This window comes from Lathyrus oleraceus, chromosome 5 (genome assembly GCF_024323335.1).
Source record: "Lathyrus oleraceus cultivar Zhongwan6 chromosome 5, CAAS_Psat_ZW6_1.0, whole genome shotgun sequence".
NCBI lineage: Eukaryota > Viridiplantae > Streptophyta > Magnoliopsida > Fabales > Fabaceae > Lathyrus > Lathyrus oleraceus.
Window position 1 is genome coordinate 389,900,481 of NC_066583.1, and position 288,358 is coordinate 390,188,838.

The window sequence follows — 288,358 nt, forward strand, 5'->3', positions numbered from 1 at the left end:
ATTTCGGAGCTGTTGGGTAAACAGCACTGGTCAGAGCTCAAATCTCATCTAAGACAATTACTACTTACTTACTTCCAGACCAATTATTTTAATTGAAATTGTAAAACATTTATTTTTGATGTTATGATCACGTGGAAACAGTAAAAAGCTAGAAAGTTATAGGTCAAAGGTTCATTAGGCCTGTGTTAAAATCAGACCTGTGAAACCTATTTTATTCCTGTAATAATAAAACAAAACTTAATGTTTGACCGGCTGGGCCCACTTATTCTGTTAGGGTTTTTTTATATACTCCTCTTTTTTACCTTCTTCATCTTCCTTTTACAATATACTCCACTATTTAAATACACATTTAAGCTATTACTTGCCGGTGTAAAAAGAAAACACAAACTAGAAGCTTGAAATCACCAACACCTGCTCATGCTCCCAACTGGTAGCCCACTACTCTCACATCGAATGTTTTGATTTCTTTCTATTTTAACATACAAAAGGTTTTCATTTTCTTTCTTTACTCAGATCTTGTTCCCACAAACAAGGAGCTTCCATTTTGTTCATTTTTCAAATTTCTTAACCCTCCTCCTCCTCCTCCTCCTCCTTAGATCCCTCTCTCTCTCTCTCTCATTTAAAATCGGTTAGACATGTTTAATGAAAATGGGTAAGAGTGTGATGTTGCAGGAGTATTGGTGTAAATGAGTCAACAAGGTGAAGTGTGGAACAACAGAAAAAGGAAAAAGGAAAAAAGAATGCTGGTGCTTTAATTTCTAACTACTGTGATTTTCTTCATTAATCAGGTTAGTTCATTTTTAAATGAGTTAGTCATTTGTTCAGATTGGTAAAATGTTCATGTTTCTTATACAAATCATTATAGTTTAAATATGCTTTAATTGATGTGTATATTTGGACATTGTTTTTCAAATGCATGCCCTAAATTGGTACTAAATCATCAGTTTCTTTTTAATCGTATTTTTTTATTTTTTATATATATTAAAAAAATTATTTATTAATATTAATTTTTAAATAATTATTATTATTTTATCTATAATATTCTTAATTATTTATTATATATATATTTTTTAAAAATTATTTATGAATAATTAAAATAAAACAATTAATAGTATCTTAAATTTTATAATTGATCATTAAAAAAAATATTTAAAAAAAAAACATTTATAAAAGAACTTTATTACGTAATTTTAAAACATTTTTTTATAGTATTAAGTTAACTAATGTGCACAAATGCAAGTGAATTAAGTTTACAAAAATTGAAGTGAACAGATTTTATATTCACTCCATCAAACATTTTCTTGTGACTCCGACATCTGACTTGATCGTCTTCGGCCAGAAACAGCTTGAAATCCGTTCAGCCTTTTCTTTCACCTTATTTCATCCCCTCCCGGCGAGGATGCGATTCCATCTCGATTTCTGGCCGCGATAGCCACCGCCGCAAAAAGCCCTGCACCACCTTGAATCACGCCGCAATTCAAGGAAAAAACACCAGGAGCAATGACTACTCACAAACTTTCTCAATGTATTCAAGGTGACACAAATTTCATTCTTAAATGTTAATCCACTGAATCGTTGTTAATGTGTTGTTTTTTTGATAAAGTATTTCTCTAATTTCTGCTTACAGGTCCAATCTCCAACCCATTCTGCATATAACAATTTCGGAGCTGTCGAGTAAACAACACTGTTCAGAGCTCAAATCTCATCTAAGACAATTACTACTTACTTACTTCCAAACCAATTATTTTAATTGAAATTGTAAAACATTTATTTTTGATGTTGTGATCACGTGGAAACAGTAAAAAGCTAGAAAGTTATAGGTCAAAGGTTCATTAGGCCTGTGTTAAAACCAGACCCGTGAAACATATTTTATTCCTGTAACAATAAAACAAAACTTAATGTTTGACCGGCTGGGCCCACTTATTCTGTTAGGGTTTTTAATATACTCCTCTTTTTTACCTTCTTCATCTTCCTTTTACAATATACTCCACTTTTTAAATACACATTTAAGCTATTACTTGCCGGTGTAAAAAGAAAACACAAACTAGAAGCTTGAAATCACCAACACCTGCTCATGCTCCCAACTGGTAGCCCACTACTCTCACATCGAATGTTTTGATTTCTTCCTATTTTAACAAACAAAAGGTTTTCATTTTCTTTCTCTACTCAGATCTTGTTCCCACAAACAAGGAGCTTCCATTTTGTTCATTTTTCAAATTTCTTAACCCTCCTCCTCCTCCTTAGATCCCTCTCTCTCTCACTCTCATTTAAAATCGGTTAGACATGTTTAATGAAAATGGGTAAGAGTGTGATGTTGCAGGAGTATTGGTGTAAATGAGTCAACAAGGTGAAGTGTGGAACAACAGAAAAAGGAAAAAGGAAAAAAGAATGCTGATGTTTTAATTTCTAACTACTGTGATTTTCTTGATTAATCAGGTTAGTTCATTTTTAAATGAGTTAGTCATTTGTTCAAATTTGTAAAATGTTCATGTTTCTTATACAAATCATTATAGTTTAAATATGCTTTAATTGATGTGTATATTTGGACATTGTTTTTCAAATGCATGCCCTAAATTGGTACTAAATCATCAGTTTCTTTTTAATCGTATTTTTTTATTTTTTATATATATTAAAAAAAATTATTTATTATTATTAATTTTTAAATAATTATTATTATTTTATCTATAATATTCTTAATTATTTATTATATATATATAAATTTTAAAAATTATTTATGAATAATTAAAATAAAACAATTAACAGTATCTTAAATTTTATAATTGATCATTAAAAAAAATATTTAAAAAAAAAACATTTATAAAAGAACTTTATTACGTAATATTAAAACATTTTTTTATAGTATTAAGTTAACTAATGTGCACAAATGCAAGTGAATTAAGTTTACAAAAATTGAAGTGAACAGATTTTATATTCACTCCATCAAACATTTTCTTGTGACTTCGACATCCGACTTGATCGTCTTCGGCCAGAAACAGCTTGAAATCTGTTCAGCCTTTTCTTTCACCTTATTTCATCCCCTCCCGGCGAGGATGCGATTCCATCTCGATTTCTGGCCGCGATAGCAACCGCCGCAAAAAGCCCTGCACCACCTTGAATCACGCCGCAATTCAAGGAAAAAAACACCAGGAGCAATGACTACTCACAAACTTTCTCAATGTATTCAAGGTGACACAAATTTCATTCTTAAATGTTAATCCACTGAATCGTTGTTAATGTGTTGTTTTTTTGATAAAGTATTTCTCTAATTTCTGCTTACAGGTCCAATCTCCAACCCATTCTGCATATAACAATTTCGGAGCTGTCGAGTAAACAGCACTGTTCAGAGCTCAAATCTCATCTAAGACAATTACTACTTACTTACTTCCAAACCAATTATTTTAATTGAAATTGTAAAACATTTATTTTTGATGTTGTGATCACGTGGAAACAGTAAAAAGCTAGAAAGTTATATGTCAAAGGTTCATTAGGCCTGTGTTAAAACCAGACCCGTGAAACATATTTTATTCCTCTAACAATAAAACAAAACTTAATGTTTGACCGGCTGGGCCCACTTATTCTGTTAGGGTTTTTAATATACTCCTCTTTTTTACCTTCTTCATCTTCCTTTTACAATATACTCCACTTTTTAAATACACATTTAAGCTATTACTTGCCGGTGTAAAAAGAAAACACAAACTAGAAGCTTGAAATCACCAACACCTGCTCATGCTCCCAACTGGTAGCCCACTACTCTCACATCGAATGTTTTGATTTCTTCCTATTTTAACAAACAAAAGGTTTTCATTTTCTTTCTCTACTCAGATCTTGTTCCCACAAACAAGGAGCTTCCATTTTGTTCATTTTTCAAATTTCTTAACCCTCCTCCTCCTCCTTAGATCCCTCTCTCTCTCTCTCTCATTTAAAATCGGTTAGACATGTTTAATGAAAATGGGTAAGAGTGTGATGTTGCAGGAGTATTGGTGTAAATGAGTCAACAAGGTGAAGTGTGGAACAACAGAAAAAGGAAAAAGGAAAAAAGAATGCTGGTGTTTTAATTTCTAACTACTGTGATTTTCTTGATTAATCAGGTTAGTTCATTTTTAAATGAGTTAGTCATTTGTTCAAATTTGTAAAATGTTCATGTTTCTTATACAAATCATTATAGTTTAAATATGCTTTAATTGATGTGTATATTTGGACATTGTTTTTCAAATGCATGCCCTAAATTGGTACTAAATCATCAGTTTCTTTTTAATCGTATTTTTTTTTTATATATATTAAAAAAATTATTTATTATTATTAATTTTTAAATAATTATTATTATTTTATCTATAATATTCTTAATTATTTATTATATATATATTTTTTAAAAATTATTTATGAATAATTAAAATAAAACAATTAATACTATCTTAAATTTTATAATTGATCATCAAAGAAAATATTTAAAAAAAAAATAACATTTATAAAAGAACTTTATTACGTAATTTTAAAACATTTTATTACAGTATTAAGTTAACTAATGTGCACAAATGCAAGTGAATTAAGTTTACAAAAATTGAAGTGAACAGATTTTATATTCACTCCATCAAACATTTTCTTGTGACTCTGACATCCGACTTGATCGTCTTCGGCCAGAAACAGCTTGAAATCCGTTCAGCCTTTTCTTTCACCTTATTCCATCCACTCCCTGCGAGGATGCGATTCCATCTCGATTTCTGGCCGCGATAGCCACCGCCGCAAAAAGCTCCGCACCACCTTGAATCACGCCGCAATTCAAGGAAAAAACACCAGGAGCAATGACTACTCACAAACTTTCTCAATGTATTCAAGGTGACACAAATTTCATTCTTAAATGTTAATCCACTGAATCGTTGTTAATGTGTTGTTTTTTTGATAAAGTATTTCTCTAATTTCTGCTTACAGGTCCAATCTTCAACTCATTCTGCATATAACGATTTCGGAGCTGTTGGGTAAACAGCACTGGTCAGAGCTCAAATCTCATCTAAGACAATTACTACTTACTTACTTCCAGACCAATTATTTAAATTGAAATTGTAAAACATTTATTTTTGATGTTATGATCACGTGGAAACAGTAAAAAGCTAGAAAGTTATAGGTCAAAGGTTCATTAGGCCTGTGTTAAAATCAGACCCGTGAAACCTATTTTATTCCTGTAATAATAAAACAAAACTTAATGTTTGACCGGTTGGGCCCACTTATTCTGTTAGGGTTTTTTTATATACTCCTCTTTTTTACCTTCTTCATCTTCCTTTTACAATATACTCCACTATTTAAATACACATTTAAGCTATTACTTGCCGGTGTAAAAAGAAAACACAAACTAGAAGCTTGAAATCACCAACACCTGCTCATGCTCCCAACTGGTAGCCCACTACTCTCACATCGAATGTTTTGATTTCTTCCTATTTTAACAAACAAAAGGTTTTCATTTTCTTTCTCTACTCAGATCTTGTTCCCACAAACAAGGAGCTTCCATTTTGTTCATTTTTCAAATTTCTTAACCCTCCTCCTCCTCCTTAGATCCCTCTCTCTCTCACTCTCATTTAAAATCGGTTAGACATGTTTAATGAAAATGGGTAAGAGTGTGATGTTGCAGGAGTATTGGTGTAAATGAGTCATCAAGGTGAAGTGTGGAACAACAGAAAAAGGAAAAAGGAAAAAAGAATGCTGGTGTTTTAATTTCTAACTACTGTGATTTTCTTGATTAATCAGGTTAGTTCATTTTTAAATGAGTTAGTCATTTGTTCAAATTTGTAAAATGTTCATGTTTCTTATACAAATCATTATAGTTTAAATATGCTTTAATTGATGTGTATATTTGGACATTGTTTTTCAAATGCATGCCCTAAATTGGTACTAAATCATCAGTTTCTTTTTAATCGTATTTTTTTTTATATATATTAAAAAAATTATTTATTATTATTAATTTTTAAATAATTATTATTATTTTATCTATAATATTCTTAATTATTTATTATATATATATTTTTTAAAAATTATTTATGAATAATTAAAATAAAACAATTAATACTATCTTAAATTTTATAATTGATCATCAAAAAAAATATTTTTAAAAAAAAAACATTTATAAAAGAACTTTATTACGTAATTTTAAAACATTTTATTACAGTATTAAGTTAACTAATGTGCACAAATGCAAGTGAATTAAGTTTACAAAAATTGAAGTGAACAGATTTTATATTCACTCCATCAAACATTTTCTTGTGACTCTGACATCCGACTTGATCGTCTTCGGCCAGAAACAGCTTGAAATCCGTTCAGCCTTTTCTTTCACCTTATTCCATCCACTCCCTGCGAGGATGCGATTCCATCTCGATTTCTGGCCGCGATAGCCACCGCCGCAAAAAGCTCCGCACCACCTTGAATCACGCCGCAATTCAAGGAAAAAACACCAGGAGCAATGACTACTCACAAACTTTCTCAATGTATTCAAGGTGACACAGATTTCATTCTTAAATGTTAATCCACTGAATCGTTGTTAATGTGTTGTTTTTTTGATAAAGTATTTCTCTAATTTCTGCTTACAGGTCCAATCTCCAACTCATTCTGCATATAACGATTTCGGAGCTGTTGGGTAAACAGCACTGGTCAGAGCTCAAATCTCATCTAAGACAATTACTACTTACTTACTTCCAGACCAATTATTTTAATTGAAATTGTAAAACATTTATTTTTGATGTTATGATCATGTGGAAACAGTAAAAAGCTAGAAAGTTATAGGTCAAAGGTTCATTAGGCCTGTGTTAAAATCAGACCCGTGAAACCTATTTTATTCCTGTAATAATAAAACAAAACTTAATGTTTGACCGGCTGGGCCCACTTATTCTGTTAGGGTTTTTTTTATATACTCCTCTTTTTTACCTTCTTCATCTTCCTTTTACAATATACTCCACTATTTAAATACACATTTAAGCTATTACTTGCCGGTGTAAAAAGAAAACACAAACTAGAAGCTTGAAATCACCAACACCTGCTCATGCTCCCAACTGGTAGCCCACTACTCTCACATCGAATGTTTTGATTTCTTCCTATTTTAACAAACAAAAGGTTTTCATTTTCTTTCTCTACTCAGATCTTGTTCCCACAAACAAGGAGCTTCCATTTTGTTCATTTTTCAAATTTCTTAACCCTCCTCCTCCTCCTTAGATCCCTCTCTCTCTCTCATTTAAAATCGGTTAGACATGTTTAATGAAACTGGGTAAGAGTGTGATGTTTTATGTTGCAGGAGTATTAGTGTAAATGAGTCAACTAGGTGAAGTGTGGAACAACAGAAAAAGGAAAAAGGAAAAAAGAATGCTGGTGCTTTAATTTCTAACTACTGTGATTTTCTTCATTAATCAGGTTAGTTCATTTTTAAATGAGTTAGTCATTTGTTCAGATTGGTAAAATGTTCATGTTTCTTATACAAATCATTATAGTTTAAATATGCTTTAATTGATGTGTATATTTGGACATTGTTTTTCAAATGCATGCCCTAAATTGGTACTAAATCATCAGTTTCTTTTTAATCGTATTTTTTTATTTTTTATATATATTAAAAAAATTATTTATTAATTTTAATTTTTAAATAATAATTATTATTTTATCTATAATATTCTTAATTATTTATTATATATATATATATATATATATATATATATATATATTTTAAAAATTATTTATGAATAACTAAAATAAAACAATTAATAGTATCTTAAATTTTATAATTGATCATTAAAAAAAATATTTAAAAAAAAAATAACATTTATAAAAGAACTTTATTACGTAATTTTAAAACATTTTTTTATAGTATTAAGTTAACTAATGTGCACAAATGCAAGTGAATTAAGTTTACAAAAATTGAAATGAACAGATTTTATATTCACTCCATCAAACATTTTCTTGTGACTTCTACATCCGACTTGATCGTATTTGGCCAGAAACAGCTTGAAATCCATTCAGCCTTTTCTTTCACCTTATTCCATCCCCTCCCGGCGAGGATGCGATTCCATCTCGATTCTGCATACCACCGATTTCTGAGCTGTTGAGTAAACAGCACTAGTCAGAGCTCAAATCTCATCTAAGAGTAACCAAACCCGCAACATTTCTAGATCAATTACTTAATTGATTCAGACCTTGTTTTTAGGTTCTTTAATTGGTCTCAGAAAGAGTTCAGATTTTCATATGATCTTGAACCAACTGCCAAACTTTTACATTCTCTAGCGAATTCGAAAAGGTACTCAAAGTTAGGTCTTTTCTGGATAGCTTTGTTAAAAACAGGAAACATACAGTTTCTTCTGTTTTTCACTCCCTTTTGTTAGGCGGAGGTCGATCCAGTGCTACTGTTCTGATAATCGATATGTTGGTGTTAGCGTATGTTAGAAATTTAGAGATGCATTCTACTTATGAAGGGTTTAAGCGAGCTCAAGATTATGGATTTAAATTATCGCTGACTTCGTGTAATCCGTTGTTGAGTGCTTTGGTGAAGGAGAATAGAATTGGTGATGTGGAGTATGTGTATAAGGAGATGATAAAGAGAAGCATTCGACCAAACATGAACACATTTAATGTTTTCGTTAATGGTCTTTGTAGAGGTGGTAAGTTGAACAAGGCGGAGGATGTTTTTGAAGATATGAAGGCGTGGGGAGTTTTGCCGAATGTGGTTACTTACAATACTCTCGTTGATGGTTATTGCAAGAGGGGCGGTGCTGGAAAAATGTAGAAAGCTGAAGCTATTATGAAGGAAATGGTTGCTGAGAAAATTTGTCCGAATGAAGTTACTTTTAATACTCTTATTGATGGGTTTTGTAAGGATGAGAATGTATTGGCTGCAGAGAAGGCTTTTGAAGAGATGCAAAAGCAGGGATTGAAACCTAATACAGTTACTTATAACTCGCTGATAAACGGTTTATGTAATAACGGTAAGCTAGAAGAGGCGGTTGATTTGTGGGATAAGATGGTTGGTTTAGGTTTGAAGCCAAATATTGTAACTTATAATGCTCTTATAAATGGGTTTTGTAAGAAGAAGATGATGAAGGAAGCAAAAAAGGTATTTGATGATATAACCGAGCAAGAGTTGGTTCCCAATGCTATAACATTCAATACTATGACTGATGCATACTGTAAGGAAGGGATGATGGAGGAAGGGTTTGCACTGCGTAGTTCAATGCTACACGAAGAGATTTTTCCGAATGTTTCAACTTATAACTGCTTAATTGGAGGCCTGTGCAGAAAACGGGATTTACGGGATGCAAAGGATCTTCTAATTGAAATGGAGAATAATGGTTTAAAAGGCGACGTTGTGACATACAACATCTTGATAGATGGATCGTGCAAAATCGGCAAACCAAGAAATGCATAAAATTACTTAATGAAATGTTCAACCTTGGTTTGAAACCTAATCATGTGACATATAATACTTTGATGGATGGTTATTGTATGGAGGGGAATCTTAAGGCAGCGTTGAACATGAGGGCGAGAATGGAGAAAGAACGAAAGCAGCTGAATGTTGTTACTTATAATGTTTTGATTAAAGGGTATTGTAAAGTTGACAAGCTAGAGGCTGCAAATAATCTTCTTAATGAGATGTTGGAAAAGGGTTTGAATTCAAACCGTAATACATATGATATAGTAAGATTGGAAATGTTGGAGAAAGGCTTTATTCCTGATATAGAAGGACACTTGTAAAGATCACCTTGTAAAAATCGATCACAATGTCGAGTTTGATTTAATAGAATTTTTAACTCTTCACCATTCTTTAATTTTATTGTTGTCTGATTATAGAGGAGTCTTTTTCTTAAATGTTGTTTCTTAACTATCGTTTTTAAACTGTGTAAGAAATGCATGGACGTGAGATTAGATACTATCGTTCTGTCTGTCTTGTATTTTTTTATCTTTAAATACCTGTAGCTCTCACGTATAGGAAATGTTATAAAAGAAGTCCCAGACAAATGTAATGGTTAAAAAACCTGCTATTTTATTATTGCCTAGTAAAAAACAATATCGTTGTATTTGCATATATACGAACAATAAATATATATTTAAGCTGAATTAAAATCTGTAGCTCTCACAAAAAGAAGCCATGAATCACCCGCCGCCAGTAGATGCTTTGCTCCACAACAGTACTCATGAATATACTAAACTATACTAGTAGCTAAAAGAAACATCTGATTAAAAATCTTCTGCACAACCTGCAAGATAAAAAAAAATTAACTTTGTGGAGAACATACACAAGAAGTATAAAGCAGTTGAACTATCCAATGGAAGTAAGAGAACAAGACTTAAGAATTACTTTAGCTGAACCAAGGTGAAGATTGTCGAAGACCGTCTCAGGGATTGAAGATACTTGAACCACTGATATTGACAGCAATTAGTAGTGCCATGCCGGTAATCACAGCAAGCCAAAATAAGGCTGACTCTGCATTTCAAAGTTTTTATTTTCGTCCTGAATACGAGAAGCTTTATGAATCTTACAAACATTCACATAATACATATCCATGTTAGACAAGGTTATATTAGAGATTATAAAAGTATGGTACCTCCAGAACCTTCAGATTTATCAGAACTAGAAGGAGTTAATTCTGCATTGGCAACAGGAGATTTTGATACTTTAGATGCTGTATTTGAGCCATTTTCCGAACCTTTGGTAAACCCAGCTTCAGATGTTACTATCCCTTGAAATTCTTCTCTAACAATGATTGCAGCCAAAACATCCATAAATGATTCTTTATCTGTTTGGTACATAGAATCTCTTACACCCTTTTGATCAGTGACATTTGCTTCTTCTGTATCGGACAACTCGTCATCTGAAGCATCTATATCAATGAAATCCTCCCCGGTCTTGTCATCTTCCTCGTCTTCCACATAGGCTTTATATGTTAGCCTAAGCAATATCTCCCCAGATGAGCCCTTTCCTCTAAAACCCCAACCCCCTTGTAAGACCACAATTCTGTCTGTTGGTACTGTGTCTTGAAGAGATCCCAAATCAACCTGAAAACATTTTCAAATAAGAAAACATGCACATGCGGGAAAATACAAAATTAACTATAAAATCCCTTATTCACTTTTTATTCAAGTGCCAACGTTGAAACTCAATACGACAAAGCCTACCGTTGAAGGAGGACAGTTGACAAATGACAAAAAAGATGCTAAGCAGCAAGTTCAAAAAAGAAAAAAACTAATCGTATTATCTATAAACAGTAGATTGTGAATGAAGTACATACATATTAAGTAGAGAAAATGAGGAATAAAACATCACCCAAATACTTTAGGCATTGCACATAATACATACCTCTCCTGTACCTATACTCAAATCTGCAAATCCGAATGCGTCCTTTACTTGGATATTTAACTTCTGCTTTTTAGGGTTGGAAACAAGCATATGGAAATCCCGTAGTGCTAGCGCATATTAATACGAAGAAAAATATAGAAATAGCAAAAACAAAGATGAATCAAGAAATCCAAAAACAACACCTGATTCCAAATTGGCATTCCAGGGGGGCAAATGACAGTAGTTTGACTGTTCTTTTTGCTGCGTATGGATCTGTCTTGGCTGAAAAAACAGAATAAAATTTGAGTATGGTAGACAGTACAACATAACTCACATTATTCCGTAACTAAACTTTTGTGGATACTGAATAGGGGATAAAACAAAAACCATGTTCACATAACATAAATTACAAAATAGACTTCAAAAAGAAAATCTATTAAATAGCAAAGAAAGTCCCGATGGAGTACAAATAATCCAAAAAAAATAGGCAAAAATCTACTTAAAAGAAAATACAAGACTATAGAATTTACCAAAAAGATAAGGAAGCTTTCTAGCATCCACAAGAGTGACGGATAGTTCACCAACAAAATCCATGTTTCCTTCTTGCATTTCTCCATCTTTAACACCATCAGCGACGGGACCCACAGTGACAGGACCAACAGCTTTTCCCTTCTGGAAGTCCAAAACAATTTTGTTTAGCCGTACAAATAGTCTAGGTAAATCTACTGTAATAAGTTTCGTCAAAAACCTACAACAGAAAGGCCAGAATAATTACATTACAACTAATGACATGAAAAAAAACCCAATTTCCACAGCCAATCTAGAGATAATAGATCCATAAGTATGAAGAGAACAGGAAATCTGCGGACTAAATTGAAACAAAGGAGAACTCAACTTCTAAATTTTAAAAAATTGAATAGCCGTCGACTATTAATCAAATAAATATTTCATCTGGAGTATAAAAAGTTTCCAAAGTGTAGTTACTTTCTATAACTAGTAAAATTAGCATCAAATGCATGTTCTAATAATATTTTATAGATAGTAGTACCACTTTAAAAATGCATTCACACAAGTGTACACTCTGCTTCACAAGCATCAATTGCAATGAGCTTATAAGTTATAACAGCTAAAAAAATAAATGGAACTTACATTGAGAGAACAATGTACAAAAGAAGGAAAAAAAACAAAAAATGTCAGCAACAATATGTTAGATATTCTTCAAAAATATGTCTTTGAAATGCAAGGAAATGACATGTTACCTATGAAATATCAAAACAAACAAAAAAACTGTATATTATCAAATTAAAATACCAGACAGGAAATACACCATATCAAAATATTAAAAAAACACAAGTCTTAACCATATAGATTAGGCTTTTGGGAGAGTAGTTTCTTCATATTATTGTATAAAAGCTTCTATGACCAAGTGATCCCAAATATAATCATTGCCACCGTAACTCTTAAAATAAAACTAAATAAATGTAAATGCAACATAGTTGTGCCTGTGTAATGTCCATAACATTAAAAGAATCCTACGTGTGGAGACACTTCGGTTCAACACTAATCAAGAGCCCTTACCTAACAAGTAACAACCTAAGTATTTGGGAGAGCTGATTTGTGACACAATGTTGGCAGCGAAAAGGGAGGATACATGGTTTAATTTGTTAAGTTGGCCATTAAGACTCCAATTTCACGAGTAAAGAAGGGGTATCAAACTAGTCTTTATAACCTTTTACAACAACCATACCAACCAACACATAACTCTCATCAGCACCAGGAATCATGTGCAAGTCCATTGTCAAAAGATGCTTAGGGAAATGGCACAAAATTAACTCATTCATACAGTTATACTATTCGTTCTTTGTCAAACAGCTTTAAGAAGTAAGATAATATTCACTTGTTTTTGTGGTTAGCTATCACAATGGACCATGGTGTAGTGTAGATTATCAATTTTTGTCGAGCAGACACAAATGACATTCACAGCACATCTTGTTTTTGTAACTATTTTCTACAAAAGCTATGTTTCTAATTGATTTGCCTACAAAGTCACTCAGATCCAAGTAAATATAAATAATATAATTTCTAAGATTCACAAAAAAATGGCATACCCATTAAATTGAACAAACGGAATGGAGACAGCTCAAATTTAATCTTTGGAAGTGAAACAAAAGCCCACGAAGCAGCACCGACCCAAGGTTCTGTTGGTATTAGTCTCAATTTTACCCAAAGTTCACCGTCAATATCAAAATCTCGAACACGAACAGGTACAACAATTGGAATAATACCAAATTTAAGAGAAAGACTTAACAGCATGCAGGCACTTCCAGTATACCTAAGGCCTATCTGGTACCTAGATAAAACCAAGGGAAATAAATTGCTTATATTAACCATATGATAATAAAGAATAAATAACACAATAGCCTTGGATCTCAGGAATATAAATCCAAAAATAGTATTACTAAAAAATACTCCAAAATCCAAAACTAACCCTTTCTACAAAAAGATATGATAAAAAACATTACCAGAACAACAATTCTAGTTCAAATGAAGCATACCAAGCTAAAAGATCAATTTTTTCAATATTTGATAGCGAATAGAACATTTAACTTAAACAAAGAAGAAAAACATAACTTATAGCAATTGAATAAAGCACAAGAGAAGAAAAACATACTGTAAATCATTGACACGCCGAGAAGTTCTGCGCTCAACATTCCTAACAGATAAAGGTTCATCCCCTAATGAAAATTGCTTAATCTCAACTCTTTCAACATAATCAGGCTTCTCTAAATCATCAATAATAGGTTGAAGCAACCCAATAACCCAAGTTTCAAGTCCACCTCTATAAACCTTCCACAACTTCCCCAAAACAATGTTCACCCATTCAACCGACTCTTTCCTCTGCAAATCCTTTTCCAAAAAAAAAAAGAAAAACTAGTAGGCACTTGAGGCCACACACCACGAAAACTATCTCCACTACTACTAACTTTGTTTCTCCTTTTTCCTAAAAGTCCACAATTTATCAAAAACAACACCAACAAAGAAAAAAAAACACAAACAAACCAGCAATGTTTCCGTTTATAGGAGGCGACGGAATCGGGTGAATCACACCCAAGTGAGTTCTAAGCTTATCCACAATCGGATCCTCTTGAAAAGTAGTGAAGTTTGAACCCAATTGAACTTGTGAATCTTGCAACTTACCTTCTTCAAGTTCATCATTTGAAACCCTATTATCAAGTACGAAACTTTTAGCACCCCGTGTAGTGGAATTGGCGTTCCAATTAGTAGAACCTTGTTTGCGAATCGAAGAGGAGTGAATAATCCATTTTTTCTTCGAAATTTGTGATTAAAACCATTTTCAAACGCAAATCAAACCTTGATCCATATCAAGTTCATTTTCAAAATCAAATCAAAACACTTAATCATTTCAAATATCTTTCATAAATAATATACAAAAGGAACGATTTGGTGTATATCACTATTTTCATCGGTTGTTTGGATACGAGTCATATAGCTTGACTATTTAAACATTTGTCATTGATTAAAAACTTATAACCTGATTCATACAAACCTCTTTCACAATCAAAATCCATTTCACATCAAAAATCTTTTCGCAGCAAAATTGGATGCAAAAGGAATAGTTTGGTATATGCTTCTCTTTTCCCCGAGTACACAACATTTGTTGTATAGCTTGCTTGTTAAGTACTTGTCATTCATATCTAAACATTTCGCAATTAACCAGGAGAAAATGAACGGTTTGGTGTATACTACTATTTTCCCTGAGTGTTTGAATACGAGTCGTATAGCTCGACCATCCGAGCATTCGTCATCAACTAAAAAACATACTCAACCAATCAAATTTCATATATTCTGCCTTAGCGCGATGTCAAAACCTTTTCACAAACGAAAGATGATTCATTCATTCCGAGACGATGCAAACAAAGTTTCGTTCTTACCATGCGCAAGAAGTTAGAACGCTTTCCACTATAATGCAGTGAAAAAATAACTTTGTGAGATTCTAAGTTATGTTATCCATTCTTACGCGATGTCAATGTTCACTTTTCCATGTTTTGGACAATAAAAATTTGTTTTCTTCTCGAATGCGACTAAGTAACTTTTGCTAAAATTGACCAAGCACACAAATATTTGCTAGCCGGAACTACATAGTCTCGAGTTCCCCATCGCACCTGGGGTTACATACGAGTAAAATTCAATGTCTCGTCGGATACCCTAATAAAAATCATATTTTTAGTCCTATTCTTTTTCCCTTTTAATAACTCGAAGAAAGCAAATAACCTAAGCTAACATTCTATTCGCAAATCTAACTAAATGGTTCTCGTTGTGTACAACATGTGCGAGAAGTGTTAATACTTTCTTCTCGCATAATCGACTCCTGAATCCGAATTGGATTGCGACGATCATTTTCTTTTTCTTTAAGAGTTTTATCGATATTTTCCTTTTTTTTAGAATAAATAAAATTCGATGACTACTATATTATTATCTCGAGCATGCATGCACTCATGATAATTTTTCATACCGCGACACATTCTTTCGTCTGCCTATGAATGGTATAGCACATATCAGTGTTTAAATAGAGGACATACATTTGCTTTCCCAAAGAATTGTAAAATGGTTTTTCAACTTTCAACGTTTCGGTTGAGTTGTCAAACAAAACGTAATGGATTATTCTTTAAAAAATGAAAAGTTGTTTTTAAATTAAACATGTTTTTCAATGATGAGTAAGTGAGTTAAAATGTTGTATTGATGAAAAATGATGTTTAGTACAAAATAATCCCGAATTTCAAACAATTTAAACTATCTTTTAAAAGGATAATTAAGGTTTTATTTATTTATTTTGTAGATGTTGTTTTTATAGATAAATATTATATTAGATTATTCATTGTAATATAGAAATTTAATATTAATTTGTGATATATTATTAAGTTAACTAATGTGCACAAATGTAAGTGAATTAAGTTTACAAAAATTGAAGTGAACAGATTTTATATTCACTCCATCAAACATTTTCTTGTGACTCCGACATCCGACTTGATCGTCTTTGGCCAGAAACAGCTTGAAATCCGTTCAGCCATTTCTTTCACCTTATTCCATCCCCTCCAGGCGAGGATGCAATTCCATCTCGATTTCTGGCCGCGAAAGCCACCGCCGCAAAAAGCCCCGCACCACCTTGAATCACGTCGCGATTCAAGGAAAAAACACCAGGAGCAATGACTACTCACAAACTTTCTCAATGTATTCAAGGTGACACAGATTTCATTCTTAAATGTTAATTCACTGAATCGTTGTTAATGTGTTGTTTTTTTGATAAAGTATTTCTCTAATTTCTTCTTACAGGTCCAATCTCCAACACATTCTGCATATCAACGATTTCGGAGCTGTTGAGTAAACAACACTGGTCAAAGATCAAATCTCATCTAAGACAATTACTACTTACTTACTTCCAAACCAATTATTTTAATTGAAATTGTAAAACATTTATTTTTGATGTTGTGATCACGTGGAAACAGTAAAAAGCTAGAAAGTTATAGGTCAAAGGTTCATTAGGCCTGTTTTAAAATCAGACTCGTGAAACCTATTTGATTCCTGTAACAATAAAACAAAACTTAATGTTTGACCGGCTGGGCCCACTTATTCTGTTAGGGTTTTTTAATATACTCCTCTTTTTTACCTTATTCATCTTCCTTTTACAATATACTCCACTTTTTAAATACACATTTAAGCTATTATTTGCCGGTGTAAAAAGAAAACACAAACTAGAAGCTTGAAATCACCAACACCTGCTCATGCTCCCAACTGGTAACCCACTACTCTCACATCGAATGTTTTGATTTCTTCTTATTTTAACAAACAAAAGGTTTTCATTTTCTTTCTCTACTCAGATCTTGTTCCAACAAACAAGGAGCTTCCATTTTGTTCATTTTTCCAATTTCTTAACCCTCCTCCTCCTCCTTAGATCCCTCTCTCTCATTTAAAATCGGTTAGACATGTTTAATGAAAATGGGTAAGAGTGTGATGTTTTATGTTGCAGGAGTATTGGTGTAAATGAGTCAACAAGGTGAAGTGTGGAACAACAGAAAAAGGAAAAAGCAAAAAAGAATGCTGGTGTTTTAATTTCTAACTACTGCGATTTTCTTGATTAATCAGGTTAGTTCATTTTTAAATGAGTTAGTCATTTGTTCAAATTTTTAAATGTTCATGTTTCTTATACAAATGATTATAGTTTAAATATGATTTAATTGATGTGTATATTTGGACATTGTTTTTCAAATGCATGCCCTAAATTGGTACTAAATCATCAGTTTTCTTTTTAATCGTATTTTTTAATTTTTTATATATTTTAAAAAAATTAATTATTATTATTAATTTTTAAATAATAATTATTATTTTATCTATAATAATCTTAACTATTTACTATATATATATATATTTTTTTTTTTAAAAATTATTTATGAATAATTAAAATAAAACAATTAATACTATCTTAAATTTTATAATTGATCATTAAAAAAAATATTTTAAAAAAAAAATAACATTTATAAAAGAACTTTATTACGTAATTTTAAAACATTTTTTATAGTATTAAGTTAACTAATGTGCACAAATGTAAGTGAATTAAGTTTACAACAATTGAAGTGAACAGATTTTATATTCACTCCTTCAAACGTTTTCTTGTGACTCCGACATCCGACTTGATCGTCTTCGGCCAGAAACAGCTTGAAGTCCGTTCAGCCTTTTCTTTCACCTTATTCCATCCCCTCCCGGCGAGGATGCGATTCCATCTCGATTTCTGGCCGCGATAGCCACCGCCGCAAAAAGCTCCGCACCACCTTGAATCACGCCGCAATTCAAGGAAAAAACACCAGGAGCAATGACTACTCACAAACTTTCTCAATGTATTCAAGGTGACACAGATTTCATTCTTAAATGTTAATCCACTGAATCGTTGTCAATGTGTTGTTTTTTTGATAAAGTATTTCTCTAATTTCTGCATATCAACGATTTCGGAGCGGTTGAGTAAACAACACTGGTCAGAGCTCAAATCTCATCTAAGAGTAACCAAACCTGCAACATTTCTAGATCAATTACTTAATTCCGGTATTGATTCAGACCTTATTTTTAGGTTCTTTAATTGGTCTCAGAAAGAGTTCAGATTTTCATATGATCTTGAACCAACTGCCAAACTTTTACATTCTCTAGCAAATTCGAAAAGGTACTCTAAAGTTAGGTCTTTTCTGGATAGCTTTGTTTAAAACAGGAAACATACAGTTTCTTCTGTTTTTCCCTCCCTTTTGTTAGGCGGAGGTCGATCCAGTGCTACTGTTCTGATAATCGATATGTTGGTGTTAGCGTATGTTAGAAATTTAGATATGCATTCTGCTTATGAAGGGTTTAAGCGAGCTCATGTTTATGGATTTAAATTATCGCTGACTTCGTGTAATCCGTTGTTGAGTGCTTTGGTGAAGGAGAATAGAATTGGTGATGTGGAGTATGTGTATAAGGAGATGATAAAGAGAAGAATCCGACCAAACTTGAACACATTTAATGTTTTCGTTAATGGTCTTTGTAGTGGTGGTAAGTTGAACAAGGCGGAGGATGTTTTTGAAGATATGAAGGCGTGGGGAGTTTTGCCGAATGTGGTTACTTATAATACTCTCGTTGATGGTTATTGCAAGAGGGGCGGTGCTGGAAAAATGTACAAAGCTGAAGCTATTATGAAGAAAATGGTTGCTGAGAAAATTTGTCCGAATGAAGTTACTTTTAATACTCTTATTGATGGGTTTTGTAAGCATGAGAATGTATTGGCTGCAGAGAAGGCTTTTGAAGAGATGCAAAAGTAGGGATTGAAACCTAATACAGTTACTTATAACTCGCTGATAAACGGTTTATGTAATAACGGTAAGCTAGAAGAGGCGGTTGATTTGTGGGATAAGATGGTTGGTTTGGGTTTGAAGCCAAATATTGTAACTTATAATGCTCTTATGAATGGGTTTTCTAAGAAGAAGATGATGAAGGAAGCAAAAAAGGTTTTTGATGATATAACCGAGCAAGAGTTGGTTCCCAATGCTATAACATTCAATACTATGATTGATGCATACGGTATGGAAGGGATGATGGAGGAAGGGTTTGCACTGCGTAGTTCAATGCTAGACGAAGAGATTTTGCCGAATGTTTCAACTTATAACTGCTTAATTGGAGGCCTGTGCAGAGAACGAGATTTACGGGCTGCAAAGGATCTTCTAATTGAAATGGAGAACAATGGTTTAAAAGGCGACGTTGTGACATACAACATCTTGATAGATGGATCGTGCAAAATCGGCAAACCAAGAAATGTAGAAAAGTTACTTAATGAAATGTTCAACCTTGGTTTGAAACCTAATCATGTGACATATAATACTTTGATGGATGGTTATTGTATGGAGGGGAATCTTAAGGCAGCGTTGAACGTGATGGCGAGAATGGAGAAAGAACGAAAGCAGCCGAATGTTGTTACTTATAATGTTTTGATTAAAGGGTATTGTAAAATTAACAAGCTAGAGGCTGCAAATAATCTTCTTAATGAGATGTTGGAAAAGGGTTTGAATCCAAACCGTAATACATATGATATAGTAAGATTGGAAATGTTGGAGAAAGGCTTTATTCCTGATATAGAAGGACACTTGTATAATATCTCTAGCATGTCTTAGGAAGAACTTGAGATGAAAGATTAGATTTTCGTTATTAGTGTATTATTTATCTACTGTTTAGAGTAGAGCTTCATCAAAGATTCAAAATATAAATATCAACTTGTAAATATCTTTTTTTTTTGCTGAGAAAAGTAGGAATAATGCATACACTCTATCTTTATTCATGTGTTATAGACATTTTCATGATCTCTTACTCGATCTTTAAACAGGAAAAGACAAAAAGCTCCATACACTTCATGCATGTTTGGATTGATATTTCCAAACTTAAAATTGATTAAACTTTTAATGAATAAGTAATTTGGTCGATGAATAAGTAACCACCGTTTAATTAAGTCTCTAAATTCATGTGTTGTTGCAAACCAACATTTTTTCTCAAAATCATGAGCATTTTTTAAGTAATCATTGAGGTACCAACATTTTGTTATATTTTTATTCATTCATTGCAAAGGTAACTTATAATAAATGTTAAATGGATGCCTCCTACTAATTTTTTCAAGAAATCCAACTCCACTAGTCCAGTTTGTGAATGATAAGTAGTTTAGGTTTCTCTGTTGTGGTTTATATGATCATCTCTCAGAAAACTCAAAATCTTCATTTGTCTTCTTTTTTATTTGAAGTGTTATTTCTTATGAATCAAACAAATCATTGTATAGATCACCTTGTAAAAATCGATCACAATGTCGAGTTTGATTTAATAGAATTTTTAACACTTCACCATTCTTTAATTTTATTGTTATCTGATTATAGAGGAGTCTCTTTCTTACATGTTGTTTCTTAACTATCGTTTTTAAACTGTGTAAGAAATGCATGGACGTGAGATTAGATACTATCGTTCTGTCTGTCTTGTATTTTTTTATCTTTAAATACTTGTAGCTCTCACTTATAGGAAATGTTATAAAAGAAGTCCCAGACAAATGTAATGGTTAAAAAACCTGCTATTTTATTATTTCATGGTAAAAAACAATATTGTTGTATTTGCATATATACGAACAATACATTTATATTTAAGCTGAATTAAAATTTGTAGCTCTCACAAAAAGAAGCCATGAATCACCCGCCGTCAGTAGATGCTTTGCTCCACAACAGTACTCATGAATATACTAAACTATACTAGTAGCTAAAAGAAATATCTGATTAAAAATCTTCTGCACAACCTGCAAGATAAAAAAAAAATTAACTTTGTGGAGAACATACACAAGAAGTATAAAGCAGTTGAACTATCCAATGGAAGTAAGAGCACAAGACTTAAGAATTACTTTAGCTGAACCAAGGTGAAGATTGTCGAAGACCGTCTCAAGGATTGAAGATACTTGAACCACTGATATTGACAGCAATTAGTAGTGCCATGCCGGTAATCACAACAAGCCAAAATAAGGCTGACTCTGCATTTCAAAGTTTTTATTTTCGTCGTGAATATGAGAAGCTTTATGAATCTTACAAACATTCACATAATACATATCCATGTTAGACAAGGTTATATTAGATATTATAAAAGTATGGTACCTCCAGAATCTTCAGATTTATCAGAACTAGAAGGAGTTGATTCTGCATTGGCAACAGGAGATTTTGATACTTTAGATGCTGTATTTGAGCCATTTTCCGAACCTTTGGTAAACCCAGCTTCAGATGTTACTATCCCTTGAAATTCTTCACTAACAATGATTGCAGCCAAAACATCCATAAATGATTGTTTATCTGTTTGGTACATAGAATCTCTTACACCCTTTTGATCAGTGACATTTGCTTCTTCTGTATCAGACAACTCATCATCTGAAGCATCTATATTAATCAAATCCTCCCCGGTCTTGTCATCTTCCTCGTCTTCCACATAGGCTTTATATGTTAGCCTAAGCAATATCTCCCCAGATGAGCCCTTTCCTCTAAAACCCCAACCCCCTTGTAAGACCACAATTTTGTCTGTTGGTACTGTGTCTTGAAGAGATCCCAAATCAACCTGAAAACATTTTCAAATAAGAAAACATGCACATGCGGGAAAATACAAACTTAACTATAAAATCCCTTATTCACTTTTTATTCAAGTGCCAACGTTGAAACTCAATACGACAAAGCCTATCGTTGAAGGAGGACAGTTGACAAATGACAAAAAAGATGCTAAGCAGCAAGTTCAAAAAAGAAAAAAACTAATCGTATTATCTATGAACAGTAGATTGTGAATGAAGTACATAACTATTAAGTAGAGAAAATGAGGAATAAAACATCACCCAAATACTTTAGGCATTGCACATAATACATACCTCTCCTGTACCTATACTCAAATCTGCAAATCCCAATGCGTCCTTTACTTGGATATTTAACTTCTGCTTTTTAGGGTTGGAAACAAGCATATGGAAATGCTGTAGTGCTAGCGCATATTAATACGAAGAAAAATATAGAAATAGCAAAAACAAAGATGAATCAAGAAATCCAAAAACAACACCTGATTCCAAATTGGCATTCCAGGGGGCCAATGACAGTAGTTTGACTATTCTTTTTGCTGCTGTTAGTACCTTAGGATTGGCATTAATTTTGTAAAACAAATAATGTAATCACCTCTGTTGTTTTAATATGTTGGGTTGAAGAAGTTCAACATCTGGACCAACATGTAATGTAGGATGTCATAACATCGTGACTATGACATCACGCCTGTGTATAAAGCTGAATTAGTTAATTCGGTTATGTGTTAACTGATTCAATATTCTGGGATTAGTTAGAATCCTATGTGGCGTTATTTGTGGAGATCTTGAAGACTCAATCAGAATATTTGGTGAATATACAGTTTCCAAATATGGAGATATTTTAGGAAGTAAAAGATTGAAGACCTTGATTGTAGCAGAAGTTTTTTGCTGGCTTTGTAACAGCAAAGGAGAAGTTTGCTGTGATTTCTGAAGGCCCAAATCCAGTTGGGTGTTTAGGTTATAAATAGGATATTATAACCTAGTTTTAGTAAGCTTCAAATAATGTTAAATTAGGGGTGTGTGTGAGGTAAACCTCCCAACCTGTGGGAAGGTTACCATGTGTTTCTCAGTGCTCGAAGGCATGAGATTATTTGTAACTCAAAGCCTGTAGGCAAGAGTTTGTTATGGTCTTGATCGAAGCTGTGAAGCAACTTCAAGTTGTTTAGCATTACATTGTATTTGTAGTGACAGGAATGGAAACTGGAGGTTTCTATCTAGGAGTTCCTAGGTATAGATTGCATTGTATAGGGATTAAGTGAAGAGTTGTAAGCGGGGGAGTTTAACTCTGAATTAATACTACTGATAGTGGATCTTCTTCCTGGCTTGGTATGCCCCAAGAGTAGGTGATGTTGCACTGAACTGGGTTAACAATTACTTGTGTTTTTACCTTCTACACGTTATAATTTTGTCTGTTATAAAATAAGGTCAAACTGTAATGTTGTACCAGGTGATGTTCGAATCAATGTTGAGACATCATGCTGATAACTGTGCAGGCTCAATAGAAGTAAGTGCTCTGTTTGATCTCTGCTGTGTCTTTGTACCAGATGGACAGAACTGAGTGTTCTTCCATTCTAGGGTGATATAGTAGCAGATGTCGTGACATCTGTGAATGTGTGCATATCAGTACTGGGTTTTAATTTGTATAACTGTCTTGCTGTATTAGTAACAATGTTGGATCAGATGTCATTACTTGGAGTAGAACGTTTGAACTCTGACTACACCAGAATTTCAATTGGTATCAGAGCAGGCATCCTGTTCTATTTCTGGATGAGATACATGGGTGATACTTTCTGGTATCTTGAAAGGAGTTATGTTAGTACTGATGTTGGAACCTGTGGAAGGTTCTGTGATTTCCCTGAATGGTCCCTTGAAGTAGGTGGATGGACTATTCATGACAGGAACTGTGTGTACCTGTCTCTGGAGGTTGGCAATTGGCCTTTGTGTGGGACAGCTGTGCTAGTTTTGAATCATATTCACACTTGGTATGTTCTTGGAGGCTGATCTGGTGAAATGTGTGTGCATAGGTTGAGTTGTATTATGTTTTCTGCTGCATAATACCTGGCAAAACTCAAACTCTGATGTAGTTTCCCCTCATGTGGATGGAAGACTGTTGTATTCAAGATTTCATCATAACCTACTGAAGATGTCAAAGATACTTGAGTCTCCTCAAGTCCACTCATCATGACGTTCTCACTTCAGGATGGTAAGAATCACCTGATCACTGATTCTTTTACTCTCTTGGGTAGTGCATATGAAGACCTTGAAGACTTTCAAGGAGGGTTTGTTCCAAGGAGGTGGAACTAATGTTCTATGTGATGTTAGAACATGTTGTTCAACAAGTATGCAGCTACTGGTTGAAGAGCAGATGTTTTTAGGTGTCAAACAAAGGGATACTTTTGTTTGGAACCTACTCCTGACCTGGAAGAGGAGACCTCTGTGTGTGCTAAGTTTACAAGGGTAGGGTCAACTGTGTGTGTGCTCAAGAAGGTCACTTTTAGAAGTCTGATCTCTAGAAGTGGAGCTGGTTGAGATGTGACATTGTGAAATTTCATGTTGTTCCTGTAGATTGATCAGGGTTGGATAATTGTTCCCTGAAGTACTATGTTGTGTTGGAAGGCATGTCCCCTGGATGTTAGAAGTCAGTAATGGGGTAACCTGATTGCTATTTCATTCAGAGGTTGGTTGAGGTAGTATGTTCTGGCAATGCATATCTACTATTGACTGGTGTTTTTTTTAGTACTTATGGTCAGCTGGAGTCTGATTGGTGTGATTGAAGTATGTACATGAATAACTCATAGAGTTAGTTGCCACTGGTAGGGATAGTGTATGTCATGTTGAGACATTTGTGTACAATGCGTGGATATTGGTGTGGAGTTTCCATGATTGTTAATTTGAGGGGGAGTTTTGGTTAACCTCCTTACGTTTGGTCAGCCTAGGGTCTGGTTGGCTGTTGACCTGTGTCACATGGGTTCTGGTTGTTGTGTGACACATTTGCAAGGAAGGATTCATCTCTCTCATTCCTAAGGGTGAATCTAATCTGGAAAGATTCTCAAACCTGTTGAGGTGCTTGCAAGCAGAAGATGTTGACACAAGAAGAGTATTCTCGAAGTATTCTTATGGTGGAAGTATCTGAAAGGATAATTGGGAAAGGATTTATGATCAATGTCTACTTGTGCCAAGTACAAGTATTTAATTGATTATCCTTGGAGCTCAAGATAACTGATGTTCTTAAAGATGTTGGAACATCCCTTCTTCAAGACCCTGTGCAGAATCACAGGAAGGATAGTACATTGGTTTATGATCTATCTCTTTGGTGGCAGCAAAAGCATATGATCTCTGAAAAGGTTTCTTGGCAAGGAACATGTTCAGCCTTGGTGTGTATAAGATGAAGAAGACATCATAGTCTTGATGGTGGTTACTTGGATCAGTTCATTTCTGATCTAGGTAAGGAAGTGCATTGGCTAATGCACCCTGTGGAGTTAAGAACAAGTGGAAACATTCTTCACATCATGGAAACAAACTTGCTTTAGGAAGTGGAATCCTTGGTATAGCTGAAGGGTTAGTCTCTAACTGGTCCTTCTGAAGACTCATGCATCAGAGTGTCTGATGTCTTTGGAGAAGAAGCAGGCATTCATCAAGGTGTAAGCCTGGATGACCTAACTGCAAACCTGCAGGATGGAGGTTGTTTACTTAAACTTGGTTCCACAATCAAGTCTATGAGAGCGTTGAACTCTTGTTCTGTGAAGGGGGGAAGTTCTTTCAAGTGGCAGAAGAATGAGCTGAATTCAACAGCTAGATGTTAAAACACAATGTTGTGACATTTGGTTCAACATCAGAATCTTAGTTGGTGAAGTGGCACATCAACTTAAGATAGAAGGGTCTACAGAGTTGTAGATTGGGTACTTCGAAAAGATCGTTCTCATTGCAGTTCTTTGGAGGTGCTAGATGGAGATGTCACTACTGTGGTAGATTTGGTCATATAAAAGCCTTCTGCTACAGGTTGCATGGTTATCCTAACCAAACCCCTCATGTCAGACCTAAGCATAAGGCATCTAAGCATAATGCCCCCATCAAGAAACGACAATGGGTTGCTAGGTTAGCTCACACGACTCTAAGGGCGTTTACCAGAGAAGACTGATACTTTGATAGTGGCTGCTCAAGACATAGGACTGGTATGGAGAACTTATTGGTGGATCTACAACCTCACACTACCAGTTATGTGACCTTTGGTGATGGTGCTAAAGGAAAAATCAAAGGGGTTGGTAAGCTGGACAGCTCTGGAGTTCCAGAACTGAATAATGTGCTGTTAGTAAAAGGACTAACTTCTAATCTCATCAGCATAAGCCTACTGTGTGATCAGGGTTTCTATGTTCAGTTCACTAAGGAATTATGTGTTGTGACTAATGGAGATAATCAGGAGGTTATGAGAGGATCCAGGTCCCAAGATAACTGCTATCTATGGGAACCTAACGTCTCAAACTACTCCTCAATTTGCCCCCCAGCCAAGGAAGAACAGGAGGTGAAGCTGTGGCATAGACGTCTTGGTCATCTTCATTTAAGGGGAATGAAAAAGATCATATCCAAGGAAGCAGATAGAGGAATTCCAAAGCTGCTTATTGATGAAGGCAGAGTCTGTGGAGAATGCCAGGTTGGCAAGCAAACCAAGATGTCACATCCTAAGCTGGGACATCCTATAACATCCAAAACCCTGGAACTGTTGCACATGGACTTAATGGGACCTATGCAGCGTGAAGTTCAAGTCTAACTTAGAATGTCAGAATATCTTTGGGAGAAGTCTGATAAACGTGGAGAAGTCAGAAAGTGGCATTTGATTTTTTCATATGAGGAGTCATGAAGAAGGTATTCAACTAGTGGAAATTGGTCTATCCCAGAAAAAGTAGTAAGTTGAAGACAAAAGGAGGTGTTTTCTATTCATCTCTTGGAACTTGTGGTAGGAGTTCTGAGCTATCTATGGAAGATTATCTCTTGTAATGGGATGAGAATGTATATGTCCCAATTTGTGTCTGGTTTCTTTTGGATCAAGCTGGTGACTCAATGATATCTGAAGATTATCAGATGGTGTTCCTTGTTATGCTGTGAAGGATGTCCTAACTTATGTTAGAACATTTTGTGAAGTGGTTTTCTGTTCTGGTTAGAAGAGAGATTGACACAGAGTGTGGATGTGTTCAGCCAAGAGGTTTGAACAGAGGGTGTGCTCTTGAAGACATGAAGATGCATCTTATGTTTTCCATTCATCAAGCTGTTTGGGTTCTCTTTGAATCAGGAAGTATGTGAAGGTCCAACTTTGGGGTGTTGGATATGTTCATGTGTGATCTCCAAGCTTCAAGAGGAGAGTGGGTTGATCATGACAGGGGGAGTTCTGTCTTTGTGCTGCAAGTAATCATCAAGCTTGTGGTCTATGTGTTCTCAGATAACAAGGTATGGCACCTTGTTAGTTATTGGGATGATGTGGTGTGTGTCAAGGCTGAGTGAGCAGAAGAATGTCTGACCAGATGTCATGACATTGCCTTGGACAATATTGGTATTTCCTTCTGAATCTTACAGTCATAAGGAAATATGGATGTGATGTGTCTCATTATGATATATTAGAATGAGCCTGTGTGTTACAGTTGTGTGGTACAGGGGGAGTAACCATCTACTGTTGTTTGTGATGTTGGTTGTAGTGGTGCTAGATGTTAAGCTACCACTGGAGGTAAGAAAGTGGTTTTGGGAAATGGTGATAGGGAGAATATATGAAGAATGCAGACAAAAGCCGTGTTGAATGTTAAGACATCGCTTGCAACGTGTTTGACAACATTTATGAAATAGTCTACATGCATTGGAACTGTTGTTTCTGAAAAGAAACAGTCAAGAGCTATAAAAGGTATTCAAAGATAGTCTGGGATATTGTTGGTGATTCTCTGACTGATTCTCAGCAAATATTTATGGATCTTGACCAAGCATTTACTCCTACCGTTAATTCCTAAGCACGGTCTGGCCTATTTAAAGGATGTATCAGCACTCCTCTTCTCACAAGAGCGACATTCCATTCCCTCTAAACCATGGGGTTTGTTAAGATTTGGGCATACTGCACCTGGATCTGGTTTTGTGAAGGTTTCAGTTATAAATGTTTAGCTAAAAAGGGGGAGAGAAACATTGTCTTGAGAATGTACCAGAAGCCAGTTGATTCTTGTAGCGAGCAAAAGTTGGGTTCAGGCACAAAAGTCACTAACTGGGTATATCACTTGTGTCTTGTGATCTGAGTTAAGAGGACAGTTGTGTCTTATGATCTGAGTTACATTATCTATGTACTCAGCATTACATATTCTTCAGGAAGCTCTAGTGTTGAGGGGAAGGGTTGTGATGCAGCTAATTCTTGTACAACTTCTTCTTCATGTACACCAAAGTTGGTGTTGGTGTTGGTGCAGACCCATATTGGGATGTGGTGTCTAGTGTAATGTTTATTTGTTTTAGCTAAAATTTGCCAAAGGGGGAGATTGTTAGTACCTTAGGATTGGCATTAATTTTGTAAAGCAAATAATGTAATCACCTATGTTGTTTTAATATGTTGGGTTGAAGAAGTTCAACATCTGGACCAACATGTCATGTAGGATGTCATAACATCGTGACTATGACATCACGCCTGTGTATAAAGCTGAATTAGTTAATTCGGTTATGTGTTAACTGATTCAATATTCTGGGATTAGTTAGAATCCTATGTGGCGTTATTTGTGGAGATCTTGAAGACTCAATCATAATATTTGGTGAATATACAGTTTCCAAATATGGAGATATTTTAGGAAGTAAAAGATTGAAGACCTTGATTGTAGCAGAAGTTTTTTGCTGGCTTTGTAACAGCAAAGGAGAAGTTTGCTGCGATTTCTGAAGGCCCAAATCCAGTTGGGTGTTTAGGTTATAAATAGGATATTATAACCTAGTTTTTGTAAGCCTCAAATAATGTTAATTTAGGGGTGTGTGTGAGGTAAACCTCCCAACCTGTGGGAAGGTTACCATGTGTTTCTCAGTGCTCGAAGGCATGAGATTATTTGTAACTCAAAGCCTGTAGGCAAGAGTTTGTTATGGTCTTGATCGAAGCTGTGAAGCAAGTTCAAGTTGTTTAGCATTACATTGTATTTGTAGTGATAGGAATGGAAACTGGAGGTTTCTATCTAGGAGTTCCTAGGTATAGATTGCATTGGGTAGGGATTAAGTGAAGAGTTGTAAGCGGGGGAGTTTAACTCTGAATTAATACTACTGATAGTGGATCTTCTTCCTGGCTTGGTATGCCCCAAGAGTAGGTGATGTTGCACCGAACTGGGTTAACAATTACTTGTGTTTTTACCTTCTACACGTTATAATTCTGTCTGTTATAAAATAAGGTCAAACTGTAATGTTGTACCAGATGATGTTCGAATCAATGTTGAGACATCATGCTGATAACTGTGCAGGCTCAACAGAAGTAAGTGCTCTGTTTGATCTCTGCTGTGTCTTTGTACCAGATGGACAGAACTGGGTGTTCTTCCATTCTAGGGTGATATAGTAGCCGATGTCGTGACATCTGTGAATGTGTGCATATCAGTACTGGGTTTTAATTTGTATAACTGTCTTGCTGTATTAGTAACAATGTTGGATCAGATGTCATTACTTGGAGTAGAACGTCTGAACTCTGACTACACCAGAATTTCAATTGGTATCTGAGCAGGCATCCTGTTCTATTTCTGGATGAGATTCATGGGTGATACTTTCTGGTATCTTGAAAGGAGTTATGTTAGTACTGATGTTGGAACCTGTGGAAGGTTCTGTGATTTCCCTGAATGGTCCCTTGAAGTAGGTGGATGGACTATTCATGACAGGAACTGTGTGTACCTGTCTCTGGAGGTTGGCAATTGGCCTTTGTGTGGGACAGTTGTGCTAGTTTTGAATCATATTCACACTTGGTATGTTCTTGGAGGCTGATCTGGTGAAATGTGTGTGCATAGGTTGAGTTGTATTATGTTTTCTGCTGCATAATACCTGGAAAAACTCAAACTCTGATGTAGTTTCCCCTCATGTGGATGGAAGACTGTTGTATTCAAGATTTCATCATAACCTACTGAAGATGTCAAAGATACTTGAGTCTCCTCAAGTCCACTCATCATGACGTTCTCACTTCAGGATGGTAAGAATCACCTGATCACTGATTCTTTTACTCTCTTGGGTAGTGCATATGAAGTGGACTTGAGGAGACTCAAGTATCTGAGCAGACATCATAACCTACTGGAGTTTCCATGATTGTTAATTTGAGGGGGAGTTTTGGTTAACCTCCTTACGTTTGGTCAGCCTAGGGTCTGGTTGGCTGTTGACCTGTGTCACATGGGTTCTGGTTGTTGTGTGACACATTTGCAAGGAAGGATTCATCTCTCTCATTCCTAAGGGTGAATCTAATCTGGAAAGATTCTCAAATCTGTTGAGGTGCTTGCAAGCAGAAGATGTTGACACAAGAAGAGTATTCTCGAAGTATTCTTATGGTGGAAGTATCTGAAAGGATAATTGGGAAAGGATTTATGATCAATGTCTACTTGTGCCAAGTACAAGTATTTAATTGATTATCCTTGGAGCTCAAGATAACTGATGTTCTTAAAGATGTTGGAACATCCCTTCTTCAAGACCCTGTGCAGAATCACAGGAAGGATAGTACATTGGTTTATGATCTATCTCTTTGGTGGCAGCAAAAGCATATGATCTCTGAAAAGGTTTCCTGGCAAGGAACATGTTCAGCCTTGGTGTGTACAAGATGAAGAAGACATCATAGTCTTGACGGTGGTTACTTGGATCAGTTCATTTCTGATCTAGCTAAGGAAGTGCATTGGCTAATGCACCCTGTGGAGTTAAGAACAAGTGGAAACATTCTTCACATCATGGAAACAAACTTGCTTTAGGAATTGGAATCCTTGGTATAGATGAAGGGTTAGTCTCTAACTGGTCCTTCTGAAGACTCATGCATCAGAGGGTCTGATGTCTTTGGAGAAGAAGCAGGGATTCATCAAGGTGTAAGCGTGAATGACCTAACTGCAAACCTGCAGGATGGAGGTTGTTTACTTAAACTTGGTTCCACAATCAAGTCTATGAGAGCGTTGAACTCTTGTTCTGTGAAGGGGGAAGTTCTTTCAAGTAGCAGAAGAAGGAGCTGAATTCAACAGCTAGATGTTAAAACACAATGTTGTGACATTTGGTTCAACATCAGAATCTTAGTTGGTGAAGTGGCACATCAACTTAAGATAGAAGGGTCTACAGAGTTGTAGATTGGGTACTTCAAAAAGATCGTTCTCATTGCAGTTCTTTGGAGGTGCTAGATGGAGATGTCACTACTGTGGTAGATTTGGTCATATAAAAGCCTTCTGCTACAGGTTGCATGGTTATCCTAACCAAACCCCTCATGTAAGACCTAAGCATAAGGCATCTAAGCATAATGCCCCCATCAAGAAACGACAATGGGTTGCTAGGTTAGCTCACACGGCTCTAAGGGCGTTTACCAGAGAAGACTGATACTTTGATAGTGGCTGCTCAAGACATAGGACTGGTATGGAGAATTTATTGGTGGATCTACAACCTCACACTACCAGTTATGTGACCTTTGGTGATGGTGCTAAAGGAAAAATCAAAGGGGTTGGTAAGCTGGACAACTCTGGAGTTCCAGAACTGAATAATGTGCTGTTAGTAAAAGGACTAACTGCTAATCTTATCAGCATAAGCCTACTGTGTGATCAAGCTTTCTATGTTCAGTTCACTAAGGAATTATGTGTTGTGACTAATGGAGATAATCAGGAGGTTATGAGAGGATCCAGGTCCAAAGATAACTGCTATCTATGGGAACTGTAAGACCCCAATTTTGGCCCTAAGATCCCTCATGGCCCATATCATTCATATCATGGCCTCAAGGATCATTGCATGCCCTAGCTTCCCTCCTAGTGGGTAGTTTGCCTTGTGAGTTGTTTCTTGATCACCAAGCATACCTTGCATTTGTATATTCTTGCTTTTCATATGTTTATTATTCAAAAAATACAAAAATATTGTCAGTTTAACCTTGTTGATTGCAGATGAAGCAATTAGGTCAAAGACAGTCAACAGTCAGTCCAAGCAATGGATGGTGGCCATTCTTGCAGAATTTGGGCACCATGATCAAAAATCAAAAGTTCATACATCTCATGACATCATTTGAAGTCAAGTTCTCAAGGAATTAGGGTTTGGAATTCATCAGAAGTGGTCCAGTCACTCAAAACCCTAGAAAAGTCAAACTTGGTCAACTGTGGATTTAATCAGTGATTTGATGGATAGAATTGATCTGAAGGAGTTCATTCATGCTTGTATAAGTCTCATCTATCATGTCAAACCTCATCATGGATGAATTTGAAGTCAATCAGAAATTTCCCAAAATAGAAAGTGGACCTGTAATTTCAACTGCCAAAAATGGAAACTTCTTGATCTTAAACTTACATCATGATACAAGCTTCAAATGAATTTTTGCCCAACATGAAAGTTGAAGATCTTGTCTTCCCATTTTCAAAAAGTCCAAGAACTCTCAAATCCCATGTGTGGTTGTCAAGATATGATCAAATCATTTTCACCAATTTTTGAACTTCAACAAGCCATATCTCTCAAACCATAAGGCCAAATTTGGTGGGGTTTTTTCCTACAAACCACATTTTTCATCCTCTTTCCAAAAATATAAATTTCATCCATCAAAACCCTACCATTCAAAATGGCATTTTTTGACCTTTTTCATTTAAAATTCAAGTTTGACTCAAGTTTGACTTTTTGATTTATAGCTTTTCACACCATTTGGCCAATTGGGAAAGGTTTGGTATGTTATTTGAGACATGTTCCAAGCCCAAAATTCAAGTTGCTTGCTGTCATACCACCTCCATTTACCTTTGGCTCACAAGTGGAAAATGATGCATTTTTGTTCATTTAAGCAAAACAAGTTAAACACTTCATGAACAGACCAAAAACAGCAAGTATACATGTTATTTGCAATTGATCCAAGGCCCATTTTCGACCAGAAACACACACCTCCACCTCCATATTTTCCAAGTTAGCAAATTGCAAATGGTCCCATTTAAGTTAACTTGGATTAGCATTTGATTAGCATGGTTTAAACAACATATATAAAGTGATTTTCTGACAGTTCTCAACCCTAGCTAGCAGCTGCAAACATCAGAAGAACTCATTTTCTCTCATTTTCCATTTTTGACATCTTGCAATTTCTGGCCAAATTTTCCAAAGGAGCTCGAGTTGGCTTGGCATTTCCATCATCTACCAACAATATTGAGCTTATTTGGAGCCCTGTTTCTTTGCTGTAACTTCGTTTCGTGCTGCTGCTACATGGAGCTACAACAATGGTGAAAATCAATTTGGACATTTCCAAGCCTTTCCGAGCCAAATAACTTCAAGAATCCAACATTTGGAAGCTGTGAGAGCAACTATTTCAAGCTGTACCATCTAAACAAGCACTGTTCCTCGATTTTCTTCACAGCCAAGTAAGATTTCAACTCTCTTCATTCTCTAATCCATGATATATGTTTAATAGATCTTTACATGCTGAGCATTTTGAACTTTAGAACACATAAAATGGTTGAGTATGCTGGGAGATTTCTTGATTTGAAAACTGCTGTATGAATGTATTTGTCTTCGATTCATGATGGTTATTGGGTTTTGAGGAAAACAATGCTTGGATTATTAATGTATGTTGAATGCTGATGAGATTGGTGTACTCAATTTCTGTTTCTGTTTGAATTTTTTGTGGTCGATTTTTGAATGTTGCTGGTGAACACGGGTACTGTTGCATAAACCCCACTACTGTTCCAAACCCTAAAAATTCCCAGGAATCCCAGTTTCACGTGTTGCGTATGGCCATTTACTGTACAGTCCCATATTGGCCAATAATAACATTTCGCGTGTCCTTCATGATGCTGTGCGTTTTGATTAAATGAAAGGTTGTTTACAAATATGCCGCTGTTGACCAAAGGTTGACCACTAGTACATGTTATGTGATCATGCTCATTCCAATTATTCACTCAATTTCACAAATTCATTTCTCTCTCAATTTTCATCCAAAAATCATGCTATTTTTTCCATCATGATCACAAATGAGTCTAGTATTTTATTGTGAATTTTAATTAATTTTTCAGTGGCTGGATTTTAAATGATAATTGTTTTTCCAACATGTATGCATATTTGATACATTGAGCCATTCCTTTTGTGAAATTGTCATGATGCATCCAATGAGCCTGAAATTTTTTGTGGTGAAACTAGACACATTGACCTTCATTTCCATATAAAGTTTGTGCATTTATCATTTGTGGATTGAGAGTTATGATTTTCTGAAGTTATGTGTTACATTTGGTGCTATATGAATGATATGCATTTTCCCAATTTTTGTTCACATGCTTCCTTACATCCAATTGACCCCAAATTTTGCATGAACCATCTATCACATGTCTAGTTTGTGTATGAATTTTCTTGGAATTAATCTTGCTGTTTTCCATTTGATTGAGAATTTTCTTCCATACTTGGTCATTTGTTGACTTTTTGTGCTATGCCTTGCCAAATCTTTTGTGAAATTCTCAAATCTTATTGTATGACCATGAGATTTCATATGTGATAACTAGACATCTCAAGCTTTGCATTGGTGTTAATCTCATTCATTTCTCTTCTGTTTTCAAATTGATATGATTTTTTGAAGTTGACCCATGCTTGTTGACTTTCACCATGCTTACTTGAATTTGGTTTGACTTCATGATTTTACTTGACTGCCTTCCTCTCATCCAAATGCCATGAAATTTTACATGTATACCATGTTAGATGTTAGGATTGAGTGTAATTTATTTCATGATTTTTGAAAATGTTTGAGTTGACTTTTGAATGAAGTCTTTGCTGTTGACTTTTGTATGCTTCTCTTGCCATGCTTTGCATCCTTTTGCATATGAAATGACCATGATGCATGATATAATTATGAATCCAATTGAGAATGCTTCTTGAATGTTTAAACTTGGTTTGGGTTGACTTTTCCTTGCTGCCTTGACTTTTTCTTTCATCTTTGACCCTAGGCTAGTCCTAGTGGTCTTCTAAGCTTATGTTGAGTTCATCTGTTTCAGGTTAAGCACCAATGCCTTGAGGATCATTCAAATTTGTTTGAGTTGAATTGTTTATCATGTGCTAACCTTTGTTTTGTAGGTGACTCATATGCTTGAGTCCTTGTGCCTTGCACAATTGGTCCCTCTGTGGTTGACTTTTGTTTATCCATTTGCCTTTGATTTTGACTGTTGAGCTGTTTACTAATTGGTTTGACTTTTTCAGGTACTTTAGTTGCCTAAGTTCTTTGAACTTGCTTGCTTTGCTATTTAGCATTTGCTTTGAGGTATAAACCTTTCTTCTTCATGTAGTCTGGAGACCCGGTCTGTTATTTGACCGGGCAAACTGTCTGAAGTCCTCCTTAAGAGGCAATGCCTGTGTCTGTTTAAATTTGTCCTAAGCAGGAAAAGTCCTTCAAGTAAGGCAATTGGTGGAAGGTAGGGATAAGCAATCTATCCCCCACTATTCAGTGTGTCCTCTCTTTGCTCCCAGTACCTGGTTGAAGCATTGAGATAAATACCCAAGATCTAATCGAGTCAATAATGTGGAGAGAGTTCCTACTTTCTGAACTCCCACACTTTCTTTGATGCTCTCTCTGATTTGAGATAGAAGCAATGAGGCACACCCCTCATCTCCTATTCATCTGCTTCACCTTAGCCTCTCAATGGCAAGGTTAAGAGCGACCTTCACCTATTACAGTGGACTTTCAAAGTCAAACCCTCTTGTATGAGCCCCCTTGTTTTGGCTATAGAGTGTGCTGTTTTGATAATCATTGATTGACTGATTGCTTCATATGCATTTGCTTGCTTGTATGTTATGCATTCATCATCATCAATTGCCATTAGTGCATGTTCGTCTCATTTACTTTTTGTGATGCTATCATTGTTGTTTGCCCATTGAGGACAATTGTAAGTCCATTGCTTTGGCATTTGCTCCTGTGATATGGAAGGATAGAGTGTAAGACCTCATTGGTCACTTATATCTTCTGTTTATCTGTTTGTATGTGAGGATACAGTTATAAGTCCCTGTAAGTTGGCATCTGTTATCCTGTGATCATAGTATGATCTGTTTGATGTTGTATGTGAGGATACAGTTATAAGTCCCTGTAAGTTGGCATCTGTTATCCTGTGATCATAATTTGATCTGTTTGTTTTGTATGTGAGGTTGCAGTTATAAGTCCCTGTAAGTTGGCATCTGTTATCCTGTGATCATAGTTTGTTTTATCTGTTTGTATGTGAGGTTGCAGTTATAAGTCCCTGTAAGTTGGCATCTGCTTTCCTGTGATCATAGTTTGTTCATCTGTTTGTGTGAGAGGTTGCAGCTATAAGTCCCTGTAAGTTGGCATTTGCATTCCTGTGATCATATTGTTGCTTTTGTTCTTGTATGTGAGGATCCATTGTAAGTCCCTGTGATGTGGCATTGGTATTCCTATGACCATACTGTGGAGTTAACCTAAGTCCAGATAAATTGGCAGTTGACTTCCATGTTTCATCTTTGTTTTGTTTGAGGAGATTAGTGTAAGACCATTGAGTGGCTTCTGATATCCTGTTCTGTTTTAGGAGACTGGTGTAAATCCATCTATTGGTATCCGGTATCCGCTTTTATTTTCATTGCCTGTGGAGATTAGTGTAAGACCATTGAGTGGCTTCTGATATCCCATTTTGTTTTAGGAGATTGGTATAAGCCCAGTGATTGGCATCCGATATCCGCCTTTTGGATTTCATCTTTGTTTGTTTTCTATTATCCATTGTTATTCCAAAGGACACACTTGAATCATCTCCCATATGATTTCAAGAAGTGAACCTTCTAAGAAGTTTTACTACCCCATCTTCATCCATTCATCATTCATTATGTCCTAAACCTTTTCACACTTTACCTTTCAAACTTGACATAAGTGTTGTGCAAACATTTTCATGTTTTCCAAATTAAAAACCTGGACTCAAGTCCTTGACTCTTTTTGCAAACTCCATTTCATAATACTTCTTTCAAATCAATCTTAATCATACTTTGACTTCATTTTCATAATCACAATCAATTAACATCACTCATTCACTTGTTTTGGCTCTGTCCATTGTTAATCTTTTCACATTAGCCATAGGTTTCAATTATCTTTGTGGTTGATGTAAATCTTGCCTATCCTTAGTGAGTCGACAGTAAGACTTCCGTACTTCAAACAGGGCTAACCCCTCTAGTACGTCGAAGCTATCCTCGCATGGTGGATGTTGTTTTTGGTCGAGTGTTCTCCCATTGATAATGAAAAGCCTCAGTGCTTGTGTTTAAAACTGAATCCACCAACTTTTGGAAATCTTTTAGCCGAACTACGGCGTTCTGATCCTTACCTTTGATGGAAGGTACGTAGGCAACGGGTTCATCCGTTCGAACCCAATAACACAAAAATAACTAACTTGTACATTCTTTTCTCATCATCCCAATCATGTTTGCACAATCTTTATGTCATAACAAATAACAATTTAGCATAACAAGTGTGAAAAGGGCTCCCTAGGAGTACCTAGGACGTAGTGGGTGCCTAACACCTTCCCATTGCGTAATTTACCCCTTACCCAGACTCTCTGATCTTTTTATTAGTTTTCTACGTGTAAAACTTCTTAGGCTTTTGTTCGCTTTTTAGCCAGTCCTTTGGATAAATAAAAGTGCGGTGGCGACTCGAAATTTTCAATGTATCTCTTAGCTTATGATTTAATCGATAGATCATATAGCGACGAATACACCGTCACAGAAAAGTGGCGACTCTGCTGGGGACTAGCTTTATTCAAATCTCTGTAATCAACGCACATACGGACTTTTCCGTCCTTCTTAGGAACAGGCACAATATTGGCCACCCATAGAGGATATGGAGAAGACAACATTCATCACACCTTGGGGAACATTCTGTTATCGAGTGATGCCCTTCGGTTTGAAGAACGCCGGAGCCACGTATCAACGAGCTATGACTACCTTGTTTCATGACATGATGCACAAGGAGATAGAAGTCTATGTTGATGATATGATTGCCAAGTCCCGAACGGAAGTTGAGCATATTGAGCATTTGTTGAAGCTTTTTCAGCGTTTGAGGAAATTCCAGCTTCGTCTGAATCCGAACAAATGTACTTTTGGAGTCCGTTCCGGCAAGTTGTTGGGTTTTGTGGTAAGTGAAAGGGGTATTGAGGTTGATCCTGCAAAGGTCAAAGCAATACAAGAGATGCCCGCACCCAAAACTGAGAAGCAAGTCCGAGGTTTTCTTGGCCGCTTGAACTACATTTCCAGATTTATATCCCACATGACCGTCATGTGTACGCCAATATTCAAGCTCCTCCGGAAAGATCAGCCTCATGATTGGACCGAGGATTGCCAGAAAGCTTTCGACAGTATCAAAGATTATCTGTCCGAACCTCCGATTTTGTCTCCGCCTGTAGAAGGAAGACCTCTGATTATGTACTTAACAGTTCTTGAAGATTCGATGGGTTGTGTACTCGGTCAACAAGATGAATCAGGGAAGAAGGAGTTTGCTATCTACTACCTCAGTAAGAAGTTTACTGATTGTGAGTCTCGGTACTCCATGCTTGAGAAGACGTGCTGTGCTTTAGCTTGGGCAGCTAAGCGTTTGCGCCAGTACATGATAAATCATACAACTTGGTTGATATCCAGAATGGATCCAATTAAGTATATCTTCGAGAAGCCTGCTTTAACTGGGAGGATCGCCCGTTGGCAGATGCTGTTGTCTGAGTATGATATTGAGTATCGAGCTCAGAAAGCTATCAAAGGTAGTATCTTGGCTGACCATCTAGCGCACCAGCCGATTGAAGATCGTCAGTCTGTTCAGTATGACTTCCCTGACGAGGAAATTCTGTATTTGAAGATGAAAGATTGCGATGAGCCTACACTTGATGAAGGTCCAGAACCTGGTTCCAGATGGACGATGGTGTTTGATGGCGCTGTTAATCAATATGGAAATGGAATTGGGGCAGTAATTGTTAATCCCCAGGGATCGCACATCCCATTTACCGCAAGGCTGACTTTCAAATGCACGAATAACATGGCGGAGTATGAAGCCTGTATTATGGGACTTGAAGAATGCATTGACTTGAGAATCAAGTATCTTGATGTCTATGGTGATTCAGCTTTGGTTGTCAATCAGATCAAAGGTGAATGGGAGACGAATCAACCAGGTCTCATCCCATACAGAGATTACGCAAGGAGAATTTCAACTTTCTTTACAAAAGTTGAATTTTATCATATTCCTCGAGAGGATAATCGGATGGCAGATGCCCTTGCAACGCTTGCTTCTATGATAGTTGTCAGATGGTGGAATGATGTCCCCAACATTACTGTGATGCGTTTGGACAGACCCGCTCACATATTTGCAATCGAAGACGTGAAAGATGACAAGCCTTGGTACTTTGATATCAAGAATTTCCTCCAGAACCAGGTCTACCCGCCTGGGGCATCTGTGAAAGATAGGAAAACTTTGAGAAGGTTGTCAGGCAGTTTCTACCTCAGTGGTGAAGTGCTGTACAAGAGAAATTTTGATATGGTTTTGCTCAGATGCGTGGATAGACACGAAGCAAACCTGTTAATGACTGAGGTCCATGAAGGTTCATTTGGTACTCATTCCAATGGACATGCCATGGCTAAGAAGATGTTGAGAGCAGGCTACTATTGGCTGACAATGGAGTCTGACTGTTGCAAGTATGTGAAGAAATGTCACAAGTGTCAAATTTATGCGGATAAGATTCATATTCCTCCGACACTCCTGAATGTGATTTCATCACCATGGCCTTTCTCTATGTGGGGAATCGACATGATCGGTATGATTGAGCCGAAAGCGTCCAATGGACATCGGTTTATTCTCGTAGCAATTGATTACTTCACCAAATGGGTTGAAGCCGCTTCGTACGCGAATGTAACCAGGCAGGTGGTTGTGAAGTTTATCAAGAACCAGCTGATTTGCCGTTATGGTGTGCCAGAGAGGATCATTACTGATAATGGATCCAATCTGAATAACAAGATGATGGATGAGTTGTGCGCTGAATTTAAGATTGCACACCATAATTCCTCTCCTTACAGACCTAAGATGAATGGGGCTGTTGAAGCTGCTAACAAGAATATCAAGAGAATTATCCAGAAGATGACTGTCACGTACAAAGATTGGCATGAGATGCTGCCATTTGCTTTGCATGGATATCGTACGTCTGTACGCACTTCAACAGGGGCAACCCCTTTCTCTCTTGTTTATGGTATGGAAGCCGTTCTCCCAGTAGAGGTGGAGATCCCATCAATGCGAGTCTTGATGGAAGCCAAGTTGACTGATGCTGAATGGATTCAGAGTCGTTATGACCAGTTGAATCTGATTGAAGAGAAACGATTAACTGCCATGTGCCATGGTCAGTTATATCAGCAAAGAATGAAGAAAGCATTCGACAAGAAGGTCAAGCCTCGCGTGTTCCGAGAAGGTGACCTTGTGCTCAAGAAAGTTTTGTCTTTCGCGCCCGATTCCAGGGGCAAGTGGACTCCAAACTACGAGGGTCCATATGTTGTTAAGAGAGCCTTTTCAGGCGGTGCTTTGATGCTTACAACAATGGATGGGGAGGATTTCACTCGTCCTGTGAATTCAGACGCAGTTAAGAGATACTTTGCCTAGAAAAAAAAAGTATATGCAAATGAAAAAACAAATGAAAAAAAACAGAATAGCTCGCTAAGTTGAAAACCCGAAAGGGCGGCTTAGGCAAAAATGAGCGTCTCGGTGGAGGGCCCGCAAGGGTAATCCAGGCAAAAATTAGAGATTTGAAAAAAGAATATATTTGCATCCCGCTAGATTGAGTACCTCACTCTGGGGCAATCTAGGCAAAAATAAGGGATTTGGCAAGTAACTGCATCCTGACAAGACTTTCTGTTTCACAGTCGTCATTTCGTCGGAAGATTCTCTATTCGTCGTCAACTGAAGCTTCGGATACATCGAGATTCAAATTGGTAGAGAAAGGATCATTATGTTCAATGTAGCCCTCTTCCAATATATATCACTGATTTCGAATTTGTACAGATCTATGGAGTCTTGCCATTTGCAGACTATCATTCTATCAAATCAATTTGAGCTTTTTATCCATTTATTTGCACTCTTATTTGTTTCAATTCAACAAATGTTTTGCATGTTTTAAATTGATAAAATGTCATTGTTTTAAACAAATCAATTTTTTCAAAATTTGTTGTTTTATACAAAGTGAACATCCACAAGATTGAAAGGATACTCAAGAATATCTCAGTGCTCTCCCGAGGGTGGCATGATTCCCAACAGGTAAGACATTCGTTCATATTCCTGGTTTGGTGGTATCTTCTTTCCTCAGATCTTTGTTGAGGCTGTTCCTCAAACAGAGTTGTTGTTGGGGCTGTTCCCCAGTACAGTCGCAAGTGATTTGTTGTTGAAGACTTCGTTTTCTCCAGCAGCAGTTCTTCCCAGCATGGGTGTTTTCCTTATAGAAGTTTCGGTGGTTGATGGTTTGTCATCTTGGTGCCCCGTCACTTTCTCCAGTGGGTCGTATGCCCCAGACTTTATTTGTCTCCTCAGCACAGTCATGAGTATAACTGATTGATTGGTACTCCCCTCGGAGTCGCGAGTAGAGCTGTTATTGATATCCCCGCCAGGGTCGCGAGTAGAGATGTTTGTTAACATCCCCACCAGAGTTGCAAGTGGAGTTATTACCTCTTTTCCCCATGCAGTGTGCCAGCGGGATTTGTTTGTTTCCTCAGCACGATCGCTTTCTTTTTGAAGACCCGGTAAGTCAGTGGTCTGATACACGGTACTTTACCTTTTCCCCGGCGAAGTCGTCTGCGGAAGTTTTGCTATCTCTCCATCAGAGTTATTCTCTCCAGCAGAGCAGGATTTATTTTCCTACTCCGTGGTTGATTGGGTTGGTATCCCAGTATTTCAATCATCTTTTCCTCAGCTTAGTCTGCAGGGTGTTTGTTATGGCAGTCTTGCCTGTTGATTGCTCTTTCAATCCCAGTATGGTCGGATGATGGCTCTAGCCCCCAGTGAACGGATTAATTTCCTGACTTTTTGTGATCCCCAGTAGAGTGGCTCATATTGCAGAATCTGCTTGTTGTGATCAATTTGCTATGTATATTCTCCCCAAGTGGAGTGGTTTGTTGCAGAATCTGCTTGTTTTATCTGTCCTCCCTCAGTGGTTTGTTCCCAAGAGAGTACCCGACAGTTTTCCCCAATAGAGTTGCCTATGCAGTTAGATTCTATTTGGATGATATCATTCTCCCTCAGTGGGTTGTCCCCCAGTGGAGTTGTGTGGATTTGCTTCTACAGCAGTTCGTGCTTATGCATTTGTTGTTTCTCAGTCGACACTGGGATCCCCTGCAGATATACTTTGGGACCTCTCTTGTTCCCTTACAGATTCGTCTTGGTGGCTGTTTTTGCCCGTTGTGACTTTCTGTACCTTGATTGGGTTGTTTCCTGATATCTCTGATTCTCTGCTTCTTCAGCAGTACCCGCAGATCTTTGCTTTACAGCATGTGGATCTCCGCAGATTGGCTCTCCAGCTGGTTTTTCCCTGGAAGTATAATACCGGACGTTTGATTCCCAGACCTGTTTGTGTTAGAATTGTCTGTTTTGTCAGCATTCATCAAACATAAATCACGCATATTCATGCATATTCATAAACATTCAGATATTCATGTTGCATTTCTTGCCATATATCTTTTGTTTGTCGTGTCTCCTGCTATGGTGATATAGATCTCTTTACAGATCTCCCCAAGCAGATGTCGGGTGTTTAAAATCTCTCCATATAGAGTCAACCCCATAAGCAGAAATATGTCTGTCTTTCCTTCTGCAGTTCCCCACTGAGATATATCCTCGTGGATGACGGTTTTTTCCGTTTCCTCCCAACACATATATTGGGATGGATTTTCCTATTTGAGTTATATCCTCATTAGGACGTGTCTTGATTCAGTCCGTCTTTTCGGATCGTTCCCGAATTGACTATTTGTCAGATATCTTGTGCTTCCCAGTGGGTTGTTCCCCAGCGGAATGTTTTTGGGCCTCTGCCTACAAACCAGCAGTTGTAAGTCCTATCTTTCCTGGCTTTCTTAACAGAATTTGTGGTTATACACCTTTTATTCTCCAGCCAGAGTTTTTGGTTTTCTACCTACTACCCGGTAGTTGTAAATCCTATGTTCCTGCTCTTCAGCAGTGGGTGGTTTGTTATAAACCCTATTTTGGTTTCCCGTGCGGATTTGTGATTTGTTCTATCCCCATGCGGAGTTGTTGGTCTTCTACCCCGTATTCGGTAGATGTAAACCCTAATTTTGTGGTTATCTTCATCTAGTTCTTGATGTTGATTTTCCTTTGCTTGGATAAGTTGCTCAGATCAGCACTTATATCCTCAGCAAGTCTTTTGTGGATAATTGCCGTATGCTAGCAATTTTATCCCCAGTGGGTCTTTTCACCGTATGCTAGTGATTTGTTCCCTGGATCATTGATTCTTTATCAATGCATCCCCAGCTAGTCTTCTGTCGATGATTGCCGGATGCTTGCAAATTATCCTCAGCAGATCACCTTTCATTTACCCTTTTGTTGGTAATGTTTGTTGCTCCTTTTGATTGGTCATCATTATATACCTAGTTTGGTATCCCGATGCCTTTCTTTTCGGATCTTATCCTTAAACAACCCAGTAACCGGTTCAGGATAATCTTCCATGCGAGTATATTATTCACGGTCCGCCGGTAATGAATAATATGTCTCATGCGCTCTTTGGTTGGAGTCCTTTGTTGATTTTCCCCAGCTGAGCAAGATTCGCATTCTTTGTAGAATCGAATATCCATCCTTTAAACAAGACTGCTGTTCTAGCTTTCTTTCGGATGATGAGTGTCTTGGAACACACACCAATTCACGTTTTTTCAGCCATCCTTTAAACAAGTCTGCTGTTCTAGCTTTCTTTCGGATGATGAGTGTCTTGGAACACACACCAATTCACGTTTTTGTCCATCCTTTAAACAAGTCTGCTGTTCTAGCTTTCTTTCGGATGATGAGTGTCTTGGAACACACACCAATTCACGTTTTTGTCCATCCTTTAAACAAGTTTGCTGTTCTAGCTTTCTTCAGGATGATGAGTGTTTTGGAACACACACCAATTCACGCTTTTTTTGTCCATCCTTTAAACAAGTTTGCTTTCGCTCACTTCAGGATGATGAGTGTCTTGGAACACACACCAATTCACGTCTTTGGTCGGTCACCTGTTACATACCTACAACCCGGTATCCTTGGTGTTCCTTCCTGAGTTTGTTACCCTTACCGGTAGCATCTCATTTTGATTGTTACTTCCCCAGTGGAGTTTTCTTTCGCTTCTCCTCAGGAGTCAGTTTGTGTCTCTCCAATGGATTTATTTTCCTTTGGAATTTTAATTCTTTCCCCCAGTGTGAGTCCTTCAATCCCCAGTGAGTTCTCCTGTCTGTTATCTCCTAATCAGAGTCGTGTCTTGTTCACGTTATGTCAGTTTTGTTTTTCCCCAGTTTGGAGTCGTGTATTGTTCACACATCTCTCTTTCTTTTATTATCCCCAACTAGAGTCTTGTTAGAGTCTCTGTTCCTGGTGAGTGTATTACTCTGATGGATCGTCTTTTCTTCTGTGTGAATTATATTCCCCACAGAATTTGTGTCTTTTGCACGCATACATTTGCATCATGAGGTCTCTTAGGGACCAAAATTTGTCTCATTACTTTTATTTAAGTCCATTCTACCGCGTCGAGATGAAGATTTCTAAACTTCACTTCTCCGGCTAGAATGACCTTAAATAGGGGCATCTGTAAGACCCCAATTTTGGCCCTAAGATCCCTCATGGCCCATATCATTCATATCATGGCCTCAAGGATCATTGCATGCCCTAGCTTCCCTCCTAGTGGGTAGTTTGCCTTGTGAGTTGTTTCTTGATCACCAAGCATACCTTGCATTTGTATATTCTTGCTTTTCATATGTTTATTATTCAAAAAATACAAAAATATTGTCAGTTTAACCTTGTTGATTGCAGATGAAGCAATTAGGTCAAAGACAGTCAACAGTCAGTCCAAGCAATGGATGGTGGCCATTCTTGCAGAATTTGGGCACCATGATCAAAAATCAAAAGTTCATACATCTCATGACATCATTTGAAGTCAAGTTCTCAAGGAATTAGGGTTTGGAATTCATCAGAAGTGGTCCAGTCACTCAAAACCCTAGAAAAGTCAAACTTGGTCAACTGTGGATTTAATCAGTGATTTGATGGATAGAATTGATCTGAAGGAGTTCATTCATGCTTGTATAAGTCTCATCTATCATGTCAAACCTCATCATGGATGAATTTGAAGTCAATCAGAAATTTCCCAAAATAGAAAGTGGACCTGTAATTTCAACTGCCAAAAATGGAAACTTCTTGATCTTAAACTTACATCATGATACAAGCTTCAAATGAATTTTTGCCCAACATGAAAGTTGAAGATCTTGTCTTCCCATTTTCAAAAAGTCCAAGAACTCTCAAATCCCATGTGTGGTTGTCAAGATATGATCAAATCATTTTCACCAATATTTGAACTTCAACAAGCCATATCTCTCAAACCATAAGGCCAAATTTGGTGGGGTTTTTTCCTACAAACCACATTTTTCATCCTCTTTCCAAAAATATAAATTTCATCCATCAAAACCCTACCATTCAAAATGGCATTTTTTGACCTTTTTCATTTAAAATTCAAGTTTGACTCAAGTTTGACTTTTTGATTTATAGCTTTTCACACCATTTGGCCAATTGGGAAAGGTTTGGTATGTTATTTGAGACATGTTCCAAGCCCAAAATTCAAGTTGCTTGTTGTCATACCACCTCCATTTACCTTTGGCTCACAAGTGGAAAATGATGCATTTTTGTTCATTTAAGCAAAACAAGTTAAACACTTCATGAACAGACCAAAAACAGCAAGTATACATGTTATTTGCAATTGATCCAAGGCCCATTTTCGACCAGAAACACACACCTCCACCTCCATATTTTCCAAGTTAGCAAATTGCAAATGGTCCCATTTAAGTTAACTTGGATTAGCATTTGATTAGCATGGTTTAAACAGCATATATAAAGTGATTTTCTGACAGTTCTCAACCCTAGCTAGCAGCTGCAAACATCAGAAGAACTCATTTTCTCTCATTTTCCATTTTTGACATCTTGCAATTTCTGGCCAAATTTTCCAAAGGAGCTCGAGTTGGCTTGGCATTTCCATCATCTACCAACAATATTGAGCTTATTTGGAGCCCTGTTTCTTTGCTGTAACTTCGTTTCGTGCTGCTGCTACATGGAGCTACAACAATGGTGAAAATCAATTTGGACATTTCCAAGCCTTTCCGAGCCAAATAACTTCAAGAATCCAACATTTGGAAGCTGTGAGAGCAACTATTTCAAGCTGTACCATCTAAACAAGCACTGTTCCTCGATTTTCTTCACAGCCAAGTAAGATTTCAACTCTCTTCATTCTCTAATCCATGATATATGTTTAATAGATCTTTACATGCTGAGCATTTTGAACTTTAGAACACATAAAATGGTTGAGTATGCTGGGAGATTTCTTGATTTGAAAACTGCTGTATGAATGTATTTGTCTTCGATTCATGATGGTTATTGGGTTTTGAGGAAAACAATGCTTGGATTATTAATGTATGTTGAATGCTGATGAGATTGGTGTACTCAATTTCTGTTTCTGTTTGAATTTTTTGTGGTCGATTTTTGAATGTTGCTGGTGAACACGGGTACTGTTGCATAAACCCCACTACTGTTCCAAACCCTAAAAATTCCCAGGAATCCCAGTTTCACGTGTTGCGTATGGCCATTTACTGTACAGTCCCATATTGGCCAATAATAACATTTCGCGTGTCCTTCATGATGCTGTGCGTTTTGATTAAATGAAAGGTTGTTTACAAATATGCCGCTGTTGACCAAAGGTTGACCACTAGTACATGTTATGTGATCATGCTCATTCCAATTATTCACTCAATTTCACAAATTCATTTCTCTCTCAATTTTCATCCAAAAATCATGCAATTTTTTCCATCATGATCACAAATGAGTCTAGTATTTTATTGTGAATTTTAATTAATTTTTCAGTGGCTGGATTTTAAATGATAATTGTTTTTCCAACATGTATGCATATTTGATACATTGAGCCATTCCTTTTGTGAAATTGTCATGATGCATCCAATGAGCCTGAAATTTTTTGTGGTGAAACTAGACACATTGACCTTCATTTCCATATAAAGTTTGTGCATTTATCATTTGTGGATTGAGAGTTATGATTTTCTGAAGTTATGTGTTACATTTGGTGCTATATGAATGATATGCATTTTCCCAATTTTTGTTCACATGCTTCCTTACATCCAATTGACCCCAAATTTTGCATGAACCATCTATCACATGTCTAGTTTGTGTATGAATTTTCTTGGAAATTAATCTTGCTGTTTTCCATTTGATTGAGAATTTTCTTCCATACTTGGTCATTTGTTGACTTTTTGTGCTATGCCTTGCCAAATCTTTTGTGAAATTCTCAAATCTTATTGTATGACCATGAGATTTCATATGTGATAACTAGACATCTCAAGCTTTGCATTGGTGTTAATCTCATTCATTTCTCTTCTGTTTTCAAATTGATATGATTTTTTGAAGTTGACCCATGCTTGTTGACTTTCACCATGCTTACTTGAATTTGGTTTGACTTCATGATTTTACTTGACTGCCTTCCTCTCATCCAAATGCCATGAAATTTTACATGTATACCATGTTAGATGTTAGGATTGAGTGTAATTTATTTCATGATTTTTGAAAATGTTTGAGTTGACTTTTGAATGAAGTCTTTGCTGTTGACTTTTGTATGCTTCTCTTGCCATGCTTTGCATCCTTTTGCATATGAAATGACCATGATGCATGATATAATTATGAATCCAATTGAGAATGCTTCTTGAATGTTTAAACTTGGTTTGGGTTGACTTTTCCTTGCTGCCTTGACTTTTTCTTTCATCTTTGACCCTAGGCTAGTCCTAGTGGTCTTCTAAGCTTATGTTGAGTTCATCTGTTTCAGGTTAAGCACCAATGCCTTGAGGATCATTCAAATTTGTTTGAGTTGAATTGTTTATCATGTGCTAATCTTTGTTTTGTAGGTGACTCATATGCTTGAGTCCTTGTGCCTTGCACAATTGGTCCCTCTGTGGTTGACTTTTGTTTATCCATTTGCCTTTGATTTTGACTGTTGAGCTGTTTACTAATTGGTTTGACTTTTTCAGGTACTTTAGTTGCCTAAGTTCTTTGAACTTGCTTGCTTTGCTATTTAGCATTTGCTTTGAGGTATAAACCTTTCTTCTTCATGTAGTCTGGAGACCCGGTCTGTTATTTGACCGGGCAAACTGTCTGAAGTCCTCCTTAAGAGGCAATGCCTGTGTCTGTTTAAATTTGTCCTAAGCAGGAAAAGTCCTTCAAGTAAGGCAATTGGTGGAAGGTAGGGATAAGCAATCTATCCCCCACTATTCAGTGTGTCCTCTCTTTGCTCCCAGTACCTGGTTGAAGCATTGAGATAAATACCCAAGATCTAATCGAGTCAATAATGTGGAGAGAGTTCCTACTTTCTGAACTCCCACACTTTCTTTGATGCTCTCTCTGATTTGAGATAGAAGCAATGAGGCACACCCCTCATCTCCTATTCATCTGCTTCACCTTAGCCTCTCAATGGCAAGGTTAAGAGCGACCTTCACCTATTACAGTGGACTTTCAAAGTCAAACCCTCTTGTATGAGCCCCCTTGTTTTGGATATAGAGTGTGCTGTTTTGATAATCATTGATTGACTGATTGCTTCATATGCATTTGCTTGCTTGTATGTTATGCATTCATCATCATCAATTGCCATTAGTGCATGTTCGTCTCATTTACTTTTTGTGATGCTATCATTGTTGTTTGCCCATTGAGGACAATTGTAAGTCCATTGCTTTGGCATTTGCTCCTGTGATATGGAAGGATAGAGTGTAAGACCTCATTGGTCACTTATATCTTCTGTTTATCTGTTTGTATGTGAGGATACAGTTATAAGTCCCTGTAAGTTGGCATCTGTTATCCTGTGATCATAGTATGATCTGTTTGATGTTGTATGTGAGGATACAGTTATAAGTCCCTGTAAGTTGGCATCTGTTATCCTGTGATCATAATTTGATCTGTTTGTTTTGTATGTGAGGTTGCAGTTATAAGTCCCTGTAAGTTGGCATCTGTTATCCTGTGATCATAGTTTGTTTTATCTGTTTGTATGTGAGGTTGCAGTTATAAGTCCCTGTAAGTTGGCATCTGCTTTCCTGTGATCATAGTTTGTTCATCTGTTTGTGTGAGAGGTTGCAGCTATAAGTCCCTGTAAGTTGGCATTTGCATTCCTGTGATCATATTGTTGCTTTTGTTCTTGTATGTGAGGATCCATTGTAAGTCCCTGTGATGTGGCATTGGTATTCCTATGACCATACTGTGGAGTTAACCTAAGTCCAGATAAATTGGCAGTTGACTTCCATGTTTCATCTTTGTTTTGTTTGAGGAGATTAGTGTAAGACCATTGAGTGGCTTCTGATATCCTGTTCTGTTTTAGGAGACTGGTGTAAATCCATCTATTGGTATCCGGTATCCGCTTTTATTTTCATTGCCTGTGGAGATTAGTGTAAGACCATTGAGTGGCTTCTGATATCCCATTTTGTTTTAGGAGATTGGTATAAGCCCAGTGATTGGCATCCGATATCCGCCTTTTGGATTTCATCTTTGTTTGTTTTCTATTATCCATTGCTATTCCAAAGGACACACTTGAATCATCTCCCATATGATTTCAAGAAGTGAACCTTCTAAGAAGTTTTACTACCCCATCTTCATCCATTCATCATTCATTATGTCCTAAACCTTTTCACACTTTACCTTTCAAACTTGACATAAGTGTTGTGCAAACATTTTCATGTTTTCCAAATTAAAAACCTGGACTCAAGTCCTTGACTCTTTTTGCAAACTCCATTTCATAATACTTCTTTCAAATCAATCTTAATCATACTTTGACTTCATTTTCATAATCACAATCAATTAACATCACTCATTCACTTGTTTTGGCTCTGTCCATTGTTAATCTTTTCACATTAGCCATAGGTTTCAATTATCTTTGTGGTTGATGTAAATCTTGCCTATCCTTAGTGAGTCGACAGTAAGACTTCCGTACTTCAAACAGGGCTAACCCCTCTAGTACGTCGAAGCTATCCTCGCATGGTGGATGTTGTTTTTGGTCGAGTGTTCTCCCATTGATAATGAAAAGCCTCAGTGCTTGTGTTTAAAACTGAATCCACCAACTTTTGGAAATCTTTTAGCCGAACTACGGCGTTCTGATCCTTACCTTTGATGGAAGGTACGTAGGCAACGGGTTCATCCGTTCGAACCCAATAACACAAAAATAACTAACTTGTACATTCTTTTCTCATCATCCCAATCATGTTTGCACAATCTTTATGTCATAACAAATAACAATTTAGCATAACAAGTGTGAAAAGGGCTCCCTAGGAGTACCTAGGACGTAGTGGGTGCCTAACACCTTCCCATTGCGTAATTTACCCCTTACCCAGACTCTCTGATCTTTTTATTAGTTTTCTACGTGTAAAACTTCTTAGGCTTTTGTTCGCTTTTTAGCCAGTCCTTTGGATAAATAAAAGTGCGGTGGCGACTCGAAATTTTCAATGTATCTCTTAGCTTATGATTTAATCGATAGATCATATAGCGACGAATACACCGTCACAGGAACCTAGCGTCTCAAACTACTCCTCAATTTGCCCCCCAGTCAAGGAAGAACAGGAGGTGAAGCTGTGGCATAGACGTCTTGGTCATCTTCATTTAAGGGGAATGAAAAAGATCATATCCAAGGAAGCAGATAGAGGAATTCCAAAGCTGCTTATTGATGAAGGCAGAGTCTATGGAGAATGCCTGGTTGGCAAGCAAACCAAGATGTCACATCCTAAGCTTGGGCATCCTGCAACATCCAAAACCCTGGAACTGTTGCACATGGACTTAATGGGACCTATTATCGCAATGCAAAAGACAACCGGCGAGAAAAATACAGAGCCTCCACCGACGTTATTCATCCTATGACGGAAAGGGAGCGCAGGACTAACCTAAGAAAGGGAAAGGAACGGTCTTACGACCAGAAATTGCAAGGTACGGGAGTCGGTTACGCAAGGGGAAGGTATTAGCACCCCTCACGTCCGCCGTACTCGATGGTATCCATGCTCAAAATAATAGGAAAAGAATAGAATAAGGTTGCTAATAAACTGCTCAAAGAAACTGCACAAGCTGGAATGATAAAACAGGTGAAAGAAGACGGAGGAAGTGGACTCGGCAGGATGTCGTATCCTGGGCTTACGTAGTTTGTCAGAAACAAACATCAGAGTCAACGTAGTTCGGGGAAAGGGAGACATGCTTGCTAAGACATCGCGTCTTATGGCTACGTATCTTCTCTATCCAGAGAAGAATAAGAGCACTCGTAGCTCGGCTAACGCACGCCGAAACAAGACACCAAAAAGAGACGCTGAGACGTCAAAAGAAACACACAACAGGAAACGGAGTGCCAATACATGGACTTACACCCGACTCCTAACAACAAAAAGGAAACAGAATGCCAATACATGGACTTATATCCGACTCCAAACAAACAAACAAGGAAATAGAATGCCAATACATGGGCTTACATCCGACTCCAGACAATAACAAACAAGGAAACAGATTGCCAATACATGGGCTTACATCCGACTCCAAACAATAACAAACAAGGAAACAGAATGCCAATACATGGGCTTACATCCGACTCCAAACATTAACAAACGCTAACCAGCGAACACCAAAGGAAAAGGTTCTCCGTGCGAACCCCAACAAAGTAACCAAATATCCAAAGATGAACCTCAAATGAGTGATAACCGTCACAAATGAACCCCAATGTGAACCCCAAATGAATATCAATCATCACAAATAAACCCCAAGTGAGTGACAACCGCCACAAATGAACCCCAAAGATGATAATCATCATCACGAATGAAACCCCATAAGGTATAAACGTACCACACAGGATCACGCTGAACGAACAAATACTCACACCAAAACAAAGAAGAGGGTGAACACACACAAGACAACACAGCAAAAGAGAAAAGGGTGACACACATAGACTCAAAAAAAGAAAAGGGTGACACACATAGACTCAAAAAAAGAAAAGGGTGACACACATAGACTCAAAAAAAGAAAAGGGTGACACACATAGACTCAAAAAAGAAAAGGGTGCCCGGAGAGATCTCGCTCAATCTCCTGCCTACGTATCTCATCTGGTATGAGAATCAGGGTGACGTAGTTCCCCTTAACAGGGGAGAAACACTCTCCTAACCAGAGACCAGGGAAACAACGAACTAATAGGGAGACTAAGACTCGAGCCTAATAGTTGTCATGCAATCCATAATCCCTAAGTTGAGGTCTCTAATCATGCATCCTACTCTCTCAGAAATCAAACATACAACTCCTACAGAAATGGAGATGAGAAGAGGAAAGCAACTAAACACACCGACATAAGTGAACAAGCATCACTCACTATATCCACACAAGAGGCCCAAACAATGGGTAGGCTTTAGTCAAGAGGGGTCATATCAACCTCGACAAACAAGCCTAACTGTACAAGGGTATTTTGTAGCTCTTAACCACTAACATTGAACATTAGGGTGAGCAGATCAAAATGGTAATGAGGATCATGCTCTTAATCCTGGCCAGGGTGAGCTCAATGACAATGAAAGCATGGGGATCCAGAAAGAGGGACCCTATTCCACTTGACAGACACTGGACAAAGATCTTGGGTACATGTTCAAGAGCATCAGCACGTAGTGCGAGCATAAAGAACGACTCACTGAATAAAAGGGGATTGGCTACTAATCCCTTCTATCTGTCAATTGCCTCAATTTGGAGGTCTTATCAGGTAGCACATGCCTCATCTTGGATGTCTTTGGCACAATCTGTAAACAAACACAAACAGAGCCTCTTAAGGAGGACTTGCCAGCAAAATGCCTGCCAAAAAGGTGACAGGACTTCCAGACTACATGGAGTAAGAAGGTAACTACCTAAGTGGTGTATCAACCACAATCCAAAGCTCAAGCAAGAGCTAAAAGCAAGCAACTAATGTACCTGTAAAAAGCTAAACAGTTAATATTGCATTCAGAAAACCAATAGATAAACAGTGGAACCATTCAACATTTTTACAATGCAAAGCACAAGTGCAAGCACTCAAATGAGTTCATCACATCAATTGACCTACAAAACAACAATAGTTAGTACTCAAAGGTATTTGCATCTCACAAAGTGAGATCAAACCCAACCATCAATGCTAAATGTCCAAACCTGAAACACAAAGCACAATTATTTTATGTACAAAACACTAGTACAAAGACTAAGTTCAAAACCAAATCAAATGATCAAAACAGAACCCAATCTTTCACATATGGCATATTCAAACATTCAATAAAATGTCCTCAAAAGGACCAACCCCAATTCAAAAAGCAAGTAGCTCAAATAATCAATGTAAAGCAAAGGCAACAACAATGCATCAAAATGGACCTCCAACTTAGAAAATCCAAATCAAAACAGAAATACATGCAATGATCATGATAGTTTTTATGCAAGTTTCTCATGATATGAACAATTAATGTGCAAAAAATCAAATCCAGAAGAGTTTAAATGATGCATGAACAAAAATTCACAAATGCAATGCCCAAAATGTGACAGAAATTGTCACATACATCTTCATGTGTCAAAAGCAATGCTAGCATATGATAAAAAATTCAAACCAATGCTCAACAATTCATATCACATGTGAAGATCAATCATACAAAAAATCAGACCAATTGGATCAATCATGAAGATTTCACAAAGCAATGAGCATAGCATATCAATTTGGAATAAAGTTCAATCAAAAATTCCAAAATAAAAATCCAGAAACAAACAATTCATGAAAGTAATCCTATAAAAAACTAGACATTAAAACAAATCTATGAAAAAAAATTGTCACCAATTTGGAGCATTTTTCTATTTTTTATGATTTTTTAAGATAAGCAAATAAAAATGAAATAATATGGAAATTTGGAGGGAAAGGCATTATTTGAAATAAACTCAGATTAAACCACATCCACATGATCAAGCGCGCAAAACAGATCAACGGATCACATTCAAAAGGCCAAAACGCACGGCATCACTAATTGACATGGCAGCACACATCAGCAGGTCAATGGCACACAAGGCAAGTCAACGCAATTAGAGCCAATGGTTCTCACACGCTAGCACACACATTAGCCTCCACGCAAGCTAAACGAAATGAAGCGTTTCATTAATCCTAACCACTAGCACGCTCATCAGTCAAGGTAAATGTGGCATCAGTCAAAGCGAGCATAGCCAAACAATTGGACACGGAAGCGCGTACGTGGAGAAAATGTGGCACAAACCCTAGGAAGTTGCAGACGGCGGAAACAACCGTCTTCTCCGGCCGTCTCCGGCGGAGCTCCAACAAAAAATTTCCAGAATCAAGCAAATCGTATACCATTCGAAAGATCTTCTCATGCACAATCCAAATCCATAATCAAAACATCCTAATTCTTCCTAACATGCACGAATCGAAGCAAAACATTATGGAGATCAAAAATTCCAGTTCATCATACAAGCTCATTTCTCATCCAAATCAAGATCTAAACCTATCAGCATGCTCAGCACAAAGAGATCTACATATTCATGTACATAAAATAGCAAAAGGATAGGATCAATTTCAACCTACTTGGAAATGCAGTGCTCTAAATTCGCGTGATCAAGCTTTCACAATCTCCAGATCTACTCCACTGAACCTCTATTGAAGCTTTATGCACAAAGAAGCAATTGAAAACACTCGAATCCAGCTCAATTTCAGAAATCCTTTGCCATGGTGAAGCACACGGTCTGCTCAAAATCAAGCTCAATTATCCAAAACAGAGGTTGAATCTTGATCAATGAAGGATGATGATCAAGATTATGCAAAGAAATTTGGTGTTTGTTTGGAGAATTTGAAGTTTCGAAGAGAGAGAAAAATGGAGGGAAACTTGAATTTTTGATCTGAATTTTCTGTTATGAGCAATTGCAGTTAGGGTTTGCTATTTATATGATCCACTAATCACACTGAAATCAAAATTAGGCTTGTGCTAATCATGATTAAGGAGTTATAAGGCAAATTGTAAAAAATTCACATGGAGCTAGCATGGCCAATCCACACGTGCACTTGCTCATGTAAAGCTTGGATTTCACTTAAAATCAACCAAGGATCATCATGGAATTGTTGGTTTGCTTGTACCATAAGCCAATTTTGAATTATGAAATTTCCCTCCAAAATGAACATGAATGGAATAGTGAGCATACAAGCTTCTCTCATGCATGGCAATGGTTCATTTGAAATGTATTGGTCATGAGGAGTATTTTGCAAAAAGAATGGACCAATTTGGAGTTTTGTATCAAAAGTTATGTCACTTGGAACTTCCATGCACACCTTGTGATCCTTTGGCCATAACTTCTTAACCAATCATCATATGGACATGATCCAGGACTTTTTGAAAACGGGAGACAAAGATCTACAACTTTCATGTTCACCAAAAATCCATTTGAAGCTTCTTTGATGTTGATAAGTCAAGTTGAATGTGGACCAGAAACTTGCCGTTTTTGGAAACTTGAAATTACAAGTCACTTTCCATTTTTGGAAACTTTTGCCATGACTTCAAAATCTTCAAGATAGATGTTTAGAATGACAAATGGACTTTGTTTGAACATGACTGAGGTTTCTCAACTCACTTCCCCACCTCATAGTCCTCAGATCTTGCACAGTTAACTTTTGTGGTCCTCAGATGACCTTGAAATGCCCTGATCAGCCTGCACCTCCACCACTTGGGGAAATTACTCAGAAATGAAATCCTAGCTCATATAAGCTCCTCACAACAATCATGTGATCCTCTTTATCAGCAAATACCTTATTTCTTTTAGAAGCCCTGGTTGAAAGAATGTCATTGATTAGGGTTGACCAGAGGTCAAAACCCTAATCCAAAGGAACTTGAGAATGAACAATGAAGCCCTGGAAGATGACATAACCATGATGATGGTAATATATCCTTGCAAACAAGATAAAGCTCAAGACCTTTGGAGAACCAAAAACCCTAATTGAAGCCCATGCCCTCAGATGGTTGATCATCAATATAGAAACCCTCAGGCTTGAATCATGTACCTTCTCCATCTTTTGAAAGACTTTGGAGGATGATCTTCTTGTTTCCATATGATATGCAAAATGCAATGCCTAATTCTCTAAGCATGAAATGCAATGTGTCAAACTAGTCCCAAGAAGAGGAGGGCAAATTTTGAGGTGTTACAACTGCCCCTATTCAATCCACTGTGAACCTGTCAATATGAACAGCCTTAGCTTTTAGATGATCAGAGTGAAGAGTGGTTGAATACCAAGAATAGACGAACAATTTGCGCTCCGCTGGGAATTATTATTATTTTTTCTTTTCTTGAACCCCCAAAACTTTTTTAATTTTTTTTTTTGCTTTTCCTGAACCCCAGAACTTTTTGATTTTTTTTTGCTTTTCTTGAACCCCAGAACTTTTTGATTTTTTTTTTTGCTGTTCTTGAACCCCAGAACTTTTTGATTTTTTTTTTTGCTTTTCTTGAACCCCAGAATTTCTTCGATTTTTTTTCGCGCGAGTGATCCCCGATCACCGCATTTGAACCCCGACAACTTCATGTCACTCTTGCTGCCAAACAATGAACCCCATTCTCCATTTGAACCCCAGTCGCCTGACGATAACTCGCGATCGTCGTTATGAACCCCATTCTCCAGAAGACAGCCCGTGTCTCCTTTTCTCCATTTGAACCCCGTTCTCCATTTGAACTCCGTGCTAATTCCGTTGGCAACGTCGGAAATAACACCAAACACCACTCTGATGGCGACATACCAGAGGGTACACCTTCACTAAAGGAAGGTAACATGTGCATTTCTTCCTCAGAAGACACCCATAACGACTTCTGTTGGCCTCAGCCAAAGTCTAAGGTGACACATGATCAGAAGACAATCCTAAGGACCTCATCCCGGATACAATCTTCAATTCCAGTTGAACCCAGTTCTCCAGAAAATGCCCAGCACTTCCTTTTCTCCTTTTGAACCCCAATTTTCGCGCTGATCGCGTAACGTTCTCCGATCCTCATTTCCATCTCCGCCCGACGGAAACTCTTCCTCCAATATCGCACTACTGGGGAATATTGTTGATCCAACGTCATGATGCTAAACTCTTCAGAGTAACATCTCCATCAACCAGCTAAACCAATTCTCAAACGGTAACCACGGCTCGAGACTAGCTTATGCTTGCAATGCTGATGCATGAGTTTTACAGTGTAATGCTCCATAACCATGGAAATGCTACGCAGTTTATTATGCAATATTCTATGCTTCTCTAAATGATGAATGCATAAAAAAGTATCCCCCTCAGGGAATCGCACGAGTTACTCTGTTGAGGAACTCGCTATCGCTCCAATCTCCACCCTACCGGGGAAACACTGCTGCTGGGGAAAGAACAACCCTTACTAGGGATGACCTCCATTGAACTCGATATGCTTGAGGACTTCGTTGGGGAAGAAACCACCAACGCACACCTCCACTGGGGAAACAGCAACCTTCAGGCCTGGCTGCTGAGCAAACACCGACCTTGAACCTGCTGGGGAGATAACAATCCCAACCCTGCTAGGGGAGATACGGAATATCTGACACGGAACACCTGTCGACTCGTCGAACACCGGCATTCACCATCTAACCACAGTGTCAACTTTCCACTTTTGAGAGCTCCCAGACTCATCTGGTCTCTTCTGATTCATCATCTTGTATTCTCGACTTCTCCCTACCTCAAGAAAATCGACCTCCTTGAATTCGTGCCAACTCTCCAGTCCTCAGACTTTGAAGAGTCTTCTTGATTAACCCTCTAGGATCGTCGCAATTCTCTCGCCGTCTCTACACCATTCTTCAACTCTTTGTCTCTGATTGGACCTCAAAGGATTCTTTTGTCAAAAAGAAATGCTTCGCATCACTACCTGCAAGTGAGTGAAAATAAACCAACAACACCTGCAAAAGAGATCGTTAGATAAAAACGTGCCCCAGGCGTGCCAAAATTTCAACACCTAGGTCACTCAACCTTCCTAATAAGATTTCAAGTTTTCAATCTTATAAACATGCATTGGAAGGGACCTCCATGTCTCAAAATGCAAATATTCTTTATCAAAATAAACGGATGTTTTTGCAATCAAAGCGGTAATGAAAACAAAAACAAAGTTATTTGACTGAATATGCATTTTATTGATTGAAAAAGGGTGGCTCGTAACTGAGCAATACACAGGAAGCAATCCCTGAAAAGAGGTAATTGCGCACAAATGGAAAATCTATCCTAATGGCAATGTGAACCCGTGATCTCATCGAGATCCAACCCGGTTACCACCCATATGTTCTCAAGACTCTCCGTGCTTTCTGCCTTCTGAAACAAGACGCTTCCAACCGATCTCTGCCGGGGATTATCCATGTGTCTTAACCAAAGTACAAACGATCACGCTAGACGCAGTTGTTCGTTTCATTCCCTCTTTTGCCTGGACCGCCCTTTCGGGTTTTCAGTCCACCGGGATACCCTTTTTTTCCCAAGCCGCCCTTGTGGGGTTTTCGACATGCCGGGTGTACAGTTTTTCTCTTTTTATCCCTAATTTTTGCCCGAACCTTTTCATTTTCATTTTTTTTGGTTCGCCGGGATGCCCATTTTTGCCTGGACTATTTTATTCTTTTCGTCCAGTGGGTCTCTTATACGAAGTATTTTTTAACTGCGTCCGCATTCACAAGGGATGGAAAATCCTCACCATCCATGGTCGTCAACAACAAGGCTCCTCCAGAGAAAACCTTCTTGACCATGAATGGACCTTCATAATTGGGTGTCCACTTGCCCCGACGATCGTTCTGAGGAGGAAGGATTCTTTTCAACACTATATCTCCCACGTGATACACACGAGGTCGCACCTTTCGGTCAAAAGCACGCTTCATTCGCTGCTGGTACAACTGCCCATGACAAATGGCCGCCAGCCTTTTTTCCTCAATCAGGCTCAACTCTTCATACCGAGTCCTTACCCATTCAGCCTCTTCTAATTTCACATCCATCAGGACTTTTAATGACGGAATTTGGACCCCAACTGGTAGCACCGCTTCCATCCCATACACCAGCGAGAAAGGCGTTGCCCCAGTAGACGTACGTACTGAGGTTCGATGCCCAGAATATAAGCTTCGTATTCAGCCACATGGTTGGTGCACTCAAATGTTAACCGGGCAGCAAAAGGAATGTAGGATCCCTTTGGCGTAACCAAAACAACATCAACTCCACTGCCATTCACGTTGAAGGCCCCATCAAACATCAGAATCCATTCGGATTCAGGGTCAGGCCCCTCCTCCGGGATCGGTTCCTCACAATCTTTCGATTTGAGAAACATGATGTCCTCATCAGGGAACTCAAATTTCATCGGTTGATAATCCTCAATGGGTTGTTGGGCGAGGTAATCAGACAATACACTCCCCTTTATTGCCTTTTGAGAAGTGTATTGGATATCGTATTCAGTCAAAATCATTTGCCATCTCGCAACCCGTCCGGTCAATGCTGGCTTCTCAAATATATACTTGATTGGATCCATCTTGGAAATCAACAAAGTGGTATGAACCAGCATATACTGTCTCAGTCGGCGAGCAACCAATGCCAAAGCACAACAAGTTTTCTCGAGCAGTGAATATCTTGTTTCACAGTCGGTAAACTTTTTGCTAAGGTAGTAAATTGCATGCTCTTTTCGACCAGACTCGTCATGCTGCCCCAGTACACACCCCATAGACCCCTCGAGGACTGTCAAGTACAGAATTAACGGCCGTCCCTCCACAGGAGGCATCAGAATCAGAGGCTCCTGCAAATATTCTTTTATTTTTTCAAATGCCGTTTGGCAATCATCGTTCCATCTGACCGTTTGATCTTTTCTCAACAACTTGAATATGGGTTCACACGTGGCTGTTAGATGAGATATGAACCGTGAAATGTAGTTCAATCTACCTAAGAAACCACAAACCTCCTTTTCTATTCTCGGTTCAGGCATTTCTTGTATCGCTTTTACTTTGGAAGGATCAACCTCAATTCCCCTTTCGCTCACAATAAACCCCAGCAACTTACCGGACCGCACCCCGAAAGTGCACTTATTCGGATTCAACCTCAATCTGAATTGTCTCAACCGGTCAAACAAATTGGCCAAGTCTACCAGATGCCCCTCTTCTATCTGGGACTTTGCTATCATGTCATCAACATAGCACTCAGTCTCTTGATGAATCATATCATGAAACAAAGTCACCATAGTTCTCTGATATGTGGCACCGGCGTTCTTGAGACCGAATGGCATCACCTTATAGCAAAAAGTGCCCCATGGTGTGATGAACGTTGTTTTCTCCATATCATCTGGCGACATTTTAATTTGATTATAGCCAGAAAAGCCATCCATGAAGGAAAACACCGAGAATTGAGCTGTATTATCTACCAACACATCGATGTGAGGTAATGGGAAATCGTCTTTCGGACTAGCTTTGTTCAAATCTCGGTAGTCCACACACATCCTCACCTTTCCATCCTTCTTCGGCACCGACACAATATTCGTGACCCAAGGCGGATAATTAGTGACGGCTAGGAAAATAACATCCAACTGCTTTTGTACTTCCTCTTTGATTTTCATGGCCATCTCGGGTCGAGTTCTGCGCAACTTCTGCTTCACCGGAGGACAGTCTTCTCTCAATGGTAACCTGTGCACAACAATATCGGTATCCAATCCTAGCATATCTTGATAAGACCAGGCGAAGATATCAACATACTCTTTCAACAGTGCTACCATTCTGCTTTTGACATTCACTTCCAAAGCGACCCCAATTTTTTACCTCTTTTCTGTTCTCCTCGGTGCCCAGATTAACAACCTCAACTTGCTCCTCGTGCGGTTGAATCACCTTCTCCTCTTGTTTCAACAACCTGGCTAATTCTTCCAGCAGTTCACAATCTTCTTCTCCTTCTTCTTCGGCATGATAGACCGGATTGCCGAAGTCATATAGGGGTGTAACCGAATTGTTATCAATGAGATCTGGAGAATGATCCCATTTGCATGAATGTTGATTCATGCATTGCTCTAAGGTCGGAACGAGACAAATTAAAAGGAAGAAAAATGAAAATAACCATTGCCATTTTTATTGTTTTTATTAAACTGCAAAAATAAATGAAAAACAGGGAACACCGCTTTTAATGCGAAAAACATCCTTTTATTACTGATGCAAATGTTGCAAAATGAAACACATGAGGTGGCCCTTACAATGAACCATTACGTTTCGGGAAAAACGTATGGCTTTCATGCAAACAGAATTGAAAAACAGAAATATTACTCTTCACGCAGAGTGACAGTGATGATCTTTTCGGCCTTCCAGTTCTGGATCTCCATCCCTGGTACGCACAGTTTTATCCACGAGTCGAGCTTGCAGTCACTGTCAATCTCTTCACCCACCGCACAGACGCGATTTGGATCTAACATTCCAGCACTGGTGAACGTGAACGGTTGACGACGTCCTCTATTCTGTCCAGACGAGCCTTGGCCCAGTTGATAACCAACCCCAAACCTATCTTCTTTCGCCGCAATGTCTATCATTCTTCCCCAACCTGGGGCTTCTCCACTCTTCACCACTTCTACAGCCTGTCTATAAGAAGCAATGGACGGCTTCTTCTCTTTCTTAGCAAAAATGGCATTCTCCACCTTAACGGTTTCAAACGCCTGACATGGTGTTTCAAATATTTCACCGTCCATTTCCACATATTTGAATGATGACCATTGGCTGATAAAAATATCCTCCTCCCCCCAATCAACTTTTTCAAATCCGAGACGTCCCCCATCCATCATTCTCTGAATCGTCTCCCTCAACATTACACACCCATTCGTAGTGACAGTGCAAGCAACACAACAATTATCACAACCAGAGAAAACTCCACTCTTCATCAGATGTCTCTTGACCACAGACATTGGAGTCCTCAACTGATCCACATCCGTCACCTCTATTTTTCTCTTATCCTCTGACATCACTTTCACCCCCATATGACCATGCATCGGCATGGGGTTAGCATTAACATTCGGCGTCGGTGCAAAATTGATGGCCTTGGAGTCTACCAAATCCTAAACAACATGTTTAAAGGCCTTACAACCCTCAATGTTGTGCCCGGTGTCGCATTACGCGAAAAACCGACGGGAAAACGAAACAACATAGCCGCCACCGTGGGTTATTTATCCCAAAAGAGGGAAAGGAAACGCTCGAAGTAAACCTGGAAAAGACATGGTCTCGCGACCAGAGAGAGATGGGATCGGGGGTCGGTTATACGAAGGGAAGGTATTAGCACCCCTACGCATCCGTCGTACTCGACGGGATCCACGCTCAGAAAGAATAGAAGAAAGGTTGCTAAAAAAAACTGCTCAAACATGCACAAAGCACTGGAATGAAACACAGATGAAAGACGGAAGAAGGTAACTGGATAGGATGTCGCATCCTGGTCCTACGTAGTTTGTCTAACACAGACATCAGAGTCGACGTAGTTCGGAGGAAAAGCAAAACATGCTCGCTAGGATGTCGCATCCTATGCATACGTATCTTCTCTAACCAGAGTAAGAATCAGAGCACTCGTAGCTCGGCTAACGCACGCCAAACAAAGACACTAAAAGGAGACGCTGAGACGTCAGACGAGACACACAACTGGAAACGGAATGCCAATCAATGGGCTTATATCCAACTCCAGACACACAAAGCAAACAGGAAACCAATTGCCAATTGCTGGACTTATGTCAGACTCCAAACACACACGCATAGGAAACCGAATGCCAATCGCTGGAATTACATCAGACTCCTACCAGAAAGAAAGAAACAACTCACACAACAAAAGGTTGCCCGGAGAGATCAGCTCATCTCCTGCCTACGTACCTCATCTGGTATGAGGATCAGGGCGACGTAGTTCCCCTACGCAGGGAAAGAACTTCTAGCCTAACCAGATACAAAGGGAGACACAAACTACTAGGGAGACTACGACTCGAGCCTAGAAGTTGTCATGCATACGATCCCTATGTTAAGGTTTCTATCTAACTTGCACGGGAAGCAAGCTATCCTAAACAGCACAGGCAAACACATACAAGCACAAAAAGCAAGCACACACATTATATGCAAACAATTGGGCTCATACAAGGTTAGGCTGTAAAAACAAGCCAACTGGAATGGGGTGTGGTTAGCTCTTAACCCTAACATTGAGAGTTAGGGTGAAGCAGATGAAATAGGAAGTGAGGGTAAGACCTCACAACTCTTATCCCTGGCCTGGGAGAGCTTCAGACAAATGAAAGTGTGGGAGTTCAGAATGTAGGAACTCTTCTCCACATATGACTGACACAACATGATCTTGGGTTATTATCCACAATGCATCAACACAATGGTGTGAGCAAGGTGGATGACACAACTGAATAGCAGGGGATGGATTGCACATCCCTTTTATCTGCCAATTGCCTCTTAAGAGGTCTTTACCTGCTTGGCACAAATTTAAATATTCACAAGCATTGCCTCTTAAGGAGGGCTTCAGACAGGTGCCTGCCCACATAACAGGACAGGTCTTCCAGACTACATGAAGTCAGAGAGTTATACCTAGGTGGTAAGCAAACCACAAGCCAAGTTAGGCAACTCAAGCAATGAGTTATAGCTACTAAAGTACCTGTGCAAACAACCAGAAAATCAGTTCAACTGTACAGACAAACAATCAATAAGCAATAGCAAACAGACAGACAAAGCATCAGGCAACAATGTGCAAGCCATAAGGCAAATACAAATTAATTGGCATCAGCCTACAAAACAACACAATGTTAGCCAATCATCAACCAATTAATCAAACTCAAATGAATGAGCCACTCCAATCATGGCAATGTGCATCTGAACCTGAAATCCACAATCCAAACAGTGAGTCCAAACCACTATGTCAAAGCCTAGGGTCAAAAGAGGGTCAAACATTCAAAACAGAACTTGAAATTTAACATGAATCATCCTCATTTAATCAAGAACAAAACTCAAAAAGTCTCACATCAAAAGCATTAATCATATTCATTTCATGAGCAAAACATGGCAAGGCATGCAAATGGTGATCACATTGAGACATCAGAAGAAACAAATGCACATTAAATCAAAAATGGCTCAAATAATCTTGGCAAAAATCATGAGTAAACAGGACATATAACATGATCATCACACAAAAACTTAGAGGCATTGGACATCATTAGGCATGGAAATCACATAGCATAAAACAGACAATCAAATGTGTGACAAAAATTGTCACACCAAGTTAGCATGAGCATAAAATAGAATGGGAGCATGGGAAAAATCTCAAACCAAAGCCAAAATGTCACACAACATGTCTAGAATTCACATACAAAATTTCAGAAGCATTGAATCATTTTTTAGCATTTTATGATGAAAGGAACAAGGCAAAGTCAATCATGTATACATGTGCAATCACCCTAGGACAAATAATTTTTTAAGCCAGGCACAACTTGCAATTTAATGATCATAAAAAAGTAGACAGAATGGGGATCATGATGCAAAAAATTGGAGATCAATTGGATTATTTTTCATTCTTAAATGATTTTTTGAAGTTGATAGAAAAATTGAAATTAAAACATGAAGCATGGCATGAAAATGTGAAGGAAAGGTAGAAAAATGCAAGGCAATTGGAAAGTGACTTCGCCCGGTATCGAACCAGGGACGATTTTGAATCCTCAAACGTGCGCTTCCAAAATGCTGGCGTTTTGGTATTGCCCTAAGCCATGCAGCGTATGTCCAGTTTCGTAGCTAATTTGAATTACACATGCAAATTTCGTAGCTAAATGGAAGCAGAGTCCTAGCAATTCTGGAAAACACATGAGTTCATGCATGGACGATGAAGATCATGAAGATCTTCATATGAAAATTTCCAGAAAATAAAAAATGTTCCAGAAATTGATAAAACCTACACCATTCAACTCGTCCTTCCATGTACATCAAAAATCAAGCAAGGATTCATGCCAACACATCAACACAAACACGGATCGAAGGAATCAAAAATTGACATCAAAACTTTAATTGAACATAACTTTGTGTATAGGGCACCAAATCACTCGAATTTTACATCAGCATCATCACCAAACCATGATCTACACAAATATCACAAGGATTTTGAGAATTATTGAGATCAAAAAACTGACCTCTTGATGAACAGAACTGGATTCAGCTTGCTTCAAGGCTTGTGATGCTCCAGAACTCTTCCAATATGCTTAGTGAGGTGAATGATGATGCAATTGAAGCTCAAGGATGCACGAAACCAGCTTAATCTTCAACTGCCATGGAACCTTCAAGCTTCAAATCCAGCTCAATATGCCACGATTTCTCTTGATTCCACGTCCAAACCTTCTCAACAATACTTCAGGATGATGAATTGATCAATAGAAAGTGTTCATGTATGAAGAAATTTGAAAAAAGTTTGAGAGAAAATTTTTGAGAATTTTGTGATTGTAGATCTGAAAATGTGCTAATGATCAAAAACAGTTATGATTATCCCTTTATACCTCATGCTAATCATGTTTAGATCATGTTTAAGCCAAAGCCAAAGGTGATTAGCAAGTTGGAAGGCGTTTGTGCAAAACTGATTTTTCACCTCACATGCGTGCCATGCACGTGAACAGTACTAGTTCTGGCCCAAAATTCCCTTAAAATGAATCCATGCCCATATTAGAATTGGTTTGGTATGCTCATGATCAACAAAAATGAGTTTATGAAATTTTCTTCCAAAAGCTTCATGAGTGAGCACATGCCTATGCAAATGAAATTCATGTCAAGTAATGGTATGCTTGGAAAGTACATGTTATAAGGATCAAAATGCAAAAAGAACCACTCATTTTGGAGTTTTGGTTTGAAAGTTATGTCCATTTGAATTTTGAAACACACTTTGCCATGATTGGACCATAACTCCACAACCACACATGAGAAATCCATGATCTTGGACTTTTTGGAAATGGGAGAGAAAGATATTCAACTTGCATGTTGGACAAAATTCTATTTGAAGCTTTCTTGATGATGTAATCTTGAGTTGAAGTTGGACTAAAACCTTTCCATTTTTGGCAATTTCAAATTACAGGTCACTTGCTATTTTTGGAAAGTCTTGATCTGACTCCAAATTCTTCAATGTTGATGTTTGAAATGTCAAATGAGACTTGTTTGAACATGAATGAAGTATCTCTAACCACTTCCCACCTTCAAATCCACAATTGACTGTGCATTTGACTTTTGTTGACTTTCATGGGCCTCAGATGATTTGATCATGCACTGATGAGTTCTGAGCTTTCAACACTTGGCCAAGCTCTTTCAAAGTGATCCTTGATTCATATGAACTCATTGTACCAACCCTAGGGCTTTGATATCATAGAAAATTCTCTTGTTGCCTTGCACAGTTGAATCTCCTAACCAGTCTTGCCTGATGAGATGTAATGAACTATGCAATGACAATGCAATGTTAATGTGATGTTAATGACCTAAAATGAAATGTATGTACAAATGGGAGGTGCAAATTTGAGGTGCTACAGCTGCCCCTATTCAATCAGCTGGGAACCTGAACGGATGAGAGCAACGGCTGTCAGACCTTCAAGGTAAACAGGGATTGAATACTAAAGAACCGTAGAAATTTGCACTCTGTGGGGATCCAAGAAAGGAAAATTCACCAACGGAAACTTCCACTGGGATCAGATATTTGTCACCGAACCAGTCAATATGTTTACCAACGACTCTACTGGGGATTTTGATTTTTATCAATAAAAGATACAACTATACGTCAACGGACGAATAGGAAAAACTCAACGTTTATCGAAACCAACGGAGAGGTGACCAGACATCAACGGATGAATGGGAAAGGATACAACCACACGTCAACGGACGAAATGGGAAAAACTCAACGTTTATCGAAACCAACGGAGAGGTGACCAGACATCAACGGATGAATGGGAAGACTCGACCAGACGTCAACGGACGAACAGGAGAAACTCGACGTTTATCGAAACCAACGGAGAGGTGACCAGACATCAACGGATGAATGGGAAGACTCGACCAGACGTCAACGAACGAACGGGAGAAACTCGACATTTATCGAAACCAACGGAGAGGTTACCAGACATCAACGGATGAACTGGGAAGACTCGACCAAACGTCAACGGACGAACGGGAGAAGCTCGACGTTTATTGACACCAACGGAGAGGTGACCAGACATCAACGGATGAATGGGAAAGGATACAACCACACGTCAACGGACGAAATGGGAAAAACTCAACGTTTATCGAAACCAACGGAGAGGTGACCAGACATCAACGGATGAATGGGAAGACTCGACCAGACGTCAACGGACGAACGGGAGAAACTCGACGTTTATCGAAACCAACTGAGAGGTTACCAGACATCAACGGATGAACTGGGAAGACTCGACCAAACATCAACGGACGAACGGGAGAAGCTCGACGTTTATCGACACCAACGGAGAGGTGACCAGACATCAACGGATGAACTGGGGAAAGAGATACAACCATACGTCAACGGACGAATGGGAAAAACTCAACGTTTATCGAAACCAACGGAGAGGTGACCAGACATCAACGGATGAATGGGAAAGGATACAACCACACGTCAACGGACGAAATGGGAAAAACTCAACGTTTATCGAAACCAACGGAGAGGTGACCAGACATCAACAGATGAATGGGAAGACTCGACCAGACGTCAACGGACGAACGGGAGAAATTCGACATTTATCGAAACCAACGGAGAGGTGACCAGACATCAACGGATGAATGGAAGAAAGGGATAGAGGATGCTACAAAAATCGAACGATGATGTCTACGGACACCAAAAGAAAGGATCCACGCGGGGATAACCACGACACTCACAGGTATCGTAAGGATGACATCTACATATGTCGAGACAAGGCCAAACACTTGCTGGGAATCTCACTGGGGAGAATCAACCTTTCCTTTCACCAGCAGGTGAGGAAATAAACCTCTCTGGAATTATCAGTCCTGAATGCTGTCTGTCAAGAGCAACTGTAGCAAACGTGTTATACAGATGTTGAACAATGATCCGCTTCTGTTGGGGATATGGCCCAATTAGGTTTAACACATGAATGCATATGTTTGAATTTTTCTATGGCGTAATGCTCCATATTAAATGGAAATGCTATGCAGTTTGAGGATGCAATGTTTACTACATGCAAGATGCAAAATGATGAGAACTCCTGCTGGGAAGCAAATGGTCGCTCCTCTGAGTGCACACATCTGATTAGATTCTCCGACTCGGTGGGGAGATGCACTGCTGGGGGTGCTTTGCTGATCTGATACTCTGGAGACGGCAGAGGAAACCAAGTCAACTCTGAGGAGACTCTGTCTGAGGAACACGCCAACTTCTCAACCGTGCTGGGGATTACAGTACTTCATACCCAACTGCTGGGGAACAAACTACTCACTGATACCTCCGCTGGGGATACAACAAACTCCAGATTCAGTGGGGACCGACAATCTTCAGACTGGTTGGGGATAGCATAGCCTTCAGACCTGCCACCCGACTGCTGGGGAATAACAGTTCTAGCAGCTTTCAGACTTGCTTGGGGAAACGGCCATTCTCAAGCCTGCAGGGGAAACATCCTCAACCCTTAGGAACAATCTACCCACCGACACTTCCACTGGGGATATGGCAACCTTCAGGCTTGCTGAGGAGACACCGATCTCGAATTTTCTAGGGAGATAACACTCTCCAACCCACTGGGGAGATACGGCCTATTTGACACGGAACACCCGTCGATTCGTTGAACACCGGCATTCATTATCCAACCACAGTGTCAACTTTCCACTTTTGAGAGCTCCCAAATTCATCCGGTCTTTTCGGATTCATCACCCAGTATTCTCGTCTTTTCTTTTCTTCGAGACATATGATCTCCTCAGATCCGGGCTAACTCTAATCTTCAGACTTTGAAGAGTCTTCTTGATTACCCTCTAGGATCGTCGTCGCAATTCCTTCATCTCTTCAGCATTCTTCTATCCCTTGCCCCTGATTGGACTCTGCAGGGATCTTCTGTCAAAATGTTACCCATCACCAACTGCAAGTGAATGAAGATATCTAACAGCACCTGTACAAGAGATCGTTAGATAAAAGCGTGCCCCAGGCGTGCCAACATTTCAACACCTAGGTCACTCAAACTTCCGAATAAGATTTCCAGATTCCAATCTTATAAGCATGCATCGGAAGGGACCTCTATGTTTCAAAATGCAAATATTCTTATCAAGAATAAACGGATGTTTTCGCAATCAAAGCGGCAATGAAAACAAAAAACAAAAGTTATTTGACTGAACACGCATTTTATTGACTGAACAAAAGGTGGCTCAGAACCGAGCAACACATGAAGCAATCCCTGAAAAGAGGTGATTGGGCACAAAAGGAAAAATCTATCCTAATGGCAATGTGAAACCGTGACCTCATTGGGTTCCAACTCGGTTACACCCTCCATGTCCTCAAGACTTTCCACACTTTCTGTCTGCTGAATAAGACGCTTCCAATCGATCTCCACCGGTAATTATCCAAATCATATCCAAAGCACAAACGATCATGCTAGACGCAGTTGTTCGTTTCATTCCCTCTTTTTCCTGGACCGCCCTTTCGGGTTTTCAGTCCACCGGGCTACCCTTTTTTGCCCAAGTCGCCCTTGTGGGGTTTTCAACTTGCCGGGTGTACAATTTTTTTTCTTTTTATCCCTAATTTTTGCCCGAACCTTTTCTCCTCTTTTTTTTCGGTTCGCCGGGATGCCCTTTTTTGCCTGGACTCTCTTATTCTTTTCGTCCAGCGGGTCTCTTTTACGAAGTATCTTTTAACTGCGTCCGCTTCATAAGGGATGGAAAATCCTCGTCATCCGTGGTCATCAAAAACAAGGCTCTGCCGGAGAAAACCTTCTTGACCCCAGACGGACATTCATAACCATATATCCATTTGCCCCCACGATCGTCTTGAGGAGGAAGGATCCTTTTCAATACCAGCTCTCCCACGTGGTACGCACGAGGTCGCGCTTTTCGGTCAACAACACGCTTCATTCACTGGGTACAACTGCCCCATGACAAGTAACTGCCAGCCTCTTTTCCTCAATCAGGCTCAGCGTGCCATACTGAGTCCTTATCCACTCAGCCTTTTCCAATTTTACGTCCACCAGGACTCTCCATGACAAAATTTGGACCTCAAACGGTAACACCGATTCCTTCTCATACACCCGCGAGGAAGGCGTCGCCCCAGTAGATGCACACACCGAGGTTCGATACCCAGGATACAAGCTTCGTACTCAGCCACCATTGTTGGTGCATTCAAATGTTATCCGGGAAACAAAAGGAATGTGGGATCTTTTCGGCGTAACCAAAACAACACCAACTCATTCACCTTAACCCCCCCATCAGACATCAGAATCCGTTCGGATTCAGGGTCGGGCCCTTCCTCCGGGATCGGTTCCTCACAATCTTTCGATTTGAGCACCTCGAGATGTCCTCATCAGGGAACTCAAACTTCCTTGGTTGATAATCCTCAATGGGTCGCTGGGCGAGATAATCAGACAGTACACTCCCCCTTACTGCTCTTTAAGAGGTATACTGAATATCGCCAATCAGTCAGAATCATTTTCCCTCTCGCAACCCGTCCGCTCAATGCTAGCTTCTCAAACGCATACTTGATCGGATCCATCTTGGACATCCACAAAGTGGTATGAACCAGCATATACTGTCTCAGTCGGCGAGCAGCCTATGCCAAAGTACAGCGAGTTTTCTCGAGCAGTGAATGTATTGTTTCACAATCGATAAACTTTTTGCTAAGGTAAATTGCATACTCTTTTCGACCAGACTCGTCATGCTGCCCCAGTACACACCCCATAGACCCCTCGAGGGCGGTCAAGTACAGAATTAACGATCGTCTCTCCACGGGAGGCATCAGAATCAGAGGTTCCTGCAACTTATTCTTTTATCTTTCAATGCCCCTTGGAAATCATTATCCACCTGACCGTTTGATCTCTTTTTTTCGGTTCAGGCATGTCTGGTACTGTTTTTTTCCTTTTGCTTTTCTTTCTTTTTTCTTTTCCTTCTTTTTTCTTTTCTTTTTTTTTGTTTTGCAGGATCGACCTCGATTCCTCTTATCCGCTCACAATATGCCTCAACAGTTTACCGGACAGCACTTCACAAGTGCACTGATTCGGACTCAACCTCAGTCTGAGTTGTCTTGATCCGGTCAAACAACTTGGCCAGATCCACCAGATGCCCCTTTTTTGCTTGGGACTTTGCTATCATGTCATCAACATAGCATTTGATTCCACGATGAATCATATCATGAAACAAAGTCACTCTGATACGTGGCACCAACGTTCTGCTTCGCTAGAGGACAGTCTTCTCTCAATGGTAGCTTGTGCACAACGACATCAGTATCCGACCCTGGCATATCCTGATACGACGAGGAGAAGGTATCCACATGCTCTTTCAACAGGGCTACCATTCTGCTCTCGACTCCCCTCTGAAGTGGCCCCAACTTTCACTTCCTTTCTGACCTCGGCAGTGCCTGGAATAACAATCTTGAATCACTCCTCGTGCGGTTAAATCACCTTCTCCTCTTGTTTCAACAGCCTGGCTAATTCCAGTAGATCACAATCTTCTTCGCCTTCTTCTTCGGCATGACAGATCGGATTGTCGAAGTCATACAGAGATGTAACCGAATTGTTATCAATGAGATCAGGAGGATAGTCACTTTTGAGGTCGGAACAGGACGAATCAAAAGGAAAGAAAAATGAAAATAAACATTGCCATTTTTATTTTTTATTTTTAAACTGCAAAAATAAATGAAAGACAGGGAACACCGCTTTTAATCACAAAAACATCCATTTATTAATGATGCAAAATGTTGCACAATGAAACACATGAGATGGCCCTTACAATGGACCATTACGTTTCGGGCAAAACGTATGGCTTTCATGCAAACAGAATTGAAAAACCGAAATACTACTCTTCATGATGAGTGACGGTGATGATCTTTGAGGCCTTCCAGTTCCCTGGTACGCACGATTTTATCCATGACTCAAGCTCGCGGTCGCGTTCAATCTCTTCACCCACTGCACAGGCGTGACCTGGATCCAGCATTCCGGCACTGACGAATGTGAACGGTTGACGACGTCCTCTATTTTTCCCAGATGAGCCTTGATCTGGTTGATAGCCAACCCCGAACATATCCGCTTTCACCACAATGTTTATGATCTTCACCCATCCTAGGGCTTCTCCGTTCTTCACCACTTCCATGGCCTGTTTGTAAGAAGAAATGGACAGCTTCTTCTCCTTCTCAGCACAGATGGCATCCTCTACCTTGACGGTTTCAACAGCCTGACTTGGTTTTTCACATTTTACACCGCCCATTCCTACTTCAATCATTCCCTGGATTGTTTCCCTCATCATTGCACACCCATTGGTAGCGACAGCCGCACAACAATTGCCACCATCAGGGACAGCTCCACTTTTTATCATATGCTTCGGGACCACAGATATTGGAGTTTTTAACTGATCTCCATCAGTCACCTCTATTCCCCTCTTGTCCTTTGACATCACTTTCATCTCTACAGTACCATGCATTGGCACGGGGTTAACATTATCATTCAGTATCTGTGCCAAACTGATAGCCTTAGAATCCACCATATCTTGGACGGCATGCTTAAAAGCTCTACAACCTTCAATGTTATGTCCGGGTGCCCCAGCATGGAACTCGCACCTGGCATTCTCGTCGTAGTTTGCAGGCCTCCGATGCAATTCTACAGGAACCGATATCCTCGGCCGAACTAACCCCAGATCCCTCAACCTCTGGAACAGAAAGGCATAAGTCACGGGTGGCTTATCAAACTGACGATCCGTCGTCCCCTTCTTCACTTGGCCCTTAGCTTTCGGTGCCTTCTGTTGAGGTGGCGGTTGTTGCTGTTGTATAGGTGGATTACCAACAGGAGTGGTTACAATGGCAGCATAAGGGTGGTAACGATCCTTACCGCGTTCTTCTTTGGCCTGCATACCACCTAATTCAACCTCCTTCTTGAGCTGACCACTGCCAGAGGGCTTCTTTACTACGGATGCCGGAACCTTTCCCTGAACTTTCTCCTTCATCAGCCATTTCTCAATCCTTTCCACCCTCTCAGCAATCGCTTTCTGCCCCAAGGCGAGCCCCTGCACGACTTTGAATATCTCCCTCATCATCTCTTTCAATTCGAGAATGTCGGTGTTGGGTGGATCCATCAGTCTGAGATATCTGAACGGAAGAGCTATGCGCACCGGTTAGATACTGTCACCTACAAAACAGCAAACAGGTTAATATGACTCACACATGCAATGTCTATCCGTGCTAGGAATATTCTGTCCTTTGATTCTGGTTTCATCGAGACGGATAATATTTCATCAATAACATTCTGACATCAGGATGTCTCTCGACCAGAATCTCAATCAAAAACGGACCCTGAGTACGGATAGACATGGGTTAAATGCAGATGAATGCGAAATGGGAATGATGCAGATGCATGAATGCAAATCACTGTGCCAACTTCCAAGTCATCTGAAGACCCAATAAGTCTCTGAACTAGTCACAGTCATCTGAGGGACTAAGTCACCCTAAATCCAACTTGGGGAGTTCCAAAATAAACGGGACGGAGGATATACCACCATCATCTCAGGAACATCCACTGAACGGATGACAACCAGATCCTCTGAACAAGTATCCTCAAATTCAACCCGGGGATCCGAAATAAACGGAACCCGCTGATAGATATCACGGACAGAACTCCGACGTGTCAGAGATAGATATCCATAAATCCGTCTGAACCATAGTCACCATCTGTACCTGTAAATGATTCAAACCCTCCCCACTCACGGGTGTCATCTAGGCCAGGGTAAGGTCAAGAGAAACGCAGGATAAACAACCCTTTCAAGAATATCATCATGTACACACCCGATGTATGTACCGATAATACCCCATCAGGATCTGAACTGCTCGTGATATCGTGTTCCGCTAAGTGGCGCAATACCACCCGCTTCCCATGAATCACTCTATCCTAGGTGTCCTAGAGTTCACTCATAGCCTGGGTATTGGGCCTTTTACCTCTTGTAACTCCCACCCCACAGAGAAACAGACAACCAGCCAGCACAGATGAAAATTGATGCATGCAAACATATATGCAAGTATATACAATCACAGCATAATCATAAAGGCAATAAATAAAGCAACAAAAGCAACCTAAACTATCCTAAAGAGCGCTAGGAGTGACTCGCTTAGGGAAGATGGACCAGCAAGAGGTCAACTTCTCTATGTCCCCAGCAGAGTCGCCAGCTGTCGCATTACGCGAAAAACCGGCGGTAAAACGAAACAACAGAGCCGTCACCGTGCGTTATTTATCCCAAAAGAGGGAAAGGAAACGCTCGAAGTAAACCTGGAAAAGACATGGTCTCGCGACCAGAGAGAGATGGGATCGGGAGTCGGTTATGCGAAGGGAAGGTATTAACACCCCTACGCATCCGTCGTACTCGACGGGATCCACGCTCAGAAAGAATAGAAGAAAGGTTGCTAAAAAAACTGCTCAAACATGCACAAAGCACTGGAATGAAACACAGATGAAAGACGGAAGAAGGTAACTCGACAGGATGTCGCATCCTGGTCCTACGTAGTTTGCCTAACACAAACATCAGAGTCGACGTAGTTCGGAGGAAAAGCGAAACGTGCTCGCTAGGATGTCGCATCCTATGCATACGTATCTTCTCTAACCAGAGTAAGAATCAGAGCACTCGTAGCTCGGCTAACGCACGCCAAACAAAGACACTAAAAGGAGACGCTGAGACGTCAGACGAGACACACAACTGGAAACGGAATGCCAATCAATGGGCTTATATCCAACTCCAGACACACAAAGCAAACAGGAAACCAACTGCCAATCGCTGGACTTATGTCAGACTCCAAACACACACACACAGGAAACCGAATGCCAATCGCTGGACTTACATCAGACTCCTACCAGAAAGAAAGAAACAACTCACACAACAAAAGGTTGCCCGGAGAGATCAACTCATCTCCTGCCTACGTACCTCATCTGGTATGAGGATCAGGGCGACGTAGTTCCCCTACACAGGGAAAGAACTTCTAGCCTAACCAGATACAAAGGGAGACACAAACTACTAGGGAGACTACGACTCGAGTCTAGAAGTTGTCATGCATACGATCCCTATGTTAAGGTTTCTATCTAACTTGCACGGGAAGCAAGCTATCCTAAACAGCACAGGAAAACACATACAAGCACAAAAAGCAAGCACACACACTATATGCAAACAATTGAGCTCATACAAGGTTAGGCTGTAAAAACAAGCCAACTGGAATGGGGTGTGGTTAGCTCTTAACCCTAACATTGAGAGTTAGGGTGAAGCAGATGAAATGGGAAGTGAGGGTAAGACCTCACAACTCTTATCCCTGGCCTGGGAGAGCTTCAGACAAATGAAAGTGTGGGAGTTCAGAATGTAGGAACTCTTCTCCACATATGACTGACACAACATGATCTTGGGTTATTATCCACAATGCATCAACACAATGGTGTGAGCAAGGTGGATGACACAACTGAATAGCAGGGGATGGATTGCACATCCCTTTTATCTGCCAATTGCCTCTTAAGAGGTCTTTACCTGCTTGGCACAAATTTAAATATTCACAAGCATTGCCTCTTAAGGAGGGCTTCAGACAGGTGCCTGCCCACATAACAGGACAGGTCTTCCAGACTACATGAAGTCAGAGAGTTATACCTAGGTGGTAAGCAAACCACAAGCCAAGTTAGGCAACTCAAGCAATGAGTTATAGCTACTAAAGTACCTGTGCAAACAACCAGACAATCAGTCAACTGTACAGACAAACAATCAATAAGCAATAGCAAACAGACAGACAAAGCATCAGGCAACAATGTGCAAGCCATAAGGCAAATACAAATTAATTGGCATCAGCCTACAAAACAACACAATGTTAGCCAATCATCAACCAATTAATCAAACTCAAATGAATGAGCCACTCCAATCATGGCAATGTGCATCTGAACCTGAAATCCACAATCCAAACAGTGAGTCCAAACCACTATGTCAAAGCCTAGGGTCAAAAGAGGGTCAAACATTCAAAACAGAACTTGAAATTTAACATGAATCATCCTCATTTAATCAAGAACAAAACTCAAAAGTCTCACATCAAAAGCATTAATCATATTCATTTCATGAGCAAAACATGGCAAGGCATGCAAATGGTGATCACATTGAGACATCAGAAGAAACAAATGCACATTAAATCAAAAATGGCTCAAATAATCTTGGCAAAAATCATGAGTAAACAGGACATATAACATGATCATCACACAAACACTTAGAGGCATTGGACATCATTAGGCATGGAAATCACATAGCATAAAACAGACAATCAAATGTGTGACAAAAATTGTCACACCAAGTTAGCATGAGCATAAAATAGAATGGGAGCATGGGAAAAATCTCAAACCAAAGCCAAAATGTCACACAACATGTCTAGAATTCACATACAAAATTTCAGAAGCATTGAATCATTTTTGAGCATTTTATGATGAAAGGAACAAGGCAAAGTCAATCATGTATACATGTGCAATCACCCTAGGACAAATCATTTTTTAAGCCAGGCACAACTTGCAATTTAATGATCATAAAAAAGTAGACAGAATGAGGATCATGATGCAAAAAATTGGAGATCAATTGGATTATTTTTCATTTTTAAATGATTTTTTGAAGTTGATAGAAAAATTGAAATTAAAACATGAAGCATGGCATGAAAATGTGAAGGAAAGGTAGAAAAATGCAAGGCAATTGGAAAGTGACTTCGCCCGGTATCGAACCAGGGACGATTTTGAATCCTCAAACGCGCGCTTCCAAAACGCTGGCGTTTTGGTATTTCCCTAAGCCATGCAGCGTATGTCTAGTTTCGTAGCTAATTTGAATTACACATGCAAATTTCGTAGCTAAATGGAAGCAGAGTCCTAGCAATTCTGGAAAACACATGAGTTCATGCATGGACGATGAAGATCATGAAGATCTTCATATGAAAATTTCCAGAAAATAAAAAATGTTCCAGAAATTGATAAAACCTACACCATTCAACTCGTCCTTCCATGTACATCAAAAATCAAGCAAGGATTCATGCCAACACATCAACACAAACACGGATCGAAGGAATCAAAAATTGACATCAAAACTTTAATTGAACATAACTTTGTGTATAGGGCACCAAATCACTCGAATTTTACATCAGCATCATCACCAAACCATGATCTACACAAATATCACAAGGATTTTGAGAATTATTGAGATCAAAAAACTGACCTCTTGATGAACAGAACTGGATTCAGCTTGCTTCAAGGCTTGTGATGCTCCAGAACTCTTCCAATATGCTTAGTGAGGTGAATGATGATGCAATTGAAGCTCAAGGATGCACGAAACCAGCTTAATCTTCAACTGCCATGGAACCTTCAAGCTTCAAATCCAGCTCAATATGCCACGATTTCTCTTGATTCCACGTCCAAACCTTCTCAACAATACTTCAGGATGATGAATTGATCAATAGAAAGTGTTCATGTATGAAGAAATTTGGAAAAAGTTTGAGAGAAAATTTTTGAGAATTTTGTGATTGTAGATCTGAAAATGTGCTAATGATCAAAAACAGTTATGATTATCCCTTTATACCTCATGCTAATCATGTTTAGATCATGTTTAAGCCAAAGCCAAAGGTGATTAGCAAGTTGGAAGGCGTTTGTGCAAAAATGATTTTTCACCTCACATGCGTGCCATGCACGTGAACAGTACTAGTTCTGGCCCAAAACTCCCTTAAAATGAATCCATGCACATATTAGAATTGGTTTGGTATGCTCATGATCAACAAAAATGAGTTTATGAAATTTTCTTCCAAAAGCTTCATGAGTGAGCACATGCCTATGCAAATGAAATTCATGTCAAGTAATGGTATGCTTGGAAAGTACATGTTATAAGGATCAAAATGCAAAAAGAACCACTCATTTTGGAGTTTTGGTTTGAAAGTTATGTCCATTTGAATTTTGAAACACAATTTGCCATGATTAGACCATAACTCCACAACCACACATGAGAAACCATGATCTTGGACTTTTTGGAAATGGGAGAGAAAGATATTCAACTTGCATGTTGGACAAAATTCTATTTGAAGCTTTCTTGATGATGTAATCTTGAGTTGAAGTTGGACTAAAACCTTTCCATTTTTGGCAATTTCAAATTACAGGTCACTTGCTATTTTTGGAAAGTCTTGATCTGACTCCAAATTCTTCAATGTTGATGTTTGAAATGTCAAATGAGACTTGTTTGAACATGAATGAAGTATCTCTAACCACTTCCCACCTTCAAATCCACAATTGACTGTGCATTTGACTTTTGTTGACTTTCATGGGCCTCAGATGATTTGATCATGCACTGATGAGTTCTGAGCTTTCAACACTTGGCCAAGCTCTTTCAAAGTGATCCTTGATTCATATGAACTCATTGTACCAACCCTAGGGCTTTGATATCATAGAAAATTCTCTTGTTGCCTTGCACAGTTGAATCTCCTAACCAGTCTTGCCTGATGAGATGTAATGAACTATGCAATGACAATGCAATGTTAATGTGATGTTAATGACCTAAAAATGAAATGTATGTACAAATGGGAGGTGCAAATTTGAGGTGCTACAGCCGGGTGCACCAGAATGGAACTCGCACTTGACGTTCTCATCATAACTTGCCGGCCTCTGATCTAGTATTACCGGAACCAACGTCCTCTGCTGAACCAACCCAAGATCCTTCAACCTCTTAAACAGAAAGGCATACGTCACGGGTGGCCTATCAAACTGATGATCTTCCATCCTTCTTCTCACTTTGTACCCAGCTTTCTGTGTTCTCTATTGAGGTGACTGTTGTTCCCCTACCGTGTCCCCCTCGAGCATACACATCACTCGATTCACCCTTCTTCTTGCGCTGACCATTACCAAAGGGCTTCTTTTCTCTAGACGATGGAGCATTTCCCTGTATTTTCCCCATTCTCAGCGAGCTTTCAATCCTCTCCACCTTCTCGGCGATTGCTTTCTGCCCCAAGGCGAACCCTTGCATGACGTTGATCAACTCACTCATCTTCTCTTTCAGCTCGAGAATGTCAACGTTGGGTGGATCCATCAGTTTAGGTTTGTTGCGTCTGGTAGGGTATCTGTGCGGACGAGCTACGTGCAAAGGAATGACTCGGCGTGCGCGAGCAATGATTCCTAAGACAATCAAACATGTTAGAAACCGACACCTGCAAAATAGAAGACAAGTTATTATGACTCACACATGAATGCAATGTCTATCCGTATGAGGAACACTCTGTCTTTCGATTCTGGCTTCATTGAGACGGATAATATTTCGACAACAACATTCTGACATCAGGATGTCTCTCAACCAGAATCTCAATCAAGAATGTCCCCGGCATATGGATAAACATGAGTTAGATGCGGATAAATGCAAAATGGGAACGATGCAGATGCATGAATGCAATGCATGGTGCCATCCTCCAAGTCATCTGAACACCGACTGTACTGGATTCCGGTCTCTGAACTGATCATAACCATCTAAGGGACCGAGTAACCACAAATCCAACTCGGGGGTTTCGAAATAAACGGAACTAGAGGATATATCACCATCATCACCAGAAAGCCACCGAACGGATAACAACAAGATCCTCTGAACAAGTAACCTCAAATCCAACTCAGGGAATCCGAAATAAACGGAACTCGCTGATAAATACCACAGACAGAACTCCGGCGTCCCAGAAATAAACGTCCATAAATCCAACTGAACCAAAGTCACCATCACAGAATCGCCAACAGAACCTGTATCTGTAAGAATCAAACCCCTCCCCTCACAGGTGAATTCTAATAAGGTCATCCTAAGGCGGATAATGGTCTCGACAATCGGACAAGATACTCAACGGGTTTGCCCTTTCGGGTGTGCCGTGCAGCTCTCATAAGATCATCTAAACCAAAGATCCGAGAAAGAACGGTCACCGAAGTCAACAGCTCCAAAGAGATAAATCAACCATAGTGGAGACTCCACCAGGAATAGCTCTCTCAAAAGAACCTCGTCCGGTTGTGGTATGTCACGTCGCAACAACATGTTAATCCAACATGTGAGGAGACGTGAGACCACGCTAATCCTAGGTGTATACTCGGGCTTTGGGTTTTAGCCCCACTCAGAACACCCACCCCAAATCAAAGGAACCACACCTGTCCAGAATCCAACACAATGATAAAATGATGCATGCAAACATATATGCAAATATATACAGTCATAGTATAATAATCACAAATGCCATAAATAAGCAGTAAAAACAACCCAAATTACTCTAAAACTACGCTAGAGAGCGCTAGGATTGACTCGCTTAGGGAAGATGGACCAGCAAGAGGTCAACTTGTGTCCCCGGCAGAGTCACCAGCTGTCGCAACGCGAAAAACAACCGGCGGGAAAAATACAGAGTCGCCACCGACGCTATTCATCCTATGACGGAAAGGGAGCGTAGGACTAACCTAAGAAAGGGAAAGGAACGGTCTTACGACTAGAGATTGCAAGGTACGGGAGTCGGTTACGCAACGGAAAGGTATTAGCACCCTTCACGTCCGCTGTACTCGATGGGATCCACGCTCAAAAGAATAGGAAAAGAATAGAATAAGCTTGCTAATAAACTGCTCAAAGAAACTGCACAAGCTGGAAGGATAAAACAGGTGAAAGAAGACGGAGGAAGTGGACTCGACAGGATGTTGCATCCTGGGCCTACGTAGTTTGTTAGAAACAAACATCAGAGTCAACGTAGTTCGAGGAAAGGGAGACAAGCTCGCTAAGACATCGCGTCATATGCCTACGTATCTTCTCTATTCAGAGAAGAATCAGAGCACTCGTAGCTTGGCTAACGCACGCCAAAACAAGACACCAAAAAGAGACGCTGAGACGTCAAAAGAAACACACAACAGGAAACAGAGTGCCAATACATGGACTTACACCCGACTCCTAACAACAAAAAGGAAACAGAATGCCAATACATGGACTTATATCCGACTCCAAACAAACAAACAAGGAAATAGAATGCCAATACATGGGCTTACATCCGACTCCAGACAATAACAAACAAGGAAACAGATTGCCAATACATGGGCTTACATCCGACTCCAAACAATAACAAACAAGGAAACAGAATGCCAATACATGGGCTTACATCCGACTCCAAACATTAACAAACGCTAACCAGCGAACACCAAAGGAAAAGGTTCTCCGTGCGAACCCCAACAAAGTAACCAAATATCCAAAGATGAACCCCAAATGAGTGATAACCGTCACAAATGAACCCCAATGTGAACCCCAAATGAATATCAATCATCACAAATAAACCCCAAGTGAGTGACAACCGCCACAAATGAACCCCAAAGATGATAATCATCATCACGAATGAAACCCCATAAGGTATAAACATACCACACAGGATCACGCTGAACGAACAAATACTCACACCAAAACAAAGAAGAGGGGGAACACACACAAGACAACACAGCAAAAGAGAAAAGGGTGACACACATAGACTCAAAAAAAGAAAAGGGTGACACACATAGACTCAAAAAAAGAAAAGGGTGACACACATAGACTCAAAAAAAGAAAAGGGTGACACACATAGACTCAAAAAAGAAAAGGGTGCCCGGAGAGATCTCGCTCAATCTCCTGCCTACGTATCTCATCTGGTATGAGAATCAGGGTGACGTAGTTCCCCTTAACAGGGGAGAAACACTCTCCTAACCAGAGACCAGGGAAACAACGAACTAATAGGGAGACTAAGACTCGAGCCTAATAGTTGTCATGCAATCCATAATCCCTAAGTTGAGGTCTCTAATCATGCATCCTACTCTCTCAGAAATCAAACATACAACTCCTACAGAAATGGAGATGAGAAGAGGAAAGCAACTAAACACACCGACATAAGTGAACAAGCATCACTCACTATATCCACACAAGAGGCCCAAACAATGGGTAGGCTTTAGTCAAGAGGGGTCATATCAACCTCGACAAACAAGCCTAACTGAACAAGGGTATTTTGTAGCTCTTAACCACTAACATTGAACGTTAGGGTGAGCAGATCAAAATGGTAATGAGGATGAGACCTCATGCTCTTAATCCTGGCCAGGGTGAGCTCAATGACAATGAAAGCATGGGGATCCAGAAAGAGGGACCCTATTCCACTTGACAGACACTGGACAAAGATCTTGGGTACATGTTCAAGAGCATCAGCACGTAGTGCGAGCATAAAGAACGACTCACTGAATAAAATGGGATTGGCTATTAATCCCTTCTATCTGTCAATTGCCTCAATTTGGAGGTCTTATCAGGTAGCACATGCCTCATCTTGGAGGTCTTTGGCACAATCTGTAAACAAACACAAACAGAGCCTCTTAAGGAGGACTTGCCAGCAAAATGCCTGCCAAAAAGGTGACAGGACTTCCAGACTACATGGAGTAAGAAGGTAACTACCTAAGTGGTGTATCAACCACAATCCAAATCTCAAGCAAGAGCTAAAAGCAAGCAACTAATGTACCTGTACAAAAGCTAAACAGTTAATATTGCATTCAGAAAACCAACAGACAAACAGTGGAACCATTCAACAGTTTTACAATGCAAAGCACAAGTGCAAGCACTCAAATGAGTTCATCACATCAATTGACCTACAAAACAACAATAGTTAGTACTCAAAGGTATTTGCATCTCACAAAGTGAGATCAAACCCAACCATCAATGCTAAAAGTCCAAACCTGAAACACAAAGCACAATTAGTTTATGTACAAAACACTAGTACAAAGACTAAGTTCAAAACCAAATCAAATGATTAAAACAGAACCCAATCTTTCATATATGGCATATTCAAACATTCAATAAAATGTCCTCAAAAGGACCAACACCAATTCATAAAGCAAGTAGCTCAAATAATCAATGTAAAGCAAAGGCAACAACAATGCATCAAAATGGACCTCCAACTTAGAAAATCCCAATCAAAGCAGAAATGCATGCAATGATCATGATATTTTTTATGCGAGTTTCTCATGATATGAACAATTAATGTGCAAAAAATCAAATCCAGAAGAGTTCAAATGATGCATGGACAAAAATGCACAAATGCAATGCCCAAAATGTGACACAAATTGTCACATACATCTTCATGTGTCAAAAGCAATGCTAGCATATGATAAAAAATTCAAACCAATGCTCAACAATTCATATCACATGTGAAGATCAATCATACAAAAAATCAGACCAATTGGATCAATCATGAAGATTTCACAAAGCAATGAGCATACCATATCAATTTGGCATAAAGTTCAATCAAAAATTCCAAAATAAAAATCCAGAAACAAACAATTCATGAAAATATTCCTATAAAAAACTAGACATTAAATCAAATCTATGAAAAAAAATTGGAGTCAATTTGGAGCATTTTTCTATTTTTTATGATTTTTTAAGATAAGCAAATAAAAATGCAATAATATGGAAATTTGGAGGGAAAGGCATTATTTAAAATAAACTCAGATTAAACCACATCCACATGATCAAGCGTGAAAAATAGATCAACGGATTATATTCAAAAGGCCAAAATGCACAACATCACTAATTGACATGGCAGCACACATCAGCAGGTCAATGGCACACAAGGCAAGTCAACGCAATTAGAGCCAATGGTTCTCACACGCTAGCACACACATCAGCCTCCACGCAAGCTAAACGAAACGAAGCGTTTCATTAATCCTAATCACTAGCACGCTCATCAGTCAAGGCAAATGTGGCATCAGTCAAAGCGAGCATAGCCAAACAATTGGACACGGAAGCGCGTACGTGGAGAAAATGTGGCACAAACCCTAGGAAGTTGCAGACGGCGGAAACAACCGTCTTCTCCGGCCGTCTCTGGCGGAGCTCCAACAAAAAAAATTCCAGAATCAAGCAAATCGTATACCATTCGAAAGATCTTCTCATGCACAATCCAAATCCATAATCAAAACATCCTAATTCTTCCTAACATGCACGGATCGAAGCAAAACATTATGGAGATCAAAAATTCTAGTTCATCATACAAGCTCATTTCTCATCCAAATCAAGATCTAAACCTATCAGCATGCTCAGCACAAAGAGATCTACATATTCATGTACATAAAATAGCAAAAGGATAGGATCAATTTCAACCTACTTGGAAATGCAGTCCTCTAAATTCGCGTGATCAAGCTTTCACAATCTCCATATCTACTCCACTGAACCTCTATTGAAGCTTTATGCACAAAGAAGCAATTGAAAACACTCGAATCCAACTCAATTTCAGAAATCCTTTGCCATGGTGAAGCACACGATCTGCTCAAAATCAAGCTCAATTGTCCAAAACAGAGGTTGAATCTTGATCAATGAAGGATGATGATCAAGATTATGCAAAGAAATTTGGTGTTTGTGTGGAGAATTTGAAGTTTCGAAGAGAGAGAAAAATGGAGGGAAACTTGAATTTTTGATCTGAATTTTCTGTTATGAGCAATTGCAGTTAGGGTTTGCTATTTATATGATCCACTAATCACACTGAAATCAAAATTAGGCTTGTGCTAATCATGATTAAGGAGTTATAAGGCAAATTGTAAAAAACGCACATGGAGCTAGCATGGCCAATCCACACGTGCACTTGCTCATGTAAAGCTTGGATTTCACTTAAAATCAACCAAGGATCATCATGGAATTGTTGGTTTGCTTGTACCATAAGCCAATTTTGAATTATAAAATTTCCCTCCAAAATGAACATGAATGGAATAGTGAGCATACAAGCTTCTCTCATGCATGGCAATGGTTCATTTGAAATGTATTGGTCATGAGGAGTATTTTTCAAAAAGAATGGACCAATTTGGAGTTTTGTATCAAAAGTTATGTCACTTGGAACTTCCATGCACACCTTGTGATCCTTTGGCTATAACTTCTCAACCAATCATCATATGGACATGATCTAGGACTTTTTGAAAATGGAAGACAAAGATCTACAACTTTCATGTTCACCAAAAATCCATTTGAAGCTTATTTGATGTTGATAAGTCAAGTTGAATGTGGACCAGAAACTTGCCATTTTTGGAAACTTGAAATTACAGGTCACTTTCCATTTTTGGAAACTTTTGCCATGACTTCAAAATCTTCAAGATAGATGTTTAGAATGACAAATGGACTTTGTTTGAACATGACTGAGGTGTCTCAACTCACTTCCCCACCTCATAGTCCTCAGATCTTGCACAATTAACTTTTGTGGTCCTCAGATGACCTTGAAATGCCCTGATCAGCTTGCACCTCCACCACTTGGGGAAATTACTCAGAAATGAAACCCTAGCTCATATAAGCTCCTCACAATAATCATGTGATCCTCTTTATCATCAAATACCTTATTTCTTTTAGAAGCCCTGGTGTAGCACCTCAAATTTGCACCTCTCATTCATGCATTCATTTCATTTTTAGGTCATTAATATTGCATATGGCATTGCATCATATCAACAAGCACTGGCATCAGGAGAATTCATCAGTGCAAAGAGAGCAAGTTTTCCTTGATATGAAGGCCACATGGTCTGTTTTGAAGAGCTTATATGAGTCAAGGTTCATTTTGAAGCAACTTTGCCAAGTGTTAGAGGCTCAAAGTCATCAGTGCATTGCCAGGTCATCTGGGGCGCATAAAAGTCAACTGAAAGTCAAATGAGGGCTATGAGGTGGATAAATGGTGTGATACACTTCATTCATATCCAAAAGAGGTTTATTCATCATGTCAAACATCTACATTGAAGATTTTGAAGTCAAATCAAAAGTTTCCAAAAATGGAAAGTTTTTGGACCATATTCAACTTGACTTTGCAACATCAAAGAAGCTTCAAATGAAATTTTGGTAAACATGAAAGTTGAAGATATTTCTCTCCCATTTCCAAAAAGTCCAAGATCATGAGCATATGATGAATGGTTGAGAAGTTATGAGCAAATGATCACCAAGTGTGCATGAAACTTCAAAGTGCCATAACTTTTGATCCAAAACTCCAATTTAGGCCACTCTTTTTGCAAATTGCATGTCATGACCTATATTTTCCAAACCTATCTTTGCATTGCATGAAATCACTTCACATGATCATTGGTGCATGCATGAGTATTTTGGAGGGAAAATGAAGAATTTAAATTTGGTGCATCATACATGCAAAATTCCAATCCAATTGTGTTCATGAAAAGATTTTGAATGGTTTTACACACTAACATGCTACTGTTCACGTGGGATTGAGCCATGCACCACACATTTTGCAATTGTGCATAACACCTCATTTCTCATTAAATTTCCATTAGCCAAGCTTAAGTATCATTAGCAAAGTAATTAACATGTCATATAAAAGGCTAATCATAACAGAATAGTTCAGTTTTTACAAGTTCTAGATCTAGAATCTCATTTCCCTCCAAATTTTCTCTCAATTGAAACTTCAAATTTTTGCACACAACTCATTGATTTTACTACATAATTGTGTCCATTGAGTGTGATTGATGAAGAATCAAGCATTGATTTGAAGATTTTGGCCAAGATTCGTGCACATCAAGCTCATGAAGATGAACATGGAAGTGGAAATTTGAGCTAGATCCAAGCCTTTTCAAGCTTCAATTCGTGCATAAAGATTCACTACAAGGTTGATAGAGGAGATCTGGAAGATTTAAGCTCTTGAATTCACTGTTTTCATCCACTGCTCTTCAAGAAGGTTGGAAATCGAATCTCTTAATTCTTCATTTTATGCACATGATATTGTAGATCTTTCAATGCTGATGATGCTGATGCTTTTAGAATTTGAAATGGATGAATATTGAGTGAGTTAGGTTGAGTTGAAGTTTTGTTGTACATTATGTTTTCCTTCGATTCGCTTTACTCAGTTAGAATTAGGCTTAGAAAATGTTAGATTCGTGTTCCTGGCATCGAGACGGTTTCAATGATGTATATCTTGCTTATTTCTGGAAAATATTTTGAGCGCCTCCGCCGGTCTCGCCGGAGAAGAAGGCTGAGCTCCTCCCCCAGCCGCCGTCTGCAAAAGAGCTAGGGTTTATCCCTGTCACTGCCACACGTGCGTCTTCATGGCGAAATGATAGGCTATGGTTCTGTTGACCGGTTCCACGCATGCATTGACTCTGAGTTGGCTTGCCAACTCATTTAATGAAACGGCAGTGTTTTGATCCAAACGCTACCATGACCTTGAATGCATTGGTTCGATTCCCTGGCATGTTGCTTTTGATTTATTTTCTCATGCGCTTGTTTTCACCATGCAAACCCCGGTTCGATACTTGGTTATGTTACTTTGTGAATTAATTTTTTGCCAGCGCTTCTATTAACCTCATGGTCCTGTGTTCAACACCTTGCTACAACAATTTCTGATTTAATTTTCATGCGCCTCATTTAACCTCATTGTCCTGAGTTCAACACTCACCTCCAGCATATTTTCAAATTTAATCAAACCATTTTATTTCCCTCCATATTTTCTCATACATTTTATTCATATTTGGCCATATTATTTCATGTTAATTCAAAAAATCATAAAAAATAGCATATAAATCCAAATTGCGTCCAAATTTTTTTCACTTGTTTGTATTGATGTCTTTTATTTTTAGATTACATTTGTGTGATTTGAATGGTTCTGGTTTTTTAATTGAGATTGATTGCTTGAACATAATGCATATGTGATATGTTGTGCTATTTGACTTGTGAAATGCTCATACTTTCTCCAATTGCCTTGAAATTTAACATGCTTGATCCTAACAAGTTGCCTGATTTTTGAGAATTGGTTTGGCATTTTTAGCATTTTTCATTTCTGTTTTGGACACATGAATGTATGGTGTGACAATGTGTGTCACACATTTGGATGATGATCTTGTTCATTTTCATATACATGTCAATTGATCTTTTCTGATTCCAATTTTTTGCATGATGCTTGTGTTTAACATGTTGGGCTTGCATATAAATTTTCATGATCATTGGATGTGTTTCTGATTTAATGTGCATTTTCTCATTTGCATGTCCAATTGTTGATTACATTGTGTGCCTTTGCCTTATCATGATTAGTTGATGACCTTGCCTTGTGATTTGGATTTGATCCTTTTTAGGACATATTCTTGCTTGATTAAATGAGCTTCATGTTGAAAATCAACTTCTGTTTTGACTTTTTGCTTTGCCTTTGACCCTAGTCTTGGTACTAGTGGTTTGTACTCACCATTTGAGCTTTCTATTTCAGGTTCAAGCATCCAATACTAATGGTTGATGTAATCTCATGACTTGAGATGTCAATTACATTGTGCACTAACCTTTGTTGTGTTGTAGGTCCCTTGGTGATGAACTCAATTGAGTTGTTTCCACTTAGGACTTGACTTGTGTACATATAGAACCACTGTTGACTGTCTGTTTGGTTTGTCTGGATACCATATTGACCTGTTTGACTTTTGTACAGGTACATTAGTCGCTTTTAGCTTATTGCTTGAGCTTTGCTTTGCTTGTGGTTGGTATACCACCTAGGTAATCATCCTCTAACTCCATGTAGTCTGGAAGCCCTGTCGTTTCTTTTGGCAGGCATTTGGCTGAAGTCCTCCTTAAGAGGCAATGACTGTGATTGTTTATATTTGTGCCATGTACTTGTTAAGTCCTCCTAAGTGAAGAGGCAATTGACAAATAGAAGGGATTAGCAATCAATCCCCTATTAATCGTTGAGTCGTTCATTATGCTCGCACTACGTGCTGATGCTCTTGAACCTAACCCAAGATCTTGTATATAGAGTCAGTCAAGTGGAGTAGGGTCCCTCATTCTGGATCCCCACGTTTTCATTGATTGAAGCTCACCCAGGCCCGGGTTAAGAGCTATGAGGTCTCATCCTCATTACCTTTCATCTGCTCACCCTGACGGTAAACGTCAGTGGTTAAGAGCCCTCAGATACCCTTCCAGTGTTAGCTTGTTTGTCGAGGTTGATATGACCCCTTGACTAAAGCCCAGCCTCGTATGAGCCGCTTGTTTGCATATAGTGTGTGATACCTGTTCACCTGTGCTTGTTTACTTGCTGTTTAGGCTAGCTTGCTTCCTATGCGAGTTAAGTTCTGATTGGAGACCTCAACTTAGGGATCGTTTGCATGACAACTTCTAGGCTCGAGTCGTAGTCTCCCTATTAGTTGTTATCTCCCTAGTCTCTGGTTAGGAGAGTTTTTTCCCTGTTAAGGGGAACTACGTCGCCCTGATCCTCATACCAGATGAGGTACGTAGGCAGGAGATTGAGCAGATCTCTCCGGGAACTCTTTTCTTTTTCCACCCTCTTGTGTGTGTGTTTGGAGTCTGATGTAAGTCCAGCCATTGGCATTCGGTTTCCTCGTTTGTGTTGTTTGTTTGGAGTCTGATGTAAGTCCATCTATTGGCATTCGGTTTCCTGTTTGTTTGTGTTTGTTCAGAGTCTGATGTAAGTCCAGCTATTGGCATTCGGTTTCCTGTTGGTGTTTGTTTGTTTTGACGCTTTAGCGTCTCCTTTCAGTGTTTTGTTTCGGCGTGCGTTAGCCGAGCTACAAGTGCTCTGATTCTTACTCTGGTTAGAGAAGATACGTATGCATAGGATGCGATGTCCTAGCGAGCACGTTTCCCATTTCCCCGAACTACGTTGACTCTGATGTTTGTTTCTGACAAACTACGTAGGCCTAGGATGCGACATCCTACCGAGTCACCTTCCTCCGTCTTCTTTCACCTGTGTTTTATTCTAGTTTATGCAGTCTTGAGCAGTTTGTTAGCAACCTTATTCTATTCTTTTGAGCGTGGATCCCGTCGAGTACGATGGATGTGAGGGGGTGCTAATACCTTCCCCTTGCGTAACCGACTCCCGTACCTAACAATCTTTGGTCGTAAGACCATTCCTTTCCTTTCTTAGGTTTACTTCGAGCGTTTCCTTTCCTTCCTTTGGGATAAATAACGCACGGTGGCGGCTTTGTGTCTTTTCCCGTCGGTTGTTTTTCGCGATGCGACACCTGGTTGAAAGAATGTCATTGATTAGGGTTGACCAGAGGTCAAAACCCTAATCCAAAGGAACTTGAGAATGAACAATGAAGCCCTGGAAGATGACATAACCATGATGATGGTAATATATCCTTACAAACAAGATAAAGCTCAAGACCTTTGAAGAACCAAAAACCCTAATTGAAGCCCATGCCCTCAGATGGTTGATCATCAATATAGAAACCCTTAGAATTGAATCATGTACCTTCTCCCTCTTTTGAAAGACTTTGGAGGATGATCTTCTTGTTTCCATATGATATGCAAAATGCAATGCCTAATGCTCTAAGCATGAAATGCAATGTGTCAAACTAGTCCCAAGAAGAGGAGGGAAAATTTTGAGGTGTTACACCTATGCAGCGTGAAGTTCAAGTCTCACTTAGAAGGTCAAAATATCTTTGGGAGAAGTCTGATAAACGTGGAGAATTCAAAAAGTGGCATTTGATTTTTTCATATGAGGAGTCATGAAGAAGGTAATCAACCAGTGGAAATTGGTCTATCCCAGAAAAAGTAGTAAGTTGAAGACAAAAGAAGGTGTTTTCTATTCATCTCTTGGAACTTGTGGTAGGAGTTCTGAGCTATCTATGGAAGATTATCTCTTGTAATGGGATGAGAATGTATATGTCCCAATTTGTGTCTGGTTTCTTTTGGATCAAGCTGGTGACTCAGTGATATCTGAAGATTATCAGATGGTGTTCCTTGTTATGCTATGAAGGATGTCCTAACTTATGTTAGAACATTTTGTGAAGTGGTTTTCTGTTCTGGTTAGAAGAGAGATTGACACAGAGTGTGGATGTGTTCAACCAAGAGGGTTGAACAGAGGGTGTGCTCTTGAAGACATGAAGATGCGTCTTATGTTTTCCATTCATCAAGTGGTCTGGGTTCTCTTTGAATCAGGAAGTATGTGAAGGTCCAACTTTGGGGTGTTGGATATGTTCATGTGTGATCTCCAAGCTTCAAGAGGAGAGTGTGTTGATCATGACAGGGGGAGTTCTGTCTTTATGCTGCAAGTAATCATCAAGCTTGTGGTCTATGTGTTCTCAGATAACAAGGTATGGCACCTTGTTAGTTATTGGGATGATGTGGTGTGTGTCAAGGCTGAGTGAGCAGAAGAATGTCTGACCAGATGTCATGACATTTCCTTGGACAATATTGGTATTTCCTTCTGAATCTTACAGTCATAAGGAAATATGGATGTTATGTGTCTCATTATGATTTATTAGAATGAGCCTGTGTGTTACAGTTGTGTGGTACAGGGGGAGTAACCATCTACTGTTGTTTGTGATGTTGGTTGTAGTGGTGCTAGATGTCAAGCTACCACTGGAGATAAGAAAGTGGTTTTGGGAAATGGTGATAGGGAGAATATATGAAGAATGAAGACAAAAGCCGTGTTGAATGTTAAGACATCGCTTGCAACGTGTCTGACAGCATTTATGAAATAGTCTACATGCATTGGAACTGTTGTTTCTGAAAAGAAACAGTCAAGAGCTATAAAAGGTATTCAAAGATAGTCTGGGATATTGTTGGTGATTCTCTGACTGATTCTCAGCAAATATTTATGGATCTTGACCAAGCATTTACTCCTACCGTTAATTCCTAAGCACAATCTGGCCTATTTAAAGGATGTATCAGCACTCCTCTTCTCACAAGAGCGACATTCCATTCCCTCTAAACCATGGGGTTTGTTAAGATTTGGGCATATTGCGCCTGGATCTGGTTTTGTGAAGGTTTCAGTTATAAATGTTTAGCTAAAAAGGGGGAGAGAAACATTGTCCTGAGAGTGTACCAGAAGCCAGCTGATTCTTGTAGCGAGCAGAAGTTGGGTTCAGGGACAAAAGTCACTAACTGGGTATATCACTTGTGTCTTGTGATCTGAGTTAAGAGGACAGTTGTGTCTTGTGATCTGAGTTACATTATCTATGTACTCAGCATTACATATTCTCCAGGAAGCTCTAATGTTGAGGGGAAGGGTTGTGATGCAGCTAATTCTTGTACAGCTTCTTCTTCATGTACACCAAAGTTGGTGTTGGTGATGGTGCAGACCCATATTGGGATGTGGTGTCTAGTGTATTGTTTATTTGTTTTAGCTAAAATTTGCCAAAGGGGGAGATTGTTAGTACCTTAGGATTGACATTAATTTTGTAAAACAAATAATGTAATCTCCTCTGTTGTTTTAATATGTTGGGTTGAAGAAGTTCAACATCTGGACCAACATGTCATGTAGGATGTCATAACATCGTGACTATGACATCACGCCTGTGTATAAAACTGAATTAGTTAATTCGGTTATGTGTTAACTGATTCAATATTCTGGGATTAGTTAGAATCCTATATGGCGTTATTTGTGGAGATCTTGAAGACTCAATCAGAATATTTGGTGAATATACAGTTTCCAAATATGGAGATATTTTAGGAAGTAAAAGATTGAAGACCTTGATTGTAGCAGAAGCAAGTTCAATTTGTTTAGCATTACATTGTATTTGAAGTGATAGGAATGGAAACTGGAGGTTTCTATCTAGGAGTTTCTAGGTATAGATTGCATTGGGTAGGGATTAAGTGAAGAGTTGTAAACGGGGGAGTTTAACTCTGAATTAATACTGCTGATAGTGGATCTTCTTCCTGGCTTGGTATGCCCCTAGAATAGGTGATGTTGCACCGAACTGGGTTAACAATTACTTGTGTTTTTACCTTCTGCACGTTATAATTCTGTCTGTTATAAAATAAGGTTAAACTGTAATGTTGTACCAGGTGATGTTCGAATTAATGTTGAGACATCATGCTGATAATTGTGCAGGCTCAACAGAAGTAAGTGCTCTGTTTGATCTCTGTTGTGTCTTTGTACCAGATGGACAGAATTGGGTGTTCTTCCATTCTAGGGTGATATAGTAGCAGATGTCGTGACATCTGTGAAAGTGTGCATATCAGTACTGGGTTTTAATTTGTATAGCTGTCTTGCTGTATTAGTAACAATGTTGGATCAGATGTCATTACTTGGAGTAGAACGTCTGAACTCTGACTACATAGGGGATAAAACAAAAACCATGTTCACATAACATAAATTACAAAATAGACTTCAAAAAGAAAATCTAGTAAATAGCAAAGAAAGTCCCAATGGAGTACAAATAATCCAAAAAAAACAGGAAAGAATCTACTTAAAAGAAAATACAAGACTATAGAATTTACCAAAAAGATAAGGAAGCTTTCTAGCATCCACAAGAGTGACGGATAGTTCACCAACAGAATCCATGTTTCCTTCTTGCATTTTCCATCTTTAACACCATCAGCGACGGGACCCACAGTGACAGGACCAACAACTTTTCCCTTCTAGAAGTCCAAAACAATTTTGTTTGGCCGTACAAATAGTCTAGGTAAATCTACTGTAAGAAGTTTCGTCAAAAACCTACAACAGAAAGGCCAGAATAATTACATTACAACTAATGACATGAAAAAAAAACCAATTTCCACAGCCAATCTAGAGATATTAGCCGTCGACTATTAATCAAATAAATATTTAATCTGGAGTATAAAAAGTTTCCAAAGTGTAGTTACTTTCTATAACTAGTAAAATTAGCATCAAATGCATGTTCTAATAATATTTTATAGATAGTAGTACCACTTTAAAAATGCATTCACACAAGTGTACACTCTACTTCACAAGCATCAATTGCAATGAGCTTATAAGTTATAACAGCTAAAAAAATAAATGGAACTTACATTGAGAGAACTGGAATTGCTGATCACGCCCAACAATGCACAAAAGAAGGAAAAAAAACAAAAAATGTCAGCAACAATATGTTAGATATTCTTCAAAAATATGTCTTTGAAATGCAAGGAAATGACATGTTACCTATGAAATATCAAAACAAACAAAAAAACTGTATATTATCAAATTAAAATACGAGACAGGAAATACACCATATCAAAACATTAAAAAAAAACACTAGTCTTAACCAAATAGATTAGGCTTTTGGGAGAGTAGTTTCTTCATATTATTGTATAAAAGCTTCTATGACCAAGTGATCCCAAATATAATCATTGCCACCGTAACTCTAAAAATAAAACTAAATAAATGTAAATGCAACATAGTTGTGCCTGTGTAATGTCCATAACATTACAAGAATCCTGCGTGTGGAGACACTTCGGTTCAACACTAATCAAGAGCCCTAACCTAACAAGTAACAACCTAACTATTTGGGAGAGTTGATTTGTGACACAGTGTTGGCAGCGAAAAGGGAGGATACATGGTTTAATTTGTTAAGTTGGCCATTAAGACTCCAATTTCATAAGTAAAGAAGGGGTATCAAACTAGTCTTTATAACCTTTTACAACAACCATACCAACCAACACATAACTCTCATCAGCATCAGGAATCATGTGCAAGTCCATTGTCAAAAGATGCATAGGGAAATGGCACAAAATTAACTCATTCATACAGTTATACTATTCTTTCTTTGTCAAACAGCTTTAAGAAGTAAGATAATATTCACTTGTTTTTGTGGTTAGCTATCACAATGGACCATGGTGTAGTGTAGATTATCAATTTTTATCGAGCAGACACAAGATGACATTCACAGCACATCTTGTTTTTGTAACTATTTTCTACAAAAGCTATGTTTCTAATTGATTTGCCTACAAAGTAACTCAGATCCAAGTAAATATAGATAATATAATTTCTAAGATTCACAAAAAAATGGCATACCCATTAAATTGAACAAACGGAATGGAGACAGCTCAAATTTGATCTTTGGAAGTGAAACAAAAGCCCACGAAGCAGCACCGACCCAAGGTTCTGTTGGTATTAGTCTCAATTTTACCCAAAGTTCACCGTCAATGTCAAAATCTCGAACACCAACAGGTACAACAATTGGAATAATACCAAATTTAAGAGAAAGACTTAACAGCGTGCGGGCACCTCCAGTATACCTAAGATATGATAAAAAGATATGATAAAAAACATTACCAGAACAACAATTCTAGTTCAAATGAAGCATACCAAGCTTAAAGATCAACTTTTTCAATATTTGATAGCGAATAGAACATTTAACTTAAACAAAGAAGAAAAACATAACTTATAGCAATTGAATAAAGCACAAGAGAAGAAAAACATACTGTAAATCATTGACACGCCGAGAAGTCCTTAACATTCCTAACAGATAAAGGTTCATCCCCTAATGAAAATTTCTTAATCTCAACTCTTTCAACATAATCAGGCTTCTCTAAATCATCAATAACAGGTTGAAGCAACCCAATAACCCAATTTTCAAGTCCACCTCTATAAACCTTCCACAACTTCCCCAAAACCATGTTCACCCATTCAACCGACTCTTTCCTCTGCAAATCCTTTTCCAAAAACAAAGAAAAACTAGTAGGCACTTGAGGCCACACACCACGAAAACTATCTTCACTACTACTAACTTTGTTTCTCCTTTTCCTAAAAGTCCACAATTTATCAAAAACAACACCAACAAAGAAAAAAAACACAAACAAACCAACAATGTTTCCGTTTATAGGAGGCGACGGAATCGGGTGAATCACACCCAACTGAGTTCTAAGCTTATCCACAATCGGATCCTCTTGAAAAGTAGTGAAGTTTGAACCCAATTGAACTTGTGAATCTTGCAACTTACCTTCTTCAAGTTCATCATTTGAAACCCTATTATCAAGTACGAAACTTTTAGCACCCCGTGTAGTGGAATTGGCGTTCCAATTAGTAGAACCTTGTTTGCGAATCGAAGAGGAGTGAATAATCCATTTTTTTCTTCGGAATTTTTGATTAAAACCATTTTCAAACGCAAATCAAACCTTGATCCATATCAAGTTCATTTTCAAAATCAAATCAAAACACTTAATCATTTCAAATATCTTTCATAAATAATATACAAAAGGAACGATTTGGTGTATATCACTATTTTCATCGGTTGTTTGGATATGAGTCATATAGCTTGACTATTTAAACATTTGTCATTGATTAAAAACTTATAACCTGATTCATACAAACCTCTTTCACAATCAAAATCCATTTCGCATCAAAAATCTTTTCGCAGCAAAATTGGATGCAAAAGGAATAGTTTGGTATATGCTTCTCTTTTCCCCGAGTACACAACATTTGTTGTATAGCTTGCTTGTTAAGTACTTGTCATTCATATCTAAACATTTCGCAATTAACCAGGAGAAAATGAACGGTTTGGTGTATACTACTATTTTCCCTAAGTGTTTGAATACGAGTCGTATAGCTCGACCATCCGAGCATTCGTCATCAACTAAAAAACATACTCAACCAATCAAATTTCATATATTCTGCCTTAGCGCGATGTCAAAACCTTTTCACAAACGAAAGATGATTCATTCATTCCGAGATGATGCAAACAAAGTTTCATTCTTACCATGCGCAAGAAGTTAGAACGCTTTCCACTATAATGCGGTGAAAATATAACTTTGTGAGATTCTAACTTATGTTATCCATTCTTACGCGATGTCGATGTTCACTTTTCCATGTTTTGGACAATAAAAAATTGTTTTCTTCTCGAATGCGACTAAGTAACTTTTGCTAAAATTGACCAAGCACACAAATATTTGCTAGCCGGAACTACATAGTCTCGAGTTCCCCATCGCACCTGGGGTTACATACGAGTAAAATTCAATGTCTCGTCGGATACCCTAATAAAAACATATTTCTAGTCCTATTCTTTTTCCCTTTTAATAAATCGAAGAAAGCAAATAACCTAAGCTAACATTCTATTCGCAAATCTAACTAAATGGTTCTCGTTGTGTACAACATGTGCGAGAAGTGTTAATACTTTCTTCTCGCATAATCGACTCCTGAATTCGAATTTGGTTGCGACTACCATTTTCTTTTTCTTTAAGAGTTTTATCGATATTTTCCTTTTTTTTAGAATAAATAAAATTCGATGACTACTATATTATTATCTTGAGCATGCAAGCACTCATGATAATTTTTCATACCGCGACACATTCTTTCGTCTGCCTATGAATGGTATAGCACATATCAGTGTTTAAATAGAGGACATACATTTGCTTTCCCAAAGAATTGTAAAATGGTTTTTCAACTTTCAACGTTTCGGTTGAGTTGTCAAACAGAATGTAATGGATTATTCTTTAAAAAATGAAAAGTTGTTTTTAAACTAAACATGTTTTTCAATTATGAGTAAGTGAGTTAAAATGTTGTATTGATGAAAAATGATGTTTAGTACAAAATAATTCCGAATTTCAAACAATTTAAACTATCTTTTAAAAGTATAATTAAGGTTTTATTTATTTATTTTGTAGATCTTGTTTTTATAGATAAATATTATATTAGATTATTAATTGTAATATAGAAATTTAATATTAATTTGCGAAATAGTATTAAGTTAACTAATGTGCACAAATGTAAGTGAATTAAGTTTACAAAAATTGAAGTGAACAGATTTTATATTCACCCCATCAAACATTTTCTTGTGACTCCGACATCCGACTTGATCGTCTTCGGCCAAAAACAGCTTGAAATCCGTTCAGCCTTTTCTTTCACCTTATTCCATCCCCTCCTGGCGAGGATGCGATTCCATCTCGATTTCTGGCCGCGATAGCCATCGCCGCAAAAAGCCCCGCACCACCTTGAATCACACCGCGATTCAAGGAAAAAACACCTGGAGCAATGACTACTCACAAACTTTCTCAATGTATTCAAGGTGACACAGATTTCATTCTTAAATGTTAATCCACTGAATCGTTGTTAATGTGTTGTTTTTTTGATAAAGTATTTCTCTAATTTCTGCTTACAGGTCCAATCTCCAACTCATTCTGCATATCAACGATTTCGGAGCTGTTGAGTAAACAGCACTGGTCAGAGATCAAATCTCATCTAAGACAATTACTACTTACTTACTTCCAAACCAATTATTTTAATTAAAATTGTAAAACATTTATTTTTGATGTTGTGATCACGTGGAAACAGTAAAAAGCTAGAAAGTTATAGGTCAAAGGTTCATTAGGCATGTGTTAAAATCAGACCCGTGAAACCTATTTGATTCTTGTAACAATAAAACAAAACTTAATGTTTGACCGGCTGGGCCCACTTACTCTGTTAGGTTTTTTTAATATACTCCTCTTTTTTACCTTCTTCATCTTCCTTTCACAATATACTCCACTTTTTAAATACACATTTAAGCTATTATTTGCCGGTGTAAAAAGAAAATACAAACTAGAAGCTTGAAATCACCAACACCTGCTCATGCTCCCAACTAGTAGCCCACTACTCTCACATCGAATGTTTTGATTTCTTCCTATTTTAACAAACAAAAGGTTTTCATTTTCTTTCTCTACTAAGATCTTGTTCCAACAAACAAGGAGCTTCCATTTTGTTCATTTTTCCAATTTCTTAACCCTCCTCCTCCTCCTTAGATCCCTCTCTCTCTCTCTCTCTCTCTCTCTCTCTCTCTCTCTCTCTCTCTCTCTCTCTCTCTCTCTCTCTCTCTCTCTCTCTCTCTCTCTCTCTCTCTCTCTCTCTCTCTCTCTCTCATTTAAAATCAGTTAGACATGTTTAATGAAAATGGGTAAGAGTGTGATGTTTTATGTTGCAGGAGTATTGGTGTAAATGAGTCAACAAGGTGAAGTGTGGAACAACAGAAAAAGGAAAAAGGAAAAAAGAATGTTGGTGTTTTAATTTCTAACTACTGTGATTTTCTTGATTAATCAGGTTAGTTCTTTTTTAAATGAGTTAGTCATTTGTTCAAATTTGTAAAATGTTCATGTTTCTTATACAAATCATTATAGTTTAAATATGATTTAATTGATGTGTATATTTGGACATTGTTTTTCAAATGCATACCCTAAATTGGTACTAAATCATCAGTTTCTTTTTAATCGTATTTTTTTATTTTTTATATATATTAAAAAAATTAATTATTATTATTAATTTTTAAATATAATTATTATTTTATCTATAATATTCTTAATTATTTATTATATATATATATATATATATATATATATATATATATATATATATATATATATATATATATATATATATATTTTAAAAATTATTTATGAAAAATTAAAATAAAACAATTAATACTATCTTAAATTTTATAATTGATCATTAAAAAAAATATTTTTTTAAAAAAAAATAACATTTATAAAAGAACTTTATTATGTAATTTTAAAACATTTTTTATAGTATTAAGTTAACTAATGTGCACAAATGTAAGTGAATTAAGTTTACAAAAATTGAAGTGAACAGATTTTATATTCACTCCATCAAACATTTTCTTGTGACTCCGACATCCAACTTGATCGTCTTCGGCCAGAAACAGCTTGAAATCCGTTCAGCCTTTTCTTTCACCTTATTTCATCCCCTCCCGGCGAGGATGCGATTCCATCTCGATTTCTGGCCGCGATAGCCAACGCCGCAAAAAGCCCCACACCACCTTGAATCACGCTGCGATTCAAGGAAAAAACACCAGGAGCAATGACTACTCACAAACTTTCTCAATGTATTCAAGGTGACACAGATTTCATTCTTAAATGTTAATCCACTGAATCGTTGTTAATGTGTTGTTTTTTTGATAAAGTATTTTTCAAATTTCTACTTACAGGTCCAATCTCCAACTCATTCTGCATATCAACGATTTCGGAGCTGTTGAGTAAACAGCACTGGTCAGAGATCAAATCTCATCTAAGACAATTACTACTTACTTACTTCCAAACCAATAATTTTAATTGAAATTGTAAAACATTTATTTTTGATGTTTTGATCACGTGGAAACAGTAAAAAGCTATAAAGTTATAGGTCAAAGGTTCATTAGGCATGTGTTAAAATCAGACCCGTGAAACCTATTTGATTCTTGTAACAATAAAACAAAACTTAATGTTTGACCGGCTGGGCCCACTTACTCTGTTAGGTTTTTTTAATATACTTCTCTTTTTTACCTTCTTCATCTTCCTTTCACAATATACTCCACTTTTTAAATACACATTTAAGCTATTATTTGCCGGTGTAAAAAGAAAACACAAACTAGAAGCTTGAAATCACCAACACCTGCTCATGCTCCCAACTGGTAGCCCACTACTCTCACTTCGAATGTTTTGATTTCTTCCTATTTTAACAAACAAAAGGTTTTCATTTTCTTTCTCTACTCAGATCTTGTTCCAACAAACAAGGAGCTTCCATTTTGTTCATTTTTCCAATTTCTTAACCCTCCTCCTCCTCCTTAGATCCCTCTCTCTCTCTCTCTCATTTAAAATCAGTTAGACATGTTTAATGAAAATGGGTAAGAGTGTGATGTTTTATGTTGCAGGAGTATTGGTGTAAATGAGTCAACAAGGTGAAGTGTGGAACAACAGAAAAAGGAAAAAGGAAAAAAGAATGTTGGTGTTTTAATTTCTAACTACTGTGATTTTCTTGATTAATCAGGTTAGTTCTTTTTTAAATGAGTTAGTCATTTGTTCAAATTTGTAAAATGTTCATGTTTCTTATACAAATCATTATAGTTTAAATATGATTTAATTGATGTGTATATTTGGACATTGTTTTTCAAATGCATACCCTAAATTGGTACTAAATCATCAGTTTCTTTTTAATCGTATTTTTTTATTTTTTATATATATTAAAAAAATTAATTATTATTATTAATTTTTAAATAATAATTATTATTTTATCTATAATATTCTTAATTATTTATTATATATATATATATATTTTTCAAAAATTATTTATGAAAAATTAAAATAAAATAATTAATACTATCTTAAATTTTATAATTGATCATTAAAAAAAATATTTTTTTTTAAAAAAATAACATTTATAAAAGAACTTTATTACGTAATTTTAAAACATTTTTTATAGTATTAAGTTAACTAATGTGCACAAATGTAAGTGAATTAAGTTTACAAAAATTGAAGTGAATAGATTTTATATTCACTCCATCAAACATTTTCTTGTGACTCCGACATCCAACTTGATCGTCTTCGGCCAGAAACAGCTTGAAATCCGTTCAGCCTTTTCTTTCACCTTATTCCATCCCCTCCCGGCGAGGATGCGATTCCATCTCGATTTCTGGCCGCGATAGCCAACGCCGCAAAAAGCCCCACACCACCTTGAATCACGCTGCGATTCAAGGAAAAAACACCAGGAGCAATGACTACTCACAAACTTTCTCAATGTATTCAAGGTGGCACAGATTTCATTCTTAAATGTTAATCCACTGAATCGTTGTTAATGTGTTGTTTTTTTGATAAAGTATTTCTCTAATTTCTGCTTACAGGTCCAATCTCCAACTCATTCTGCATATCAACGGCATGTGTTAAAATCAGACCCGTGAAACCTATTTGATTCTTGTAACAATAAAACAAAACTTAATGTTTGACCGGCTGGGCCCACTTACTCTGTTAGGTTTTTTTAATATACTCCTCTTTTTTACCTTCTTCATCTTCCTTTCACAATATACTCCACTTTTTAAATACACATTTAAGCTATTATTTGCCGGTGTAAAAAGAAAACACAAACTAGAAGCTTGAAATCACCAACACCTGCTCATGCTCCCAACTGGTAGCCCACTACTCTCACTTCGAATGTTTTGATTTCTTCCTATTTTAACAAACAAAAGATTTCATTTTCTTTCTCTACTCAGATCTTGTTCCAACAAACAAGGAGCTTCCATTTTGTTCATTTTTCCAATTTCTTAACCCTCCTCCTCCTCCTTAGATCCCTCTCTCTCTCTCTCTCATTTAAAATCAGTTAGACATGTTTAATGAAAATGGGTAAGAGTGTGATGTTTTATGTTGCAGGAGTATTGGTGTAAATGAGTCAACAAGGTGAAGTGTGGAACAACAGAAAAAGGAAAAAGGAAAAAAGAATGTTGGTGTTTTAATTTCTAACTACTGTGATTTTCTTGATTAATCAGGTTAGTTCTTTTTTAAATGAGTTAGTCATTTGTTCAAATTTGCAAAATGTTCATGTTTCTTATACAAATCATTATAGTTTAAATATGATTTAATTGATGTGTATATTTGGACATTGTTTTTCAAATGCATACCCTAAATTGGTACTAAATCATCAGTTTCTTTTTAATCGTATTTTTTTATTTTTTATATATATTAAAAAAATTAATTATTATTATTAATTTTTAAATAATAATTATTATTTTATCTATAATATTCTTAATTATTTATTATATATATATATATTTTTTTATTTTTTAAAATTATTTATGAAAAATTAAAATAAAACAATTAATACTATCTTAAATTTTATAATTGATCATTAAAAAAAATATTTTAAAAAAAAAAATAACATTTATAAAAGAACTTTATTACGTAATTTTAAAACATTTTTTTAGAGTATTAAGTTAACTAATGTGCACAAATGTAAGTGAATTAAGTTTACAAAAATTGAAGTCAACAGATTTTATATTCACTCCATCAAACATTTTCTTGTGACTCGGACATCCAACTTGATCGTCTTCGGCCAGAAACAGCTTGAAATCCGTTCAGCCTTTTCTTTCACCTTATTCCATCCCCTCCCGGTGAGGATGCGATTCCATCTCGATTTCTGGCCGCGATAGCCACCGCCACAAAAAGCCCCGCACCACCTTGAATCACGCCGCAATTCAAGGAAAAAACACCAGGAGCAATGACTACTCACAAACTTTCTCAATGTACTCAAGGTGACACAGATTTCATTCTTAAATGTTAATCCACTAAATCGTTGTTAATGTGTTGTTTTTTTGATAAAGTATTTTTCTAATTTCTGCTTACACGTCCAATCTCCAACTCATTCTGCATATCAACGATTTCGGAGCCGTTGAATAAACAGCACTGGTCAGAGCTCAAATCTCATCTAAGAGTAACCAAACCTGCAACATTTCTAGATCAATTACTTAATTCCGGTATTGATTCAGACCTTGTTTTTAGGTTCTTTAATTGGTGTCAGAAAGAGTTCAGATTTTCATATGATCTTGAACCAACTGCCAAACTTTTACATTCTCTAGCGAATTCGAAAAGGTACTCTAAAGTTAGGTCTTTTCTAGATAGCTTTGTTAAAAATAGGAAACATACAGTTTCTTCTATTTTTCACTCCCTTTTGTTAGGCGGAGGTCGATCCAGTGCTACTGTTCTGATAATCGATATGTTGGTGTTAGCGTATGTTAGAAATTTAGAGATGCATTCTGCTTATGAAGGGTTTAAGCGAGCTCAAGATTATGGATTTAAATTATCGCTGACTTCGTGTAATCCGTTGTTGAGTGCTTTGGTGAAGGAGAATAGAATTGGTGATGTGGAGTATGTGTATAAGGAGATGATAAAGAGAAGAATTCGACCAAACTTGAACACATTTAATGTTTTCGTTAATGGTCTTTGTAGAGGTGGTAAGTTGAACAAGGAGGAGGATGTTTTTGAAGATATGAAGGCGTGGGGAGTTTTGCCGAATGTGGTTACTTATAATACTCTCGTTGATGGTTATTACAAGAGGGGATGTGCTGGAAAAATGTACAAAGCTGAAGCTATTATGAAGGAAATGGTTGCTGAGAAAATTTGTCCGAATGAAGTTACTTTTAATACTCTTATTGATGGGTTTTGTAAGGATGAGAATGTATTGGCTGCAGAGAAGGCTTTTGAAGAGATGCAAAAGCAGGGATTGAAACCTAATACAGTTACTTATAACTCGCTGATAAACGGTTTATGTAATAACGGTAAGCTAGAAGAGGCGGTTGATTTGTGGGATAAGATGGTTGGTTTGGGTTTGAAGCCAAATATTGTAACTTATAATGCTCTTATAAATAGGTTTTGTACGAAGAAGATGATGAAGGAAGCAAAAAAGGTTTTTGATGATATAACCGAGCAAGAGTTGGTTCCCAATGCTATAACATTCAATACTATGATTGATGCATACTGTAAGGAAGGGATGATGGAGGAAGGGTTTGCACTGCGTAGTTCAATGCTAGACGAAGAGATTTTGCCGAATGTTTCAACTTATAACTGCTTAATTGGAGGCCTGTGCAGAAAACGGGATTTACGGGCTGCAGAGGATCTTCTAATTGAAATGGAGAACAATGGTTTAAAAGGCGACATTGTGACATACAACATCTTGATAGATGGATCGTGCAAAATTGACAAACCAAGAAATGCAGAAAAGTTACTTAATGAAATGTTCAACCTTGGTTTGAAACCTTATCATGTGACATATAATACTTTGATGGATGGTTATTGTATGGAGGGGAATCTTAAGGCAGCGTTGAACGTGAGGGCGAGAATGGAGAAAGAACGAAAGCAGCCGAATGTTGTTACTTATAATGTTTTGATTAAAGGGTATTGTAAAATTGACAAGCTAGAGGCTGCAAATAATATTCTTAATGAGATGTTGGAAAAGGGTTTGAATCCAAACCGTAATACATATGATATAGTAAGATTGGAAATGTTGGAGAATGGCTTTATTCCTGATATAGATAGGCACTTGTATAATATCTCTAGCATGTCTTAGGAAGAACTTGAGATGAAAGACTAGATTTTCGTTATTAGTGTATTATTTATCTACTGTTTAGAGTAGAGCTTCATCAAAGATTCAAAATATAAATATCAACTTGTCAATATCTTTTTTTTTTTGCTGAGAAAAGTAGGAATAATGCATACACTCTATCTTTATTCATGTGTTATAGACATTTTCATCATCTCTTACTCGATCTTTAAACAGGAAAAGACAAAAAGCTCCATACACTTCATGCATGTTTCGATTGATATTTCCAAACTTAAAATTGATTAAACTTTTAATGAATAAGTAATTTGGTCCATGAATAAGTAACCACCGTTTAATTAAGTCTCTAAATTCATGTGTTGTTGCAAACCAACATTTTTTCTCAAAATCATGAGCATTTTTTAAGTAATCTTTGAGGTACCAACATTTTGTTATATTTTTCTTCATTCATTGCAAAGGTAACATATAATAAATGTTAAATGGATGCCTCCTACTAATTTTTTCAAGAAATCCAACTCCACTAGTCCAGTTTGGGAATGATAAGTAGTTTAGGTTTCTCTGTTGTGGTTTATATGATCATCTCTCAGAAAACTCAAAATCTTCATTTGTCTTCTTTTTTATTTGAAGTGTTATTTCTTATGAATCAAACAAATCATTGTATAGATCACCTTGTAAAAATCGATCACAATGTCGAGTTTGATTTAATAGAATTTTTAACTCTTCACCATTCTTTAATTTTATTGTTGTCTGATTATAGAGGAGTCTCTTTCTTACATGTTGTTTCTTAACTATCGTTTTTAAACTGTGTAAGAAATGCATGGACGTGAGATTAGATACTATCGTTCTGTCTGTCTTGTATTTTTTTTATCTTTAAATACCTGTAGCTCTCACGTATAGGAAATGTTATAAATGAAGTCCCAGACAAATGTAATGGTTAAAAAACCTGCTATTTTATTATTGCCTGGTAAAAAACAATATCGTTGTATTTGCATATATACGAACAATAAATTTATATTTAAGCTGAATTAAAATCTGTAGCTCTCACAAAAAGAAGCCATGAATCACCCGCCGCCAGTAGATGCTTTGCTCCACAGCAGTACTCATGAATATACTAAACTATACTAGTAGCTAAAAGAAAGATCTGATTAAAAATCTTCTGCACAACCTGCAAGATAAAAAAAAATTAACTTTGTGGAGAACATACACAAGAAGTATAAAGCAGTTGAACTATCCAATGGAAGTAAGAGCACAAGACTTAAGAATTACTTTAGCTGAACCAAGGTGAAGATTGTCAAAGACCGTCTCAAGGATTGAAGATACTTGAACCACTGATATTGACAGCAATTAGTAGTGTCATGCCGATAATCACAGCAAGCCAAAATAAGGCTGACTCTGCATTTCAAAGTTTTTATTTTCGTCGTGAATACGAGAAGCTTTATGAATCTTAAAAACATTCACATAATACATATCCATGTTAGACAAGGTTATATTAGAGATTATAAAAGTATGGTACCTCCAGAACCTTCAGATTTATCAGAACCAGAAGGAGTTGATTCTGCATTGGCAACAGGAGATTTTGATACTTTAGATGTTGTATTTGAGCCATTTTCCGAACCTTTGGTAAACCCAGCTTCAGATGTTAATATCCCTTGAAATTCTTCGCTAACAATTATTGCAGCCAAAACATCCATAAATGATTCTTTATCTGTTTGGTACATAGAATCTCTTACACCCTTTTGATCAGTGACATTTGCTTCTTCTGTATCAGACAACTCGTCATCTGAAGCATCTATATCAATCAAATCCTCCCCGGTCTTGTCATCTTCCTCGTCTTCCACATAGGCTTTATATGTTAGCCTAAGCAATATCTCCCCAGATGAGCCATGTCCTCTAAAACCCCAACCCCATTGTAAGACCACAATTCTGTCTGTTGGTACTGTGTCTTGAAGAGATCCCAAATCAACCTGAAAACATTTTCAAATAAGAAAACATGCACATGCGGGAAAATACAAAATTAACTATAAAATCCCTTATTCACTTTTTATTCAAGTGCCAACGTTGAAACTCAATATGACAAAGCCTACCGTTGAAGGAGGACAGTTGACAAATGACAAAAAAGATGCTAAGCAGCAAGTTCAAAAAAGAAAAAAAAACTAATCGTATTATCTATGAACAGTAGATTGTGAATGAAGTACATAACTATTAAGTAGAGAAAATGAGGAATAAAACATCACCCAAATACTTTAGGCATTGCACATAATACATACCTCTCCTGTACCTATACTCAAATCTGCAAATCCCAATGCGTCCTTTACTTGGATATTTAACTTCTGCTTTTTAGGGTTGGAAACAAGCATATGGAAATCCCGTAGTGCTAGCGCATATTAATACGAAGAAAAATATAGAAATAGCAAAAACAAAGATGAATCAAGAAATCCAAAAACAACACCTGATTCCAAATTGGCATTCCAGGGGGGCCAATGACAGTAGTTTGACTGTTCTTTTTGCTGCGTATGGTTTGATCTCCAAGGCTAAGAATAACATAAGGATCTGTCTTGGCTGAAAAAACAGAATAAAAATTGAGTATGGTAGACAGTACAACATAACTCACATTATTCCGTAACTAAATTTTTGTGGATACTGAATAGGGGATAAAACAAAAACCATGTTCACATAACATAAATTACAAAATAGACTTCAAAAAGAAAATCTATTAAATAGCAAAGAAAGTCCCAATGGAGTATAAATAATCCAAAAAAAACAGGCAAAAATCTACTTAAAAGAAAATACAAGACTATAGAATTTACCAAAAAGATAAGGAAGCTTTCTAGCATCCACAAGAGTGACGGATAGTTCACCAACAGAATCCATGTTTCCTTCTTGCATTTCTCCATCTTTAACACCATCAGCGACGGGACCCACGGTGACAGGACCAACAGCTTTTCCCTTCTGGAAGTCCAAAACAATTTTGTTTGGCCGTACAAATAGTCTAGGTAAATCTACTGTAAGAAGTTTCGTCAAAAACCTACAACAGAAAGGCCAGATTAATTACATTACAACTAATGACATGAAAAAAAAAACCAATTTCCACAGCCAATCTAGAGATAATAGATCCATAAGTATGAAGAGAACAGGAAATCTGCGGACTAAAGAGAAACAAAGGAAAACTCAACTTCTAAATTTTAAAAAATTGAATAGCCGTCGACTATTAATCAAATAAATATTTGATCTGGAGTAAAAAAAAGTTTCCAAAGTGCAGTTACTTTCTATAACTAGTAAAATTAGCATCAAATGCATGTTCTAATAATATTTTATAGACAGTAGTACCACTTTAAAAATGCATTCACACAAGTGTACACTCTGCTTCACAAGCATCAATTGCAATGAGCTTATAAGTTATAACAGCTTAAAAAACAAATGGAACTTACATTGAGAGAACTGGAATTGCTGATCACGCCCAACAATGCACAAAAGAAGGAAAAAAAACAAAAAATGTCAGCAACAATATGTTAGATATTCTTCAAAAATATGTCTTTGAAATGCAAGGAAATGACATGTTACCTATGAAATATCAAAACAAACAAAAAAACTGTATATTATCAAATTAAAATACCAGACAGGAAATACACCATATCAAAATATTAAAAAAACACAAGTCTTAACCCAATAGATTAGGCTTTTGGGAGAGTAGTTTCTTCATATTATTGTATAAAAGCTTCTACGACCAAGTGATCCCAAATATAATCATTGCCACCGTAACTCTAAAAATAAAACTAAATAAATGTAAATGCAACATAGTTGTGCCTGTGTAATGTCCATAACATTACAAGTATCCTACGTGTGGAGACACTTCGGTTCAACACTAATCAAGAGCCCTTACCTAACAAGTAACAACCTAAGTATTTGGGAGAGCTGATTTGTGATACAATGTTGGCAGCGAAAAGGGAGGATACATGGTTTAATTTGTTAAGTTGGCCATTAAGACTCCAATTTCACAAGTAAAGAAGGGGTATCAAACTAGTCTTTATAACCTTTTACAACAACCATAGCAACCAACACATAACTCTCATCAGCACCAGGAATCATGTGCAAGTCCATTGTCAAAAGATGCTTAGGGAAATGGCACAAAATTAACTCATTCATACAGTTATACTATTCTTTCTTTGTCAAACAGCTTTAAGAAGTAAGATAATATTCACTTGTTTTTGTGGTTAGCTATCACAATGGACCATGGTGTAGTGTAGATTATCAATTTTTGTCGAGCAGACACAGATGACATTCACAGCACATCTTGTTTTTGTAACTATTTTCTACAAAAGCTATGTTTCTAATTGATTTGCCTACAAAGTCACTCAGATCCAAGTAAATATAGATAATATAATTTCTAAGATTCACAAAAAAATCGCATACCCATTAAATTGAACAAACGGAATGGAGGCAACTCAAATTTGATCTTTGGAAGTGAAACAAAAGCCCACGAAGCAGCACCGACCCAAGGTTCTGTTGGTATTAGTCTCAATTTTACCCAAAGTTCACCGTCAATGTCAAAATCTCGAACACCAACAGGTACAACAATTGGAATAAACCAAATATAAGAGAAACACTTTACAGCGTGCGGGCACCTCCAGTATACCTAAGGCCTATCTGGTACCTAGATTAAACTAAGGGAAATAAATTGCTTATATTAACCATATGATAATAAAGAATAAATAACACAATAGCCTTGGATCTCAGGAATATAAATCCAAAAATAGTATTACTAAAAAATACTCCAGAATCCAAAACTAACCCTTTCTACAAAAAGATATGATAAAAAACATTACCAGAACAACAATTCTAGTTCAAATGAAGCATACCAAGCTAAAAGATCAATTTTTTGAATATCTGATAGCGAACAGAACATTTAACTTAAACAAAGAAGAAAAACATAACTTATAGCAATTGAATAAAGCACAAGAGAAGAAAAACATACTGTAAATCATTGACACGCCGAGAAGTCCTGCGCTCAACATTCCTAACAGATAAAGGTTCATCCCCTAATGAAAATTGCTTAATCTCAACTCTTTCAACATAATCAGGCTTCTCTAAATCATCAATAACAGGTTGAAGCAACCCAATAACCCAATTTTCAAGTCCACCTCTATAAACCTTCCACAACTTCCCCAAAACCATGTTCACCCATTCAACCGACTCTTTCCTCTGCAAATCCTTTTCCAAAAACAAAGAAAAACTAGTAGGAACTTGAGGCCACACACCACGAAAACTATCTTCACTACTACTAACTTTGTTTCTCCTTTTCCTAAAAGCCCACAATTTATCAAAAACAACACCAACAAAGAAAAAAAAACACAAACAAACCAGCAATGTTTCCGTTTATAGGAGGCGACGGAATCGGGTGAATCACACCCAACTGAGTTCTAAGCTTATCCACAATCGGATCCTCTTGAAAAGTAGTGAAGTTTGAACCCAATTGAACTTGTGAATCTTGCAACTTACCTTCTTCAAGTTCATCATTTGAAACCCTATTATCAAGTACGAAACTTTTAGCACCCCGTGTAGTGGAATTGGCGTTCCAATTAGTAGAACCTTGTTTGCGAATCGAAGAGGAGTGAATAATCCATTTTTTTTCTTCGGAATTTGTGATACGAGTAATAATTTGAAATGAAGCGTTTCTTCATGGTTTTGGAAAGGGGAAAATTAGAAGGAAAAGCATTGTTGTTGCAGGGACAAAGAGAGAAGTGAAAAGTGGGAGAAGCTTGTTGAAGAATCATGGATGGATTGATGAGAAGTGAAAGAACATAGGGTCGTGACAATGAATATGAATAATCTTACAAACCAACATTGAAATTGGGATTGTGGAGTATTGAACTGAATTGTGTGATTACGAGAAACGTAACGTAATCAGTGGGAAGAAGAAGAGGCATGGTGTGAAAAATGAGAGAAATTGAATTGAATTGAAGAAAGATTGGACACGTTTTAGTGGGAATTTCATCCTAGAATTTTGGCCTTACAATTTTGACTACGTGGATTATCATTATGACAAGGGTCTCACAAGAGCTACAACTCCACTTTATGCTTTTTCAATTTTAGTATTTGTGCAAAATAAATACTACCACTAAAAAAAGAAAACACTATTTTTACTATGATTAAGATTTTAATTATGTACCGACCAAAATATTTAATGGAAATGCTAACTAGTCTTAATGAAACACTCTTTAAAATAATTTAAAATAAGGGTATTGTAAATTTGTGCTCTTAAGACACAAGTTAAGGATACTACAATTAAAAAATTTGTGTGAAATAAAACAATGTTTTAAGTTTCAAAAAATTAAATGCATGCATTCCAAGAAAATATTTTTACAAATAAGTCATTAACTTGTGTCATTGTGGCATAAGTTAGCATTAACCTTAAAATAATATAATTGTTTTAAATATACATACTCAATATATTAAAAATTAAAATTGTCAATTTCAATTTCTTTTATATAGTATTTTTTTATTTGGAATCTTTAAAGAGTGTCTATAAGATACTCATTAGTAAGATCCAATTTTTAATAAGTGAATTAATTATATATCATGTTATGGTTGGATGTGAGACATTTTTAAATCCATCGAGGGAGTTTCTATGTCTGGATGATAATACGAGGAGGTGGAAGATTAAAATGGATGTGGCACGCTTGTTAGTAAAAATAAAGGTAGTCTTAGAAGAAACAGATGTTGTTATCAACGATTTAAGCTTCACAACGAGACTTGTAGAGGATGCCCAAAGTCCACTTAAGATTCAAATTCCATGCTTAGTCAAATTAGAATTCTCATCGGAAAAATAAATTTTTGGCAAGAGGATGAAGTTGATGTTTTGGAAAAGGAAGGAGAAGTAACTGTAGCATGTGCCCTAGTAGGAAATAGTGAAAAAGTGGAAATGTGGAGGATATTGTGGCATAGCAGAGTTTGATCTTTTCCTATAAAGGTGTAAGTTTGCCAATGTCAGACAAAAGTAAAAAGGCGTTGGATGCGATAGTAGTAAACAAGTCACATTAGGTTGGGAAAAATGGGGATTTGTTTCTCAACAATAATATTCAATTAGTCTAAAAAGTTAATGTGTTGATTAATTCTGGATAAATAAACATGAGTCAGAAGTCACATGTAAGTCCAATGTAATTGGGCCTGGAGAATGGTTCTGGACCGAATTTGCATAGCCCAAATCAATTGGATTCGTTGAACAGGTTGGGGCCTGAAGTCAGTGAATGGTGGGCCTTATTCCTCTTCAAGGTTTGAGGTCCAACCTAAGAGGAAATGAAAGCTTATCTCAGTAATAGGTGATTTGAATTGGATATCACAAGTTACTTAAGTGTTCATCTCATCTGAGAATTCACATGGGATTCAAAGAGAAACTTTTCCTCTTTTTGAACAATCTTATTTTTCCTCATTGATTTCGCCCTTATCCAAATCGAAAGCGAAGTATGAGTCCTTCAATCATTCAAAGGACAATTTTCTAGGGGTTCAACATTATGTTATAAGTCAACTTCAGATTTTGATGTTCAACAAGGAAATTCGAGATTCTAGAACAAGGAGGAAGATGGTGTCACGTACATTTTTTGGAAAAAAGCATTTGAACTGGGTATTAAAGGAGGTGAGTCAGGCGACAATGAAATAATGGTCATAGATGAAATTCGGTGTCTTGAAGCAAGGGATCAAGATGCGAATACTCACAAGGACAAAAACAATTTGGGTTTACCATAAATGTGTTATCCTTTAACATTGGCAGGGGGAATTAATCCAAGAAGCATGTTATTCAGAATCTTCTCAACTCTGGAAAAGTAGATGTATGTATGCCAAGAAACAAAGATGTAAATTATGGTGAATTCTCTGGCTCATTCTTTTTGAAGGCATATCAATGTCATGTGAAGTGCCAAAAATGCAGTTGGAAGGTCGGGAGGCATGTTACTTTTGTGGAATGCCTTTTTGTTTGATGTTTTTCTCAATTTTGAGGGGAAGAATTTATTGGAATTTAAGTTGTTTGGAGATGGGTGATTATTTATTTTGTGAATATTTATTCATCTTGTGCGATTTAAAGCAAAAGACGCTTATGGGCAGAGCTTATCAAGTTAAAATCATTCTTCCCTTTAAGTGATTGGTGTGTAAGAGGGGATTTTAATGCAATTAAAAGAATTACCGAGAGAAAATTCCCTAGATCTCAATTTAATCAAGCCGAAATGCACGAATTCTTATAATGTATTAAATACATGAATTTGGTGGATTTACAAGCTTTGGGGAATAAATAAGGGCTCAATAGGCAATCAATTGATAAGTGTGGCATCTCAAATTGATAAATGAGGGGTTGATTTGGATCTTTTCCTGATTATGAGGGGTTGATTGATAAATGAGGGCTCAATGGACAATCAATTGATAAGCGTAGCATCTTAGATGATTGTCCTACATCGATTAAATCTAGCATGTTAAATTGGGGCCAAAAGATGTTTAAATTTTCTACGACGTAGATTGAGCATCCTGGTTTCCTTTCTTTGATAGAAGATTTTTTCCAATCTTCTAACATTCAAGGGCGAAAAATGTTTTATTTTAAATAGAAAATTAAGGCTCATAAGAACCAACTGAAGGTGTGGAACACGAAAGTGTTCGGTGTTCAGAATTTATAGCTCCACCTTGCTTTTAAATAGCTCAACGATCTAGACATGATGGTAGTAGTCGATGGTGATGTGGCATTAGCAGAAATTAATCGTAAAAGGATCGAGGCTTAAGTTTTGGTTTGAGACAGATTACATGTTTGAGAATATATGATCAAGCAAAAGTCTAAATGTCATTGGTTGAAGGAAGGAGATCAAAATTCTAAATTCTTCCTCCTGCATGAAATAAAGGTATTTTTGTAACAATATTGTGGGTTTCAAATCAGGGGAGGTGATAGTTGATGGTGTTAAGGGTGTAAAGAAAATGGTTTTTGATAATATCAAAGATCGTTTCCAAAAGCCTTTTCCTAATAGTCCTTTGCTTGAGAGGGGGCCCTTTAATCAACTTTCTCATGAAGATAAGGTTGGTTTGGAAGCTTAATTTTCTATGCATGATGTAAGGGAAGTTATTTTGAATGATACAAGTGGGAAAAACCCGGACCTATATGGTTTTCAATGGAATTCCTCAAAGCTAGTTGGGAAATTACTAAACATGATATCTTTTATTGTATCAGTGAATTTTTTATGCAGACACATCTTCATAAGGAATTATCATCAACTTGTATTTCTCTTATCCCCAAATGTCAGAACCCCTAAAGCTTAAATGACTACCGTTTAATTTGTCTAATTGATAGCATTTATAGGATTATTTAGAAATTAATTGGGAGATTAAAGGGTGTGATGGACAAGATTGTTTCGGCTACTAAATATTCTTTTGTTCCTAACACAGGATTGCATGATGGTGTCTTAGTGCTAAATGAAGTGATTGATTACAAAAGGAGGAACATGAAAGGCTTATTTATTTTTAAGGTAGATTTTGAAAAGGCCTTTGATTCCATTTCTTAGGATTACTTATTTTACATTTTGACAAGGATGAAATTTAGAAGAAAAAGGTTAAAATGGACTAAGGTCTATGTTTGTTCTTCTTCCTTCTCGATTTTGAATAATGGTAGCCCTACGATTGATTTTCAAGCTAGAAGAGGTCTTCGTCAATGGGATCCTCTCTCCCTTTTTCTCTTTATCTTGGCAGCAAAAGGGATTTCAGGTTTATTATAGAATGCGTGTTAAAGTCATTGCTAAAGGTCATATACTTTAAGATATTCTTAAAAACATTGTTTTGATCACAACGGTTGATATTTGTCATCATTGTTCATACTCAGATTCATAAATATTGAATACTTTAGAAGTATAATATTGATTTGTATAGCTTTATTAATAATCGTCGAAACTCCCAGATGAAAAGCTTACCTATAAAACACTAAGATTTCACCTTTGGTACCCATGTCATCATGTTCCCAAGTGCATTAGTTACCGAAGATATAAAGTTGTTACCTTTAAACCTTTTCAATGTATCAAAATAAAAAGCTTATAAATGACCTATTCTTTTAAAGTGCGTGCATTTATAGACTAGACGCTTCTTTCATTTTCGATCTATTTCTTTTTTTGTCTTATTTTTCTTTTAAAATCTTTAAATATTTTATTTATGGAGGATTTTTGATTGGATAAAATTAGGTCAAACTTCTTTTCCCCTTGTGTAAATTTTCTTAGGATTTCACGTAGATCAGAAATAAAGGCAATAAAAGGAAAGAAGTAAAAACGAAACTACAACAGCGCAAAGATCGATAGAAAGAAATTTACCTTAAATTGATTTATGCACTCCTCCTTCGAAGGCCCACTATCCTCATCTTCTGAATCCGAAGATGTATCAGTGACATTAGCATCTTTCTGTTTATCTTTACTATTATCATTTTGCATGCTCTTAGCTGTAGAGTCGGTTGCTTTTGAACCATTTGATTCAGATCCTGGTTGTACGGATGGTGTAGGAATGGAAGAGGATGTAACAGGTGCTCCTGATTCCTGCAACTTCTTCTTGATCAAATCCAGTGCCGATGGTGAGCTCTGTACACTAGAGGGTTTAGGAGCTGCAGCATCACGACCACCAGTAGTAATAGCGGGAGCATTCAGAAGATCAACAATCTCCAACTCATTCTGCATATCAACAATTTCGGAGCTGTTGAGTAAACAGCACTTGTCAGAGCTCAAATCTCATCTAAGAGTAACCAAACCTGCAACATTTCTAGATCAATTACTTAATTCCGGTATCGATTCAGACCTTGTTTTTAGATTCTTTAATTGGTCTCAGAAAGAGTTCAGATTTTCATATGATCTTGAACCAACTGTCAAACTTTTACATTCTCTAGCGAATTCGAAAAGGTACTCTAAAGTTAGGTCTTTTATGGATAGCTTTGTTAAAAACAGGAAACATACAGTTTCTTCTGTTTTTCACTCCCTTTTGTTAGGCGGAGGTCGATCCAGTGCTACTGTTCTGATAATCGATATGTTGGTGTTAGCGTATGTTAGAAATTTAGAGATGCATTCTGCTTATGAAGGGTTTAAGCGAGCTCAAGATTATGGATTTAAATTATCGCTGACTTCGTGTAATCCGTTGTTGAGTGCTTTGGTGAAGGAGAATAGAATTGGTGATGTGGAGTATGTGTATAAGGAGATGATAAAGAGAAGAATTCGACCAAACTTGAACACGTTTAATGTTTTCGTTAATGGTCTTTGTAGAGGTGGTAAGTTGAACAAGGCGGAGGATGTTTTTGAAGATATGAAGGCGTGGGGAGTTTCGCCGAATGTGGTTACTTATAATACTCTCGTTGATGGTTATTGCAAGAGGGGCGGTGCTGGAAAAATGTACAAAGCTGAAGCTATTATGAAGGAAATGGTTGCTGAGAAAATTTGTCCGAATGAAGTTACTTTTAATACTCTTATTGATGGATTTTGTAAGGATGAGAATGTATTGGCTGCAGAGAAGGCTTTTGAAGAGATGCAAAAGCAGGGATTGAAACCTAATACAGTTACTTATAACTCGCTCATAAACGGTTTATGTAATAACGGTAAGCTAGAAGAGGCGGTTGATTTGTGGGATAAGATGGTTGGTTTGGGTTTGAAGCCAAATATTGTAACTTATAATGCTCTTATAAATGGGTTTTGTAAGAAGAAGATGATGAAGGAAGCAAAAAAGGTTTTTGATGATATAACCGAGCAAGAGTTGGTTCCCAATGCTATAACATTCAATACTATGATTGATGCATACTGTAAGGAAGGGATGATGGAGGAAGGGTTTGCACTACGAAGTTCAATGCTAGACGAAGAGATTTTGCCGAATGTTTCAACTTATAACTGCTTAATTGGAGGCCTGTGCAGAAAACGGGATTTACGGACTGCAAAGGAGCTTCTAATTGAAATGGAGAACAATGGTTTAAAAGGCGACGTTGTGACATACAACATCTTGATAGATGGATCGTGCAAAATCGGCAAACCAAGAAATGCAGAAAAGTTACTTAATGAAATGTTCAACCTTGGTTTGAAACCTAATCATGTGACATATAATACTTTGATGGATGGTTATTGTATGGAGGGGAATCTTAAGGCAGCGTTGAACGTGAGGGCGCGTATGGAGAAAGAACGAAAGCAGCCGAATGTTGTTACTTATAATGTTTTGATTAAAGGGTATTGTAAAATTGACAAACTAGAGGCAGCAAATAATCTTCTTAATGAGATGTTGGAAAAGGGTTTGAATCCAAACCGTAATACATATGATATAATAAGATTGGAAATGTTGGAGAAAGGCTTTATTCCTGATATAGAAGGACACTTGTATAATATCTCTAGTATGTCTTAGGAAGAACTTGAGATGAAAGATTAGATTTTCGATATTAGTGTATTATTTATCTACTGTTTAGAGTAGAGCTTCAGCAAAGATTCAAAATATAAATATCAACTTGTAAATATCTTGTTTTTTTTGCCGAGAAAAGTAGGAATAATGCATACACTCTATCTTTATTCATGAGTTATAAACATTTCATCATCTCTTACTCGATCTTTAAACAGGAAACGACAAAAAGCTCCATACACTTCATGCATGTTTGGATTGATATTTCCAAACTTAAATCGAATTAGGACATAAACTTCCATGTTATATGAGAGAGAGAAGACAAAACAATTTTGTGAATGGGCAGTTCTTTCTCAATATACAATCAGAGAAAATGAGAGCGACACGAAGAAACCGTGTCTTTCAACTACATCAATATACAATCAGCAGCATTAATTACAATTTTCTTTTCTTTTTTTATAAGAGAATGTGATATTCTTACATTTACAGCATATACTCAATATTTAAATGTCAAGTGTCAACAATTTGAAACAAATTTTCTTTGTTAAAACGATGATTATATTGAGACGAAGGAAGTACAGTATAAATGATATTCATATCATCCTAAAGCGACAAGAGATACTACAACAGCATTTAGAACTTCTTCAATGTATAATATGTTACTGTTCTAATGTTAGGCTTCAAGGTTATGACTTGTGAAACCTAATCTATGAATTCTGAGAAAAACAAAAACACAAGAATTACAAACAAAATTATCTTCTCTCGTGCGATCTTCCTGATTCCAATGTATGTTTGGAAGAATCTAGAGACTTTCTACCTCTGGCATCTGTATATTTATCTTCCTTTGAATCATGAGATGACTTTTGCCGCCGCAGCATATCCTCTGCATACCGGCGCCACAAGGCTTCTCTATCTTTTCTTTGAACCTTGTTATATCTTGGATCGGGTTTTAAAAGACGTTTAGCGGTAGACCATGAGTTAAGCACTGTTTTCCCGTCATCAGTTTCCAGAGATGCGGCTTCAGAAGTCAACACTTCAGCTAGAAGAGCTCTAAAATCGTGAACACAACGCTGGCCAATCACAAGAGTCACAAATGTAAGTAGCACATTTTTAAACCAAAAGTACACTTCTACTCAAACAGAGCCTCACTCCCATTCAAGTGGCACTCTGTCTCATATATAGTTAAGTACAGGGAACAATAGAGAGAACGTCACAAATATCAATTGCATCAAATATTATCACTTACTTCCTGAAGCATCTTTATATGATCCCAGAAGAGTTTTTCCATGTCAGTTGAATCAAGAACAGAATTGGTTGCACGTCCTTGCGGATCTTTTTCTAACTTGGGCTTTGATTCTGTCCATGACGCCTAAGAACATACACAAAATATATGAAATTTATTATAAACAGCAAATTTCCTAGTATAATTTAGCCTTCAAAAGTCTGAGAAACTCATTTGCATTCATCTATTTTTCTTGATGTTCAACCAAACCCTCCTAATAATTAACTGAATGCAGTTTAGTCCAATTCAAGATGGTAGTAAACAACATTAAAATGGAATCATGTGTTTCATGCGTATAAATCTGGGAAAATATCAATAATTAAGAAACCAAAATGACTTGCTTAAAACTCTAGCATCTAAAAGATATTCCAATCCTTTCAGATTTTAAAAAGGAAATTAATCTTCAAAATAACAACAGTAGCAAGAAGAAGTAAAGCTTTATACCATAGGGTCTTTGATTCTCTCTACGAGTAAAGCTTGAAAAGACGTAACTGCCTCCTTCCTTCTAATCTTTATCCGTACTTTTTCCATTTCATGTTCTTCTCTTTCCTTCCTTTTACGCAACTCCCGCTCCCTTTACCACAACTTCTCCTGCAAATCAGTTGAGTTTTAATTTGTTCAAAACCAATGTTATAATAAGTTACTAAAAATGAGCTACTAGGAGAACATTTGTATACAAGTAAAATTGATACACCGACTTAAACAACTCAATCCAACATAAAACAGAAAAGGCATCAATAGAGTCTGTCATAGAAGTCACGCTAGCAAACTAAGCTTCAATTTATCCAAAAATCCTATATTTGAAGTAGTTTAACAGTATTTACCCACGTTTACTTAAAAAAAGCAGTATTTACCCACTACGAACTAACCGGAGCATCATGTCAAGGCATCAATTAAAAAAAGTGGACCGACAGTTATTCTTTCTTCACAATTTACCAACGTTCTAATGATTTCAAAAGCATTCATTACATATTATGTATTAACCACCTAGTACCTGCTCGTCCCTTTTAGCTCTGGTCTCTCGTTCTGCTGCATGTTCAGCAGCTTTCAACTCGGATATATACTCATTGAACAAAAATTCCCTATCCTCGTGTTTCATAGATTTATATCTCAAATCATCTCTTAAACTCTCTTTAACCTGCATCAACCAAACAGTAAATTAAACACCCCAAAGAAAAGTAGAAATTAACATGAACCAAAATTACCTAAACATACATATATGTAAGTGGATGTAAATGGAGATCTTAAGGAAAAGCATATGATTTTTCAACTACCGATATGATTCTAAGTAACAAAGAAAACATTTCTATCTTGCTAGCCTCCAATAAACTGTCACTTCTGAAGTAAGACTTAATTTCTCGTCACACCTGGCCTTTTAGACATCATTAAAATCAATGGCCAAAATCTATCACAAATAAGTTCAACAATAACTCATAGGAAAACGAAATTAGAAAGTACACAAAATCACTTGTTCATGATTTATAGAAAATATTAGCTTAACATCATACTACTCAAAGGAACTTTATCCAAAAATTAATTCTCCCTCCATCCCAAAATATTTATCATACTTACACATTCACACACATTATAAAAAATGTGATAAATGAAAGAGAGAATAACAATTTTACCAAACTATCCTTGTTGTTTATTGGTGTATTCAAATTATCATTAATGCAAGGTGAGAGAAATAGTAAATTAGGAGTATTAATTAGAGGCTACAATTGGAAGATCGAGATTAAAATTGCATTGGAAATTAAAACCGACACTTATTTTGGGACACATTTTTTTTTACAAATGCGACAATTATTTTGGGACAGAGGAAGTATAATTTCTCCTAAAAGTATAACAGTTTATATGTAGCTGAGCTTCAAAATATTGTAAAGATATTGATTACTACTAAAAGGAATTTCTTAGAATGTGTGGGTTGAGTCTAACTCATCCCTACAAATCCCTACAAAACCGACTTGTAAGGTGAAGATTGCCCCCGCTTATAAACACAACACATGTCATATCTTTAAGCAATGTAGGACTAAATTCACTCCTTCAGACCAACACAATGAAGGTGTTGGAGACTGCAATGAAGGCAAGCCAAATGTCGCAATTTAAGGCAACTAGGGGCGGACCCCAATGAAGGCAGAAATCTCAACACATCCCCTCACACTTGGGCCTCAATGAGCCTAGAGCGTGGACGATGCAGGAAGCCCAACAAAGATCTAGGATAGGCTCTGATACCATCTTAGAATGTGAGGGTTAAACCTAACTCATCCCTACAAAACCGGCTTATAAGGTAAGGATTGCTCCCACTTATAAACACAACAGAGGTCATATCTCTAAGCAATGCGGGACAAAATCCACCACTTCAAATCTAACACAATGAAGGTGTTGGAGACTGCAATGAAGGCAAGTCAAATGCCGCAATTTAAGGCGACTAGGGGTGGAATGCAATGAGGGCGGAAATTCCAACAGAATTCTACCATTTTCTTTTGTAGGACCGAGAAAAGTTTTCACTCTGAACATAACTAAACACTGTAAGCAACAGTTATCTTTCTTATTTGGAATTTATCTATTTTCCTCTTCTTCAATTGTTTACAGATCATTACAATTCTATGCGCATATAATAAAATTAAAATAATAATAATAATAAAAAGAAAAATAAACAGAAGTCATTCAGTCACCAAAACAAGAGAGCTTTCAACAGAACTCCACCAATACTAATTAAGCCTATGAACTGGTTCAACTTATTCATAATGTTCCCATACCTTAGACCAGCGGGAGTTAAAAGTGATATCTCCTTGTTCTTTAAGCATTGATTTAAAACTGGCAGAAGCAGCATCACGCCTTGCTTGAGCTTTTTCTTCAGCAGCTTTCTTTAAAGGAAGCACTCTGAAACACAACCATGAACCCCATCAACTAGGATTCTGCAAATATCACATTGACATAAGAAACCATTTACCATGCCAAATCCAAAGAGTTTAGAGGGCATAAGGACACACCCACAGTGAATCCGAGAGTCTGTCATTAGCCTACTACCTGCTGACTCATGTTGCTTTCAAGCATTATCATTAGAAATCATTTCACTGTCTAGGAAAAAGTTCAATATCAATGCAAATGAGGATGCAAACCAAAACAATATAGATATATACAGACAAAAGTAAGGACTTAGCTGAGTTGGATGTACCAAATTTTGAGAAACAAAAATCAAAAAGGATGGCTTGAAAGGTGGCATTCTTTTTGGATGAACTGTTGCATACAACAAACAAGCTGACACTGGTGAAATAAGAAAACACCCGCATGCAGCAAGCATGATTTGATTTGTTTGCCTCTATGCCTTTTGTAATAAGGAAATGAATTACACTAGCAGATGTTCCGTCTCTTGATGTCCTTGGAAGAAAATGTGGAATATAAAGGAGTAACCTTTTGTAATAAGGAATTGAGTTACGCCAACAGATGTTCCATCTCTTGATGTCCTTGGAAGAGAATGTGGAATATAAAGGAGTAACGAAGGAAATATTATGCTTTCATTCCTAAGGTAACTACTAGATGCCCTAGAGCCTAGAAAATGGTCATTCTCAAATAAAAACAAATATCACTGTTTCAACTACAAAGCAAGTATTACTGTTCAATCCCACTTTCTCAACAAAAATATCTCCCAGGATTAATTGAAGCTGAACCGTGCATGATCTGCCTCAATGATTTGTTCATTTAACACTATTAATCTGAGACCTTAATAAAGCAATATGGCAAGATTAAAACTTGAATGCAGTGGCGTAGACCACATGAGTATCACAGCAAATTAATAGGGGGGGAAATCCAAAGAAAACATATAATACAGATCTAGACATTAACATGTATACTGTACATGTACTCCTATTTTGACAAAATATTGAATTTTCAACTGAAAAGATGACAGAATCTTGGTTTTCAATAGTTTATGTTATTATTCTCACATAAAGCAATATCAGAACACTGACAACAATCATCTCGCTATGAGGTTGTTAATCATCCTTGTCCATCTTAGGACTTGTGGCTCCCAGCCATTATGTTTCATTTTTAAGCCAAAAGATCTACATTTGCCAACACTGCTGTTACAAATCTGCAATGTCATAAGAAAATGGCTGAACTAGACATAAACCTCTCTCTCGGGTTGAATACTATAAAGGAAACTGGTGCTACAAACCTCCTACCGTGATGGGGCCAGTGAAGGGTCACCCATTATAGGTTAATTGTACGCAGGCCTTGCATTTGCAAGAGGCTAATTACATGAACAGAGCTTCTGAACATCTACCAGCACATGGTTGAGTGCCAAGGCACCTCATCTCCAAGGTTGAACACAACTTCAATAAAATTTGTTTGCCACTCAAGGATGTATTATAACCATGATTAAATAAATAAAAAATAAAAAAATAAAAAATAAAAACAGCCTACCAAGATAGTCAAATACCAGTTCTTTCTAATTTTTATATCCAACATACATGAGTAATTTGTCCATAAAACTCAAGGACTTGAGCATGAAAAACAAATACTAGATTCTCACAATAAGAATGATAAGTATATGTTTGGCCGGTGCAACAGACCAACTTGGTTACCAGACTAGCAAACCCTAAAGTTAAGATTAGTGCGAAACCTAAAAATCCAAATAACTAATTCAGTGGCAATGATGGTGATTATGCGAAAACACACTACGTACAAAGAAAATGAAGTTAGAAAGTTCAAAAATATCCAATTAAATACAAAGTGGCACCTTTCGTTAAGAAGATGCTCCCGTTCCTTGCGGTCCAATGCTTCAAACCGTTGATCGTTTCCCCATTTCTTTTGAAAAGTGTGATAATCAGTAGTCCAGTTTGTGAATGATAAGTAGTTTAGGTTTCTCTATTGTGGTTTATATGATCATCTCTCAGAAAACTCAAAATCTTCATTTGTCTTCTTTTTTATTTGAAGTGTTATTTCTTATGAATCAAACAAATCATTGTATAGATCACCTTGTAAAAATCGATCACAATGTCGAGTTTGATTTAATAGAATTTCTAACTCTTCACCATTCTTTAATTTTATTGTTGTCTGATTATAGAGGAGTCTCTTTCTTACATGTTGTTTCTTAACTATCGTTTTTAAACTGTGTAAGAAATGCATGGACGTGAGATTAGATACTATCGTTTTGTCTGTCTTGTATTTTTTTATCTTTAAATACTTGTAGCTCTCACGTATAGGAAATGTTATAAAAGAAGTCTCAGACAAATGTAATGGTTAAAAAACCTGCTATTTTATTATTGCCTGGTAAAAAACAATATCGTTGTATTTGCATATATACGAACAATAAATTTATATTTAAGCTGAATTAAAATCTGTAGCTCTCGCAAAAAGAAGCCATGAATCACCCGCCGCCAGTACTCATGAATATACTAAACTATACTAGTAGCTAAAAGAAAGATCTGATTAAAAATCTTCTGCACAACCTGCAAGATAAAAAAAAAATTAACTTTGTGGAGAACATACACAAGAAGTATAAAGCAGTTGAACTATCCAATGGAAGTAAGAACACAAGACTTAAGAATTACTTTAGCTGAACCAAGGTGAAGATTGTCGAAGACCGTCTCAAGGATTGAAGATACTTGAACCACTGATATTGACAGCAATTAGTAGTGCCATGCCGGTAATCACAGCAAGCCAAAATAAGGCTGACTCTGCATTTCAAAGTTTTTATTTTCGTCGTGAATACGAGAAGCTTTATGAATCTTACAAACATTCACATAATACATATCCATGTTAGACAAGGTTATATTAGAGATTATAGAAGTATGGTACCTCCAGAACCTTCAGATTTATCAGAACTAGAAGGAGTTGATTCCGCATTGGCAACAGGAGATTTTGATACTTTAGATGCTGTATTTGAGCCATTTTCCGAACCTTTGGTAAACCCAGCTTCAGATGTTACTATCCCTTGAAATTCTTCGCTAACAATGATTGCAGCCAAAACATCCATAAATGATTCTTTATCTGTTTGGTACATAGAATCTCTTACACCCTTTTGATCAGTGACATTTGCTTCTTCTGTATCAGACAACTCGTCATCTGAAGCATCTATATCAATCAAATCCTCCCCGGTCTTGTCATCTTCCTCGTCTTCCACATAGGCTTTATATGTTAGCCTAAGCAATATCTCCCCAGATGAGCCCTTTCCTCTAAAACCCCAACCCCCTTGTAAGACCACAATTCTGTCTGTTGGTACTGTGTCTTGAAGAGATCCCAAATCAACCTGAAAACATTTTCAAATAAGAAAACATGCACATGCGGGAAAATACAAAATTAACTATAAAATCCCTTATTCACTTTTTATTCAAGTGCCAACTTTGAAACTCAATACGACAAAGCCTACCGTTGAAGGAGGACAGTTGACAAATGACAAAAAAGATGCTAAGCAGCAAGTTCAAAAAAGAAAAAAACTAATCGTATTATCTATGAACAGTAGATTGTGAATGAAGTACATAACTATTAAGTAGAGAAAATGAGGAATAAAACATCACCCAAATACTTTAGGCATTGCACATAATACATACCTCTCCTGTACCTATACTCAAATCTGCAAATCCCAATGCGTCCTTTACTTGGATATTCAACTTCTGCTTTTTAGGGTTGGAAACAAGCATATGGAAATCCTGTAGTGCTAGCACATATTAATACGAAGAAAAATATAGAAATAGTAAAAACAAAGATGAATCAAGAAATCCAAAAACACCACCTGATTCCAAATTGGCATTCCAGGGGGGCCAATGACAGTAGTTTGACTGTTCTTTTTGCTGCGTATGATTTGATCTCCAAGGCTAAGAATAACATAAGGATCTGTCTTGCCTGAAAAAACAGAAGAAAAAAATTGAGTAAGGTAGACAATACAGTATAACTCGCATTATTCTGTAACTAAATTTTTGTGGATACTGAATAAGGGATAAAACAAAAACCATCTTCACATAGCATAAATTACAAAATAGACTGCAAAAAAAAATCTATTAAATAGAAAAGAAAGTCCCAATGGAGTACAAATAATCCAAAAAAAAGCAGAAATCTACTTAAAAGAAAATACAAGACTATAGAATTTACCAAAAATATAAGGAAGCTTTCTAGCATCCACAAGAGTGACGGATAGTTCACCAACAGAATCCATGTTTCCTTCTTGCATTTCTCCATCTTTAACACCATCAGCGACGGGACCAACAGTGACAGGACCAACAGCTTTTCCCTTCTGGAAGTCCAAAACAATTTTGTTTGGCCGTACAAATAGTCTAGGTAAATCTACTGTAAGAAGTTTGGTCAAAAACCTACAACAGAAAGGCCAGAATAATTACATTACAAGACATGAAGAGAACATGAAATCTAGAGAGAATAAATCCATAAGCATGAAGAGAACATGAAATCTGCGGACTAAAGAGAAACAAAGGAAAACTCAACTTCTAAATTTTAAAAAATTGAACGCCATCGACTTTTAATCAAATAAATATTTGATCTGGAGTAAAAAAAGTTTCCAAAGTGCAGTTACTTTCTATAATAGTAAAACTAGCATCAAATGCATGCTCTAATAATACTTTATAGATAGTAGTACCACTTTAAAAATGCATTCACACAAGTGTACACACACTCTGCTTCACAAGCATCAATTGCAATGAACTTTTAAGTTATAACAGCTAAAAAATAAATGGAACTTACATTGAGAGAACTGGAATTGCTGATCATGCCCAACAATGCACAAAAGAAGAAAAAAAACAAAAAATGTCAGCAACAATATGTTAGATATTCTTCAAAAATATGTATTTGAAATACAAGGAAATTACATGTTACCTATGACATATTAACAACAATTAAAAAAGACTATATTATCAAATTAAAATACCAGATGTGAAATACAGCATATCAAAATATAAAATAAATAAAAAACAAGTCTCAACCCAATAGGTTAGGCTTTTGGGAGAGTAGTTTCTTCATATTATTGTATAAAAGCTTCTATGACCAAGTGATCCCAAATATAATCATTGCCACCATCACTCTAAAATAAAAACTAAATAAATGTAAATGCAACATAGTTGTGCCTGTGTAATGTCCATAACATTAAAAGAATCCTATGTGTGGAGACACTTCGGTTCAACACTAATCAAGAGCCTTTACCTAACAGGTAACAACCTAAGTATTTGGGAGAGCTGATTTGTGACACAATGTAAGTTGGCGGCAAAAAGGGAGGATACATGGTTTAATTTGTTAAGTTGGCCATTAAGACTCCAAATTCGCAAGTAAAGAAGGGGTATCAAACTAGTCTTTATAACCTTTTACAACAACCATACTAACCAATACATAACTCTCATCAGTACCAGGTATCATGTGCAAGTCCATTGTCAAAAGATGCTTAGGGAATTGGCACTAAACTAACTCATTCATACAGTTATACTATTCTTTCTTTGTCAAACAGCTTTAAGAAGTAAGATAATATTCACTTGTTTTTGTGGTTAACTAGCACATTGGACCATGGTGTAGTGTAGATTATCAATTTTTATCGAGCAGACACAGATGATATTCACAGCACATCTTGTTTTTGTTACAATTTTCTACAAAAGCTATGTTTCTAATTGATTTTCCTACAAAGTCACTCAGATCCAAGTAAATATAAATAATATAATTTCTAAGATTTACAAAAAAAATGGCATACCCATTAAATTGAACAAGCGGAATGGAGACAACTCAAATTTGATCTTTGGAAGTGAAACAAAAGCCCATGAAGCAGCACCGACCCAAGGTTCTGTTGGTATTAGTCGCAATTTTACCCAAAGTTCACCGTCAATGTCAAAATCTCGAACACCAACAGGTACAACAATTGGAATAATGCCAAATTTAAGAGAAAGACTTAAAAGCATGCGGGCACCTCCAGTATACCTAAGGCCTATCTGGTACCTAGATAACACCAAGGGAAATAAATTGCTTATATTAAGCATATGATAATAAAGAATAAATAACACAATAGCCTTGGATCTAAGAATATAAATCCAAAAATAGAATTACTATCCAAAATCCAAAACTAATCCTTTCTACAAAAAGATATGATCAAAAACATTACCAGAATAGCAATTCTAGTTCAAATGAAGAGCATCCTAAGCTAAAAGATCAATTTTTTTCCAATATCTGATAGCCAACAAAACATTTAACTTAAGCTATAATATGACGACCGACAACACACCACACGGAAAAAAGCGAGTCTATTCCCTTGCCTCATGCCACAAAAAATGAAATACCATGTCATTGCCTTATCATCATTTTAAAATTCTCGTTACAATAACTGAAACATACCCGGATGACAATTTGATGAGTATTATTCCAATGAGAACACATGCATATATAAAAATAAAAAACCTCAGCTTGAAAATGACAATTGAAAAAATAATCTTTCAGCATAGAACATAAACAAAGAAGAAAAACATAAACAAAGAAGAAAAACATTACTTATAGCAATCAATCAAGTCAAGAAATATTAATACAATACAATAAAGCATAAGAGAGAAGAAAAACATACTGTAAATCATTGACACGGCGAGAAGTCCTGCGCTCAACATTCCTAACGGATAAAGGTTCATCGCCTAATGAAAATTGCTTAATCTCAACTCTTTCAACATAATCAGGCTTCTCTAAATCATCAATAACAGGTTGAAGCAACCCAATAACCCAATTTTCAAGTCCACCTCTATAAACCTTCCACAACTTCCCTAATACCATGTTCACCCATTCAACCGACTCTTTCCTCTGCAAATCCTTTTCCAAAAACAAAGAAAAACTAGTAGGCACTTGAGGCCACACACCACGAAAACTATCTTCACTACTACTAACTTTGTTTCTCCTTTTCCTAAAAGTCCACAATTTATCAAAAACAACACCAACAAAGAAAAAAAACACAAACAAACCAGCAATGTTTCCATTTATAGGAGGCGACGGAATCGGGTGAATCACACCCAATTGAGTTCTAAGCTTATCCACAATCGGATCCTCTTGAAAAGTAGTGAAGTTTGAACCCAATTGAACTTGTGAATCTTGCAACTTACCTTCTTCAAGTTCATCATTCGAAACCCTATTATCAAGTACGAAACTTTTAGCACCCCGTGTAGTGGAATTGGCGTTCCAATTAGTAGAACCTTGTTTGCGAATGGAAGATGAGTGAATAATCCATTTTTTTCTTCGGAATTTGTGATACGAGTAATAATTTGAAATGAAGCGTTTCTTCATGGTTTTGGAAAGGGGAAAATTAGAAGGAAAAGCATTGTTGTTGCAGGGACAAAGAGAGAAGTGAAAAGTGGGAGAAGCTTGTTGAAGAATCATGGATGGATTGATGAGAAGTGAAAGAACATAGGGTCGTGACAATGAATATGAATAATCTTACAAACCAACATTGAAATTGGGATTGTGGAGTATTGAACTGAATTGTGTGATTACGAGAAACGTAGCGTAATCAGTGGGAGGAAGAAGAGGCATGGTGTGAAAAATGAGAGAAATTGAATTGAATTGAAGAAAGATTGGACACGTTTTAGTGGGAATTTCAACCTAGAATTTTAGCCTTACAATTTTGACTACGTGGATTATCATTATGACAAGGGTCTCACAAGAGCTACAACTCCACTTTATGCTTTTTCAATTTTAGTATTTGTGCAAAATAAATACTACCACTAAAAAAAGAAAACACTATTTTTACTATGATTAAGATTTTAATTATGTACCGACCAAAATTATTAATGGAAATCTAACTCGTGTTAATGAAACACTCTTTAAAATAATTTAAAATAAGGGTCTTGTTAATTTGTGCTCTTAAGACACAAATTAAGGATATTATAATTAAAAAATTTATGTGGAATAAAATAATATTTTAAGTTTTAGAAAATTAAATGCATGCATTCCAAAAAAATATTTTTGCAAATAAGTCATTAACTTATGTCATTCAGGCACATGTTAGCATTAGCCTTAAAATAATAGTTTTTTTAAATATACATACTCAATATATTAAAAATTGAAATTGTCAATTTCAATTTCTTTTATATAGTATTTTTTTTATTTGGAATCTTTAAAGAGTGTCTATAAGCTACTCATTAGTAAGATCCAATTTTTAATAAGTGAATTAATTATATACCATGTTATGGTTGGATGTGAGACATTTTTAAATCCATCGAGGGAGTTTTTATGTCTGGATGATAAATACGAGGAGGTGGAAGATTAAAATGGATGTGGCACGCTTGTTAGTAAAAATAAAGGTAGTCTTAGAAGAAATAGATGTTCTTATCAACGATTTAAGCTTCACAATGAGACTTGTAGAGGATGCCCAAAGTCCATTTAAGATTCAAATTTCATGCTTAGTCAAATCATAATTCTCATCGGAAAAATAAGATTTTGGCAAGAGGATGAAGTAAATGTTTTGGAGAAGGAAGGAGAAGTAACTGTAGCATGTGCCCTAGTAGGAAATAGTGAAAAAGTGGAAATGTAAAGGACATTGTGGCAAAGCAGAGTTTGACCTTTTCCTATAAAGGTGTAAGTTTGCCAATGTCAGACAAAAGTAAAAAGGCGTTGGGTGCGATAGTAGTAAACAAGTCACATTAGGTTGGGGAAAATGGGGATTTGTTTCTCAATAATAATATTCAATTAGTCTAAAAAGTCAATGTGTTGATTAATTCTTGATAAATAAACACGAGTCAGAAGTCACATGTAAGTCCAATGTAATTGGGCCTGGAGAATGGTTCTGGACCGAATTTGCATAGCCCAAATCAATTGGATTCGTTGAATGGGTTGGGGCCTGAAGTTAGTGAATGGTGGGCCTTATTCCTCTTCAAGGTTTGAGGTACAACCAAAGAGGAAATGAAAGCTTATCTCAGTAATAGGTGATTCGAATAGGATCTCATAAGTTACTCAAGTGTTCATCTCATCTAAGAATTCACATGGGATTCAAAGAAAAACTAGAGAATTTCCTCTTTTTAAACCATCTTATTTTTCCTCATTGATTTCGCCCTTATCTAAATCGAAAGCGAAATATGAGTCCTTCAATCATTCAAAGGACAATTTTCTAGGGGTTCAGCATTATGTTATGAGTCAACTTCAGATCTTGATGTTCAACAAGGAAATTTGAGATTCTAAAACAAGTAGGAAGATGGTGTCGCGTACATTTTTTGGAAAAAAGCATTTGAACTGGGTATTAAAGGAGGTGAGTCAGGCGACAATGAAATAATGGTCATAGATGAAATTCGGTGTCTTGAAGCAAGGGATCAAGATGCGAATACTCACAAGGACAAAAACAATTTGGGTTTACCATGAATGTGTTATCCTTTAACATTGGAGGGGGAATTAATCCAAGAAGCATGTTATTCAGAATCTTCTCAGCTCTGGAAAAGTAGATGTATGTATGCTACAAGAAACAAAGATGTAAATTATGGTGAATTCTCTGGCTCATTCTTTTTGAAGGCATATCAATATCATGTGAAGTGCCAAAAATGCAGTTGGAAGGTTAGGAGGCATGTTACTTTTATGGAATGCCTTTTTGTTTGATGTTTTGCTCAATTTTGAGGGGAAGAATTGATTGGAATTTAAGTTGTTTGGAGATGGGTGATTATTTATTTTGTGAATATTTATTCATCTTGTGCGATTCAAAGTAAAAGACGCTTGTGGGCAGAGCTTATCAAGTTAAAATCATTATTCCCTTCAAGTGATTGGTGTGTAAGAGGGGATTTTAATGCAATTAAAAGAATTACCGAGAGAAAATTCCCTAGATCTCAATTTAATCAAGCTGAAATGCAGGAATTCTCATAATGGGCAATCAATTGATAAGCGTGCCATCTCAGATTGATAAATGAGGGGTTGATTTGGACAATCAATTGATAAGCGTAGCATCTTAGATGATTGTCCTACATCGATTAAATCTAGCATGTTAAATTGGGGCCAAAAGATGTTTAAATTTTCTATGACGTGGATTGAGCATCCTGGTTTCCTTTCTTTGATAGAAGATTTTTTCCCATCTTCTAACATTCAAGGGCGAAAAATGTTTTATTTTAAATAAAAACTTAAGGCTCATAAGAACCAACTGAAGGTGTGGAACACGAAAGTGTTCAGTATTCAGAATTTACAGGTCCACCTTGCTTTTAAATATCTCAACGATCTAGACATGATGGTAGTAGCCGATGGTGATGTGGCATTAGCAGAAATTAATCGTAAAAGGATTGAGGCTTAAGTTTTGGTTTGAGACAGATTACATGTTTGAGAATATATGATCAAGCAAAAGTCTAAATGTCATTGGTTGAAGGAAGGAGATCAAAATTCTAAATTCTTCCTCTTACATGAAATAAAGGTATTGTTGTAACAATATTATGGGTTTCAAATCAGGGGAGGTGATAGTTAATGGTGTTAAGGCTGTAAAGAAAATGGTTTTTGATAATATCAAAAATAGTTTCCAAAAGCCTTTTTCCTAATAGTCCTTTGCTTGAGAGGGGGCCCTTTAATTAACTTTCTCATGAAGATAAGGTTGGTTTGGAAGCTTAATTTTCTATGCATGATGTAAGGGAAGTTATTTTGAATGATACAAGTGGGAAAAACCCTGACCCATATGGTTTTCAATGGAATTCTTCAAAGCTAGTTGGGAAATTACTAAACATGATATCTTTTATTATATCAGTGAATTTTTTATGCAGACACATCTTCATAAGGAATTATCATCAACTTGTATTTCTCTTATCCCCAAATGTGAGAACCCTTAAAGCTTAAATGACTACCGTCTAATTTGTCTAATTGATAGCATTTATAGGATTATTTTGAAATTAATTGGGAGATTAAAGGGTGTGATGGACAAGATTGTTTCGGCTACTGAATATTCTATTGTTCCTAACACAGGATTGCATGATGGTGTCTTGGTGCTAAATAAAGTGATTGATTACAAAAGGAGGAACATGAAAGGCTTATTTATTTTTAAGGTAGATTTTGAAAAGGCCTTTGATTCCATTTCTTAGGATTACTTATTTTACATTTTGACAAGGATGAAATTTAGAATAAAATGGACTAAGGTCTACGTTTGTTCTTCTTCCTTCTCGATTTTGAATAATGGTAACCCTACGATTGATTTTCAAGCTAGAAGAGGTCTTCGTCAATGGGATCCTCTCTCCCCTTTTCTCTTTATCTTGGCAGCAAAAGGGATTTCAGGCTTATTATGGAATGTGTGTTAAAGTCATTGCTAAAGGTCAAATACTTTAATATATTCTTAAAAACTTTGCTTTGATCACAACGGTTGATATTTGTCATCATTGTTCATACTCGGAACAAAGACTACATAAATATTGAATACTTTAGAAGTATAATATTGCTTTGTATAGCTTTATTAATAATCGTCGAAACTCCAAGATGAAAAGCTTACCTATAAACACTAAGGTTTCACCTTTGGTGCCTATGTCATCTTGGGCCCAAGTGCATTAGTTACAAAAGATATAAGGTTGTTACCTTTAAACCTTTTCAATGTATCAAAACAAAAAGCTTATAAGTGACCTATTCTTTTAAAGTGCATGCACTTATAGACTAGGCGCTTCTTTCATTTTTGCTCTATTTCTTTTTTTGGTCTTATTTTTCTTTTAAAATCTTAAAATATTTTTATTTATGAAGGATCTTTGATTGGATAAAATTAGGTCAAACTTCTTTTTCCCTTGTGTAAACTTTCTTAGGATTTCACGTAGATCAATTACTTATTTTATAATGGAGTCGCATCACTTACATTCTTCTTTTCAATTTTTTAGTTTAGTTATTTCTATTTTGAAAGAATTTTTTATTTATTTAAGGTATCTTAGGGATTGAAATTCTATTCACATGGAACAAATGTTGGAGTAGATGCCTAAGCCAACGTGTTCAACATCTTACACTAGAATTAACAAATAATTGATAAACAAAATGAACAATGCAAAAAAGAAATAAAATAACACACAAAATTGTTAACTCAATTAGGTGAAAACAACACTTGCGTTTAGGGGGGCTTATAACCCAAGAAAGGAATTCACTATCAATAGTATTGGTACAGTTAGTCTTACACGAATGCACCTTATTCACTGACTCTTCCTAGTACTACCCAATGACTTCCTATTTAGGCCCCCCCTAAATATGAGAATCCCTATTACTTTCTCTCAATCACTAACCCTAATGATCAACTCCAATAAACAACTTAAAGAATGTTGACTTACAACTCAACTAAAGAAACCAACAATATGCATTATGATTTGAATGTGGTCACTAGTGTGGTATACAAGAAACACAAACAAATGACTCAAATAAAACCCTAACATGAAGAATTTTCAATCAAACTCATAGTCTTCAATTTTAGAAAAAGTCTTTTTAAATAACAATGTAGATTCTGGACTTTTCCAGTGGGCATTTGATAGCATCTAGAATTGTATGATATCTTGTTAAGATTTGTTTTTCAAATATCCTCCAAAAATATTTGAGTTGTTTCAAATTTAAATCAACATTTAAATTGATTTGATCACGTCTAATCTAATCAAACAAATCCATGTAAATGCATTGCTAAAATATAACAATAAATTTGATTGAAACAACCAGAAAATAACACGCAAAACAACTACAACATTGACATGCTGACAAGGGTCCGATGTTGCACACCATGTTGTTTTGCATAATGCAACCAACCCAAAAAGAAACAACAAGCCCCCCTTTAGAAACTTTTGATAAAACAACACTTTTCAAAAAACATACAAGATATATAACATAAGTTGAGCATTAGGCACACCACACATAGGCACACAGAGCAAACAACAACGACATAAAAAGTAGGACAATCAGAAGACATGAATTATGGTTGCTACAACATAATACATCAAACATAATGCTTCATACATTCAGGCACACAATTAGTCAGCATGCACACAAATAAGTAGTTAGTAGTTAGTCAGGCCAGTCAACATATACTGCTACACTACACATCAAGCATTAGAACTTAAGAGTTCATACACATTCAATAGATCATCTCACACATGCTCAAAGGCAAGACTCCATGCCAGATGCTCTAACATGTGAGCATGCAACTATACTATAATACATACACCTTGCAGCATAAAAATTAAACAATGCTCTACAATAATAGTTAGTAGTTAGAACACACTACTATTAGCATTACTCACCATTTTTGCCATAATTTGGCAAATGTAAAATAGAATTAGATCAGAGGGTATCAAACTACAAACATGGTTGAATGCCAAATAGAGAGAATAACATAACAGATCCAAGAATGTTTAGGAATTATTACAGATCCAACAATAAAACCTGCTGTCATACCCCAAAATTTGCCCGTTAACCTTGCAAGACATTTCTCAAGGCACTCCAACTCATTTTTCAAGACGTTGATCTTAAAGGAACAAAGACCCAGCACACAGGTGGCCAAATATAGAAAATGACTTAAAATAGCTTGCTCGCTAGGCGAGCAAAATCCTTCGCCTAGCGAACCCTTCGCTGCACCACTCGCCTAGCGAAGCTTGCGAATACCAGAATTTTTGGGCTTCATTCTGAGCCCATCAGGTCACAAAAATCATTATAAATAGCAGAGCTTCATTCACAAACAGGGGACAGGAGGAGACGGATAGAAACCCTAGCAAGGAAACCCTAACAGAAGCAACCGAGCAAACCCTGGAGGCTAACCAAGAGAATTCAGAGCAACCCTAAAGGAAACCCTGAAGGCAACTCATCTGCACAAAGGTTACCTCCGCCCAACTCAATCCGACACCAAGAGTGATCTGCCAATTCAACGTTGCAATTCAATTGCAAACAGGTTTGCACTACCACTACCGTTTTATGTTCCCAATTTGCATGTGACCTTATGATTAAATTTCTAAACGTATCTTAGGCTTTGCATGTGGGTTTAAGTATATATGAATGTGCAAAATAATATCCTGAATGTTCAACCATGTAATTGCTGTAATGAATGCCATAGGGTTTGGAGCTTGCTGAAACCGTACTGCTGTTAAACTCAAAACTCGCAGTCGTTCGCTAGCACATCGCTAAGCGAACATGTAGCGAGGGTTCGCCAGGCCGCCGCTAGGCAAGACAGTAGCGAACCCGACAGTAATCGATTTTTCTTCTATTTGCATTTTGATTTGTTCCGTACTTGTTTGGCATGTTTTCTGTTGCATTTGCCCGCTGTTGGCCTGACACCATTGTTGCTATGATTCCTTTGTTCGGTGCAACTCTTGATTGCACCCCATCCCGTTATTCTAACATGTTTGCTGAATGTTGTGAGGGCTCACATACTCCCGAAGAAGGTAGCTTGCTAGGTATTCCACTTTATTTGTGGGATACCCTTATGGAGATTCATCCTAATTACCTAATTGATTACAAATGATTTGGAGATTCATCCTAGTTACCTAACTGATTATCAAATATTGCCTTTGAACATGTGATCTTGGCCCTCTCTTTGTTGCCTTACGGTATTACGGTATTACGGTCATGTCCCGCAAATATGGGGATACACTTAGCAAAGACCCTTCGATTAAATCATCATGTCCCTATAAGATAAATCATAGTCCCTCGGATGCTGCCTGCGAATATATGATTTTGTCCCTCGATGACCCGTCGCTGTCGCCTACGGTTAAATGATGATCGTCCCTTCGAATGCTAAGGTATCCTTACAAATATTGCCTTCAATGACCAATCGATGACCCTACGATGTCCCTTAAATCCAAAAGGACAAGACTACTTACTTCTCAATAGTAAGGGCAGTTTTACCTTCATAAGGATAGGAGATACCCATAAAAGACCTTGGGCAGGTACAACTTTTAAATGCTTGCTCACAACTTAAAACACCTTTTCACACCTCACACTTTTCAAAACATCTATTAGAAAATCACCATTTGGTATACATTCGTGCTAGAATCATTGCCAAGTTATATTTTTCTAAACAGCTTTCAAAATTAAACGAGATAAATACTTTGTATACATTCGTAGAAGAATCATTACAAAGTTAAACTCTCTTTTCAAAACATTTTCTAAACAGTTCACAAACACTTTTTCAGATGAGAAAAACATAAGTGATCAAGAAGTTAAGAGCCCATGGATAACCATGGATACAAAGGGTGCTAACACCTTCCCTTTGTATAATGTACCTCCCGAATCCAAAATCTAATTAAGGTCTTTCCTGTTCTTTTCCGTCTTTCCTTATTGGATAAAAGAAAAGTCGGTGGCGACTCTTGCTATCCGCGACATTTGTTTTCCAAAGCAAAAACACACAAGGTCAGTTCACCGTATGACAGAACTGGCGACTCTGCTGGGGAATAACTAAGAGAGGTTACCTTAAAAAAAAAAAGATCACTTATTTGAATTGTCTGATTTACTTTTAAGGGATTGCTTGGGTATTTTATGCTTGAGTGAAAGATCCTACACCCGGATCTAGTGTACCTTAGGTAAGTAGCAAGAGATCATCGCGACTATCCGGCGTATACTGGAATGGTTAAAATGATGGCTACGGTTAACGTGACACTTTGGATGTCCTGATGTTCCTCATGTTTACTTGAGGAAAAATTTGGTGTTCGCGTGGTGTCATCAAAGCATTAACCAGACCTTTAGAACCCAAATTGACTCATCTTGGCCATTAGAAAGTAGTGAGATAACTGACTTCGGTTCCGACTGGGGTTGGTTGAGACTCGATACTACACTCCTCGAGATTGGACTTTAGGGAAGCTTTGGTCAACCACTTGGTGTTGCACTGAAGTGGACTTAAAGGAAGGTCAATGATTGGAGATCCTTTTAGAACCCGGTTATTATTCTAGGACAGGTTGAACCAACCAAACTTCAGTGGGGAGGGTACTTACCTATGGAACTCATGCAAGCCTTAAAACTTAGGAATGATTATGGTGTGACTTGTTTGTGCTTATTACTTACTTGACATCATAACATCATAACATCATAACATCATAACATCATGACATCATGGCATTGTACTAACTATTTCAAGGACTTAGGGATTTAGCTTTGCTCTGTATTGCAAACGGGCTATGGCTTCCAGGAAGACTATCCAGATTAATTTCGTAGTGACCTCTCCTCAACTCAAGAATTTAGTGTCAGAGCTTCCCGATCATGCTCAGTTCATCAAGAAACATGGTTCTCTTCTCAATTTGGTTACCACCGGTTTCAAGGAAGATATGATGAGAGTTCGATTCCAGTTCTTCGATTCTAAACATCATTGCTTCACATTCCCAGATTATCAGTTGGTACCCACATTAGAAGAATTCTCCAGGCTGCTTGGGATACCTATCCTTGATCAAACACCTTTCAGTGGTTTAGAAAAGATTCCGAAGTCTGAAGAAGTTGCCGCGGCTTTACACATGACAAAGCCTGATATTGAAACTAATTGGGTAACAAGAAGTGGAATTAAGGGTTTACTTGCCAAATTTCTGATAAATAAGGCCAGAGAATTCTTAAAAGTTATGGATGTCCATGCTTTCGAAGATGTCCTAGCATTGCTAATCTATGGTTTGGTGTTATTTCCTAATCCATACCAATTCATAGACATGAATGCTATTAAGATATTTCTCACTCACAACCCTGTGCCCACCTTGCTTGGAGACATTTTGCATTCCCTTCACACTCGTACTATGAGAAGGCAAGGGACTCTCATGTGCTGCGTACCTTTATTGTCTAGGTGGTTTATTTCGCACCTTCCTCAATCAGTCTTGAAGAACGAGCAGAATTTGAAATGGTCTTAAAGGATAATGTCGCTCTCCCATTCAGACATCCGTTGGTGTCCTCATCTCAAAGAAAATGTTATCATCATTGACCGTTGTGGAGAGTTCCCTAACGTACCACTCCTAGGAATAAGAGGAGGTATTACTTATAACCCGGCCTTAGCCCTACGTCAATTCGGTTATGCTCGAAGAAATGGTCCACATGAAATAATTATTCAAGGTACTGTGTTTGACTATGACAACGACTCTCAAGGTCTCCGTCAAAGGTTTGTACGAGCTTGGGGCATGGTGAAAAGAAGTACTTTAGGACAAAAAAACTCTATTCCTATGGAACCTTATCTCAGATGGGTACGCGCCAGAGCTCGTGAGCTTATCATGCCATATCTTGCAACCGGACCTCTGATTGTTGAACCAAAAGTTGAAGGAGGTACCCCTCAGATCATTCCTTATCCAGATATGCCTACCAATGTTGAAGAATTGAAGAAATCCTGGATCCAGTTGAGAGAGGAAAGGGATACTTTTGAAGCTCAGTTCGGTGCTGAAAGGAAGAAAGTATTAGAGCTCACCAGCCAGCTTAATGAGGAACGAAGACTCAATGCATATCTTCGCCCAAAAAGAAGCCGTCCCTGCGAGACTTGAGCTTTTATTATTTATTTTTCTTGTAATGAACATTGATTAAAGAAATTATTAATAAAAGTTCCCCTTTTTTGTTGGTTTAAGCAAAGTTAAATTCCGAAAGTCCTTGAAAACATTTCATACATTGCATAGCATAACATAACATTGCATAACAGGTATTCTAAAAGATCAATGTTCTCACGGTCTTCATTGCAAACAGAAAAATGGCCCTCGAATAAACTGTCAAGGATCTCCAGGCTTAGAATGCTCAATTCCAGGAGATGATCTTGAGCTTATCCAAGGGGCAGGAGGAACTGAAGGCTCTTTTGCTCGAGAAGAAGAAAGACAAGAAAGCTGTGAGTTACATTAACCCGGGAAGAAGGCTTAAAGGACAGGCCGCAGGAGCCAAGATTAGAATTCCGAAGGATCAAGAAGAGGAGACAGAGAATGATTCGGAAGAGGAAAATGTTGATTCCTTCAACCTTGAAGACGACGATGAAGATTATAAGAATGAACAATACTCTCCAAAAGATGATAAGTATAAGTTGCTGGAAGAACGCATGCTAGCTATGGAGGGTCAGAAGGCGCCCGGTCTGGATTTCGAAAGCTTAGGTCTGGTCTCCGATGTGGCCATTCCTCACAAATTCAAGATCCCCACTTTCACTAAGTACGATGGTGCGTCTTGTCCTCAGATGCATCTGAGAGCTTATGTGAGAAAGATTCAGCCGTATACCACTGATAGGAAGCTATGGATCCATTTCTTCCAAGAGAGTCTGGATGACACACAGTTGGAATGGTACTATCAGCTCGAGAGCTCTAACATCCGCACCTGGACTGATTTAGCGACAACTTTCTACAAGCAGTACCAATATAATTCTGAACTAGCGCCTACTCGGCTACAGTTGCAGAACATGACTATGGGATCTAAAGAAGGCTTCAAAGAATATGCTCAAAATGGAGGGATTTGGATGGCAGAGTCAAGCCCCCTATGACTGATCGAGAATTAGTGGACATGTTCATGAGTACACTGACTGGCCCATTCTACAGCCATCTACTGGGAAGTTCTTCATCGGGTTTCACTGAACTTATATTGACAGGTGAACGTGTTGAAAGCGGCATTCGAAGTGGAAAGATACAGGCGGCTACCTCTGCAATCACCAAAAGGTCCTATCAGGGGAGGAACGAATCAAATGCTGTGTACGGTCAAAGGGGTCGTAACAAGAAAAATCGTGACCATACAACTGGAGCAGTTACGATTGCAGCACCGCCATCTCAAAACTTCCAGCACAGACAAGACAGGCCAAGAAGGCAGTTTACCAAGATCAATATGACTTTAGCACAGGCACTGCAGGGTATGCTAAAAGCAAATTTGATTACCCTCAGAGATCCTCCTACGAATCCCAACACTACTTCTCCTCGTTATAATCCCAAGGCCAGGTGTGCATATCACTCCGATAGCCCCGGGCATGATACAAACGATTGCTGGTTGTTGAAGAATAAGATTCAGGATATGATCGACGCTGGAGAAATTGAATTTGATCCTCTAGAGACTCCTAATGTCATCACTGCACCTATGCCTAACCATGACAAGACTGTTAATGCTGTGGATGACAATTCTCACATCTCTAATGTAGCTGCCTTAGCATCTCCTCTCCTGACCATCAAGAAGAATTTATTGCAAACTGGTTTATTTCCAGGTTGTGCCGAAAATTGCGATCTCTGTATACTCCGACCCAATGATTGCTTGAAGTTGAGAAATGGTATTCAACGGCTGATGGACGATCGTACAATTCTCTTCGAAAAGATTCCTAAGGTGGAAAACCCTATTGAAGAAATATCCGTGATTGCTAGGTCCAAAGTTCCAGTGAAGATTACCGCTACTAGAGTGCCTGTGAAGATTACTGCTGAGCCCAAGGTAGCTCCCCTAATCATTACTGCACCTGACCCAGTACCGTATTCCTCAAGCAAAGCTATTCCGTGGAATTATGGAGGTGATATTTACATCCATGGCGTAAAGCAAGTTGATAATTCCGCTAATCCTAATGGCATTGTTGGGACTAGTAAAATTACTCGAAGTGGAAGGATCTTCTCTCCAGAAATCTCACCGCCCGCCCCTGAAACTCGAGGAAAGGAACCAGTCAACCCTTCTCAGTCAGAGACGCCGGTCGAAGTTACTACCGAAGATGTTGCCAAACAAGAAATGGAAGAAGTGCTGAAAATCATCCGCAAGAGTGATTTTAATGTGGTAGAACAGTTGGGGCATACTCCGTCTAAAATTTCGATGTTATCCTTGTTGTTATCTTCTGAATCTCATGCCAATGCGTTGATAAAATTCTTGAAGACCGCTCATGTACCTCAGGAGACATCTGTCGATCAGTTCGAAAATTATGTGGCTAACTTGACTGTTGATAATGGCCTAGGCTTTTCTGATGCTGACCTGACACCGGCAGGAAAGAATCACAATAAAGCTCTGCATATCTCCATTGAGTGTAAAGGGATCACCTTGGCTCATGTGTTGATCGATAATGGCTCTTCTTTGAATGTGCTACCGAAAGCTGTGCTCGATAAACTTGACTGTAAAAGCATTGAACTGAAACCTAGTGACGTTGTGGTGCGTGCTTACGATGGTGCGAAGAGTGTTGTCCATGGTGAAGTAGTTCTCCCTATCAAGATAGGACCTCAAGTCTTCAACACTACCTTTCATGTAATGAACATTCGTCCTGCCTATTCCTGCTTGCTGGGACGCCCTTGGATTCATGGGGCAAGTGTTGTAGCTTCGTCTCTCCATTAAAAGCTGAGGTATCCAATAGAGGGTAAGATCGTCACTGTGTGTGGGGAAGAAGAGTATATTGTCAGTAGCGTGCATACCTTCAGATACGTAGAGATGGATGGTGAATTCTTTGAGACTCCGTCTCAGTCATTTGAGGTAGTTCCTCCGACTAATCCTGTCCTTAAGCCAACTTCCCGTGTGCCCAAGGTTATTCGTGCTCCTCCTGCTATGATTTCTCTGAAGGACGCTCAAGCCGTGGTTGAAGATGGTGGTCGTACTGGCTGGGGTCAACTGATCGATGTACCATACAAGTCTGATAGATTCGTCATGGGATTTAGCTCTGAGAAGGTAGTCAAGAATCAGATTAATGCTGTAGAAGATGCTGACAGTGATTGCGACCTGGATAGCTGGATTTTCCCAACAATTGGTGACGGACTCAATAATTGGAAGGCTGAAGACACTATCCCGATTTCCTTTAGTCAGGAGTAATTATTTTTGTCTATTTTAGTGTTGCAAATTTTTAATTTTTTACAATTGAACTTCTTAAAGCATTGTGTCTATGCCTGGGGCACAATAGCTAATTTGTTAAGGGTTTTGTCATTTTCATAAGCATATTCACATTCAATAAATCAATGGACTTTTTGCATTCAAATGTTGCGCTCTTTATCTTTCCTGTCATCTTCCAAACAAGCTATGTTTTCTTACACACACTCACGTAACAAATTGCAGATCCATACCCACTCTGGATCCTGTTGATAATAGTTCTACTACTGTTCGTTATGACTTTGAAAACCCGATCTACCAAGCCGAGGATGGAAGTGAGGAAGATTGTGAAGTACCTGGAGAACTTGCCAGACTGTTACTGCAAGAAGAAAGGACTATACAGCCCCACGAGGAGTCAGTTGAAACTGTAAATCTGGGTACCGAAGTAGACAAGAAAGAAGTCAAAATAGGAGCAGGCTTGGAAAACAGTGTCAAAGGAAGATTGATTCAGATGTTACATGACTATGTAGAGATTTTTGCTTAGTCTTATGAAGACATGCCAGGACTGGATACTGATATAGTAGTGCATCGGCTGCCAATGAAGGAAGATTGTCGTCCTGTTAAGCAAAAGGTTCGTCGCATGCGTCCTGAAATGTCTAAGGAAATCAAAGCCGAGGTTATGAAACAATTTGATGCAGGTTTTCTGGCTGTTACTTCTTATCCTCAATGGGTTGCTAATGTGGTACCAGTACCAAAGAAGGATGGTAAGGTGCGAATGTGTGTAGATTACAGAGATTTGAATAAAGCGAGTCCCAAGGATGACTTTCCACTTCCGCACATTGATGTTCTGGTAGATAACACCGCTCAACACAAGGTATTCTCATTCATGGATGGATTCTCAGGTTATAACCAGATTAAGATGGCGCTTGAGGACATGGAGAAAACTATGTTTGTGACGCAATGGGGCACTTTCTGTTATAAAGTAATGTCATTCGGTTTAAAGAATGCAGGGGCAACGTACCAGCATGCTATGGTGGTTTTGTTCCATGATATGATCCATCATGAAATAGAGGTATATGTGGATGACATGATAGCCATATCTCATACTGAAGAAGAACATCTCGATCATTTATACAAACTGTTTGAGAGGTTGAAGAGGTACAAGTTGAGATTGAACCCGAACAAATGCACCTTTGGAGTAAGATCCAGTAAGCTCTTGGGCTTTATTGTCAGTGGTAAAGGAATTGAGGTTGACCCCGCTAAGGTGAGAGCTATTCGAGAAATGCCAGTTCCCCATACAGATAAAGAAGTCAGAGTTTTCTTGGGACGCTTGAATTACATTGCCCGATTTATCTCCCATTTGACTGCTACCGGCAAACCCATCTTCAAACTACTGAGGAAAAATCAAGAGATGATATGGGATGATGAATGTCAAGAAGCTTTTGACAAAATCAAGAAGTATCTCCAGGAACCTCCAATTCTGATACCACCAGTTGAAGGAAGACCTCTAATCATGTATTTGATCGTGTTAGAAAATTCAATGGGGTGCGTGTTGGGGCAACATGACGAGTCTGGTCGAAAAGAGCATGCCATATACTACCTTAGCAAAAAGTTTACCGACTGTGAAACAAGATACTCACTGCTTGAGAAAACTTGCTGTGCTTTGGCCTGGGCTGCTCGCCGACTAAGACAGTATATGTTGAATCACACCACTTTATTGATTTCTAAGATGGATCCTATCAAATATATATTTGAGAAACCTGCCCTCTCCGGAAGAATAGCAAGATGGCAGATGATTTTAACAGAGTATGATATCCAGTATACTACCCAGAAAGCAATCAAAGGAAGCGTGCTAGCTGATCATTTGGCTCATCAAGCGGTGGATGATTACCAATCTATGAATTTTGAGTTCCCAGATGAAGATGTCATGCTTGTCACTGATTATGAAGAACCTGGACCGGATGAAGGACCCGAACTAGGATCCCGATGGACTATGGTTTTCGATGGATCTTCTAATGCATTGGGCGACGGTGTCGGTGTTGTAATTATTTCTCCCAGGGGTTGCCATACGCCTTTCACTGCTAGACTATGTTTTGATTGTACCAATAATATGGCTGAGTATGAAACATGTATTTTGGGACTCAGAGCGGCTATAGACCTAAGAATCAAGTTTTTGAGTGTATACGGAGACTCAGCATTAGTAATCAGTCAGATCAAAGGAGAATGGGACACTAAACATCCGAATCTCATCCCTTATCGAGAGCAGGTGTTGACGTTAATCCCATACTTTGAAGAGATTACGTTCGAACATATTCCACGAGAAGAGAATCAGCTGGCAGACGCATTGGCTACCATGTAATCCATGTTCAGAGTCAGATGGGACAATGAAGCTCCCATGATCACCATCGAACGATTAGATGAACCAGCATATTGTTATGAACTTAATACTGACGAAGTAGAAGAGAAACCTTGGTTCCACGAAGTAAAAAGATATTTAGAAACTCAGGAATACCCTGAAGGGGCATCCATTAATGACAGAAAATTCCTGAGGAGGTTCTTCACTAAATTCTTTTTGAGTAATGGAGTATTATACAAACGTAATCATGATTCGACTTTGTTGCGCTGTGTGGATAAAAGGGAAGCAGAAAAGATTATGGAAGACATACATGACGGTATTTTTGGGACTCATTCTAGTGGGCATACGATGGCTAAGAAGATTCTGAGATCAGGGTATTATTGGTCTACCATGGAAGCTGATTGCCACCATCACTCCAGAACCTGTCACAAGTGCCAGATCTATGCGGATAAAGTACATGTGCCTCCTGCTCCATTAAACGTGTTGACAGCCCCTTGGCCCTTTGCAATGTGGGGCATTGATATGATTGGAGAGATTAAACCTACTGCTTCTAACGGACATCGTTTCATTCTTGTTGCTATTGATTACTTTACAAAGTGGGTAGAGGCAGCCTCATTTGCTTCTGTTACCAAGAATGTGGTGGCACGGTTCATTAAGAATAGTCTTATTTGTCGATATGGCATCCCTGAAAGAGTTATCACGGACAATGGCACCAATTTGAACAACAAGATGATTACTGAACTCTGCACGCAGTTCAAAATAAAACACCATAACTCTTCTCCGTACCGGCCAAAGATGAACGGCGCCGTAGAAGCTGCTAATAAGAATATTAAGAAGATCATACAAAAGATGATAGTAACATACAAAGACTGGCATGAGATGTTGCCCTTTTCTCTTCATGGTTATCGCACTTCAGTGCGCACTTCGACAGGGGCAACTCCTTTCTCTTTAGTCTACGGAATGGAAGCCGTTTTACCAGTGGAAGTTCAAATTCCCTCTCTAAGAATTCTGAAAGAGGCGGGCTTAGATGAAGATGAATGGATTCAGACTCGACTCGATCAGATGAATTTGATTGATGAAAAGAGACTTGCGGCTGTTTGTCATGGACAGATATATCAGAAACGCATGACCCAGGCGTTTAATAAAAAAGTCAAGAGACAGGTGTATCAAATTGGCGACTTGGTGCTGAAGCGTATCATTCTACCTCAAAGTGATTCTAGAGGCAAATGGACTCCCACATACGAAGGGCCATTTGTGGTTAAGAAGGTATTCTCTGGTGGAGCCATGATGCTTGCTACAATGGATGGCAAAGATTTCCCGCATCCCGTGAACGCGGACATAGTTAAAAAATACTATGCATAAAAGAGACCCGCTAGGTCGACGTATCTAGGCAAAAGTAAGGGCATCCCGGCGAACCAAAAGGGTTCGGGCAAAAATTAGAGATAAACATATAAAAATGTACACCCGACAAGTCGAAAACCTGAAAATGCGGCTTGGGCAAAAAAGGGTATCCTGGTGGACTGAAAACCTGAAAAGGCGGTCCAGGCAAAAATTAGGGACAAAAGCGTATGACTATGTCCCGTTCTCGGTCAGCTTCACCCAAGTCAAAGGGACTGAACAAGCCAATCACTTTTATCCGACAGCAGGAGATGAGAGGCTTGAAGACATAATGACAGTAGTGGAATTAAAATCGATGAGACTTTTTCTGCATAGCTTTTTCTTTGTTTTCTTGACAATTTCCTCTTACTAGGATTTTTGTCTCCTTGTACACAAATTGCCTGTTTATAGGCCCTCTGTCAAAATCGATACAATTTTATTTCCAAAAAGATGCTTTTGTTTTACTTTCTCTGTTTTGTTTGCATAAACGTCCATTGGTTTGATTCGAATGAGTATGTGCGTTTGAACATGATTGATGTTTACCGAAAATACATGCATAAAATAACAATAGCAGTTACTAAAAGACTTTAGGATCGAGGAGAAGGTCTAACCATGCTTTCTAATGAATCCGGTTGCTAATTCTATTCCCCAGCAAACACCAGTTATTCCCCAGAAGAAACAGGCATCACTAGGCAGACTGGTCATCTCTCCCATCCCCAGCCGGGCTCTGTTGAGTGTTTCCACCATCAGACAGAAATCAAGTATCCCCAGCTAAGAAAGGGTTATCAATACAAGTATCTCCAACCAGAATATTGGGATTTATTTTCCCCTGGAAGAACTTTTCGGACGCATAATTCATTCATTACATCATTTCACAGCATACGCATGCATACATTGTTCGCATTTATTTTCAGAAGCATATAAAATCTCATGCATCATGACATGGCATGAAGCTAACTTTATTTTTCAGGTTAATTATCCTCCGGATACGGTCAAAATAAAGATCCATTCAGACGGACATCTTTATCGATTGCATTTACATCTTTCAGATATAATCCACATGAACATCCATTCCGACAAGCACTTTGTTATCCTCCTAATGCCTAACGTATGGTTCCTCCAACTGTTCCAATACGGTCTAGCGTACGACCCATTTGGATGTCCACCCCCTCATATACGATCTAGCGTATGATCCATTCTGATCATTATTCCTCTGATACTACCTAGCATACGGTACATTCTGAAACATGGTCTAGCGTACGACTACCCTTTCATCCTCAGATACAGCCTGATGGACGGCTCATTCTGCAACCCGGATACGATCTAGCATACGATCTATTCTGATCCTTCATCCTCAGTGAAGTCACCCGCCTAAGGGACAACTCATTCTGCTATTCAAATACGATCTAGCGTATGATCCATTCTGGTCCTTTATCCCCAGCAATGTATGACTCATTCGGATCCTTATCTCATCAAGTTCAGCTCACCCTAATATCGCCTAACGAATGAATCACTATACGGTCTGGCGTACGACCCGGTGTGGCACCCATGTCCTCAAATTGGTCTGATGTACAACGCACTCTGAAGCTCTCCTCATCAAACCTCCTGGATGGCATCTTTAAGCCCATCTCCGTCAAGACTAATTGACAAGTGCAAATTTTTGGGGCATTCTAAGTGTTCAATAATCTTCCACCTCCAAACCACGAATGGCGTACATACCACTCTAACTCTCTCGGTACAAGAATATTGAACAGGGGCAGCTGTCATACCCCAAAATTTGACCGTTAACCTTGCAAGACATTTCTCAAGGCACTCCAACTCATTTTTCAAGACGTTGATCTTAAAGGAACAAAGACCCAGCACACAGGTGACCAAATCTAGAAAATGACTTAAAATAGCTTGCTCGCTAGGCGAGCAAAATCCTTCGCCTAGTGAACCCTTCGCTGCACCACTCGCCTAGCGAAGCTTGCGAATACCAGAATTTTTGGGCTTCATTCTGAGCCCATCAGGTCACAAAAATCATTATAAATAGCAGAGCTTCATTCACAAACAGGGGACAGGTGGAGACGGATAGAAACCCTAGCAAGGAAACCCTAACAGAAGCAACCGAGCAAACCGTGGAGGCTAACCAAGAGAATTCAGAGCAACCCTAAAGGAAACCCTGAAGGCAACTCATCTGCACAAAGGTTACCTCCGCCCAACTCAATCCGACACCAAGAGTGATCTGCCAATTCAACGTTGCAATTCAATTGCAAACAGGCTTGCACTACCACTACCGTTTTATGTTCCCAATTTGCATGTGACCTTATGATTAAATTTCTAAACGTATCTTAGGCTTTGCATGTGGGTTTAAGTATATATGAATGTGCAAAATAATATCCTGAATGTTCAACCATGTAATTGCTGTAATGAATGCCATAGGGTTTGGAGCCTGCTGAAACCGTACTGCTGTTAAACTCAAAACCCGCAGTCGTTCGCTAGCACATCGCTAAGCGAACATGTAGCGAGGGTTCGCCAGGCCGCCGCTAGGCGAGACAGTAGCGAACCCGACAGTAATCGATTTTTCTTCTATTTGCATTTTGATTTGTTCCGTACTTGTTTGGCATGTTTTCTATTGCATTTGCCCGATGTTGGCCTGACACCATTGTTGCTATGATTCCTTTGTTCGGTGCAACTCTTGATTGCACCCCATCCCGTTATTCTAACATGTTTGCTGAATGTTGTGAGGGCTCACATACTCCCGAAGAAGGTAGCTTGCTAGGTATTCCACTTTATTTGTGGGATACCCTTATGGAGATTCATCCTAATTACCTAATTGATTACAAATGATTTGGAGATTCATCCTAGTTACCTAACTGATTATCAAATATTGCCTTTGAACACGTGATCTTGGCCCTCTCTTTGTTGCCTTACGGTATTACGGTATTACGGTCATGTCCCGCGAATGTGGGGATGCACTTAGCAAAGACCCTTCAATTAAATCATCATGTCCCTATAAGATAAATCATAGTCCCTCGGATGCTGCCTGCGAATATATGATTTTGTCCCTCGATGACCCGTCGCTATCGCCTACGGTTAAATGATGATCGTCCCTTCGAATGCTAAGGTATCCTTACAAATGTTGCCTTCAATGACCAATCGATGACCCTACGATGTCCCTTAAATCCAAAAGGACAAGACTACTTACTTCTCAATAGTAAGGACAGTTTTACCTTCATAAGGATAGGAGATACCCATAAAAGACCTTGGGCAGGTACAACTCTTAAATGCTTGCTCACAGCTTAAAACACTTTTTCACACCTCACACTTTTCAAAACATCTATTAGAAAATCACCATTTGGTATACATTCGTGCTAGAATCATTGCCAAGTTATATTTTTCTAAATAGCTTTCAAAATTAAACGAGATAAATACTTTGTATACATTCGTACAAGAATCATTACAAAGTTAAACTCTCTTTTCAAAACATTTTCTAAACAGTTCACAAACACTTTTTCAGATAAGAAAAACATAAGTGATCAAGCAGTTAAGAGCCCATGGATAACCATGGATACAAAGGGTGCTAACACCTTCCCTTTGTATAATGTACCTCCCGAACCCAAAATCTAATTAAGGTTTTTCCTGTTCTTTTCCTGTGAACCTGTCGATATGAATAGCCTCGGCTTTTAGATGATCAGGGTGAAGAGTGATTGAATACCAAGAACAGACGAACAATTTACGCTCCGTGGGGAGATAAATAGCAATGCCTGTCAGAATCGGCCATGAGGTAGTCTTAACAGAAGAATCCGTCTGGTACGGAGATAGTCGGCCTGAATACCGAGAAGAACGTTGACCTGAATACCAAAATAAATGGTAACACATGAATAGCCATGGCCTGAATGCCGCTCACCAGTCTGAATACTGGAAATGACTTTGATCTGGGCATCGAATGATAGGAGATTATCAATATCGGTCTGAACACCGAGAGATTGGCCTGAACGTAACTTCAGTCTGAATACTGAGAAGCTGACCTGAATGCCACAAGTACTTCGACCTGAACGTCGGAAACTTCTTCGACCTGAACATCGGAAAACTGGCCTGAGTGCCACAAGTACTTCGACCTGATCGTCGGAAACTTCTTCGATCTGGATATTGAAAAAACTGGCCTAAGTGCAACAGCGGTCTGAATACCGGACATCTGGTCTGAACACCACTTCGGTCTGAATACCGGACATCTGGTCTGAACACCACTTCGGTTTGAGTACCGGAAATCTGGTCTAAACACCACCTCGGTCTGAATACCGGAAATCTGGTCTGAACACCACCTCGGTCTGAATACCGGAAATCTTCATGCCCGTCAGCATCGGCAGAAATAAGGGAAAGTAATGAATGAGGCGACACGCGGGCCAACGACCTATGCTGGGGATAACAAGCCATGAACATGCTATCCTTATTACACCCAAATAATTTGCACTCAGCTGGGGATTTTTCCTCTATTTTTCTCTTTGGACCCCGAAACTTCGTTGATTATCATTTCCATCTCCGCCCGACAGAAATTTCCTCCAGTATCGCACTACTGGGGAACATTAATGATCTGATGTCATGATGCTAAACTCCTCAGAGTAACATCTTCACCATCCGGCCAAACCAATTCTCAAACGGCAACCACAACTTGAGACTAGCTTATGCTTGCAATGCTGATGCATGATAATTTTTTCAGCGTAATGCTCCATAATCATGGAAATGCTACGCAATTAGCTATACAATATGCTATGCTCTCCTAAATGATGAATGAATAAAAAGCATCCCCCTCAAGAGACTCTCCTGGGAAGCTCGAGACACTCTGCTGAGGAACTCGATACCACTCCAACCTCCACCCTGCTGGGGAAATAGCACTGCTGCTGGGAAAAAGGCAACCCTCACCAGGGATGACTTCCACCGAACTCGATCCGCTTGGGGACTTCGCTGGGGAAGAAACCCCCAACGCACTCTGTGGGGAAAACAGCAGTCTTCGACTTGCTGGGGAACTAACAAGCTCCACCCTGCTAGGGGAAACAACAACCTTCAGGCCTGGCTGTTGAGGAAAAAAGCTACCACTGGACACCTCCGCCGGGGAAATAGCAACCTTTAGTCCTGGCTGCTGAGGAAATACCGATCTCAAACCTGCTGAGGAGATAACAATCCCAACCACGCTAGGGAGAATACGGAACTCGAATCCGCTGGGGAGATACAGAATATTTGACATGGAACACCTGTTGACTCGTCGAACGCTGGCATTCATAATCTAACCATAATGTCAATTTCCACCTTTAGACTTTGAAGAGTCTTATTGATTAACCTTCCAGGATCGTCGCCCGTCTTTCGTCGTCTCACCGTTCTTCTATTCTTTGTCCCTGATTGGACTCTACGGGGATCTTTTGTCAAAACTTCACACCACAACCTGCAAGTGAGTGAAAATATCTAACAGCACCTGCAAAAGAGATCGTTAGATAAAAACGTGCCTCAGGCGTGCCAAGATTTCCACACCTAGGTCACTCAACCTTCCGAATAAGATTTCAGGCTTTCAATCTTATAAGCATGCATTGGAAAGGATCTCCATGTCTCAAAATGCAAAGATTCATATCAAAATAAATGGATGTTTTTGCAATCAAAGCGGTAATGAAAACAAAAACAAAACGATTTGACTGAATATGCATTTTATTGATTGGAAAAAAATGTGGCTCGTAACTGAGCAATACATAGGAAGCAATTCCTGAAAAGAGGTAATTGCGCACAAAAGGAAAAATCTATCCTAATGGCAATGTGAACCCGTGACCTCATCGAGTTCCAACTCAATTACACCCCATATATGTCGCATTACGCGAAAAACCGGCGGGAAAAGAAACAGAGCCTCCACCGTGCGTTATTTATCCCAAAGGAAGGAAAGGAAACGCTCGAAGTAAACCTGGAAAGGAAATGGTCTCGCGACCAGAGATTGCTAGATACGGGAGTCGGTTATGCGAAGGGAAGGTATTAGCACCCCTACGCATCCATCGTACTCGACGGGATCCACGCTCAAAAGAATAGAAGAAAGGTTGCTAAGAAACTGCTCAAAACTGCACAAACTGGAGTGAAACACAGATGAAAGATGGAAGAAGGTAACTCGGCAGGATGTCGCATCCTGGGCCTACGTAGTTTGTCAGACACAAACATCAGAGTCGATGTAGTTCGGGGAAATGGGAAACGTGCTCGCTAGGATATCGCATCTTATGCATACGTATCTTCTCTAACCAGAGTAAGAATCAGAGCACTCGTAGCTCGGCTAACACACGCCAAACAAAACGCTAAACAAAGACGCTGAGACGTCAAAGCAAACTCACACAAGAATCAGAATGCCAATCGCTGGTCTTACATCCAACTCCAGACAAAACAACCACAAACGAGGAAACCGACTGCCAATCGCTGGTCTTACGTCATACTCCACACAAACAGACACACGGGAAACTGACTGCCAATTGTTGGGCTTACGTCAGACTCCGAACAAACAAACTCACACAGGAAACCGACTGCCAATCGCTGGACTTACATCAGACTCCAACAAACATGCAAGAGGGTTGAAAAAGAAAAAGGGCGCCCGGAGAGATCAGCTCATCTCCTGCCTACGTACCTCATCTGGTATGAGGATCAGGGCGACGTAGTTCCCCTTAACAGGGAAAAAACTTTCCTAACCAGAGACTAGGGAGATAACAAGCTACTAGGGAGACTACGACTCGAGCCTAGAAGTTGTCATGCATACGATCCCTATGTTGAGGTCTCTAATCAAAACGTAACTCGCACAGGAAGCAAGCTAGCCTAAACATCAAATAAACAAACACAAGCACAGGAGAGCAAGCACACACACTATATGCAAACAAGCGGCTCATACAAGGCTGGGCTTTAGTCAAGGGGTCATATCAACCTCGACAAACAAGCCGGTTCTGTTATGGGTGTTTTGAGCTCTTAACCCTAACATTGAGAGTTAGGGTGAAGCAGATGAAATGGGAAATGAGGATCAGACCTCATAGCTCTTAACCCGGGCCTGGGTGAGCTTCAATCAATGAAAACGTTGGAGTCCAGAATGTGGGACTCTACTCCACTTGACCGACTCTATATACAAGGATCTTGGGTGTTTATTCAAAATGCATCGGCACATAGTGCGAGCAATATGAAAGACTCAACTGAATAGCAGGGGACTGGCTACTAGCCCCTTCTATCTGCCAATTGCCTCTTCACTTAGGAGGTCTTGAAGTACAAGGCACAAAGATAAACAAGCACAAACATTGCCTCTTAAGGAGGGCTTCAGACAGGTGCCTGCAAAAAGAAAATGACAGGTCTTTCAGACTACATGGAGTTAGAAGTCATTACCTAGGTGGTATGCCAACCACAAGCAAAACAAAGTTCAAGTAATGAACTTAAAGAAGCTAATGTACCTGTGAGAAAAGCTAAACAATCAGTACTATGTTCAGACAAACAATCAACAGACAAACAAACAGTGGTTCCGATAGACACAACAAGTCAAGCCAACAAGAGGCAAACAATCAAGTGATTCACCACCAAAGGACCTACAAAATAACCAAAGGTTAGCAAACAAAGCAAATAGCAACACTCAAATGATGAGGCAACATCAACCATGGAGATTGGATGCTTGGTCCTGAAATACACAGCTCATATGTGAGTTCAAACCCCTAGGGCAAAGCCTAGGGTCAAAGGTGGAGTAAAAAATGAAAACAAAAGCTAATACTCAACATGAAGCATGTTTAAACAAGTAAGAACATTTACTAAAAAGGACCAAATCAAAAGCATTAAGCAAGGTCATCATTCAACAAGGAGAAGGCAAGGCAAGCAAAAGGTGCACACAATTGGTCATCAAGAATCAAAATTCCATATTAAAACAGAAATGACTCAAACAATTCTGGAAATTTTTATGTGCACACAACATGTCAAACATAATCATCATGCCAAAAATTGTAAACAGAGGAGCTCAATTGGCAAGGCAATGAAAATGAATAAGATCAACATCAAATTGTGTGACACACATTGTCACACCATACAATCATGTGTCCAAAACAGAGAAGGAAAATGCTAAAAATGCGAAATAAAATCTCACAAGTCATTTATTATGTTGGGAATCAGCATACAAAATTTCATGGCAATTGGATCATTATTGAGCATTTCACACCAATTTGAATGAGGCATGGTACCATATGCATACATGTTCAAGCAATTCAACACCATTAAAAATCCAGAAATGGAAAGATCATGGAATCACATCATAAAAATACTAGACATCCATATGAACATGTGAAAAAAAATTGGAAGTTAATTGGATCATTATTATATTTTTTATGATTTTTTGAATGAGCATGCATAAAATGAAATAAAAATTGCAAAACATGAAAATAATGAAATGAATTATGAAAATGTGGAAATGCACTCAGCATGGATCGAACGCAGGGCCTATTGGATAAAGGCGCTCCATATCAAAACGATGTCGTTTTGGACATGAGGGATTAAATGGAAAAAAATGAAGAAGCGCTCGCGTGGAGGATCGAACACAAGACTTCATGGTGAATAGCGCTTGCACGGTGTTCTTCAAAGTCTGAACCAGAGCCAAACCCTAGGTACTGTAGCGCACGGCCAACAGCGGTGGAAACAACCGTCTCCTACCTTAAGACGGTGGTGAACAGTAACGAGCATGATTTTTTTTCCAGATTTGGCAAGTAGGTACACCATTCGAAAGATCTCAACACGTAGGTTCCAAATCCACTATTATTTTGGCCTAATTCCTCATAAACAAATCAAATCGATGAAGAACAACTTTATCTACCAAACTTCTACTCAACATAACTAAGCCATTTCTCAACTAAATTTCATGAAATCTATACCAGAATGATCATCAAGCAAAGATCTACAAGTCTATGCACATAAAAGGAAGAATTAAGCTACTCGAAAATCTGACCTCTTGAAGCTCCAACAATGGCAGTAGTGGATTCAGGTGCCTAGCAATGTGTAGATCAGCTCTATCAACCTTGCTATGACTTCTGAAGCACAAATCAACTCTTGGAAGGGCTTGGATCTAGCTCAAAGTTCAATTTCCATTGCCATGTTCTTGAGCTTCATATGCTTAATTCTTCACCAAATTCTGCAAATCAAAGCTTGATCTATACTGAATAAGGATCAAAGAACACAAGAATGCAAGAAAACCCAAGTGTTATGTGGAAAAAATTTGAATTATGGTGGAGAGAAATTTTGGAGGGAATGTTTGAATCTAGATCTAGAATGATGAAATCTGAAAATTTTGTTAGGATTATCCTTTTATATGTTGTGTTAATCCATTTGCTAATTAGAATTAAGCATGGTTAATGAAATTTTAGTGAGAAATAAGGTGTAGTGCAAAATTGATTTTTTCATCCCATGCATGCAACATGCACGTGAACAGTACCACATGGCCATGCAATTACACTTAAAATCATCTTATGAACATGTTGGAATGGTTAAAAAGCTCATATGATGCACCAAATTCAAATTCATGATTTTCCCTCCAAAAATCACATGTATGCACCAATGATTGTCATACCCCAATTTTGTTCGGGCATATTTAAACTTTCATAGAATTAATTTCATTTTTTATTTTGCATCATGTGCATAGCATTACATACATTGCATCATGAATAAACACCTAAAATGTCAGTCAGAATGAATTTATTTGAGAATACAAACAAAACGGTTGAATCGTTAAAATCTGAGAAAAGACTGTATTTTTTTTTATAAGTACATTTTTGTCCTGACAATTTTAGTGGGACTGGTTTAATTTTCCGAATAAAATTTGCACTCGATTTCTATTTTTTAATTGGTCAATAATCTTTGGTTTAGTTATTTAATTAAGAAATTAAAATTTGTTTAAATTAAATATTAATTAGAATTTGTTTTATAATTCCATTTCTTTAAAGTAAATAATAATTATAAAAATTGTACCTTGGATTCTATGGAGCTGTTATTCATTTCTCTCTCAAACGGTTATAAGGAAAATCAAAAAAAGATTTGGAGGATTCTCCAACCTCTCTCTTCCCTCCACGCGTCCCCCTATCCCTCTCCCATCTCTCAGCATATCACGCTCACACATATCTCTCACATTCCTCACTCTCCTCACTCACTCTCAACTGTACCGTCCATTCACTCTCTCACTCCCTCAACACAAAAAAAATTCTCTCAGAAAAAATCCACAGAAAATCTTCTCTTATTATCCCTCACACACACTCCACTCACGATTTTGATACACAACCTCACCAAATCCTCTCTCACATTCCGTTCGCCTACTCACTCACATTCTTCACCCTCAAAAAAACCATCTTCCATCGTCATCTCTCTCACTCAACTACCACCAGAGAAACTCTTCCCCACAACGAACTCAAACCCTTCATCTCCAAGCCACCGTCGCCGTCCTTCATCACAAACATCCACCACCATAGTCACCGATCCACCCACACAAACCTTCGACCACCGCTCTCACCGCTCAAATCCTCCGCACCTTCGTCCCTGTTTAGCGTCACCTTCACAAATCGCCAGCTCACCAAACCTCCACAACCACCATCATTTACCGCCGTAACCCCCAAATCTCCATCAATCGCCTCCAAACCCTCCGATCTTCCTCCCCCACCATAAACCTCATCGCCGCTTCATCTTCAAACCGCTCCCACCGACAAACCCTCGCCGCGTAAAACCCTCCATCGCTACCATCAACTTCCATCTTCACGAACCAACATCCACGGTTTCCAATTTCCGCCTTCATACGCAACTTACTCACTCCACGCGTCTTCCTCTCCGTTCCTCAACCACTTCATTAACAAACCCCAAATCTGGTTTTAAGTGTTGTTTACTGAGAATTTGTTGCTGATCAATGTTTGAAGTTTACAGGGAGCTTTGGAGCCACAGTGATTTCAAGAATTAAGTAGGAACAGGGGAAAACAATATCAAGTTTTTTTCGGTTTTTTTTCTTCAGGAGCGGACGGATCCCACAGGTCACAAACACCACTATCCAGCACGCCAATGACTGTTGCCGAGTGATAAGACGCTGAAGCGGAAACCTCAAGTCGTTTCGGTTGGTAACACCATCTTTATACTTGTTTATTGTGATGAGTGCATTGTTATGGCATATGCTTGACTCATATTCGTTGCGGTTTTGTCGAATTTCTGCTTATGTTCTTTACTGTTATAAACTAGCATCCATGTAAACATTATTGAAACACTACTGTTGTAAACTAGTATTTGGATTCAGTGTATGCATTACATCGTGGAAGCATTTTGGTTTTAAATTTCTGTTGCACAAAGTAGAATGTGTAGTTAATTTTGGGTGTCGGTTACGATAACAATGTGCAATTCAATCGCCTTGATGTTGTACTGTTTGTGGTAGTTACCATTCGGATTTTGATTCCAAAACGGTTGTGTTGGTATGTTCTGAGTTATTTGTAGGCTGCATTATTTTCTTCTGGTGTTTTGGATAAACATGATTTAATCCCGCTGTTTGATGTTGTACGTTTAAAGTCATAAATCTTGTTTCGAATATGTCCTTAACTTCCAATTGTCCACTTTATTGTTATTCAAATTGTTGATGTTGTAAAGTTAAAAAAAAACATGGTGTTGCTTGTTGATTATATGCTTAATGCTGTGTTGCCGTTAAAGCCAATTCATGTTGTAAATCAAATTTCCGGTTGGCTTTCTCATTGAGTTTGGCTTGTTTCATTATTATACAGAGTTTAATGAGAATATGCTTTACTGTGGTATTAAAGGTTTTTATTAATACTAGGATGGATTTTAACTTGAATCAATTTTGTTAAGGTTAAATTTATGTGTGTTTGAATGAAGTTGATAAACGTATGAGTGAGCATATGCTGGGATGGTGCTGTAATTTCAAAAAAAAGATGTTTCAGAAAGTTATTTGGGTTCCGTTTGCACTGTGTTCTCCATTTGATGCGTTGATTGATTGCCATTGAGAATTTTTGTTTGCTCTATTTAGCATAACAATGAGTGGTATTAAGTGTTGGTTAAATACACAGTAGGAATGCAAGATGTGAAGAAGAAAATTTGATTCATCAATAGCTTTTGAGTTATTTCTGTCAGTATGATTAGTAGCTTTTGATTGCATTTGTTTAAGTCCCATTTGTTTCGAATTAAGGATATTGTTTCAATTTTGGAAAGGTTGATGGGGTTTGGTTTATGACTAATTGATTCTAAGTAGCATCCTTTAGAATGAATTTGTACATTTGGGCTATTCTAACACTTCCTAAATTGGCAGAATACAATTTTATATTATCGCTTTATTCTTGAGCCCGATTAACAGTGGATTCGGTAATTCGATGCCGTTATGCCACCCAAGTTCTAATATATTAATCTGTACATTTTCACCGCGTTACAACCTCGCATAGGACATCAATCATATTGTCCTTATGCTCAAACCGGTTCCGAGAACATTTTCCTCAATACATACCGATAAAATCAATATCATTATCTTTTTTTTTTCTTTGGATGTAATTAATTGATTAAAACTTTTTGTTAGTTTAATTGCGATTAATCAATTTTAATTAGCTTAATTATTTAATTTAATTAAATAATTTTGATAATTTTTTTTTAATTAATTCAATTAACCCATTTAATTAACAAAAAAAAGAAAATTATTTCATGTTTCACCATCAGTATCATTTCATAAACCATCTTTCAATTTTATTTCAATTTCAAATCATTTCCAATTCAATTTCAATTCTTCATCAATTTAAACCAATTTCAAAAAGCATAAACAACAATTCTCGATCCAAATATCAAGCCCATTTTAAAACACCCTTGTAAGTCGATTTCTCCTCGCATCGCCATTAACCTCACATAGCTTACTCTTGGGCTTCCTTACAATGAAACCTACTTGGTTATTGATTAATCGAGTAGATGAAATAATACACTAAATAAATTCATTTCATTTATAACACAAATTCAAATCAATTTTCAAACCATTCAACTTCTAAAAAAGGAATTTTCTCTTAAATATAAACTTGGGATGAAAAGGAGATAGGAAGCGTACGCTTCGCTATTTCTCAATTACTCGAATAATTGGCGTACGCCATATTGCACGAGTTTTTGTCACCCGATTGAATAATAATCATACATTTTCAAATCATTTCTAAACTTCAATCATCATATTCAAATCATTTTCTAAATCAATTACAAATCATAAACCTTTTAATATCCGACAATATAAGGATAGGAGGCGTACGCCTCACTATCTTTCGATTATTCGAATAATTGGCGTACGCCACATTGCTCGAATTATCGTCATCAAAACCACAATCATATAAACTCAAATCACTTTTTATATCAAATCCAATTTCGTAAGATAAACAACTTAAACTTCAATAGAGAATGGGAGGCGTACGCCTCACCATTCCTTGATTATTTGAATAATTGGCGTACGCCACATTGCTCAAATCATCTTTCGATCCAAACCTACCAATTCAAATACAAACTATCTACGCAAATCGAATACAAAACACCTAAACATATCTTTTACAATTTAAACCTCGAATGATAAGAGATGGGAGGCGTTCGCCCCACCATCTCTCGATTATTTGAATAATTGGCGTACGCCATATTGCACAAATTATCGACTTCCGACTAAAACACGATAATTAAACTTGGATAAGGGAATAGGTGGCGTACGCCTCGTTATTCCTTGAATAAGCAAGTCGGGGGCGTACGCCTCACTACCGTGCATATTCAAACTCCACAAACAAACTTTCAAAATAATTCGAATGAAAAAGGAATAAAAGGCGTTCGCCTTATTATTCCTCGAAAGAATTGGACGATTGGTGTACACCACATTGCTCAATCTTTCGTCATCCTCCAAAAACATCTCAACAAATCAAATCTAATTTCTCGCCCCCGTGCGATCGAAACCAAATCAAAACACCCAAACACATCAATTCAATCTGTCACCCCCGCGTGACCAAAACCCTTTCAAAAAGAACACTGTCAATCCTTTCTAATGCGCACAACAAACCAGTGCTAGAGCCTCCCCCGAGAGTAGACAAGCCAGCGTTTAGCCTTTAGAACACCGACCTACACAGTCGTTCATCAAAACAAAACACACCAAATATTCGTAGTAGCCCGAACTACGAATGCTCTGATTTCCTTATTGCACCATAAGGATACGTAGGCAGGAGATTGCTGTATCTTCGCGAGCACACTAATAAAAAAACCTCCCATTTCCCCCTCCTGAGTGTTAGACTATGGCACGGATCTAGAAGGGGGGGTTGAATAGATCCCAATTAAAAACTTGAGTCGGCGCTACCAATTTAAAAGAAAATTGGTTTTAAAAATTGTTTTATGTGCGGAAGCAGCCGAGGAAAATTTTAGTCTAAAACGAACCGTTATTGGAAAACCGAATATGCGTTAAGCTAATGGATTTGAGATAAAATGAAATACTAATCACTACACTATTTGCACACTCAATTGATATATTTCACTAACTAGCAAGCCTAGTTCCAATGATCCAAAATACCAAATTAAACTGGATGTAAACTTAAGACAACTTTGGCTTATGCAAATTCACAAACACTTGGTGTGCATACACTCCAAGAGATATTTGAGTTGAGTAAGTAGTTCAATTTTATCTAGTACAATAAACTATTGTACTTTGTATTCAAACAGCAGTTTTAGTTTCTTACTCAACTTATATCAAAGTTTGGGAAACTTGCTTAAACTAAAATCACTTAATTTTTAAGCTGAAAATCACTTATGCAGAAAATTAAAGAAGACAGAGATTTGATGAGGCAGTTCCCCTGCCGTCCTCGCTTCGGGGTACGTCTGCCCTCAATTCTAAAAATAGAAATGAGATGATTAATTAGATATCACCTGTGAAATTTAATCGTTTATACAAGGATTGCAAAGCATGTAAACAACAGAACTTCCAATGTGTTGAATGATGCTTCCTATCCTTGCTCCTTGATTCAAGATGAATCAAGATCTTCGATCGTTGATGCTAGACCTCCGATTCCAGCCCCTTTGTTGAAGAATCTTCCGTTCTTCAAACCCTCGGCCCGACTGATCTCAAACACAACGAGTCGAACCCGAATCCTTCACTTCAATGCCACCGAATCCGCTACTAGACTGATGAAGACTTCCTCTTCTCAATCACCTTCGCTCGGCTGAATATTGATGAAGCGATTCGTGCAAAAACCCCCAAACACAAACCCGTATTGGAGGACAAAACCCCAACGGTTTTATTCAAGAAAGAACCTGCCACAAGCTTCAACCCGAACTGGATTCTTCGATCACAGCTTCGAACCTTATCACCTTTACTCGATCACGAACCACATCAAAAGTAATTGTTTGCAGATGATGAGTTGTGAAATGTTGAAGATGAAGATGATGAGTCTTGGACACCTTTTTCACTCTTGTTTCCTTGAACACTTGAACTCAATTAGCAAATGTTGGTTAATAAAAGTGTTTTAACTTCTATATATAGTAACAGACAAAACCAATTAAAAATAACAGAATTTCAAACAGTGGAAATAACTCAGAAAATTGAGTTTACGCACGAGCGGTCGACCATAGGTCGACGTGCGCTGAGCCGTGAGTGATGCGCCGACCCCTATGGTCGACCCATGGTTCCATGCGTTGACCCAGGATTACTTCATTAAGCCATACGCTGACTTCTGGTCGACTCAAGGAATTTTTGCGCTAACCCGTGAGTTATGCGCCGACCCTTATGGTCGACTCAAAGGAGCATGCGCTGACCAATCTCAGTTCTGCTGAGCTTTGCGCTGACCCGTGAGCTTTGAGCTGACCCCTATGGTCGACTCAAGGCCTTCAAATCTGCATAAAACTGTGTTTTGTGATTTTCATGCATTTCGTCATGATCACACTTTGTCCACATATGTTTTTGATCCTTATAATAGGTTTAGACAAACGTAGAAAAGGATATGGTGGGTAATGTGTTTCATTTGTTTGTAGACGTGCATGATGGTCTTTTGTCATCATCGAAACTTGCGATCGTATGTTGTCTGACTCTTTGTCTTTACATACTCCCCCTTTTTGATGATGACAACCTGTATAGATCAACGTGACAAACAGCATGCGGTATTGACACATTTTCCACACTGCCCCTTTCTTTTGTAATCTAAGGCTATCTGCAGAAAGCTACTGTTAGTTGTGGGCATTTTTGTCTGCCTGCTTTGTGCACTTTTCTCCCCCTTTGACAACATCAAAAAGAGAGACAGAGTAATTTTTCAAGATATCAAGGAAATTTCACAGGAAATAACATAAACAGATAATAATAACACACCAATGTCATTTCTGAGCAATAGTCATTTATAAAGAAAAACAAGTAAAACATAGAAATACATTCAAAATAACACTCAAACTACATAATGCATGTGAATGTCTATGTCCTAGTGGCGGTGTCCTGGATGATAACAAATTCCCGGGTTTTTGTAAGGGTCAGCCAGAGATGATAGGTATTCGGTGACACCGTTCAGATGCTTGAGACTCTCGTCGATCGACTTTTCTTGAAGTTCAAATGAAGCCGAGAAGGTTGCAAACCGGTCATTCATGCTTGTAGAGAAGGAGTCGAGACGCTCATTTTGGGCTTGAATTTGCTCGTTGATATGAGCATAGCGCTCATCTTGAGCTTGCATGAAGGACTGTTGAGCGATCTGCTGTGCATCATATCCAACAGTTCTGAAGAATCTGCTTGCTGTGGAGGGGACGAAGGAGATTCTTCCTCATCTTGGTAATATGGCTGGTATAATTGACGTTGAGTTGACCAGCCCTTATGTTGCCATTCACCCCAGCCACCCCAGCGTGGAACATCTTCTTCAGTTGAGTGCGACTGCTGAGCCCAAGCGGAGTCCGAGTAGTCTTGAGTGTCAACGGGTGGAGGATTATCATCTCCGCCATTGTGATCCACATCGTGCCTGGCTTCTTCTTCTTCATTTTCTTCTTCATCATCATGGTCTTCGCTTTCATCACTATCATCATCTGCAGGAATATTTGCTCTCCGAATAAACTTATACATTCTCCGCTCATTGCACCAAAGATATCCCATCATCGACATGGTTTTTGTGCTGAACTCTTTGTCAGATGAGATGGAAGTGTACGGGAAAGACGGATGATGAACGTTGGCTGCAGTCAGGACCTCTTGAATGAAGGATCCGTAGGCAAGAGCCGTTCCTCGTCCGGAGTCACGTAGCCCAAACATTCTACTGGCAATGTAGTACGGCCAGTTGATTTTTATCTTATTTTTTAGAATGTAAATCAGATGAACCTCGGCCGGTTCGACTCTGGAGAGTCCTCCCTTCTTTGGTCGCAGGATTCGTGAGACAACCCACTGAAGAATCCTTTCTCCGGCTTTCAGCTTGCCGGCAGTGACAGTTCGTGGGAACGCGTCACTGTTCACAAACTGATCAGTATAGGGTCGTCTCAGCATGTTATTCAATGCACTCTTAAACTCAGAGCCATCTATGTGGTGAGAGTCAGTTACCTCAGGTAGAGGGTTTCCAGCATCATCAACAGACATATCAAAATATTGGTTCCAGATATTTGATTTAAGCGGTACCTTTGTCGGACCAATTCTAGAGTGAAACTTGTGCCCGTGAAAGTTGTCATGAAGGCCGACATAGAACACTCGAACAAGGTCTTCACTGTATTTGGTATTACATTCCAAGAAGTTGATAAAGCCCTGATGCTGCAGCAGAGCCAGGACTTCAGGAAGGTGCATGCGTTCAGCGGTAAGTTTGTAGAATGCATGTTGTTGCACAACGCCTCTTTTGTTGATGTCTCTGTTGAAGACTTCGACGCGAGCGGGTGGAACGAGTGATACAGCAGATATGGGTAGAGATGCGGCGGATGATTCTCGGGATCTCTTGCCGGAAGGTCTGCGTGATGAGGAAGCCATTTGAGCAAGTTTGAAACAGAGTGTTTGGGTATAGAGAGAAGGTTTAAGAAGGGTTTTGAGAGTGATTCTGCTATGTAGAGGTTTCTCCCAATTTATAGTGGAAAGGTTAGGGTTTTGGGAAGATGGAAGATCAAGGAACAATAGCCACTAGGTAGATGCAAGTTACAAAGTAGTGGGTAGTTTGAAAGGTGATGGAATGTAAATGCACAATTAATGATGATTTTTGAATGGGAATGCATGAAAAAGCGATTTAAATTTTTCTGCAGAAAAACGAAATTTTTGAGCGATGCGTCGACCATAGCCCTGTATGTGTCGACGCATACTGTTTGGTTTTTGAGAAAATGCAGAAATTATTTTAGCTTGCGTCGACCATAGCCCTGCTGCGGTCGACTCATACAGTCCAAATTTCAATTTTTCACTATTTTCCACATGCGATGACAGGTTTGATGCATAATTAACACAGCATACAACAATAAACATCCAAAGAGAGAGATCATATATATATATATATATATATATATATATATATATATATATATATATATATATATATATATAAACAACATCATTATGAGATATAACTATTGTAGTCATGAGATTTTGCAGAGAGAGAAAGAGAGGAACAGTATCACCTCAATGCCGGAGTGACTTAGTGAACGGTAGACTTGTGCTTACAACAACATAGATTGGTTAGAGGTACAAGATTAAAGTCTTATATGGAATAAGGTAAAACAGCAAATTATAGTGCCCGTTCCGAAATATCGAGAATGCCAAGTTCTCGGCGGATATGAAAGAAAGGTTCAGTGGCTAGCGGCTTTGTGAAAATGTCCGCTAGTTGATTTTCAGTATTGACATGTTCAAACACAATGTCACCTTTCTCTACATGATCCCGAAGAAAGTGGTGTCGAATTTCGATATGTTTGGTGCGAGAATGTAGCACAGGATTCTTGGTTAGGTTAATGGCACTTGTATTGTCACAAAAAATGGGAATACGTTCAAGTTTGAGGTTAAAATCCAATAGTTGTTGCTTAATCCATAGGATTTGGGCACAACAACTACCGGCGGAAACGTATTCCGCTTCGGCGGTTGACAAAGCAACAGAAACCTGTTTCTTGCTATGCCAACTGACCAAAGAGTTTGAAAATAAGTGACAAGTGCCACTGGTGCTCTTCCTATCCGATTTGCAACCGGCAAAGTCGGAATCGGAAAAACCTACCAATGAACAATCATTACCTTTGGAATACCATAGTCCATACTTCGGAGTACCGGATAGGTATCGAAGTATTCGTTTGACGGTTTTTAAATGGGATTCCTTGGGACATGATTGATATCTTGCGCACATGCATACGCTAAACATAATATCGGGACGAGAAGCAGTAAGATAAAGGAGTGAACCAATCATACCTCTATACCGTTTTACATCTACTTCCTTACCGTCTTCATCTTTGTTCAAGTTTGTACACGTAGGCATGGGGGTGTCTATGGCCTTAGCTTTTGCCATGTCAAATCTCTTAATAAGGTCCAAACAGTACTTTGTCTGGCTCACGAAAGTTCCTTCTTTGAGCTGTTTGATTTGCAGACCGAGAAAGTATGTGAGCTCCCCCATCATACTCATCTCGAATTCGCCCTGCATAAGGTCAGAAAACTCTCTCACAAGATTCATGTTAGTAGATCCAAATATGATATCATCTACATAAATTTGCACTAATATCAAGTGCTTTCCTTGACGTTTAATGAAGAGGGTTGTGTCAACCTTTCCTCTTGAGTATTTTTGATCAAGTAAGAATTTGCTTAGTCTCTCATACCAAGCTCTAGGAGCTTGTTTGAGGCCATACAAAGCTCTTTTTAGTTTATAGACATGATCAGGATACTCATGGGATTCGAAACCCGGAGGTTGTGCGACATAAACCTCTTCATTTATGTGACCGTTAAGGAATGCACTCTTGACATCCATTTGGAATAGCTTAAAGTCTTTCGCACAAGCGAAAGCAAGGAGAAGGCGTATAGCCTCGAGTCGGGCAACCGGCGCATAAGTTTCCTCATAGTCGATGCCTTCCTCTTGGTTATACCCTTGCACGACTAAACGCGCCTTATTACGGGTTATTACCCCATTTTCGTCCAGCTTGTTCCTAAACACCCATCGGGTGCCGATTACTCGATGATCTCGCGGAGGAGGGACGAGGTCCCAAACCTCATTTCTGGTGAACTGATTAAGTTCCTCCTGCATTGATAAAAACCAGTGTTCATCGAGTAGGGCTTCTTTAGGGTTTTTAGGTTCCATCTGCGAAACGAAAGCGAAGTGATAACAGAAGTTACTTAGCTTAGATCGAGTTGTTACACCCTTTGATATGTCCCCGAGAATGTTGTCTATTGGATGGTCTTTGGAAGACTTCCAAGCTTGAGGAAGATCATCGTTTGAAGGCGGATGAACTACCTCGGTTTCCTCATGGTGTACATCTTTGTCCTCCTCAATTTTGACTATGTCGGGTTGATCAATCCCCGGCTCGCCACCTTTGAGTATGTCTTCAGTAGATGTACCTGCACCATGTAAAACACTACCCTTTCCGACATTTCTCGGATTGGATTCATCAAAAGTGACATGTACAAACTCTTCTACAGTAAGTAATCGCTTGTTGTATATTCTATATGCTTTGCTAGATTGAGAGTATCCGAGGAAGATACCTTCGTCGGCCTTGGAATCGAATTTCCCTAAGTTTTCCTTTCCATTGTTCAATACAAAACATTTGCAACCAAAGACATGTAAGTGAGAAACATTTGGCTTTCGCCCTTTTAAAAGTTCATACAGTGTTTTGTTTAGAATGGGGCGAATGAGCACCCTATTCAGAACGTAACAAGCCGTACTAATGGCGTTAGCCCAAAAATATTTCGGTAAGCCACTTTCATTGATCATTGTTCTTCCCAATTCTTCCAAAATTCGATTTTTACGCTCCACAACCCCATTTTGTTGAGGAGTACGTGGAGCGGAGAAGTTATGATCAATACCATGGTTACCGCAATATTCTTCAAATAAGTGATTTTCAAATTCACCTCCATGATCGCTTCTAATTGCAACAATGTTTGTATTTAGTTTATTTTGGGAAAGCTTAGTAAATAGTTCAAAGGCGGCGAATGTGTCACTCTTACTTACTAAGAAAATAGTCCAACAAAATCGAGAAAAGTCATCCACTATTACGAAACCGTAATAGTTTCCTCCTAGACTTTTAATCCTAGATGGCCCAAATAAATCCATATGGAGAAGCTCAAGAGGTCTCGTTGTTGAAACGATATTTTTGGATTTAAAAGAGATCCTCGTTTGCTTCCCCTTTTGACAAGCATCACAAAGATGATCCTTGGTGAACTTAATTTTGGAAAGACCTAGGACTAGATCTTTTGAGACTACTTTGTTGAGTAAGTCAAAGTTAACATGTGCTAAACGCCTATGCCATAACCATGAATCTTCACTCATTGTTACAAGGCATTTGTCACTTGTTAATGATACTTCATTTAAGTCAAGCATATAGACATTGTTCACACGAAGACCATCAAACATGCTCTTCTTATCATCATTATGTACAATTTTGCAACAATCTTTTGAAAACGATACATTGTATCCTTTGTCACATAATTGACTGATGCTAAGTAGATTGTGTTTAAGACCTTCGACAAGCAAAACATCAGAAATAGTAGTAGAGGAGGGATTACCTACACTACCTTTACCAAGTATTGCTCCACGGTTGTTGTCACCATAAGTTACATATCCCTTCTTCTTAGCCACAAAGTCAATGAAGAGAGATATGTCACCTGACATGTGCCTTGAGCATCCACTGTCGAGAACCCATCTTCTCTCGGTAGTCTCGAGGCATTGTACCTGTGACAAGATAATTAACAAGAGAAGGTACCCAATTGCTTATTGGGTCCTGAGTGGTGAGGAACGAAATGGTTGCATTTGGGCATCCATTGATAAATGCCTTTAGGAACTAAAAACCTCATAAATCTACATTTAGCAATGGAATGGCCTTTCTTGCAACAATAGAGACAAGAGAAATTTGCATTTGGATTGCTTTTGCTATCTTCATCCTTTATGACATATTTATATTTTTGATATGGATTAACCATACTTTTTCGAAAATTTGATTTGTTGATAGCAAAAGTAATCTTGGGCTCAAGAGCCTTGTCAAGTTTGGCTTTTAGGTTTCTTACTTCACCTTGCCAAATGTAACAAGTATCACACCCAAAGTTCATCATTCTACTTTTAAGGTCCTCATAACTTGTTTTTGTGCTTTCCACTATAGAAGCTTTAAGAGCCTCAAGTTTCCGTGCGGATTCTTGAATTTTATGTTCCAAATGAGAAAAAAATTTCTTATTTGAGGCAAGCCTTTTAAAGGCTTCTTTTGCTTCATAGTGTAAAGTATCAAAAGCAGTTTGCAATTCATTATGAGACATACTAGAGGATTTTTCATATTTAGCATGTCGTACCTGTTTCTTTTTGTTCTTTTGATGAGCAGAAAGACATAGATTTGCATATTCATCTTCATCACTAGAACTTTCATCATCGGAGGAGTCGCTATCGCTTTCCCAAGCGATGTATGCTCTCCTTGGCTTTGATGGTTTCTTGTGTGATTTGTATGAATCTTTTTCTTTTGTCTTTTTGTTCATCGGACAGTCCGGTTTGTAGTGACCCGGCTTTCCACACTTATAGCACGACCCTCTAGTTGTTTTTCCTTTTGAGTCATCATTTTTAGAGAACCTAGATTGCTTCTGGAAGTTTACCAAGTTCTTCTCGGAATGTTGGATGTCGTTCTTTCTCACGTAACGGTTGTAGCGTTTGACGAACAGCCCCATATCTTCACTCTTGTCCTCTTCTTCTTCGTCACTCGATGAATAATCACTTTGCTCTTTTGCTTGAGACTTTGAGGAGGAAGTCTTTAGAGCTATTGATTTCTTTTCACTCACCCTTGCTTTGTCTTTCTTGTCTTTCTTTTCGTGTTGTTCCAGGCTTAAGAGAACTTGTTCGTGCTCTTGTAGTTTACCGAACAATGTTGTCAAGTCCAAAGTGGTAAGATCATTTGCCTCTTTGATAGTGGTCACTTTCGGCTGCCATTCCCTGTTAAGACATCTTAAGATCTTATTAGTAGCAATATCATTGGAAACAGGCCTACCAAGTGAATGTAATCGATTGATGAGATGAGTGAATCTCTTTTGCATGTCAGCAATGGTTTCCCCTTGCTCCATGAAAAAGAGATCAAACTCTTGTGTTAGTGTATTGATTCTAGCCAATTTAACATCATTTGTCCCCTCATGGGCAATTTGTAGTGAATCCCACATGGCCTTAGCAGTAGGACAATGGGATACACGATAGTATTCATCTACACCTAATGAGGAGATTAGGATATTTTTGGCTTTCCAATCATAATTGTATTTCTTTTCATCATCATCGGTCCATTGTGCTTCGGGCTTAGGCACCACTTCGTTGTTCTCATTGGTCATGGTTATTTGAATTGGACCATTGAGAATAACATTCCATATTTTTCTATCTATGGAATTTATGTGCACCCACATACAGTCTTTCCAATAACTATAATTTTCACCATTGAAAACGGGAGCTCTATCGTAAGCCCCTTTAGGTTCGTTAGCCATTTTCTATCAACGTTGTATTTTGAAGCACGGAGTGAACCGGAGCTCTGATACCACTTGTTAGACTATGGCACGGATCTAGAAGGGGGGGGGGGTTGAATAGATCCCAATTAAAAACTTGAGTCGGCGCTACCAATTTAAAAGAAAATTGGTTTTAAAAATTGTTTTATGTGCGGAAGCAGCCGAGGAAAATTTTAGTCTAAAACGAACCGTTATTGGAAAACCGGATATGCGTTAAGCTAATGGATTTGAGATAAAATGAAATACTAATCACTACACTATTTGCACACTCAATTGATATATTTCACTAACTAGCAAGCCTAGTTCCAATGATCCAAAATACCAAATTAAACTGGATGTAAACTTAAGACAACTTTGGCTTATGCAAATTCACAAACACTTGGTGTGCATACACTCCAAGAGATATTTGAGTTGAGTAAGTAGTTCAATTTTATCTAGTACAATAAACTATTGTACTTTGTATTCAAACAGCAGTTTTAGTTTCTTACTCAACTTATATCAAAGTTTGGGAAAATTGCTTAAACTAAAATCACTTAATTTTTAAGCTGAAAATCACTTATGCAGAAAATTAAAGAAGACAGAGATTTGATGAGGCAGTTCCCCCGCCGTCCTCGCTTCGGGGTACGTCTGCCCTCAATTCTAAAAATAGAATTGAGATGATTAATTAGATATCACCTGTGAAATTTAATCGTTTATACAAGGATTGCAAAGCATGTAAACAACAGAACTTCCAATGTGTTGAATGATGCTTCCTATCCTTGCTCATTGATTCAAGATGAATCAAGATCTTCGATCGTTGATGCTAGACCTCCGATTCCAACCCCTTTGTTGAAGAATCTTCCGTTCTTCAAACCCTCGGCCCGGCTGATCTCAAACACAACGAGTCGAACCCGAATCCTTCACTTCAATGCCACCGAATCCGCTACTAGACTGATGAAGACTTCCTCTTCTCAATCACCTTCGCTCGGCTGAATATTGATGAAGCGATTCGTGCAAAAACCCCCAAACACAAACCCGTATTGGAGGACAAAACCCCAACGGTTTTATTCAAGAAAGAACCTGCCACAAGCTTTAACCCGAACTGGATTCTTCGATCACAGCTTCGAACCTTATCATCTTTACTCGATCACGAACCACATCAAAAGTAATTGTTTGCAGATGATGAGTTGTGAAATGTTGAAGATGAAGATGATGAGTCTTGGACACCTTTTTCACTCTTTCTTGTTTCCTTGAACACTTGAACTCAATTAGCAAATGTTGGTTAATAAAAGTGTTTTAACTTCTATATATAGTAACAGACAAAACCAATTAAAAATAACAGAATTTCAAACAGTGGAAATAACTCAGAAAACTGAGTTTACGCACGAGAGGTCGACCATAGGTTGGCGTGCGCTGAGCCGTGAGTGATGCGCCGACCCCTATGGTCGACCCATGGTTCCATGTGCTGACCCAGGATTACTTCATTAAGCCATGCGCTGACTTCTGGTCGACTCAAGGAATTTTTGCGCTAACCCGTGAGTTATGCGCCGACCCTTATGGTCGACTCAAAGGAGCATGCGCTGACCAATCTCAGTTCTGCTGAGCTTTGCGCTGACCCGTGAGCTTTGAGCTGACCCCTATGGTCGACTCAAGGCCTTCAAATCTGCATAAAACTGTGTTTTGTGATTTTCATGCATTTCGTCATGATCACACTTTGTCCACATATGTTTTTGATCCTTATAATAGGTTTAGACAAACGTAGAAAAGGATATGGTGGGTAATGTGTTTCATTTGTTTGTAGACGTGCATGATGGTCTTTTGTCATCATCGAAACTTGCGATCGTATGTTGTCTGACTCTTTGTCTTTACACTGAGGTCTTCATCCATATCTATCATCAATTCTAATCACTCGAAGTAAGCAAGTAACAGTCAATTAACAGTCAAATAGCAAAATCAGACTAAGAGGTTCCCGTTGAGTACAACGGACGTGAGGGGTGCTAATACCTTCCCCTTGCATAATCGACTCCCGAACCCGAATATGGTTGCGACGACCATTATTCTGTTTTCTAAAGGTTTTCTCGATATTTTCCTATTCCTTCATTGGAATAAATAAAGTTCGGTGGCGACTCTGTTTCGAACAACATTTTTTCCGCGTCCTATCGCGAGGGATCGCATTATCATTTTTTTTAGGTGCGACAATGATCATATGATATTTTTCAATGCAATGCCATGATAAATTTGGAAAATATGAGTCATAAGGAGCAATATGCAAAAAGAGGCACTCCATTTGGAGATTTAGATCAAAAGTTATGGCTTGTTGAAGTTCCATGCACACTTGGCAATGATTTGATCATATCTTCTCAACCATTCATCAGATGCTCATGATCTTGGACTTTTTAGAAATGGGAGAGAAAGATATTAAACTTTCATGTTGGACAAAATTTCATTTGAAGCTTCTTTGAGGTTGGAAAGTCAAGTTGAAAGTGGTCCAAAAACTTGCCATTTTTGGAAACTTGAAATTACAGGTCACTTTCCATTTTTGGAAACTTTTGATTTGGCTTCAAAATCTTCAAGGTAGATGTTGGACATGGTGAATAAACCTCTTTTGGACATGAATGAAGTGTATCAAACCACTTCTCCATCTCCTAGCCCTTAGTTGACTTGCAGTTGACTTTTATGGGCCCCAGATGACCTGAAACTGCATTGTGGACTCTGAGCCTCTAGCACTTGGTCATGTTGCTTCAAAATGAACCTTGGCTCATATAAGCTCTCTAGAACAACCATAGGGCTTTTATCTCATGGAAATGCTTGGTCTCTTGCACTGATGATCCCTTGGTGCCAATCTTGACTGATGAAATGCAATGTACTATGCAGTGTTAATGTAATGTTAGTGTAATGTCAATGACCTAACAATGAAAGAGATGCATGAATGAGGGGTGCAAATTTGAGGTGCTACAGCTGCCCCTATTCAATCAACTAGGAACCTGAACGGATGCGAGCAACGACTGTCAGACCTTCAAGGTAATCAGGGATTGAATACCACAAGAACCTGGAAATTCGCACTCTGCGGGGGACGAACAAAAACAAACAGTCGACTTGATATACGCGGATATCAAGGAAAGCGAGGCACATTTACCAGATGGCGGCTTGAACAGCCGACTTGATATACGCGGATATCAAGGAAAGCGAGGCACATTTACCAGATGGCGGCTTTCAACGGAGAGGCTTGATATACGCAGATATCAAGGAAAGCGAGGCACATTTACCAGATGGCGGCTTTCAACTGGAGAGGCTTGATATACGCGGATATCAAGGAAAGCGAGGCACATTTACCAGATGGCAGCTTTCAACTAGAGAGGCTTGATATACGCGGATATCAAGGAAAGCGAGGCACATTTACCAGATGGCGGCTTTCAACTGGAGGAACAAGATGTTCACAACTGGAACCAGACAAGGCGTTTACCGACATCGAAAGGTGATGTTTACCGACACCAAAGAAGAACGACCATACATTTACCGATGAATGGAAAAAGATATACAACCAGACGTCAACGGACGAATGGGAAAAAACTCAACCAGACATCAACGTATGAATGGGAGAAAGAAACCACGACCAGACGCCAACAGACGAATGGGAAAAGAAAGCCCGATGTTACGGACATCGAAAGATGATGTCTAAGACACCAAAAAACAGGACCCACGTGGGGATCAACACGACACCCACTGGTTTCACAAAGATGACATATACATATGTCAAGACCAGGCCAGACACTTGCCGGGGACTACTCTGGGGAGTCAAACTTTCCTTTCACGGACAGGTGAGGAAATAAACCTCTCTGGGGTTTGTTGATTCTGAACGCTGTCAAGAGCAACTGCAGCAAAAGTGCCGTACAGGTTGAAAAATGATCCACCTCTGCTGGGGAACTGATCCAAGCTTGCAAGATACAAAGGGAGGAAAACTTCTGCTGGGAAAGCAAGCGATCACTTCGCTGAGTACCCGGTTCTGATTCGATCATTCAACTCTGCGGGGAGTAGCACTGCTGGGGATGCTCACTGATCTGTCATACTCGGGACGGTAGAGAATCCTACTCCACTAAGGAGTCACTTGCTGGGCAAACATCAACCCTCAACCATGCTGGGGAAACCCATTTTGACATCGACCCAGATGCCCCAATGTTGCGATGTTAAACTCTTCAAAGCATCATCTTTACTAACCGACCAAACCCATTCTCGGATGGTAACTAGGTATGCTTGCAATGCTGATGCATGAGAGTTTTTTTTCCAGCGTAATGCTCCATAACCATGGAAATGCTACGCAATTAATGATGCAATATGCTATGCTTTTCTAAATGATGAATGCATAAAACACATATCCCCCTCCAGGGACAACACTGGGGAGCTCGAGGAACTCTGCTGAGGAATTCAATATCATTCCAATCTCCACCCTGCTGGGGAATAACACTGCTGCTGGGGAAAGGATGATCCTTGCTGGGGACGACCTCCGCTGAACCCGATCCACTTGGGGACTTCGCTGGGAGAAATAATCAATGCCCACTTCCACTAGGGACAACTACCAACCCACGGGAAAGATAAACCCTACTGGGGATTCATCGAACTTGATCCGCTTGGGGACTTCGCTGGGGAAAACCATCAACGCAACCTCCTCTGGGGAAACAACAACTCAACCCTGCTGAGGAATGGCATTCTTAACCCTGCTAGGGGAAACCCTACTCAGACTTGGCTGCTGAGGAGACAAACTTTCTCAACCCTACTAGGGGGAAATGACTAACCCTGCTGGGGATTACAGCACTCAACCCTACTAGGGAAAAACATCTCTCCACCCTGCTGGGGATAGGCATTTCAAACCTGATTGCTGCGGAACAATCTACCCACAGACACCTCTGCTGGGGATATGGCAACCTTCAGGCTTGCTGGGGAGACACCGATCTCGAATCTGCTAGGGAGATAACACTCCCAAACCCACTGGGGAGATACTGCCTATTTGACATGGAACGCCCGCCGATTCGTCAAACACTGGCATTTACCATCTAACCATAGTGTTGGCCTTCCACTTTTGAGAACTCCCAGACTCATCTGGTCCTTTCTAATTCATCACCTTGTATTCTCGGCTTTTCTCTGCTTCGAGACAATCGATCTCCTCAGATTCAGGCCAACTCTCTAGTCCTCAGACTTTGAAGAGTCTTCTTGATTACCCTCTAGGATCGTCGCCGTGCTTTCACCGTCTTTTCACCGTTCTTCTATCCCTTGCCCCTGATTGGACTCTGCAGGGATCTTTTTTTCAAAGGGCTTCATATCACAACCTGCGAGTGAATGAAAATATCTAACAACACCTGCAAAAGAGATCGTTAGATAAAAGCGTGCCCCAGGCGTGCCAAAATTTCAACACCTAGGTCACTCATCCTTCCAAATAAGATTTCAGGCTTTCAATCTTATAAGCATGCATCAGAAGGGATCTCCATGTCTCAAAATGCAAAGATTCTTTATCAAAACAAACTGATGTTTTTGTAATCAAAGCGGTCATGAAAACAAAAACAAAATTATTTGACTGAACATGCATTTATTGATTGAACCAAAAGTGGCTCGTGACGGAACAACACAAAGGAAACAATCCCTGAAAAGAGGTAATTGCGCACAAAAGGAAAAATCTATCCTAATGGCAATGTGAAACCGTGATCTCATCGAGTTCCAACTCGGTTACACCCCATATGTCCTCAAGACTCTCCTCACTTTTTGCTTTCTGAACAAGACGCTTCCGATTGATCTCTGCCGGTGATTATCCTGGTGTCTTATCCAAAGTAAAAACGATCATGCTGGACGCAGTTGTTCGTTTCATTCCCTCTTTTGCCTGGACCGCCCTTTCGGGTTTTCAGTCCACCGGGATACCCTTTTTTGCCCAAGCCGCCCTTGTGGGGTTTTCGACTTGCCGGGTCTACAGTTTTTTCTTTATCCCTAATTTCTGCCCGAACCTTTTCTCTCTTTTTTTTTGGTTCGTCGGGATGCCCTTTTTTGCCTGGACTCTTTTATTCTTTTCGTCCAGCGGGTCAATTTTACGAAGTATTTTTTAACTGCGTTCGTATTCACAGGGGATGGAAAATCCTCACCATCCATGGTCGTCAACAACAAGGCTCTGCCAGAGAAAACCTTCTTGACCACGAATGGGCATTCATAACTGTGTGTCCACTTGCCCCTACGATCTCTGAGGAGGAAGGATCCTTTTCAACACCACGTCTCTCCTGATGCACACGAGTTCGCACTTCTCGGTCAAAAACACGTTTCATTCACTGGGTACAACTGCCCACGACAAATACTGCCAGCCTCCTTTCCTCAATTAGGCTCAACTCTTCATACCGGGTCCTTACCCACTCAGCCTTTTCCAATTTTCATCCATCAGGACCCTCCATGATGGGATCTGGACCTCAATAGGTAATACCACTTCTATCCCCTACATGAGCGAGGAAGGCGTTGCCCTAGTAGATGCACGCACCGAGGTTCAATACCCAGGATACCGGCTTCGCACTCAGTTACCATCGTTGGTGCATTCAAATGTTATCCGGGCAACAAAAGGAATGTGAGATCCCTTTGGCGTAACCAAAGCATCACCAACTCCGCTACCATTCACATTAACAGCCCCATCAGACATCAGAATCCGTTCGGGTTCAGGATCAGGCCCCTCCTCCGGGATCGGTTCTTCACTATCTTTTGATTTGAGGACTTCGATGTCCTCATCAGGGAACTCAAACATCATCGCTTGATAATCATCAATGGGTTGCTGGTCGAGGTAATCAGACAATACACTCCCCTTGATTGCTTTATGAGAGGTATACTATATATCATATTCAGTCACAATCATTTGCCATCTCGCAACCCGTCCGGTCAATGCTGGCTTCTCAAAGATATACTTGATCGGATCCATCTTGGAAATCCACAAAATGGTATGAACCAGCATACTGTCTTAGTCGGCGAGCAGCCTATGCCAAAGTACAACAAGTTTTCTCGAGCAGTGAATGTATTGTTTCACAGTCGGTAAACTTTTTGCTAAGGTAAATTGCATGCTCTTTTCGGCCAGACTCGTCATGCTGCCCCAGTACACACCTCGTAGACCCCTCGAGGGCTGTCAAGTACAGAATTAAAGGTCTCCCTCCACGGGAGACATCAGTCGGAGGTTCCTGCAAATATTCTTTTATTTTTCTCAAATGCCCCTTGGCAATCATTATCCACCTGACCGTTTGATCTTTTTTTCCAACTTGAATATGGGTGCACACGTGGCTGTCAGATGAGATATGAACCGTGAAATGCAGTTCAATCTACCTAAGAAACCACAAACCTCTTTTTCTGTTCTCGGTTCAAGCATTTCTTGTATTACTTTTTCTTCTTTTTTTTTAGCAGGATCAACCTCGATTCCTCTTTCTCTCACAATAAGCCCCAGCCACTTACCGGACTGCACTCCACAAGTGCACTGATTTGGATTCGACCTCAGTCTGAGTTGTCTCAAGTGGCCAAACAACCTGGTCAAGTCTATCAAACGCCCCTCTTCTATTTGGGACTTTGCTATCATGTCATCATCATAGCATCCGATTTCATGACGAATCATATCATGAAACAAAGTTATCATGACCCTCGGATACTTGGCACCGGCATTCTTGAGACTGAACGGCATCACCTTATAGCAAAAGGTGCCCCACTGTGTGATGAACATTGTTTTCTCCATATCATCTAGCGACCTTTTCATCTGACTATAGCCAGAAAAGCCATCCATGAAGGAAAACACCGAGAACTGAGCTGTATTATCTACCAACACATCGATGTGATGAGAAGTCATCTTTCAGACTGGCTCTATTCAATCTCGGTAGTCCACACGCATTCTCACCTTCTCATCCTTTTTCGGCACCAGCTTCCGCTTCACTGGAGGACAGTCTTCTCTCAATGGTAGCTTGTGCCCCCACGATATCGGTACCCCGCCCTGGCATATCTTGATAAGACCAGGCGAAGATATCAACATACTCCTTCAACAGTGCTACCATTCTGCTCTTGACATTTGCCTCCAGAGCGGCCCCAACTTTCACTTTTTGACCTCCTCGGTGCCTGGATTAACAATCTCAACTCGCTCCTCGTGCGGTCGAATCACCTTCTCCTCTTGTTTCAACAACCCGGCTAATTCCAGCAGATCACAATCTTCTTCGCCTTCTTCTTCGGCATGATAGATCGGATTGTCGAAGTCATACAAAGGTGTAACCGAATTGTTATCAATGAGATCCGAAGAATTATTTTTTGAAGTCGGAACGAGACAAATCAAAAAGAGGAAAATGAAAACAAACATTGCCATTTTTATTTTTATTTTTAAATTACAAAAATAAATGAAAAACAGGGAACACCGCTTTTACTACAAAACATCCATTTATTAATGATGCAAAATATTGCAAAATGAAACACATGAGGTGGCCCTTACAATGGACCATTACGTTTTGGGCAAAACGTATGGCTTTCATGCAAACAGAATTGAAAAACAGAAATATTACTCTTCCGGATGAGTGACAATGGTGATCTTTGAGGCCTTCCCGTTCCCTGGTACGCATGATCTTATCCACGACTCAAGCTCGCAGTCACTATCAATCTCTTCACCCACCGCACGACCTGGATCCATCATCCCAGCATTGATGAAGGTGAACGGTTGACGACGTTCTTTGTTTCGTCCCGACGAGCCCTGGCCCGCCCGATAGCCAACCCCGAACCTGTCTTCTTTCACCATAATGTCTACTATTCTTCCCCCGCCTTGGGCTTCTCCGTTCTTCACCACTTCCATGGCCTGTTTATAAAAAGAAATAGACAATTTCTTCTCTTTCTCAGCAACAACGGCATTCTCCACCTTGACGGTTTCAACTTCCTGACATGGTGTTTCACATATTACACCGTCCATTTCCACCTCTGTCATTCTCTGAATTGTTTCCCTCACCGTTACACATCCATTTGTGGCGACAGCCGCACAACAATTATCACCACCAGGGAAAGCTCCACTCTTCATCAGATGCCTCTGGACCACAGACATTGGAGTTCTTAACTGATCCCCATTCGTTTCCTCCATTTTTCTCTTGTCCTTTGACATCACGTTCACCCCCACAGGACCATGCATCGTCATGGGGTTAGCATCAACATCCGGTGTCGGTGCAAAATTGATGGCTTTAGAATCCACCAAATCTTGGACGACATGCTTAAAAGCTCTACAACCCTCAATGTTATGTTCTGGCGCCCCCGAATGGAACTCGCACCTGGCATTCTCATCGTAATTTGCAGGCCTCCGATGTAGTTCTATAGGAACCAATATCCTTGGCTGAACTAACCCAAGATCCCTCAACCTCTTGAACAGAAGGGTATAAGTCACGGGTGGCTTATCAAACTGACGATCTGTCGTCCCCTTCTTCACTTGGCACCCAGCTTTCTGTGCTTTCTGTTGAGGTGGTTGTTGTTGTCGTTGGACAGATGGATTACCAACAGGAGTAGTCACGGTAGCAGCATACAGGTGGTAACGATCTCTACCATGTCCCCTTTTGGCATGCACATCACTGGATTCAACCTCCTTCTTCTGCTGACCCTTACCAGAGGGCTTCTTTACTCCAGACGACGGAGCATTCCCCTGAGTTTTCTCCGTTATCAGCCAGTTTTGAATCCTCTCCACCCTCTCAGCAATTGCTTTCTGCCCCAAGGCGAGCCCTTGCACGACATTGAACAACTCCCTCATCATCTCTTTCAATTCGAGAATGTCGGCGTTGGGTGGATCCATCAGCTTGGATTTGTTGAGTCTGGCAGGATATCTGAGTGGAAGAGCTATTTGCACCGGTTAGATACTGACACCTACAAAACAGAAAACAGGTTAATATGACTCACACATGCAATGTCTATCCATATGAGGAAGATTCGGTTCTTTGATTCTGGCTTCATCGAGACGGATAATAACTCAACAATAACATTCTGACATCCGGATGTCTCTCAACCGGAATCTCGATCAATAATACTCCCCATATGGATAGGCATGGGTTAGATGCAGATGAATTCGAAATGGGAATGATGCAGATGCATGAATGCAAGTCACTGTGCCATCTTCCAAGTCATTTGAGGATCAACTGTACTGGACCGGTCCCTGAACTGATTACAATCATCTGAGGGCCCGAGTAACCATAAATCCAACTTGGGGAGTTCCGAAATAAACGGAACAGGGGGATGTATCACTATCATCACAGGAAATCCACTGAACGAATGACAACCAGATCCTCTGAACAAGTATCCTCAAATTCAACCCGGGGATCCTAAATAAACGGAACCCGCTGATAGATATCACAGACAGAACTCCGGCGTGTCAGAGATAGATATCCATAAGTCCAGCTGAACCATAGTCACCATTAGTACCTGTAAATGATTCAATCCCTCCCCACTCACGGGTGTCATCTAGGCCAGGGTAAGGATAAAAGAAACGCAGGATAAACGATCCTTTCAAGAATATCATCATATGCACACCAGATGTATGCAACGATAATACCCCATCAGAATCTGAACTGCTCGTGATACCATGTTCCTCTAAGTGGCGCTATACCACCCGCTTCCCATGAATCACTCTATTCCTAGGCATCCTAAAGTTCACTCATAGCCTGGGTATTGGGCCTTTTACCTCTTGTAAGTCCCCACCCAACAGAGAAACAGATACACAGCCAGCACAATGATAATATGATGCATGCAAACACATAATGCACATATATACAATCACATCATAATAATAAATGCAATAAATAAAACAGTAAAAGCAACCACAACTGTCCTAAAGAGCGCTAGGATTGACTCGCTTAGGGAAGATGGACCAGCAAGAGGTCAACTTCTCTATATTCCCCAGCAGAATCGCCAGCTGTCACATTACACGAAAAACCGGCGGGAAAAGAAACAGAGCCGCCACCGTGCGTTATTTATCCCAAAGGAGGGAAAGGAAACGCTCGAAGTAAACCTGGAAAGGAAATGGTCTCACGACCAGAGATTGCTAGATACGGGAGTCGGTTATGCGAAGGGAAGGTATTAGCACCCCTACGTATCCATCGTACTCGACGGGATCCACGCTCAAAAGAATAGAAGAAAGGTTGCTAAGAAACTGCTCCAAACTGCACAAACTGGAGTGAAACACAGATGAAAGATGGAAGAAGGTAACTCGGCAGGATGTCGCATCCTGGGCCTACGTAGTTTGTCAGACACAAACATCAGAGTCGATGTAGTTCGGGGAAATGGGAAACATGCTCGCTAGGATATCGCATCCTATGGATACGTATCTTCTCTAACCAGAGTAAGAATCAGAGCACTCGTAGCTCGGCTAACACACGCCAAACAAAACGCTAAACGGAGACGCTGAGACTGTAAGACCCCAATTTTGTCCCTAAGATCCCTCATGGCATCATATCATATCATATCATTGCCTCAAGGATCATTGTGCACCTTTGCCTCCTTCCTTGTGGGTGGGCTATCTTGTGAGTGTGGTTCTTGATCACCAAGCATGTATTGCATTTGTATATCATTGCTTTTCATTTGTTTACTAACCAAAAGTACAAAAATATTGTCATCTAACCTTGTTGCTTGCAGATGAAGCTAACTAGGTCAAAATAGTCAAATCATTCATTGAGCAATGGATGGTGGCCATTCTTGAAGAATTTGGGCACCAAGATCATTCATCAAGAGTTCATATATGTTGTGATGTCATTTGGAATCAAGATCTCAAGTGGTAGAGGTTTGAAATTCATCAGAACATGGCTCAGTCAACCAAAACCCTAACAAAGTCAACTGTGGTCAACTGTGCATTTAATCAGGGATTTGATGGTGGGAGATGGATGGAAAAGGTCTCATTCAATTCCATATAAGCCTCATTTAACATTCCAAAGATCATCATTGAAGAATTTGAGGTCAGACAAAAAGTTTCAAAAAATAGTAAGTGACCTATAATTTTCAACTGCCAAAAATGGAAAGTCTTTCTCCTCAAAATTACATGTCCAAGCAAGCTTCAAATCAAATTTTGTCCAACATGAAAGTTGAAGGTCTTGCTCTCACCTTTCCAAAAAGTCCAAGAACACTCATTTCTCATGTGTGGTTGGCAAGTTATGATCAAATCATTTTCAGAAAAAGTTGAACTTCAAGGAGGCATAACTCTTGAACCATTTGGCCAAATTGAGTGAGGTTTCTTTGAGAAAATCCCATTTGACATGTACTATCATAATCCATCATTACTTTTCATCAAAAATCATCACATCAAAAGGTCATTTTTCAAGTGAACCATTTTAAATTTTGGTGGGAAAAGAGGCCATTTAGAAAAGTACTCATGATTTTCATGCCAAACCACTTCCAATAGCTTCTAAACAGAAAATTGGATTTGCTTCAAAAGAGTTTCTACTGTTCCATTGGCTGCATGATCGAAAGGGCAATTTTTCCAAATTACATAACATGTGCATTTTCACTAATCCATTCCAATTGTGCTAATCATGATTACCAAGTGGATTAACAGGGACTATAAAGCATTAATCATAACAGAAAATCGAGATCCACAATTCATTTTCTCAGATCCAAATCCAAAATTCTCCAAATTCTCTCAATTGCTTCTCAAACTTTTTTCACTTTTCCAATCGAATTTCATCATTCTTTCTGCTTTCTCTTGTGCTAATCTTCTTCTATAGGTGTAATTGAGGAACTGTTGAAGGCAAAAGTGGAAGAATCTTGAAGAATCGTGGCTGTGGAACTTGGAGCTTGCACATGGCAGTTGAAGATTTATGCTAATTCAAGCTGTGTTGAGCTGAGATTTTGTTTCGATACCTTCATCCAAGTATCATTGAAGATCTGTTTCAGCAATTGGAGCCTTGAAACCAACTGAATCAAGATCTGTAACTTCAAGAGGTAAGAACTCGAATCTTACAATTGCTAAAATTAAGCTATGGCTTTGAGAGATCTTTCAGTGCTGAGCATTCTGAAACTTGAATCGTGCAAATCCATTAGGTTTTGAGCTAGATATGTTGATTTGAATGTTTGATTGTGAAACTTAATCTGCTCGATTCTTTTGCTATGAGTGAAATTAGTTGAAATCAATGGTAGATTCATGATCTAGGTTGAATGAGGATTCGAGTGATATGCATCTTGTCCATTTCTGTGACCAATTGTTTTTAACCAGTATGAACATGATGAATGTGATGATGAATGTTTGAAATCTGTTTCCAGAATGTTGTTTGATCCATGTTGCCTTGCCTTGCATTTGAACTTGTGTTTCCCGCGCCATGTATCCAATTGCCGCTTGACACATCACTTAATGAAACGCAGTGTTTCATTAAGTGGCGCCTCTTTTGAATAGCGTTGGGGTTCGATTCCCCGTTCCAGCCAAATTCATTTGCCATGCTTGTATTATTTTCCACATATGTTCATCATGTGTCACATACCTTTCCATACTTTTTTTATTTTTCTTTTACATTCAAAAAATGATAACTCATTCATTACAAATCCAAATTACATGAGATTTTTTCCACCCTGTTCATCATCATGTGCTCTATTTTTTGGTGATTTTTAATAATTTTGTGCACGTGTAGAAAAAATAATTTCCTAGGGTTTACTTTCATGTATCAATCCTTGCACCATGCTCACTCTTTCTTTCATGAAATCTTGAGGCTTAATTAGAAATGTTTGAAATTTTACATGTGCATTCTAGACTCATTCTTGGTCATTTTGGTATATGGTTTGCTATTTTTGAGTTCCTGGATTGTGAGATATGATGTGATCTTTGGAGGTGTGACAATGTGTGTCACACCATTTCTTATCCATGTTCTTGATTTTATTTTCCATGCTTATGCTATGCCAATTGTTCTGGATTTTTGCATGATGATACATCTGTATGTCTAGTTTGAGCATGAATTTTTGTGGATTTTTTGAGTGCATTTCCTAATTGATTGAGATTTGGTTTTCTGTTTAGTCATTTTTGAACTTTTCTTGAGTGTTCAACTTACATGTTTTGTGAAATTCCCATACATTATCATATGGAGCTGAAATTTTGTGGATTGATTCTTAACATGTTTAAGTTCATTTTGGGTTTGGAGTGGTTCATTTATCTTGTGCCAATTCTGTTTTGCACTCATTTGAAGTTGATGCATCATTTGTGACCTTGTATTAGCTTGTATTTGCTTACCTTGACTTCATGAATTTAATTTCCATGCTTACTCTTATCCAATTGCCATGAAATTTGGTATGTTGCTCATTCAATACGTTCTGTTTAAGCATGATTTTTCCTGGAATTTATTGAGCTATTTTGGTATTGGTTTGATTGTGATCTTTCTGTTTGCTCCAATGTGATTCCAAATTGCATCTTTGACATGATTTGTGTATGAAATGAATTTGGTGCATAGTTTTGATGTGAGACCAATTGGATTCTATTCTTGTTTGATTAATCTTGATTTGGGTTAAGTTTCACTTGCTGTTTTGACTTTTTCATCTCCTTTTGACCCTAGGCTTGTCCTAGTGGTCTTGCTTCTCATGTTTGAGTTTGCTTTTCAGGTTGAAAGAGCAATTGCTTTAAGAAGATTAACTCAAGTTGATTGAGTTTGGTTTGTTTGATATTGTGAACTAACATGGTTTGTTTTGTAGGATGCTTAGCTCACTTGCTTTGAGCTTGTGCTTTGCACATGTGATTGATTGTGTTAACTGTTGGTTCTTATCTTGTCTGTTTGACTTTGTGATTGGTATACTGATTATATTTGATTGATTTCAGGTACCTTAGTTGCTTTAGTTCCTTTGTGAACTTGCTTTGCTTTGCTTTGATAGCATTTAGCATTGAGGTATAACACCTTCTTCTTCATGTAGTCTGGAAGACCTGGCTTGTTACTTGGCCAGGCACCTGTCTGAAGTCCTCCTTAAGAGGCAATGTTTGTGCTTGTTTATATTTGTCCCCAAGCAGGAAAAGTCCTTTGAATAAGGCAATTGGTAGATCAAAGAGATGTGTAATCCATCTCCTATTATTCTGTGTGTCTTCCCTTTGCTCACATTACATGTTGAAGCATTGTGGATCCTAACTCAAGATCTATAGAGTCAATAACTTGTGGAGAGAGTTCCAACTTTCTGAACTCCCACACCTTCTATCATTTGAAGCTCTCCCTGACCAGGGATAAGAGCATGAGGCACACCCCTCATATCCTTTCATCTGCTTCACCTTAACTCTCAATGTTAAGGTTAAGAGCACCATTCACCCCATTCCAGTTGACTTTAAAAGTCTAACCCTTGCTTGAGCCAAATTGCTTGTGTATAGTGTGTGCTACCTGAATCTTTGATTGCTCATTGCTTGATCCATATGTGCATGATTGCTTGTATGCCTTTGTGCATTTATCATCATTAATTGCTCATTATTGCATGATCATCATTTCATATCTGTGTGACCATCTTTGGTTTGCCCATTGAGGACAATTGTAAGTCCATGTTGATTGGCCATTGTTCCCATGATTTGGAAGGGATTAAGTATAAGTCCAGATAGATTGGCAACTTATATCCATGTTTTGTTTGTTGTTTGTTTGTTGTATGGGAGGATTCAATTGTAAGTCCATGTTGTTGGCATTTGTATTCCTATGATCATACTGTGGAGATTAGAATAAGTCCAGATAGATTGGCATCTGATATCCATTGTTTTGCTTTTGTTTGGTTGTTGTATGTGAGGATTCAATTGTAAGTCCATGTTGTTGGCATTTGAAGTCCTGTGATCATGTTTAGGAGATTGGAGTAAGACCATTTATTGGCATCTAGTATCCCTGTTTTCTTTGTTCCTTTGGAGATTGGTATAAGTCCAGTTGATTGGCATCCGGTATCCACTCTTTTGTTTTGTGTTTTGCTTTAGGAGATTAATGTAAGTCCATTGAGTGGCATTTGATATCCTTGTTTGTTTTAGGAGATTGGTGTAAATCCATTGATTGGTATCCGGTATCCACCTTTGTTTGTGAGATTGGTATAAGTCCATTGATTGGCATCCGGTATCACTTGTTTGCTTATCTGTTATTGCTTATTTGCTCATTCCAAAGGACACACTTGAATCATCTTCTATATGATCTCAAGAGGTGAACCCTTCTAAGAAGTTTTACATTCCTCCATTGTACATTCATCCATACCCTTTCATTCCAAAACCTCCTTTTCACATTTTGTTTTAAAACTTGAAATAAATGTTGTGCAAACATCTTCATGCTTTTCAAATTAGAAACCTGGACCTTAAGTCCTTGACTTTCCAACTTCACTTTTGTTAATACTCCTTCATGAATTGAATTCTAATCATACTTGGACCATATTTTGTGAATAATCATAATCAATTAACTTCACCCATTCAATTGTTTTGTGGCTTTGTCCATTGTTAATATGTTTTCGTACATTAGCCATAGGTTTCAATTATCATAGTGGTTGATGTAAATCTTACCATGTCCTTAGTGATTGAATTGTAAGTCTTCCTTGCTTATTATAGGGTTAACCCCTCACTAGCAAGTGGAAGCTTTTCTCACATGGTGGACTTGTTGATTGGTCAAGTTTTCTCCCATTGGTAATGAAAAACCTTAGTGCTCTTGTTTTAAAATTGAATCCACTAACTTTTTGGAAATCTTTTAGCCGAACTACGGCGTTTTGATCCTTTACCTTTTATGGAAAGGTACGTAGGCAACGGGTTCATCCGTTCGAACACAAAAATAATAACTTGTATATTCTTTTCTCACCATCCCATTCATGTTTGCACAATAAATATTTCAAACACATAACATCTTTTATACAACAAGTGTGAAAAGGGCTCCCTAGGAATACCTAGGACGTTTTGGGTGCCTAACACCTTCCCATTGCGTAATTTACCCCTTACCCAGATTCTCTGATCTTTTCATTAGTTTTCTATGTGTAAAACTTCTTAGGCTTTTGTTCGCTTTTTAGCCAATCCTTTGGATAAATAAAAGTGCGGTGGCGACTCGATTTCTTTGTATACTTTGCTTATGGTTTAATCAATAAATCATATAGCGACGAATACACCGCTACAGAGACGTCAAAGCAAACTCACACAGGAATCAGAATGCCAATCGCTGGTCTTACATCCAACTCCAGACAAAACAACCACAAACGAGGAAACCGACTGCCAATCGCTGGTCTTACGTCATACTCCACACAAACAGACACACGGGAAACCGACTGCCAATTGTTGGGCTTACGTCAGACTCCGAATAAACAAACTCACACAGGAAACCGATTGCCAATCGCTGAACTTACATCAGACTCCAACAAACACGCAAGAGGGTTGAAAAAGAAAAAGGGCGCCCGGAGAGATCAGCTCATCTCCTGCCTACGTACCTCATCTGGTATGAGGATCAGGGCGACGTAGTTCCCCTTAACAGGGAAAAAACTTTCCTAACCAGAGACTAGGGAGATAACAAGCTACTAGGGAGACTACGACTCGAGCCTAGAAGTTGTCATGCATACGATCCCTATGTTGAGGTCTCTAATCAAAACCTAACTCGCACAGGAAGCAAGCTAGCCTAAACAGCAAATAAACAAACACAAGCACAGGAGAGCAAGCACACACACTATATGCAAACAAGCGGCTCATACAAGGCTGGGCTTTAGTCAAGGGGTCATATCAACCTCGACAAACAAGCCGGTTATGTTATGGGTGTTTTGAGCTCTTAACCCTAACATTGAGAGTTAGGGTGAAGCAGATGAAATGGGAAATGAGGATCAGACCTCATAGCTCTTAACCCGGGCCTAGGTGAGCTTCAATCAATGAAAACGTTGGAGTCCAGAATGTGGGACTCTACTCCACTTGACCGACTCTATATACAAGGATCTTGGGTGTTTATTCAAAATGCATCGGCACGTAGTGCGAGCAATATGAAAGACTCAACTGAATAGCAGGGGACTGGCTACTAGCCCCTTCTATCTGCCAATTGCCTCTTCACTTAGGAGGTCTTGAAGTACAAGGCACAAAGATAAACAAGCACAAACATTGCCTCTTAAGGAGGGCTTTAGACAGGTGCCTGCCAAAAGAAAATGACAGGTCTTCCAGACTACATGGAGTTAGAAGTCATTACCTAGGTGGTATGCCAACCACAAGCAAAGCAAAGTTCAAGTAATGAACTTAAAGCAGCTAATGTACCTGTGAGAAAAGCTAAACAATCAGTACTATGTTCAGACAAACAATCAACAGACAAACAAACAGTGGTTCCGATACACACAACAAGTCAAGCCAACAAGAGGCAAACAATCAAGTGATTCACCACCAAAGGACCTACAAAATAACCAAAGGTTAGCAAACAAAGCAAATAGCAACACTCAAATGATGAGGCAACATCAACCATGGAGATTGGATGCTTGGTCCTGAAATACACAGCTCAAATGTGAGTTCAAACCCCTAGGGCAAAGCCTAGGGTCAAAGGTGGAGTAAAAAGTCAAAACAGAAGCTAATACTCAACATGAAGCATGTTTAAACAAGTAAGAACATGTCCTAAAAAGGACCAAATCAAAAGCATTAAGCAAGGTCATTATTCAACCAAGAGAAGGCAAGGAAAGCAAAAGGTGCACACAATTGGTCATCAAGAATCAAAATTCCATATTAAAACAGAAATGACTCAAACAATTCTAGAAATTTTTATCTGCACACAACATGTCAAACATAATCATCATGCCAAAAATTGTAAACAGAGGAGCTCAATTGGCAAGGCAATGAAAATGAGTAAGATCAACATCAAATTGTGTGACACACATTGTCACACCATACAATCATGTGTCCAAAACAGAGAAGGAAAATGCTAAAAATGCCAAATAAAATCTCACAAGTCATGTATTATGTTGGGAATCAGCATACAAAATTTCATGGCAATTGGATCATTATTGAGCATTTCACACCAATTTGAATGAGGCATGGTACCATATGCATACATGTTCAAGCAATTCAACACCATTAAAAATCCAGAAATGGAAAGATCATGGAATCACATCATAAAAATACTAGACATCCATATGAACATGTGAAAAAAAATTGGAAGTTAATTGGATCATTATTATATTTTTTATGATTTTTTGAATGAGCATGCATAAAATGAAATAAAAATTGCAAAACATGAAAATAATGAAATGAATTATGAAAATGTGGAAATGCACTCAGCATGGATCAAACGCAGGGCCTATTGGATAAAGGCGCTCCATATCAAAACGATGTCGTTTTGGACATGAGGGATTAAATGGAAAAAAATGAAGAAGCGCTCGCGTGGAGGATCGAACACAAGACTTCATGGTCAATAGCGCTTGCACGGTGTTCTTCAAAGTCTGAACCAGAGCCAAACCCTAGGTACTGTAGCGCACGACCAACAGCGGTGGAAACCACCGTCTCCTACCTTGAGACGGTGGTGAACAGTAACGAGCATGATTTTTTTTCCAGATTTGGCAAGTAGGTACACCATTCGAAAGATCTCAACACGTAGGTTCCAAATCCACTATTATTTTGGCCTAATTCCTCATAAACAAAGCAAATCGATGAAGAACAACTTGATCTACCAAACTTCTACTCAACATAACTAAGCCATTTCTCAACTAAATTTCATGAAATCTATACCAGAATGATCAGCAAGCAAAGATCTACAAGTCTATGCACATAAAAGGAAGAATTAAGCTACTCGAAAATCTGACCTCTTGAAGCTCCAACAATGGCAGTAGTGGATTCAGGTGCCTAGCAATGTGTAGATCAACTCTATCAACCTTGCTATGACTTCTGAAGCACAAATCAACTCTTGGAAGGGCTTGGATCTAGCTCAAAGTTCAAATTCCATTGCCATGTTCTTGAGCTTCATATGCTTAATTCTTTACCAAATTCTGCAAATCAAAGCTTGATCTATACTGAATAAGGATCAAAGAACACAAATATGCAAGAAAATCCAAGTGTTATGTGGAAAAATTTTGAATTATGGTAGAGAGAAATTTTAGAGGGAAAGTTTGAATTTAGATCTAGAATGATGAAATCTGAAAATTCTGTTAGGATTATCCTTTTATATGCTGTGTTAATCCATTTGCTAATTAGAATTAAGCATGGTTAATGAAATTTTAGTGAGAAATAAGGTGTAGTGCAAAATTTATTTTTTCACCCCATGCATGCAACATGCACGTGAACAGTACCACATGGCCATGCAATTACACTTAAAATCATCTTATGAACATGTTGGAATGGTTAAAAAGCTCATATGATGCACCAAATTCAAATTCATGATTTTCCCTCCAAAAATCACATGTATGCACCAATGATCATATGAGATTTTTCCATGCAATGCCATGATAGATTTGGAAAATATGAGTCATAAGGAGCAATATGCAAAAAGAGGCACTCCATTTGGAGTTTTAGATCAAAAGTTATGGCTTGTTGAAGTTCCATGCACACTTGGCAATGATTTGATCATATCTTCTCAACCATTCATCAGATGCTCATGATCTTGGACTTTTTAGAAATGGGAGAGAAAGATATTAAACTTTCATGTTGGACAAAATTTCATTTGAAGCTTCTTTGAGGTTGGAAAGTCAAGTTGAAAGTGGTCCAAAAACTTGCCATTTTTGGAAACTTGAAATTACAGGTCACTTTCCATTTTTGGAAACTTTTGATTTGGCTTCATAATCTTCAAGGTAGATGTTGGATATGGTGAATAAACCTCTTTTGGACATGAATGAAGTGTCTTAAACCACTTATCCACCTCCTAGCCCTCAGTTGACTTGCAGTTGACGTTTATGGGCCCTAGATGACCTGAAACTGCATTGTGGACTCTGAGCCTCTAGCACTTGGTCAAGTTGCTTCAAAATGAACCTTGGCTCATATAAGCTCTCTAGAAAAACCATAGGGCTTTTATCTCATGGAAATGCTTGGTCTCTTGCACTGATGATCCCTTGGTGCCAATCTTGACTGATGAAATGCAATGTACTATGCAGTGTTAATGTAATGTTAGTGTAATGTCAATGACCTAACAATGAAAGAGATGCATGAATGGGGGGTGCAAATTTTAGGTGCTACAATATGTCCTCAAGACTCTCCATGCTTTCTGACTTCTGAACAAGACGCTTCCGACTGATCCCTACCGGGGATTATCCTGGTGTCAGAACCAAAGTACAAACGATCATGATGGACGCAGTTGTTCGTTTCAATCCCTCTTTTGCCTGGACCGCCCTTTCGGGTTTTCAGTCCACCGGAATACCCTTTTTTGCCCAAGTCGCCCTTGTGGGGTTTTCGACTTGTCGGGTGTACAGTTTTTCTTTTCTTTTTTATCCCTAATTTTTGCCCGAACCCTTTCTTTTTCTTTTTCGGTTCGCCGGGATGCCCATTTTTGCCTGGACTATTTTATTCTTTTGTCCAGCGGGTCTCTTATACGAAGTATTTTTTAACCGCGTCCGCATTCACAGGGGATGGAAAATCCTCGCCATCCATGGTCGTCAACAACAAGGCTCCGCCAGAGAAAACCTTCTTGACCACGAATGAACCTTCATAATTGGGTGTCCACTTGCCCCTACGATCGTTCTGAGGAGGAAGGATCCTTTTCAACACCATATCTCTCACGTGGTACACACGAGGTCGCACCTTTCGGTCAAAAGCACGCTTCATCCGCTGCTGGTACAACTGCCCATGACAAATGGCTGCCAGCCTCTTTTCCTCAATCAGGCTCAACTCTTCGTACCGAGTCCTTACCCATTCAGCTTCTTGTAATTTCACGTCCATCAGGACTCTCAACGAAGGAATTTGAACCTCAACCGATAACACGACTTCCATCCCATACACAAGAGAGAAAGGTGTTGCCCCAGTAGATGTACGCACCGAGGTTCGATACCCATGCAATGCAAACGGCAACATCTCGTGCCAATCCTTATAGGTCACGACCATTTTATGCACAATCTTCTTAATATTCTTATTAGCTTCCTCGACCTCCCCATTCATCTTCGGACGATAAGGAGAAGAATTGTGATGCTCGATTTTGAATTCCCGGCACAGTTCTGCCATCATCTTGTTATTCAAATTAGAACCATTATCAGTAATGATTCTCTCGGGAACCCCATATCGGCAAACGATGTCTCTCTTCAGAAATCTGGCAACGACCTGCTTCGTCACATTTGCATAAGAGGCTGCTTCCACCCACTTGGTGAAGTAATCGATAGCCACTAATATGAACCGGTGCCCATTCGAAGTCGTAGGCTCAATCTTTCCGATCATATCAATGCCCCACATAGCAAACGGCCACGGAGATGACATCAAACTCAACGGATTTGGAGGCACGTGCACCTTATCAGCATAAATGTGGCATTTATGACATTTCCGCACGAAGTTGAAACATTGGGCCTCCATTGTCATCCAATAATAACCAGCCCTCAACAATTTTTTCACCATCGCATTCCCACTGGCATGGGTACCAAACGACCCTTCATGTACTTCTTTCATCAATTGGTTCGCTTATTTGTCATCAACACATCTGAGCAAAACCCAATCGAAATTCCGCTTGTACAAAACCCCATCCTTGTTCAGATAGAACACCATGGCCAACCTCCTCAGAGTCTTTCGGTCTTTCTTGGACGCTCCCTCAGGATATTCTTGGGTTTCCAGATAGCGCTTGATATCAAAATACCACGGCTTCTCATCATCAGGCGCTGTCTCAACAGCAAACACATAAGCCGGTCTATCCAGCCGTCCCACCTCAACACTAGGGAACTGATTCCACCACTGTACCTTAATCAAGGCAGCCAGAGTAGCCAAAGCATCTACTAAAGGATTCTCTTCTCTCGGCACATGATGAAATTCCACCTTGGTGAAAAACGTCAACAATCTCCTCGTATAATCCCGGTATGGAATTAAATGAGATTGATGCGTATACCATTTTCCGTTAACCTGATTTACAACCAAAGCTGAATCTCCATAGATAACAAGGTTCTTGATCCGCAAATCAATAGCCTCTTCAATTCCCAAGATACAAGCTTCGTATTCAGCCACGTTGTTGGTGCACTCAAATGTTAGCCGGGCAGCAAAAGGAATGTGGGATCCTTTCGGCATAACCAAAACAGCACCAACTCCACTACCATTCACGTTAACGGCCCCATCAAACATCAGAGTCCATTCGGATTCAGGGTCAGGCCCCTCCTCCGGCATTGGTTCCTCACAATCTTTCGATTTGAGAAACATGATGTCCTCATCAGGGAACTCAAACTTCATCGGTTGATAATCCTCAATGGGTTGCTGGGCGAGGTAATCAGACAATACGCTCCCCTTGATTGCTTTCTGAGAGGTATACTGAATATCATACTCAGTCAAAATCATTTGCCATCTCGCAACCCTTCCGGTCAATGCTGGCTTCTCAAAGATATACTTGATTGGATCCATCTTGGAAATCAACAAAGTGGTATGAACCAGCATATACTGTCTTAGTCGGCTAGCAACCCAGGCCAAAGCACAACAAGTTTTCTCGAGCAGTGAATATCTTGTTTCACAGTTGGTAAACTTTTTGCTAAGGTAGTATATGGCATGCTCTTTTCGACCAGACTCGTCATGCTGCCCCAGTACACACCCCATAGACCCCTCGAGGACCGTCAAGTACAAAATTAACGGTCGTCCCTCCACAGGAGGCATCAAAATCGGAGGCTCCTGCAAATATTCTTTTATCTTTTCAAATGCCGCTTGGCAATCATTATTCCACCTGACCGTCTGATCTTTTCTCAACAACTTGAATATAGGTTCACACGTGGCTGTTAGGTGAGATATGAACCGTGAAATGTAGTTCAATCTACCTAAGAAACCACGAACCTCCTTTTCTGTCCTTGGTTCAGGCATTTCTTGTATTGCTTTTACTTTAGCAAGATCAACCTCGATTCCTCTTTCACTCACTATAAACCCCAGCAACTTACCGGACCGCACTCCGAAAGTGCACTTATTCGGATTCAACCTCAGTCTGAATTGTCTCAACCGGTCAAACAACTTGGCCAGACCTACCAAATGCCCCTCTTCTGTTTGGGACTTTGCTATCATGTCATCAACATAGCATTCAATTTCATGATGAATCATATCATGAAACAAAGTCACCATGGCCCTCTGATAAGTAGCACCGACGTTCTTGAGACCAAATGGCATCACCTTATAGTAGAAAGTGCCCTACGGTGTGATGAGCGTTGTTTTCTCCATATCATCTGGCGACATTTTGATTTGATTATAGCCAGAAAAGCCATCCATGAAGGAAAACACCGATAACTGAGCTGTATTATCCACCAACACATCGATGTGAGGTAATGGGAAATCATCCTTCGGGCTAGCTCTGTTCAAATCCCGGTAATCCACACACATCCTCACCTTCCCGTCTTTCTTCGGGACCGACACAATATTTGCGACCCAAGGCGGATAATTAGTGACAGCTAGGAAACCAGCATCCAACTGCTTCTACACCTCTTCTTTGATTTTCATGGCCATCTCAGGTCGAGTTCTGCACAACTTCTGCTTTACTGGAGGACAGTCAGCTCTCAATGGTAACTTGTGCACAACGATATCGGTATCCAACCCTGGCATATCCTAATAAGACCAGGCGAAGATATCCACATATTCTTTCAACAATGTTACCATTCTGCTCTTGACATTTGCCTCCAAAGCAGCCCCAACTTTCACTTCTTTTCTGACTCCTCGGTACCCAGATTCACAATCTCAACTTGCTCCTCGTGCGGCTGAATCACCTTCTCCTCTTGTTTCAACAACCTGGCCAATTCCTCCGGCAGTTCACAACCTTCTTCGCCTTCTTCTTCGGCATGATAGATCGGATTGTCGAAATCATATGAGGGTGTAACAGGATTGTTATCAATGAGATCCGGAGAATGACCGCATCTGCATGAATGTTGATTCATGCATTGCTTTAGAACCGGAGCGAAGCAAATTGAAAAGATGAAAGGAAAACATTGCCATTTTTATTTTTGTTTTTATTAAACTACAAAAATAAATGGAAAACAGGGAAAACCGCTTTTAATTGAAAAACATTCTTTCATTAATGATGAAAATATGCAAAATAAAACACATGAGGTGGCCCTTACAATGAACCATTACATTTCGGGCAAAACGTATGGCTTTCATGCAGACAGAATTGAAAAACAGAAATATTACTCTTCACGTAGAGTGACAGTGATGATCTTTTCGGCCTTCCAGTTCTGGATCTCCATCCCTGGTACGCACGGTTTTATCCATTGATCAAGCTCACAGTCACTGTCGACCTCTTCACCCACCATACAGATGCGATATGGATCCAGCATTCCAGCACTGGTGAATGTGAATGGTTGACGACGTCCTCTGCTCTGACCAGACGAGCCTCGGCCCGGCTGATAGCCAACCCCAAATCTGTCTTTCTTGGCGGCGATGTGAAGGAGAATTTGCGACCCAAAGCGCAGCGGAAATTAAAATTTCTCCTTTAGAGATCCTTACGAATGGTCATGATCAGTGATAGAATATTTACCTCTTGTGACGGTTGAAACCTTTGGTGCGGATCTCTTGTGACGATCAAAGCCCTTTGATGCAGATCCATAAAGCGATCACGAACGTTGAACGATGACAACGTCTCTACTCAGTCCACACGAACGGCTTCCTTCAATCTCAGTGCTAGCTGGTACGAATGAAGGCTTTGAGTGAGAGAGAGAGAGAGAGAGAGAAAACGAAAATAATGCAACCGCAAATTTTTGCTTCTGCACAAGGGTTCTATTTATAGAACCACTTGTGTGGGCTTCAAGCTAAAAGCCCACTTAAGTGTATTTTGGCCCATATCTTATAATATGTCCAAAATCACTTAAGCTCATGGTACCTTACCATATTTCGTATTCTACTCAAGTACATCGTACCTTACGATGCTCTATAACTCACTTAAGGGCACCGTACCTTACGGTATTCCTTAGTTACTCTATCTCTCATCAATCCGTCCTTTGTGTGTGACCCTGTAGGTTTTCGTGACGTTGGCAATTATGTTAAATCACGCATTTAACATAATAAACAGTGAGCGGTATCTAGCAACACATCACTGCTACCCAAGACACGAAATGTCATGTGATCTGACAATTCCTTCTGTGATAATAATTATGTGTATAATTACCCTTTTGCCCTTATGTCTATATTGAACACAAGGCATAGACCGTGTCATCCTTGTCCAGTTCAATATTGGGCCCATAGACATTTATCCTGTTATGCAGGATGGGCAAATTCCATCTAGGTCACTCATGTCCCTCAGCATGCTTCGTGGAGTACCCATCAACTGTCTTTATGGTTATCCAGTTACGGACAACGTTGGATCAGCAATAAAGCACTCGACTCTACATCTAGGATCCATAGTGGTTTCAGGTCGAAGAGTGGAATACACTATTATCACCATGAGAATAACTTATGACACCTTGCATAACTTTCTATATAGTATTCTCATAGCGGGTCAATCCGGTATAAATATTACTCCTAATATTCATACCTATGTTTAAGACTTGATAACTCTTTATCCATGATCCATGAGATGTGATCATCAGTCTACAAACATAATAGTCTTAATGCTTTAATGTTATCCCACTTCACACTAAAGCTCGACTACGGATACTTTAGGAATAGTGTCCTTATGTTTAATGTGTTCTCATGATTAAGTCACACTTAATACATTAAACGGACTATCTATTCCAGGGACTTTATTAATCAACCATAATAAAGAGAATGCCTTTTATTATTCGATACAAGTACCAAAATGTATTGGCCTCTAGGGCTTACACCAACAATCTCCCACTAGCACTAGAGCCAATCAGGCATACCCCGTATGCCCATTGATCTAGTATGGCCATCATGCTTCTGCTGCGCAAGAGGCTTTGTCAGTGGGTCAACTATATTGTCAAGTGTAGGTACTTTACATATTTTCACACAATGTCTAAGTATGTGTTTGGATCGTCGGTGAGATCTAGGCTCCTTAGCTTATGCGATAGCACCATTGTTATCATAATAGAGACCAATGGGATCCACAATGCTAGGGACTATGCCAAGTTCACTAATGAACTTTTTGATCCAAACAACTTCCTTTGCTGCACTTGAGGCAGCAATATACTCGGCCTCGGTTGTAGAATCAGCAACTGTATCTTGCTTTGAACTTTTCAAGCTCACAGCGCCACTATTTCAGCAAAACACATAACCATTGGAATCATTCATATTAAAGCGTCTCAGCACCTTGTCTATGTACTCTGACTTAGGCCAAGCATTTTATGATCTATCTCTATAGATTCTGATTCCTAATATATAGGCTGCTTCACCTAGGTCCTTCATAGATAAGCATTTCCCCACCCAAGACTTAGCTTGTTGTAGGGATATCGTTTCCAATAAGTAATATGTCATCTACATATAATACCAGGAATACGATCATGCTCCCACTAACCTTCTTGTAGACACAAGGCTCATCTTCGTTCTTGATGAATCCATATTGTTTTACTGTTTCATCAAAACGAAGATTCCATGAGTAGGTCACAAGCTCATCTTGATCCATGAGTAATACATCACCTTGATCAGATATCCATGTATCTCAGGTAGGTGCGTATCCTGCCTGACCTACGCTGGTCTTGTTCTACTTGAGCAGGTTGCTCTTACACAACCACTTGTGTTTCCTGCTCTAATTCCTCCATAGGTGTATCGATAATTTGTGATTCTTGAATTTCTTCAAGTTCTACTTTCCTCCCACTGATTCCTTTGGAAATAAAATCCCTCTCTAGGAAAACTCAGGTTCGAGCGACAAACATTTTGCCCTCAGAAGGATTGTAGAAATAATATCCTCTTGTTTCTTCAGGATACCCCACAAATAAGCATTTGTCAGATTTGGGCTCAAGCTTAGTTGAAACTTGTCATTTCACATAAACCTCGCAACCCCAAATCTTTATGTAAGACATATGTGGTTTCTTACCACTCCATATCTCATATGGTGTCTTCTCAACCTTTTTGGATGGAACACGGTTAAGTGTGTAAGCTGCTGTCAATAGTGCGTGTCCCCAAATGGAGTTTGGAAGATCGGCGTGACTCATCATGGATCGGACCATGTCTAACAGGGTTCGATTTCTTCTCTCAGACACACCATTCCATTGGGGTGTTCCAGGAGGAGTGAGTTGGGATAGGATCCCACACTCTTTCAGATGGTCATCAAACTCTAGGCTTAAATATTCACCACCTCGATCTGATTGAAGTGTTTTAATATTCTCACCTAGTTGGTTTTGTACTTCATTCTTGAATTCCTTGAACTTTTCAAAGGACTCTGATTTGTGTTTCATTAAATACACATAACCATATCTACTGAAATCATCAGTAAATGTGATGAAGTACTGAAAACCTCCTCTGGCTGGAATGTTCAGTGGTCCACATACATCAGTATGTATGAGGGCCAAAAGATCATTAGCTCTTTCACCTTTTCCTGTGAATGGAGATTTTGTCATCTTCCAAGTACTTTGGGCAGTTTCTCTTCCAGTGTCCGGTCTTACCGCAATGGAAGCAGGTGCCTGCCTTTGTTATGCCTCCACTAGGCCTCAAAACAGTAACAGTGGGTCTGGGTTTGGCAACTTCCTTGCCCTTCCCTTTATCACCCTGCCTGGTGGGCCTTTTGTTCTGTCTCTTTCCATTTCCGATCATCAGAATGGACTTCCCTTTTGTCTTCAGATTCTGCTCGGCAGTTCTTAACATGGCGAGCAGTTCAGGAAGAGATTTGTCCATATCAATCATATTGAAATTTAGGACAAATTGACTGAAACTATCTGGCAACGATTGCAAGATCAAATCAGTCGCAAGTTCCTTTTCGAGGGGAAAACCCAATCTCTCAAGGTTTTCCATATACCCAATCATCTTGAGTACATGGGGACCTACAGGGGCTCCCTCAGCTAACTTGGTTTGGAAAAGGGCTTTTGAAACTTCAAACCTCTCATGCCTTGCCTGCTCTTGATAGAGCAGCTTCAGGTGTTCGATCATATCGAACGCTGACATGTTCTCATGTTGCTTTTGCAATTCTGAGTTCATGGTAGCCAGCATGAGACAAGCAGTTTCATTGGCATCATCGACATGCTTCTTATAAGCATCTCTTTCTGCCTTAGGTGCAGAACTAGGAGGTTCCTCTTCAGGAACAGGTGTCTCCAAGACATACAGCTTTTTATCATGTTTGAGGACAATCCTCAGGTTTCGGTGCCAATCCAGAAAATTTGTCCCAGATAATTTTTCCTTGTCAAGGATTGATCGCAAGATGTTGTTAGAGGTGTTTGCTGTCATGGTTATCTACATAAGGATTAAGAAAATATAAGTATCATTGACATATTTAATTAGGCCTTTAATCAAATATGCTCCCACTATTTTACTCAAAACAAATGACCCTCATCATTTGATTCGGAAAATCCCGTTGGAAGATTTTCTAGTGGGTCGAGATCCATATTTCACTTCGTTCTAAGTCCGCGTAGGCGGATTACACAAAACTAGGTTATTTAGGTAGGAACTCCTTCCAATTGTATCTCATACAACTCTCGAATATTTCAGTTGGGTGAATAACTCCTTATTCCAATCCATCATATGGATCATTCCCAACTCTTGCTTCTAAACATATATATAATCTTATTATAATTTGTTTAGTTAAGTTTGACCCATTGTTTTAACAGTTGGATATTACAATTATCCCATCGCACCTTACTAATATATAGATCATGCACCTCGCGTAGGCGAAACCTACATTATCCATTACTAGTCTTGATGAGTGTTAAAACTTGGAAAGCATAAACTTAATATTTTAGTTTGAGGGAATTGCAATTGTTATGATCTCACCGGCTTATTTATCATATAAATCGTCTCTCACATGCATCAACATACATTCACATGCATCAACATACATACACAATGAAACAGTTATGGCCCCTAGCGCAATTGTTCTCCCAAGCCAATGAGAGAACCTAAGCTAACCTAATAACGATCTAAGCTTCTCCAAGCAAGATCTTCAAGGTTGTCCTCCTTTAGTATTGAATTCTTCTCTAAGCTTCTCCAAGCAAGATCTTCAAGGTTGTCCTCCTTTGATCTTGAATTCTTCTCTTTCTTCATAACATTGTCTTCTTCTCTTTATTCACAGTATTACATTCCAGAAGAAACTCGTTTTACATACGAGGGTTTGAGATGAGAAAAGAAGTTACATTAAGAGATCAAAAGGAGAGGCACGACACGCAGGTCGTATTTAAAAAAAACCCAAAACAAAGTAAAGAAAGACTAAGGCCATAACTGATCACCACAAGGCAATAATAATAAAACATTGTTATTATTAAATTTTAATTCCTTTAATTAATTAAAACCAAATTAAATTTTGGCGACCGATCACACTACGCAGAGTTAGCCGGGGTTTCCGCTGCCCGGTCAGCGGACGGTGGTTCCGCTGACCGATCAGCGGACGGGGTCAAGGGGCAGCGCCCCTGTCCAAAATTTTAATGAACAATTCATTTGAAATGGACATTGTTTTGCATCAACACAACCCTTGCGTAGTCAAAACAGAAACCCCACTCTGTGTGTGTGACGACCGTCACAAGGCATGTGATGACCGTCACGTCCTTGTTACGACCGTCACGGGCGTCATGCAGCGTGTTACGACCGTCACGCATCTTGTTACGACCGTTACGCATCTTGTTACGCTCGTCACGAATCCATCTTGTTACGCTTGTTACGCTCGTCATACGAGCTTCACGCGGCCAAGATAACAGACTTTGAAACAGTCAACACACGTGTTCCAAAACCCTAAATTCACAACTCCTTAACTCCTTGACGGCACAACCCTTGCGCCGTCACTAACCCTAATGCGCCAATTTCAGACCGTCAAACACACCTCGATTGTTGATTCAGTATGATTGATCAACAGGTCATTGCTTCACCATACTAATGTCGGATTCCGAAGCAAATGACCATTGATCGCTCAAAGGAAAACAATCATTTAGTGTTCGAATGAATGAAACAGAAACAGTATATCACATATACCGTACTTTGCATTAGGATTACTTATATCATATATAAGTTGATCGGTCTCAATTGCGTAACCTATGGACGATCGATGTATCGCTGCTTCACCATACTAATGTCGGATTCCGAAGCATAGTCAACATCAATCATCCAACTTATACACTCATGATGCCAAATTTAATTGCCCGTTTAATTAATTGATTCTTTCTGTCTTTTAATCATATTAATACAGAAATTAAACAGCTATCCGAGTCATGGTTTCGTAAGTGGCTCTGATACCACTGAAGGAGAATTTGCGACCCAAAGCGCAGCGGAAATTAAAATTTCTCCTTTAGAGATCCTTACGAATGGTCATGATCAGTGATAGAATATTTACCTCTTGTGACGGTTGAAACCTTTGGTGCGGATCTCTTGTGACGATCAAAGCCCTTTGATGCAGATCCACAAAGCGATCACGAACGTTGAACGATGACAACGTCTCTACTCAGTCCACACGAACGGCTTCCTTCAATCTCAGTGCTAGCTGGTACGAATGAAGGCTTTGAGTGAGAGAGAGAGAGAGAGAGAAAACGAAAATAATGCAACCGCAAATTTTTGCTTCTGCACAAGGGTTCTATTTATAGAACCACTTGTGTGGGCTTCAAGCTAAAAGCCCACTTAAGTGTATTTTGGCCCATATCTTATAATATGTCCAAAATCACTTAAGCTCATGGTACCTTACCATATTTCGTATTCTACTCAAGTACATCGTACCTTACGATGCTCTATAACTCACTTAAGGGCACCGTACCTTACGGTATTCCTTAGTTACTCTATCTCTCATCAATCCGTCCTTTGTGTGTGACCCTGTAGGTTTTCGTGACGTTGGCAATTATGTTAAATCACGCATTTAACATAATAAACAGCGAGCGGTATCTAGCAACACATCACTGCTACCCAAGACACGAAAATGTCATGTGATCTGACAATTCCTTCTGTGATAATAATTATGTGTATAATTACCCTTTTGCCCTTATGTCTATATTGAACACAAGGCATAGACCGTGTCATCCTTGTCCAGTTCAATATTGGGCCCATAGACATTTATCCTGTTATGCAGGATGGGCAAATTCCATCTAGGTCACTCATGTCCCTCAGCATGCTTCGTGGAGTACCCATCAACTGTCTTTATGGTTATCCAGTTACGGACAACGTTGGATCAACAATAAAGCACTCGACTCTACATCTAGGATCCATAGTGGTTTCAGGTCGAAGAGTGGAATACACTATTATCACCATGAGAATAACTTATGACACCTTGCATAACTTTCTATATAGTATTCTCATAGCGGGTCAATCCGGTATAAATATTACTCCTAATATTCATACCTATGTTTAAGACTTGATAACTCTTTATCCATGATCCATGAGATGTGATCATCAGTCTACAAACATAATAGTCTTAATGCTTTAATGTTATCCCACTTCACACTAAAGCTCGACTACGGATACTTTAGGAATAATGTCCTTATGTTTAATGTGTTCTCATGATTAAGTCACACTTAATACATTAAACGGACTATCTATTCCAGGGACTTTATTAATCAACCATAATAAAGAGAATGCCTTTTATTATTCGATACAAGTACCAAAATGTATTGGCCTCTAGGGCTTACACCAACACGATGTCCATCATCTTCCCCCAACCAGGAGCTTCTCCACTCTTCACCACCTCAGTGGCATGTTTATACGAAGAAATGGACGGCTTCTCCTCTTTAGCAAAAATGGCATTCTCCACCTTGACAGTTTCAAATGCTTGACTCGGTGTTTCGACAATTTCACCGTCCATTTCAACATATTTGAACGATGATAGGTGGCTGACGAAGATATCTTCCTCCCCACAAACGGTGACGACCTACCCGTCCCAGATGTACTTCAGTTTCTAGTGCAAAGTCGAAGTCACTTCCCCAATAGCATGTATCCATGGGCGACCCAACAGGCAACTGTATGCCGACTGAATATCCATGACGTAGAATACGAACTTAAACACCTTGGTCCCGTGATTGGCATCCGGTATCCGTTTTTGTTGACTTTCCTCTTTTGCTTTGCTTGTTTGTTATTGCTCATTGTCTATTCCAAAGGACACACTTGAGTCATCTTCTATATGATTTCAAGAGGTGAACCTTCTAGGAAGTTTTACACTCCATCTTTATCCGTTCATCCCTCTTTGTCCTAAACCTTTTCACACATTGCTTTCAAAACTTGAGATAAATATTATGCAAACATTTTCATGCTTTCAAATTAGAAACCTGGACCCTAAGTCCTTGACTTTTTTCAAACTCCATTTCATAATACTTCTTTCGAATCAATCTTAATCATACTTTGACCCTACTTTTGTGAATAATCATAATCAATTAACTTCACCCATTCAATTGTTTTGTGGCTTTGTCCATTCTTGTTAAGTTTTCATACATTAGCCATAGGTTTGATTTATCCTAGTTGGTTAATGTTAATCTCACCTATTCGTCCTTAGTTGATTGAATTGTAAGTTTTCCTTGCTTATTATAGGGTTAACCCCTCACTAGCAAGTTGAAGCTTTTCTCACATGGTGGACTCGTTGTTTGTATAAGGTTGAGTTTTCTCCCGTGGATAACGTAAGACCTTAAGGCTTGTGTTTAAAATTGAATCCACTCACTTTTGGAAATCTTTTAGCCGAACTACGGCGTTTTGATCCTTACCTTTGATGGAAGGTACGTAGGCAACGGGTTCATCCGTTCGAACACAAAAATAATTAAATTGTATATTCTTTTCTCATCATCCCATTCATGTTTGCACAATAAATATTTCATAACAAATAACAATTTAGTACAACAAGTGTGAAAAGGGCTCCCTAGGAGTACCTAGGACGTTTTGGGTGCCTAACACCTTCCCATTGCGTAATTTACCCCTTACCCAGATTCTCTGATCTTTTCATTAGTTTTCTATGTGTAAAACTTCTTAGGCTTTTGTTCGCTTTTTAGCCAGTCCTTTGGATAAATAAAAGTGCGGTGGCGACTCGATTTCTTTGTATACTTTGCTTATGGTTTAATCAATAAATCATATAGCGACGAATACACCGCTACAGAAAAGTGGCGACTCTGCTGGGGATTAAAATCTCCTTGGTGGTATTGCCTACTTTTCACCCTTGTTGTGTGATATTTGTTATGTGTTATTTGACATATTTTTTGTACAATTTGGGATAACTGTATTGATTGTAATGCTTGAATTGCTTGATATACAAATGCTGTTTGCTTTGGTGATCTCTGTGAGATGAGTTCTATACCCGAACTCGAGTGCACCTTAGGATAGGAGAATGGCATAGTCTTGTTGACTGGTGTGGAGTATTCCTTAGCCAGTTGACTTGCGAGTCCATTCACTTGGTGGAGGTCATGTCGGATTAATAATGTCACACAAGTTATTTGTGGTTAGGCATTATTCTTTCAATCATGTGCCTTAGAAGCCAAGGACCTTAGTTTACCAAGCCCATCTTGGCCTATTTTTTGGACGTAGTGTGGAGGTCGTTCAGATGTAGATCTGATGCGATTGTTACGCGATACTACACTCATAAGAGTTTCTCTTGAGAATATTTTTGGAATACGAGTATTCGTTTCTACGATAATATCCGAAAGATGGGACGATGATTATGGGAACCTCTGGTAGAACATGTCTGGCAGGTTTAAACCCTAGTACACTCCCTTTGGGTGGTTCTTAACCGAGACTCCATGCTCGTGACTCTCAGCAAACCCGTGATTCATGGTTGAGTCGTTCAGATAACCTTAATATCAATGGAACCTGGGTGTTGATAAGGTGAAAACCTAAATCCACCAAAACGGATGGTTGATATTAAGGATGTCAGAGCCGGTTCATGTACCGTTAATATCAATGGAACTTGGGTGTCGATAAGGTGAAAACCTAAATCCACCAAAATGGATGATTGACATTAAGGATACAATGAGCTTTCCCATGACCTTTGTTTGGTGTGCATTGCTTGATCCTTGAGTGTGATTGTTGCATTCATGCATTCATGCATTCATCTGCATTTCATGTCATCATAAAAAGAGAAAATTTTCAAGGAACTTAAAGGGTTTATTTGCAAAATTTTCAGACATGGAAAGACCAAAAAGGCATACAAAGAAGTACAACTTTAGACAGCCCGATGTAAAAGAGTTAAGGAATCTGACATCTTATGTACTAGATCCCTTGGGTTTCAAAGCTCGCTATGGGAAGCTTCTACCTTTGCTGACCACTCACGTTGATGAGGGACTGATGAGTACTCTTGCTCAGTTTTATGATCCTCTGTATCACTGCTTCTCTTTTCCGGACTTCTAGTTGCTGCCGACTTTGGAGGAGTATTCTCATCTCATTGGGATCCCGATTCTGGATCAAGTGCCGTTCAATGGCTTAGAGAGAATTCCTTCTGCTCGAGAGATTGCAAGTTTGTTGCACATAGATGAAGATCTGATTAAAGCTAATCTGACTACCAAAGGCGGAATTCAGGGTTTTCCTTCCGAGTTCCTCATTGCTCAAGCTACCTTTTATGGGAAGGCCAGGAGTGAGGATGCCTTTGAGGCTTTATTTGTATTGCTCATCTATGGTTTGGTGCTATTTCCCAACTTCGACAAGTTTGTGGACATGAATGCTATTAGGATCTTCTCAGTTCTTAATCCCGTTCCGACTTTGTTGGGTGATGCCTATTTCTCTTTGCATCTGAGGAATGCACAGGGTGGAGGAGTTATCGTCTGCTGTCTACCTCTGCTGTACAAGTGGTTTATTTCGCACTTGCCGCAGACCGTTATTTTCAAGGAGAACAAGAGTTGTCTACGGTGGTCCCAGAGGCTTATGTCTCTCACTAATGATGATATCTCTTGGTATGATCGCGTGTATGATACCGTTCAGATCATTGATTATTGTGGTGAATTCCTGAATGTGCCTCTTCTTGGTACATGTGGTGGGATCAGCTACAATCCTATTCTCGCACGTCGTCAGCTTGGGTTCCCCCTAAAGGATAAACCCCATAATATTCTGTTAGAAGGTGTGTTCTTTCAGGAGGGTAAAGATCCCCAAGGCCTGAAAGCCAGATTTGTTCGTGCTTGGCGCAGTATCCACAAGAAGAGTAGGAACGAGTTAGGTCCGAAGAACTGCATTGCTTTGGAACCTTACACTTCTTGAGTCAGACAGAGAGCTGCCGTATACTTGATGCCTTATGATCATCCGAGACCTACACCGTTGGATGTGGCTGGGCCTTCAACCCTCCCTACCCAACGTGTAGAGGAGTTGAGAGAGGAAGACCTTTCACGTGCTTGGATCCATGAAAGAGAAGAATTGGTGCAACAGCTTAAGGAGAAGGACGCTCTGATTGAATTTCTCGAGCATAAGGTGATTGATGATCCTAATGACACTTGGACTTCTCTGCTTCCTCAGTCTTCTAAGTTTTGGAAGAGGAGGTATGATCAGCTTGCTAAAGAGAAAGCAGATATGGAAGCAGCCTATGAGAGAGAGATCAAGAAGCTGTGTGTATCTCGTCGTCCAGTATCCCGAGCTTCTAGGGATCCATAGGATGTTGTTTTCCTTTTCTCTTTGTAATGATCAGAATGCTGTACTTCTTTGTCTTGAATATATTGAATGAGATATTTTCCATATGAAATCAAAATGCTAAATATTCAAAAAGAATTTTGCAAATAATACCCTAAGGGTTCCTTGAAAATAAACAAAGCATATGCATTAGCATTTCATGCATCATTTTGCATAGCAGGTACCCTTTCTTCTGGTCTTCTTGTCCTAACTCTGTGTTCTTCATTTATTTTGAAGACAAGCTGACTCACCGGTATTATACTCGAGCCAATTCTGCAAGAGTTATGGATCAGCTAGAACAAGAGAACAGAGAACTGAAGGAAGAGGCCGCTCGCCTGAGCGCTTTGATGGAGTAGTTTCTGTCTGCTCAGAACCAGCCTTCTCCCACTCCTGCAACTCCTCCCCAGAGGACGGTTATTTATGAGGTCGCTGCTTCTATAGTGCCAGTAGCCAGTGCTCATTTCATGCCCAATGCTATGCCATCCGGGTTCCCTTGGGGTATGCCTCCAGGTTTCATGCCCGATCTGCCTGCTCCAACTTTTGCTCACATGCCGGCATCTAGCCCGGTCCCTGTTGCTGCTCCTCCTGTCGTGCACACTATGCCGAGGGTTGAAGATACCATCTATCATTCCGAGCCATCTGAGGGCCCGGATGTTAATGAAAAGATGGAAGCTATGAATGACCAATTCCTTGAGCTGAGGAAGGAATTGAAGACCCTCAGAGGGAAAGATTTGTTCGGCAAGTCTGCTGCCGAGTTGTGCCTTGTTCCCGGTGTGAAAATACCGATCAAATTCAAAGTACCTGACTTTGAAAAACATAAAGGGAACACTTGCCCTCTTGCTCACCTGGTCATGTATGCCAGGAAGATGTCTACCCAAACTGATAATGATCAGCTCCTGATCCATTATTTTCAAGACAGTCTGTCTGGTGCTGCACTCAGATGGTACATGAGTTTGGACAGTGCTAATATCAGATCCTTCAATGATCTTGGCGAAGCCTTCGTCAAGCAGTACAAATACAACGTTGATATGGCGCCTGACCGTGATCAGCTCAGGTCCATGTCTCAGAAGGATAAGGAGACATTCAAGGAGTACGCCCAGAGGTGGCGAGAGCAGGCTGCTCAAATCACTCCCCCGCTGGAAGAGAAAGAGATGACTAAGATCTTTTTGAAGACTCTTAGTTCTTTTTATTATGAGCGGATGGTAGCAAGCGCTCCCTCTGATTTCACCGAGATGGTGAACATGGGGATGCGATTGGAGGAAGGTGTCCGTGAAGGACGGTTAGCAAAAGATGAGAGCTCTTCTTCTAAATGGTATGGGGCGTTTAAGAAGAAGGATGGGGAAGCACATGCTGTGCAATCCCATTCCAAGCCGAGAAGACCCTCTGTTCAGAGGAAGCCTGCACGTCGTGCCGGTCATCAGCACCAGGTGGCTCATATAGCACCTGTCTTCAAAGACAATTCTCAGCATTCTCAGCAATATCAGCATCAGCAGCAATATCAACAACCTCAGTATCAACAACAACAGCGTCCACAGCAACAGGCTTACCAACCTCGTGGCAGTACAACCAACCAAGCTAACTTGAATTATGATAGGAAAAAGATCAGCTTCGATCCAATTCCTATGACATATGCAGAGATTTATCCTTCCTTATTGGAAAGGAAGTTGGTTTCTCCCAGGGATCCTCCTGCTATTCCTGCAAATCCTCAGTGGTGGTACAAGCCAGACCAACACTGTGTGTATCATTCCGGTGCTCCGGGTCATAATATTGAAAATTGCTATCCACTAAAGACTAAGGTTCAAGACCTTATGAGATGTGGAATTCTGAGTTTTGAGGATTCAGGCCCGAATGTTACCAAGAACCCATTGCCTTCGCATGGGAAGTCTGTGAATATGGTCCAGGGGTGTCCTGGGAAGTACAAAGTCAAATATGTCAGTTATATTAGACGATCGTTGGTCGAATTACATCGCTTGCTGTGTCAGTATAGCCATATGGAGCATGACCACGACAAGTGCCGTATTTGTTCAATCAACCGTCTAGGTTGCAATCAGGTACGCAGAGAGCTTCAAGAACCGCTAGATGAGGGTACCATTGAGATTCTACAGAATCGCAATGTTGATGAAGATGAACCAGAGGTTAATGTTATATCTCCTGTGTTTAAGCTACCCGAGCCTGTTGTTATTCGTTATGATAGCAGCAAGCCGAAGGTTTCTCCTTCCCTGGTAATTAAGCCTGCAGGCCCTGTGCCTTATTCATCTGACAAAGTTGTGCCATTCAGATACAATCCTGTTGTTGTGCAAGATAGGGTAGAAGTGCCTTTGCCTTCAACGTCTGTGACTAATATTGCTGATGTGAGCGGGTTGACCCGTAGTGGTCGCGTGTTTTCTGCACCTCCCAAGGCTCCTGTTGTTTCTGATACTGTTGAGCGTCCTGTGGGGACGGCTGTTAGTAGTCAGAATCCGGCACTTGATGTTGCCAAACCCTCCTCCTCTGTACAAAAAACTCCTACTTCTTCAGTTGGCCCGAGTGGCATTATGAATGAAGAATCTGATGAGATGCTGAGGCTCATCAAAAAGAGTGAGTACAACGTTGTAGACCAGCTTCTACAAACGCCATCCAAGATTTCCGTGTTATCTCTGCTGTTGAATTCAGAACCCCATAGGGAGGCTCTGCAGAAAGTCTTGGATCTGGCATATGTTGATCATGATGTCACTATTGAACAATTTGACAGTATCGTTGCAAATATCACTGCTTGCAACACTCTGAGTTTTTGTGACGCTGATCTCCCGGAGGAGGGAAGAGACCACAACATGGCTTTACACATCTCCATGAATTGCAAATCTGATGCCATGTCCAACGTACTGGTGGACACTGGATCATCACTGAATGTATTGCCAAAATCCACACTCTCTCGAATGTCATATCAGGGGCCTCCGATGAGGCAGAGTGGTGTTGTTGTGAAGGCATTTGATGGGTCACGTAAAACTGTGATTGGGGAAGTTGATCTCCCAATCAAGATTGGACCAAGTGATTTCCAGGTTACTTTCCAGGTAATGGATATCCACCCATCTTATAGCTGTCTCTTAGGTAGACCATGGATTCATGAGGCTGGCGCCGTGACATCCACCCTACACCAGAAGCTGAAATTTGTCAAGAATAAGAAACTGGTTGTGGTAGGGGGAGAAAAGGCTCTCCTGGTTAGCCACTCGTCTTCTTTCTCATATATTGACGCTGAGGATGAAGTTGGAACTCCTTTCCAAGCTTTATCTATTGATGAACCAATTGAGAAGAAGTCTCCTTCATTTGCTTCCTACCGTGATGCAAAACTGGCCATTGAATGTGGTGCAGTTGCTGGTTTGGGGAAGGTGATTGAGCTTGAAGACAATAGATCCCGGGCTGGCATTGGCTACTGTTCTGGGGCATTTAATGAGCAAGGTTTGTTCAAGAGCGCTGGATTCATCCATGCTGATCAACCTGAAGAAGAGGCTGCTGCTATCTTGGAAGAGGATGCAGAGGACGTGAACAACTTCGTTATTCCTGGTGGTGTCTGCCACAATTGGGTCGCTGTAGATGTTCCTACAGTCATCCATAGATCAGAGTAATTGCTCACTTTGTTTAAAACCCTTCTCCCATGCCAAAAGGAGAAGTGATGACATTGTTGGCAAAGCATATATACAATGATATTTTCATTCAATTAATGCATTGTAAAACATTTGTTTTTCCATTTGTTTTCACTTTTTGCTTTTTGCATGAAATCAGTGATCACAAAAAACCCATAAAAACAAGAATAAAAGCAATCCTTTTCATCTGCATAATGATTTGCTTGTTTAAATTCTAAAGTTTTTCATTAACCAAAATCATTATGCAGGTTGATCTTAAAACCCATTGAACATAATGATCCAACGCCATCTCCCAACTTTGAATTCCCTGTATTTGAGGCAGAGGAAGATGATGTTGAAGGAATTCCTGATGAGATTACCCGTCTCCTTGAGCACGAGAAGAAGATCATTCAGCCGCACCTTGAAGACTTGGAAACAGTCAATTTGGGGTCTGAGGATTGTGTTCGTATGGTGAAGATTGGGGCACTTCTTGAAGAGTCTGTCAAGAATGATTTGATCAGTTTGCTACGAGAATATTCAGATATCTTTGCTTGGTCATATGAAGACATGCCGGGTCTAGATACAGATATTGTGCAACATTTCCTGCCTTTGAAGCCTGAGTGTGTGCCTGTGAAGCAGAAGCTCAGAAGAACTCATCCAGATATGGCAGTGAAGATCAAAGAGATAGTTCAGAAGCAAATTGATGCGGGGTTTCTGGTGACTTCTACATATCCTCAATGGGTGGCCAATATTGTGCCTGTTCCTAAGAAGGACGGAAAAGTCCGTATGTGCGTGGATTACAGAGATTTGAATAAGGCTAGTCCGAAAGATGATTTTCCTCTACCACACATTGATATGTTGGTAGACAATACAGCTAAATTCAAAGTCTTTTCGTTTATGGACGGATTTTCCGGATATAATCAAATCAAGATGGCACCCCAAGATATGGAGAAGACAACATTCATCACACCTTGGGGAACATTCTGTTATCGAGTGATGCCCTTCGGTTTGAAGAACGCCGGAGCCACGTATCAACGAGCTATGACTACCTTGTTTCATGATATGATGCACAAGGAGATAGAGGTCTATGTTGATGATATGATTGCTAAGTCCCGAACGGAAGTTGAGCATATTGAGCATTTGTTGAAGCTTTTTCAGCGCTTGAGGAAGTTTAGGCTTCGTCTGAATCCGAACGAATGTACTTTTGGAGTCCGTTCCGGCAAGTTGTTGGGTTTTGTGGTAAGTGAAAGAGGTATTGAGGTTGATCCTGCAAAGGTCAAAGCAATACAAGAGATGCCTGCACCCAAAACTGAGAAGCAAGTCCGAGGTTTTCTTGGCCGCTTGAACTATATTTCCAGATTTATATCCCACATGACTGCCACATGTGCGCCAATATTCAAGCTCCTTCGGAAAGATCAGTCCCATGATTGGACCGAGGATTGCCAGAAAGCTTTCGACAGTATCAAAGAGTATCTGTCTGAACCTCCGATCTTGTCTCCGCCTGTGGAAGGAAGACCTCTGATTATGTATCTGACTGTTCTTGAGGACTCGATGGGTTGTGTACTCGGTCAGCAAGATGAATCAGGGAAGAAGGAATCTGCTATCTACTACCTCAGTAAGAAGTTTACTGATTGTGAGTCTCAATACTCAATGCTTGAGAAGACGTGTTGTGCTTTGGCTTGGGCTGCTAAGCGTTTGCGCCAGTACATGATAAATCATACAACTTGGTTGATATCCAGAATGGATCCAATCAAGTATATCTTCGAGAAGCCTGCTTTAACTGGGAGGATTGCCCGTTGGCAGATGTTGTTGTCTGAGTATGATATCGAGTATCGAGCTCAGAAAGCTATTAAAGGTAGTATCTTGGCTGACCATTTAGCACACCAGCCGATTGAAGATCATCAGTCAGTTCAGTATGACTTCCCTGATGAGGAAATTCTGTATTTGAAAATGAAAGATTGTGATGAGCCTACACTTGATGAAGGTCCGGAACCTGGTTCCAGATGGACGATGGTGTTTGATGGCGCTGTAAATCAGTATGGAAATGGAATTGGGGCAGTGATTGTTACTCCTCAAGGTACTCATATTCCATTTACAGCAAGGCTAACTTTCAAATGCACAAATAATATGGCGGAGTACGAAGCCTGTATTATGGGACTTGAAGAATGCATTGATTTGAGAATCAAACATCTTGATGTGTATGGTGATTCGGCCCTAGTTGTTAATCAGATCAAAGGTGAATGGGAGACGAATCAGCCAGATCTCATCCCGTACAGAGATTATGCAAGGAGGATTTCAACTTTCTTCACAGAAGTTGACTTTCATCATATTCCTCGAGAGGATAATCGGATGGCAGATGCTCTTGCTACGCTTGCTTCCATGATAGTTGTGAAATATTGGAATGAAGTGCCCAATATTGCTGTGATGCGCTTGGATAGACCAGCTCACATGTTTGCAATTGAAGAAGTACATGATGACAAGCCTTGGTATTTTGATATCAAGAATTTCCTCCAGAACCAGGTTTACCCGCCTGGGGCATCTGTGAAAGATAGGAAAACTCTGAGAAGGTTGTCAGGCAGTTTCTACCTCAGTGGTGAAGTGCTGTACAAAAGAAATTTTGACATGGTTTTGCTCAGATGCGTGGATAGACACGAAGCAAACCTGTTGATGACTGAGGTCCATGAGGGTTCATTTGGTACTCATTCCAATGGACATGCCATGGCTAGAAAGATGTTGAGAGCAGGCTACTATTGGCTAACAATGGAGTCTGACTGCTGCAAATATGTGAAGAAATGCCACAAGTGTCAGATTTACGCGGATAAGATTCATATTCCTCCGACACTTCTGAATGTGATTTCATCACCATGGCCTTTCTCTATGTGGGGAATTGACATGATTGGCATGATTGAGCCGAAGGCGTCCAATGGACACAGGTTTATTCTCGTAGCAATTGATTACTTCACCAAATGGGTTGAGGCCGCTTCGTATGCGAACGTGACTAGACAGGTGGTTGTGAAGTTTATCAAGAACCAGCTGATTTGCCGTTATGGTGTGCCAGATAAGATCATTACTGATAATGGATCTAATCTGAATAATAAGATGATGGATGAGTTGTGCGCTGAATTCAAGATTGCACACCATAACTCCTCCCCTTACATACCCAAGATGAATGGGGTTGTTGAAGCTGCTAATAAGAATATCAAGAAGATTATCCAGAAGATGACTGTGACGTACAAAGATTGGCATGAGATGCTGCCATTTGCTTTGCATGGATATCGTACATCTGTACGCACTTCAACAGGGGCAACCCCCTTCTCTCTTGTTTATGGCATGGAGGTTGTTCTCCCAGTAGAGGTGGAGATCCCATCAATGCGAGTCTTGATGGAAGCCAAGTTGACTAATGCTGAATGGATTCAGAGTCGTTATGACCAACTGAATTTGATTGAAGAGAAGCGATTGACTGCCATGTGTCATGGTCAGTTATATCAGCAGAGAATGAAGAAAGCTTTTGATAAGAAGGTCAAGCCTCGTGTGTTCTGAGAAGGTGACCTCGTGCTCAAGAAAGTCTTGTCTTTCGCGCCCGATTCCAGGGGCAAGTGGACTCCAAACTACGAGGGTCCATATGTTGTTAAGAGAGCCTTTTCAGGCGGTGCTTTGATGCTTACAACAATGGATGGGGAGGATTTCACTCGTCCTGTGAACTCAGATGCAGTCAAGAAATACTTTGCCTAAAAAAAAAGTATATGCAAATGAAAAACAGAATAGCTCGCTAAGTTGAAAACCCGAAAGGGCGGCTTAGGCAAAAATGAGCGTCTCGGTGGAGAATCCGCAAGGGTGATCCAGGCAAAAGTTAGAGACATGAAAAAAGAGATATTTGCATCCCGCTAGATTGAGTACCTCACCCTGGGGCAATCTAGGCAAAAATTAGGGATTTGGCAAGTAACTGCATGCTGACAAGACTTTCTGGTCACCCACCGTCTGATCGTCAGAGATTCTCGATTCGTCGTCAACTGAAGCTTCGAATACATCGAGATTCAAATTGGTAGAGAAAGGATCATTATGTTCAATGTAGCCCTCTTCCAATATATATCACTGATTTCAAATTTGTACAGATCTATGGAGTCTTGCCATTTGCAGGCTACCATTCCATCAAATAAATTTGAGCTTTTATCCATTTATTTGCACTCTTATTTGTTTCAACTCAACAAATGTTTTGCATATTTTAATTGATAAAATGTCATTGTTTTCAAACAAATTTTTCAAAATTGCTGTTTTAAACAAAGTGAATATTCACGATGTTGAAAGGATACTTGAGAATTTCTCAGTGCTCTCCCAAGGGTGGTATGATTCCCAACAGGTAAGACATTGTTCATATTCCTGGTATTTTCCTACTCCCTGGTTGATTGGGTTGATATCCCAGTATTTTCATCCATCTCTCCCCAGCCTAGTCTGCAGAGTGGTTATTGTGGCGGTTTTTGCCTGTTGAATGCTCCTTCTATCCCCGGTAGAGTCGGTTGGTGGCTCCATCATCCAGAGATTGGATTGATTTCCTGATCGCTTTTGATCCTCAGTAGAGTGGCTTTTATTGCAGAATCTACTGGTGTGATCCGTTGGATGTGTGTTCCCCAAGTAGAGTGGTTTGTTGCTGAATCTACTTGTGTGATCTGTTAGTAGCTGACAATTTTCCCCCAGTAGAGTTGCTTGTGCAGTTAGATTCTACTTAGATGTTGTTTCTTCTTCAGTGGGTTGTTCCCCGGAGTTGTTTGGAGTTGCTTTTGCAGCAGTTCTTGCAGCGGTGAACTTTTGTTTCTCAGTTGATACAGAGAATCCCCTGCAGATATCTTGGGATCTCTCCTCTCCCCCCACAGATTCGTCTTGGTGGCTGTTTGCCCGTGGGGACTTTCTGTGCCCTGATTGGTTTGTTTGCTGATCCATCGCTCAGAGATTTGGTGTTTCCCGATATCCCTGATTCTTTTACCTCTGCTTCCCCAGCAGTACCCGCAGATCTTTGCTGTTTAGCATGTAGATCTCCAGCAGATTGGCTTTCCAGTTGGTTCTCCCCTGGAAGTATAGTACCGGGCGTGTGATTCCTGGACCTGTTTGTGTTAGATATGTCTGTTTTGGCAGCATTCATCAAACATAAATCACACATATTCATGCATAAACATTCAGATATTCATGTTGCATTGTTTGCCATATATCTTTTGTTTGTTGTTTCCCTGCTATAGGTGGTATAAATCTCTTTATAGATCTTCCCAAGCAGATGTCGGGTGTTTAAATCTCTCCATGTAGAGTCAGCCCCGTAAGCAGAAAGTGTCTGTATTTCCTTCTGCAGTTCCCCACTGAGATACATCCTCGTGGATGATGGTTGTTTCTGTTTCCTCCCAACATATATATTGGGATGGATGTTCCTATTTGAGTTATATCCTCATTAGGATGAGTTTTGATTCAGTCTGTCTTTTCGGATTAATCCTGAATTGGCGTTTTGTCAACAATTCTTGTGCTTCCCAGTGGGTTGTTCCCCAACGGAGTTTTTTTGGGCCTCTACCCTTATACCGGTTGTAGCGGTGTATTCGTCGCTATATGATTTATTGATTAAATCAAAAGCAAAGTATACAATGAATCGAGTCGCCACCGCACTTTTATTTATCCAAAGGACTGGCTAAAAAGCGAACAAAAGCCTAAGAAGTTTTACACATAGAAAACTAATGAAAAGATCAGAGAGTCTGGGTAAGGGGTAAATTACGCAATGGGAAGGTGTTAGGCACCCAAAACGTCCTAGGTACTCCTAGGGAGCCCTTTTCACACTTGTTGTACTAAATTGTTATTTGTTATGAAATATTTATTGTGCAAACATGAATGGGATGATGAGAAAAGAATATACAATTTAATTATTTTTGTGTTCGAACGGATGAACCCGTTGCCTACGTACCTTCCATCAAAGGTAAGGATCAAAACACCGTAGTTCGGCTAAAAGATTTCCAAAAGTGAGTGGATTCAATTTTAAACACAAGCCTTAAGGTCTTAGGTTATCCACGGGAGAAAACTCAACCTTATACAAACAACGAGTCCACCATGTGAGAAAAACTTCAACTTGCTAGTGAGGGGTTAACCCTATAATAAGCAAGGAAGACTTACAATTCAATCAACTAAGGACGAATAGGTGAGATTAACATCAACCAACTAGGATAAATCAAACCTATGGCTAATGTATGAAAACTTAATAAGAATGGACAAAGCCACAAAACAATTGAATGGGTGAAGTTAATTGATTATGATTATTCACAAAAGTAGGGTCAAAGTATGATTAAGATTGATTCGAAAGAAGTATTATGAAATGGAGTTTGAAAAAAGTCAAGGACTTAGGGTCCAGGTTTCTAATTTGAAAGCATGAAAATGTTTGCACAATATTTATCTCAAGTTTTGAAAGCAATGTGTGAAAAGGTTTAGGACAAAGAGGGATGAACGGATAAAGATGAAGTGTAAAACTTCCTAGAAGGTTCACCTCTTGAAATCATATAGAAGATGACTCAAGTGTGTCCTTTGGAATAGACAATGAGCAATAACAAACAAGCAAAGCAAAAGAGGAAAGTCAACAAAAACGGATACCGGATGCCAATCACTGGACTTATACCAATCTCCTAAACAGAACTGGATATCAGAGGCCACTCTATGGACTTATACTAATCTCCTCAACAAAGAAATAAAAAATGGATACCGGATGCCAATCTATCTAGGCTTATACCAATCTCCAACAAAAACAAAGCAAACACTTGGATGTCAGATGCCAATCTATCTGGGCTTACTCTAACCTACAACATATGATCATGGGAAAACAAATGCCAAATTACATTGACTTACAATTGCATCCTCACATAAATCAAACAAATGTATCAAGCAAAGAGAAGATGAGTGGCCAATGAAATGGTCTTATACTCACTTCCATATCATAGGAACAATGGCCAATGAATGGTCTTACAATTGTCCTCAATGGGCAAACAACAAAGATATGTCACAAAGACAAATGAAATGATCATGCACTAATGAGCAATTAATGATGATAAATGCACAAAGCATGCAAGCAGACATGTACAAATGAACTAAGTAATCAATCAACTAAAGTCATTCAGCACACTCTATAACCAAACAATGAGGCTCATACAAAGGGTAGGCACTGAAGCCAACTGGAATAGGGTTAATGGTGCTCTTAACCTTGACATTGAGAGCCAAGGTGAAGCAGATGAAAGGATATGAGTGGTGTGCCTCATGACTCTTATCCCTGGTCAGGGAGAGTATTGAATATCAGAAGGTGGGGGAGTTCAGAAAGATGGAACTCTCTCCCCAAGTTAGACTCGATAGATCTTGGGTTTTTACCCACTATGCATCAACACATGTGGTGTGAGCAAGGTGAGTGACACACATAATAGTAGGAGATAGGTTACATATCTCTTTTGTCTACCAATTGCCTTATTTAAAGGACTTTTCCTGCTTGGGACAAAAGTAAACAAGCAAAAACATCGCCTCTTAAGGAGGACTTCAGACAGTTGCCTGGCCAAGTAACAGGCCAGGTCTTCCAGACTACATGAAGAAAAAGGATTCTACCTCAATGCAAATGCTATCAAGCAAAGCAATGCAAGTTCTCAAAAAACTATTAGCAACTAATGGTACCTGAAATCAATCAAATAAAATCAGTATACAACTCAAATTCAAAACCAATATAAGACAAGGATCAACACAATCAGTCAAATGTGCAATGCACAAAGCTCAAAGCATATGGGCTAAGCATCCTACAAAACAAACAAGTTAGTTCATGATAATCAATCAAACTCAAGCAACTTGCATTAATCTCCTTGAAGCATTTGCTTCTTAACCTGAAAAATCAAACTTAAACATGAGCAACAAGACCACTAGGACAAGCCTAGGGTCAAAAAGGAGATAAAAATCCAAAACAGCAAGTGAAAGATATCCAAAATCAAGTTCAAACAATTAAGAAACAAACCCAAGTGGTTTCATATTCACATCATTCATCATTATCATTTCACAAACAAATTAGGTCAAGGCATGTCATATAGAACCTCAAAGAAGTCAACAGAAAGACTCCACTCAAATCCAGTCACAAACATTTCAATAAATCCTCAAATAATTCATGATCAAACATCATCCATAACATGATAAGCATACCAAATTTCAGCTCATATGGATCAAGGGAAGTAGGTCAATGAAAATCAGAAAGTCAAAGCAAGTTCAAGCAAACTCATACAAAGCATCAAAACATGCACCAACTTCAATTAATCATAAAACAGAAACAACATATGATAAATGAATGGGACTAAAACCATGACAAACTTTAAGATGTATATAATTCACATGTCAAATTTCACATCCATCCAATTAATAACCAGAATTTCACAAACCAAATACAAACATGTATCACAAAAAGTCAACAAATGACCAAACAGGGGAGAAAATTCCAATAAAATTCCAATCAAATAGGAAATGCCATCAATAATTCCAGAAAAATTCACATGTATTCTCAACATCCATAAGTATATTCATGCAAAAATCCAGACCATTTTGAGTTCAATAAGCATGGTAATTAAAATCATGAAGTTGGACATGAATGGTGTGACACAAATTGTCACACCTCTATTCAAAAAATCATATCTCATCAACCAGCAATGATAAAATCACAAACTCTACACCAAACTCACCATGAACATGTCTAGTTTAAGCACAAAATATTTCAGAGGCATTGGATTAAGTATCATCATTTCACAAGCAAAATGGCATGGCATACACAAAATGGACACACATGAACAAACCCTAGGCATTTTTAAAATCTACTCGTGCAAAAATCTGGAAAAATCACCATAATAAACTAGAGATCATGAGGAGCATTTCACAAAAAATCCCATCAAATTTGGATTAAAATTGGCAGAGTTATGAATTTTCTAAGATTGGCATACAAAATGAAATAAATATTGAAAAAAAAGAAAATGATTTAAATAAATTTAAACACGGCAGTGGCATAATCGTAATTAACCGGCCCCTTAAGTGAAACGATGCGTTTCACTTAAGGGCGTGTCGACGCCTGATTGGCTTCATGGCAAGTGAAACGGGAAAACACATGCAGACGCGGGTTTTGGAGATCTGGCACGGTTCTGGGCTCGAAAAAATTAGGGTTCATGTGTTCTTCAAACAAAACCCAGCTCATGAATCAACTTGCAACCAAAATCAAAAAACGACATATCAATGTGTTCATCTTGCAGAGTACATCAACAATCCAACAATGCTTAGCCCTAATTCAAACTATCATGGAAGCATCGAGCAAAATAAAGTTTAACAACCAAACTTTGAATCCATATTTCTCTCTCAATACTTAACCATAATCAAAACTACAACATTCAGTGAACTCAGCATGGCAAGATCTTTCTAAAGCACAACATGATTTGGACAAAGATGTGATTCGAATCTTACCTGATTTGAAGAGCAGTATGGAATTCGTGGGTTCTTTGGTCACAACAAGCTGAAACAGATGCTTAGTGATGTTCCAGATGATGAATGGACAATGGATTTTAGCTCAACAAACCCTGAGGAAGCTCCAATCAATATCTGCCATGGAAGGAAGCTTCAATGCAACAGTATGGAAATGGCTTTACAGTTGTGATTCTATGCTTGCAAAAGCTTCCAAAAGGATGGTGGGTGATGGTCCAATACACAGAAGCACGAATCCTTTGACAATTTTCCAGAAAAAAACAAGTAAGGAAATGAGAGTTTTTGAGAGGAAATGAATTTCAGATCTGATTTGTGAATAGTGGCTAGGGTTTTTCAGTCTGAAATGAGTTATATATACTCTGATTAACAATGCTAAGCTTGGTTAATGAAGTGGTAAGTGAATTTTGCTTAATGAAGTGTTTTGGTTAATTGGTGAAATTACTCAAATTGCATGTGCATGGCATGCTACAGTGCGAAAATGGGCCTAAACAATCTCCAAATGTGATTTTCAGTCATTTGCAATTGGTAGAATGCATTGGCAAAGCTTAATTTGAAAGTCCATTTTTCACCCCTCTCTTTTTTAATTCAATGCACTTGAAAAAGGCCATTTTGATTGGATGATTTTTGGTGAAATGTGATGAAGGATTTGGATAGAGCATATCAAATATGACTTGTAGCAAAAAACCTCACTCAATTTGGCCAAATGGTTTGAAAGTTATCTCACTTTGAAGTTCAAAAATTCTTGAGAAAGATTTGATCATAACTTGCCAACCACACATGAGAAATGAGTGTTCTTGGACTTTTTGGAAATGGGAGAACAAGATCTTCAACTTTCATGTTGGACAAAAATTCATTTGAAGCTTTTATGATGATGTAATTTTGAGGAGAAGGACTTTCCATTTTTGGCAAATTCCAATTACAGGTCAACTTACTATTTTTGGAAACTTTTTGTATGACCTCAAATTCTTCACTGATGATGTTTGACATGTTATATGAGGCTTATATGGACATGAATGAGACCTCTCAAACCAATTCCCACCATCAAATCACTGATTAAATGCACAGTTGACCACATTTGACTTTGCTAGGGTTTTGGTTGACTGAACCATGTTCTGATGAATTCCAAGCCCCTACCACTTGAGATCTTGGTTCAAAATGATGTCACAACTCATATGAACTCTTGATGAATGATCATGGTGCTCAAATTCTTCAAGAATGGCCACCATCCATTGCTCAATGACTGTTTTGACTGATTTGACCTAGCTGGCTTCATTTGCAAGTAACATGGTTAGATGACAATATTTTTGTACTTTTGGTTAGTAAACAAATGAAAAGCAATGATATACAAATGCAAACACATGCTTGGTGATCAAGAACCACACTCACAAGATAACCCACCCACTAGGAGGGAAGCAAAGGTGCACAAAGATCCTTGAGGCAATGATATGGTATGATATGATGCCATGAGGGATCTTAGGGACAAAATTGGGGTCTTACAGATGCCCCTATTTAAGGTCATTCTAGCCGGAGAAGTGAAGTTTAGAAATCTTCATCTCGACGCGGTAGAATGGGCTTAAATAACAGTAATGAGACAAATTTTGGTCCCTAAGAGACCTCATGATGCAAATGTATGTATGCAAAAGACACAAACTCTGTGGGGATACAGTTCACATAGAAGAAAAGACGATCCATCGGAGTAATACACTCACCAGGAACAGAGACTGTAACAAGACTCTTGTTGGGGATAGTAAAAGAAAAAGAATGCGTGAGCAGGACACGACTTTGAGTTGGGGAAAAACAAAACTGACACAGCGTGAACAAGACACGACTCTGATTAGGGTAACAGAAAACAAACCGGAGACCTTACTGGGGAGTGAAGGATTCACACTGGGGGAAAAGAAAATTCCAAAAGAAAGACATCCATTGGAGAGACAAGCTGACTCCTGGGAAAAGCAATAGGAAACTCCACTGAGGAAGCACCAAAGAATTGAGGTGTTGCCGGTATAAGGGCAACAAAACTCAGGAAGAATGAATATCTAAGACCGGTATAAGGGTGAGAGAGATCAATCAACCAAGCATCTGAGGAAGACTTGGAAAAGGTACATAAACTCAGGAAAATCTGACTCCGCAAGGGACCAAAGTCATAATAGGGAGCAGAAAGGAAGGAACACCAGGGATACCGAGGTATATAATAGGTGACCGACCAAAGCGTGAATTGGTATATATGCCAAAACACTCATCATCCGAAAGGAGGGCTTGAAAAAGCAAATCGACTTTCAGGATGGACATTCGAATCCACAACGGGAAAACGAACCTTACTCAACTGGGGACACAAACCCAAAGAGTGCATGAGATATAATATCCATTACCGGCAGACCGTGGATAAGAAAACTCGCATGAGATATATTATCTATTACCGTCAGAACGTAGATAATAAACTCGCATGGTAAGAAACACCAGAGATACCGAAGCATATAATAGGTGATCTACCGAAAACGTGGATTGGTATATATGCCAAAACACTCATCATCCGAAACACAAACTGGTTAAAGGATGGATATTCGATTCTACAAAGAATACGAATCTTGCTCAGCTGGGGAAAATCAACAAAGGATTCCAACTAAAGAGCGCATGAGATATATTATTCATTACCGGCAGACCGTGAATAATATACTCGAAAGGAAAAGACACCAGAGATACCGAAGTATATAATAGGTGACTAACCAAAAAGAGAGACAATCGATACCAAGCAACCGGGTAAACGAAAGATAACTCAAAGGGATAAATTGCAAGCATCCGGCAATTATCCAACCACAAAGAATATTCGATTCCACAAAGGGAAAAAACGAAACTTACTCGACCAGGGAAACACGAAAGGCTTCGACTGAAGAGTGCATGAGATATATTATTCATTACCGGCAGACCGTGAATAACATACTCGCATGGAAGATTATCCACAACCGGTTACTGGGTTAATAAAGGATAAATCAACCGAAAAGAAAGGTATCAGGATACCAAACTAGGTATATAATGATGACCAATCAAAGGGAACAACAACATTACCAACACAAGGGTAAATGAAAGGAGACCCGCTGGGGATAAATTGCAAGCATCTGACAATTATCCAATTGTACCACAAGGCACAAACTCCGCTGAGGAGAAACATCAACACTTGGGATTTACAACTACCGAATACGGGGTAGAAGACCACAGACTCAACTGGGGATAGAAATCACCACAGGGAGACACCAACTCTGTTAGGGATAAAAACCACAACAACAGGAATCCACTTATAATCAGGACGAACCACAAAGGTTACCTCTGTTAGGGAAAAAAGAGATAGGACTTACAATTACCGAATACGAGGTAATAGCCATACTCTGGTGGGGATAACCATGAATTAGGGTTTACATCTACCGAATACGAGGTAGAAAACCGAAAAACTTGCCGAGGAATAAAAGGTATATAACCACCAATTCCGCTGAAAGGGCAAGGAAAAATAGGACTTACAATTACCGGTATAAGGGTAGAGGCCCAAAAAACTCCGCTGGGGAACAACCCACTGGGAAGCACAAGACAAGTTGACAAATAGCCAATTCGGGAATAATCCGAAAAGACAGACTGAATCAAGACACGTCCTAATGAGGATGTAACTCAAATAGGAAAATCCATCCCAATATATATGTTGGGAGGAAACGGAAGAAACCGTCATCCACGAGGATATATCTCAGTGGGGAACTGCAGAAGGACAGACAAAAGACACTTTCTGCTTACGGGGCTGACTCTATATGGAGAGATTTAACGCCCGACATCTGCTAGGGGGGATCTATTGGGGATCTGCACCACCATAGCAAGGAATAATCAACAAAAGATATATGGCGAGAAATGCAACATGAATATCTGAATGTTTTATGAATATGCGTGAATATGCGTGATTTATGTTTGATGAATGCTGACAAAACAGACATATCTAACACAAACAGGTCCAGGAATCAAACGCCCGGTACTATACTTCCAGGGGAGAACCAACTGGAAAGCCAATCTGCGGAGATCTACATGCTATAAAGCATAGATCTGCGGGTACTGCTGGGGGAGCAGGGGATCAAAGATATCAGGAAACGCCAAATCTCTGAGTGATGGATCAGCAAACAACCCAACTAGGGTACAGAAAGTCACAACGGGCAAAACAGCCACCAAGACGAATCTGTTGGGGAACAAGAGAAAATCTTGAAGATCCACAGGGGATCTCAGCATCAACTGAGAAACAAAAAGTTCTGCAACTCCAAACAACTCCGGGAAACAACCCATTGAAGGAGAATAACATCATCCAAGTAGAATCCAACTGCATAAGCAACTCTACTGGGGAAAACTGCTGCTGGAGAAAACTGAGTCTTCAACAACACTTTGCTTGCAACTATGCTGAGGAACAACCCCATCACAAGATTTGAAGAAAGAAGATACTACCAAACCAGGAATATGAACCAAATGTCTTACCTGTTGGAGATCATGCCACCCTTGGGAGAGCACTGAGATATCTTTGAGTATCCTTTCGACATTGTGAATATTCACTTTGTTTAAAAACAGCAAATTTTGAAAAATTTGATTTGTTTAAAAACAATGATATTTTATCAATTAAAACATGCAAAACATTTGTTGAATTGAAACAAATAAGAGTGCAAATAATTGGATAAAAGCTCAAATTCATTTGATGGAATGGTAGCCTGCAAATGGCAAGACTCCATAGATCTGTACAAATTTGAAATCAGTGATATATATTGGAAGAGGGCTACATTGAACATAATGATCCTTTCTCTACCAATTTGAATCTCGATGTATTCGAAGCTTCAGTTTGACGACGAATCGAGAATTCTCTGACGAAATGACAACTGTGGAACAGAAAGTCTTGTCAGGATGCAGTTACTTGCCAAATCCCTAATTTTTGCCTAGATTGCCCCAGAGTGAGGTACTCAATCTAGCGGGATGCAAATATTCTTCTTCTTTTTTTCAAGTCTCTAATTTTTGCCTGGATTACCCTTGCGGGTTCTCCACCGAGACGCTCATTTTTGCCTAAGCCGCCCTTTCGGGTTTTCAACTTAGCGAGCTATTCTATTTTTTTCATTTGCATATACTTTTTTTCTAGGCAAAGTATCTCTTGACTGCATCTGAATTCACAGGACGAGTGAAATCCTCCCCATCCATTGTCGTAAGCATCAAAGCTCCGCCTGAAAAGGCTCTCTTAACAACATATGGACCCTCGTAGTTTGGAGTCCACTTGCCCCTGGAATCGGGCGCGAAAGACAAGACTTTCTTGAGCACGAGGTCACCTTCTTGGAACACACGAGGCTTGACCTTCTTATCGAATGCTTTCTTCATTCTCTGATGATATAACTGACCATGACACATGGCAGTTAACCGCTTCTCTTCAATCAAATTCAATTGGTCATAACGACTCTGCATCCATTCAGCATCAGTCAACTTGGCTTCCATCAAGACTCTCATTGATGGGATCTCCACCTCTACTGGGAGAACAACCTCCATGCCGTAAACAAGAGAGAAAGGGGTTGCCCCTGTTGAAGTGCGTACAGACGTACGATATCCATGCAAAGCGAATGGCAGCATCTCATGCCAATCTTTGTACGTAACAGTCATCTTCTGGATAATCTTCTTGATATTCTTATTAGCAGCTTCAACAGCCCCATTCATCTTAGGTCTGTAGGGAGAGGAATTATGGTGTGCAATCTTGAATTCAGCGTACAACTCATCCATCATCTTATTATTCAGATTGGATCCATTATCAGTAATGATCCTCTCTGGCACACCATAACGGCAAATCAGTTGGTTCTTGATAAACTTCACAACCACCTGCCTGGTTACGTTCGCGTACGAAGCGGCTTCAACTCATTTGGTGAAGTAATCAATTGCTACGAGAATAAACCGGTGTCCGTTGGACGCTTTCGGCTCAATCATGCCGATCATGTCGATTCCCCACATAGAGAAAGGCCATGGTGATGAAATCACATTCAGAAGTGTCGGAGGAATATGAATCTTATCCGCATAAATTTGACACTTGTGACATTTCTTCACATACTTGCAACAGTCAGACTCCATTGTCAGCCAATAGTAGCCTGCTCTCAACATCTTCTTAGCCATGGCATGTCCATTGGAGTGAGTACCAAATGAACCCTCATGGACCTCAGTCATCAATAGGTTTGCTTCGTGTCTATCCACGCATCTGAGCAAAACCATATCAAAATTTCTCTTATACAGCACTTCACCACTGAGGTAGAAACTTCCTGACAACCTTCTCAAAGTTTTCCTATCTGTTACAGATGCCCCAGGCGGGTAGACCTGGTTCTGGAGGAAATTCTTGATATCAAAATACCAAGGCTTGTCATCTTTCACTTCTTCGATTGCAAATATGTGAGCTGGTATGTCCAAGCGCATCACAGTAATATTGGGGACATCAATACACCGTCTGACCACAATCATGGAAGCAAGCGTAGCAAGAGCATCTGCCATCCGATTATCCTCTCGAGGAATGTGATAAAATTCAACTTCTGTGAAGAATGTTGAAATTCTCCTTGCATAATCTCTGTATGGGATAAGACCTGGTTGATTCGTCTCCCATTCTCCCTTGATCTGATTAACAACCAGGGCCGAATCACCATACACATCAAGATACTTGATTCTCAAATCAATGCATTCTTCAAGTCCCATAATACAGGCTTCATACTCCGCCATATTATTTGTGCATTTGAAAGTTAGCCTTGCTGTAAACGGAATGTGTGAACCTTGAGGAGTAATGATCACTGCCCCAATTCCATTTCCATATTGATTAACAGCGCCATCAAACACCATCGTCCATCTGGAACCAGGTTCCGGACCTTCATCAAGTGTAGGCTCATCGCAATCTTTCATTTTCAAATACAGAATCTCCTCATCAGGGAAGTCATACTGAACAGACTGATGATCTTCGATCGGATGGTGCGCTAAATGGTCAGCCAAGATACTACCTTTGATAGCTTTTTGAGCTCGATACTCAATATCATACTCAGACAACAACATCTGCCAACGGGCAATCCTCCCAGTTAAAGCAGGCTTCTCGAAGGTATACTTAATTGGATCCATTCTGGATATCAACCAAGTTGTATGATTTATCATGTACTGGCGCAAACGCTTAGCAGCCCAAGCCAAAGCACAACACGTCTTCTCAAGCATAGAGTACCGAGACTCACAATCAGTAAACTTCTTACTGAGGTAGTATATAGCAAATTCCTTCTTCCCTGATTCATCTTGTTGACCGAGTACACAACCCATCGAGTCTTCAAGAACTGTCAAATACATAATCAGAGGTCTTCCTTCCACAGGCGGAGACAATATCGGAGGTTCAGACAGATATTCTTTGATACGGTCGAAAGCTTTCTGGCAATCCTCGGTCCAATCATGAGACTGATCTTTCCGGAGAAGCTTGAATATCGGCGCACATGTGGCAGTCATGTGGGATATAAATCTGGAAATGTAATTCAAGCGGCCAAGAAAACCTCGGACTTGCTTCTCAGTTTTGGGTGCAGGCATCTCTTGTATTGCTTTGACCTTTGCGGGATCAACCTCAATACCTCTTTCACTTACCACAAAACCCAACAATTTGCCAGAATGGACTCCAAATGTACATTTGTTCGGATTCAGGCAAAGTTTAAACTTCCTCAAACGCTGAAAAAGCTTCAACAAATGTTCAATATGCTCAACTTCCGTTCGGGACTTAGCAATCATATCATCAACATAGACCTCTATCTCCTTGTGCATCATATCATGAAACAAGGTAGTCATAGCTCGTTGATACGTGGCTCCGGCGTTCTTCAAACCGAAGGGCATCACTCGATAACAGAATGTTCCCCAAGGTGTGATGAATGTTGTCTTCTCCATATCCTCTGGTGCCATCTTGATTTGATTATATCCGGAAAATCCGTCCGTAAAGGAAAAGACTTTGAATTTAGCTGTATTGTCTACCAACATATCAATGTGTGGTAGAGGAAAATCGTCTTTCGGGCTAGCCTTATTCAGATCTCTATAATCAACGCACATACGGACTTTTCCGTCCTTCTTAGGAACATGCACAATATTGGCCACCCATTTAGGATATGTAGAAGTCACCAGAAACCCCGCATCAATTTGCTTCTGAACTTCCTCTTTGATCTTCACTGCCGTATCTGGATGAGTTCTTCTGAGCTTCTGCTTCACAGGCACGCATTCATGCTTTAAAGGCAGGAAATGTTGCACAATATCTGTATCTAAACCCGGCATATCTTCATAGGACCAAGCAAAGATATCTGAATATTCTCGTAGCAAACTAATCAAATCTTCCTTGACAGACCCTTCAAGAAGTGCCCCAATCTTCACCAGACGAACACAATCCTCAGACCCCAAGTTGACTGTTTCCAAGTCTTCGAGATGCGGCTGAATGATCTTCTCTTCGTGCTCAAGGAGACGGGTAATCTCATCAGGAATCCCCTCAACGTCATCTTCCTCTGCCTCAAATACAGGGAATTCAAAATTGGGAGATGGCGTTGGATCATTATGTTCGATGGGTTTTAGGATCAACCTGCATAATGATTTTGGTTAATGAAAAACTTTGGAATTTAAACAAACAAACCATTATGCAGATGAAAAAGATTGTTTTTATTCTTGTTTTTTATGGGTTTTTTGTGATCACTGATTTCATGCAAAAAAGCAAAAAGTGAAAACAAAGGAAAAACAAATGTTTAACAATGCATTAATTGAATGAAAACATCATTGTATATATGCTTTGCCAACAATGTCATCACTTCTCCTTTTGGCATGGGAGAAGGGTTTTAAACAAAGTGAACAATTACTCTGATCTATGGATGACCGTAGGAACATCTACAGCGACCCAATTGTGGCAGACACCACCAGGAATAACGAAGTTGTTCACGTCTTCTGCATCCTCTTCTAAGATGGCAGCAGCTTCCTCCTCAGGTTGATCAGCATGGATGAATCCCCCACTTGTGAACAAACCTTGCTCATCACATGCCCCAGAACAGTAGCCAATGCCAGCCCGGGATCTATTGTCTTCAAGTTCAATCACCTTCCCTAATCCCGCAACTGCACCACACTCAATGGCCAGCTTCGCATCTTTGTAGAAGGTGAATGAAGGAGACTTTTTCTCGATTGGTTCATCAATAGATAAAGCTTGGAATGGCGTTCCAACTTCATCCTCAGCGTCAATGTACGAGAAAGAAGACAGATGGCTAACCAGGAGAGCCTTTTATCCCCCTACTACAACCAGTTTCTTATTTTTGACAAATTTCAACTTCTGGTGTAGGGTGGATGTCACGGCGCCAGCCTCGTGAATCCATGGTCTGCCTAAGAGACAGCTATAAGACGGGTGGATATCCATTACCTGGAAGGTAACTTGGAAATCACTTGGTCCGATTTTGATAGGGAGATCAACTTCCCCAATCACTGTCTTACGCGACCCATCGAATGCTTTCACAACAACCCCACTCTGCCTCATAGGAGGACCTTGATATGACAATCTGGAGAGTGTGGTCTTTGGCAATACATTTAGAGAAGATCCAGTGTCCACCAGCACATTGGACATTGCATCGGATTTGCAATTCATGGAGATATGTAAAGCCATGTTGTGGTCTCTTCCCTCCTCAGGGAGATCAGCGTCACAAAAGCTCAAAGTGTTGCAAGCGGTGATGTTTGCAACAATACTATCAAATTGCTCAATGGTGACGTCGTGATCAACATACGCCAGATCCAAGACTTTCTGCAGAGCCTCCCTACGGGGTTCTGAATTCAGCAGCAGAGAAAGAATGGAAATCTTGGATGGCGTTTGTAGAAGCTGGTCTACAACGTTGTACTCACTCTTTCTGATGAGCCTCAGCATCTCATCAGATTCTTCATCTACAATGCCACTCGGGCCAACTGAAGAAACATGAGTTTTTTGTACAGAGGAGGATGGTTTGGCAACATCACGTGCCTGATTCTGAATATTCACAGCTGTCCCTACAGGACGCTCAACAGTATCAGAAGCAACAGCCTTAGGAGGCGCAGAAAACACACGACCACTTCAGGTCAACCCACTTACATCAGCGACATTGGTCACAGAAGTTGAAGGCAAAGGCACTTATACCCCATCTTGCACAACGACAGGATTGTATCTGAATGGTACGGCTCTGTCTGAAGAGTAAGGCACAGGGCCTGCAGGTTTAATGACCAAAGAAGGGGAAGCCTTCGGCTTGCTGCTATCATAGCGGATAACAACAGGCTCAGGCAACTTGAATACTGGTGAAATCACATTCACCTCAGGCTCATCTTCATCAACATTGCGATTCTGCAGAATCTCAATGGTTCCTTCGTCTAATAGCTCTTGCAACTCTCGGCGGACCTGATTACAACCCAGGCGATTCACAAAACAGATGCGGCACTTGTCGTGGTTATGCTCTAAGTAGCTGTACTGACACAGCAAACGATGTAATTCAACCAACGACTGCCTAATGTGGCTTACATATCTGACCTTGTACTTCCCAAGGCATTCCTGAACCATATTAACTGACTTCCCATGCGCAGGCAATGGGTTCTTGGTGACATTCGGGCCTGAATCTTCAAAACTCAAGATTCCACATCTCATAAGGTCTTGAACCTTAGTCTTGAGTGGGTAGCAATTCTCGATGTTGTGGCCCGGAGCACCGGAATGGTAAACACAATGTTGATCTGGTTTGTACCACCATTGTGGATTTGCAGGAATGGCAGGAGGATCCCTGGGAGAAACTAATTTCCTTTCCAACAAGGAAGGATAAAGCTCTGCATATGTCATAGGAATTGGATCGAAGCTGATCTTCTTCCTATCATAACTCAAGTTAGCTTGATTGGTTGTACTTCCACGAGGCTGGTAAGCTTGTTGCTGTGGACGATGTTGTTGCTGATACTGAGGTTGTTGATATTGTTGCTGATGCTGATATTGCTGATGTTGCTGAGCATTGTCTTTAAAGACAGGTGCTATATGAGCCACCTGGTGCTGATGACCGGCACGACGTGCGGGCTTCCTCTGAACAGAGGGTCTTCTGTGCTTGGGATGGGATTTCACAGCATGTGCTTCCCCATCCTTCCTCTTAAACGCTCCATATCGTTTAGAAGAAGAGCTCTCATCCTTCGCCAATCGTCCTTCACGGACACCTTCCTCAAGACGCATCCCCATGTTCACCATCTCGATGAAATCAGAGGGAGCGCTTGCTACCATCCGCTCATAATAGAATGAGCCAAGAGTCTTCAAAAAGATCTTGGTCATTTCTTTCTCCTCCAGCGGTGGAGTAATCTGAGCTGCCAGCTCTCGCCACCTCTGGGCGTACTCCTTAAAAGTTTCCTTGTCCTTCTGCGACATGGACCTGAGTTGATCTCGGTCAGGCGCCATATCGACGTTATACTTATATTGCTTGACGAAGGCTTCGCCAAGGTCGTTGAAGGATCTGATATTGGCACTGTCTAAGCTCATGTACCATCTGAGCGCAGCACCGGACAGACTATCTTGGAAATAATGAATCAGAAGCTGATCATTATCAGTCTGGGTAGACATCTTCCTGGCGTACATGACCAGGTGAGCGAGTGGACAGGTGTTCCCTTTATACTTTTCAAAGTCAGGTACTTTGAATTTAATCGGTATCTTCACACCGGGAACAAGGCACAACTCGGCAACAGACTTGCCGAACAAATCTTTACCTCGAAGAGTCTTCAATTCCTTTCTCAGCTCAAGGAACTGGTCGTTCATGGCGTCCATCTTTTCATAAACGTCCGGGCCCTCAGACGGCTCGGAGTGATAGATGGTGTCGTCTACCCTTGGCATGGTATGCACGACAAGAGGAGCGGCGACAGGGACCGGGCTAGATGCCGGCATGTGAGCAAAAGTTGGAGCAGGCCGATCAGGCATAAAACCTGGAGGCATTCCCCAAGGGAACCCGTGTGGCATAGCATTGGGCACCTGATGAGCACTGACTGGCACAGTCGAAGTGATGACCTCTTGTAGCGGTGTATTCGTCGCTATATGATCTATCGATTAAACCATAAGCTAAGAGATACATTGAAATTTCGAGTCGCCACCGCACTTTTATTTATCCAATGGACTGGCTAAAAAGCGAACAAAAGCCTAAGAAGTTTTACACGTAGAAAACTAATAAAAAGATCAGAGAGTCTGGGTAAGGGGTAAATTACGCAATGGGAAGGTGTTAGGCACCCACTACGTCCTAGGTACTCCTAGGGAGCCCTTTTCACACTTGTTGTAAAAGATTGTTATTTGTTATGACATAAGTATTGTGCAAACATGATTGGGATGATGAGAAAAGAATATACAAGTTAATTATTGGGTTATTGGGTTTGAACGGATGAACCCGCTGCCTACGTACCTTCCATCAAAGGTAAGGATCAAAACGCCGTAGTTCGGCTAAAAGATTTCCAAAAGTTGGTGGATTCAATTTTAAACACAAGCACTGAGGCTTTTCATTATCAATGGGAGAAAACTCGACCAAAAACAACATCCACCATGCGAGGATAGCTTCGACGTACTAGAGGGGTTAGCCCTGTTTTCAGTACGGAAGTCTTACTGTCGACTCACTAAGGATAGGCAAGATTTACATCAACCACAATGATAATTGAAACCTATGGCTAATGCATGAAAAGATTAACAATGGACAAAGCCAAAACAAGTGAATGAGTGAAGTTAATTGATTGTGATTATGAAAATGAAGTCAAAGTATGATTAAGATTGATTTGAAGGAAGTATTATGAAATGGAGTTTGAAAAAAAGTCAAGGACTTGAGTCCAGGTTTTTAGTTAGAAAACATGAAGATGTTTGCACGACACTTATGTCAAATTTGAAAGATCAGAGTGTGAAAAGGTTTAGGACATAATGAATGATGAATGGATGAGAATGGATTGTAAAACTTCTTAGAAGGTTCACTTCTTGAAATCATATAGCAGATGATTCAAGTGTGTCCTTTGGAATAGCAATTAATAATAACAAACAAGCAAAGCAAGCAAAAGCGGATATCGGATGCCAATCACTGGTCTTATACCAATCTCCTAAAACAGAATGGGATGTCAGATGCCACTCAATGGTCTTACACTAATCTCCACAGGCAAAGAAATAAAAAGCGGATACCGGATACCAATAGATGGATTTACACCAGTCTCCTAAAACAGAAATGGATATCAGATGCCACTCAATGGACTTACACTAATCTCCTCAAAAGAAAAACAAAGATGAAATATGGAAGTCAACTGCCAATCTGTCTGGACTTAGGTTAACTCCACAGTATGGTCCTAGGAATACCAATGCCACATTGCAGGGACTTACAATGGATCCTCACATACAAGAACAAAAGCAACAATATGATCACAGGAATGCAAATGCCAACTTACAGGGACTTATAATTGCAACCTCCCATACAAACAGATGAAACCAACTATGATCATAGGAAAACAGATGCCAACTTACAGGGACTTATAACTGCAACCTCACATACAAATTAAACAGATCAAATTATGATCACAGGACAACAGATGCCAACTTACAGGGACTTATAACTGTGACCTCACATACAAACAAAGCAATGACAGAAGATATGAGTGACCAATGAGGTCTTACACTCTATCCTTCCATATCATAGGAGCAAATGCCAAAGAGATGGACTTACAGTTGTCCTCAATGGGCAAACAACAATAATAAAAGTCACACAGACAAATGATATGATCATGCACTAATGGCAATTGATGATGATAGATGCATAACATACAAGCAGGCAAGTGCACACGAAGCAATCAATCAATCAGTGAATATCAAACAGCACACTCTATAGCCAAACAATGGGGGCTCACACAAGAGGGTTTGACTTTGAAAGTCTACTGTAATGGGTAAAGGTCGCTCTTAACCTTGCCATTGAGAGGCTAAGGTGAAGCAGATGAAAAGGAGATGAGGGGTGTGCCTCATTGCTTCTATCTCAGATCAGAGAGAGCATCAAAGAAAGTGTGGGAGTTCAGAAAGTAGGAACTCTCTCCACATTATTGACTCGATTAGATCTTGGGTATTTATCTCATTGCTTCAACCATGTAATGGGAGCAAAGAGAGGACACACTGAATAGTGGGGGATAGATTGCTTATCCCTACCTTCCACCAATTGCCTTACTTGAAGGACTTTTCCTGCTTAGGACAAATATAAACAAACACAGGCATTGCCTCTTAAGGAGGACTTCAGACAGTTTGCCCGGTCAAATAACAGACCGGGTCTCCAGACTACATGAAGAAGAAAGGTTTATACCTCAAAGCAAATGCTAAATAGCAAAGCAAGCAACTAAAGCAACTAAAGTGTACCTGAAAAAGTCAAACTTATTAGTAAACAAGTCAACAGTCAAAATCAAAAGAAAATGAACCAATAGTCAACCACAGAGGGACCAATTGTGCAAGGCACAAAGACTCAAGTATGTGAGTCACACCTACAAAACAAAGGTTAGCACAATAAACAATTCAACTCAAACAAATTTGAATGATCCTCAAGGCATTGGTGCTTAACCTGAAACAGATGAACTCAACATAAGCTTGAAGGACCACTAGGACTAGCCTAGGGTCAAAGATGAAAGAAAAAGTCAAGGCAGCAAGGAAAAGTCAACCCAAACCAAGTCTAAACATTCAAGAAGCATTCTCAATTGGATTCATAATAAAATCATGCATCATGGTCATTTCATATGCAAAATAATGCAAAGCATGGCAAGAGAAGCATACAAAAGTCAACAGCAAAGACTTCATTCAAAAGTCAACTCAAACATTTTCAAAAATCATGAAATAAATCACACTCAATCCTAACATCTAACATGGTAAGCATGTAAAATTTCATGGCATTTGGATGAGAGGAAGGCAGTCAAGTAAAATCATGAAGTCAAACCAAATTCAAGTAAGCATGGTGAAAGTCAACAAGCATAGGTCAACTTCAAAAAATCATATCAATTTGAAAACAGAAGAGAAATGAATGAGATTAACACCAATGCAAAGCTTGAGGTGTCTAGTTATCACATATGAAATTTCATGATCATACAATAAGATTTGAGAATTTCACAAAAGATTTGGCAAGGCATAGCACAAAAAGTCAACAAATGACCAAATATGGAAGAAAATTCACAATCAAATTGGAAACAGCATGATTAATTCCAAGAAAATTCATACACCAACTAGACATACAAAGGATGGTTCATGCAAAATTTGGGGTCATTTGGATGTAAGGAAGCATGTGAACAAAAATTGGGAAAATGCATGTCATTCATATAGCACCAAATGTAACACATAACTTCAGAAAATCATAACTCTCAATCCACAAATGATAAATGCACAAACTTTATACGGAAATGAAGGTCAATGTGTCTAGTTTCACCACAAAAAAATTCAGGCTCATTGGATATAACATGAGTATTTCACAATTGAAATGGCAAAGGGTGTCATTTATGCATACATGTCAATAAAATAATTATCAATTAAAATCCAGCCACTGAAAAATTAATTAAAATTCACCATAAAATAGAGGACACATTCATGAGTTTAATGCAAAAAATCTCACAATTTTTGGAGTTGAAATGAATTAAAAATGAATTATGGAAGTTGAGACATAATTGGAGCAAAACATGAACAAGATAGCATAGCATAAGGTCAAACAGGTGGTCAACGATGGCAGTTTTGTAATATCTGCAGTCACTAAGTAAAACGACCGTGCATTGGGGGAGAGAACGAAATGTTCTCATTGGCTCTCAGCCAATGGAACAGTACACGACCAATGGACTCAAAGTTTCTGGGTTTTCAAAAAACCCTAGGGTTTTAGCAACCACATGGCATTGTGTTCATCATGCAATCGACTAAAAATAGAATCCAACAAAAGCACTCAAACAGCAGGACATTGGTACAGGAGCATCAATCAATACCAACCAAAACACGAAATTCAAATTTCTGGAAATTAAAACATGTAAAGCTCATGAACAGCAGGGTTCTATGGTTTTAGAAACAACAGCATACAACCATCATCATCATTCAAACAGCAACCAAACAACAGCATACAATATATTTCACATGGATTTTCTGGACATGATGTTTGGTTCAGATAACAGCAGCATTCATCATCCTTCATCATTTAAATCATCAATCATAAACAAATTTCCAGTAGACCTATTCACACAGCATGGCAACTAAACAAAGATGTTCATACTGCATCCTAGCAACAACCAAACAAACAACCAATCGAGCAAATGCTGGGCAGGTTATGTTCAAACAACAGCAAAGCATCATGTTCATCATGCAATCAAACAGTCATCACCAATTGAAACTCGAACAGCATGGGGGGCAAACATGGCATTGGTACAGGTTTGTTCATGCAACATCATCATCACACAGCATTAATTAACAACAGACCAAGCATAAGCAAAGGAAATTCCTGGGCAGAGCTAAATTTAAACAACAGCAACATACATCAATTCAACTCCATGGTTCATCAACATCAAACAAGTTTCGAGCAAAAACACACAATGGCATGGCATAATGAACATCAAGCAACATCAACCAACAACCAAACAAACATTAACCATGTGAAAATCTGGACAGAATTAGGGTTTTAAGGTAACAGCATGATCATCATCTTCATGTAAGCAGGAAAATCAAAAACGCCCAGAACCCAAAATTAAGTGTACCAATAGCATCATCAAGCAATAGGCAACAAGAATATAGCATCAAAACTCATTAAATTAAAGCAAGCATGGCCAATCGAGCAGAAATGCATTTGGACACAAAATAAGAAATTCAGATTTCTCCATTATAAGAGCAACATTTCAAGCAAGGCATAGCATTTTAGAATCAGCATTCAGAGACCTTTCACAAGCATAGCATAGCAAGGCAAATGATGGAGGTTGATTACTTACTTGGTTTTGAAGCAAAATGGGAAACAGGGCTGTTTTTGATGATAGAAGCGCAAACAGTAGCAAGCAATGTTTGATAATGAAGGATGATGAAGCTTGTTCAGCTCAGGAATGCTTAGAATTGACTGAATCACGATTTGCCATGTTTGGACCTTGGTGAAAACAGAACGAGGAGAGGAGCTTCCAGTTGGGATTTAAGGGCTCAAAATGCTTTACAATGTGATCAAAATGATGAAGGATGCAAGGATTCCTTGTGGTCTTTGAGGGTTTTTCAAAATCGAGCAAGAATGCAAAGTTGCAAGAGAGGAGAGAATGAAGTTTTTCTGTTTGGTGGCTGTCAAAACTAGGGTTGGATTTTACAGAATGAAGCTTAAATATGGTCTGTTTATCATTACTAAACCATGTGCTAAGTTGGTTTAGTGTTAATGAACTCAATTGCATTTTTTGCTAATTATGCATAAGTGGAGAAGGGAGGTACAAAGCTGGTCGATTTGGGCTGGGCACAGGCTGTCAAAGACCTTTGCAAATGCTGTTTTATGTTGCTGAAGGATTGCTGTCCTTGTTGTACTCTCTTATGCTCCCATTTGCAAAACTAACAAATTATGCACTTTTGCCAAAATTATGGTATGGTAATGGTATGGACATGAATTTGGGATTGGAGCAAGTTTCAAACATGATATGAAAGCAATCTCAATTGGCAAAATAGTGAAAAAAGTCTTAATTCAAAAAGTCAAAGTTTGGTCAAACTTTGATTTTAAAAGGAAAAGGTCAAAAAATGCCATTTTGATTGGTAGGGTTTTGATGAATGAAATTTATATTTTTGGAAAGAGGATGAAAAATGTGGTTTGTAGGAAAAAACCCCACCAAATTTGGCCTTATGGTTTGAGAGATATGGCTCTGTGAAGTTCAAAAATTGGTGAAAATGATTTGATCATATCTTGACAACCACACATGGGATTTTGATGTTCTTGGACTTTTTGAAAATGGGAGAACAAGATCTTCAACTTTCATGTTGGGCAAAAATTCATTTGAAGCTTGTATCATGATGTAAGTTTAAGATCAAGAAGTTTCCATTTTTGGCAGTTGAAATTACAGGTCCACTTTCTATTTCTGGAAATTTCTGATTCTACTTCAAATTCTTCCATGATGAGGTTTGACATGATAGATGAGACTTATACAAGCATGAATGAGCTCCTTCAAATCAATTCTATCTACCAAATCTCTGATTAAATCAACAGTTGACCAATTTTGACTTTTCTAGGGTTTTGAATGACTGGACCACTTCTGATGAATTCCAAACCCTAATTCCTTGAGACCTTGACTTCAAATGATGTCCCAAGTTGTATGAACTCTTGATTACTGATTATGGTGCCCAAATTCTGCAAGAATGGCCACCATCCATTGCTTTGACTGATTGTTGACTGTCTTTGACCTAATTGCTGATGATTGCTTCAACTGCAAGCAACAAGGTTAGACTGACAATATTTTTGTACTTTTTGGTTGGTAAACATATGAAAGCAAAGATATACAAATGCAAAGTATGCTTGGTGATCAAGAAACAAAACACAAGGCAATCCACCCACTAGGAGGGAAGCTAGGGCATGCAATGATCCTTGAGGTTATGATATGAATGATATGGGCCATGAGGGATCTTAGGGCCCAAAATTGGGGTCTTACAGATGCCCCTATTTAAGGTCATTCTAGCCGGAGAAGTGAAGTTTAGAAATCTTCATCTCGACACGGTAGAATGGGCTTAAATAACAGTAATGAGACAAATTTTGGTCCCTAAGAGACCTCATGATGCAGATGTATGCGTGCAAAAGACACAAATTCTGTGGGGAACATGATTCACACAGAAGAAAAGACGATCCATCGGAGTAGTACACTCACCAGGAACAGAGACTCTAACAAGACTCTAATTGGGGATAATAAAAGAAAAAAGGAATGTGTGAACGATACACGACTCCAAACTGGGGAAGATAAAACTGACATAACGTGAACAAGACACGACTCTGATTAGAAAAAACAGAAAACAGACAGGAGAACTCACTGGGGAGTGAAGGACTCATACTGGGGAAAAGAATTCCAAAGGAAAATAAATCCATTGGAGAGACACAAGCTGACTCCTGAGGAGAAGCAAAAGAAAACTCCACTGGGGAAGTAACAAGCAAAATGAGATGCTACCGGTAAGGGTAACAAACTCAGGAAGGAACACCAAGAATACCGGGTTGTAGGTATGTAACAGGTGACCGACCAAAGACGTGAATTGGTGTGTGTTCCAAGACACTCATCATCCGAAAGAAAGCTAGAACAGCAGACTTGTTTATAGGATGGATATTTGATTCTGTAAAGAATGCAAATCTTACTCTGAGGGGAAAGTAACAAAGGATTGACCCAAGAGTGAAACGAGACATATTATTCCTTACCGGCAGACCGTGAATAATATACTCGAAAGGAAAATTATCCTGAACCGGTTACTGGGTTGTTTATAGGATAAGATCCGAAATCGTGAATTGGTTTGTGTTCCAAGACACTCATCATCCGAAAGAAAGCGAAAGCAAACTTGTTTAAAGGATGGACAAAAAAGCGTGAATTGGTGTGTGTTCCAAAACACTCATCACCCGAAAGAAAGCTAGAACAGCAGACTTGTTTAAAGAATGGTCAAAAAACGTGAATTGGTGTGTGTTCCAAAACACTCATCATCCGAAAGAAAGCTAGAACAGCAGACTTGTTTAAAGGATGGACAAAAAACGTGAATTAGTGTGTGTTCCAAAACACTCATCATCCGAAAGAAAGCTAGAACAGCAGACTTGTTTAAAGGATGGACAAAAAACGTGAATTGGTGTGTGTTCCAAAACACTCATCACCCGAAAGAAAGCTAGAACAGCAGACTTGTTTAAAGGATGGTCAAAAAACGTGAATTGGTGTGTGTTCCAAAACACTCATCATCCGAAAGAAAGCTAGAACAGCAGACTTGTTTATAGGATGGATATTTGATTCTGTAAAGAATGCAAATCTTACTCTGAGGGGAAAGCAACAAAGGATTGACCCAAGAGTGAAACGAGACATATTATTCCTTACCGGCAGACCGTGAATAATATACTCGAAAGGAAAATTATCCTGAACCGGTTACTGGGTTGTTTATAGGATAAGATCCGAAATCGTGAATTGGTTTGTGTTCCAAGACACTCATCATCCGAAAGAAAGCGAAAGCAAACTTGTTTAAAGGATGGACAAAAAAGCGTGAATTGGTGTGTGTTCCAAAACACTCATCATCCGAAAGAAAGCTAGAACAGCAGACTTGTTTAAAGGATGGACAAAAAACGTGAATTGGTGTGTGTTCCAAAACACTCATCATCCGAAAGAAAGCTAGAACAGCAGACTTGTTTAAAGGATGGTCAAAAAACGTGAATTGGTGTGTGTTCCAAAACACTCATCATCCTAAACACAAACTGGTTAAAGGATGGATAAAAAAGCGTGAATTGGTGTGTGTTCCAAGACACTCATCATCCTAAACACAAACTGGTTAAAGGATGGATATTCGATTCTACAAAGAATACGAATCTTACTCGACTGGGGAAGATCAACAAAGGACTCCAACCAAAGAGCGCATGAGACATATTATTCATTACCGGCAGACCGTGAATAATATACTCGAAAGGAAAATTATCCTGAACCGGGTTGTAGGTTGTTTATAGGATAAAATCCGAAAAGAAAGGCATCGGGATACCAGAATAGGTATATAATGATGACCAATCAAAAGGAGCAACAGACATTACCAACAAAAGGGTAAATGAAAGGCGATCTGCTGAGGATAAATTGCAAGCATCCGGCAATTATCCACAGGGACTAGCTGGGGATGATCCGGGGAACAAATCACTAGCATACGGTGAAAAGACCCGCTGGGGATAAAATTGCTAGCATACGGCAATTATCCACAAAAGACTTGCTGAGGATATAAGTGCTGATCTGAGCAACTTATCCAAGCCAAGGAAAATCAACATCAAAAATATTGAATGAAGATAACCACCAAATTAGGGTTTACATCTACCGAATACGGGGTAGAAGACCGAAAACTCCGCGTGGGGATAGAACAAATCACAAATCCGCACGGGAAACCAAAATAGGGTTTATAACAAACCACAAACTGCTGAAGAGCAGGAAAATAGGATTTACAACTACCGGGTAGTAGGTAGAAAACCAAAAACTCTGGCTGGAGAATAAAGGGTGTATAACCACAAATTCTGTCAAGAAAGCCAGGAAAAGTAGGACTTACAACTGCTGGTTTGTAGGCAGAGGCCCAAAAACATTCCGCTGGGGAACAACCCGCTGGGAAGCACAAGATATTTGACAAATGGCCGATTCGGGAATGATCCGAAAAGACAGACTGAATAAAACACGTCCTAATGAGGATGTAACTCAAAATAGGAAAATCCATCCCAATATATGTGTTGGGAGGAAACGGAAGAAACCGTCATCCACGAGGATATATCTCAGTGGGGAACTGCAGAAGGAAAGACAAACATTTTCTGCTTATGGGGGTTGACTCTATATGGAGAGATTTATAACACCCGACATCTGCTTGGGGAGATCTATAAAGAGATCTATATCGCCATAGCAGGAGACACGACAAACAAAAGATATATGGCAAGAAATGCAACATGAATGTCTGAATGTTTATGAATATGCATGAATATGCGTAATTTATGTTTGATGAATGCTGACAAAACAGACAGTTCTAACACAAACAGGTTCAGGAACAAACGTCCGGTATTATACTTCCAGGGGAAAAACCAGCTGGAGAGCCAATCTGCGGAGATCTTCATGCTGAGAAGCAAAGATCTGCGGGTACTGCTGAAGAAGCAGCGAGTCAGAGATATCGGGAAACAACCCAATCAAGGTACAGAAAGTCACAACGGGCAAGACAGCCACCAAGACAAATCTGTAGGGGAACAAGAGAAATCCCAAAGTAAATGCAGGGGATCCCAGTGTCAACTGAGAAACAACAAATGCATTACACAAGCACGAACTGCTGTAGAAGCAACTCCACATAACTCCACTGGGGAACAACCCACTGAGGGAGAATGATATCATCCAAATAGAATCTAACTGCATAAGCAACTCTACTGGGGAAAACTGTCGGCTACTCTCTTGGGAACAAACCACTGAGGGAGGACAGATCAAACAAGTAGATTCTGGAACGAACCACTCCACTTGGGGAGAATACACAAAGCAAACTGATCACAACAAGTAGATTCTGCAATATAAGCCACTCTACTGGGGATCACAAACAGTCAGGAAATCAAATCCGTTCACTGGAGGCTAGAGCCATCATCCGACCATACGGGGATTGAAAGAGTAATCAACGGGCAAAAACTGCCACAACAAATATTCTGCAGACTAAGCTGAGGAAAAGATGGTTGAAAATATACTGGGATGTCAACCCAAATCAACCACTGAGTAGGAAAATAAATCCTGCTCTGCGGGAGAGAATAACTCTGATGGAGAGATGGCAACAAATTCCGCAGACGACTTCGCCGGGGAAAAGGTAAAGTATCGGGTATCAAACCACTGACTTACCGAGTCTTCAAAAAGAAAACGATCGTGCTGAGGAAACAGACAGTTCCGCTGGCAACACTGCATGGGAAAAAGCGGTAACAACTCCACTCGCAACCCTGGTGGGGGTATTAATAACAACTCTACTCGCGACTCCGATGGGAGTATCAATCAATGGCTATACTCATGACTGTGCTGAGGAGACAAATAAAGTCTGGGGCAACAACCCACTGGAGAAAGTGACGGGGCACCAAGGTGACAAACCATCAACCGCCGAAACTTCTCAAGAAAACACCCATGCTAGGGGAAAACTGCTGCTGGAGAAAACAAAGTCTTCAACAACAAATCACTTGCGACTGTACTGGGGAACAACCCCAACAACAAGTCTGTCTGAGGAACAACCTCAACAAAGGTCTGAAGAAAGAAGATACAACCAAATCAGGAATATGAGCAAATGTCTTACCTGTTGGAAATCATGCCACCCTCGGGAGAGCACTGAGATATTCTTGAGTATCCTTTCAATCTTGTGAATGTTCACTTTGTTTAAAACAAAAATTCTGAAAAATTTGATTTGTTTAAAACAATGATATTTTATCAATTTAAAACATGCAAAACATTTGTTGAATTGAAACAAATAAGAGTGCAAATAATTGGATAAAAAGCTCAAATTGATTTGATAGAATGGTAGTCTGCAAATGGCAAGACTCCATAGATCTGTATAAATTTGAAATCAGTGATATATATTGGAAGAGGGCTACATTGAACATAATGATCCTTTCTCTACCAATTTGAATCTCGATGTATCCGAAGCTTCAGTTGACGACGAATAGAGAATCTTCCGACGAAATGACGACTGTGAAACAGAAAGTCTTGTCAGGATGCAGTTACTTGCCAAATCCCTTATTTTTGCCTAGATTGCCCCAGAGTGAGGTACTCAATCTAGCGGGATGCAAATATATTCTTTTTTCAAATCTCTAATTTTTGCCTGGATTACCCTTGCGGGCCCTCCACCGAGACGCTCATTTTTGCCTAAGCCGCCCTTTCGGGTTTTCAACTTAGCGAGCAATTCTGTTTTTTTCATTTGTTTTTTTTTTCATTTGCATATACTTTTTTCTAGGCAAAGTATCTCTTAACTGCATCTGAATTCACAGGACGAGTGAAATCCTCCCCATCCATTGTTGTAAGCATCAAAGCACCGCCTGAAAAGGCTCTCTTAACAACATATGGACCCTCGTAGTTTGGGGTCCACTTGCCCCTGGAATCGGGCGCGAAAGACAAAACTTTCTTGAGCACAAGGTCACCTTCTCGGAACACACGAGGCTTGACCTTCTTGTCGAATGCTTTCTTCATTCTCTGCTGATATAACTGACCATGGCACATGGCAGTTAAACGCTTCTCTTCAATCAAATTCAACTGGTCATAACGACCCTGAATCCATTCAGCATCAGTCAACTAGGGACTTGAGGGTATAATTTTCTTTTTTCTTTTGGAAATTTTTTTTGAAAAATTTTCCTGATTTTTGATTTTTTTTTTTTTTTTTTTTTCTTTTTCACCCCTTTTTTTGTTTTTTTTTTTATTTTTTTTATTTTTATTTTTATTTTTATTTTTTTTTTAATCCCCAGTTTGACTGGTTTGCTGATTCTCATGATACAGCTGAATGAGCTTCTTTCGTGCTCAAGAAGGTGGGTAATCTCATCAGGAATCCCCTTCAACGTCATCTTCCTCTGCCTCAAATACAGGGCATTCAAAATTGGGAGATGGCGTCGGATCATTATGTTCAATGGGTTTTAGGATCAACCTGCATAATGATTTTAGTTAAGAAAAATTCAGCATTTAAACAAGCAAATCATTATGCAGATGAAAAATGTTGCTTTGATAGCTTTTATTTTTGTTTTTATGGTTTTTTGTGATCACTGATTTCATAAAGAAAAGCAAAAAGTGAAAACAAAGGAAAAACAAATGTTTTGACAATGCAAAAATTGAATGAAAATATCATTGTATATATGCTTGGCCAACAATGTCATCACTTCTCCTTTTGGCATGGGAGAAGGGTTTTAAACAAAATGAACAATTACTCTGATCTATGGATAACTGTAGGAACATCCACAGCGACCCAATTGTGGCAGACACCACCAGGAATAACAAAATTGTTCAAGTCTTCTGCATCTTCTTCTTCAATGATAGCAGCAGCTTCCTCTTCTACAGGTTGATCAGCATGGATGAATCCTCCACTGGTGAACAGACCTTGCTCGTTGCATGCCCCAGAACCATAGCCAATGCCAGCCCGGGATCGATTATCTTCAAGTTCAAGCACTTTCCCTAATCCAGCAACTGCACCACATTCAATGGCCAGCTTTGCATCTCGGTAGGAAGTGAATGAAGGAGACTTCTTCTCGATTGGTTCATCAATAGATAAAGCTTGGAACTGAGTTCCAACTTCATCCTCAGCATCAATGTACGAGAAAGAAGACAGATTACTGACCAGGAGAGCCTTTTCTCCCCCTACTACAACCAATTTCTTATTTTTCACAAACTTCAGCTTTTGGTGTAGGGTGGATGTCACGGCGCCAGCCTCGTGAATCCATGGTCTGCCTAAGAGACAACTGTAGGATGGGTGGATATCCATTACTTGAAAAGTGATCTGGATATCACTTGGTCCTATCTTGATTGGGAGGTCAACTTCCCCAATCACGGTCTTGCGCGACCCATCAAAAGCTTTCACAACAACCCCACTTTGCCTCATAGGAGGACCTTGATATGACAGACGAGAGAGTGTGGATTTTGGCAATACATTAAGGGACGATCCAGTGTCCACCAACACATTGGACATTGCATCAGATTTGCAATTCATGGATATGTGTAAAGCCATGTTGTGGTCTCTTCCCTCCTCAGGGAGATCAGCATCACAAAAGCTCAGAGTGTTGCAAGCGGTGATGTTTGCAACAATGCTATCAAATTGTTCCAGGGTGACGTCGTGATCAACGTACGCCAGGTCCAAGACTTTCTGAAGAGACTCCCTATGAGGCTCTGAATTCAGCAATAGAGAAAGAATGGAAATCTTGGAGGGCGTGTGTAGAAGCTGGTCTACAATATTATACTCGCTCTTTCTGATGAGCCTCAGCATCTCATCAGATTCTTCATCAACAATGCCACTCGGGCCACCTGAAGAAACAGGAGTCTTTTGTACAGAGGAGGAAGGCTGGGCAACAGCAAGTGCCGGATTCTGAACATTCACAGCATTCCCTACAGGGTGCACAACAGTGTCAGAAGCGGTAGCCTTTGCCGGTGCAGAAAAGACACGACCACTGCGGGTCAACCCACTAACATCAGCGATAGTGGTCACGGAAGTGGAAGGCAAAGGAACCTCAACCCCATCCTGGACAGCAACAGGATTGTATCTGAAAGGTACAGCTTTATCAGATGAATAAGGCACAGGGCCTGCCGGTTTGATAATCAAAGAAGGTGAAGCCTTAGGCTTGTTGCTATTGTAGCGAATAACAACAGGCTCAGGCAACTTGAACACTGGAGATATGACATTCACCTCAGGTTCAACTGTATCCACATTGCGATTCTGGAGAATCTCAATGGTACCTTCATTCAACATCATTTGCAATTCCTTGCGAACCTGGTCACAACCCAAACGATTGACCGAGCAGACGCGGCACTGGTCATGGTTATGCTCCAAATAGCTGTGCTGACACAGCATCTTATGTAATCCAACCAATGACTGCCGGATATGACTGATGTACTTCACCTTGTATTTCCCAAGGTCCTCCTGGATCATGTTCACAGACTTCCCATGCGAAGGCAATGGGTTCCTGGTGACGTTCGGGTTTGAGTCTTCAAAACTCAGAATTCCGCTTCTCATAAGGTCTTGAACCTTAGTCTTCAGCTGGAGGCAATTTTCAATATCATGGCCCGGAGCGCCAGAGTGATAAACACAATGCAGGTCAGGCTTATACCACCACTGGGGGTTGACAGGTATAGCCGGAGGATCTCTCGGAGAAACCAACTTCCGCTCTATTAGAGAGGGATATAACTCCGTATACGTCATAGGAATCGGATCAAAGCTGATCTTCTTCCTTTCATAGCCCATGTTTGCTTGATTACTCGTACTCCCACGAGGCTGATAAGCCTGTTGCTGTGGACGAGATTGTTGTTGATACTGTGGTTGTGGATATTGTTGCTGATGCTGATACTGTTGAGGTTGATATTGCTGACGTTGAGGAGTGTTATCCTTGAAAACAGGTGCTACGTGAGCCACCTGGTGCTGATGACCAGAATGTCGTGCAGGCTTCCTCTGAACAGAGGGTCTTCGATGCTTTGGCTGAGACTGCACAGCATGCGCTTCTCCTTCTTTCCTTTTAAACGCTCCATATCGCTTAGAGGAAGAACCGTCATCTTTTGCCAATCGTCCTTCGCGGACACCTTCTTCAAGACGCATCCCCATGTTCACCATCTCGGTGAAATCAGAGGGAGCGCTGGCCACCATTCTCTCATAGTAGAATGACCCAAGAGTCTTCAGAAAGATCTTGGTCATCTCCTTCTCTTCTAATGGTGGAGTGATTTGAGCTGCCAGCTCACGCCATCTCTGGGCGTACTCCTTGAACGATTCCTTGTCCTTTTGTGACATAGACCTGAGTTGATCTCTGTCAGGCGCCATGTCAACGTTGTATTTGTATTGCTTGACGAAAGCTTCGCCAAGATCGTTGAAAGAGCGGATGTTGACGCTGTCCAGGCTCATATACCAACGGAGAGCAGCACCAGACAAACTGTCTTGGAAGTAGTGGATCAAGAGTTGATCGTTGTCGGTCTGCGTGGACATCTTCCTGGCATACATGACTAAGTGTGCCAAAGGACAAGTGTTCCCTTTATACTTTTCAAAGTCTGGGACCTTGAATTTAACTGGTATTTTAACACCGGGAACTAGACAAAGTTCGGCTGCTGACTTGCCGAAGAGATCTTTGCCTCTAAGAGTTCTCAATTCCTTTCTCAACTCGAGGAATTGGTCGTTCATTGCATCCATTTTCTCGTGAACATCTGAGCCCTCAGAAGCTTCAGAGTGATAGATGGTGTCGTCTACTCTAGGCATGGTATGCACGACAGGAGGAACGAGAATAGGGACCGGGCTAGATGCCGGCATTTGAGCAAACGTAGGAGCTGGCAGATCAGGCATGAAGCCTGGAGGCATCCCCCAAGGAAAACCGGGAGGCATGGCGTTTGGCTGCTGGGCACTAACAGGCACCGTCGATGTAGCCACTTCAGAAATGACCGTCCGCTGAACGGGAGTTGCTGGCTGTTGAGCAGGCTGATTCTGGGCGGCCAGAAGTTGTTCCATCAGAGCGCCAAGTCTGGCGACTTCATCTCTCAGACTCTGGTTCTCTTGTTCCAACTGCTCCATGATTCTGGCAGAGTTGACTCTTGTATAATACCGGTGAGTCAGCTTGTCTTCAAAATAAATGAAGAGCAGATGTTAGAACCGGAAGACCAGAAAAATGGGTACCTGTTTATGCAAGGATGATGCATGAAATGCTTGTGCAAATGCTTCGTTTCCAAGGAACCCTCAGGGTACATTTGCAATATTTTGAATATTAAACATTTTGATTGCTCATGGAAAATATTTCTTTTAATATATCAAAACAAAGAAATACAGCATTTTTGATTCAATTATTACAAAGAGAAAAGGTAAATGACATCCTATGGATCCCTAACAGCTCGGGATGCTGGAAGACGAGAAGTGCACAACTTCTTGATCTCTCTCTCATAGGCAGCTTCCATATCAGCTTTCTCCTTTGCAAGTTGATCATACTTCCTTTTCCAGAATTTGGAGGACTGAGGAAGCAGAGAAGTCCAAGCATCATTCGGATCGTCGATCACTCGGTGCTCGAGAAATTCAATCATAGCATCCTTCTCCTTGAGCTGCTGCAGCAATTCCTCTCTCTCGCGGATCCAGGCACGCGAAAGGTCTTCTTCTCTCAACTCCTCTACACGTTGGGTAGGGAGGGTTGAAGGCCCAGCCACATCCAACAGTGTAGGTCTTGGATGATCATACGGCATCAAGTAGGTAGCAGCCCTCTGTCTGACCCAAGAGGTGTATGGCTCCAGAGCAATGCAGTTCTTTGGACCCAACTCATTCCTACTCTTTATGCGAATATTGCGCCAAGCGCGGATGAATCTGGCTTTCAGGCCTTGGGGATCTTTACCCTCCTGAAAGAACACACCTTCTAACAGAATGTTATGGGGTTTATCCTTTAGGGGGAACCCAAGCTGACGACGTGCAAGCGCAGGGTTGTAGCTGATCCCACCACATGTACCAAGAAGAGGCACATTGGGGAATTCACCACAAGAATCGATGATCTGAACGGTATCATACACGCGATCATACCAGGTGATATCATCATTGGTGAGAGACATGAGTCTCTGAGACCACCGTAGACATCCCTTGTTCTCCTTGAAAGCAACTGTCTGCGGCAAGTGCGAAATAAACCACTTGTACAGCAGGGGTAGACAGCAGACAATAACTCCTCCATTCTTCATATTCCTTAGGTGCAAGGAAACATATGCATCACCCAACAAGGTCGGAACTGGATTAAGAACTGAAAAGATCCTAATGGCATTCATGTCCACGAACTTGTCGAAGTTGGGAAACAGCACCAATCCATAGATGAGCAATACGAATAGAGCCTCAAAGGCATCCTCACTCATGGCCTTCCCATAAAAGGTAGCTTGGGCAATGAGGAACTCGGAAGGAAAACCCTGAATTCCGCCTTTGGTAGTCAGATTAGCTCTAATTAGATCTTCATCTATGTGCAACAAGCTGGAAATCTCTCGAGCAGATGGAATACTCTCTAAGCCACTGAACGGCACTTGATCCAGAATAGGAATCCCAATAAGGTGAGAGTATTCTTCCAAAGTCGGCAACAACTGGAAGTCTGGAAATAGGAAGCAATGATAGAGCGGATCATAGAACTGAGCAAGAGTGCTCATCAATCCCTCATCCACTTGAGTAGTCAACAGCGGCAGAAGCTTCCCATAGCGAGCCTTGAAACCCAAGGGATCTAATACATATGATGTCAGATTCCTTAACTCTTTTACATCGGGCTGCTTAAAGCTGTACTTCTTTGTATGCCTTTTCGGTCTTTCCATGTCTGAAAATTTTGCAAATAAACCCTTTAAGTTCCTTGAAAATTTTCTTTTTTCTGATGACATGAATGCGGATGAATGCGTGAATGTATGAATGCAACAAACACACTCAAGGATCAAGCAAAGCACACCAAACAAAGGTCGTGGGAAAGCTCATTGTATCCCTAATATCAATCATCCATTTTGGTGGATTTAGGTTTTCACCTTATCGACACCCAAGTTCCATTGATATTAACGGTACGTGAACCGGTTCAGACATTCTTAATATCAACCAGCCGCTTTGGTGGATTTTAGGTTTTACACCTGATCCGGGATCCATTGATATTAACAATGTTTGAACGACTCAACCACGAATCACGGGTTTGTTGAGAGTCACGAGCATGGAGTCTCGGTTAAGAACCACCCAAAGGGAGTGTACTAGGGTTTAAACCTGCCAGACATGTTCTATCAGAGGTTCCCATAATCATCGTTCCATCTTTCGAATATTATCGGAGGAACGAATACTCGTATTCCAAGAATATTCTCAAGAGAAACTCTTACGAGTGTAGTATCGCGTAACAATCGCATCAGAACTGACATCTGAACGACCTCCGCACTACGGTCCTAAAAATAGGCCAAGATGGGTTTGGTAAACTAAAGTCCTTGGCTTCTGCGGAACATGATTGAAAGAATAATGCCTAACCACAAATAACTTGTGTGACATTATTAGTTCAACATGACCTCCACCAAGTGAATGGGCTCGCAAGTCAACTGGCTAAGGACTACTCCACACCAGTCGACAAGACTATGCCATTCTCCTATCCTAGAGAGCACTCGAGTTCGGGTACAGAACTCATCTCACAGATCACCAAAGCAAACAGCAAATGTATATCAAGCAATTCACACATTACAATCAATACAGTGATCCCAAATTGTACAAAAATATGTCAGATAAAGAGTAACAATATAGCACAACAAGGGTGAAAAGTAGGCAATACCAACCAGAGACTCTGGGTTCGGTCCCCAGCAGAGTCGCCACTTTTCTGTAGCGGTGTATTCGTCGCTATATGATCTATCGATTAAACCATAAGCTAAGAGATACATTGAAATTTCGAGTCGCCACCGCACTTTTATTTATCCAATGGACTGGCTAAAAAGCGAACAAAAGCCTAAGAAGTTTTACACGTAGAAAACTAATAAAAAGATCAGAGAGTCTGGGTAAGGGGTAAATTACGCAATGGGAAGGTGTTAGGCACCCACTACGTCCTAGGTACTCCTAGGGAGCCCTTTTCACACTTGTTGTAAAAGATTGTTATTTGTTATGACATAAGTATTGTGCAAACATGATTGGGATGATGAGAAAAGAATATACAAGTTAATTATTGGGTTATTGGGTTTGAACGGATGAACCCGCTGCCTACGTACCTTCCATCAAAGGTAAGGATCAAAACGCCGTAGTTCGGCTAAAAGATTTCCAAAAGTTAGTGGATTCAATTTTAAACACAAGCACTGAGGCTTTTCATTATCAATGGGAGAAAACTCGACCAAAAACAACATCCACCATGCGAGGATAGCTTCGACGTACTAGAGGGGTTAGCCCTGTTTTCAGTACGGAAGTCTTACTGTCGACTCACTAAGGATAGGCAAGATTTACATCAACCACAATGATAATTGAAACCTATGGCTAATGCATGAAAAGATTAACAATGGACAAAGCCAAAACAAGTGAATGAGTGAAGTTAATTGATTGTGATTATGAAAATGAAGTCAAAGTATGATTAAGATTGATTTGAAGGAAGTATTATGAAATGGAGTTTGAAAAAAAGTCAAGGACTTGAGTCCAGGTTTTTAGTTAGAAAACATGAAGATGTTTGCACGACACTTATGTCAAATTTGAAAGATCAGAGTGTGAAAAGGTTTAGGACATAATGAATGATGAATGGATGAGAATGGATTGTAAAACTTCTTAGAAGGTTCACTTCTTGAAATCATATAGCAGATGATTCAAGTGTGTCCTTTGGAATAGCAATTAATAATAACAAACAAGCAAAGCAAGCAAAAGCGGATATCGGATGCCAATCACTGGTCTTATACCAATCTCCTAAAACAGAATGGGATGTCAGATGCCACTCAATGGTCTTACACTAATCTCCACAGGCAAAGAAATAAAAAGCGGATACCGGATACCAATAGATGGATTTACACCAGTCTCCTAAAACAGAAATGGATATCAGATGCCACTCAATGAACTTACACTAATCTCCTCAAAAGAAAAACAAAGATGAAATATGGAAGTCAACTGCCAATCTGTCTGGACTTAGGTTAACTCCACAGTATGGTCCTAGGAATACCAATGCCACATTGCAGGGACTTACAATGGATCCTCACATACAAGAACAAAAGCAACAATATGATCACAGGAATGCAAATGCCAACTTACAGGGACTTATAATTGCAACCTCCCATACAAACAGATGAAACCAACTATGATCATAGGAAAACAGATGCCAACTTACAGGGACTTATAACTGCAACCTCACATACAAATTAAACAGATCAAATTATGATCACAGGACAACAGATGCCAACTTACAGGGACTTATAACTGTGACCTCACATACAAACAAAGCAATGACAGAAGATATGAGTGACCAATGAGGTCTTACACTCTATCCTTCCATATCATAGGAGCAAATGCCAAAGAGATGGACTTACAGTTGTCCTCAATGGGCAAACAACAATAATAAAAGTCACACAGACAAATGATATGATCATGCACTAATGGCAATTGATGATGATAGATGCATAACATACAAGCAGGCAAGTGCACACGAAGCAATCAATCAATCAGTGAATATCAAACAGCACACTCTATAGCCAAACAATGGGGGCTCACACAAGAGGGTTTGACTTTGAAAGTCTACTGTAATGGGTAAAGGTCGCTCTTAACCTTGCCATTGAGAGGCTAAGGTGAAGCAGATGAAAAGGAGATGAGGGGTGTGCCTCATTGCTTCTATCTCAGATCAGAGAGAGCATCAAAGAAAGTGTGGGAGTTCAGAAAGTAGGAACTCTCTCCACATTATTGACTCGATTAGATCTTGGGTATTTATCTCATTGCTTCAACCATGTAATGGGAGCAAAGAGAGGACACACTGAATAGTGGGGGATAGATTGCTTATCCCTACCTTCCACCAATTGCCTTACTTGAAGGACTTTTCCTGCTTAGGACAAATATAAACAAACACAGGCATTGCCTCTTAAGGAGGACTTCAGACAGTTTGCCCGGTCAAATAACAGACCGGGTCTCCAGACTACATGAAGAAGAAAGGTTTATACCTCAAAGCAAATGCTAAATAGCAAAGCAAGCAACTAAAGCAACTAAAGTGTACCTGAAAAAGTCAAACTTATTAGTAAACAAGTCAACAGTCAAAATCAAAAGAAAATGAACCAATAGTCAACCACAAAGGGACCAATTGTGCAAGGCACAAAGACTCAAGTATGTGAGTCACACCTACAAAACAAAGGTTAGCACAATAAACAATTCAACTCAAACAAATTTGAATGATCCTCAAGGCATTGGTGCTTAACCTGAAACAGATGAACTCAACATAAGCTTGAAGGACCACTAGGACTAGCCTAGGGTCAAAGATGAAAGAAAAAGTCAAGGCAGCAAGGAAAAGTCAACCCAAACCAAGTCTAAACATTCAAGAAGCATTCTCAATTGGATTCATAATAAAATCATGCATCATGGTCATTTCATATGCAAAATAATGCAAAGCATGGCAAGAGAAGCATACAAAAGTCAACAGCAAAGACTTCATTCAAAAGTCAACTCAAACATTTTCAAAAATCATGAAATAAATCACACTCAATCCTAACATCTAACATGGTAAGCATGTAAAATTTCATGGCATTTGGATGAGAGGAAGGCAGTCAAGTAAAATCATGAAGTCAAACCAAATTCAAGTAAGCATGGTGAAAGTCAACAAGCATAGGTCAACTTCAAAAAATCATATCAATTTGAAAACAGAAGAGAAATGAATGAGATTAACACCAATGCAAAGCTTGAGGTGTCTAGTTATCACATATGAAATTTCATGATCATACAATAAGATTTGAGAATTTCACAAAAGATTTGGCAAGGCATAGCACAAAAAGTCAACAAATGACCAAATATGGAAGAAAATTCACAATCAAATTGGAAACAGCATGATTAATTCCAAGAAAATTCATACACCAACTAGACATACAAAGGATGGTTCATGCAAAATTTGGGGTCATTTGGATGTAAGGAAGCATGTGAACAAAAATTGGGAAAATGCATGTCATTCATATAGCACCAAATGTAACACATAACTTCAGAAAATCATAACTCTCAATCCACAAATGATAAATGCACAAACTTTATACGGAAATGAAGGTCAATGTGTCTAGTTTCACCACAAAAAAATTCAGGCTCATTGGATATAACATGAGTATTTCACAATTGAAATGGCAAAGGGTGTCATTTATGCATACATGTCAATAAAATAATTATCAATTAAAATCCAGCCACTGAAAAATTAATTAAAATTCACCATAAAATAGAGGACACATTCATGAGTTTAATGCAAAAAATCTCACAATTTTTGGAGTTGAAATGAATTAAAAATGAATTATGGAAGTTGAGACATAATTGGAGCAAAACATGAACAAGATAGCATATCATAAGGTCAAACAGGTGGTCAACGATGGCAGTTTTGTAATATCTGCAGTCACTAAGTAAAACGGCCGTGCATTGGGGGAGAGAACGAAATGTTCTCATTGGCTCTCAGCCAATGGAACAGTACACGACCAATGGACTCAAAGTTTCTGGGTTTTCAAAAAACCCTAGGGTTTTAGCAACCACATGGCATTGTGTTCATCATGCAATCGACTAAAAATAGAATCCAACAAAAGCACTCAAACAGCAGGACATTGGTACAGGAGCATCAATCAATACCAACCAAAACACGAAATTCAAATTTCTGGAAATTAAAACATGTAAAGCTCATGAACAGCAGGGTTCTATGGTTTTAGAAACAACAGCATACAACCATCATCATCATTCAAACAGCAACCAAACAACAACATACAATATATTTCACATGGATTTTCTGGACATGATGTTTGGTTCAGATAACAGCAGCATTCATCATCCTTCATCATTTAAATCATCAATCATAAACAAATTTCCAGTAGACCTATTCACACAGCATGGCAACTAAACAAAGATGTTCATACTGCATCCTAGCAACAACCAAACAAACAACCAATCGAGCAAATGCTGGGCAGGTTATGTTCAAACAACAGCAAAGCATCATGTTCATCATGCAATCAAACAGTCATCACCAATTGAAACTCGAACAGCATGGGGGGCAAACATGGCATTGGTACAGGTTTGTTCATGCAACATCATCATCACACAGCATTAATTAACAACAGACCAAGCATAAGCAAAGGAAATTCCTGGGCAGAGCTAAATTTAAACAACAGCAACATACATCAATTCAACTCCATGGTTCATCAACATCAAACAAGTTTCGAGCAAAAACACACAATGGCATGGCATAATGAACATCAAGCAACATCAACCAACAACCAAACAAACATTAACCATGTGAAAATCTGGACAGAATTAGGGTTTTAAGGTAACAGCATGATCATCATCTTCATGTAAGCAGGAAAATCAAAAACGCCCAGAACCCAAAATTAAGTGTACCAATAGCATCATCAAGCAATAGGCAACAAGAATATAGCATCAAAACTCATTAAATTAAAGCAAGCATGGCCAATCGAGCAGAAATGCATTTGGACACAAAATAAGAAATTCAGATTTCTCCATTATAAGAGCAACATTTCAAGCAAGGCATAGCATTTTAGAATCAGCATTCAGAGACCTTTCACAAGCATAGCATAGCAAGGCAAATGATGGAGGTTGATTACTTACTTGGTTTTGAAGCAAAATGGGAAACAGGGCTGTTTTTGATGATAGAAGCGCAAACAGTAGCAAGCAATGTTTGATAATGAAGGATGATGAAGCTTGTTCAGCTCAGGAATGCTTAGAATTGACTGAATCACGATTTGCCATGTTTGGACCTTGGTGAAAACAGAACGAGGAGAGGAGCTTCCAGTTGGGATTTAAGGGCTCAAAATGCTTTACAATGTGATCAAAATGATGAAGGATGCAAGGATTCCTTGTGGTCTTTGAGGGTTTTTCAAAATCGAGCAAGAATGCAAAGTTGCAAGAGAGGAGAGAATGAAGTTTTTCTGTTTGGTGGCTGTCAAAACTAGGGTTGGATTTTACAGAATGAAGCTTAAATATGGTCTGTTTATCATTACTAAACCATGTGCTAAGTTGGTTTAGTGTTAATGAACTCAATTGCATTTTTTGCTAATTATGCATAAGTGGAGAAGGGAGGTACAAAGCTGGTCGATTTGGGCTGGGCACAGGCTGTCAAAGACCTTTGCAAATGCTGTTTTATGTTGCTGAAGGATTGCTGTCCTTGTTGTACTCTCTTATGCTCCCATTTGCAAAACTAACAAATTATGCACTTTTGCCAAAATTATGGTATGGTAATGGTATGGACATGAATTTGGGATTGGAGCAAGTTTCAAACATGATATGAAAGCAATCTCAATTGGCAAAATAGTGAAAAAAAGTCTTAATTCAAAAAGTCAAAGTTTGGTCAAACTTTGATTTTAAAAGGAAAAGGTCAAAAAATGCCATTTTGATTGGTAGGGTTTTGATGAATGAAATTTATATTTTTGGAAAGAGGATGAAAAATGTGGTTTGTAGGAAAAAACCCCACCAAATTTGGCCTTATGGTTTGAGAGATATGGCTCTGTGAAGTTCAAAAATTGGTGAAAATGATTTGATCATATCTTGACAACCACACATGGGATTTTGATGTTCTTGGACTTTTTGAAAATGGGAGAACAAGATCTTCAACTTTCATGTTGGGAAAAAATTCATTTGAAGCTTGTATCATGATGTAAGTTTAAGATCAAGAAGTTTCCATTTTTGGCAGTTGAAATTACAGGTCCACTTTCTATTTCTGGAAATTTCTGATTCTACTTCAAATTCTTCCATGATGAGGTTTGACATGATAGATGAGACTTATACAAGCATGAATGAGCTCCTTCAAATCAATTCTATCTACCAAATCTCTGATTAAATCAACAGTTGACCAATTTTGACTTTTCTAGGGTTTTGAATGACTGGACCACTTCTGATGAATTCCAAACCCTAATTCCTTGAGACCTTGACTTCAAATGATGTCCCAAGTTGTATGAACTCTTGATTACTGATTATGGTGCCCAAATTCTGCAAGAATGGCCACATCCATTGCTTTGACTGATTGTTGACTGTCTTTGACCTAATTGCTGATGATTGCTTCAACTGCAAGCAACAAGGTTAGACTGACAATATTTTTGTACTTTTTGGTTGGTAAACATATGAAAGCAAAGATATACAAATGCAAAGTATGCTTGGTGATCAAGAAACAAAACACAAGGCAATCCACCCACTAGGAGGGAAGCTAGGGCATGCAATGATCCTTGAGGTTATGATATGAATGATATGGGCCATGAGGGATCTTAGGGCCCAAAATTGGGGTCTTACACCTCTGAGATGACCGTCCTCTGGGCAGGAGTTGCAGGCCGTTGAGCAGGTTGATTTTGAGCAGCGAGGAGTTGCTCCATCAAAGCGCCAAGTCTGGCGACCTCTTCTTTCAGTTCTCTGTTCTCTTGTTCTAGCTGCTCCATAACTCTTGCAGAATTGACTCGAGTATAATACCGGTGAGTCAGCTTGTCTTCAAAATAAATGAAGAACACAGAGTTAGGACAAGAAGACCAGAAACAAAGGGTACCTGCTTATGCAAAATGATGCGTGAAATGCTTGTGCAGATGCTTTATTTATTTCCAAGGAACCCTTAGGGTATTATTTGCAATATTTTGAATAGTTAAAGCATTTTAATTTCTCACGGAAAATATTTCATTCAATTTATCGAGACAAAGAAGTACAGCATTTTTGATCATTACAAAGAGAAAAGGGAAATAAACATCCTATGGATCCCTAGAAGCTCGGGATGCTGGAAGACGAGAAGTACACAGCTTCTTGATCTCTCTCTCATAGGCCGCTTCCATATCTGCTTTCTCCATTGCAAGTCGATCATACCTCCTCTTCCAGAATTTGGAAGACTGAGGAAGCAGAGAGGTCCAAGTGTCGTTCGGATCGTCGATCACTCGATGCTCGAGGAACTCAATCATAGCGTCCTTCTCCTTAAGCTGCTGAAGCAATTCTTCTCTTTCACGGATCCAAGCACGTGAAAGGTCTTCTTCTCTCAACTCCTCTACACGTTGGGTAGGGAGGGTTGAAGGCCCAGCCACATCCAACGGTGTAGGTCTCGGATGATCATATGGCATCAAGTACACGGCAGCTCTTTGTCTGACCCAAGAGGTGTATGGCTCCAAAGCAATGCAGTTCTTTGGACCCAACTCATTCCTACTCTTCTTGTGAATACTGCGCCAAGCACGGACAAATCTGGCTTTCAGACCTTGGGGATCTTTACCCTCATGAAAGAACACACCTTCTAACAGAATGTTATGAGGTTTATCCTTTAGGGGGAACCCAAGCTGACGTCGTGCGAGAATGGGATTGTAGCTGATCCCACCACATGTGCCAAGAAGAGGCACATTAGGGAATTCACCACAATAGTCAATGATCTGGATGGTATCATACACGCGATCATACCAAGTGATATCATCATTGGTGAGAGACATAAGTCTCTGAGACCACCGTAGACATCCCTTGTTCTCCTTGAAAGCAACTGTCTGCAGCAAGTGCGAAATAAACCACTTGTACAGCAGGGGTAAACAGCAGACAATAACTCCTCCACCCTTTGCATTCCTCAGATGCAAAGAGACATAGGCATCGCCCAACAAAGTCGGAACGGGATTAAGGACTGAGAAGATCCTAATGGCGTTCATGTCCACGAACTTGTCGAAGTTGGGAAACAACACCAATCCATAGATGAGCAGCACAAACAAAGCTTCAAAGGCATCCTCACTCATGGCCTTCCCATAAAAGGTAGCTTGAGCAACGAGGAACTCGGAAGGAAAACCCTGAATTCCGCCTTTGGTAGTCAGATTAGCCCTAATCAAATCTTCATCTATGTGCAACAGGTTGGCAATCTCTCGAGCAGTCGGGATACTCTCTAGGCCACTGAACGGCACTTGATCCAGAATCGGAATCCCAATGAGATGAGAATACTCTTCCAAGGTAGGCAACAGTTGGAAATCCGGAAATGAGAAGCAATGATACAGCGGATCATAAAACTGGGCTAAAGTACTCATCAACCCTTCATCAACCTGAGTAGTCAGCAGAGGTAGAAGATTCCCATAGCGAGCTTTGAAACCCAAGGGATCTAATACATAAGATGTCAGATTCCTTAACTCTTTTACATCGGGCTGTCTAAAGCTGTACTTCTTCGTATGCCTTTTTGGTCTTTCCATGTCTGAAAATTTTGCAAATAAACCCTTTTAAGTTCCTTGAAAATTTTCTTTTTCTGATGACATGAAGTGCAGATGAATGCATGAATGCAACAATCACACTCAAGGATCAAACAAGTCACACCAAACAAAGGTCATGGGAAAGCTCATTGTATCCCTAATATCAATCATCCATTTTGGTGGATTTAGGTTTTCACCTTATCGACACCCAAGTTCCATTGATATTAACGGTACATGAACCAGCTCAAACATCCTTAATATCAACCATCCGTTTTGGGGGATTTAGGTTTTATACCTGATCAACGCCCAGGTTCCATTGATATTAAGGTTGTCTGAACGACTCAACCACGAATCACGGGTTTGCTGAGGGTCACGAGCATGGAGTCTCGGTTAAGAACCACCCAAAGGGAGTGTACTAGGGTTTAAACCTGCCAGACATGTTCTACCAGAGATTCCCATAATCATCGTTCCATCTTTCGAATATTATCGGAGGAACGAATACTCGTATTCCAAAAATATTCTCAAGAGAAACTCTTATGAGTGTAGTATCGCGTAACAATCGCATCAGAACTTACATCTGAACGACCTTCGCACTACGTCCTAAGAAAAAGGCCAAGATGGGCTTGGTAAACTACGGTCCTTGGCTTCTGCGGCACATGATTGAAAGAATAATGCCTAACCACAAATAACTTGTGTGACATTATTAATCCAACATGACCTCCACCAAGTGAATGGACTCGCAAGTCAACTGGCTAAGGAATACTCCACACCAGTCAACAAGACTATGCCATTCTCCTATCCTAGAGTGCACTCGAGTTCGGGTATAGAACTCATCTCACAGATCACCAAAGCAAACAACAATTGTATATCAAGCAATTCAAACATTAGAATCAATACAGTCATCCCAAATGGTACAAAAATATGTCATATAACAAATAACAATATATCACACAACAAGGGTGAAAAGTAGGCAATACCACCAAGGATTGATTCGTCCCCAGCAGAGTCTACACTTTTCTGTAGCGGTGTATTCGTCGCTATATGATTTATTGATTAAATCAAAAGCAAAGTATACAATGAATCGAGTCGCCACCGCACTTTTATTTATCCAAAGGACTGGCTAAAAAGCGAACAAAAGCCTAAGAAGTTTTACACATAGAAAACTAATGAAAAGATCAGAGAGTCTGGATAAGGGGTAAATTACGCAATGGGAAGGTGTTAGGCACCCAAAACGTCCTAGGTACTCCTAGGGAGCCCTTTTCACACTTGTTGTACTAAATTGTTATTTGTTATGAAATATTTATTGTGCAAACATGAATGGGATGATGAGAAAAGAATATACAATTTAATTATTTTTGTGTTCGAACGGATGAACCCGTTGCCTACGTACCTTCCATCAAAGGTAAGGATCAAAACGCCGTAGTTCGGCTAAAAGATTTCCAAAAGTGAGTGGATTCAATTTTAAACACAAGCCTTAAGGTCTTACGTTATCCACGGGAGAAAACTCAACCTTATACAAACAACGAGTCCACCATGTGAGAAAAGCTTCAACTTGCTAGTGAGGGGTTAACCCTATAATAAGCAAGGAAGACTTACAATTCAATCAACTAAGGACGAATAGGTGAGATTAACATTAACCAACTAGGATAAATCAAACCTATGGCTAATGTATGAAAACTTAACAAGAATGGACAAAGCCACAAAACAATTGAATGGGTGAAGTTAATTGATTATGATTATTCACAAAAGTAGGGTCAAAGTATGATTAAGATTGATTCGAAAGAAGTATTATGAAATGGAGTTTGAAAAAAGTCAAGGACTTAGGGTCCAGGTTTCTAATTTGAAAGCATGAAAATGTTTGCACAATATTTATCTCAAGTTTTGAAAGCAATGTGTGAAAAGGTTTAGGACAAAGAGGGATGAACGGATAAAGATGGAGTGTAAAACTTCCTAGAAGGTTCACCTCTTGAAATCATATAGAAGATGACTCAAGTGTGTCCTTTGGAATAGACAATGAACAATAATAACAAACAAGCAAAGCAAAAGAGGAAAGTCAACAAAAACGGATACCGGATGCCAATCACTGGACTTATACCAATCTCCTAAACAGAACTGGATATCAGAGGCCACTCTATGGACTTATACTAATCTCCTCAACAAAGAAATAAAAAGTGGATACCGGATGCCAATCTATCTAGGCTTATACCAATCTCCAACAAAAACAAAGCAAACACTTGGATGTCAGATTCCAATCTATCTGGGCTTACTCTAACCTCCAACATATGATCATGGGAAAACAAATGCCAAATTACATGGACTTACAATTGCATCCTCACATAAATCAAACAAATGTATCAAGCAAAGAGAAGATGAGTGGCCAATGAAATGGTCTTATACTCACTTCCATATCATAGGAACAATGGCCAATGAATGGTCTTACAATTGTCCTCAATGGGCAAACAACAAAGATATGTCACAAAGACAAATGAAATGATCATGCACTAATGAGCAATTAATGATGATAAATGCATAAAGCATGCAAGCAGACATGTACAAATGAACTAAGTAATCAATCAACTAAAGTCATTCAACACACTCTATAACCAAACAATGAGGCTCATACAAAGGGTAGGCACTGAAGCCAACTGGAATAGGGCTAATGGTGCTCTTAACCTTGGCATTGAGAGCCAAGGTGAAGCAGATGAAAGGATATGAGGGGTGTGCCTCATGACTCTTATCCCTGGTCAGGGAGAGTATTGAATATCAGAAGGTGGGGGAGTTCAGAAAGATGGAACTCTCTCCCCAAGTTAGACTCGATAGATCTTGGGTTTTTACCCACTATGCATCAACACATGTGGTGTGAGCAAGGTGAGTGACACACATAATAGTAGGAGATAGGTTACATATCTCTTTTGTCTACCAATTGCCTTATTTAAAGGACTTTTCCTGCTTGGGACAAAAGTAAACAAGCAAAAACATCGCCTCTTAAGGAGGACTTCAGACAGTTGTCTGGCCAAGTAACAGGCCAGGTCTTCCAGACTACATGAAGAAAAAGGATTATACCTCAATGCAAATGCTATCAAGCAAAGCAATGCAAGTTCTCAAAGAACTATTAGCAACTAATGGTACCTGAAATCAATCAAATAAAATCAGTATACAACTCAAATTCAAAACCAATATAAGACAAGGATCAACACAATCAGTCAAATGTGCAATGCACAAAGCTCAAAGCATATGGGCTAAGCATCCTACAAAACAAACAAGTTAGTTCATGATAATCAATCAAACTCAAGCAACTTGCATTAATCTCCTTGAAGCATTTGCTTCTTAACCTGAAAAATCAAACTTAAACATGAGCAACAAGACCACTAGGACAAGCCTAGGGTCAAAAAGGAGATAAAAAATCCAAAACAGCAAGTGAAAGATATCCAAAATCAAGTTCAAACAATTAAGAAACAAACCCAAGTGGTTTCATATTCACATCATTCATCATTATCATTTCACAAACAAATTAGGTCAAGGCATGTCATATAGAACCTCAAAGAAGTCAACAGAAAGACTCCACTCAAATCCAGTCACAAACATTTCATTAAATCCTCAAATAATTCATGATCAAACATCATCCATAACATGATAAGCATACCAAATTTCAGCTCATTTAGATCAAGGGAAGTAGGTCAATGAAAATCAGAAAGTCAAAGCAAGTTCAAGCAAACTCATACAAAGCATCAAAACATGCACCAACTTCAATTAATCATAAAACAGAAACAACATATGATAAATGAATGGGACTAAAACCATGACAAACTTTAAGATGTCTATAATTCACATGTCAAATTTCACATCCATCCAATTAATAACCAGAATTTCACAAACCAAATACAAACATGTATCACAAAAAGTCAACAAATGACCAAACAGGGGAGAAAATTCCAATAAAATTCCAATCAAATAGGAAATGCCATCAATAATTCCAGAAAAATTCACATGTATTCTCAACATCCATAAGTATATTCATGCAAAAATCTAGACCATTTTGAGTTCAATAAGCATGGTAATTAAAATCATGAAGTTGGACATGAATGGTGTGACACAAATTGTCACACCTCTATTCAAAAAATCATATCTCATCAACCAGCAATGATAAAATCACAAATTCTACACCAAACTCACCATGAACATGTCTAGTTTAAGCACAAAAAATTTCAGAGGCATTGGATTAAGTATCATCATTTCACAAGCAAAATGGCATGGCATACACAAAATGGACACACATGAACAAACCCTAGGCATTTTTAAAATCTACTCGTGCAAAAAATCTGGAAAAATCACCATAATACACTAGAGATCATGAGGAGCATTTCACAAAAAATCCCATCAAATTTGGATTAAAATTGGCAGAGTTATGAATTTTCTAAGATTGGCATACAAAATGAAATAAATATTGAAAAAAAAGAAAATGATTTAAATAAATTTAAACACGGCAGTGGCATAATCGTAATTAACCGGCCCCTTAAGTGAAACGCTGCGTTTCACTTAAGGGCGTGTCCACGCCTGATTGGCTTCATGGCAAGTGAAACGGGAAAACACATGCAGACGCGGGTTTTGGAGATCTGGCACGGTTCTGGGCTCAAAAAAATTAGGGTTCATGTGTTCTTCAAACAAAACCCAGCTCATGAATCAACTTGCAACCAAAATCAAAAAACGACATATCAATGTGTTCATCTTGCAGAGTACATCAACAATCCAACAATGCTTAGCCCTAATTCAAACTATCATGGAAGCATCGAGCAAAATAAAGTTTAACAACCAAACTTTGAATCCATATTTCTCTCTCAATACTTAACCATAATCAAAACTACAACATTCAGTGAACTCAGCATGGCAAGATCTTTCTAAAGCACAACATGATTTGGACAAAGATGTGATTCGAATCTTACCTGATTTGAAGAGCAGTATGGAATTCGTGGGTTCTTTGGTCACAACAAGCTGAAACAGATGCTTAGTGATGTTCCAGATGATGAATGGACAATGGATTTTAGCTCAACAAACCCTGAGGCAGCTCCAATCAATATCTGCCATGGAAGGAAGCTTCAATGCAACAGTATGGAAATGGCTTTACAGTTGTGATTCTATGCTTGCAAAAGCTTCCAAAAGGATGGTGGGTGATGGTCCAATACACAGAAGCACGAATCCTTTGACAATTTTCCAGAAAAAAACAAGTAAGGAAATGAGAGTTTTTGAGAGGAAATGAATTTCAGATCTGATTTGTGAATAGTGGCTAGGGTTTTTCAGTCTGAAATGAGTTATATATACTCTGATTAACAATGCTAAGCTTGGTTAATGAAGTGGTAAGTGAATTTGGCTTAATGAAGTGTTTTGGTTAATTGGTGAAATTACTCAAATTGCATGTGCATGGCATGCTACAGTGCGAAAATGGGCCTAAACAATCTCCAAATGTGATTTTCAGTCATTTGCAATTGGTAGAATGCATTGGCAAAGCTTAATTTGAAAGTCCATTTTTCACCCCTCTCTTTTTTAATTCAATGCACTTGAAAAAGGCCATTTTGATTGGATGATTTTTGGTGAAATGTGATGAAGTATTTGGATAGAGCATATCAAATATGACTTGTAGCAAAAAACCTCACTCAATTTGGCCAAATGGTTTGAAAGTTATCTCACTTTGAAGTTCAAAAATTCTTGAGAAAGATTTGATCATAACTTGCCAACCACACATGAGAAATGAGTGTTCTTGGACTTTTTGGAAATGGGAGAACAATATCTTCAACTTTCATGTTGGACAAAAATTCATTTGAAGCTTGTATGATGAAGTAATTTTGAGGAGAAGGACTTTCCATTTTTGGCAAATTCCAATTACAGGTCAACTTACTATTTTTGGAAACTTTTTGTCTGACCTCAAATTCTTCACTGATGATGTTTGACATGTTATATGAGGCTTATATGGACATGAATGAGACCTCTCAAACCAATTCCCACCATCAAATCACTGATTAAATGCACAGTTGACCACAATTGACTTTGCTAGGGTTTTGGTTGACTGAACCATGTTCTGATGAATTCCAAGCCCCTACCACTTGAGATCTTGGTTCAAAATGATGTCACAACTCATATGAACTCTTGATGAATGATCATGGTGCTCAAATTCTTCAAGAATGGCCACCATCCATTGCTCAATGATTGTTTTGACTGATTTGACCTAGCTGGCTTCATCTGCAAGTAACATGGTTAGATGATAATATTTTGGTACTTTTGGTTAGTAAACAAATGAAAAGCAATGATATACAAATGCAAAACATGCTTGGTGATCAAGAACCACACTCACAAGATAACCCACCCACTAGGAGGGAAGCAAAGGTGCACAAAGATCCTTGAGGCAATGATATGGTATGATATGATGCCATGAGGGATCTTAGGGACAAAATTGGGGTCTTACACCGGTAGCTGTAAGTCCTATTGTTCCTTGCCCTTTTTGATGGATTTTGTGGTTATATACCTTTTATTCCCCAGCAAGGGTTTTTGGTTTTCTACCCAGTAGTCGGTAGTCGTAAATCCTATTTTCCTGCTCTCCAGCAGTTTGTGGTTTGTTATAAACCCTGTATGTTTCCCGTACGGATTTGTGATTTTTATCCCCACGCGGAGTGGTTGGTTTTCTACCCAGTATTCGGTAGATGTAAACCCTAATGTTGTTTATCCCCACCAGAGTATGGCTACTGCCCCGTATTCGGTAGTTGTAAGTCCTATCTCTTTTCCCCTAACAGTGGTAACCTTTGTGGTTCGTTCTAGTTGATGGTGGATTTTCTGTTGTTATGGTTTAATCCCCAACATAATTGGTGTCTCACTGTGGAATAAGTTGAATGATTGTCCAATTCTCGGCATTCATTCACCCTACCCCCAGTTTGAGTTTGTGGTCTTCTACCCCGTATTCGGTAGTTGTAAATCCTATGTTGTGATTTTTCTCCCCAGCGGAGTTCGTACCTTGTGGTACAGGTGGATAGTTGCCGGATGCTTGCAATTTATCCTCAGCTGAGTCTTTGGTTTTCTACCTAGTAGTCGGTAGTGTTAATCTCTTGTTTCCTCAGCCAGATTTTTGGTATTCTACCCCGTATTCGGTAGTTGTAAACCCTAATTTCTACCCTTTGCAGAGTTAACCTTGTTGTTCATCCTAACCGATGATGGTTACTCTTTGTGGTTATCTTCATCCAGTATTCGATGTTGATATTCCTCCTTGCTTGTGGACAATTGCCGGTTGCTAGCAGTTGTATCCCCAGCAAGTCTTTTGGATAATTGCCGGATGCTTGCAGTTTATCCTCAGCAGTTAGCCTTTCATTTACCCGTTTGCTTGGTAATGATTGTTGCCTCCCTTTGATTGGTCATCTTTATATACCTGGTTTGGTATCCTGATGCCTTTCTTTTCGGTCGATTTATCCTTTGTTAACCCAGTAACCGGTTGTGGATAATCTTCCATGCGGGTATATTATTCACGGTCTGCCGGTAATGAATAATATGTCTCATGCACTCTTCAGTCGAAACCTTTTGTGTTTCCCTAGTCGAGTAAGATTCGTTATTTCCCTCTGCGGAGTCGAATATTCTTTGTTGTTGGATGATTGTCGGATGCTTGCAATTTATCCTTTTGAGTTGTCTTTCGTTTACCCGGATGCTTGGTATCAATTGTCTCTCTTTTTGGTTAAGTCACCTATTATATACTTCGGTATCTCTGGTGTCTTCTCCTTTCGAGTATATTATTCACGGTCTGCCGGTAATGAATAATATATCTCATGCGCTCTTTGGTTGGAGTCCTTTATTGATTTTCCCTAGCTGAGCAAGATTCGTATTCTTTGTAGAATTGAATATCCATCCTTTAACCAGTTTGTGTTTTGGATGATGAGTGTGTTGGCATATATACCAATCCACGTTTTCGGTAGATCACCTATTATATACCTCGGTATCTCTGGTGTTTCTTATCATGCGAGTATATTATCTATGTTCTGACGGTAATAGATAATGTATCTCATGCGAGTATTCTATCCATGTTCTGACGGTAATGGATATTATATCTCATGTGCTATTTGGGTTTGTGTCCCCAGTTTGAGTAAGATTCGTCTTCCCGTTGTGGATCCGAATGTCCATCCTGCAAGTTGATTTGCTTTTTCAAGCCCTCCTTTCGGATGATGAGTGTTTTGGCATATATACCAATTCACGCTCTGGTCGGTCACCTATTATATACCTCGGTATCCCTGGTGCTTCCGTCCTTTCTGCTCCCTATTATGACCTTGGTCCCTTGTGGAGTCAGATGTTTTGAGTTCTGTTACCCTTATACCGGTAACACCTTATCTTGTTGCTTTTCCCCAGGAGAGTCTTTGTGTTAGACATTCCCGGTGGATTTCTTGTTGTGATTTTACCCTTTGCTATATTGGCGTTTTCCCCGATATATGCATTTCCCGGCAGGGAGGTTCTTTGTGAATCGTTTCCTGGTCCGAGTCCAGATTTTTATCCGAAGTATCCCTTGTGGATAGTTTGAGTCAGCTTGTTGTCTCTCCAATGGATGTTTTATTCCTTTGGAATCTTCTGTTCCCCAGTGAGGTCTCCAGTCAGTTTCTGTTATCCCTTAATCAGAGTCGTGTCTTGTGCACGTTGTGTCAGATTTGTTTTCCCTAACTTGGAGTCGTGTCCTGCTCACGCATTCTTTTTCTTTATTATCCCCATTAGAGTCCCCATAAGAGTCTTGTTAGAGTCTCTGTTCCTGGCGAAGTGAATTACTCCGATGGACCGTCTTTTCTTCTGTGTGAAGCATTTCCCCACAGAGTTTGTGTCTTTTGCATGCATACATCTGTATCATGAGGTCTCTTAGGGACCAAAATTTGACTCATTACTGTTATTTAAGCCTATTCTACCGCGTCGAGATGAAGATTTCTAAACTTCACTTCTCCGGCTAGAATGACCTTAAATAGGGGCATCTGTAAGACCCCAATTTTGTCCCTAAGATCCCTCATGGCATCATATCATATCATATCATTGCCTCAAGGATCATTATGCACCTTTGCCTCCTTCCTTGTGGGTGGGCTATCTTGTGAGTGTGGTTCTTGATCACCAAGCATGTATTGCATTTGTATATCATTGCTTTTCATTTGTTTACTAACCAAAAGTACAAAAATATTGTCATCTAACCTTGTTGCTTGCAGATGAAGCTAACTAGGTCAAAACAGTCAAATCATTCATTGAGCAATGGATGGCGGCCATTCTTGAAGAATTTGGGCACCATGATCATTCATCAAGAGTTCATATATGTTGTTATGTCATTTGGAATCAAGATCTCAAGTGGTAGAGGTTTGAAATTCATCAGAACATGGCTCAGTCAACCAAAACCCTAGCAAAGTCAACTGTGGTCAACTGTGCATTTAATCAGGGATTTGATGGTGGGAGATGGTTGGAAAAGGTCTCATTCATGTCCATATAAGCCTCATTTAACATTCCAAAGATCATCATTGAAGAATTTGAGGTCAGACAAAAAGTTTCCAAAAATAGTAAGTGACCTATAATTTTCAACTGCCAAAAATGGAAAGTCTTTCTCCTCAAAATTACATGTCCAAGAAAGCTTCAAATCAAATTTTGTCCAAAATGAAAGTTGAAGGTCTTGCTCTCACCTTTCCAAAAAGTCTAAGAACACTCATTTCGCATGTGTGGTTGGCAAGTTATGATCAAATCATTTTCAGAAAAAGTTGAACTTCAAGGAGGCATAACTCTTGAACCATTTGGCCAAATTGAGTGAGGTTTCTTTGAGCAAGTCCCATTTGACATGTACTATCATAATCCATCATTACTTTTCATCAAAAATCATCACATCAAAAGGTCATTTTTCAAGTGAACCATTTTAAATTTTGGTGGGAAAAAAGGCCATTTTGAAAAGTACTCATGATTTTCATGCCAAACCACTTCCAATAGCTTCTAAACAGAAAATTGGATTTGCTTCAAAAGAGTTTCTACTGTTCCATTGGCTGCATGATCAAAAGGGCAATTTTGCCAAATTACATAACATGTGCATTTTCACTAATCCATTCCAATTGTGCTAATCATGATTACCAAGTGGATTAACAGGGACTATGAAGCATTAATCATAACAGAAAACCGAGATCCACAATTCATTTTCTCAGATCCAAATCCAAAATTCTCCAAATTCTCTCAATTGCTTCTCAAACTTTTTTCACTTTTCCAATCGAATTTCATCATTCTTTCTACTTTCTCTTGTGCTAATCTTCTTCTATAGGTGTAATTGAGGAACTGTTGAAGGCAAAAGTGGAAAAATCTTGAAGAATCGTGGCTGTGGAACTTGGAGCTTGCACATGGCAGTTGAAGATTTATGCTAATTCAAGTTGTGTTGAGCTGAGATTTTGTTTCCATACCTTCATCCAAGTATCATTGAAGATCTGTTTCAGCAATTGGAGCCTTGAAACCAACTGAATCAAGATCTGTAACTTCAAGAGGTAAGAACTCGAATCTTGCAATTGCTAAAATTAAGCTATGGCTTTGAGAGATCTTTCAGTGCTGAGCATTCTGAAACTTGAATCGTGCAAATCCATTAGGTTTTGAGCTAGATATGTTGATTTGAATGTTTGATTGTGAAACTTAATTTGCTCGATTCTTTTGCTATGAGTGAAATTAGTTGAAATCAATGGTAGATTCATGATCTAGGTTGAATGAGGATTCGAGTGATATGCATCTTGTCCATTTCTATGACCAATTGTTCTTGACCAGTATGAACATGATGAATGTGATGATGAATGTTTGAAATCTGTTTCCAGAATGCTGTTTGATCCATGTTGCCTTGCCTTGCATTTGAACTTGTGTTTCCCGCGCCATGTATCCAATTGCCGCTTGACACATCACTTAATGAAACACAGTGTTTCATTAAGTGGCGCCTCTTTTGAATAGCGCTGGGGTTCGATTCCCCGTTCCAGCCAAATTCATTTGCCATGCTTGTATTATTTTCCACATATGTTCATCATGTGTCACATACCTTTCCATACTTTTTTTATTTTTCTTTTACATTCAAAAAATGATAACTCATTCATTACAAATCCAAATTACATGAGATTTTTTCCACCCCGTTCATCATCATGTGCTCTATTTTTTGGTGATTTTTAATAATTTTGTGCACGTGTAGAAAAAATAATTGCCTAGGGTTTACTTTCATGTATCAATCCTTGCACCATGCTCACTCTTTCTTTCATGAAATCTTGAGGCTTAATTAGAAATGTTTGAAATTTTACATGTACATTCTAGACTCATTCTTGGTCATTTTGGTATATGGTTTGCTATTTTTGAGTTCCTGGATTGTGAGATATGATGTGATCTTTGGAGGTGTGACAATGTGTGTCACACCATTTCTTGTCCATGTTCTTGATTTTATTTTCCATGCTTATGCTATGCCAATTGTTCTGGATTTTTGCATGATGATACATATGTATGTCTAGTTTGAGCATGAATTTTTGTGGATTTTTTGAGTGCATTTCCTAATTGATTGAGATTTTCTTTTCTGTTTAGTCATTTTTGAACTTTTCTTGAGTGTTCAACTTACATGTTTTGTGAAATTCTCATACATTATCATATGAAGCTGAAATTTTGTGGATTGATTCTTAACATGTTTAAGTTCATTTTGGGTTTGGAGTGGTTCATTTATCTTGTGCCAATTCTGTTTTGCACTCATTTGAAGTTGATGCATCATTTGTGACCTTGTATTAGCTTGTATTTGCTTACCTTGACTTCATGAATTTAATTTCCATGCTTACTCTTATCCAATTTCCATGAAATTTGGTATGTTGCTCATTCAATATGTTCTATTTAAGCATGATTTTTCCTGGAATTTATTGAGCTATTTTGGTATTGGTTTGATTGTGATCTTTCTGTTTGCTCCAATGTGATTCCAAATTGCATCTTTGACATGATTTGTGTATGAAATGAATTTGGTGCATAGTTTTGATGTGATACCAATTGGATTATATTCTTGTTTGATTAATCTTGATTTGGGTTAAGTTTCACTTGCTGTTTTGACTTTTTCATCTCCTTTTGACCCTAGGCTTGTCCTAGTGGTCTTGCTTCTCATGTTTGAGTTTGCTTTTCAGGTTGAAAGAGCAATTGCTTTAAGGAGATTAACTCAAGTTGATTGAGTTTGGTTTGTTTGATATTGTGAACTAACATGGTTTGTTTTGTAGGATGCTTAGCTCACTTGCTTTAAGCTTGTGCTTTGCACATGTGATTGATTGTGTTAACTGTTGGTTCTTATCTTGTCTGTTTGACTTTGTGATTGGTATACTGATTATATTTGATTGATTTCAGGTACCTTAGTTGCTTTAGTTCCTTTGTGAACTTGCTTTGCTTTGCTTTGATAGCATTTAGCATTGAGGTATAACACCTTCTTCTTCATGTAGTCTGGAAGACCTGGCTTGTTACTTGGCCAGGCACCTGTCTGAAGTCCTCCTTAAGAGGCAATGTTTGTGCTTGTTTATATTTGTCCCCAAGCAGGAAAAGTCCTTTGAATAAGGCAATTGGTAGATCAAAGAGATGTGTAATCCATCTCCTATTATTCTGTGTGTCTTCCCTTTGCTCACATTACATGTTGAAGCATTGTGGATCCTAACTCAAGATCTATAGAGTCAATAACTTGTGGAGAGAGTTCCAACTTTCTGAACTCCCACACCTTCTATCATTTGAAGCTCTCCCTGACCAGGGATAAGAGCATGAGGCACACCCCTCATATCCTTTCATCTGCTTCACCTTAACTCTAAATGTTAAGGTTAAGAGCACCATTCACCCCATTCCAGTTGACTTTAAAAGTCTAACCCTTGCTTGAGCCAAATTGCTTGTGTATAGTGTGTGCTACCTGAATCTTTGATTGCTCATTGCTTGATCCATATGTGCATGATTGCTTGTATGCCTTTGTGCATTTATCATCATTAATTGCTCATTATTGCATGATCATCATTTCATATCTGTGTGACCATCTTTGGTTTGCCCATTGAGGACAATTGTAAGTCCATGTTGATTGGCCATTGTTCCCATGATTTGGAAGGGATTAAGTATAAGTCCAGATAGATTGGCAACTTATATCCATGTTTTGTTTGTTGTTTGTTTGTTGTATGGGAGGATTCAATTGTAAGTCCATGTTGTTGGCATTTGTATTCCTATGATCATACTGTGGAGATTAGAATAAGTCCAGATAGATTGGCATCTGATATCCATTGTTTTGCTTTTGTTTGGTTGTTGTATGTGAGGATTCAATTGTAAGTCCATGTTGTTGGCATTTGAAGTCCTGTGATCATGTTTAGGAGATTGGAGTAAGACCATTTATTGGCATCTGGTATCCCTGTTTGCTTTGTTCCTTTGGAGATTGGTATAAGTCCAGTTGATTGGCATCCGGTATCCACTCTTTTGTTTTGTGTTTTGCTTTAGGAGATTAATGTAAGTCCATTGAGTGGCATTTGATATCCTTGTTTGTTTTAGGAGATTGGTGTAAATCCATTGATTGGTATCCGGTATCCACCTTTGTTTGTGAGATTGGTATAAGTCCATTGATTGGCATCCGATATCACTTGTTTGCTTATCTGTTATTGCTTATTTGCTCATTCCAAAGGACACACTTGAATCATCTTCTATATGATCTCAAGAGGTGAACCCTTCTAAGAAGTTTTACATTCCTCCATTGTACATTCATCCATACCCTTTCATTCCAAAACCTCCTTTTCACATTTTGTTTTAAAACTTGAAATAAATGTTGTGCAAACATCTTCATGCTTTTCAAATTAGAAACCTGGACCTTAAGTCCTTGACTTTCCAACTTAACTTTTGTTAATACTCCTTCATGAATTGAATTCTAATCATACTTGGACCATATTTTGTGAATAATCATAATCAATTAACTTCACCCATTCAATTGTTTTGTGGCTTTGTCCATTGTTAATATGTTTTCGTACATTAGCCATAGGTTTCAATTATCATAGTGGTTGATGTAAATCTTACCATGTCCTTAGTGATTGAATTGTAAGTCTTCCTTGCTTATTATAGGGTTAACCCCTCACTAGCAAGTGGAAGCTTTTCTCACATGGTGGACTTGTTGATTGGTCAAGTTTTCTCCCATTGGTAATGAAAAACCTTAGTGCTCTTGTTTTAAAATTGAATCCACTAACTTTTTGGAAATCTTTTAGCCGAACTACGGCGTTTTGATCCTTTACCTTTTATGGAAAGGTACGTAGGCAACGGGTTCATCCGTTCGAACACAAAAATAATAACTTGTATATTCTTTTCTCACCATCCTATTCATGTTTGCACAATAAATATTTCAAACACATAACATCTTTTATACAACAAGTGTGAAAAGGGCTCCCTAGGAATACCTAGGACGTTTTGGGTGCCTAACACCTTCCCATTGCGTAATTTACCCCTTACCCAGATTCTCTGATCTTTTCATTAGTTTTCTATGTGTAAAACTTCTTAGGCTTTTGTTCGCTTTTTAGCCAGTCCTTTGGATAAATAAAAGTGCGGTGGCGACTCGATTTCTTTGTATACTTTGCTTATGGTTTAATCAATAAATCATATAGCGACGAATACACCGCTACAGAGACGTCAAAGCAAACTCACACAGGAATCAGAATGCCAATCGCTGGTCTTACATCCAACTCCAGACAAAACAACCACAAACGAGGAAACCGACTGCCAATCGCTGGTCTTACGTCATACTCCACACAAACAGACACACGGGAAACCGACTGCCAATTGTTGGGCTTACGTCAGACTCCGAACAAACAAACTCACACAGGAAACCGACTGCCAATCGCTGGACTTACATCAGACTCCAACAAACACGCAAGAGGGTTGAAAAAGAAAAAGGGCGCCCGGAGAGATCAGCTCATCTCCTGCCTACGTACCTCATCTGGTATGAGGATCAGGGCGACGTAGTTCCCCTTAACAGGGAAAAAACTTTCCTAACCAGAGACTAGGGAGATAACAAGCTACTAGGGAGACTACGACTCGAGCCTAGAAGTTGTCATGCATACGATCCCTATGTTGAGGTCTCTAATCAAAACCTAACTCGCACAGGAACTAAGCTAGCCTAAACAGCAAATAAACAAACACAAGCACAGGAGAGCAAGCACACACACTATATGCAAACAAGCGGCTCATACAAGGCTGGGCTTTAGTCAAGGGGTCATATCAACCTCGACAAACAAGCCGGTTATGTTATGGGTGTTTTGAGCTCTTAACCCTAACATTGAGAGTTAGGGTGAAGCAGATGAAATGGGAAATGAGGATCAGACCTCATAGCTCTTAACCCGGGCCTAGGTGAGCTTCAATCAATGAAAACGTTGGAGTCCAGAATGTGGGACTCTACTCCACTTGACCGACTCTATATACAAGGATCTTGGGTGTTTATTCAAAATGCATTGGCACGTAGTGCGAGCAATATGAAAGACTCAACTGAATAGCAGGGGACTGGCTACTAGCCCCTTCTATCTGCCAATTGCCTCTTCACTTAGGAGGTCTTGAAGTACAAGGCACAAAGATAAACAAGCACAAACATTGCCTCTTAAGGAGGGCTTCAGACAGGCGCCTGCCAAAAGAAAATGACAGGTCTTCCAGACTACATGGAGTTAGAAGTCATTACCTAGGTGGTATGCCAACCACAAGCAAAGCAAAGTTCAAGTAATGAACTTAAAGCAGCTAATGTACCTGTGAGAAAAGCTAAACAATCAGTACTATGTTCAGACAAACAATCAACAGACAAACAAACAGTGGTTCCGATACACACAACAAGTCAAGCCAACAAGAGGCAAACAATCAAGTGATTCACCACCAAAGGACCTACAAAATAACCAAAGGTTAGCAAACAAAGCAAATAGCAACACTCAAATGATGAGGCAACATCAACCATGGAGATTGGATGCTTGGTCCTGAAATACACAGCTCAAATGTGAGTTCAAACCCCTAGGGCAAAGCCTAGGGTCAAAGGTGGAGTAAAAAGTCAAAATAGAAGCTAATACTCAACATGAAGCATGTTTAAACAAGTAAGAACATGTCCTAAAAAGGACCAAATCAAAAGCATTAAGCAAGGTCATCATTCAACCAAGAGAAGGCAAGGAAAGCAAAATGTGCACACAATTGGTCATGAAGAATCAAAATTCCATATTAAAACAGAAATGACTCAAACAATTCTAGAAATTTTTATCTGCACACACATGTCAAACATAATCATCATGCCAAAAATTGTAATTAGAGGAGCTCAATTGGCAAGGCAATGAAAATGAATAAGATCAACATCAAATTGTGTGACACACATTGTCACACCATACAATCATGTGTCCAAAATAGAGAAGAAAAATGCTAAAAATGCCAAATAAAATCTCACAAGTCATGTATTATGTTGGGAATCAGCACACAAAATTTCATGGCAATTGGATCATTATTGAGCATTTCACACCAATTTGAATGAGGCATGGTACCATATGCATACATGTTCAAGCAATTCAACACCATTAAAAATCCAGAAATGGAAAGATCATGGAATCACATCATAAAAATACTATACATCCATATGAACATGTGAAAAAAATTGGAAGTTAATTGGATCATTATTATATTTTTTATAATTTTTTGAATGAGCATGAATAAAATGAAATAAAAATTTGCAAAACATGAAAATAATGAAATGAATTATGAAAATGTGGAAATGCACTCAGCATGGATCGAACGCAGGGCCTATTGGATAAAGGCGCTCCATATCAAAACGATGTCATTTTGGACATGAGGGATTAAATGGAAAAAAATGAAGAAGCGCTCGCGTGGAGGATCGAATACAAGACTTCATGGTGAATAGCGCTTGCACAGTGTTCTTCAAAGTCTGAACCAGAGCCAAACCCTAGGTACTGTAGCGCACGGCCAACAGCGGTGGAAACCACCGTCTCCTACCTTGAGACGGTGGTGAACAGTAACGAGCATGATTTTTTTTCCAGATTTGGCAAGTAGGTACACCATTCGAAAGATCTCAACACGTAGGTTCCAAATCCACTATTATTTTGGCCTAATTCCTCATAAACAAAGCAAATCGATGAAGAACAACTTGATCTACCAAACTTCTACTCAACATAACTAAGCCATTTCTCAACTAAATTTCATGAAATCTATACCAGAATGATCAGCAAGCAAAGATCTACAAGTCTATGCACATAAAAGGAAGAATTAAGCTACTCGAAAATCTGACCTCTTGAAGCTCCAACAATGGCAGTAGTGGATTCAGGTGCCTAGCAATGTGTAGATCAACTCTATCAACCTTGCTATGACTTCTGAAGCACAAATCAACTCTTGGAAGGGCTTGGATCTAGCTCAAAGTTCAATTTCCATTGCCATGTTCTTGAGCTTCATATGCTTAATTCTTCACCAAATTCTGCAAATCAAAGCTTGATCTATACTGAATAAGGATCAAAGAACACAAATATGCAAGAAAATCCAAGTGTTATGTGGAAAAATTTTGAATTATGGTGGAGAGAAATTTTAGAGGGAAAGTTTGAATCTAGATCTAGAATGATGAAATCTGAAAATTCTGTTAGGATTATCCTTTTATATGCTGTGTTAATCCATTTGCTAATTAGAATTAAGCATGGTTAATGAAATTTTATTGAGAAATAAGGTGTAGTGCAAAATTGATTTTTTCACCCCATGCATGCAACATGCACGTGAACAGTACCACATGGCCATGCAATTACACTTAAAATCATCTTATGAACATGTTGGAATGGTTAAAAAGCTCATATGATGCACCAAATTCAAATTCATGATTTTCCCTCCAAAAATCACATGTATGCACCAATGATCATATGAGATTTTTCCATGCAATGCCATGATAGATTTGGAAAATATGAGTCATAAGGAGCAATATGCAAAAAGAGGCACTCCATTTGGAGTTTTAGATCAAAAGTTATGGCTTGTTGAAGTTCCATGCACACTTGGCAATGATTTGATCATATCTTCTCAACCATTCATCAGATGCTCATGATCTTGGACTTTTTGGAAATGGGAGAGAAAGATCTTCAACTTTCATGTTGGACAAAGTTTCATTTGAAGCTTCTTTGAGGTTGGAAAGTCAAGTTGAAAGTGGTCTAAAAACTTGCCAGTTTTGGAAACTTGAAATTACAGGTCACTTTCCATTTTTCGAAACTTTTGATTTGGCTTCAAAATCTTCAAGGTAGATGTTGGACATGGTGAATAAACCTATTTTGGACATGAATGAAGTGTCTCAAACCACTTCTCCACCTCCTAGCCCTCAGTTGACTTGCAGTTGACTTTTATGGGCCCTAGATGACCTGAAACTGCATTGTGGACTCTGAGCCTCTAGCACTTGGTCAAGTTGCTTCAAAATGAACCTTGGCTCATATAAGCTCTCTAGAACAACCATAAGGGCTTTTATCTCATGGAAATGCTTGGTCTCTTGCACTGATGATCCCTTGCTGCCAATCTTGACTGATGAAATGCAATGTACTATGCAGTGTTAATGTAATGTTAGTGTAATGTCAATGACCTAACAATGAAAGAGATGCATGAATGGGGGGTGCAAATTTGAGGTGCTACAATATGTCCTCAAGACTCTCCGTGCTTTCTGCCTTCTGAACAAGACACTTCCGACTGATCCCTGCCGGGGATTATCCTGGTGTCAGAACCAAAGTACAAACGATCATGCTGGACGCAATTGTTCGTTTCAATCCCTCTTTTGCCTGGACCGCCCTTTCGGGTTTTCAGTCCACCGGGATACCCTTTTTTGCCCAAGTCGCCCTTGTGGGGTTTTCGACTTGTCGGGTGTACAGTTTTTTTCTTTTTTATCCCTAATTTTTGCCCGAACCCTTTCTTTTTCTTTTTCGGTTCGCCGGGATGCCCATTTTTGCCTGGACTATTTTATTCTTTTCGTCCAGCGGGTCTCTTATACGAAGTATTTTTTAACCGCGTCCGCATTCACAGGGGATGGAAAATCCTCGCCATCCATGGTCGTTAACAACAAGGCTCCGCCAGAGAAAACCTTCTTGACCACGAATGGACCTTCATAATTGGGTGTCCACTTTCCCGTACGATCGTTCTGAGGAGGAAGGATCCTTTTCAACACCATATCTCCCACGTGGTACACACGAGGTCGCACCTTTCGGTCAAAAGCACGCTTCATCCGCTGCTGGTACAACTGCCCATGACAAATGGCTGCCAACCTCTTTTCCTCAATCAGGCTCAACTCTTCGTACCGAGTCCTTACCCATTCAGCTTCTTGTAATTTCACGTCCATTAGGACTCCCAACGAAGGAATTTGAACCTCAACAGGTAACACGACTTCCATCCCATGCACAAGAGAGAAAGATGTTGCCCCAGTAGATGTACGCACCGAGGTTCGATACCCATGCAATGCAAACGACAACATCTCGTGCCAATCCTTATAGGTCACGACCATTTTCTACACAATCTTCTTAATATTCTTATTAGCTGCCTTGACCGCCCCATTCATCTTCGGACGATAAGGAGAAGAATTGTGATGCTCGATTTTGAATTCCCGACACAGTTCTGCCATTGTCGCAGCCTGAAAAATACAGTGTGCGAACAAACAACCGGCGAGAAAAATGACAGAAGAGTCGCCACCGTGCATTATTTATCCCAAAGGAGGGAAAGGAAACGCTCGAAGTAAACCTGAAGAGAAGGAAAGGAAAAGACAAGGTCTCGCAACCAAATCTTGGGTTCGGGAGTCGATTATGCGAAGGGAAGGTATTAGCACCCCTACGCATCCGTAGTACTCTACGGGATCCACTCTTGTTGTTCTTGTCTAAAGGGTGTGTGTTTATCTAATGTACTATTTACTAAAAGAAAGGGTCAAAGAAAATGACTCGCACGGTTGTCGCATCCACTACATACGTACCTCATCTGAATATGAGAATCAGAGTCTTCGTAGCTCGGCTGCCTATGGGTTAAGGGTAATTGTGCTCGCTAAGACATCGCGTCTTATGCCTACGTATCTCATCAGGAATGAGAATCAGAGCAAAACGTAGTTCAACTGACTACGGGAATAAGGGTCTCGATTGCAACTAGGGCAAGAGAAAGGGAAAGTCTCGATCGCAACGAGGGCGAGAGAAAGGATTAGTTGTTAGTTGTTAGTCAAACTCGGCAAGACATCGCATCTTGTGCCTACGTATCTCATCTGAACATGAGAATCAGAGTTGCCGTAGTTCGGCTACATAGGGACGCCAAACAAAACACACGCAGGAAACCGACTGCCAATCGCTGGACTTATGTCAGACTCCACACAAACAGGCACACACTGGAAACCAGATGCCACTTGATGGACTTATACCGGACTCCAAGCACACAACAATAGGATACGGAATGCCAATCGCTGGGCTTACATCTATATCCTAACACACACAAGAAGAAACAAGCAACAAGTTACTAAGGAGTCGGGAACTCGAACCTAGCAACTGTCAAGCAAACACACACAAAAAAGGAAAAGGGTGAAAAAGAAAAAGGGTGCCCGGAGAGATCTCGCACGACCTCCTGCCTACGTACCTCATCTGGTATGAGGATCAGAGCAACGTAGTTCCCCTTGTGGGGAAAAAGGACTAGCCTAACCAGATAACAGAGGGAGACACAACACTAGGGAGACTACGACTCGAGCCTAGATGTTGTCATGCAAAGTCGTCCCTAAGTTAAGGTTTCTAGCTAACTGGCACAGGGAGCCAGCCTATCCTAAACATGACTTGCACAGGAAGCAAGCCACACCTATCCTAACTTGCACAGGAAGCAAAGGGTCTAAACCTAACTTGCACAAGAAGCAAGCTAAAGCAAACACACAAGCACAAGTAGCACACACTATATGCAAGCAATGGGCTCAATCAAGGTTAGGTTTTAGTCGAGGGGTCATATCAACCTCAACAAACAAACCACTGTAACTGGGTAGTGTTAGCTCTTAACCTTGCCATTGAGGGGCTAAGGTGAAGCAGATGAAAGGTGAGTGAAGATGAGACTTCACAGCTCTTATCCCTGGCCTGGGAGAGCTTAAGACAAGAATGTGTGGGTTCAGAAAGTGGGAACCCTTCTTACACATTTGAAACTGACTCAACTGTACAATTGTACAAAATCTTGGGTTTATATCTGCAATGCATCAACACAGTAGTGTGAGCAAAGCGAATGACACACAGAATAGCAGGGGATAGATTGCATATCCCTTGGGTTCTGCCAATTGCCTCTTCACTTAGGAGGTCTTTGACTCTATACAAGGACAAATTGTAAACAATCACAAACATTGCCTCTTAAGGAGGACTTCAGACAGTTGCCTGGCCAAGTAACAGGCCAGGTCTTCCAGACTACATGAAGATAAGAAAATATACCTCAATGCAAATTGCTCTTAAGCAAAGCAAAGCAAAGTTCACAAGGAACTGAAAGCAACTAAAGTACCTGAAATCAGTCAAGCACAGTTAGTATACCAGACACAAAGTTAAAACAAAACAGCAAAAGTCAACAGACAACATAGTCAGTTAAATGTGCCATGCATAAGGCTCAAAGCATGTGAGCCAAGCAAGCTACAAAACAAACAAGTTAGTCATGATAATCAAATCAAACTCATTCAACTTGTATAAGTTTCTTTGGGCAATTGCTTCTTAACCTGAAAAAATGAACTCAAACATGAGCAACAGGACCACTAGGACAAGCCTAGGGTCAAAAGGGGATGAGAAAGTCAAAACAGCAAGTGAAATCCAATCAAAATCATATTCAAACAATCAAGAAACAAACTCAATTGGTTTCACAATCATATCATTCATCATCCTGATTTCATAAGCAAAATAGGTCAAGGCATGGCATATGGAAGCTCATAGAAGTCAACAGCAAGACTCCACTTAAAACCAATCATAAACAATTCCAAAAATTCTCAAATAATTCATGATCAAACATAATCCATAGCATGGTAAGCATATCAAATTTCAGCTTATTTGGACAAATGGAAGTTGGTCAATGAAAATCAGAAAGGCAAGGCAAGTTCAAACATGCTCAAAGAAGTCAACCAAACATGCACCAACTTGAATAAATCCTAAATCAGTGACAACATATGAGAAATGAATGGGATCAAAACCATGGCAAAGCTTAAGATGTCTACTAATCACATATCAAATTTCATGTTCATCCAATAAAGTATGAGAATTTCACAAATGAAATGGGAGCATGTGTCACAAAAAGTCAACATAAGACCAAACAGGGGAGAAAAATCTCAAACAATTAGGAAATGCCACAAACAATTCAAAGAAAAATCACATGTAAACTAGACATTCAAGAGTACATTCATGCAAAAATTCAAAGCAATTTGAGGTAAAGAGGCATGGTATTGAAAATCATCAAGTTGCACATCAATGGTGTGACACAAATTGTCACACCCTACTTCAAAAAATCATAACTCAAAGACCAGAGATGATAAATTCATAAACCCTATACCAAAATCACCATGAATGTGTCTAGTTTAAGCACAAAAAATTTCAAAGGCAATGGATAAAGTGTCATCATTTCACAAATGTTTTGGCAAAAGGTACAAAAATTGAGCACATGTCACAAAACCCTAGCCCCAATAAAAATCCATTCATCCAAAAATTCTGGAAAAAATATGACAATTAACTAGAGATTAATATGAACAAAACGTAAAAATTCTCATGAATTTTGGATAATTATTGAAGGCTCTACGATTTTTGGAAGGTGAGCACAAAATTGAAATGAATATTGAAGAAATAAATGGAATAAAACATGATTTAATGGTTAATTGGTCACGGAGTGGCATACTTGTAATTACATGGGAAGTTAAGTGAAACGCTGCGCATGGCTTGAGGAGGTGTCACGTTGTGATTTGGCACGGCAATAAAACAGTAACAAATTCATGCTACACAAAATATCTCACGATGCAAACAGATTTTTCTGGGTTTTGGAAATAGGGTTTGGCTACAGTAAGAACTTCATCATCCTCACCAGATCGAAAAATTATTTTGTCACAGAAATGAGTAATAGGCACATCATTAGAACCAGCAAGCAACCCACATCATAACTACAACATCCATTTTTAATAAATCAAGCTAACAAACAAGAGACAAGCGAAAACAATATTGAGCATCAAACTTTAAACCATCATAACTTTCAAAATACTTGGCCATTTTTGTCAACTCAAAGCTCATAATGACCAGTAAGAAAAGATCTACACGAAGCATAGCATAGTTTTAAGAAATGGGAGATTTGAAAACTGACCAAGATTGAAGTGTAGTCGTGATATAGTTGTTGTTTGGCTATGCTTGCTCGAAACAGGTGCACTACAAGGTTCCAAAAGATGTATGGTTGAAGAAAGTTAGCTCAGCAAAGCTTGGAATGGTTCAGACTTTGAACTGCCATGTGAGAGAGCTCTAATGGAACAGTCGTGTGCTTTGCTTACAGTGGGAAAACCAAGCTGGAAAATGCTTCAAAGTGATGGTATATGATGAACAAAATCAACAACACTCGAGCTCCTTCGAGGGTTTCAGCAGAATTTTGAAAAATGATGAAAATGGTTTTTTGAGAGCAAGTGCTTTTCTGTTTGTGTAATGAGGCTGCTAGGGTTTCTTCTGCAGAAAAATGAAGAATATATACTGTGTTTTAGTGTCCTTAAGCTTGGTTAGTTATGTGGTAATTGGATTTTTGTAATTGGAGGTGTTTTGGTTAATTTGTCAATTTTCACTCAAATGGCAAGGTTTGTGGTTACAGTTGCGAAAGTGGGCCTTGTACACACTCCAAATATGATTTCTTAGCAATTTCAATTGGCAAAATATATTGGAAGGGCTTAAATTGCAAAATCACTTTTTCACCTCACTTGAAATAATTCAAATCACTTCAAAAAGTGCCACTTTGATTGGTGAGTTTTTGGTAAATTGTGATGACATATTTGGAAAGAGGGCATCAAATGTGACTTGTAGCAAAAAACCCCACCCAATTTGGCCAAATGGTTTGGAAGATATGCCACTTTGAAGTTCAAAATTTTTGAGAATGATTCGATCATAACTTGCCAACCATTCATGGAAATTGAGTGTTCTTGGACTTTTTGGAAATGGGAAGACAAGATCTTCAACTTTCATGTTGGGAAACAATTCATTTGAAGCTTGTATCATGATGTAATTTTGAGGATCAAGACTTTCCATTTTTGGCAAATTCCAATTACAGGTCAACTTTCTATTTTTGGAAATTTCTTGTTTGACTTCAAATTCTTCCATGATGATGTTTGACATGTTATATGAGGCCTATATGGACATGAATGAACCCCTTCAAACCATTTCCCACCTTGAAATCCATAAAATCAGGCACAGTTGACCACAGTTGACCATGGTTGACTTTTTAGGGTTTCTGGTGAACTGAGCCATGACTGATGACTTCTGGGCACCCAAATCTTTGACCAAAACACTTCAAAAGGACCCCTAGGTCATGTGAACATGTTGGACCAACCCTAGGGCCTTGCCTCAAAGGAAAATGCGCTGACTTGCTTGATTGACTGATCTCCTGACTAGTTTGACCTAATTCTTCTGATTGGCTTGCACTTGGGCAAAAGGGACAATGTAATGTTATGCAGTGGACTATGTTAATGTTATGACCTAATATGAGAATGTATGTACAAAGGGTAGGTACAAATTTGAGGTGCTACAGCTGCCCCTATTCAATCAGCTAGGAACCCGAACGGATGAGAGCAACGACTGTCAGACTTTCAGGGTAAACAGGGATTGAATACTAAGAACCGTAGAAATTTGCACTCTGCTGGGAAAATAATTAACAACGCCCGTCAGGATCGGCGAAGAAACAGTCTTGAAAGAAAAATCCGTCTGGAACGAAAAAAGAAATCGGCCTGAATATCGAAACAGAAACGTCGACCTGGATACCAAAATAAATGGTAACACAGGGATAACCATGGCCTGTGCGCCGCTCGTCAGTCTGAATACTGAGCCTCGGAATATAAGAGATTTGATGTCGATCTGAAACATCGGAAATTGGCCTGGACGCCACATTCGGTCTGGATACCACCTCGGTCTGAACACCGGAAAATTGGCCTGAATGCCATAAGTACATCGACCTGATCGTCGGAAACTTCTTCGATCTGAAAATCGGAAATTGGCCTGAACGCCACTTCGGTCTGAATACCGCCTCGGTCTGAACACCGGAAAATTGGCCTGAATGCCATAAGTACATCGACCTGATCGTCGGAAACTTCTTCGATCTGAAAATCGGAAATTGGCCTGAACGCCACTTCGGTCTGAATACCGGAAAATTACTGGCCTGAATGCCACTTCGGTCTGGATACCAGAAACTGGCCTGAATGCCACTTCGGTCTGAATACCGGGAACTCTGGCCTGAATGCTACTTCGGTCTGGATACCGGGAAAAAACTGGCCTGAATGCCACTTCGGTCTGGATACCAGAAACTGGCCTGAATGCCACTTCGGTCTGAATACCGGGAACTCTGGCCTGAATGCCACTTCGGTTTGGATACCGGGAAAAAAACTGGCCTGAATGCCACTTCGGTCTGGATACCGGGAACCGGCCTGAATGCCACTTCGGTCTGGATACCGCCTCGGTCTGAACACCGGAAAATTGGCCTGAATGCCATAAGTACATCGACCTGATCGTCGGAAACTTCTTCGATCTGAAAATCGGAAATTGGCCTGAACGCCACTTTGGTCTGGATACCGGGAACTGGCCTGAATGCCACTTCGGTCTGGATACCGCCTCGGTCTGAACACCGGAAAATTGGCCTGAATGCCATAAGTACATCGACCTGATCGTCGGAAACTTCTTCGATCTGAAAATCGGAAATTGGCCTGAACGCCACTTCGGTCTGAATACCGCCTGGGTCTGAACACCGGAAAATTCTTCATGTCTATCAGCATCGGCGAAGATAACAAAACAGTGATAAATGAGCCGGCACGCATGCCAAAGACCCAAGCTGGGGATAACAACCGAAAGATTGACCAAAGAGTGCATGAGATATATTATCTGTAGCCGTCAAAATGTAGATAATACACTCGCATGGAAGATTATCCATAACCGGGTTGTAGGTTGTTAAATGAATAATCGACCGAAAAGAAAGGCATTAGGGTACCAGGACCAGGCATGCAAAAGATGACCAATCAAAAGAGGATAAAGTTGCTAACTCGGAGCAAATACCCAAAAGAAAGGGGAAGACCCACTGGGGACAATACTGCTTGATCCGGGCAAGTATCCAAAGGGGACAAGACTATCAATACCACAAAGAGGGGATTACATCTACCGGTTAGTAGGCAGAAAACCACAGAAAAGTAACCAGTCATCGACCAGGATGAGCACAAAGGGTTAACTCTGCTAGGGGATGAAAGTGGGATTTTACAACTACCAGTTAGTAGGTAGAAAACCACAAAGATAGGACTTACAACTACCGGTTCGTTGGTAGAAGCCAAAAATTCCCCTGAGGATGAGATGAATGAGTGCCGGTTAGTGAGCAACCATTCATTTATGCCCCAGAGAAGTACAAGAGACAGCGAACAAGAAGCCAATTTAGGATCGATCCAAGAAGGCAAACTGAATCAAGACTCATCCTAATGAGGAAAGAACTCAATAGGGAAAACCCATCCCATTATGGAGGGAACGGAAACAACCGTCATCCACGAGGATGTATCTCGGTGGGGAGCGCAGAAGGAATGGTGGACATTTTCTGCTTAAGGGGTCGACTCTATATGGAGAGATCAGACACGCCCACATATGCTAGGGGAATTGAACCAAGCTTGCAAAATGATGCCAACTTCGGGGAGTAACACTGCTGGGGATACCCACTCAACTAAGGAGTCACTTGTTGGGAAAACACCAACTTCTCAACCATGCTGATGAACCCAATTCTGAAGCCGATCCAATGGCGCGATGCTAAACTCTTTCCAACAACCCAATCTCGGCTGGTCACCACGGCCTAGGGCTAATGGACATGTTTGCAATGTTGATGCATGAGTTTTTTTTGTTTTACACAATGCCCCATGATCATGGAAATGCTATGCACTAATGATGCAATATGCTATGCTTATCTAAATGATGAATGCATAAACACATGTCTCCTCCAGAGACAACACCGGGGAACTCCAAGAACTGTGCTGAGGATCTTATAACCATGTCAACTTCCACCCTGCTGGGGAAAGACAAACCTTGCTGGGGATGCACTCCATCGAACCCGAACTGCTTGGAGATTACCCTGCTAGGGGAGGCAACCCATTCTTATCTCTACTGGGGATGATTTTCTCCGAACCCGATCCGCTTGGGGACCTCGCTGAGGGAAAACCATCAACACAAACCCTACTGGGAAGACAGTAACCTTTAGGCTCGCTGAGGAGACACTGATCTCAAATCTGTTAGGGAGGTAACCCTCTCACACCCACTGGGGAAATACAGCTTATTGGACACGGAACACCTGTCGAGTCGCCGAACAGCGGCATCCATCGTCCACCCACAGTGTCGGCTTTCCTCTTTTGAGAACACCCAGACTCGCCTAGACTCCTCTGATTCATCCCACGAAGATCGAATTCCTGGGATTCATACAAACTTTCCAGTCCTTAGACTTTGAAGATGATTAATCCTCCAGGGTCGCCGTCACAACTCTGTCACGGGCTTTTCACCGTTTGTCTATCCATTGCCTCTGGTCGGGCTCTGCAGGGATCTCTTTTGTCAAAAGGTTTCATACCACTACATGCTAGTGAATGAAGATATCTAACGGTACCTGCACAAGAGATTGTTAGATAAAAGCGTGCCCCAGGCGTGCCAACACTTCAACACCTTGGTCACTCAAACTTCCGAATAAGATTTCCAGATTTCAATCTTATAAGCACGCATCGAAAGGGACCTCTATGTTTCCAAATGCAACTATTCTTATCAAAACGAATGGATGTTTTCGTAATCAAAACGGTAATGAAAACAAAACCAAAATTATTGGACTGAACACGCATTTATTGACTGAAACAAAAAGGTGGCTCAGAACTGAGCGACGCACAGGAGGCAAACCCTGGAAAGAGGTGATTGCGCACAAAAGGAAAAATCTATCCTAATGGCAATGTGAAAACGTGATCTCATCGGGTTCCAACTCGGTTACGCCCCATATGTTCTCAAGACTTTCCGCACTTTCTGTCTTCTGAACAAGACGCTTCTGATCGATCTCTGTCGGAGATTATCCAAGTCATATCTCAAGCACAAACGATCATGCTGGACGCAGTTGTTCGTTTCAATCCCCCTTTTGCCTGGACCGCCCTTTCGGGTTTCAGTCCACCGGGATACCCTTTTTTGCCCAAGCCGCCCTTGTGGGGTTTTCGACTTGCCGGGTGTACAGTTCTTTTCTTTTATTATCCCTAACTTTTGCCCGAACTTTTTCTCTTTTTTTTTTCCTTGGTTCGCCGGGATGCCCTTTTTTGCCTGGACTCTTTTATTCTTTTTGTCCAGCGGGTCTCTTTTTCACGAAGTATCTTTTAACTGCATCCGCATTCACAGGGGATGGAAAATCCTCATCATCCGTGGTCGTCAGCAACAAGGCTCTGTCAGAGAAAACCCTTTTTGACCACGAACGGACATTCATAATTGTTTATCCACTTGCCCCACGATCGTCTTGAGGAGGAAGGATCCTTTTCAACACCACATCTCTTCCATGCTACCCACGAGGTCGCACTTCTCGGTCAACAACACGCTTCATTTACTGGGTACAACTTCCCCATGACAAGTAACTGTCAGCCTCTTTTCTCAACCAGGCTCAACGCGTTATACCGAGTCCTCATCCGCTCTCCCTTTTCTAACTTCTCATCCATCCGGACTCTTTACAATGAAATCTAGCCTCCAGCAGGCAAGATCACTTCCATCCCATACCGCATGAGGAAGGCGTTGCCCCAGTAGATGCACGTACCAAAGTACGACGCTCAGGATACCAACTTCGTACTCAGCCACTATCATTGGTGCGTTCACATGTTATCGGGGAAGCACTAGCTCACTCTCTTTAAACTCTCCCCATCAGACATCAAAACCCGTTCGGATTCGGGGTCAGGCCCCTCCTTCGGGATCGGTCACTCTCAATCTTTCGATTCGAGTACCTCGAGATGTCCTCATCAGGGACTTCAGACTTCCTTGGTTGACAATCATCAGTGGGCTGTTGGGCGAGATAACCATACAATACCCTCCTCTTGGTTGCTTTCTGGGAGGTATACTGAATATCGTATTCAGTCGACATCACTTGCCCTCTTGCAACCCGTCCGTTCGATGCTAGCTTCTCAAGCACATACTTGATCAGATCCATTTTGGACATCCACAAGGTGGTATGAACCAACATACACTGTCTCAATCGGCGAGCAGCCTATGCCAAAGTACATCAAGTTTTCTCGAGCAGTGAGTGTATTGTTTCACAGTCGATAAACTTTTTGCTTAGGTAAATTGCGTGCTCTTTTCGACAAGACTAGTCATACTGACTCAATACGCACCTCATAGACCCCTTAAGGGCTGTCAAGTACCAGATTAGCAGTCGTTTCTTCCCCGGAAGGTATCAGAATCAGAGGTTCCTACTACTCTTTTTTTTTTGTCTTTCCATGCCCCTTGGCAGTCCTCATTCCATCTGACCATTTGATTTCTTTCTTTTTTCGTTTGTTTATGGTTCAGGCGTTTCTAGTACTATTCCTTTTTTTTTTATTTTTTTTTTTATGCTAGATCAACCTTGATTCCTCTTTCGTTCGCAACATGCCTCGGCAGCTTGCTGGACAGCACTCCATAAGTGCGCTAATTCGAACTCAACAGTATGAGTTATCTCTACCTGTCAAACAACTTGATCCACCGGATGCCCCTCTTCTGCTTGGGACTCTGCCATCATGTCATCAACAAGGCATTTGCTTTCACGACGAGTCATATCATGAAACAAAGTCACCGTAGCCCTTTGATCCGTGGCACCGGCCTTCTTCTTCACCTTAT

At 39.1% G+C, this 288,358-nt stretch overlaps 3 protein-coding genes and 2 pseudogenes across 3 annotated transcripts; 2 read left to right on the plus strand and 3 right to left on the minus strand.

The window, feature by feature from the left end:
- Window positions 1–7,284: 7,284 nt before the first annotated feature.
- On the plus strand, window positions 7,285–9,774 carry LOC127080922 (pentatricopeptide repeat-containing protein At1g09820-like; annotated as a pseudogene).
- Window positions 9,775–9,975: 201 nt separating this feature from the next.
- On the minus strand, window positions 9,976–110,619 carry LOC127080923 (uncharacterized; annotated as a pseudogene).
- LOC127085015 (uncharacterized) lies at window positions 93,470–96,396 on the minus strand. The gene is made up of 4 exons (XM_051025567.1): window positions 95,588–96,396; window positions 95,178–95,401; window positions 94,193–94,211; window positions 93,470–93,878 (listed from the first exon to the last, which is right to left on the minus strand). The coding sequence occupies exons 1-4, from the start codon at window positions 95,641–95,643 to the stop codon at window positions 93,803–93,805; spliced, it is 375 nt and encodes a 124-aa protein (XP_050881524.1). The 5' UTR covers window positions 95,644–96,396; the 3' UTR covers window positions 93,470–93,802.
- A 4,574-nt stretch (window positions 110,620–115,193) lies between the features above and the next one.
- On the plus strand, window positions 115,194–117,475 carry LOC127085009 (pentatricopeptide repeat-containing protein At1g09820). Its single transcript, XM_051025565.1, has one exon. It carries the CDS (start codon window positions 115,278–115,280, stop codon window positions 117,312–117,314), a length of 2,037 nt encoding a protein of 678 aa, XP_050881522.1. The 5' UTR covers window positions 115,194–115,277; the 3' UTR covers window positions 117,315–117,475.
- Window positions 117,476–123,828: 6,353 nt separating this feature from the next.
- Window positions 123,829–129,192, minus strand: LOC127085010 (synaptotagmin-2). The gene is made up of 9 exons (XM_051025566.1): window positions 128,132–129,192; window positions 127,274–127,515; window positions 126,283–126,301; window positions 125,680–125,897; window positions 125,324–125,433; window positions 125,142–125,240; window positions 124,390–124,840; window positions 124,143–124,268; window positions 123,829–124,040 (listed from the first exon to the last, which is right to left on the minus strand). The coding sequence occupies exons 1-8, from the start codon at window positions 128,926–128,928 to the stop codon at window positions 124,180–124,182; spliced, it is 2,025 nt and encodes a 674-aa protein (XP_050881523.1). The 5' UTR covers window positions 128,929–129,192; the 3' UTR covers window positions 123,829–124,040; window positions 124,143–124,179.
- Window positions 129,193–288,358: the final 159,166 nt, after the last annotated feature.

Excerpts from the sequence above, each read along its gene's own strand:
- LOC127085015 (XM_051025567.1), bottom strand. The coding sequence starts at position 95,643 with ATGAACCTTTATCTGTTAGGAATGTTAAGGACTTCTCGGCGTGTCAAT. Across the intron at positions 95,402-95,587 it reads CGGCGTGTCAATGATTTACA|GTATACTGGAGGTGCCCGCA; the intron begins GTATGTTTTTCT and ends ATCATATCTTAG.
- LOC127085009 (XM_051025565.1), top strand. The coding sequence starts at position 115,278 with ATGCACTCCTCCTTCGAAGGCCCACTATCCTCATCTTCTGAATCCGAA.
- LOC127085010 (XM_051025566.1), bottom strand. The coding sequence starts at position 128,928 with ATGATTCTTCAACAAGCTTCTCCCACTTTTCACTTCTCTCTTTGTCCC. Across the intron at positions 127,516-128,131 it reads CGCCGTGTCAATGATTTACA|GTACCAGATAGGCCTTAGGT; the intron begins GTATGTTTTTCT and ends GGTGTTATCTAG. Across the intron at positions 125,434-125,679 it reads AAAGCTTCCTTATATTTTTG|GCAAGACAGATCCTTATGTT; the intron begins GTAAATTCTATA and ends CTGTTTTTTCAG.